This window comes from Cygnus olor, chromosome 6, assembly GCF_009769625.2.
Source record: "Cygnus olor isolate bCygOlo1 chromosome 6, bCygOlo1.pri.v2, whole genome shotgun sequence".
Taxonomy (NCBI): Eukaryota; Metazoa; Chordata; class Aves; order Anseriformes; family Anatidae; genus Cygnus; species Cygnus olor.
This window is the reverse complement of record NC_049174.1, coordinates 29,256,618-29,542,720: the sequence shown is the minus strand read 5'-3', so window position 1 is coordinate 29,542,720 and position 286,103 is coordinate 29,256,618. Positions and strand designations below refer to the sequence as shown.

At 47.2% G+C, this 286,103-nt stretch overlaps 4 protein-coding genes and 5 long non-coding RNA genes across 18 annotated transcripts; 1 reads left to right on the top strand and 8 right to left on the bottom strand.

Moving 5' to 3' along the window:
* Positions 1-106,512: 106,512 nt before the first annotated feature.
* Positions 106,513-116,845, bottom strand: LOC121072471. Of its 2 annotated transcripts, XR_005821237.1 has the most exons (4): positions 116,558-116,845; positions 115,358-115,444; positions 109,467-109,678; positions 106,513-108,622 (listed from the first exon to the last, which is right to left on the bottom strand). It is a non-coding gene; the product is annotated as an uncharacterized LOC121072471 (long non-coding RNA). The 2 variants fall into 2 exon arrangements; XR_005821238.1 differs by lacking the exon at positions 109,467-109,678.
* Positions 109,686-114,423, bottom strand: LOC121072472. The gene is made up of 3 exons (XR_005821239.1): positions 111,511-114,423; positions 111,225-111,294; positions 109,686-111,128 (listed from the first exon to the last, which is right to left on the bottom strand). It is a non-coding gene; the product is annotated as an uncharacterized LOC121072472 (long non-coding RNA).
* Positions 116,846-117,128: 283 nt separating the features above from the next.
* Positions 117,129-140,645, top strand: IGFBP5 (insulin like growth factor binding protein 5). Its single transcript, XM_040562510.1, has 4 exons — positions 117,129-118,588; positions 135,662-135,888; positions 136,032-136,151; positions 136,519-140,645. Exons 1-4 carry the CDS (start codon positions 118,258-118,260, stop codon positions 136,648-136,650), a joined length of 810 nt encoding a protein of 269 aa, XP_040418444.1. The 5' UTR covers positions 117,129-118,257; the 3' UTR covers positions 136,651-140,645.
* Positions 140,646-143,899: 3,254 nt separating this feature from the next.
* Positions 143,900-198,695, bottom strand: IGFBP2 (insulin like growth factor binding protein 2). 4 transcript variants are annotated; one of them, XM_040562505.1, is made up of 4 exons: positions 198,263-198,695; positions 148,003-148,226; positions 146,723-146,863; positions 143,900-145,192 (listed from the first exon to the last, which is right to left on the bottom strand). In XM_040562505.1, exons 1-4 carry the CDS (start codon positions 198,678-198,680, stop codon positions 145,025-145,027), a joined length of 951 nt encoding a protein of 316 aa, XP_040418439.1. In that variant the 5' UTR covers positions 198,681-198,695; the 3' UTR covers positions 143,900-145,024. The 4 variants fall into 4 exon arrangements, with proteins under 4 accessions (XP_040418439.1, XP_040418441.1, XP_040418443.1 ...); XM_040562507.1 differs by lacking the exon at positions 198,263-198,695 and adding an exon at positions 197,300-197,484; XM_040562509.1 differs by lacking the exon at positions 198,263-198,695 and adding an exon at positions 181,385-181,399.
* On the bottom strand, positions 174,049-177,746 carry LOC121072654. Its single transcript, XR_005821354.1, has 2 exons — positions 174,796-177,746; positions 174,049-174,686 (listed from the first exon to the last, which is right to left on the bottom strand). It is a non-coding gene; the product is annotated as an uncharacterized LOC121072654 (long non-coding RNA).
* A 1,685-nt stretch (positions 198,696-200,380) lies between the features above and the next one.
* LOC121072651 lies at positions 200,381-201,736 on the bottom strand. Its single transcript, XR_005821353.1, has 2 exons — positions 201,457-201,736; positions 200,381-200,647 (listed from the first exon to the last, which is right to left on the bottom strand). It is a non-coding gene; the product is annotated as an uncharacterized LOC121072651 (long non-coding RNA).
* Positions 201,737-204,036: 2,300 nt separating this feature from the next.
* LOC121072650 lies at positions 204,037-225,702 on the bottom strand. Of its 3 annotated transcripts, XR_005821351.1 has the most exons (6): positions 225,250-225,702; positions 210,950-211,492; positions 209,349-209,468; positions 207,364-207,483; positions 206,800-206,946; positions 204,037-205,436 (listed from the first exon to the last, which is right to left on the bottom strand). It is a non-coding gene; the product is annotated as an uncharacterized LOC121072650 (long non-coding RNA). The 3 variants fall into 3 exon arrangements; XR_005821352.1 differs by lacking the exon at positions 207,364-207,483; XR_005821350.1 differs by lacking the exons at positions 207,364-207,483; positions 209,349-209,468.
* Positions 225,703-228,806: 3,104 nt separating this feature from the next.
* On the bottom strand, positions 228,807-232,198 carry RPL37A (ribosomal protein L37a). Its single transcript, XM_040562504.1, has 4 exons — positions 232,049-232,198; positions 231,464-231,592; positions 230,186-230,268; positions 228,807-228,962 (listed from the first exon to the last, which is right to left on the bottom strand). The coding sequence occupies exons 1-4, from the start codon at positions 232,049-232,051 to the stop codon at positions 228,899-228,901; spliced, it is 279 nt and encodes a 92-aa protein (XP_040418438.1). The 5' UTR covers positions 232,052-232,198; the 3' UTR covers positions 228,807-228,898.
* Positions 232,199-236,017: 3,819 nt separating this feature from the next.
* On the bottom strand, positions 236,018-271,280 carry SMARCAL1 (SWI/SNF related, matrix associated, actin dependent regulator of chromatin, subfamily a like 1). Of its 4 annotated transcripts, none has more exons than XM_040561429.1 (17): positions 271,167-271,280; positions 269,373-270,330; positions 268,634-268,684; positions 266,664-266,924; positions 266,456-266,506; positions 262,507-262,690; positions 261,317-261,467; positions 258,353-258,511; positions 256,530-256,595; positions 249,164-249,304; positions 244,089-244,307; positions 243,201-243,271; positions 240,867-240,969; positions 239,590-239,772; positions 239,032-239,132; positions 237,570-237,666; positions 236,018-237,097 (listed from the first exon to the last, which is right to left on the bottom strand). In XM_040561429.1, exons 2-17 carry the CDS (start codon positions 270,241-270,243, stop codon positions 236,885-236,887), a joined length of 2,922 nt encoding a protein of 973 aa, XP_040417363.1. In that variant the 5' UTR covers positions 270,244-270,330; positions 271,167-271,280; the 3' UTR covers positions 236,018-236,884. The 4 variants fall into 4 exon arrangements, with proteins under 4 accessions (XP_040417363.1, XP_040417364.1, XP_040417366.1 ...); XM_040561430.1 differs by lacking the exon at positions 271,167-271,280 and adding an exon at positions 270,935-271,073; XM_040561432.1 differs by lacking the exon at positions 271,167-271,280 and adding an exon at positions 270,729-270,892.
* Positions 271,281-286,103: the final 14,823 nt, after the last annotated feature.

Sequence of the window (286,103 nt, the reverse complement as noted above, 5' to 3'; positions counted from 1 at the left end):
TGTCGCCTAAAGTCTTTGGCAGAAGATATGAAAGATGCTTTACAAAATAAAGCAGAAGGGGGTTCCCACTGCTACTAGAGAGAGGTTGTTGCTAGCTCAGCATTAGCCTTTGTAATGTGCTTTCACACGAGGTATGTTACCCTTCTGGCAGCACCTCCAGGCCTGACTTTTCTCCTTTGTCTTCATGTGGGTCTGGGATAGGGGTTGCTCAGGGAAAGGTTCTCACAGTTTCCAGCAGAAAAGCTGCCTCCACACCATGACCCCCCATTCCAGTGGCTGTTTGGAGCTCACTCCCAAGTGATCCTGTACTCTTAAGATCGGTAACCCCTGCTGCGTGGATGTCACCTGAAATCATCTTTTCTCTTTGTTGTTTCTGAATTACTCCATTGACCTATGGCTTTGATTTTTAATGCTTTTGTTCAGAGCACGATAACTCTGTTCTAATCATATGAACAGAAAAGCATAAAATGTGTATGTGTGAACCATGGCCTCTTGTGGGATGTGGATGAGCAAAAGGCTCAGACAGTGACAGAGCACAGAGGTGTTCATCACAGTTGAAGCACAAAGGAAGGGTGCTAATGTGCAGGTACTTCACCAGAATGACTAAAACTTTTGTCTTAAGGACCTTTCCTGAAGGTCATCTTTGTTCTTAAAGAAAAAAATAGAACTGTGAGTAAAGATTTTGAGGTACTGATTTTTGCTTTGCATCTGACTTTCAGCCTTTGAAATCTTGCACTATATTGTCCCTCCGCGGTAATTTGTGACGATGCCAGCAGGTACATTGATTTATCATTAACAGATTACTCTGCTTGAGACCTATACTTCACACCAAAAGAAAAAACCCTTCAAAGTCTCTGTCACTTAGGGAAAAGCTACCCTTATTTGCTCTGCATTTGAGGATCATGGTAACCCTAAGCAAGCCATGTGTGCCTGGCAACCTGCAAAGATTTCCCATTTGCCACTTTCTTTTTCTTCTCCAGTTCCTCTACCCTACTCTGCTCTACAGCCAAGGATCAAGCTCCCTGTCCTATACTGGCAAGTTCCCAGACTTTTCCATAATCACAATCTTTCTGGCTCCAACATGAACTTTGAGGCAACAGCACGAACTTCCTTGCACCAACACAAGCCAGCCCAGCCCAACACAGACAATGAAGACAATGCCAGGCCATAAATCCCTCCACCCCTAGAAAAAGCTTAACTTCTGAAATTCTCTGAGCTCCTTGACCTTTTGCTGTCCAAATTTTGAACTGAAAACTGAGGTCACGGGCTGCCTCAAACATTAGGCCTTTTCAATCATATTACACATTTAACAAATACTAATAAAAATCACCAATCTAGTTAATTAAGCAGCCCCAAACTCTTTGGACACAAGGGCACTACAAAATCGTACTTTCCAGTTTGTTCAGCAACACAATGCAACCAATATTGTTAAAACTCTTACAATATATATATTTTTAGTGTGAAATAAGGTGCTGTAAGGGTTTGTTTGTTTCAGAATTACAAAGTTTCATTAGGTATGTACAGGACAGAACATGAATGGCTTGCACATTTGCCCAGTCAGATTGCTGACACGTATCTCCAAGTTTCCCAAGCTTATAAATAGCATCTTAGTGGTATTGTACTGCCTTACTGGTCTTACACCACAAGCTTAGACATTTGGAGGCTTGCATGCTGTCAGTTACACTACAGTTCGTCCAATGCTCAGATGTATAGTATCAGCATTCCCAGGCTGGTCCCCAACCATCCCAGGACCACATCCAGGAACCATGATATTATGTATAACTTCTGCTGTAAAGCCTCTGTCATAAGCAGGAGCTAATAGCTGGTGAGTTGAGACACTTCTAAAGCTTTCAGCACATATTTCTCAGCAGTCTTCAGCTCTTCTTAGCATCTGCTTCTTGAGGATCTCATGGCATTTGATGCATCAAGCTGTTTAACACCTATTTCGACACATCAGCAAGCTTAGCCCCATGTTTCAAATTAGCAGGGTGAGCCAATAGAAAGGAATACAAACACAGTCACTTTGCATTGGTTGCACATGGAACTGTTTCACAAACTACTGTTCTTGCAAAGCCCCCTTTTTGCCCAATGTCCCATCAACTCTTCTGGTTAGTTTTCTGGACTAACCCTACCAATGATTCCAAAACTTTGTATTTAAGAGCTTGTGGATGGGTAGGATCTCCTTCTTTGAAGGATTTTAATGGTAGCTTTCAGGATGTTCTTCAAGTCTGACTCTCACTTGGGCCAAGTTCCTCACAAACGTAACTGTTATTTCCATTTCTTGTCTACATAGATTAAGAGTATGGGGAGGCATTGACACCAGCTTAGGGAAACAAACTGACCATATGTTTTCTGATCACATTGCTAAGTTGTGTCTTTTCTGGAGTTATTTCTGTTGTCACGACATTACATATTTTTGTCCTTAAAAAATATGTTTTTTGAGAAGATCTGGCAAAACAGTTGCAGACTGTGTGAGATACAGAGAAATCTGTGATGCCCAAGATGGCTTCTGCTCTGTGAAAAGTAGAGTTGCATTGCCTGCTTCTGCACTTTCAGCACAGTGAAGGAAAATGCTGCCCCTTTTGATATTGCTAAACTGCCTCAAATTGGGATCCTTAGGACTGAATTAGAAAGACATTTCTCTCACTTTTCCTGATATGCACTTTGGGAAAGAAATGTTAATTTCTGAGCAATCTGCCCCAAATTTTCCATGGGACGCAGTATGTTTTGGCATGGCATTCTTTGGATTATTTAGTTCTATACCTTGTCAGCCTCTCTCTCAGCTGGAAAAAAAAGTCCGTAAAAGCTACTGCTTCTTTACCTTAAGGCCAAGTCTTGAAGCGTTAAAGCACAACTCCTAGTAACATGGATTACAATAAAATCCGAGTTCCTTTAGTTCACTTTCACCACCAGTTTATAACATTGGGACCAAAAAGGTTGTTTTGCAAAATTAAAGAGGATCAAGTGTCCAGTAAACTTTTTAATACCATGTGAAATTTGAAAGTCTTAACAGCAGAGGCTTAGTTGTAGTGTCTATCAAGGCTTGGGCATTTAATGAGTTGCATTTTATGAGTCTGTTTTTCTTGGGGGCAATAAAAGGATATATGAAGGGGTCAAAGTCAGGCAACTAGTACAACATACCTTGCCAGGATCTGTCTAGAACTTTCCCAAGGGAAGGATGGGTTAGGTCTGCAGCCATGGAGTATCCTGGGTGATTTTTAAAGGCCTTTGAAAAGAAGAGGGCACTATAGACATTTTTGTTGAAGTGGAGGTGGAGGGGCGGCAGAGACAGACATTGGCAGGCATCTGCATCCTGTACGGTTCAGTGCACAAATGCAATTGCAAAGCAAATTGCATGCGCCTGGCTCTGATGATGTGGTCCCCACTCCTTTTATCTCATGACTTTTGTTTCTTATTTTTTTCCCATAAAGCGTAAGTATGTGACATGAGACCAAAACTTGTCTAGCTATTCTCTTGACTGCCATATGAACTTCCAATTATCTAATTGTTGGTTTGTATTAATATCATTGCAGTTATTAAAGAGAAATCTCTGCTCTAGAGACCTCATCTATGACAGCTGAAGTAGAAGTGTCCCAGAAACCAAAGGCAGGTCAATCAATTCCTAAGTTGGTTCTGATCAGTCCATACTGAAGCTAAATTCCCACAGAATGCGTTTTCTTCATTAATTCTCACCTGAAATCTTTCCTGATACAGTGTTTCGTCAGATAGATGTTTCCAAAATGTATTTGTACAGGGCTGAGAGACAGAAGTAAAGAACACGACAGCAGCCTGTCAAAAAGCAACTTCTTTTTCATCTATCTCCTGACTGCAGGATATACTTCTGTAACACCTGAGAAATCTTTAACCCCTTTTTGTTGTCCTTCACTTTTGGGAAGGGGAAAGCTCACCATTTTGTGTATTATTAAGTAAAACCAATGTGTTTTCCATATTTTGTTTATTATTAAAAATGAAACTCTTGGAAATAACTGGAATGTGGATACGCAGAAAGTCATGCAAAAAAAATTGTAGTCATTCCAGACTCCTTTTTCCTTTGGTCAGCATGCCACATCTTCTGCACAGTCATGTATTGAAATACATATCTGGGTCCACATATTACCCATGCTATCTCCATCCCCAATGACTTTAGACCTGCACTGAATAAACATCATTATGCCATCAAGTTTATTCATTACTGACTCTTGGCAGCAGCCTCACAGTCCTGTGGGTAGTGGAGAATGTGTATCTGGGTCTGAGCAGTGGCCCTTCACTCCTCGGGGAACAGCCCTTGTCCCTCTTAACCTAGGCTGTGCTTTGTCTAGCAGCGGATGCTACAAGAGTGCCTCCCAGCTACCAGTGGGTGGGTGATGACTAACCAGGACATCTCCCTTTTTCCAGGGCCAGCTCCTCCTCACCAGTGATGAACCCGCTGTGCTGGAGCTGCTGCCCCCGGCATTCCCTGCCTCTCCGGCTCGAAGCAGCTGGGCTTTGCCAAACCCCAGATTCATGCGGTTTGGCACCCTCCGTTCATCAGGAGCAGGAGCTCCATACAACACATACTGCTGCATACAAGTCAAGCAACAGCCGCAGCAAGGACTGGGCCAGAAGCTGGCCCACAATCTCCTTTTTAAGCTTTGGGAGGTGGGTTAGTAGCCGCAGGGACAGGGTGACGGGAATGCTGTGTGCTGGGATAAATAACAAGCCAAACATTTGGCTGAAAAGGAAGGGAGGCAGCGGGAGATTTACAAGCTGCAAGGGAGGTAAGGAAGAGGCTAATAGAACAGCTATGATGTATTTTAAATACTTATTTCTCTAAAAATATGTCCCCTCCCCCTTCTCCTGTTTGCAGACCTGGTTTTCAAGGCCAGAGTGATAACCCCTGTGGTGCCTGCTATTAAGAAGATAGTGCATAGGCTTTTGTTCAGCCCTCAGCACGAACCAGAGGCAAGTGTGTGTGGGAACACAGAGGGACATGACTTGGGGGAAAAGAGCAGCTGCTTGAATTGTCCTTCTGAGCTACTTCTGCCAAGACATGGTGCAACATCTTATTTTTATTGTCATTGCTACCATCCATCACAACAAGTCCGCTTACGCTTGTTAAACATCATCTGCCCAGCCTAAGGATGTGAGAGAGGTAACATTGGGTTCGTGTTGGTCCCCAGGGACTTAGCCACAGCATGTCCCCAGCAGCTTCCAGGGATCCTGCAGCCCTTCTGGGAACCATAACTTCCCCTCCAAACACCCATGTGGCAAAGGCTGGGGTGGGGAAGAGCCAGCACTGGGGGAAGGAGGTAGGGGTGGGAAGAAGGGATTTGCAATGCTCACACACCCCGAGCAAGCCGGAGCTTTCTCAGCAGCAGAAAGAGCCAGCTTTCGCCTCCGCCCTGGCCCAGCGAGGCTATGGGAAGCACAGCCAGCTTGTTTCCTGTAAACAGGCTGCTGTTCCCAAAGCCATGGCAGTAAGACAAGCCACTGAAACACAAGCGAGTCCAAGATTGGGACAGGTGCCACTGTTGGTGACAGACTGAAAGGCTTTACGTCTCCCATCCTCCTACAGTGCTCTCCTTCCCCCACACTTTCATCTTCTTTGTTGTCCCCTTTAGCTGTCCTCCTTTCTTCTCTCGTCCAACCTATTCAGTTCCCAGGTCTTAGTATAAGAGGGACCTTTCCAGTTGCAACCTTATGGTAAAGCCATGGGCACTGTCATTTCTTTATATCCCTTGTGGGCTACTCCTGGCCAACATTCAGGACCTCTGTGATATGACAGATAAAACTTGTTTCAGCCTTTTCCTAGTACTTCTCCATTTTGAGGGATAGGGCAGAGGGTTACGTGGCTGTACGTATGTCATTCTAGGATGAAACTGGGCAAATAAATTCTCTTCTGAGCAATATTTTTTAAAAAGAATCTAAGATATCATTACACAAGACAAACCAAACCCTCCTGCACATCCATTTCTCCAGCTTCTACTACCTGCTTTAGTCTGACAATGAACTGTGGCTGTATCAAACCAAAGCTATTACTGTGGTAAGTATCCATCTGGTCCCACATCCTGCTCCTAACTAGGCAGCAACAAGAGGTTGGGGACCACTAGCCACTTGTTAGCTCTTAACACGTGATATAGTCCATCACAACTTCTTATCTCACTCCCAGCTGAAAACTGGGAAGCTGAACAAAGTGATAATGGTCTTTGACACTAGCTGTGGACTGCAGTTTAGGCACTTCTGTTTTAAAAGACAGGCAGATTGCCAATTCTTGTGGTAGCTGGTGTTTCCCATTAAACCTCATCTCCTGAGATCCTTACTGCTACCATATAACCCCTGTTTTCCTTTCTTTATAAATTATGTATTCACACAGACACCAGAATTTTTGAGAAAATCCTGGTGATGTGAACAGAAGTAATCCAAATATCAAAGTGCAGAAAAATATATCTTGAATAGCCTTATTTCAAAGTTGATTTCTTTTTTTCTATCAAATCTTGTAATTTTTGCTTGTCTGCCTCATGACTATTTATCACTTATTACTTGGTAACATTAGGGAAATGATGAGCTGGCAAGAACTTTGGTGAATTCCTCAAAATAAAGACATGGAGCCTTTGTCTTCCACTGAAACATAAATTCAGGATACCCAGTAACATTGCATTCTGTAGCTGCACAATGCTGGACAAAATGTTTAAGCCAGACAGTGGCAAGGTGTAGGGAAAAAAATAAAATAGCTTCAGTTTTTTGTCTGCTAAGAAGGTGGATTTTTTTTGGGGGGTGGGGGTTAAAATTCACCGAGTATTGAGTTTTAACCTTGTTCTATACGCACACATTTTGTCCTCTTTTCTTGCTTAAAAAAACAGGGCACTAGTGAGAAAATGAATACAAGGAAAAAATGAGGAAAAAAAAAAAAAAAAAGGAAAATTTCTGCTTGTTCTGTCGATTACACGTGTGTGTGCTGTGTGTGACTACCAGTTCTTGAATCATGCTTTCTCTCCCTGGACTACATGGGCCTCCAAGGTCATGAAGAAGAATGTGTCACCTCCAGAGGCCTTCTCTGTCCTGCCTATTTGCTGTTGCTGAGGAGAATGAGGAAGGGCTCTATCACCATGGTAATGCGGAGTTGTACCCGTTTTGGAAAATATATAAGCACCTACAACTAAATCTTTCCAAGTCAAAGCCTGCCATGATAAGCTTAGTTCTCTCCCTCTGATGACAGATATTGAGTGTAAAAGACATTTCATTACAACTATGAGAGAAAAACCTGATCAGAGCATGGCCAAAAGGCACTCCCTGGGGTAAGCCGTGCAGAGGTCAGTGAGTAGCAACCAAAACACACTCTAACTCAGGAAAGGCCATGAAACCCTTCCCTGAGCTGTGGGTGGATCACTGCAAGGTGCAGTTTTTTTAAGTTCAAGCCTGAATCCTTCAGAGGTGGAAAGTGCAGCTGTCAAAAATGAGAGCAGTGGGAAAATGCAAAGGTGCAGAGCCAGCCTGTTGTCAGTAGTGATGCCACCCAAGGTAAATCTTGCCCTGAGAGCAGAGGATCACCCCTTCTGGAGAGGAAACATTGAGGAAGGACATGCAGAAAGCCTTGGAAGCCTGCAGAAAAACCCCAAAGTATAAGATGGTGAGAGGGCTATCCCTTACCACAGCTGAAGAAAGAGTACAGCCAGGATGGGTTTCTCCTGGACATATCACATTCAGTCTTGCTTCAGAGGGAGTTCTAGAGTTCTAGAGAAGCTACCACCTTCCTTCCTATCTTCTTATTTTCACGTGGTATGAATCTGGGGACATCCCTCAACTTTGATTCTTCTTTCTTTGAAAGGATACTTCTTATCCAGTGCCTTGTAGATCCTCCAGGTATCTCTTTGCTTTGCCTTTCAGCAGGGATTACACAGGATGGCACAGGTTGATCTGGCATCTGCACTGAATACAGTAAATTGTGAGCGTCCTTTAACATGTTTTATTCCAAAAGGAAACTGGGGTTGGTCTCCCAGAGGATTTCCAGGACCCTCACTGGATGCCAAACTTGGTGTCATATCGTGTGTGACTGAAAGGCTACATTTACTTTATATTCTTCTGGAAAGTTTTGCTAGGAGGAGGCTGCTTTACTGTCTGTCCCTGTGGAATTTGTTCTACACTAGTTCTGAAGTTTTAACGTTTATGTTTGTTTGCTTGTTTGTTTGTTGTTGATTTATTTGTTTGTTTGTTTGTTTACTTATTGTAACCCTGAAAGGAGATGACCCTTTGCAGGAGGAATGACAGTTCTGTTTGTTTGTTTGTTTTAATTTTGAATGCCACAGTCCACCACTGAAAACACCCTGTACACAGGCACTGTGAATCCAAAACCAAAACCCAGGACTGGGCAAGATCCACATGTGATATGGGCCTCTGAGATTGAAAATAAACAGCCAGAAATTTGGCTGGAAGTAGAAGCCCTCCCTCCTGCCTTCCTTCCATGAGTGGCTAAGCAAGACAAAGCTGGCTTGATGCACAGAAGCCGCTGATTCTCAAAACAGTACTGTCAAGGTGGGGTGTTGAGGAGGAGCGATAATGCCTATTCACGCACCGCCTTTTTAAGTATTTAGAGTTCCTTTCATACCTCTGCTGCTTTTTGCCGTGAGACAGAGCAGATCCTCTTTACAGGATGCTCTACAGCTAGCTAGCACGTAATGAAAACTGTTACCGGCTCTGGAGCAGCTCAGTATAAGCTAATCTCATAAACAAATTATTCAAGGTCATCCCAACAACACCTCTGAAAAGCACCACAAAGTAACCTCTGTCACTCTTTCTGCATCTCTGAAATGCAATCAAGAGCATCATGAGAGCTGTAACGTACAGGCCATGAGAAAACACGTGTCTGGATCATCACAGTTAAAAGCTTGAGTAAGAACTAAAAAATTTGGCCTTTGAAAGAGGCCACTGGCTCTGGTTTGGAATGGTTTCATCTCTAAGTAAGAATTGCCCGTGTCTGGCAGTATGTAGAAATGTACACAACTGACTGGCAAAATAGCAGGAAATGACTCTGTTTGAAAATTAGACCATAAATTTAGATATAGCTGTTTTGATCCTGGCACAATTAGTTACAAGTAAATATATGTATTTTTTGCAAAGATCATGAAACACAGAGAGAGGGAGAGAGAGAGGAGCAATAGGGTTTTATACAGTAAACTAAACAGAGAGATGCCAGTGTGTGTATCAAACATTTCAAGTCATTAGTGCTCCAGCCTATTGACAGCTGCCTCCTGATGTACTCAGTACAACCAGGTGGAAGGGACTCTAGAGACTTAAATCCTTTCTCTGTCTCTGGCTCAGACTTGTCACTGTCCCTTCAGCTGTCCTTGCCCTTGGCAATTCTCCTACCTTTCATCTGCTTAAAGGGCAATATCTGGGGCAAGGGCAGGGAAGCAGCCGAAGCTATCTCCATGACCAGAAAGCTAGATGTCAAGAACAGGTTGTCTCTGCTGCTGAAGATCAGGGAGGCAATTTCTGGTGCAACCACAGAGTTGCAAAGGCTTAGAGCAGTGACTGAAAGCAATCCAGACTTGAGAAAGGAGTAGGAGCAGTCCTAGGCTTCATATGCACAGGCTAACAGGGGTTAAGTGTCTGTAACTAACTGGCCCAGGAACGAATGCCCTAACTAGCAATGCACAAATCCCAATACCACAAGAACATGGGGATCCGGGCTGAACAAAGGCAGCAGTGCAACTCTGCTCTGCTCCGCTCCACCCACTCTGCTCGATCTGTAAAGCCCCCTCATCAGCCGTCTGGTTACTTCTTAGCAGAAGCACTGCAGCAGGTTAGCACAGTCCGGGCATGTTATTACAGCTGGAAAGGAACTTCCTGAGAGAGTTTCTCCTTTTGGTTGAATGTAGCTGGACAAGCTGAGCTGAGGGAATCCTCCTTTATAGCCTCTGCATCCCCAGGCTGAATGCCACAACAGGAAAGCAAAGGACCACTTAAGAAAATGTCCCACATCTGGGAGGGGACTTGGCAGAGTAAATGTTTCCTAAGGTTTGATTCCAGAAATCTGGTTAAAGTGAAGCCCTGGAAAAAATATCCAGGTCTGCTGATCTGCATCATGAAAAGGTGGCTTGTATCACCCAGAAGGGTGGGGAAGGCGGAGGAAGAGCCCAGAACATGATTCACTTGGCACTATTCTCATTTCCTCTGGTGGACTGTCACTAAAACCTGAGCAGCAGGCAGGGTTGTATCCCTACCTCTGGTCTTCTGTCATGCATTCACTTCAGGAGCAATACATGCCTGGCCTGCTGCAGTGCATCCTACGGTGGAGGATGATGGAGCTGCACTGGTTCACAGAAAGGAAAGACCAAGCCCGGCAGCTGCTAGAAAGTGTAATTCAGAGTCCAGTTTCTAAGAAATGGCTTGCAAAGAAAAGTAAAGAAACAGCAAAATTGCTGGGAGAATCTAGGTACACGGAATACTATTTCTTCCATTCACTTTTAGTGAAAATACTGTGGTTAGACTCTGCAAACAGAACATTTCTAGCAGCCACATGCAGATAGGTCCTTGTTTTTCTGTCCTGTCTACCTACCAGTATAGCCCTATGTAGCTCTTTGGCTCTGTAGAGAAAGCCTGAAATTCCAAATTAGACCCTCACAAAGTAACTGTCTCGTACTTAGATTGCGTTTAGACATTTACGCCTGTGCAATGCAAATAGTACCAAATGAGCAATAATATTTGTAAGACAAGCATTTATAAGACAACGGCCAAGAATTACGGCAGTGGAAAGAGCTTCACAATCCCATTGTAGAAAGCAAAACATTTTACCCTCTTAGAGAGCCTGTCTTTCTTCATTGATGGTCACGTCATACCCATCTTAAATAGACCCAGAAATACTAGAGGAAAATAGGAAAAGAACATAGCATCAGAGCTGAGGTCAACATCTGGATGGACTTAGGCTTCACAAAGGAATTCACTGACTCATTGGCACATGTGAGGACTGTCATCTCCTCTGCAACATTTAATCTTTAATCATGAGAGCCCATCAGAGTAACGCTTGGCTTTCAGGAATATTAATGGAATAATAATGCTATGAAAAGGAAAGAAAAAGAAAAGAAAAAAAAAGGCAAGTAACTGAGCAGTTCCAAAAAACGCCAGTATGACTCCCTCCCTACATACACACACATACATATACACACACAAGGAGAAAGTAGCCAAAAGACTGACGCTGAAATCTAAAAAAGTTCCCCACTGAGTGTTTGAACAGGAATGGGATAGGAGTCCCATCTGTGCTCTGACCCCACCTGACCTTCAGAGGCTCCACCAGTGATGTCAAAGGTTTGTGGGGTGACAGAGATCTCCCTGTGACCTTGGTGGGGTGTGATACAGACCCTCCTGGCAGGAAATCCACACCTGCAAGTCCCTACTGCTCCAGGGGAGTGGTGCTCAACCTGGGGAGAGGGAAGAAAGAGGAAATAGAGTAAGAGATGCTGGGCAGGGCTTTCCTGTCACAATTGTTTGGAAGGTCATGAGCCATAATGTCACCTCTCGACAAAATGTACCTCAGATGTGTTGCTAAGGGCAGAACACCTTCCGTCATACACTCAGTCCACCCCTCTCCCACCTCATCAGGGAACTCCAGAGCCAACTGAGACCACCAGCTGGTAGATCTATGTTCAGGCATGGTCACTAACCTGGGCCGCATCCTTGCCTTGCCACTCCTTGGAGACCTTTGTCCATGGATGGACCCCCACTGGCCAAGGATGCCGGGGAAGGACATAGAGCTAGTGTGCTGTCCCAAGCATCTGGGCCTACTGTCCTGTTCTCCTTCAGATTAGGAACAAATTCCTGAACTTTTTGAGGTTCAGAAATCACAGGCAATGACAGGAAATGATGGGAAACTTATTTGCTTCTGCCTACTCAGCTGATGTTCTTCTTCATTAGCTTCACTGCTTGTGATCAGGAGGATTTGGAAACAGGCCTGCTTTGGTTATCCTATTGCACTGACATCATGATCTGCAAGGCCACAAACCATATTCCTCAGAGAGCTAAGGAATTTCCAGTGGCAGTTCCTTCAAAGCAGGGAGGACAGTGGCTGCTCAGGTGTCCCCTGTTTCACATGGGAAAGGCCTTGGTAGAGGAAGAAATTTAGATTCTGACTTAACTTTGCATGATCAGCTGCTTCCCCAAGCTGGTGTTTTGCCTAGCAGGTCATGAACTGTCGCTATCCTGCTCTAACTGTATGTTGTTACATGAACTTGAAAGCCATTCTCTAGGCAGCTAATGATGGCCTTTCCTGGACAAGGGTAATTAATGCAGCAATGAGTTTCAAGTGTTTGTATTGTGCACAATAATCAGCTGAATAACAGATTAACAGCTAAAAAAATTCCAGCAACTAGGGAGACAATTTTGTTTTCAGACTGTGGTTGAATGGCTACTCTAAGACAAGCCTCAACCATTTGCTTCTTCATTTTCAGTAATTCCTCTCAGTTCTGGATGACACAGAACATCTTTGTGTGCAGCCAACATAACGGTCTCTGAGATTACATTCTAGGGACACCCTCCAAAAATATATATTTATATATAAATAAAATTTTAAAAGAAACCAAAATGCATCCAGGCCTGTTTATTGCAAGTTGATTATGTCAGGCTGCTCCTATGCCAAGCTCTTCCCAGAAAGCAGAATTATTTGTCATGCAACTGATGTGGCAGCTTGTTTCTACACTGTTTCTACATGGCAGAGAAGGCTGGGTCTCAATACATCACTCGCCTCCTGTAATGGTACTTCTTGCTCCCTGTGGAAGAAAAGGTAGGAAAGCAAGGATGAGAAACATTCTCCTTAGTCAGAAAGCTGAAAAGGGCATTGATGGCAATAGTTAATTGTCCAGGCATAATGCTCTCAAGAGCCATGCTCTAGAACTGAAGATTTCTTGGTACATAAGAGAGGATGTCAGTAAGGGTTTCTGTTTGCCTAAATGTGATAATTTATTAGTTTAACCGGGTAGTCAAAGTTACCTCTTCAGGCAACAGAGAGACACGTATTTTCAGAATATATTTGACCTATATTGGTCTACCTTAGAAAACCTGTCTACAAATTCAGCTGAGTGTTTAACGAGCCCTATAAACATCTGCTTCACCACCAGTTATTCTATACTATACTGTAGGAGTGCACATGAATGTCTCCAGATTGCTCCTATGTCATCAGAGGTAGTTTGGGGGTGAACACCTGGTACAAATTGATAGTTAAGGGCTGTGTTTTTGTGGAACTCTTCCTCATTCCCCCATATTCCCCACCCAACTATGAGCTGTTATCATAAAAGTTTTAAAGCTGACAGTTTGACAGCCTTCAGCCACCTAAAATATCCTGGACACTTTACGGCTGTGGCCAATATGATCATTCCAATTTTAATGTTGGCTCCACAGTGAGAACCTTAAACTCATATTTTCCCCTCAAAGATGCATCGTCCTTGAGCCAAAAAGAGTTTTCCATGGCTGGTCACAAGATAGTCCCTGAAGCACTATGGTTCCACCCGGATTTCTCAAAAAGTCTCATCCCGTGACAGCCTTTCCACCACTTAGCCTGAAAGAACCGTACCTCCTGCCCTTCTCCTCATTCTGCCTTGCCTCCTTTTTCGTCTCCTGCCTCTGACTCTCTGCCTCCGCTGGGAGCATCCCCTGCTGCGTTGCTCCCAATATCGCCTGGATCTCACCATTGCTGCTTTCAAGGTATCTGTACGAGGCTGGCAGCCTCCAGGCAGAGCTGCCTGTTTCTCTGATGTTGCTCTGTATCAGATGGTGAGCTGACATATATCTGGCCTATCCTGAGAGGTCAGCAATTATGACATATAAGGGTCATGGAGTGTTTGTGATGCAAAAGAATATGGAACGATTTTGCCATATATGGAAATAACCATATTTGGCCACTTGGCTTTCCAACACAGTAGAAACTGTTTCATGATCAGCATTTGGCTATGATATAAGAATTTTTACTTCCATCTCAGAATCCATGAACTTAGACTCAAGGCTAAAAAAAAAAATTTACCACTGGGATTTCACTTTAGGGTTTTCCCTGGCTTGGGGAGTGAACAAAGATGCTGAAATTGAGTTTTGCGATCTTCAGAACAGTGGTGAAGCTTAGCATCCAAAGCCCACCCGTGTAATGTTGTCTTCTGCAAGGCCCATCTCTTATAACCAGCTTTGACAGTGAAAGGGAAAAACAAACCAAACCAACCAACCAATCAAAACCAACAACAACAACAAAACAACAACACAGAGAAACAGGGAATTTTGTCAAGGACAGGAAACACAGATTTGTAATTGGTTTCTACTAATGAGTTTGCTTTCATTCCAAAATTCTCTCCCATTAAAGCACTGATGCCTGCCATGTAAGAATTAAATGTCAGGAAAAACAAACCACCCTGTTGCTACATGAGTATTTTCTTCTGCTTTCTTGTTGAAGTGACGTATGAATACTGTGAAGTCACTTCCATTGTGCAACTGATGCATTGTTATACCACATAGCAGGATGGAGCTGACCCTAGAAACTCCCAACACACAATAAATTGAGATCCTCTCTTGGAAATGACGCTAGCAGTATGCATCGCAGTAATGATAGCCTTTGGGCCTTGTTCTGGAGTCATAGGGAGTTTATGAGATGTTATATTCTCCCATTTCCTCCCTGCTGAAACTTCCCTGGGAAGGTCTTTCAGCATCAGGATGTGTCACTTCCAAAAGGAAGTTTGGGCAGAGTCCATGGCAAAAAATCAGACTACTAGGTAGGCAGGAGGATGCAACCCAGAGCTGGAGCTGTTCCCAGGCCTGTTCCCCTGCTCTGATTTCCAGAACTAGCTGTTCAAAAACCCTGAGTCCCAGAAACAGCTTCGATTAACTTAGACACTTTGGTTGGCCTTTATACATCAAATACAAATTCTATGCAGTCATATTGTTCTGTGCAGTAAAACATCTTAAACAGAGGACTCAGAATCTGGCCAGGAAATACTGAAGTAAGTACTAAAACCAAACCCAACATTTCAGACAGCAGAAAGACTCTGGCATTTAACATAAAAGGTGTAGCAAGCATAATCTGTCACAACCCAAAAGCCTACACCAGGATGTGGACACCATAGTGATGATTTCATAACAGTAGATAAAGAAATAATAGACCTTGTTTTTCTGTCATATCCAGAAAATCAGAAGAGCACAGTCGCTTAATGAATACATCTTTTTATTAATTGCAGGTCAAATACGTGGTATGATTATTACTAGTTATTACTTTCAGTATCTTTATCAATGACACCATGACAAAGATTCACAACTAACAATTATCTACTGATTATAACAAGTTTAATGCATATAACAGTTAACGCCATTGAGTTCTTAATACTAACTATAACTAATTTAATAACTACATTTATGTTACTCTTGCCACAACAGATATTGTGATATTGTGGACAGATAGATCCTTTACTAGCACAAGAAAGAGTTCCCAAAAATAGCTGGAAAGAAAAACATAAAGCAGTAATAGTCCTCATGGAAGTTTAGTTACAATACACCAGTAACCAAATAAAGGTATTTTGTGTAGAACACGGAGCAAGAGGGCTTTAAGGCAGCTGAGAGATCATGATGAAAGTTTGTAGAAGTTTCGGGGGAGTTTCTCCCAGGCAGTAGGATCAGAGTGAGACAAGGAGCAAAGGCATTTCTAGATCTGTTAAGTAGAAGCAGAATGAAGGCAGTACCTTAGATAACCACAAAGCTACAAAGAAGCTGAATGCAAGTGCAACATCACATAGTGGGAATGCATTGATTGCAGTCACAAAATTATTCTACAACAAATATTAAAACTGCATGTGTATGATCAGGCATCATTTTTTCATGTTTAACAAGTTCTGGGTTTTTGTTTGTTTGTTTGTTTGTTTTGGTTTTTTCCTTACATGAAGGCTACTAGTAAAATAGATAGATAGATAGATAGATAGATAGATAGATAGATAAGCAAGCAGTTAGGTCATATGATTCAGCCAGCCTGAGGTGCAACTTTTTGAAAAAAAATTGTCTATGATATTGCATTGTGCCCAAACTAATACCTAGTCCCACAGCATATGAACATTTGTGAAATTAGATCCCAATGCCTCGGTTTAACATAAGAACCCCAATATGCTGAAGAACATCTACTGACACATCAAATCACTCTATCACCTTTTCCAAATAAGAGAGAAGATTAATTGGGAATGAGATTTTGACTGCTCCCACAAAATGTTCAGAAGCAGACTTATTTGGAATAGCAAAGCAACTGGAGACAGATGCCAGTTCTTCCCAAATCCTTCCTTTGTTTATTAGTGCAAATTTGAGAGACTGCCACTGAAGAGGGGAAAAATGAATGATCTGAGCAGACAATGCACCAGACCTGGTTGTATTTTGTCCTTAAAACTGCATTGCTGAGGTGTCCCACAGTTATTAGACGTGTAGTGAAACTTCAGGTCTCTATCAACATAAAGCAAGTCAGTTCTCTGATAACTTGCTTGTAAATCAGGAGCCAGTTCCTTGCTGTCAACAAATATCCAGTACACACAGCTACAAAACAGACATGAGAACACAGGCAACCCTCTAGCATCTGGGCTCTCTGGTTTTCCTTAGCATTGTGATTTGTGCCATTAAGCTACTTCTCTTGTACAATTGACCCAATGGGCCAAGTTCTTCTTTTGTCTTTTCCCAGTTGAGGCAAAGAAATACATGAGGGATAAGTTTGTTCCTAACCACCACACTTTTTCTTTTTTTTTTTTCTTTTTTTTTTCCTTTGTTTATAATCTTGAGGGCCATCATAAGAGAAGTTTAATAATGTCTAAAGGTTTTTACGCTTCACTGAAAGATAGCAATGCACTTCTTAGGCATTTTGTCCAGAGTAACTCTATGCAAATATCTCCCTTGACAACAGTATAGAGTCATTCTTTTAAAATCATCACTTGTGGTTTTTCTTTAGTGTGTTTATTTTACTGCTAAAGAGGGCTCCTCATGAATAAAAAGTGCACTTGTTCTGTAAAAAAATGTAGATAGATTGATAGATCTTTTATAGAAAGAGCACCTATTTTAAAACAAGGACAGAAATTTGCTTTTTTTGCAGTCAGAAAGTGTTTTCTCATTGACTTTCACACTCCTGTTTCATTTTCAAGGCTACTCAAAAAGTACGCATGGTTAAGTGTACCTTGCTGGCCATGACTGAGGATGTAAACCAGTAGAAATCCATAAACTGGAAATACTTCCTCACTGTTTGCTGATAATAGTCTCAAAATGGATAGGAGATAAGTATCCACTGTGCAACAAAATGAAGTCAGGTACTTGCAGTTGTAGTGACTGACACTGCTAACAGGTACATGCATAAAGCATTTTAATGAATTCAAGGATCAAAATCTATCAAAAAGGCTTTGATACCATTTCTGGCTTGGGTAGTCCAGCCAGGGGGAGTATGGTTAGCCATGTGTTTTGTTTTGTGTGTTAGTAGCCATGAAGCAGATGATGTGATGACTGTCAAGCTAATGCAGAGGTGAATATCTGTAGACAGGTCTTTAAGGGACAAACCCAAAGAACTCCTTGGGACTTGCCTTATTGTGAAGATCTTATGACTTAGGCACTGAAGACTCCCACCTCACACCTGCCACAGACTCTGTGATGACCCTGGACATTGTCAAACTATTTCTGCTCCCCACTTCTTTCCCTCTCCTCTATTATCTTTGCATGTATCTGCCTAGGGTCATCCTCTCTTCATTGCAAATTGCTCCTCTTAGTTTGTACAGCATAGGACTCCCTCCACATGACCTAGCCAAGACTCCAAGTTAGGAATATGGTCACCATAGGTACCAGAGATATCTGGGTGAGGAGAGGGGCACACCCAGTTCAGAACTTCAGGGCTGCTGAGCCCCTTTTTCTCCTTGTGCCTAGAGGGAAACTGATGTTCCTGCACTCTGCTCTTGGGAATGCCAAGGATCGGCTGAATTGTTAAACTCTCGTTCTGGAGGGAACTGTATTCCACTCCTTTTGTTTTGATGCCTCTTAACAAAGCCAATAATGACATTCTCAGAAGATGGGGTGGAAAAGATCTACTGTCCCCACACACATGCTATATGAAAAGCGATTATTTCTTACTGAAAAGGACAAGGAGAGTCAATGTCTCTCTCCTTAGGGATTGTCATGAGCAGAAATTCACTCTGTGGTCTTTCAAAAATCACCACACACTGTGTACCTCCACTCTCCAGCTTCAACCAGGGCTGCCCTCTTTCTTGGCTTCAGCTATGGCCTTAAAACCATTCCTTAGCCCAAAATATTTCTATTTGTTTTGTATTTAGACACATGTTTCTAGGATATTATATCCTATATAATATATATAATATATATATTATAATATATAATCCTATATAATATAATAGGATATTATATCCTATATATAGCCTTCTGAGGGGGCCATATCTTTTATTTTGATGGTAGGGCAACTTTTTGGAGTCCCTGGTTGTTTATCCTTGTTTACCTTCTGATAGCTGTGTTTCCTGGATAGCTGCCATGTGTTTTTCCTTTCTAGTTAATCTTACAGCAATGATCCTGGCCTTCAACAGATACAGAGTGTTTGTCCTCCTTGTATTCAATGGACTTCTAAAACATAAATGCTTTTTTCATGTGTTTCTGGGTACATCAGCATTCAGAAATCAAACTCCTTTATGAGTAGCAATCACATCCAGCACTTCACATTTTCAAACCTCTAGAGACACATGAATTTGTGCTCTCTCTGCCTCGCAAGGTAATAAAGTTTACAAATGACTCTCCACACTTCCAGGGAAAAAAAAAGGGGGGGATGAGAAATGAAAAGCTCCACGTTGTAGGAGAAAAAACTCATCATATATACAGGTAACCCAGCAAAGGCATACAAGGAACCTTTCTAGCAGAGGTAACATTTCATAGCAGGAAACCCTGGCTTCATGCTGGAGCACAGCATGGATTTGTTCCTTCGTCTGCTTATTTTTTTCCTCAAGGTGCATGTTACTGACTTGGGAACTTGGGAACCTCACTGATGTTTTTTAGCTCTGGAGCTCTTTTTTTTTTTTTTTTTTTTTTTTTTTTTGTGTGCTGTTTTGGTCCCACAAAGTGCTCTAGGAATGCTGTTAACTGAGCAAGACTTTTCCCTGACATCAGCACTCAGCAATGTTGAGTTGAAAAAGCGACAGACCATGGCATCTTATTGTATTTGTCTGAGATAGGATTCAATATGAAGAATTGACACATTGTTTCAATGTCTACACACCAGTTAACTATTAATGAATTCACAGCCAATAAAATATACTCTCTGGGTAATAACCGGTCAACAGTTAAACTAGTAGTTAAGTTTGGAAAAAAGTTTATGATCAATCCCCTGTTGCCACAACCTTACATGTTCTGGAACATTCAATTTTTGTCCTGAAACATCCCAGCAATTTTAGGGGGCAAAATCAAATCTTACATGTGCAGGGAAAAGAGTACAGCTTCCCCAAAAATCAGCTTTAATATTTTCGAGCCAGTGCTAAAAGAAATATGCAACAGTTTGGGAATAAAGTTTGCCAGGGTAGGCATTTTTTTTCCCAGAAATAATTACTGTTGCTTTTTGAGGAAAGAACATGTATGGCTATCCCGAAGTTAGAAACACTGGGAAAAAAAAAAAAAACATGCTGAGAATTTATTTTTTTATTCTCTTTTTCTTACATGTATTACTATTGGGACATTTCTGGAAGAAATTTTCCTATGCCCATTAATGAGATGAACAGTTTTCAAGATGGCTTTGTCAAACTCCGCTGTTCACAAGTTTTATTTACATGACTGCACTGCAAGTCTTCAAACTCGATTGCTTGGGAATCTCACTGGGACCTTAAAAAGAAACTAGGTTTGAATAAACTTGGTGGAGTTATAAACCAACTTCAGAGTTATCAACAATACACACACACAGATATATGTATCACAGCATTAAGCATTCATTTGCAGTCTTCAAACACTTAAAATGTTAATACTGCCACGGTTGGCATCACACTTCATGTCTAAATGCCTTAAAGATGCACAAAACCAAACAGCCAAACCAATAAAACTCCCACAGTTCTTAGCTCAGTAGTTTTAAAACGACTCATATTTCAGCAAAGGACCCAAAACCATCTCAAAGTGAAATCACAGCTCTCAGAATCTGGTCCTTTTCTGACCTAGTGCTCCCTTTCCACACACAAATCTCTTACCCAGTAAAGGCACACATACTACCTGGTGGGGTGGCATGGGAGTGGGTACAAAGCAGCTTAATGGGCTGGCTAGAAAGCCATGATATGGAGGGGGTAGAAACACAGTTTCTCCTGTGTTGGAGCTTTCCATACACTAATACAGAGTGACTTGATTTTGTTTATGGTGTGGGACCCGGATTGCCCACAAAGTTCTTTTTCATGGGATGCATTTTCTCAGTCCCCCCTCATTAAAGTAAATCTGATTACTTTTCAGACTCATTTTTTAAAGAGAGGGGAGCTAGCAAGGGGAGCTGGAACCACACACTTAGATAATTTCCATTCAAATCCAGCACAGTGGTCCTCTCAGCCAAGTTGCACTTAGAGGAAGGAGACAGCAGGGGAAAATGTTGTGCTATTCTTTGATGGCCTTCATCGGGTGGATGAAGCATGACCAATCATCCATAACCTGACAAGGCCTTGGAAAAAGCAGAATCGTGCCTACATCACGTATACCTCCGATGCGAGGACAATACGGGATACTGTTGTGGGCTGCAGGGGTGGAAAGGAAGAGCATTTAAAGTTGTAGTAACAAGGAGAAATTATAATCTTGAGGGGGAGTAGGGGCTGTCTGGCAGAGGACATCAGAAGAAGCTGGAGGGGTGGGTGAGGTGTCTTGTCCCCTCCCTGTCCCAGCCCCCATCCTACCCGAGACATTTCAACATTAGTTGTCCAAGCAGCAAGCTCTTTTCTGTGACGGGGAAGAAAGAAATTGATTGTGCTTTTAAAAGCTACTTGGAGCCCACAAAAGGTGCATTGTTTCAAAATGGGTTGAGGGGGCTGGGTGCTTTGGGGGGAAAGAGCTGAACTTATACCATCATTTCGTCTAATTATGCCTGATGTTATTCCTGTTGTCATGTGGGTTTACTACAAAGCCAACTGCCAGCTTGTGTCCCTGAGAGCAAAGACTAAACTGTTACACTTACAAGGACACGAGGCTTGTTCTCCTCTCCCTCCTCCCTCTGCCACACTACCGCAGGCGCTGGCTCCTCCTTGGGATACCCACATCGTGAAGAGATGTCGGGAGACAAGTGTGGGGGCAGAAACTACCTAGGAGATACCAGTCATTTCTGCTAGTAAGGACACAACCACCAGACTTATCCTGTAAAACTCCAGGGACATGCTAAAAGATGCCCAGCTAGTGACCTGGATGGTGTCCTTGCCATCTCTTTGGACAGTCATGGGATATCCTGAGTTGGAAGCGACCCACAAGGATCATCGAGTCCAACTCCTGACTCCAAATGCATTTGCCATGTCTGATTCGCAGTCCAGACAACACTGAGGTTGATCCTGAAGCACACTGTCCTGTCACTTCATCTAGGTTTCTTCTCAGAGATGGCTGTCTTTGACAGAAGGGAAGATGGAGGCCACCTGGTTGTTGCATATTGCCAGCAAGGAAAGGCACAGGCCCCAGGCCAAAACAGAGCAGACCACAAAACCAGAGCAGTAACAGCTATCACCAGTAACAAACCTCCATCAATAAGGTCCACCTCCGTACCTGAAGGCCACCTCTGGCAGGTCAGTGACTTGCCTGTGTCTTGCTTGCTCTTCTCATCAAGGTGGGGCACCTCACTGACTTTCTAAGAGACCCTCTGGTGTGTTGAGAAAACAAGCAGCTCTGGGCCGCCCCTGAGCAGGCTCTTAGACACACATGCATGCACACTCCTGCCACTCTGGTTCAGCTTGGCCCAGTGAGGGTGTATCCCAAAGGGCGCTAGAGGTGACAGTGGGCCTCCAGCTCTGCCCCTGGATTTACGCCAGCAGAAGTCAAAATAAACGTGGTTGGAACCTGATTCTTTGGCAGACCCCACCAACTCAGGCAGGGTCATGCCAAATAGCTGGGAATGGGTGAATCTGAGTCACAGGACACAAACAATAAGCCAAAAGCCTAACACAGTGTTGAAGGCTGCTTAGCAAAGCTTTTGTTTGCTTTCTCTGCAACTCTCCTAGGTTGTACACCCTGCCCTCTGCTGTCATCTTAGCCTTACAGGATGCACCATTTCATCACTGACATGGAGTGGACATTCAGCAGAGAAACACGTGTGTTTCTTCAGTGCTGGTGCAAAATCTCTTGGTCCTGAGGCACTAAGGTACACTGTAAGCCTTACCAAGAACTCCTAAGCCCTACTGGTTCAGGCAGGTTTTTACAATATTCTTCTCCTGTTTGCACATCTCAAAATAAATTAATTAATAAAATAATAACAATTTAAAAAAGATCTGATGGGAAATTAGCTTGGGAAAATAAACTTACTTGTTTAAGGAGGCCATGCAAGGGATTCTTTTAATTTTGAGGAAAACTCTAATTTATAAAAACACGTCACCTGCCCCTGTCCCAGTCTCATCTGAGCACTTTCTGCTGTACTGCACAGAACATCCTTCATGTGACCGTTCTCCCACACTCAAACACTGTTCTGCTTTGGTTGTTTTTAATATGCAGGGACACACGTTGCCATACACCTATGCTAGAGATGGCAAAGCCAAAAACCAGATGCTTACCTCTAAAAGCCGTCCTTGTTTTACATTCACCAACCTCAAATACTCCTCCCCCCTCATCCACTTGCTCCTTTCTTTATTACACTGAATTACAGTGAAGGACTTGGAAGAGAAAGCGGGTCTTGGAGCTGACTTGGAAGCTATCTGACCTGGTTTCTGTAGATCAGACATACTGACCTTCAAAGCTAGACTGTAGGGCTCACCTTCACAATGCAGCATTCCCAGCTCCAGCAAATGACTGTTGGGACAGACATGCTGGAAGCTGTAACAATAGCTGTATTGATGGGAGGGAAGATTTTATTGTAAGTTGGATTTAGGAATGAGTAATTATGCAAACAAGCAATTAACTAAAATAAATATGAATGGCTTCCTCTTGGGGGATGCTTTTAGTTTGACTTGTAGCAGGATCAGAGGCAGGAGATTTCTCAGGGCTGAATCAAGCCTTTAAAACAAAGATAATGGAGGCATTGGCAATGAGGGGAAAAATACTGCTCTGTCTCTCTTATGCATCATTAAATGCTATGTGCATATGTATGCAACAGGGCTGCTGTAATTTACAGAATCAGGAAATACATTAAAATACCAAAGATTTGAGGCCAGGTAAGGCCTGCTTTATTGACCTACCATCTGCTGAGCAGCATCATTCTATTTATTCTTATAAATTTCATTGATGCAAAACAGGACTCTTTTTTTTTTCCTTTCTTTTTTGGTGGTGGTGGCTGTTTTCTGATTTCTTTCTGACCTCAGAAGGCAGGGTGTAGGATGGTTGTAAGATAGCTGAATACTGCAATGTTGTTGCATGTCTTAGAGCTTCAGCTAGCTCAGTTCATCAGACAAGACACTTTGGAAATCCAAATGTTCTGAGGTCAGCCTTCTCCTTCTGTAGTGCATCACCACCTTGTTTACAAGGCCTGTTCTGCCCCTTGCTCCTGAGCTGATGGAAGGCAGCTGGGCTGAGGAACCAGTGCCAGATTTCAGGAAGAAAGAGAGACCTTCCTGGAAGAGAAAAGGCAGCCCTGCAAGTTTCTGACTGGGAGAGGAAGTAGTGGCAGAAAACGTACATCACCTTTCCCTATTCAGGGTCATTTCAGCAAAAAGGGCTGGATCCAGGCTTCCCTTTGGGAACATCATGCAGATGAGCCCACAGAGAGGAATATGCTGGAGATGCAATTTGAGTTCCAAATTGACAAGAAGGAAAAAAAAGATTGTCCCTCCTGCCCCTTCCCCATTACCTCCAAGATTCGACTTCAACATTTTGGAAAAAAAATGTGTTCCCAAATGACTTCAACTTTGTGTTCCCAAATAATTCCTTTCATTTTGAAATTCACCAGTCTTTTTTGAAGGTAACATTAAAAAAATAAAAATAATAATCCGAAATTAAAATAGGTTGTTTCATTTCAGGTTAAAGGATTATTCTGTAGAACAGAAACAATTCTCTTCCCTATTATTTAGGTCAGATGCTAGGCTGAACCATTTGTTGTTTGCAAGTCCTTTTGTTATCAGCTCAGTACTCGAATCTCATCTCCTGGAGTCAGGTGATTATGTTGGAAGCTTTGGTTGCTTTTGACATTTCTAGACCTTGTGGTTTGGAAGAGATCTTGAAAATGTGTTTTAAGTGTAATGAATGCTGTGGTGTCTGCCTGAGCCTCATCTGGAAAACAAAAGATTCATGTAGTTTCATCTGTTCCAAGTTTATCAGGACAGTGTTAACTCCAAGGCTCACTGATGAGGCTCTGGCAACATCACCTATGGAGAGCTTGCATAGGCCTAGATGCTTTTATTCAAACTTAGTAGTACCTAGTTTATCCCCTCAGATGACCCACTAGGGTAAGCCAGAAGGAAAAACCTACTTGACACGGATAAGGATAAGGTTCTTCCTCTGTCTAATAGGATACCAAGACTATTTATTTCCTGTCCCCTTCAATGATTTGCATTCAATCTTCTTGTTCACAGGCAATATCAATGAACATTAATTACCATTCAGTTCAGACCCCCAAAAAGAAGAAAAAACACTGAACAAGAACATTTGTGTTTCATGAGGCTGCAATGGAGATGGGGTAAAGGCCAGTCTGTGCTAGAGCTACAGTCATGCAGGAGACTCATTTACAGTATGGCCATCCGCAGTGGTAAAGTCAAAAAAGAACCATGTTCAGCCTGAGCCAGTACCTGGTCCAGGGCCAAGACCATTTCCTCTTTGGCCATGGTATTTACACCCAATCAGCGATCTGGAGGTTTATCAAGACTGTGCCACTGCTTCTCTCAACCAATTTACAGTTATTCATGAAGCCATGGCAACTTGACTGTGAGTCTGAGCCCTTCACTGTCACTTGGCCAAGCTGGGCAGATTTTGTTTTCTCAATTGCAGCTCAGAAACCAAGCTAGCTCAGCCACCTCTGGTCATTTTGGTCATCCTTCCTCTGAACTGCCTCCACTTGTCTCTCTCTTCCTGGCAATGACAGGCAAAATCAAGCTGTCTTCTCACCACTCTTTCAAAACAACAAACTAGAAAGAGGTCTTCTCTCCCAAGGACAGAGGCTGCTGTTTAGGATTTCTGAGCTCCCTGCTCTCCCACAGACTCAATGTCAGGCCTTGGACAATTAAAATCCACCCCTGGTGCCTCAGGTCCAACTGTCAAAGGACAATTGCAATCCTTTTTTCTAATTGGCCATTACTGTTAGAGTGGATAATGAAAAGCCACATGAGCTCCTCACTGAAACAAGAACATGATTTTTGTTGTTGTTTGTTTTCTATCAATGCTTCCTAAACGGAGAAGTCTGTCACAATTCAGGGTGTCACCCATTTGTAGTGCTCTTCACTGGAACTCTCTGCTACCACCTCATGAACATACATTGCAGCCAGCTCTACAGAGCTCTTTGTTTCTCATTGGACCCTCAAACCCTTCCTGGCAGGTCTCATCAAGCCTTTCCCCCATTTGACTAAGTTTATTTATCCCTCTGCTACATGCTCAGCTCTTCCTGAGTTTGTCTCTTCTTTCTAGTCCATTCCTTTCCCCCCTGTAGTTCCCGTCATCCCATGCAAGGCATTTAATGAAGAGCACAGTGCTCACATGTTTTCTTCAAAGCACCTCACTCAGTTCAGACAGGGAGCTAATGATTTCCCAGGGCAGTGCCGTGGGCTTCTGCACTGTCTCTGCTGACACAGCATCTCCAAAAATTCCCTAAGAGAACCTCTCCTCTGCTTTTGACAGAAGAGTGGGTCAGAAACCTTTCTGCTGGGGGGTCTTTCTGAGGTTTGCAATCTCTGGATGTTCAGGGGAAGGATGAAAAAAGGAAATGAAGAGAGCCAAGAAAGCCAGAGCAGCTGCAGAGGCTGCTGCTGAACAAGGAGACGGTGGCTTGGCACACCCATTGAATGCACCAGAGGTGAGGCTAGAAGGCAGAAGGGCAATGGGGGTGGGAGAAGAGAGGAACAGATTTAAAGGAGAGGGCAAGGGCAGATGAGGTCAGAAATGATGGAAGGAGGGGAAATGTTGAGGTGGGAAGAGTTGATGTAAGAGGAGGAAAGCAGGTGAAGGGGCCACAGGAGACTAAGAGGGCTGGAGAAATGAGGCCGTGCAGAAGGGAAACATTTCCTGGACATCTTCCTAATGCTTGCAGGAGGGATGGAGGGGGAAGGAGCCCCAGTCTGTTCTCTGACCTCTGAAATTACACAGCCTTCAAGGATATTTTGTGCCATTTCTCCCTGATGTGAAGAGGATGCCAACAGCTCCAGGTGAGCAACCCAGACCACCCTCTGAAACTTGCTGCAGAAGGAGACTTTCATTATCCCATTCTCCTATGCTAAAAGATTAAGGGAATGATCCAGGCCACTAGCAGCACCTAGATTAGGAATTATAAATTAACCCACCTGAGGGTCCCATGCCCTTGTCTCAGACAAAATGAACCAGACACAGAGAACATACCTATTCCAGACACATAGAAAGAGAATGCATTGAACCGCTGCACATAACTTCAGAGCTGCTAAGAAATATCCCTGGGAAGTAACTTCTGAACTGCATCAGGCATTTTTCTGCCTCCCAAATGCCTAAAGAATAACAGCATCCCAGACAAAAAGCAAGAGGGCAGCTGTCTGAGGTGGCAGTGTATGCTTTGCAAGATGTGCTTGGGAGAGGCAGGGCTGCTGACAGGCATGGCGAGGGACCCCCAGGACCCATCCTGCATACAGAGAGTGGTCCTCAGCCTTCAGACCTACCTTTTACAGAAGCAAAAGAGCATTCTGGATTCACAGCAAGCAGCAGCTCCAGGGCACTAGATTAGGACCATCACAGCTCTGGCGAGCAGCTGGGTACCTTCTGCTGCAGGTCTCTGAAGCAGGGACAGAGTCTGTCCCCCACCCTATCCCTCAGCATGCTGCGCCAAGAGAAGGCAAAGTCTGAAAGGAAAAGCAGTATCTTTAATTAAAACAGGCCCTATGTGACTTCATCACTGCACAATTCCTACTGCCTCTGCCCCATAGAGCTTCTAGCAGATCATCTGCTGGGGGTGAGCAGAGGAGAGCTGCAGCCCTGGCCTGCCAATTGTGTGCAAACGTAGGCAGTTTTACTCCGGGGACCAAAACATCAGCGAAAGTGCAAGTGAATCTGGTTACTGGAAAGCCAGGACGCAATGCACATTTCTAATGTTTCAGGGGATGATGCTGTCCTAAAGATGATAGGATAGCACGCCAGCTGCTGGCCTTGCAGCACTTGGAAAGAAGCTGGGGACAAAGTTCCTGTTTATGCAGAAGTGACTGAGTAACTAGCAATTTTGGGAAGGGAGCATAACACACTCCTAAAGAGCAGTCTTCCACTGGGAGGTTTTCAGTTTGTGGTCAGTCGTTGCAGTGTGAGATTCATAAGCTGCCATCCAACATGCCTCAGGCCCGGGTCATGGCTGAGCAGCTCAGAGAAAGTCCACCAGAAACAGCAGGGAATCTGGTTCCTGGCAAATGGGAAGCAGATTTGGGACAGGGAGGTGACATGAATGGGGAGTCACACAACAGGCTTGCAGACATAGGAGTCGAACGTCACCTAGTGAGAAAGACATGCTAAGGCTGGACATGTCACCGGGAGCAAACAGTGGGGGAAGGAGCTTTCTGCCATGAGCTCTGCCTGTACATCTGGACCCCAGCCAGTCGCGTGCTGCTACCCAGAACATTGCGCTTTTTCTCTGTCCTCCTGATAGATGCAAAATCTGGTCATTTCTCTATCATCTCACAGCTTGCTGTTGTGGTGTTTGCTGTCCAACCCAGGGGCTGAGGGGAGCAGGAACAGCCCATGTTGTTGAATGAAAAGGGAGGGGATGAGCCCATGTTCACTTCACCAAGGATCTCAATACTCAGCAGGTCTGGAGGCCAGACTCGACCACGGAGACATCAGAATTGGAGGTCCTGCCAGACCAGGCAGGTGAGACGCTGCTCTGGCTGTCCCCTCATGCTCAGCAATACTGCCTGTGATGAGCCCTGTGGAGTGTCACCCATAGCCCCCATGCAGGATGAGATCCTGCAAGAGGGGTGCTGTCTGAGCAGGCCTCTCCTGGGGCCGCTGGAGGACGTGGGGCTCTCTGTGAAGGCACCCTGGGGAGCCAGGAGCCCCCTCACAAGCAGTGCTCAGACAAGGATCTGGCAGCATTCAGGGCCCGGTGGGTAGGGAATAGGGTGGTGAGGAAGGATGCCTGCTAAAAAGGGGGGATGCTTGCAGTGCAAAGGTAATTAGTCTTTTGCTGATGCAAAACTGTCTCCTCCCCACACTCAGGACCTCCTTCATTCCTCATCCACCTCATTTTATCACTTGCATGACAAGCTCCAGGCACAGGATGTTGCTACCTCTTCCAGGTGCATCTCTGCCCTCCTCTGCAATTCACTTATCAAAGCAAGAAAATGTTTGGCTTAAGTTTCCATTTGTGCTGAGACAAAGCAGAGGGGACTCAGTGGTACTCTCAGAGGACAAGTCTCATTTTTGTAAGTGGCAGGCTGCTGTCACCAGGTGATGCTGTAGCTGCAGTGCCCCTTAGCCTTGCTGCAGTCAGGATCTCATTCACGTTTTTTTCCTTTTCTGTGGAACTTCAAGGCAAAGCTGAAAGATACCCCAAAGTCTTGGTTCCCAGAGTGTCAAATCCCTGTTACAGCACTCCCCCTAAATGACAAATTTTAAAAAGTTTAAAAACAAACAAGCAGACAAACAAAACACAACAAAATACAGCTCAACAAAGTAAACAAAACAACAACAAGAAGGAACAACTCATCCCAAAGCTCCACGCTTGAGCACTGCTAAAGTGCAGGAGGGACTGGCAAGTAATTAAAGGAAAGAGACAACTCTCTGTGGGTTGCACTACACTTAGGTGCTGGGAAGTCTGGGTGGGAAAGCAAGCACGGACTCTCAGAAGAGAGAGCTGCTGGTACAGTGGTTACTTGAAGTCTAAGTATCTAAAAAGAAAAAAAAAGTCAATTAAAAAAAAAAAGGAGTTCTGATGGTTTGTCCAACTCCACCAGTTTACAGCTTCCTACATTTGCCCTGGAAACTTGCCAGGCAGTGTACAGTGAACATAAAACATTGCAGGCTTGTGACTGTTTCCCTTTGCTTTTTCAAGTTCCAAAGTCAGAGACGGGACTTTTTTTTTCTTTTTTCCTTTTCTACTTATTTTTCCCAAAGGGCAGAGACAAAGCTATTCCTCATGTGAAGAAGCTGAGCTCCTGAAAGGATCTGAGCCTTTGCGTGCCTGGCTTTACATGTCCCCCTTGCTCAGCTCCGAGAAGTGCTCTGCTCTAAAAGAATAGCGTGGTGTGAGATGCCTATAAATGGAAGATGAAATTGTTACTACTAAGCCTGGGCCCTGCCAAGGCAAACAAGTGTAGGGCAAACTGTGTGTGCAAAGGAAGGGAGCTGAGAAAACTCGAACGTCAGCTGAATCATAGCTTCACTTTAATTTTAACATCACTTAAAACTACATAAACACAGCCATCTTATTAATAACAAAACTAGCCCCTCAGTAGAGCTGTTGTTTGGAAAGCCAAGCCCGTGCGCACGGGTACAATGGGAAGAATTCTGCAGGAGAGACGTGCTTCCAAAGCTGTGTTTTTAAATTTAAAATAGTTGGGATGTCTGAGATGCAAAAGCTTTACAGGAGCCATGAATAGCATTTGATGTCTCTGCTGTGGTTCACCAGGGTCCCGACCTCCGCAGGGCCAGCAGTTTGTCACGGCCGGTGCAACAAAAGGGAGCACACTGCGGGCAGCTGCTACCTGCCAAGGTGGGGCTGTGCCCCACCTGAATGGGAAAACACTCCCAAATCCCGGATGCTGCTCAGCCTGGTGTTCTGCTTTCTCAGTGTAGGATGATGCATGAGAACTCTTGCATTGTCCTCATGTCAGGCTTTGCAAGAGCTGTCAGTATGGGCTTGAAAGAGAAAATTGTGTGCACACATTTTTAAAGCATACACACCCACACTGCTCATGCAGAAGTTGACAGGGTGCAGCAGTGTAAATCCCTGGTGCATTTCTCCACCTACCACCTTGACTTGCCAGTGAGATTCTGTGGGATATGGGATTGTGCAGAAGTGAGCATGCTCCAGGGTTGCACTGGTGCAAATGCATATGGCTCAGTCCTGTGCTCTGTCTGACGTTTAGTGAAAGGGCTAAAATACCATTCGCTAATTAGGCGGTGAAAGTGATAAGTTACAGGAACAATCTGCAGGGGTTTTGAGATGCTCCATAGCAGACTGCAGAGCAGAGCAAACATTTTACTGTTGTCTACCAGGAATGATTTGGTATCAGTGGTGATCTGATAATTCAGGGTGAGGAGTGAAAACACACTGGTACGAGGCTTGCTCTTATTACTTCTGACATTTTATAAAGTCAGGCTGGCTCAGCAGCTCCCCTAATATATAGCCCCTAAAGCAGAGATGCAATTCTAACGCTTTCCTAATGAAACTCCCCTGACTTCATGGCCTTGTGTTAAGACGAATTTGGCCCCATCAGCAAAGCACATTTGGATTTCCAAACTGCAAACTGCGTCTTGATTCCAGAGGGACTTGAAAAACTCCCAGAGCACTGGAGTGCAGCAGTGAGATTTATGCTTTTCCTGACTTTTCACTACTCACTAATAGTTTGTAGGGCCAAAGTAAAGCCAGATCTGGCATTCTCCACTCCCAGTTTCTCTACTACCCAGGGAACTAAATGACAGTGTAGACTGAAACAGTAATGCTTTAAGCCCTAAAAGAGCTTTTCTGGGGTACTTGCACAGCCTGTGGAAAGAATGTATACATATATTTGGAATATGAGGGCTCAGCTCTTTATCTTTCCTGTCTGCAGACCCACTGATGACACAGGTTCCTGTGCAGAGGCAGAGAAGTGAAGCCAAAATAAAGCTTCTTCTGTTATTTGTTTGTAGGAAAGTAGCACCTCTAGGCTTGGTTGTGTTGGGTACTATTTGTACCCACTGCCCAAACCAGTCCCAACACTGGAAAAAGGTGGACTGCTAAACAGATAAGACAAGCAAGTGAAAGGAGGAAAGAGGCACAGGAAAGTTTTAGAGAGCCAGAGCAGCCCAGCACAGGCTCAGGGTTTCTCAGCAGCATGGGAAAGAGGGGCTTTGCTGCTCCTTCTTTTGCCTGGGGATTAGAGGAGGTGGGGGCTACATGTCCACCAGCCTTAACCATAGCCCCTGATCTCCCTTCAGTTTTCAGCTCCCTCCTGCTGCCTTCCAAGCATGGGTCTCCCAATGCACCCCTCAAAAGCCAGTGAGGTTGCTCCAGTGAAATTTCCCTGGCCTCCCTGTTGATCATCTTGCATCTTCTTTTCTTGGTGGCAGGGCTGGCTTGAAGCTCTCAATCACTACCACCATCGCACTCAGAGGTCTCACATTCTTCAGCCCCCAATGGTTAGAAGAAATCATAAAGTCTGAGTCTGCTGTTAGCCAGCAGCCACATTCCCACAACCCCCTCTTGTGAGTGTATCAAGAAAAAGATGCTTTAGATGCTTGTGACAGGGCATTGGAGCAAGGAATTGCAGTAGAGCAGTATTTCTCATCCAGTTGTCCATGAAGCACTGTAGATGAAGGGCTGTGAAATGATTGCAAATTATTAATATACTAATTCATGTTCTCGCATACAAACATGCAGCCAAATGGGGAAAACAATAAGAGGAACATGCAGGTAATCATCTTCTTTTTAGTAAGCTGTAAATGAAATTGTTGTGGTCACATTAGCATTTGTCATATTGCAAAGATTTAAAACGCTCAAACTGAGCAGATAACTGGAGGCTTTTCTCAGTTCCATTTTTATGACTTTATAATCGAAAGACTTTGTCTGTGGGTTTTGTTGTTGTTGCTGTTTTTGTTTTTTAACTTTTGTATTACTGTTTTCCATCTATTCACATTGTCTAGATGCATTCATGGGCAGCCTGTACCCAGTGTTCCTGTGCCAACATTGTAGGACAGTTAAATAGCTCTCTTTCCTCCCCAGAATTTAGTCCCCTGATGTATCTGTGGCAGTGAATCCTACCCTTGTTCAGCCTTCATTTCACTAAATTCAACCAGCCAAGCCTTTCCCAATCACTGTCCCCCAAACACAAGCACACTCTTCTCCAGGCTGTTCCAGGACCCCTCCTCCACACTTCCTATTGCTTTAACGTTGGTAGGATTATGGTTGTCCCACCAAGATTTGCTGCTCAGAAAATACTGTCTAGGGGAAAGCTATTAGCTGTAGTTGGATACAGAATAAACTGGGAATTGATGGAAAGAGGAACCCCACTATAACACCATTTTCTGGTAGCAGAACTGGCTGCAAAATGGGGCTATTGCCAGCACCAATTTTTCTGTGCTTTGCACTGTAGCTCATAGTTCAGATAGATAATCAAGGCTACTAACAATTAATGTTTATCTATTCATGGTTGGTTACTTCTCACCATAGTTTGCCCAGACCCCTGACTTCAAACTGGATCACAGCACCCCACTCTACCAAGACAGATGAGCTGTCCAGCAAACATTTGCAGCCAGTATGAACCTGCTGCCCTTGGGCTCTGCATTTCTCCCAATGACCTTTTTTGAGGTCCAAATCCTAGTTTCCCGCCTTCTTTCCAGGTGCCTTCTGGCTAGTGGCACAAACTGCTGAGGCACCCACCTTTATCCCAGATGACATTATCCCTTGTGAGGCCATAGACTTCAGTCCTCTCTGAGACACCAAACAAGCGTCAGGGTATGAAGAAAGGCTTGCTTTGCTCTGAGGACAGGTAAGGATGGGCCACTGCTTGTTGAACACAGCGAGCAAACATCCTGCTCCTATCTAGCTGAGGAACAGCAGTAGCTGTGAAGAAAGAGAAGAGAAACAGACTGAGTAGTGAAAAGTCATCATGTACTAAAAAATTTGTAGCTGTATTTAAAGAGAAAGGGGGCCTTATACTCCTGGAAGGATTTTATTGTTTGCATTTGTAAGACACCAGGCATTTTAATGATGTCGTTAATGACCATATTCTATTCAGATGAGATTCATCACACTGCCCTTTCTCTATTTAAACATTTAGCATCTCATATTAGTTGGCATTTAGGATCCCTCTCTCCTGAAGGGCAGGAGATCTGTCTCTCTCCAAGAATACTCTACAACTGAGGGATGCACTGACATCCAGAGCTGTCAGCCTCTTTCTGTGGGCTGTAGCAGCACATCCCAGCTCCAACCCAGCTGTGCCTCACAATTGTCCTTCAACAACAGCCACCCACCCCTGCCATGGCCAAGGATTTGAAAACCTAAGTTGAATTGCCCCAGAGGTAGATGCCAAGTCAAAATTCGATGATAGGAATCCCATTGTTTACTCTGGTAAACCAATGGACACAACATAGTCCACGGATCAGAAACACCCCCTGACTGCATGTCACATATTATTCTCCCCTACCCGTTAAGATTCACATATTTGCAACCACCATTAAGCTTAGAAAAATAACATATGGGACTTCCTTGCTCTGTAAATTGCCTTCCTCCCCTCCCTCCAAAAGAATGCTGCTGAAACAAGTCCACACACTGTTGACCTGGGCCAGACCAAAAGGGCTGATTAAGGCAAATGTCTGTGGCACTTGTTGATGTGTGAAACCAAGACTTCCCAAAGGGCCTGGTGGTGTAACCAGCTCGCTGGTGCTAAAGGAATATCCCATGTGAAATCATACTCATTCACTCTCTGCTACATGGTGCAGTCAAAATTGGCAACCCCCATAATCCTGAGTCATCACTGAAGATGTCCAGTCTTTATTTAAGGTAATTTGAGGAAGGACTGCAAGCATTGGCTGCTATGACTATTGTCTGTTTTCAGTTCTTCAGCCCTCAATGAAGATGATTATAGAAAGGCAGAGCTAAGCCAGGAGACCTGGGCCCTGCCGTCACAGATATTTGTCTCCATACAACGCCATTCACTGATTGATGCAGTTCATCTTAAAACACGGCATCATTTTTTTTACAGGTGCTGTCCCCATGGCTGGATGTACTCCAGACATCTTCCCCTCCGCGCTTAGAAACCTTCTTCTAATTTACAGTTTCTAAGTTTCTTCATGTATCATTCTGAAACCCTTTTTTTTTTTTTTTTTTTTTTTTTTTTTTTTTAACTCTTAAGCTCTATATAAGTAAACCCCCTAGTCTGGAAGTTATTAGTCAGGCACAAGTTGCTCCCGCTTCTGAGAACCCCAGACTTGGCACAAATCAGATCACAGCTAATGGCATTCGCTGTGTTTCGCAGGGAAGGAAAGTGGGCTTGTGGCTCAGATACTGCTGTGACCCTGAGTGCTGTGCTGGAAGACATTTTCTGTAACAGCCGTTTTCTGCAGCATTAGTCAGAGCTGACTTTTCTCTGTCCTTTGTCCTGGGCTCTGGTTTTTGGCACCACCTGACATTTGACTCAAGAATCAGTCAGTATTTCCATAATGATTAACCCACTGGTTTTGTAAGCATCCTAGTCTGGTGTTAAATATTGGAATACTTGATTTCACAGATGCCAAGTGACCCGTTGCTAACCAAATAAAACGTGTCTTGAAAGCCACCCTCCAGGGCACCCTCTGTGCTCCAGGGAGGCCTCATGAAACAATCAGGAGAGCTCTTTCTTTTGGATGGCTTACACAGCACTTCCAATACAATAATGGCAGTTCAGAGCCAAATGGCGTGACTGGACTTCATCAGTAATTTGCAAGGAAAGAAATACCTTTAAAAATTAAGAAATTTTGGCACTGGAAAATCTCGAAGGAAATGACATTTTTTTGGGGGGAATTTAGTTTCTTGAATACAAGTTGTGTTCAACTTTAAGCCATTTTCTGTCCCTTTTAAGCTATTTGCTTCTCCAGAAATGCCAAAGCTTTCATTTTTTAGCTCCTATGGAAGACTGGGACTTATTTATTTTTTTATCTTCTGAATGTTTTCAGAAGAGAATGCAGAGCCAGAAGTCATTACAAAGAAGCAAATGAGAAAATAACAAATGCCTGATTACAAAATGAAGCATTTCAGGTTTTATTCTGTTGCAACCCCTCAAAAATTTATGACAGATTTTGAGATTTCTCTTTCTCCTTATTTTTTTTTTTTTGTAGAGAAATTTTCATTTGGGAAGTGTCGCTGGGAGCTAACAGAGGTGCTCTCTGGATTACCAGTGTAGCAGGGTAGCCTGTTTCTGTGGAAAGACAGGGAGTAGGGAAACGTCTCTCTATCTCATCGTCTCGTCTCTATCTCATTTTAATTTAATTTGTGTCTATTCCTTGCACTCAGGCAGCCAGTAAGAAATTAAAGACCAGCAAAATACAAATACTTCAGCATAAGACATTGATAAGGGTATGAATTCTTTATCTATAGTGCCTTGCATCCTGTAAGGAGTGGAACAAGCTTTTTTCTTCCCTAATTGATTGTTGTTGACTTACGTGAGTCACTGCATGGAGTGTGACGGAGTAAAACTTCTAGTGTCCTGAAAGTCATGGAGAAAACTCTGGAAAGAGCATGGAGAGAAACTCTGCGAAGAGCATGCATTCGTAAACCAGTTTAATTGGGAGCGGACAAGATATGGTCCCTAGGTTGAGAGCACTGAAAGGAGGAAGAGTCTGCTGGGATGACAGCAAAAAAGCAGGTCAGATATGGACCTGCCACTCGGGTGATGCAACTCTGACCTGGAATGACCGCATGGACGGGTCCAGGAGATCACGGGATGTTTGTAAAATAGATCTTCTCTCTCTGTGTAAGCAAGAGGATAAAATTATCCTGGCAGCAGCTGTTGTTTCCAGAATGAGGATCAAGGCTGGCTGTTTTTTCCTGCAGAATTTCAAGACATCAGGCTTTCCTATCCCATGATCCTGCGGTTGCTGTCCTGTGCAAGTGGTCTCAAACCGCATGACATACACATTTCTCTCTGATACAGTATTCTCGCCAGCGTGGCTATAAGGTTCCTCTTAACATTTACACCACGTAAATCTGCTTCCTTACTCATTTTCTGCAACATGAAAAGCAGGAGAGAAGGAAGAATGGGGAATGCAGAGAAAAAAACAAAAAAGAAAAAAAAAGGAAAACAGAAGAAAAAAACGAGAGTCAGCCAAGGAGTTTTGGCAATATATACCATCTGTGCATCTCCAGGGCTTGAGCAAACATAGGATTGAAGCTCCTTTACAGAGTTAGAAGTTAGACCCCATTTCCAGTCCTCAAAGAGGATGTGGACCTTCACAAAGCCCCCGTTGAGACATGTGCTCAGCTGGTGTGGTAAGGACAGGACCCACAGGTGAGGATAGGATGGCAGGCAGTCATCATTCAGCTGGGCAGGGGAGGGAGCAGAGTGGCTGGAGGAGAAGATGTCTCACCCCGTGACACCCGACAAGCCAGCATCGCCGTGGAAGATAAGAGAGCCGGAGATGTGCAGCATTCCACTTTGGCAGGCTGTGGGCGTCTTTGGGGCTCGCTGGCTGGCCCATGCAGCCCCTGCAACATCATGTCTGTAAGTCAGATGTGAGCTCAGCAAAGGTAAAGCACCCTTTCACCGCTCCATGAAACCTCACTGCTCCCTCTTCCCCCTCCAAAGGAGTCCGCAGACTTGAGATTTTTTTTCCTGGGCAAAGGGGGGCAGGGGGGTGAGTAAAGGATTTGCTTTGTTACTGGCAGCGCTCACCAACCAAGCGTGGGCCTGCATCTGCTGCTGAGATAAATCAGAGGAGATGGCAGGGTGGTCGGGCGAGCATTTGGCCTGGAGCTTTAACAGAGCATTTAATTTACAAGCAGGGGGAAGGTTTAATATTTCTGTCCCTCTGTAAATATGCAGCATCCCCCCACCTGTCTCCTGGGCACTTGGTCTAACCGCCACCAGCAGAGGAACAGAGCCCAGACTGATTTTGCAGGGCACTGCAGCCAAGCACGATGTTGAGCAGAAGCATTTGGCACTACGATATTGCAGTAACGGCCCCCGATATCAGCGGCTGAGGAGCAAGCGAACACCTGGCCAGCTATGGTGTTTTATTGTTATATAAAAGTTTATTCAGAAAGAGGTGTGCAACCAGATGCTGTCTGTGGCAGGTAAGATGCAGAAAGTTTCCAGTTTCAGTATCTCTATCAAGACCTGGCTCCCAGAGCATGCTGTCCCCATCACTGGTTCGTGGACGTGTCCCTTTGTGTCCCATCCTCAGGGCTCTGTCCTGACCACACGTCCTGATGTCTCCCATGCTGTAGCCCTGGCAGGATTTGGCTCCGGCAGGCTCAAGAAGGAGAGCATCACATCCGTCCTATCAATAATTTCATGTTTCAGTGGCTTGGGGATTTCTCCAGTGTCTGGGGCAGTGTCTCCTGGGTTGTGACTCACGGTGGGTGAGAGCAGAGGAGAGCCAGGGTGTCTGTCAATAGTGGGAAAGCCTTGCCTCCCTCTTCCTGCACTTGCCTGTTTAGCTTTGGGAAATAGTGCCCCAGAGTACTCCGCGGCTGGCTGGATTATCAAAGATCTTCAGCTGAGATCTTTTCACACGGTGCACAGTGTCAGCTGCTGAGCAGCTAACCTGATATTGAAGGGCACATTGCATTACAGCCTCTGAAACAGCTTTGTTTTAAAAGTGCTGTCTTTTGTCTGCTACTCTTCAACTTTCCATCTCTTTTTACCTTCGCTGGGGCTGCTCTCTGCTTCCTTTTTCAGCCCTTATTTTTCTTCTCCTGGTCAACAGTTTCCCTCTCTGTGACATGGTTGTGGTTTCACATCATTGAACCTAAATTTTAGGTGTCTGCCCTAAATTGTCCTAAATCTAAACTACCCTGGCTGATGAAGAAGGAGACACTGAAAAACAAATCTTCCCTGCTCATTTTGATTTATTATTTTTTTTGGTTGGGCTGGCAGAAATCTTTTCCTGAAGTTTCCAGTATCTCTCTAGCAGATGTAGAGCAAGTCTTATTTATATGTCACCCACTTTTTAGGTAGCCAGAATATAGTGAGACGACTCCTGCCTCTATTTTCAGAGAACTAAAAGGGAAACTTTCTCTTGTAGCTTCCTGGTGGCCTTTTTAAATAAACATAAACACATGGAACGCTTTAGGGGTTTTTCCTTTTGAAGAACAAAGAGGTTGATATGACTAGACTATTAGGAAGGTTTAATGTTGATACCAAAGTAGTGTTTTCCACCTTTAGTTCACATCAAACTGTTGTTTGCTTCATCCCTACAACAGTTCATACATACAACATGGGGGTGAGCTGCCACCTCCAGATGTGACAGATGTTGTCTTGCTTAGTCTACAGGAGCCAGACAGGAGGCTTTCATAGCGAAAGCCATGAGTTTTCAGTGTTTCTTCCCCAAATCATCTTCTCTCTACCACCTGGGACCCTCAATACAACCAGAAGCCTTGTGCAAGGTCTCACCAGTGGATTAGACTGGCATTTCTCATCGCCAACACCCCTTGAATGCTTTTAAAGCATAGTATCCATGGGAATCATTTCACCTAGGACTTGATTACAAATACTCCACAACAGGATGAGACTCTTGTTTCTGGCAGAAATTTACTGTGTGGCCAATGGATCAGTGAAAGATGGTTCTGTTCAGCCAGGCACCGCTGCGTCTTCATTGCCCTCCTTGCGTGCTGGAGGGATCATGTCTTTTTAACAGCTTTCAGGAACACATAACTCTAAAGGGAGGGAAAGGAAGAATATTGCTTCCAGTTTAGGCCAGTATTAAATCCATATTTCTGAGACCAAGTATTCAAAAGCATGAGTTCTTCTGCAGAAATCAGGAATTAAACTTTACAACATAAAGGGTCATTTAACATGAAGAAGTATGAAAGGGATAGGTTTTGATTTCAAGTCTTTCAGACCTTTAAATGTAAGTCTCTAACTGTATAGGCCAATTCCAGAAGTTAAAGAGCTTTATTATTCTCAGCAAACTCTGAGATGATATGCAGCCATCTGACTCAAGAGTAGTGCTCTGAGGAAAAACACCTGTAATTTGTCAGGGTGGGCTGGGGGGCAATTTTAATGAAGAAATTTGATGAAAGGATTCAATTCTTCCATTCTCCTCCTCTCCCCATCCCAAACCTGGAGGTGAAAATGCGAATGCAGATCAATTTAAATCATAGCTTCAGGCTATGGGGTTTTGGCCCTCTCAATGCTTACTGTTAATATCAAAGCATGAAGAGTTCTACATGTGGAGCAATATTTCTTTTTTAACCAAGCTAACACTCTTTTCTCTGACTGTAGCTAGAGAGCAACAGAGATGTGGCAGAGCTGGGTGGAGAGATGGATATCCCTGGCTCTTTTCCCTGTCTCTTCCTCACCACCACCACTGACCACCTCCCCTGAATCACCAGGGCTGGCAGCTCTGCAATCACCTTCAAACACAACTTCCTCAGATTGGCCTGGGTCACTTTTTGGAGCACTTAACCAGCAGTTGAGCTGGTGGGTTGGGAAGGGAATAGAGATGAACAGCTGGAGAGTAATAACTTTCTAAGGGGATCAGCTGCCACTGGAACAGCACATCTGATCGCAGCTTTACTGCCAAGCATCTGTTTTCCTCCTGCCTCCTGATGTGGTCCAGCTTCTTTGCTCTGACTCTGCTCCCTTTCATTTTGGTGACTGTGTTTCTCCAATCCTTATGCATCCTCCTGGGTACAGAAATGGCTCAGCAACTCCTTGTCAGTGCAATTGAGAATTGCCCCCCATCCCCTTGGGTGCTGTTCTGCCTAACAACGTCATGTCAAACTGGCTTAATCAAGCTCTCCTGAAACAGTCAGATCTCTGGGGAGTCCAAATTTGTATATTTTCATAGGCGGAGTAATATCACACAGAGTATTGAATGACAGTTAAAAACCACATCTGGATCTTGCTCTATTATAATACATCCATAGCCCCAAGGGGAAGCAGTGTGGTTTAGTGATTCATGAAACCTGGATTTTATTCCCAGCTCCTCCACTGCCTCCTTGGGTGACCTTAACTAAGTTTTTTTCACTGTCCCGTGTTTCCGTTTTGCCATCTGTGAACATGAGGGTCAGTGATGCTACCTCCTGCCCAAAGGCCCTCGACATCTTCTGAAGACAAGTGCCAAGTGTTACTGCTCAGCCTCACATACCATCTTCACTTGGGCTTTCATTACAGCAGGCAGTGTGCTCCACGCCTTTTCTCCCCATGCACACACAGGTTCCCCACGTGTAGGTGCACCTCTGTGGGCTCTGTGAGGCTCCTAAATATTTTTCCTCTGCCTCCACAACTGGCCATGCCCAACATAGCCAGAGCTGTGATCCCATGCCTGCTGTATGAGACTCAAAAGCAGAAGGGAAGGCAGATCATGGAGCAGCATCTGGGGACTGTGCCATCTAGCGTGTCCTCCTAGGAAGCACCATGTTCAGTGGCAGTCCTGTCATCTCACCAGCTGTGACAGACGTATTTCATGGCCTGACATACTAGTTTGCCTCTTTGTGTTGACAGAGAGTTCTGTGCAAATTGAACCTCCCAGTCTCTCTTCTTACATGAAAAGAAAATCTCTGGGAGAAAAATAAATAAATTAAAATTAAATAATTTTAAAAAAAAAAAAAATAAATAAATAAAATTAAATTAAATTAAAAAAAAAAAGAAAAACAAACAGTGATTATGACATAAAAAAATGTGTCCCTTGGAGATGGTCAGCACAAAGTAGTGTTTGTCCCTCTGTGTGGTATATAGCTCATCTAACTGTAACCTACTGAGACACAAACAGTTAAGCTCCTAAAGAGCACAAAGTGACAAGCCCGTCTTTTCCTTTGAGAAATATTCCCATATTTCCCAGGTTACAACCCACTAGATAACAACCTTGAGCTGCATGTTATCACGGCTGAGATTTCCCACCGCAGCAACATACAGGATACTTTTTTGGTTTACTACCCACCCCCCCCCCAAAAAAAAAAATGCATACAGCTAAATAAAGTGAAGGTTCACAGTTCTGACAAAGCCTTTCAGTGGGAATCTGGGACGCTTTTCAAGTGTTACCGACTGCTTTATTTTCCCATGGCTCTTTCCAAGATAATAATTGCTCCACAGATGTTTCCCTCAGGACAGTGAGATGTTCAGGTACTGGGGCGAAAGCTGAGGCTTTGAGCTATCATTCACAAGGCTACTGTTACCTGCTGTGTTCTTGCAGAGTGCAGCCTTTTCCCATCACAGAATTTCTTAGGCATCTGGTTTATCAGAAATGTTGTAAATTTGAGCCCTCTGGCTAACTGTGCCTGATTTATGTGAATGGCACGGTTGTATCTGTATGCAACATGAATAAGAAAAAGGAAGACACTTTATTTCTGCCACACACAGTAACTTGCACATGCCCAAATACACGACTCTGAAATATGTTACTCAGCACTTTGGGAAATTACGGCTGCTAGATATCCATGAAGGTTTGTGTTCCAGCTTTCAGCACAATCCCAACTTCTGAATAGGTCCTGCAAAACTAAAAATGCAATGCTTTGTTTGACTTTTCCACATTGCATGTGCTTTTCCCTATCCTCCAACTTGCAGAAGTCATGCGGACTCTGCTTTTGTTTGAGGATGGAGTACCACCTTAGGGAGACAGGACTTCACGCCACAGTGTCACAATGAAGATGGTAGTTATCACTCTTCCTAGTTGTGCTGCCACTTCTTCCTCCTTCATTTAAAAATAGGTCCCATTAAACAAGTGACTCAGGCCTTGAGAACAACTATCCCCTCGTGTGGTAATTTAAGGTCTATAAAAGTCAGCCCCACGGGCACTTACTGAGTCACAAAACCAGTGTGGACGATGTTTATGACTGTTTTTGGTGGGTATGATTACACAAACTCACGTGAGGGGAAGAACAGCTTCCGTTTGTGGTGCAAACCCTGGGCATCTGGCTGCTAGCCTTTGTCTTGGTGGGCCACCTGGGGAGAATATTGGATGTGCTCACAGCAGTCCTGCTACCTGATGTATGGGTTAACCAAGACACAGGGATGGTAAGTTCAGGTACCAAGTCAAATCCAAAAGCAGCAAAACAACACTGAAAGTGCAGCACATACAGACCTAATGCAAATCAAAGGAAGGACTGCTTCATATCCCATCAAACACGAAAATCATCCATTCTGAGGAACTGATAGCACAAAATTGCATCCCTCTTTCTTCTGAATCTGCTCACAATACTGGTTTTACCTGGCTTGAAAAGACCTAGGCCAGAGCTGCAAATTACCAGTGTTTCTCTGTAGGAGCAGGGAATGGGACTAGCCTCCCTTTCCCCTCACCTACCCTGTCCAGAAAATGTGACAACCTAATAGCTCCTCCTCAAGACCTGACCAGGAGGTCATTCAGATAACTGAGAACATGGTGCATAGAAAGATCTCTTTCTTCCCTTCCCACATAGCAGCCTTTACACAGGGCCTATGAAATTACAAGGAATACCTTGCAGTCTTCCCTCTGCTGCTGTAGGTCCGGCCAACCCATGTGTCACATGCTTCCAGACACAACAGAGGTTCTCTTTTCTCTGCAAATGTAGAGGAGATGAAAGGACTGAGAATCCCTGAATACAGCTGCAAAACTTGGCTTTGACTTTGTTGGGCAGAATGTTGAGCACTATGGAGGTCTGGCCAGACAGGGATTTGTGTGGAGTTAAAAGAAAAATGTACTCCGCCTAACATTTCTCTCTTAAACTGGTCTTTCTTTGCTTCTTTCCTATATAACAATGGAAGAAGTATTTTCTGCCTAGTCACATTCACACACACACACTCATACAAACCAGCCTGAAAAAGAAGCCAGATATATCACTTGGGATCCTATCCAACAGTCTCCTAGAAATAGAAAGCCAACAAGAAAAAACACTTGGTCACTGCCAGACTCCAGTGCCTCTGTCTGAGCTGAGCTCCTTGGAGCCAGAGCGGTCACTGTAATGTCAGGACATTGGCTTTCATCAAAGCTGTGTTCGTTGCAAGGAGCCCTGCTTGGGAAAGGCAGCCAGCCCCACAGACAATCAGAGGGGGTGATCTTTGATCTTCAAAGCTTCCTGAGAGCCTGCGTGGTATTGAGGGCCTGTGCCACTGCCTGATTTTGGCTATGAGCGGCAATGCTCTTACAATGTAGAAACTCACAGGAATTGTTTTCCATGTAAACTTCTTTTGCCAGAAACTCAGGACTGTGACTTCACTCGAGTATTGCTGCTATAGCCTGAATAGACAGAGGGCGCAGGACAAAGCTGGATTTGGATTCTGAAGGACAAACAGGCCAAAAACCTAATAACACTATGTTTGTCCCCTGATGCACTTGGATGCAGATTGGAGTAGTAGTTTGAGGGACCTCTTTAAACTTTGGACAAGCCACATTCCTGCAGAAGCTGCCCAAACTCACCCTACTGGGCTACCCCACAATGGCATCTACTTTATGAGAAAGCAAAACACCCTCCTTCCTTCCCCATTGCACAATCCTGCAGGGGAGAGAGAAAGCATGAGGATCATCTCCCTACAATCAGCTAATTAATTAGCACATGCCTGGGTGTAATGCTTTCAGCAAATCCCTGTCTGTTTGCTAATTAGTATCATTAGCTGGTGCCCCAGGGAACTGGCTTTGATTATCCTTCTCTTACTGATTATACAGGAACAACAGGCAAGTACTTTCATTGGTCATAAAATTATTTCAACTCTTCTAAAAGCCCATCTACAGCCTTTAGCTCTCTGACCTGCTGTGCTGATGAGTCATCTCTTCACTGACTGAAAAGGATTGCTTCTTATTAGCTAACACCTGCTTAGACAACCAGGCACGCAGGCACAGAAAGAAGAAAGAAAAAAAAAAACAAACAAAAAAAACTTCCACCACCTGTCTTTTATGCTTTGTTTGGAGATTTACGTATTATTTTAGGCCTAGTCTAAGAGAGAAGGCATATTTGCTTGGGTCATCCTGTAAGAAGCAACTCCCTACCCCAGATTCCTCGGTGACTCCTGACCGAGCTGTGTAAGAAGTTAGGTTCATCACTATTATTATTTTATTATCTGTGGATACTTTTCACCTGCACCCCTCAGATCTCCAACAGCAACACCTGGACGTCTGGGATCTCCAAGCTCCATGGAGGAAGAGAAAGAACTGAGTATCTCCTGCAAAACATCCATGATCAATCAGAAGTTCCCTCTGTAGATGTAGATCTGTTCACTTGTCTCTGGATTACTAAGCATAATGGGCACCAAATAAATAATAAAACTTTTCTTTAAGCAGGATATATTTATAGAGGTTCACTAGGTAAGCTGGGATGTCACCACTCTTAGCCTGGTCCTTCCCTTTCCACCTGGAGGGGCTAAGCATTACAAAAGACAAAGGCTCCATGCAACTGGTATACTCCCCACTGAGTCTGAATTTCTTTCCACAGTTATCCTGCCATACCTATATATGTTTCCCCTGTTGGCTGCCCACAGAATCTTTCAGTAATTTCAGTTTTGCTAGCAGAAGTCACATTTCAAGCCCATGTGCTCAAACATTTTGTAAAACCAAACATTTATCTCTAGGAATGAAGACACTCATGCATTTATGCGCACTTTCCTTCAAACTGGAACTTGAAGCTTGGGAAAATAGATATAATTATCTGTGTCACTCAGCTTGAGATAAAACTTGATAAAACCTACATTCAAATAAGGTGCCAATCAAATGAATGCAAAATAACCGTGAACCATTCTCTCTTCATGGCTAGATTAATAGGATGAATTAATAACTGTAAATTACTTAGGTCAAAGGAGAATTTCTGTAGTAGTGATGGACACTCTTAAACAATCATGAGGAACTCTTTCACCCCTCTGTAGGCAATCTTCTTTTGTGCCAGAACACGGAGAGTGGTGGAATGAGAAAATGGGACTTGCAAGAAGAAGAAACTAATAATGTCATAGAAAAAGAAAGAAAAAAAAGAGAAGTGGATGGGGGAAAAAAATGGCAAAGGCAAGGGCATAACTGTCCCAGGTCTGACAGATAAATGTGAAAGGGGTTGGTCTGTAGTTGAGTGCCCTTTTTGCTGCAAGATAGAACTGAAAATAGCTGATAGTAAATGCAGAAGAAAATGAAATGCAAGCAGACATTTTTAGCTGTCCAAGATTAGTCCACCATACGCATTTATAGTGTTTGGTAGGGACAAGAGAGGAGAAGAGAGACACTAAAATCCTAGAAGTGCTTTTCAACCCACAGAAACAGGAACGTTGTCCAAGGAGCTGAAAAAAAATAGATCAGTATATTGCCAAACTACGCAAAATGGCTGACTTATGCAATTATCAGAGCCTCTATCACCAAGCAGAACAATATGCCCAAATTGAAAAGGAATGTTAGAAGGACATGGGAAGACTCAACTGAACCAGTCTTATGCCAGTTTCAAAATCAGGGCTGGAAGGAAGCCGGGAATACATTGTACAAGACAAAAATTTACATGTTCTCATTCATCTTCCTGTCAAGCAAAGCGGGCACCCAGAGCAAAGGCCCAGCTGCCTTTTGGGTAAGGAGTTCTTCAGACAAGCTGACCTGCCACCCTATGTAGCCTAGTACGCAGATGAGGTATAAGCTGGAGCGTCATCCTGCGCAGTTTCTCAAGAGCATGTTGTGGAACAGGAGCCAGGATCCAGGAAACCAAGACTGATGAAACTGCCTGACCTTCTCACAATGCCCATTACAAGACAAAACAATGAAAAACCTCAGCCAGCAGTTACTGGGCAAAGAAACCCCATTTCGTATCATCTACATTCATAGTTTATCCAGGAATTGCTTTTGGGTCATGTTCGACCAGATCATTGCTACTGTCAGGCAAAAGATGAATTTTCTAATTTTAATAAATTAAATTATAATAAATTCAATTTTAAAATTGCTAACACACTCTCACAGAAAGAAGCAAAACCCAACAAAATATTAGGTCAACCATTCTTAAATTTCTATTTGCAGCCTTGATAGCAGCCACAATGACCAGTGTTAATACACACATATATAATACACCCCTCTGTGCTACCAGTTTTAGATCTGTTAGAGCCTGCAGCAAAGGAGTAGCAGTGGAAAAGGACAGTAAGGTATTTAAAGAACGTAGCCTACTCTGAATGAAAAGCTGAATCTTAGGACTACTGCAGAGATCCCCTGTCAGGATCCAATTATTTCCTCAGAATAAATCATGTTCCTAGGAGGAAGAGACATCAGTAGAAATCATAAATCCGTGATTGTGTAACAAGCAAGTTAGTGGCCATGGGCTTCACTGAAGCCAAACAACAAGAACTGGGTAAGAGCAGAAGCTACACTCTCATCATAAAATAAATAAATGAATAAATAAATAAATAAAAAAAAAAAAAAAAAATCGAAGGGAGGCTCCTTGTGTAGACCCTGCTACTTGTGCTCACTCTTATTCAACCATTCCTGGGCATTTCTATAAAGCAGATATTTGGCTAGGCATCTGCTCTTCTGCTCAGTAAATATCAAATAGATGCCAGAACATACCTTACCCATCAGAAAATCAAATCGAGAACAGACTCCTGTGGTCAGAAGACAAATGTTCATTCAATCACCAGCCCACTTGTGTAGTGTTATGGTGGCAGAATACTCTTTGAAATTCTACTTCCTAAGAGCACGTGAGCTAACACTATCCTTCCTGTCTGATCTAAGCTGTAGTTCTGTGGATTTTAAGATCATTGCTAGCACATTAGCTACCTGAGCAGGACATGGCATTTGAGATTCATTTTACTATCGCTTATAAATGAGACTGTTTAAATGGATTGTCATACAACCAGGAGGGATTGTGCAATGCTGAAGTATAGGGAGTGAAGAGTGCTTTAGTCTCCAAACATTCTTATTGTGGAAGGACCTGTGCTGCACTCATCCATGACTTGGTCCTCCCTCTTCCTGTGCTGGGAAAAAATGTACGTAATGTACCTGACCTGACCCAATGTACCTGGTTCTCTTTAGCTGAAGACTTGCTCGGGTCCCAAAACACAGAATGGTAAAACTGCAAGAAGTTTCACAACACAATAACGACTCACTGTCCTTATCATCACCTGCCCCGGCTGCCTTGCTCATGTGGCCCGACCAATTTCTGAACAAAAGCTGATTTGTCTGGGATGCAGCTATTTTTAAGAACATGTACCAACCGATTGCTCACAAAGCCTTCATTATTTAAGTCTGCAGTGAGGGCTTTGCAGATGTGAAAATGCTTTTATATTGCACACAGCCATGAGCCTGTATATTTTCTCTTTTTGTTTTGAGAAGAAAAGTTGGAACAAAGATAGCAGTACTAAACCAGAGTCCCTTTTTCTTGCTGGTAATCCTATTGGACCCAGTCCAATTCTGTGTCACTGTGTAACTCTTTCCTCTCTCACAGTGTTTGCATCCATATCCTTCCTCTCCATATTTCCTTGAAGAAAAACTGTATGCTCTGCTAGTATTTGAGATGTAAGAAGCCCTGGTTGGCATCATCTTTTCCTATATTTCAGGTTCTTCTTAAATTATGTGAGTCATATATTTCATAAACCAGTTCCTGCTCCATCCAACCATAAGCTTCTAGGCCAATGGAAGTGTCATCCTTCTGCTGTAATAGGGAAATCAGCAGTTGCTCTTTGAGTACAAAATAATGGTGTACCCAGGCTGTTAAGAAAGGGTATTTTTCTTTAGGGCAGTTTTTTATTTTTTCAGAGCAGTTGAAGTACTTCAGCTCTGGGAAATAAAATTGGTCTTATTGTTTGTAGTTTCAATATTCCTATCATAAAATCTCTTATAAAAATGTTACTTTTTTCATAAATGTGACACCTAAAAATTTACTTTCTAATCAGAAAATGTTAACCTTATTAAAAACGTATCTTGAAATAGACAATCATCAAAATCCACGTGTGCGCATGGAGTATTTTTCTTTCCGTGCATTGTTATTTTACGAGAGAAAAGATGTTTCCTTGGGAAATTTCCAAACTACCTTTACCTTACTATATTGTCTGTTTGTATAGTATCTGAACACTGGTTCCCTAAAATTGGTAGCAATAAACATTTGTTTAGGTTCGAATTCTCCGGTCACTTATAGGTCAATGCAGAATGACAGTAAGGCTCTGTGGATCAGTGGTAGGCTCATACCTTTCTGATCAGATCAGTCCCCCTCACCTGTGCTGGGTAATGAGGATCTGTTGGACCTATGCATTCTTCATGGAAGACAAGTTTTCTCTGAGGCTTTGTTTTTAAGAGCATGTAGCAACCAATTCCTCACAAAGAAACTGTTCTTTTAATTCTTCAAGAGGCTTTGCAGAAATGAAAATGCTTTTATATTTTGCATGAAGCCAAGAGCCCGTATATATCTGTCTTTGTTTTCAGAGGGAAACAGAACACAGAGAGCATGAGTAAATCAAAGTCATTTATTTATTTTTTTTTATTTTTTAAGCTTGCCAGCCCTCTTTGGTCTGATCCAGACTCTTGAGTAACTGTTTTCCCTGTTCTCTGAACAGCCATGCAAAGCCATAAGGTTATGTTTGCACAGTTTGTGGTGGTTCAGTTGATTTGGTGGTTGGGTTCCAAACACAGTGGCAATGAGAGGAAAGATCACACAGACAGCAAAAGCTAGTCCCTCCTAACATACCTGTCATGAAACTGGGCCCCAAAACTTGCTGTTCTTCTTTGGAGACTGCCGCTAAACTGCAATGAAATCATATCAAGAATGAATGGAGGGGATTGTTTTATAGATTGTGTCCATCTTGCCAGTGGGATGACAAAGTCTAGATAGAATCCTGGGATAGTTTAAATGACAAATGTCCACTGATGCAGCTATGTAAACACCACAGGAAATGTGTCAGGCGATAACACTGCCCAACATTTCCATTTTTCATTTCATTTTTAAGTTGAAAAAACTTATAGAGACCATGAATTTAGGAGCAGAGAGGCCATCCTAGCCCTGACCCATAGTGCTCCACTGGTTATGGCTGGGAGAAATAAATTCCCTAACAGCATGGGAGAGCACTGTGTTGAATCTGGAGCCTCTCTTTCCCCCTAGAAAAAGAGGTTCTTAACTGAGAACCCTGGCGTCTCACAGAGGATTTGCTGCAGACCTAGCTGCCATGCCCATTCAATGACTCATTTGAAAACAACCATTTTCTGAAAGTCTTTGTTTATGGATATTTGAGCAAATAAATGTCAGCTCCTCCTCTCTGGTTATTAATGATACAGTTGCTTGGCTCTGCCTGCAAAAATTCTGCATCCTTATCTGGTGCCTCATCTCAGACACAAACTGAATGACCGAGATAAGCCATGTGCATCTCCTGTACTTCAGCGTCATCAGCAACAGCTAATCTCTGGGATCACCAACCAAACTCTACCTTCAGGGGATCCGTGGGGGTGGATATTGTAACAAGAGCTATCATCTCTTCATGTCCAGATATCCTCCTGGCATCCATGGGAAGGGGGTAGCACAGCCTTGTCAAAGAAAAACAGGACTAAGGTGACCTTTGTGGGAGTGGTCTAGACAACCAACCTGGTAGTCAGCTCAAGAAACTAAGAACATTCTGATTCTTCTTTCTTTTCACATCATAATTTTCATAGAGGTTTGCATACAGATCACTGAAGATTCTGGTACAAGAGCAGTATAGCAAAGCAGGTTGGATTTTTTATTTTTTATAATGTAGAAAAATGCAGTTCATCACAACTTAAACCGTTAAAAAGAAAGAGTTAGAACTATTTAATTTTGCTTTAAAAGCCATAATTGGAGAAGCATATGTTCTATTTTTTTAATTCAAAATTAAAATTCCATTTTAAACTGTAAACTGTAGAACAATTTTATTTAAATCTTAAAATCTAAGCAAAGCATTTCAAAAATCTGATTTGTTACAGTTTGTCAATCCAAAGAAATTGTTCATGTTTGACATCTTTCTCAACAATTCAAGAGAAGAAAAATGAATAAAATGTTCAAAGATCTCAAAAAAAATCCATAAAGGAAAAGTTTCTTTCATCAACTTATATTTGTCTATCAAAGGCAAACGAACTGTTTTGACTTTACCTCATAAGTGCACTGACAGTAATGGAAAAATAGACTACAGTAACACTGTAACTTCTAAGTCATTCATTTTGTCTCTGTCTCATTTTCAGGCAATTTAATTTTTTTAAAAGGGCATGATTGATATCTGTAATAACTTAATCTTTAATTTTATTCATGCACTTGTACCAGCCACCACCATTTCTCTCCCTTACACCTTTCATCTCTTATGAGGTGGAATCCAGCTGCTCATTCTCTAATGTAAGTCCCTGATTAGCTTCTTTCTACACTTGCAGTTACTGTAGCAAAGAGGCATGAAAATGATTTTATTGTTTTTGGAGCCAGAGACCTGGATTGTCCTTTATTTCCTAGCTCTCTTAAGCTAGGATACTGCAGTCTCAACCATGATTGGTCCCAAAATGCTCATGAAACTTCCTATAGTCCATGTTTCCAGACAGAACTAAGGATTGTCTTTCGTCTGAGATACTCTAATAGACTTATTGCCAAATTGTCTGAGTGTCTCATAGTCTTCCCTGTATTTATTTTCCCAGCATTTCTGGGAAAACTCTGTTAGGAATCAGACAGATTAAGGCTCTCCTTGAGCCCAGATTTTTCTTAGGTACCTGACACTTGTTCAAGCGGAAAACTCCCACTCATTTCAAATGAAAGTAAAGCTGTCAAGTACACTGGGAGGCCACAGATACAGCCACTTAATTATGGCAGCTTAGCAAGTTACCACCTCTTCCTCTGAGGTTTAAGGTAACCCCTTCCACTTCATGGTTAGGTCCTGGTCAAATATTCACAAGTGCACCAACTGATGAGCAATGGCATCACTCTCTCAGCACATGTAGCCGCACTCTCGTATTAAAGTTTATGAACTTTTTAAATGTAAGGAACATGTAATTGTTCAGAAATAATACATATATATATATATATCCATAGGCCTGTTCATGTAGTTTTACTGTTTGGTTTTCATCCCAGCCCATTAGAAATAAGACAAGACTTCATGTTTTTTTACCACCTTTATTTTCTCAGGTTTTGCTTCCTCATTTGCATGTATGGGAATGCACATTTCAGCTGGGGAACAGTGTATTCATCTTGATTTTAATTCTCAGACATTTTGAGGTTACTTTCTGATGGATAAGTTTTCAAACATTCTTCTAAATGACTTATCTGGGGTCACATGCCAGCAGGACTTACTCCTGCATCAGTTTTTGATAGAGGCTATACTAACATCTTCAGGACTGAAACATCTTTCCCAACATTGCTCTCACAATATTTATGCTGGTTATTCCCACAGCTGAAACTGTGGTGCACCTTAGAAATAATTTGTGATAACAGCTAAAAACGTAAAAATAAAGGGAACCCACCTCACTTTTGCAAACAGATTAGGAATTGTGACAAAAATTGACAGTGTCTCAGAGCTGATAGGATATTCTCATTTGAGCTAGCTTTGATTCTGTCTCTAAATCATGTTCCTCTTCAGACTGAGGTTGTTACAGAAAGGCGTATGGGTTCCATCTGCCTCTGTTCCTCAGCTAAAGTAGTAATGACCTTTGGCAAAGGAGCAAGCTAATGGGCTACGGGCAATAACTCCAAGGTGTAAATGAGGCAGGTAAATATGCCTGGCTTAATTAGCTCAGAGCTTGCTCACAGTTTCAGTGTAGACCCAAAATAAGATAAACCCAATAGTCAGTGATAGGAACTTAACTCTGTTATTCTGCTATCTACAAAGGCAGGCAGATATTAGATAGATAGACAGATAGATAGATAGAACAGCCTGAAGTCATTTTAGTGATAAATCTATTTATTTCGCTGTATTTATATGGGATAATCTTCTTGGCTGAAAAATGCCCTCAAAAGAAGTCCCTGCGGCGTCAGTTTGCACAAACAAAGGCAAAGCAGCAACAAATAAATAATTCCATTGTGCATGTTGCATAGGACATGAAACACAAGGCAAGCATTTTGCCCCTGGAATGTTTCCAGAAAAATCTTACCAGAGGCAATTTGAAGGAGATACTCCATGTTTGTTTGGGGATCTGTGTGCACATGCCATTATTCTGAAGGCAAAAGAAATTCATTTGTGAAGCTGCACCATGAAACGCAAAGAAGTTGGTGTAAGATCAGTTCCAGAGTCATGTGCTTGGGTTCACTTATTTGCTAAATCTGGGTAATCTTTATTTTTTAAGGCTCTGTTTATTTGGATGGGAATAGATATGGAGGGTGGGGAAAAACAAAGGTAGGGAAAAAATAAGCTCATTTTCTGGGGAATCTGTTTCAATGTATTTACAAAGAACAGCCTTTGTGCAGTGGAAAAATTTTTGGAAAAAAAAATCCAAGCAGAAGATTAAGGGCAAGGGAAGGGTCACACTTTTCTGAATCATCTGTTATCATCAGAGACAAGATACTGATTGAGCTGAGCCCTGGCATGTTCTTGTCTACCCTCTTTAATACTCCTGTCACAACAGTATTTTAAGTTTCTGGCCAAAGATTTCTTCTCTAGCTATTGACCTGTCTGTTATCCAGCAGGACCTGAAACAAGATAGTCAGGGAGACACTGTCTTGAAACACAGGCAGGAGCCATTTGCTTAAGCATAACCCATTTTAGACTTCCTAGGGTATCGTCAGCATCCTCAGGGACCTTTCAGGTATGGGTCAGGACCTATGAGAAACAATCTCCACCCACCTCATTCTGCATCATCCAGCAGAGGTCAGGTGGGGCACTCCACCATTCCTGAAAATCCCACACTAATCTTAGTCCTGCACAAATCTTAAATGTAGTGCTTTCACCACCAGAAACACAGCTTCATGAAAAACAAAAGTCCTCCCAGACTGATGCCCCCGCCATTCCCTGGCCTTTCTGGTGTTATGCCATTTGCCCATCCATCTTCTGTATCTAGAAGAGTCTGTGAACGTCTTCTGTCACCAAGCAGTGCCACTGGGGGTGTGTGGTTGTGTGCAATCTCTGTGGTCCCAGCATCATCCTCTAGACCTCAAATCTGCTGCATCCCAAGTCCAATGGCAAGCTGGCTCCCCCACATCTGTTCACACAGCAGCCTTGAGAAGACAGGATCAAGGCAGGTTTGGGCTTATGGACATCTGAGTACAAATGCAGCCACTGGATCAGAGGACCTACACCCACCTGAAGATACGGGCTGTTGGATGGAGACTACCTTCCCATTTCATATTCCAATACTTTCCCACAGGCAGAGGTTCAGAGCAGTCCCATCTCAAGAAGCAAGTGTGAATACCCTGGGCCACCTGGCCTTCAAGAGGTTCAGCTAATTCATTTGTTTTACCATGTAAATAAGCTTTCATCAGACTCTTCATCATCTTGTTTAAACACAAGGCTGGTGAAACCCATATCCTTTTTAACACATTATTCATTCTGTTCCTTTCCTCTTTAAAATTCCTCACCGGTGCTCAAATACCAGAAGTCAGTGTCATTGTCAGATGTGTCATTTAAGTCCCAATAAATCATTATTAATGCCAGTGTTGTTTAGAACACAGCTATTAATAGAGTGCTCCAGTGGAAATGCAGAGAGGCAGCCAAGCCAGAGGTGATGCGTGAGCTGGCATCACCCCCTTTTTGCCAACAGGGACTCCCCCTCCACCACTTGAGATGGCCAGTGGACAATGAGACAAGGGGAATGTCCCACCTGCCTGGTAAAGGCAAACCCCTGCACTGGCCCATAGCAAGCTGAGCCTTCCAAGGGAGATAGACTGTGTCACAGGGAAATACATAAAAAATCAACATTTAACTCAAAACTGGAAGCGATGGTTCACAACAGCAAGACTGTGCTGTACCCAACCGCCTTTCATTAGCAGCTGGCTCAGAGAGGTATTTCGACATCTCATGGCAGACTGGACCTTCTCTCATCCCCATGTGGGAGTGCTCACTCCCCCATGCACATCGATGTTGTGATGAGTCAAGGCAACTTTGATGGATAGATGTTTGAATTAGTTGGGTAGCACACGCCGACTAGCAAAGCACATGGAGACCAAGTGTTTTTTTTCACATACAGCAGCATAAATCCTAAGCAACCATCCCTCCCCCAATGGGGAGCAGCCTGGCTCTCAATGCACACCATACCTCTCCATCCCACCTGCTCCTGTGCCGGAGCTGGCTTTCTAGCTTTGCTGTCTAGCCCACAAGGCTGGCTGAGGACCCTCATGCAAGGGGTCTGGAGAGTGCCTGTGTAGAGAGGCAGAGGTGCTGACTGGAGAGACATGGCAGGGAAGGGGAAGAGTCTGTTGGTGGTCTTGTTGAGCACCCAGAAGGCTCACAGCTCAAAAAGTAAAGCCTTACCTCTGAATTGTAAGAAGTTGCTGCCTGTTTTTGCCATCGGACACCACACTCATGAGAATAAATCCTTGGGAGTAAGATTGCCTGGGAATACAGACCCCTCCCTGCCCCTTTGCTGATTAAAATGAAGATGCCCCAAACCAAGCTCCCATCACACTCTTTGTCCTTTGCCAGGTGAATTTCATTATGAGACACCACCAGGGAGCCTGGACTGCTTCTGGCTTTTGTGTCTTTCTTTCCCAAAACACTGTCTTTTCAAATTGCTTCCCCTACAGAGAGCAACCCGAGGCAGACCAGTTCTAAGGAGCTCCCTTCAGGAGACATTTGCTAAAAGCCTGTGGGAGCATGCAGGAGAAGACCAGACAATAATTTGTCTGCAGTCATGGGCCACGCATGGGCAGCTGAGGAAAGGTGTGATTAGGGCAATGGGAAATAAGCCTCTGATCTTCTGTAAGCACATCTCAGAGAACGTGCATGTGTGTGTGTGTGTTTGGCAGGGGCGAAGGAGGATGAAGGGCAAGTCTCGCAGCTGCAGGTATCAACGAAGATAGTGAGATATTTCCCGTCTCGCTCTTCCCCAAATCCATCACTGTAAATAGCTTGGCTTGCTTCCTCCTCCTCTTCTTTTTTATGCTTTCTAAGACTCTGCAACTCACATGAAAACATGCAGCCTTAATTGGCATTGTCAATTCCAGCTGACAGATCTCCTGTAAAACACACCCAGCAATAAAAAGTGTAATGCCCTAACCTCCCCTACAACGAAGTTCAATTAAAGTGAGACAAGGAAGACTCCAATGTAGGCTGTAGGCAGACTGCAATTTGCTAGATTTATGAAAAAATGTAGCAATCGTGCCAATACTTTGATGAGGACCACTTTGTGCTAACAAAATGAGGTGGTATTTACTCACTGGAAAACATTAAATCCTGCTGAACTAATGGGTGGGTTTTAAGGCTGCCCTAGGTGCATCATGAAATCCAACCTGTTGTGATTTACCAGCAAACATTCAACTCCTACCCACTCTCCTGATCCTCATGCACTCCTGATAGTTTGCTTTCCTTCCCCTTTCCAGCACTGCACAGCTTGGGACTCTGCATGCACTTTCTCTCTCCCACACAGCTTCACAAAGACTTGCTGACGTTTATGTAGAAAAGCCTTCATTGATCCAGGTTGAAGAGAAGAAGTGGGGGATGTGAGAAGGAGCACCTCCCTCTACCCAGCCATTTCTATCCTATGGTCTGATGGGGATCTTTAAGGACTGATTCAGCTTGGGGCTGTGCCCCAAGACTTCAGCCCCTCCAACGAGAGCCTCAGGTGGGAGGTAAGATGAAAACACAAACTGTTCCCCTTACCTCTTGACCCATGGTATTTCAACCCACCCAAGTCTCCTACTTCACCTGCCAAATTCACTGCAGGCGATACATTTACCTTTAGGATAAATACAACCCACCTTGGGGATCCAGGCATTTACTGGATACTTTTGCCCCAACATTTTATGTAGGAGTGAGGTGACTTTTGGGTTGTTTGCTGCACAGTTTCTGGGGAGGTTTGCCCACTTCATGTGCAGTCACACCACCTCCCCTGCCCGCTTCTTGCCCACAAGCTACTACTGCAGCATGTGGAGGTTACAGAGGAGCAGAGTTAATGGTGTTGTGGCCACACGTAGAGAGGAGGGGAGCAGGCCAATGCTGGGCGAGGAAGGTGGAGTGATAATGCAGCAACTCTCTGGAGCCTTCCCAAGGGAAACCACAACCAGATGTGCTTGTGGTGTTGCAGCGGGACCTTGGGGAGAGAGTTAATGGGGACCCTTTGATCTTTGTCTCCAAGGCAGGCTGAGTGAGGTGGCCAGGTTTGCTCAGCAGGTGGGAGGTGGAGGAGGAAAGGACAAGATGTATCCTGAAGGCCAGTGGCAGCAGACTCCCCCATGCCCTGTGGCAGTGGGCTGAGAAGTGAGGCAGCAACTGAGGTGTGAGGGGGGGAGATAGGAAGGCCATGGGAATTGTTCTAAATCCTTGAATTTGTGTTTTGTCATCAGCAAGTCCTGCAAGAAGAAGTGAGGGCCCAGCTGGTGGCAGAAGTGGTCCTGAGGAGGCAGTGCCAGCAAACATGCTCGCCAGCACCCAAAGCCAAGGCTTCTGAAGCAACGTGGGTGCGATTTTGGCAGCGAGAGTGAGTGAGATGCTCCTCCTGCTTCCCGCTGCCTCGCTTCTTGGGTGGCCATTTCCCGGGGCAGAAAGGGAGTGCGAAATGCTGCGCAATCGGGCGGGAGAGCAAGGGTCAGGTGGGGGACAGGAGGAAAGGGCAAGGAGGGCCGCAGGAGGAGATCAGGATCCTATCCCCACCACCCACTTGTCTTCATGCGGCTCGCCAAGGGCCAGCTTCCTTCCCCTCCCTGCTCCTGCTCCCACCAGAGTCCCTCAGGGCTCTGTGCTTGCAGCCGCTGCTTTCCAGCCCTCCGTGGGCTGGGACATGGCCCGAGTCACAGGTTGAGGCCCATGGGGCTGAGCGCCTGCACGCGCTCCTTTGTGCAGAGCAGCGGTGAGGGGAGGGGAAGGTCGGTGCCAACTTTTCCCAGGCTTTGCACTGTGCCTCTCCCCGCCGGGAGCTGTGCAGGGAGGAGGAGAGGTAGGCAGCCAGGAACGCAGGCTATGAGCACAGGGGGAGGCGGAGGAGGTGGCTGCCCGGGACAGGGATGCTGGCTTGTGCTGTGGGGCTCAGTGGTGATAGAGCAGTGTGGGATGCCAGAGACAGAGTGCCTGTGGGGGAAGCTTGTACTGTCTGGCGCTGCTTGGATGTTCCCTCATCTCTGATAGAAACAACTGAATTTGCGAACTTGTTTCCCACAAGAAAGGCCCTCAGTGTTCACAAGGGAACAGATTAGGGATTGTCCTAAATCCTCACGGTGGCCAGGGCAGCAGGGAAAGCCAAGTACCAAATGATTTCCTTGGAATGCAACAAATCTCACAGTGCGATAAGAGCAAAAATAGCTTTCTCTCCACCCTCCCTCCGACCTCAGGCCCAACACCTTGCAGGATATTCTTGCTGGCCAAGTGCTTTACAGCAAGAGAAAAGCAGAAGGGAAGCCTAAAGAGCACCAGGGTAGATAGGTCTGAAGAGATGTGTGTAGGGTAGTGGGCTGAGCTGAAGAGGTTTTCATCTCCATCTCTGTCCTGAAAATGGTCGGTGTTGCCTACAGAGTATGTAGACCTGCCACCAGACTGACATCCAAAGATGAATGCAAAGATACCTGAGGGGTGTCTGCAAACTGCTGTAAAAATCCCACCACAACTTTACACTCAGTTCCCAGTTTAGAAGTTAGGCCTTGGCCCATGAGAGCTAGAAGTACAACTTTAAAAAATGCAAAATTTTTTTTTTTTACATGACTTGCATGTGATTGTTGCAGCTCATGTATGTTTAAAACCTTTTCTCTAGGTATAAAAGTTACACACATCACCAGCAGGGCACCACAAGAGATGGTAATGCTGATTGAATGGAGGAAACTCTTCTGTCCTAATTATTGCACTGCAAATGAGTCAGGAAGGCCTGAAGGGTATTATTTGTTAGAGAAACAGCCTGAACAGCCTTAACTCCTGATTGCTGAAGGAAAGGAAAGATCTCCCTGGGGTTACCACAAGACATTCAAGCAGTTGTTCTCCTTGTGGTCTTTAATCCTTCCATCCCAGATAGTCTTATGTTTGTATCATCAACCATGATGACAAAACAGTCCTAAAGATCATGGGCAGATGCAGCAGCATGAAGCAGCCATGAAAACTACAATGCAATGATCACCTTTTAACTCCCCACTCTTCAGGGGAGCCGGTGCACTGCACAGACTGTGATCCACCCCAGAAGCTGTTGAATTTCAATTGAAAGGTAAAATTTCAGCCCTCAAGGGTGAAATTCCCACTGACCATCACACAGCTATTACAATCCATGATTCTGATAGCAGCGATGGTGGGTTTTAGATTAATTTGCCGTCATTTCATCATTTACACTAAATGCCATGGTTCTTTGATAAACATTTCAGGCCTTTTTCCAAACAATTTTTTCCATTTGGAGCTGATGAAAACAGGCTGTCAGCACTCCCGGTAGAAACACCCTGCTCGCAGCAACAGTTGCTGTCTGGCCTAGTGGTCTTCCTGGAGAAAGTCCAAGTGGGAAGGCAGTCCAGAGGCTCCATTCCCTGAGCTGGTGGGCTGAAGGAAGGCGACCACTATTTCTAGAAGATGATGATGCTCTTTACTCTGAGTCCTGAGCCTCTGGCTCACTCAAAAATGAGGAGGATCAGGCAGACCCAGCACATGGTGAAAGGAACTATTTCTCAGGGCAAAGCACAACTTGTCTTATATGTGTTGGTGCTAGCTGATCTCTCCGGTGAGCTCTCCAGCATCTTCTCCCTTCCTTCTTCCTTGCTAGTCTGCAGAGAGGAGATGACACGCTGGGGCACAGGACTCCAGATCACTGGGGGATTCCTTATGGGTGCTGTCCTCCAGATGCTCTTACTCCCAGTACTCTCCCAGCAAAGATGAATGCAGACCTCTTTTCAGTCTGAGAGAAGTCTAGACCTGGACCCAAACATTTTACCACTAGAGTCAATCTCTACCTACAGGAGGTCATCAAACCTAGAGTTATGTCCAAATTCTGTTTTCAGAGACTGCATCATTCTAAGGTAGGGCACATGGGACCTGCTGACCCCAAGACTGAGATGACAGTTGGAAAGAAGTCCCTAAGAGGCAGCTGCAGGCCTGGTAGGGCAACCCAGATTTAAGAAGGCAAGCATAACCATTCCCTGGAGTTCCGCATGGCTCCTGCCCATAAAGGGTCCTGCAACATCTTTCATCTGTGCTTCCAAATTTTGTCCTTAAGAGTTGAGTTCACTATTGCAATACTAAAAGGAAAATTGTAACCAGATCATAAAGCAGGAGGGAAAGGATGACAGTCTGTATATTGAGTTATGAGAGTCCAGCAGTTTCTTTTTAGAGTATTTATTAGGCTATTGTCCAAAGAGTCCTTCACTGTTTATGACAGACCATAAATACCATCTGTCTCCCCCTCTCCACCTCCCCAAACAGTTAGCTGTTCTCTGCTGCAATGCTGTTTGCAGGTCATCTTGATAACCTGCCCCACAGGAGGAAGTGACAAAAATAGATCTCCCTGCCTAAAAAAATTTCTTTATTTGCACTAAGTGCTGATATTTTGCCACTATTGATGTAATCAAACACCACGTTGATAGCGTGTGAAAAGTCTAAAATAAAGACTCCCTTAATCTGGAAATCAGCACCTGGAAGTGTGCAATCAAGGATAGCTGAAGGGGGGGAGAATGAAGCTTGTATCCAGTATACTGAGGCATTGTTAAAGACATCCAGCTTTGCTGAGGGCCAGTGACATCGATAGAAGATAGTTGCTCTATAGAGAGATAATTAAAACACAGTTTTTTCCTGGCTATGCTCCCTTTTCTCATCTGGACTTCTACTCTAGGTGAATTTTAGGCCTTTTGTTGAACCTCTGTTGCTCAACAGAGGCTGCTGTATCTCCAAAAATGTCAGAAGCACCTGCAGTGTATAGTCAGATTAATTAGACAATGTATGAGGAGCTCTCCATGGATTAGGTAAATATGATACAGTCACAGAGGCATCTACAGAAGTCCTGAAGTTTCTGGGGAACTATTACACACGAATGCCATACTCAAAACTACTTGAATTGGTAGCACTTTTTAGCCTCACACTGCGAGAAAGAGAATTCATAGATAAAAACAGCTTGTATGTAGAAGTTGAAGTTAGATATCCTGGCCAGAAACAAAGTCCAAATGTTCAGTCAAAAGTATGATTTATCCCTGAAGCAATCAAATTCTAGCTGATGGCACAACCCCGAGCACTAGAAATATTTTGGTGAGGATGAGTTGTTGTTGTTGTTGTTTTTTTTCTAACTGATACACTGATTGAAAGGGAAACCTTCAAGTCTCAGTGTTGCAGAACTGAACAATTAGAGGCATCTCTTCCAACTTTATAATCAGTGAATCCAAGACAATCCAAGAACATCTACCTGGGATCATATAGAAGGTCAGCAGTAGACAGCTTAAGTATCCAGTTAAAGGAGATCTGCTCTTTAATGTTAACTAATCCCAGTGGACTGCTGACAAATGAGGCTATTTAAAGAACTATTTACTGTCATTATTCCAAACTGAAGAACAAATTGTTCTGAAAATTCAGAATTACTTCACAACTGATCAGAGCTGAGGAAAAAGACAGAAAAGGTCAGATGACATATTGTGAACTAGTTTCCCTTCTGTGAAACTGTCTAATCAACTTGACTTAATTATAGAACACAGTCCCCTCTGAGCAAAGACTGTAATGTAGAGAAATCTGTGGGTAATTTGGATACAAAAAAAAAAAAAAGAAAGACTCACAGAAATCCCTGATGTCCCCATATTGTTTGCATGGGGACTAAGTTGTTCCATACACGCAATTCCTTGTTTAGATTGTTTGCTGCCATCCTCAAGAGAAGATATTGTGGTGGAAGGGGAGAATGAGCTAACATATTCTAAACCATTCCTTAGCCTCTTAGCTTCATGTCACGGTAAGTAATGAGTTTGGTACTACATCATGGCAATGTTATGACAGAAAGCAAAGCCCTTCTGACCTCAAATTAATCCTGTCTTCTCTGAGAGCTTTGTTTCAGGCTTCACTGGGGACATGTGTGTGTAACTTTAGATGATCTGAAGGCATTTCAGATGTTAGCCAAAAATGTGCTTTATATTTATGCTGCATTTTGTTGCGCCTTTCCTTCCAAAATAATCAGGGGGAAGGAGGTGAAATCTCAGGTGGAAAATCCCTTGAGATCCCCCGATCCACAGAGTAAAATACTGAAAAACAATTATCAAAAATGTCACAACTGTATGACCTGTATCTGCTGAAATGTAGAGAGATATGTTCAGGGTTATTGTAGCCACTTAAACTGGAGGCAGAAAGTCAAGACAGCCACACATTGCAGGAAATAGCTGACTATCTCAAATCAAACAGAGGAGAAGAAGCCAATTTATGCATCTAGATCGTGGAAATTAGGAAAAAAAAAACTGTGGAGTATTTAGACCAAGTTTGTATTGTGTTAAAGACTATGGAAAAGTTCCTGTGCTGTTTCACAGCAGAAAAATCTCCAGCCTCCATTTGGTCTACAAAATATCTTAGCCTATTTAGTGTTAGCCAGATTCTGTCAATCATCCTTCCCTTCCACCCATATTGTTTCTGTCTCTCTCAGGATGCCTGAGATATTTGGCCATTATTTGGCCAGTGAGTAGTAAATGCCTGGTTTATTTTAAAATTTGTTCCATCTAGTTTCAACTTTAAGTGAAGGTGGAGGAAGCAGGATACTTAAGGGAGAGTTTCTTGGCATACCACAGGACAATTCATGCATTCAGTTTTCTAGCACCAGAAAAAAAATTATAAAAAAAAAAAAGAAAGAAAAAAAGAGAGGACTAGAAACTCCTTGAGTTCCTCCTCATTGGATTCACACACCTATCCTCTCATCTGTCAAGAAGGCAGGACTTGACAATATTCCTCACTTTTTATTTGCTTTCTGCGTTATGGAAAGCATGGATTTAGAGCAACCCAATGCTTTTGGGGTAAGCAGGTCTGTTCTGGGAGGTGGGAGACAAGGAGTTAATGCTGAGCAGCACCAAAGCTGCAGCTGTATCCAGGAATGGCTGGACTCTCCAGGGGCAAGACTGGAATAGCTGACTTGAATAGGTAATTTTCTCAGCATCCCATAAAAGAGGTGGGCCAGATTGTTGAAAGGTTTTCTAATTTGATTGGGTGAAGGAAGAAGTTTTGGTCTTTGGGCTCTGCAAAACCATCTTTGGGTTGCTATCAAGACTAGGCTGGAGAAAACTTTTTAACTTTTGGTGTCATGTGATAACTTTGATGTGTTTTCTTTGGTAGTTCCAGTTGAGTGTGTTTCAGTGGTTATGGTGAGGGAGCAGTAGATCGAAATACAAGGAGCCATAAGACAACTAGCTAATTGTACTTCTTTTCTTGTAGTCTGGATGGACAGAAAATGAGAGGTTTGAGACCTGTGGTGATAAGTTCAGGGCTAGCTTTCACCTGAAGTTTTATTAATCGAGATAGAAGTTCCCCAAGGACTTGCAAACTGAGACTGTCTTCCATGCTCTTGGCTGTCTTCAGATTCCTCATGTAACTAAGGAGAAAAGCATAAATTTCAACAAGGGAAATTGTTTATATGTTTTTCCCCCCTTTGTCTGAGACTGTTTCATATGTTTTCTTCTCTGCTGCTTGCTGGGAAGATTTGAATTCTTATAGGCTGTTCAAATGCTGCTGTGTTAAATAGCTTGGCCTGTAGTCTCCAGTCCTGTCCATACAAGGGTCCAGCTCTACTCACCTCAGGCAAATAAATTAGGATCCTGCTGGCTTTCAGCTCCCTCTACAGTTAACAAAAAGAGAAACTATCTGAGGGTTACACAGGTGACCCGAGACCTGAATCACAGCTTGAAGACCCTGGTCTGTCTCCATTGACTAAACAGAGAGCTTACCTTGTCTGTGTTCCTAACCTAGGCAGCTCAGATACTAGCTGAAATTTGTGGGGAATCATGATGTAAGGGGTATAAGTGGCAAGGGTTAGAGAGAGAGGAAATACTTCTGCCAAAACAGTGAGATGTACTGAGAAAACTGGAAAAGGACTTCTGTCACTGCTTAGGGCCCAAGAGGAGGGAGAACATTTGTCAAACATATTGTCTCCTTTTGCTGCAAGAGTGGAGGTAAGTGGAGACATATGAAGAGAGAGAACGGGTAACGGGGAAAAAGTAGCAGAGGATGGTACTCAGCTTTAGAGTAATTGTGGGGCTCTATCTCAACCTAACGATGAGAAAATGAGGACCAACAATGACTCGTGTTAATGTTTTTCACAAACTGCTACAATCCCTGCTAACGAAGAATTGCCCCCTCCAGCAAGGGACTGCATATCAGGCATCTGGGCTGTCCCTACGTTAATGTGCCCATGGTTAATATTGCCTTCTTGCACCTTTGTCCTTTACTTTCCTTGCTCTGTCATCCCACCAATTGAACAAGTGCTTTAGTGCACGGTGGACAAGGTATTTCTGGAGTGTTTAGAGGTGCTGATTTATGAGGGGAGATATAACGTTAAGGTCCTGGAACTCATGATCATTACCTGAATTTTGGCAAGATTAGTCTTCATGCTTCTGGTTCCTGCTTGTGTGCTGCCTTCCTTAATTTCCTCCACAAATCTTACAGACTGCAGTATTTCCTACACAGAACCAGTTTGTACTATGCTGTTTTCCTTTAGGCAGCCATCAGGTGGCTGTTTCAGTAGCAACATTTCTCCTAGGTCCATGAAGAGTGTGCCTGGCAAAAATATTAGTCAGTTGTGACTTCAGATGACTTGATAATGAATACTGTTTGCATCATAAACTGTATTATTCTATAATATTTGGGCATTTCTCTTGCTTCCTTCAGGAGGCTAGTCCTTTTAGACAATCAGATTGTGCAGTGAATAGAATTTGGCTTAGTTTGCTTTCATTTTTTCTTTTTTTCTCATTGTTGTGTTTGGGCTGCAATTTTACTGTCTAGCTTCAGAAGACCGGTTAAACTGATCCTCTTCCACTACTCTCTTCACATACTTTCCTGAGGTACCTCTTCCCAATGGTCCAACAAAGAGGTATGACATGAGCCAAGCAGCACAGACATAGCCAGCCAACTGCAGGAGAGAGAAAGTGCTGAAAAAGGAACAGGACAGGGGGAGCAGGAGCTGACCCAGTCTGGCAAAAGTTTAGATTTATTTTATGTCCTTTATTGGGAGATCTGAAGGTGGCAAATTGGCAAATCTGTGGTGAAACTGGGAGGGGGGAAAAAACGAGAGAGAGTTTACCTGAGCCAGCAGAGGGCATTTCTCCAAGCTAGGGGACAAGTAGCTTTGCTATGTCCCAAGGACGAGAGTTTTGTTCTCCAGCTCAGGGTTTTTTTCTGTGGTTATAATGGAGGATTTGCATCTATGGCGCTGTTGCCCTTAAATCTTCCATCAGAAATTAAACACATTAAAAAGTATTAATTTAATTTCACTGGCACAGTGTCGATCCAAGAGCTTGCTGGCAGCCCACTTCGCTGTCTGTGACGTTTCTGTGGTCAGAAGCAACAACCAACAGCAGCCGCAGGCAAGGGGTCCCAGCAACCCAGGAGTGGGATTTCACTAAGGAGTGCCATGGCTCAGTGCATGGGTGTCTCACCTCCTTTCTATTTGAAGCAGAAGAGTCAAGAGAAACAGCCAGCTAGCTAATCACCACCACAGCCTATTGGGAAGATAGGAATAATTATTTAAACCAGTCTTGAATTACTCATTGGCGTGCATTTAATTAACAAATTCCGTTTATTCCTGTAACTATTGTGCAACAATTAGTGGGTGTTAAATTGAGCTCTTCTGCCGGCAATTTCAGTGGTGTAATTTTGCCAAGATGTATCTGTTTTGCCTGCAGTGCCTGGTGCCACAGAGAACAGTCTGGAGGTGGTCAGAGCATTTTGACTAAATTTACTTTTGTTGAAATGTACCATTCATGTAAAGCCTGGGGCGTTTTTGTGGACAAGACAAAGCAATTTTAAGCAAGTTTCTCTGGCCAGATTTCTGAACTCTGATATCTTCTGGTCACCTCAGACAAGAGAGAAGCAAACATCTGACTAAAAGCATCAAGCTGAAAACAGATGTTCTAACACAATTCTGCCTCTCACATGTGTGATTTTTTTAATTTTTTATTTTTTTAATGCTGATCCTGCTCCAGGGTGGACCAAAAAAAAAAATTTCAAAACCTTGAAAGATTTTGCAAAGCTGAATTGTCTTCCTCTGGCAATGCAAGCACACCCGCCCCAGGCACGGAAATGCTCCTCAGCCCCGGAGGAGTGCAGGCCTCTGCCTCTCACAACCGCACCCAGTGGCAAGGACATGGTGAGAATTTGAAGCCATGGCACTGGGGGTCTCCTCTACAAGCAAATCCTGAAGAATTCAATTGCCATGACGTGCTGCTCCCTTCCTGATATACGGAGTTGCCAGGAGCTGTCATCTTTCTGCACGTTGGTGCAGTAGCCTCGACAGACATCTCTCTCTACTGTGATACCAGATATGTTCCTGAATCTGGAAGCAACAACTTGGGTCTAAAACAACCTCACCTACCAAAAGGGAGTCTGACACGAAGCTTTTTGCTACATGCTGGGCTTTGGTTGTCCTATTTAAAATTCAGTATCCTAGCTTCTGTTGCATTCAGGGGATCCCAGAGGCCATACACAAATGTGACTATGTAAGCCTGAACCCAAAGCAAGAACTGAGAATTGAACACAACTTTATTCATCAGTTTCTCTCTTGGCCAGGTTGAGTCTAATGTAGTTTACACAGGTTCATACTGATCTTATATTGATTGTCACCAAGAGACCTCGGCTGTTCCGAGGGCCCTATTTTTCCAGTGTGGAATGGTCGTAGGAAGTTTGTCAGCCATTTAGGATACTTGCTGCTTCTCCCTTTGTCCATCCTCACTCTCTTCCACTCATTTTTATGCCTCTCCTAAATAAAGAGCAGCTTGAGATACCCAAAGTGTTGCTTAAAAAAGAGGTGGGGGGAGCATGCTGGGGGGGAATGGGCCATTATAGAAAAGGCCAGGTGCTTGGCATGTCCCCAGCTTGTGAAGGTGGGAGCTGTCAAGTCTGAAAAATATCAGTGTGGGAGATATAAATAAAAGCTTTAAAGCCAGGGTTTTAGAAAGTCATCTTTAAATGCTGCATAATTTATAGCCTGCTGCAGAGAGAAAAGTGCGTGAGCTCTCAAAGCTGAGCTAACCCATTCTCTGCTCCCTCCATAGTTGAGCTGTTCATATGTATGTGGTGGGGTGTATGCTGGGCATCCAAAATTTCAGATTTTTAACTGCCAGTACTTCCTTCTACAGGCCTACCTTGGTCACTGTGGTTAGGTCCATTTCATCTCCTGGTGTCTCAGTTCTCCTTCTGTGAACTGGAAATAGATATCATTGGCCTCATTGCAAATAAATAAAGTAATTAATTAAAAATGAAAATAAAAAATGATGTCATGATTGGGGATGCTGAAGGTAGGTAGGACAGTGTGGACAGACAGCAATAAAATCAGCAATAAACAAGCAAGCTCCACCTGTGTTTCTATACAAGTGATTTACTCTCACTGACTCAACTTCTGTTTAAAACAGGGATTATCCTAAAAGGTTGAGAAACTTCTTTCAATAGCAGCTACAAAATGCTTTTCTCTAGCAGAACAAAGCCATGGGATAGGCAGGGGGTAAAGGTCTGCCCCAACAAGGGCCAAAACTGCTGCCAAGCTGGCATTTACAACAATGATTTCATCCAGCCCTGAAAGTGCAGTCACCTCTAGGACGTAAGAGCAGCTGTGCTATCGCCATCCAACAATAATAAACAACGGGAAGCAGAACGGGCTTTCAAGGCAGCTGAGTCTCCCGAGAGGATCTAGCCCACCACATTATCACTGCTCCCTCCTTCTCCCCAGCTGGATAGAAGTCTGGAAATAATGAATCCTAAAATAAAATAAAATAAAGTATGTGGTGTCTGAGTTTTAGTATTAATTCAAATAGCCGTAGTGCTGATGCTTTCCCCAAAAGATGGTCATAGGTATGCACAGCTGCCTGTTTCACCACCTTGGGGGTTGCTTCTGTGGTGATGCAGTAGGACCATTGCCACCTCTCTGGTCTCTCTCACCTTGCTTCTCCCCAGACATCTGCATCCAAGCCTCGACTTGTTTGGAGCCTGCTGAGCTGGTGAGATTTGACAGGATCTCACCACCCAAAGTGCTGTGGCTTGAGGCTATAGATTTAAGCAGAAGCATTAAGCACCCTGCTCTTTAACTCATTTCTAATCCATTTATTTAAACTTCAGAGTGGTTTTAAAGCACAAGAATCAAAGGCGAGAGCAATTTAGAGTTTTCCAGCCCGGCTCTGAGATCTGACCTCTGCACGTATCCTGGCTGCCTTTAAAAGTGCACCGGCATAAAAGCACAGTTTGTGACAAAGCATCTGGAAGGATTAAAAACTTTCTGGGATGGAATATGCTTCTGTCAAGGACCTCTTTCCTATCTCAACTCTGTTGCCAAAAAAGATCTTTCCTCAGGGGGCTTCTAACCCGCTTGAGGGATTTAGAGAAGAATTGCTGAGAAGAGCATATAGCAATTTGATTAAGGGATAAATGTGAGAGGGAGGGGGGTAAGGGCTAGAAGGGGAGAAACAGGATTAAAAAGAAAATAAAAGAAGTGGGAAGTAACTGAGCTGAATGAGTCCGTGTAAGGCAAGGTCTGTGGAAGCATTTTGGAGTCCAGCCTTTGGGGGCAGTTTTTCTTCCTGGTACGCCAGATGTCCTTCAGCAGTGCAAAAAACCTCAAACCAAGCAGTTCTCAGGGAAGGTGGCAATGGGAAGGATGGAGCTGCTGAGACAGAGTGGAGGAAAAGCAGGAGAGCAAAGGATTTTTGGAGAAGGGTTTCAAGCCCTAGTGTGGGCTGTTCACACTGCCTGCCTGATTATGCTGCCTCTTTGGACAATGCTTGGGAAATCGTTACCTGATCCCTCCCACATTTGTTTACAAAGACAATCCGCGTCAATTAATCCCTGCTTCATTTCTTCTCATTCTGTCTGGACAGTTGCTGTGAAGTAAGTGGTAACCAATCTCCTAGCCCATGGAGTCAGTCTGGCTTCTTATTTCCTTATTCATTAAAGCAGACACCTTAGAAAGGCTGGAAAATATTACCAAAGCCCAGGAGACTCAATCTTCAGAATAAGGAACCAGTCTTTCAGCCTTGGAGGCGACGTGAGTCTGGGACACAAGACAGAGCTGGGTATGAAAACAGGCCCTTCATCTGAGGAACAAGCAGTCTCTGGACACGATGTTGTTTTCTTGGTTTGTTTGAGGTTTTTGTTTTTGGGGTTGTGGGATTTTCTTTTTTCTTCACTTTCTGCTTCACCCTTGCACTGTGAATTGGCCTGACATTAGAAACTGATGCGAAATGAAGAAGCTGCCTGCTAGGGCGGTTTCTTCACTCTTCATGATCCCTCCTGCATGCCAGCTCTCCCACTGTGTTATTACAAGTGTATTTCTGTACACCACTATGCTAGGTGATGTACAGATTCAGACTGAAAGAGAAAAAAAAAAAAGAAGAAACACTGGACAAACAAACTGTTTGCTCATGTAGTACTACTGATGCCTGGTTTCCCACTGATTTGTTTCTGGTGATTAATGAAGACCTCTGTTTGAAACTTTTCTGTTCTCAGGACTCTAATTTAAACACATGAACTTGTGCTAACATTAATTTCTCCATATCTCTTGGTGCTTATTTTTCCTTAGATCTCAGAAAATCTCTGAGATCTCTATTACTTGGCCTACATGTTCGACTGTTGCTTGGAGAGGAACACATTGGCACATACAAAGACAGACAATACAATTGCTCAAGACTAGTTAGTTTCCTTAGGAAGTTCAGTGAAAAAGATCCTTCCCAAGAATTACAGATGAGTCCTACCAAAGAAATGTTATTACCTTGCAGCCAAAAATGCTGCAAGAGTTTGGGGCCCTTGTGGTCTGAGTTAAGAGATGACCAGTTGAAGCAGATGGACAGGCCGGGGAGCTCAGCTGAACGATCAGACAATTTCAAGCTTAGTCAGCTCAAGCAATGCCAACAGGCACTTGAACGACTTTTTGTCCTATGGCTACACTGCTTGCCAGCTAATGAGGCTTGGAAGGCATCTACCCCACGTCTCTGCTAGGGTCAGAAAGTTTTAGGTCAGCTTGTTCAGGCATGAACTGGAATGGAGAGGACATTTCACTCTGTTGGATGGATGCCCCAGCTCAGCTTCCCTGTATTGAGTTGCATTTTGGAGAGCACATCCCTGCTGCAATCTGGTAGTGGCTGTGGAAGTTACACTTCAAGTAGCTTTATTCTTAAGAGGAATATCGGTGCAATGTAAGGAGATTAAGGTCGGAGCCCAGGCTGTAAAGTGGACCAGAAAATTTGGCAGATATACTGCAAAGTAGAATCCCAACAAGTTTGATTCAGTTACAGGTCTGCTCGACTTGAGCTGCAATCCTGTCTTTAGATGCAGAGCAGTTGTATCCTCAGAGAGGAAGGATTTCCATGCCATGACAACTGTGCTGCATAAAGTGCCACCTCTGAGTCTGATGGCTGAAACAAAGAAGAGAGAAGCACCAAACTGCTCTAGGCCATATAGCTATCAGATGGAACAAGGAAGCCAAAGACCACGAAAACATGCCTTATGGTGACAACTGCCCCAGTGAGGAGTCTCCCTAAAGAAACAAGAAAAAATGCACTGTTTTTTTAGTGTATTATTAACACAATGGAGATGAGACCTGGAGTGAAGACTAGCTGGCACAAAAGACTAGAGAGGTAATTCTAATTGGCCTCCACTGTTTCTTGTTTCTACACTCTCAGCTGGTTAACGTGTTTCTAAAGCACCTGTGATTGTCATATGTAGCCAGCTGTTGCAAACTGCAGTGATTTTAGTGTATCATAGGAAGATAGGAACAGACAACCCATGTCAGACTGGGGTCCTCTTTTCCATAACACCATTGCTGACAGCAGCTAATAGCAGATGTCAAGGGGAAAGATTATGAACAGGGTGAATAGGGAGTGTTTCATTCTTCCTACAGTCTGCAACTTCAGGACTTTCAGAGCTGGAGGTGAGGGTTTTCTGCTTGAATAGCTGTCAGTGCTTTTTTTCTGGCTGCTCTTTGCCTTTGAGATCCTGATTCGGTGCAGTGAGGGACCACTGCAGTGATTAACTGGCCTATGAATATTACCTCATATCAAAAAATAACGAGGTTTCTGGTTGTATCTCACATGGAATAAATTTACCTATATGTTGCCTACACAAATCCCTCTCTTTTAGATATCTAGCATGTCCACCACTAATGAATCTCCATGTCACCAACCAGAAAATAACAATATACCAAAAACTTTTAGGATACTGGTGACATAATTATATTTACTCTTCCCTTTGTTTTGGCTCCATTCCCACTCTTTTCCCCAGCTTATGCTATTAAGGGGACACTGTTTTTGTTTTTGGTTTTGGTTTTGGTTTTTTTCCTGACAATTTGGGTTGAAAGCCTTCAGTCATACATAACATTACCTTTCCACCTTCTCTTTTTTCAGTCATGAGATTAAGTCCCTTGAGAATAACCTTCCAGGAGTCACTTAACACATTTGCTTTTTGTGGGGAGAGTTAGAGAGAACTTTATATCATTCTTGGCCTATGTCCTAATTCTTAGAACGAGGCCTGAGTATTACATAACTTTTGGCAAACACTTTGTTTCGGGTGATGGGTTTTGGTGGGGACTCTTGACTTGACATTGACAGTCAACAAAAACAGATCTGCTTCTGTCTATGATTTTTCCTCTTAGAATAGAAGGGGGGGGGGGGGGGGGGAGGGGGGAAGGAAAGGAAGGGAAGGGAAGGGAAGGGAAGGGAAGGGAAGGGAAGGGAAGGGAAGGGAAAATGGAAAAAGGTCATTACTTACCTGTGCTGAAGAAAATACACAGCCAACCAAAGGAGACTGAAATGACACAGTGCAGGTGTAATTGTAAACGGCTGTAGAAAATATAATCTCTTGTGAAGAATTCCCAGGGCACTGCCTCCATTTCTCAGTTCCCAAGCCTACCTGCAACACAGATAAGTAAACCAAGAAAAGATCACTTACTAGTAAAGCTTTCCCCTCCCTCCCTCCCATAGCTAGCTCATTCCTGTTGAACATGTTCACTGACTTAGCCAATTTGTCTCTATTGTCTGTCTGTTGTTCGGCTAATTCACCTATGGAAAATGGGAGGTATCAAATGCTGTTCAACAGAAACTTGAAACTGAGCCGAAGTGCAAGGTAGGTATTGTATCTGCTTGTCACTTACAAACACAAAACCCTCTCCCGTCCTTTCTTTCTTGGTCACTCTTGGTTTGCTGAGGACTTGTAGTGTTAACTGTTCATGCTCAAGACTTAGTCTTTCAAATAGGTAACGTAACAAGGACTCTCTGGGGTAAGAGGGGAGAAAGTTACCCAGAGCCAGCAGGATCTAAGAGGATACAACTCATTATCAGATATTCTGATTTCAAGACACCCACTGCCACAGTCTTCACACTGGATTTTGTCAGAACCACCATGCATCTCTTTCCTGAACACAAATATATTGACTTGTCCCCTGTAAGTTTTTGGCTGCCCCTGCCTTATGTGGTCTGATGGTGCTTGATAGTTAGTAATCCAGTCCAAGCCTGAACCACACATAGATGGGCTTCCCTGACCTCTCCTGTGGTCCTACTATAGTGGTCTGATTAGTCCCAAGCCATGTGTGGTTCCCACCATCAATTTCTGTGGGTCCCTGGAAGAATTCTTTTAATAGCAACCCAGTCCTTGGGGTTTCTCAAACCTTGACTGGATAAAGCTGGGCTGAAAAATGTTTTTTTTATTTTAATTGTGTTTTGTTTTCTTTTCCCATGGAAAATATTGAGATTTTACCAAACAATGAAAATGTTTGGCCAAGAGCCCTCCATTTCAGTTCAGAAACGCTCCCTCGTGGGAGTTGTAGCTGGTATGCTTTGTGTCCCTGTCCTTCCCTGTGAGCTGACATTCCTGGCTTGCCCACATCTCTCATGATGCAGCATCATCCCCTCTCTTGCAGAGACAATGCCATGCACCATGGAAGTCATATCACCATGGTGCTTTGTGAGAAACACGGTTCACATGGCAAGCCCAGCCATAAGAGCAGGATGGGGTCACAAAGCTCTTCAGTGACAGCCTCTAGGAGACACTGTCCAAAGATTTCCCAGTTGAATCCCCACGCCTCTTGCCACACTCTGAAGCCTTGTTGAGAGACTGGTTGTAACTTGACACAAAGCAATTTTTCTTTTATTAAAAGGCAAATTTTCCACTGAAAAAAAATATTCTAATGGAAAATTTCTAGTAGTCCCAGAAGAATTTTTTTCCAACCTTCTTTGCGTTGCAGTTTACCAATTTAATCTCACTTTTGTTGGACTTCTTCTCTGTTGTCTCTGCTTAATCTCTGATAACAGAGGAAGAGCTCCCTTTCAAACAAATGTGAGACCGGGAGAAGCTGACATACATTACTAACAACATATGGAAGAGTTCGTACCTTTCTAAATGGACAGATTTACAAGGTGAGCTCTCATAAGCCCCTGAAGAGAGGAAGATGTTTCCCTGTCTTTTGTATGTATTAGCAATGAAACAAAAATCCTTTCAGATCTAAATCCAGCAAATAACGATCTCTTCTTTCATTTGTTTTTTTTACAAAGGTTTTTGAACCTCAGTATCCCACTTAACTCGTTTGGTTTTTTCTTTCTTTTTAACTCATTTCAGGCTGGTGAAAGGTGCCAAACTGCCGAAGCTAGATCTCGTTCCATTCTCCCCCTCCTCTTTCTCTCTCTCTCCTTCTGTCTTTTTCGCTCCAGAAACAATAGAAAAGTTCCATGTTGTAGCCACAGATCCCCACTGACTGGATAGCTCAGAAGCTACTGAACACTTTTATTTTACAACCTGTGCCACAAAAGACAACATCAACATTGCTTACTAAGGTAGGAAGCCTATTCATCCAGGCTTGCAAGACCTTTCTTATCACCAGACCACCAAGTAGCAACTTCTACTCACTCTCCAATGTTTTTTGTGCAGGGCAGGACTGAAAGGGAGTGACACTCAGGTTAAGAATTCAGGACACTGAGCTGAGCTACATAACATCCTGCAAACTTCTATTTCTTTCTGTTCTTCTCCCTTAAGTTAGGGGTGCGTGCATACTCTTTTGTCTGAATTGATGCTGCAGTAACTGCTAATTGCCCAGTGGCACTTTTGCTGTAGATGTGCTCTAGATCAGCTGTATTTCAGCCTGGAAAGGGGGATAAGGGGCATGTTTATATCCTTGCAGGTGGGAAAATGCAGTAGACAGCATATTCTATTCCAGGCTAGCTGTACAGTTCATCTCCAGATCCCAGGTTCCCCCATTAAAACCTACCCCCTGCCCCAGGGAACAGCCTGGCAAGCTCTTCCGACCCGACAGCACTGGCAGCTGTTTGGCAGCTTCTGAAGTGGATCCAATCTGGTATGAGTTTGCTACACTTTCATTTTGTCTATGTCTTCCAAACAAATAACCGAGTCCAGAATCCCAAGCTGTGTTTTGCAATGGAAATGCTTCAACGTCTGGGAATTGCTTCTGCTGCAGGGAAGATATAGAGCACTGTTAACTGTTTAAAGGGTCAGTGAAGAAGGGAAGGCAGTCTCAAGTATATGGGCCAAACACTTGCCTTCAGGGCTTCTTAATGAATGCCATGTGGTGAGGAAATCTGGTGAAACCAAGGGAGCCTGGAGATGTCTGCCTCACTGGGTCAATGTGCTCAGAATTATTGGGCCAGCATTTTCCTGTTAATTCCTGAGCATTTCCATGAATCTTCTTTTACTATCAGAACTCTAATTGCAAACACTATATAGTACACTATACTGTAACTGTACCAAACTATACTGTCAAGTGCAGTTCCACCGACTAATGTTCCACATCAATCCCATTCCACAGCCTTGCAGGCAACCAGCACAAACTGGGAATTATCTTGTTTGCAGAGAGATATAACTTCTTGTGTTTAACACAACTAGACATGATGCGAGGAGCAGCAGAAAGGAGAACTCAGCAGAGTTCAAGACTGCATCACTTAGTGATGTACACAGATGCTTTTCTGTTCCTGACATTCCCATACAATCCAAGGCAAGAAAATGAATCAAATAACAGCTGACTCAAACATTCACTTAAAGCTGGAAAATAGTCGGGGTAGTATGGCTGTAGGAAGGCCAGCTTTTCATTCTTGTTTGTACAGTGCTTGACAGAAGAAAAATTAGGAGAGAAGAAATTCTTATCTTCTACCCAGAGGTCTCTAGAGCCTTTGATTCCCTTTGCAATGGCCTCAGAGCATCCACATGATCAGACATCATGGATTATATTACACTGTAGCTGCGAATGGATAGTCTCAAAACCTGCAGGCAAATATGGTTGCCTTATTTTAGAGTTGAAGTACGGGAATGGAAAGAGACTGGGCATCCTGCCCCACTCCACGTAAGAAATCAGCAATAATACCAGATATGGAATCCCTGACCTTGCTTTATTCCCACTACTGCTCCTCCAACCCCATCACTGCTTAACAGAACATTCCTTTCTAAAAACTATTTAAAAGCAAAGTTAAATTGTTTTTTGCAACCCCTTCTTAGGATTTCTTCTGTCTCCCCATGAGAAATCCTAACTGGATAGTTAAGAAAAACTACAAATCCATCACGATTTCCACTTCATTAAATTGCATATGTCTTGATCACAGAACTAATCACAGTTCATTTCATCTCCCATTCCTTCCTTATGTTACTTCAGTGCAGCAACAGGGGGGCTGATCCTAAGTCGCACAATTTCCTGAGGAAGTAACGTCAGTTCAGGATGTGTGTACCTTTAAACCAACATTTGCCCAAATACAGAGAGATGACAGATCATCTCAGCGCAGCATCTCTACTTTTCCTGCCAGACTAAGTTTTATTCAACTTTCCAGCTGCTCTGACTCAGGTCAATGACTTGCCAAAGGTCAAAAGCTGAGTCAGGATCTTGGAAAACCTAAAATCCTGCTGGCTCCCAGCTCAGCTTGGACCATATAAACCCTCTAGATCACCTCCCCACACCCCCTTCACTTTCATCAATCTCTCCAATCCCAGAGCAAACAGCTTTCTTCTTGGAAGAGGTAATAACCTTTCCAAGCCCCTAACTGAGCAGAATGGGCACAGCTGTGCTGGAACACACCTGTGCTTTTTCTAGCCAAGTACCCTGCAAGTATCTTGAGAGTGGCTGATGTCAAGCAAGTTCAGAAGTAAAAAAATCTCTTAACCAGCTCATTTGCAAGATACTTAATCCCTAAGGCACAACCAGCTTGGTTCTCTTTCCATTCACAGCTCTCCCCAGAGCACTGCCCTACCCTAAGCTACATCCAGCCCCCAGAAATTCCTCCTGGCTCAGAACTGCAACACTTCTCTCATGACAGCACTGGAAGGCAGAGGCCTGGGTCATATTTTCCTCCTTTTTTGGGCATACCCCTCTCTCCCCATCCTTGCTGCAGCTCTGCCCTGACCACAGTGCAGGGCATCCTGCAGCTACATCACAGTTCTGGCCTAAGCTACAATCCCAGCTGGTGGTGGGATGGCACTGGCTTGCAGCCCATGGACTGACAGACATTGGATGGGACTCATCTGATGGGGTGCTGACAGACCCATCTCAATTAATCTTGTTAAGTGTTCTCTACAACCCACTGGGATGTAATCAGTGGAGTCAGTGGAGAAACGGGCATGGATCGCCACATCCAAAAGTAACTGTCTACATTCATACAGATTAATTGTACTTTGAAAGTGCCCATTTCTCCTCCCTAAAAGGGAGCTGGAGGGACTAGTTTCAATGGCATCCTTTACCGTCGCAGAAAGCTAAAATAAAGCTGGGTAAGTCCTTTATTGCATCTAACTGAATCAAGGGGAGGGCAGATTTTTTCCCATGCAAAATCCTCCACTTCTTTCTCTTTCTCTGCATTCACCTCCTCATTGCATTGGAGCAGTGAACAGTCTAAGATTTTGTTTATCTCATGCTGTCTAGGAGAATTCGGTCAACACCTACTCACTACTAACTCTCATCTCCCAGCAACTGCCATGTTTGCTCACAGAATGACTTCTATTTGATGCTAATTTTCTTCACTTAGAAGGTTGTTATTCCAGAAACCATGTAAAATGTCTCAAGAGCAGAGGTGGGATCCTCCCTCTCAGCAGCAGTCTTGCCATTAGGTTGGGTTGTCCCAGACATGAGCCCTACCTAAATAACCTGGAGTTCACTCATGGTTTCTTTGAAAACACACTATTGGTAGAGGAAGAAGAACAGAAGGAAGCCCCAGTCAAGCTCAAGGGGTACAAGACAGTGATGATTCATCAGGAGACCAAGAAATCAGGAATCCTTGCTCCCAAATAGCTGCCAATTAATTTAAAACATTTTCATAGGAAAGCATGACAAATAAAAGCAGAGGAAAAGCAAAGAACCCATGGTGTAAAATTTGTTCGGTCTGTGTTGTGCCAAGTCACCGGAGAAAGCTTGGTTTGAACTTGGTTTGGGGGAACTTTTGCATTTTTAAAAACAAATGCATACAATCAGCTCTCCTCAACAGGCACATTTGTGCCCACGACTGACTGTCTGGTGGCTTTGCCAAGTCTTTGGGATGATCAGATCAGAGGGAGGTGCCTCTTGAGGAAAGAATTTCATAAAGGAAGATCTGAACACTATCTGTTTTAACATATTCAAAATGGTATCTCTCCTACTTTTAAGTTTTTTTTTCCCTGCACAGATTGCAGAGCATCTGGCAAAGTTGATCAAGAGCATTACTGTCAGAGGAGAACCTTGATCGGGAAATTGAGGCACAGGCTTACTGGGGTATGCTCTACCCTGGAGGTTGGTGTCAGAGCTGGGAAGATACTCCAACGCCTTTCACCCTTGTGAGTAGCAATAGCCAAAATTTCCTCAGTGTTTCTTCCATGGAATACCTCCAAATGGAGTCCTCATAACAAAGCTGGACTAATATCCCAAAATAAGTGCAGATACCCTCAATGGAGTCTGTAATTATTCTCTTTGCTGCCTGGCTGCCCTCTCTCCTGCCTTCCCTCCGGGCCTGGACACCTGTGTTGTACTGTGATTGCCTCCTCGTTTATGGCAAACAAGTCTGGATTCTCCCACTGTATATTTTTAAGGCATTTTGAAGAAATCTGTTTTCTTTTTTCTCTCTTTTTGCCTTGGCGTGTGTTTTTAATTGGATCCACTGCTGCTTTCTCCCTGCTTGCTAATGCTTTTCTTTGGGGAAGCGCAAGTTTTTAACAGCCCTGCAAATACTCACTCCCCCTTGCCAAGCCAACTCCATTTCTTGGGGATAACCTGGCTCTGACCTACTTGTCAGTTATACAACAAATGCTACGCTTTCAGATTAGTCTACTACTGTTCAGATCCATAGCACTTAGCCATAATTTGTACACCTGCAGGAGAGTGGCGGAAAGTCACGCTTGGCAGCTGGTTTCTGCAGGAAGGCTGTGTGCTTGCCCCCAGGGAAATCACCCACTGATATTCCAACAGTACCGACATTCAGAAATGCCTCTCCTTGCTGCTCCGCTGTCCTTCCATACCCCCCCTGCAACGCTTTTTTCTGCAGTGCCTCAAGCCTTAAGTCAGGCACCGGTGTGTCAAGGATTTCATCTTTTTCAGTTTCTCGCCGGTACCATTTGCTTCGAGGAACATTCCTGTGGTTGCTGCCAGGCTGCTTTCCAGAGGAAAAGATTCAGGTGGCTTCGTTCCCTTTGTCTTTGCCAAACGTTTACATTCCTGCTGACACCGCATGATGGAAGTGTCACACACGGGAGCACTGGCAGGAGAGCCTGGCCTCTGGTCCCTGGCCTTAGCTACATGGCACGGGGCATGGAGCAACTGAGAAATGAGTGATTTTTATGGCTTCAGTTAGGAGACCCGACCAGTTCATTTTATACAGATGACTGGGTGCTAATTAGCAACACTTTTGCAGGCTGGATTGGCTGCCCAAGGTAGAGGATTCTTTGATTCATTAACGATTGTAGTGATTAACTAAATTCCCTTTCTATCCTCTGGTCAGAGCTTCAGGATCTTGCCTTCAGTACAGATTGCACTGAAGATAGTTGAGGACAAATTTGGTGGCTCTTTCCACACAGCTCTGAGAAAAGTTTGCTGGAGCACATGCAGCACCTTCCACCTCGCACCCATCCTCAGGAGAAAGGACAGACATGCCCTGAAGGCCTCCCTTGGCTAAATTAATGTCCTTGCTACAGGGACAGAGATGCAAATTTCCACCCAGGCCCCCTAGTACCCAAGATAGGTTTGGTCTTGTCAGTTTTGATGTCTTTGTGTTTTGTAGTTCAGTGCCTGTGGTCCGAGCAGGGCATCCCTGAAATTTCAAGAGCAGGTTTGGCAATCTCATCCACACCTCTGAACTAACCCCCTGCCACGTGTACCGTGATTTAAGGTACAGTAGGGGGGGAGGTAGCAAGCTAAAAGAAAAGAATCACAGGTTATACATGTGATCAGCAGCCTCCAGAGCTTTCTACCCATTGAAACCAGATCTGCAAGGAGCACTTCCAGGCCTCCGCAACATTGCCTGGCCTGTCAGATCAAGAAAAAGTGGTTGCCATGACACCACAAACCATATTTCTCAGGCTGAGATGTGCCAGGATTTCAAACAGATGTGGCAGTGCAAACAAGAAGCCCCCTTGGGAGCGTGCCAGGAGGCTCAGACAATGCAGCCCCATCCAAAGATGGAGAGAAGCCACGCAGTGCGGCCTGTACATGTACTTTCTGGCCTGCCTAGCAGCCGAGCCCAGAGCAACGCAGCAAACAGTGGTACTGGAAAGGTTTGAAAGAAAATTGCTGAGTTGGGAACTCTGCTGAAATAGCACCTGCCTTTATTATTTTTTTTTTTAAATCTGCCTTCTTTTCTTTCTCTCTCTCTCATTTTTTTTTTCTTTTAGGGCCACGTTTATAGCTTTTTGCTGCTTGGAAAAGCTAACCCCAGGCCTGTTTGGCATTTGCTCTTGGCCTGAGCCTTCACATGAAGATCCTCTGTAAATAGGTTAATGTTGGTTTCATTTCCACTCTGAAAGCAAGAAGGGATCCTTCTGTTTCAGTAATGCTTTCTTCTCTGGCTGTAACAGAGAGGGTTGGAAGGGGGCAGGAGGGGTTTTTTGGCTGGAAACACCACTGGACAGATTGGAGAGGTTCTGCGGGAACAGGTTGGCTTTGTCAAACCCTTCGCCAGAAAGCAAGGTTTCCCAGGGAAATGTGCCAGCTCATCTTTCACATCGAAAGGTCAGAAACCCACTTCCAGGGAATTTGGACATTACGAGGTTTCACTCAGAGGTGGAATGAATTATTTTTATTAGAAGTGGGTTTTTCAAAGAGAGAGAATATCTCTCCTTAGACTAACTAGGAGAGTTAGAAAAACAGATGCGCTTTCAGGCTCACTGGCCCTTCTTTGGGTCTGAAACCAAAGTGCACCATTTTCAGCTGCACACAGGTGGGAAACACTTGTTCCTGGTCTAACTTCTCTATGTCAGCTGCTTAGACAGTTTGAGCAAAGAGCAATCAGCCTCTGGGGGAGGCAGGGAAGAGATGTCAGAAAGGAGAGAGGGTATGAGGTTAATGTTGTGAAACAAAGAGAAGTACAGGTAGCTGGAGAAATACAGGAAAGCTGTGTCTGATGAATCCATACTTTGTATCTAAAGTTTTTGTATCCCCCTTTTTTTTTTTCTTAATTATTCTTTTGCTCTTGCAGCAATTCTGGAACATTTCTGGCTGCAGGTATCCTAGGGGCTAGCTCCTATCCTACACCAGCATTGAAGAGCAACAAACCTGCTGCTCTGGGAGAAGGCAGGAAAACTCTGGTGTACAAAAAAATCTCCTGACCCTGACTCTTTATTCCCAGCCCTTTTCTTACCCACTGTGGGAGCCTGGTAGCAGGACAAGGAGAAATTTAGCTCCATCAAAATGTCAGTTGACCAATCTATATGACAAAGGGAAAAACAAGTGTCCCCTCGGATGGCCCAGTTCTGCTACTGGTGGTGCACAGAGGAAAAGGTCACTTGTATTTGAATAAAGGTGAATGTCTGGAGAGAGCAGGCAGAGGCCCTCTTTGCTCTCACGCATTTTGATCCCCAGGCAGTTCCAGGCACTGAGCTCCCCTCTGAACTCCCAGGACTAATGCAATCACTAGATCTCTGCTTATTTTATTGGGAGATAAATCATGAGAACGAATCATGGACTACAGACCTCTTCCCTGCATTTCTGCAGGTGTGTGGGCAGCTGAGGGCATGACAAAGGATGAAGGAATGGTGCACGGTTGTGGGAGACCTGCTCCCAAACAAGGATGGTCAGTCTGGGGAAGCTCAAAGGAGCATGAATGAAAGCGCCGTGGTGTTTTTTCACATTACACGCACTTTCCATGGGAGGTTCCTTTGCCATTGAATGCTGAGGAGGCCAGAAGCAGGAAAGGGGAGGATTTACTGAGGATCATGCCTATGAAACACAGTGGTCTACAGGGCAGACTTCTCAGGAAGGAGCAGATTAATAGGAGTTGGGAGGTCCCAGCTAGAGGATGGATAGTGCTGCAACTGTCTTACTTAGCTTTTTCCCCAGGCAGTTTGCCACTGACCACATTAGAAGAGCACCTGCTCAGCTGGGCAGACCTGCAGAGGACATCTCTTCTCTGACAAAACACTTGGTAATTGGAGTCCCACTAGCACAGGCAAAGGAGGAAGCAAAATGACTGCTAGTAGGCTGCATTCAATACATGCGAGTATCTTTCTGCAGTGAATCTGAAACCTTTTAGGAGGAAACTCATCAAAATGAGAATTAAAACATTTGGGAAACTCAGGCAGGACCCATCCAGCACTGTCTGAACCCAAGGAACTCACACAGCACAGAGATTTCACTAGCAAGAACGGGAGAAAGTGAGTGACAGGTCTTACAAAGAGCAGCCTGAAATTCTCTCCCGGGGAATAAATATCACGTTTACCAGCACTGTCAGCACCCAGTGCCCAGTTCTGCACTGCAGCAGTGCACCTGCAGATGAGTTCCTGCTGTATTTGCCCTCGGTCCTTCTCTCTTTCTTTAGCTAAGCAAGGTAGGAAGGGCCTTATTTATCTATTTAGTTATTTATTTGACTTACTGCACGTAAATCAATTCCTCTGTTGCCGTCCTGGCAGGGTGTCAGCAAGTGGGAGAATGCGTGGGAGCGGAGGCTTCTGAATGGTTGCACAGAACAATTCCCTGCCTCCTTCCTGGCGCGGAAAAACGGTTTCCCAGCACTGGGTTTCCATATTGTGCTGCTGGAAGAAACAGAGCCAGGCATGCTCTCTCTGGGCCTGATCTTATCTAAAAACGCTCCCATCGCTGTATTGCGTAGGTATGGGATGGCTGTGGAGAACCCTATTTTGGCAGTCTTCAGCAAGCTGTATGGGAGCTCTGATTTTCACATACCCTGCAGCTCATTTTGTCTCCTTTACATCTCAGCTTTTCTCTCCCTTTGATCTGAGAGACACAGAGCTTCCTCCTTTATTGCCTTGTTAGGTTTCAGGCCCTGGAGGATTTATGATCATTGAGTCATGATCATACAGAATCTGATTCAAAGTCAGAGAGACCTCTTCCATCTGCCCTCCCTGAGCAATAGGTTTCCAACCTGAACCTGACCCGGGAAAGAGAAGAAAAGTGACACAAGGAATATCAGAACAGAATCTGAAACTGCACAGCAGGGAGGAAGATAATTTGTGTGAGAATAACCTTTTGTACCTAAATCCAAAAGGCAATTAGTCACCAAAACTCACAGTGGGCCAGAGCCACAGAGACTGGACTTAGAGCTGGCTCAAAACTCTCTTCTCCCTTCACTAAAGTGAAGTCACTGTTATTTCTAAAGCTGGGCTCCCAATTGAATCAGTTTTGCAACAGTGTTCAACCTGGGAAACCTTTATCTAAAGCCATGAACTTCTTCCATTGAAACCAAGCAATGAGGACGTTGGTTAAATGGATTTTCCCTGCTCTCTCTTTTATCTCCTCATGGCAAGAGCAGGGTGCCAGTAATATTCCTCAGTAAAGCCAGTGGTCTGGGAAATATGGGAAAGTGAAAAGAAGCTGCCTGAGATACATGTTGCAATGTGCTCCTCTTTTCCTTTCCTTTATGCAGATTTCTTCACTTTCTTTCTGCTCCTGCATGCCTTCCTCACCCTCAAGCTACATCACTAAACCGACCATAAAAGCCTTGTGGCTTAAAAGCCTGGGGAGGAATCCATGGGACATACATCAGCAGGGCTTTCTGATCAGCTGGAAAGAATATGGCAAGATTTTTCCCCAGACCCTTCTCCATACTGCTTTGGTGCAGCTGAGCGAAGATCGGGGCTGCAGGTATCCAGCAAAGCAGTGCTGGTGCAGATGTGCAACCACTGAGTAAGGGTCCTGCGGCTTAGCTGAGATGTGACAGGTTTCAGACATGGTTCTGCCCCTTCCTAGCAAACCTACCTTCTGAACAGCAAATTGGCAGACACACCAGGTTGGCTGGACCCCAGGCCTTCCTGGATCCCTTCCCTGACTTCTCATCATGCATGTTTTAAATTACTGTTTAAATCAAAGATGTCAGTGATTCAGGCCAAAGGGTTTTGCTGAGAGGTAATCTCATACTTTTTCTCTGGCATCCTTCCTTGTGCTGATCCCAGCACCAAAGCCTCAGGGATCATGAGGGGGCTGGAGGGGCTGCCGTTCCTTGCTGCATAGTCCACTTCTTTGGAGGACCAGAACATTTCACCTAACATTTCCTTCTATGAGAAGGACATGGGACAAAAATTACTCATGAGATCTCCGTTGTTTATTGACACATTGCAAGTGTTTTGGGGTTTGTGTGCTTTTATTTGGTTGTTTCTTCTACAAAGGAGCTGCATTTGTTCCAGGCACTTGGGAAGAGTTTGGGGTGGGTGTATGCAATGGTGTGAATGCTATAGGGACGATTCTCAGAGAAAATTTAATTTTGCAGGGGTTTGGCTCCAGTGACCCAGCTGAATTGGTGTTCCTCTCCCTGGAACGAGGTTACCTCCTGCTGACGTGTTGCTGCATGGGGATGCACCCACGCCCTACCAGCGGTCTCACATGTGAGCTGAAAGAGAAGTTCAGAGTCACTGAAGACTAGGAGTATATTAGAGAACAGCTCAGCTCCTCTAAACTGGGACTGTGGGACCTAAATGAGAGAGAAGGAATCTAATAGCTGCTGCCAAACTCTGCAGGAGAGGGGAAATTCCTCTCTAAGCATAGTAGATATTAATGCATACCCCAGCAAAGACAGCATATCCCAACAGGGACACTACCATCGGTGATATTTGAACACAGAGGAATAGTCTCTCCTGATTTGGAAGGTGTTTCTGTAATTATCTGCAGTGCTGAATTCCCCAGTTTGGTGAATTCCTGTCATCTCCCCATCGTTTCTCGGCCACAGCAATGCTGACACCAAGATGCCTCTGGTAGGCTGTCTGGCATGTCAGATTGGTATTGCATCCTGCTCTAGGTCCACGCACGAGCTGGCTGAGTGGGATCTGGGGGGCTAATCATGCTGTAGATTTGCCCTTAGACTGATGGATATAGGTAAAATGTCTATGTCAGATACTTGCTTTGACAGAGCTCTGACTAATCTTCAGCTTTGCCCCAGAAGTTCTCTGTGGGAGCTTATTTCTGCTTTACCCTAAGCCTGCCCTTCTCTATTTACCTGTGTTTCTCAAGCTCCTCCTCTTTTCTCTCCCTTACAGCACATCTCCCTATCTCAGGCTCTACTGTTCAGCTGTAATTTTGCTAGACCTCAGAGTCCTTTCTATAAAAGCCCAATAAAATGTGATCGTGGCTTTATAAAGTGCATCAGCATGAAAAAGTGAAAGCCATAAACTCATCTCCAGCCACAAAGTCTCTGCACACAGACAGGAGTGAGGTTCCTGGAGATAGTCGAAGGGGCACGAACTATTTTATTTCCACCTCTGGCAAAAATCTTCAGTCTCAGCACCTGAGCAGAGACCTCTGGATCCCTTCTATAGCATCCTTCCCCCAGCTCCTATTTGGCTATAGTGTAGCTCCATTAGTCTCCAGGCTTGTACACTCACCAGTCTCTTCCAGGGATTTCTTCCAGGGATTTGTATATAGACCAATCTTGTCTTGCTTATTTTTTTATTTATCTTTTTTTTGCTGTCTTAAGGCCTGGAAAACTGCATCTCACCATCAGGAGCAAGGAAGTCCCCAGTAGATGGAAAGGATATGTAACCTGCTTATGTCCTTTGACACCTGATTGCTTCTCCTCTGTTCTCTAAATACTGAATCCAAACTGACTTAGCCTTGTATTGCAAGTCATGTCCTGTTCTTGAACAGCTGACAGACAGACTGGAGAACATAGACATAAAACTGATCATCCTGCTTGCTTGTTTTCCTTCTTTCTTTCTTTCTCTCTCTCTCTTTTTTTTTAATTTTTTCTTTCTTTTTTCTTTCTTTTTTTAAGTGAATATGGATGTCAGTATAGTTCTCAGTTGGATTCTTAATACACATTTTTTCTTTAAAAACAAAAAAAAAGAATATTTTCATGCACTTGTCTCATATCTGTCTTCTGTGGTCCGTCCACACTTTCCCTGGCATCCTAGGAACTTTCATGGAAATAGTCTGGTGAACATTAAAACCACTCTGGTTCTGTGAGATTCCCATGGATAGATACTGTCCAAGGTTTCTTACAACTCTGATTTTTTTATGCCATCTGCTCAGACATGTGGCTGGGACAACAGCAATATTGAAAATGACTAGAAATTCTTTCTCTTTCAGCTAGAAATGCAACAGAAGAGGACATTCACATCACAGGGTTATCTGCCCTTTCTGAATTTCTAAACATAGTTACTCCCATCCAAAATGACATCACAACCACCCCCACACCTCAGTAAAAGTTTAGTAGCAAAGTACTACTGGACAGATGGATCATGTTATTAAAGATTTATCTGTGTAACAAAATAGGCATTACACATCATTCTCTGGAAACTATTAAAATTAAGTATTAGACCCAACTTTACATAATTTTTTTTAAGTTTCAAATTTGGAGCCAAAGAACTAGGCAAACTAGAGAACCAAGCCCAAATATCTCCTAGTTTGAGAGAAGGTTGGAAAGAGACATGAACCCACAATCACTGATGATTTTTAATCATTTGTCCTAGGTAAGGACACACTGTCTCCTTTATGAAGTAGAATCTGGGTGGTTTGGGTGGCCAATCCAAATTTATCCACTATTTTTCTAGCTTAGCCTACAGTGTTTCTGAGATTAAGTTCTTGGTATTTTCTGCCTTCTAGAACAAGAGAGTTCATGCAAAGCCCTCTCAGCAGTTACACATAAAAAGGAAGAGCTTGTTTTCAGTTTTATGCTCAGGAGGAAGCCAGAATACTAAACCTAGTTATGGTGAGAAAATGTTGCTCTTCAGCTCTGGCAGTCTGACTGAAGTCCACCAGGACAACAAGGGAGTCTTGTTCTTTTCCCACCTTTTTTTGTCCTGTCCATGTTTCTCAGTTTTCTTGAAACAAGGAATTCTAATACCCAACTCCATTTAGTCTTTGTCATCTCTGTTGAGGTGGCCAATATTGTCAATGGCCAAAGGGCAACATGATCCATTTTCTGTTCCCCTTGGGTATCTATTCCATGAGAGAAGTGACATGGCCAAGAGTAAAACACACAGATACTCCAAGAAGTTTATCTCCAGGGTTCACAGCAATTCAATCAACTGCATATGTGATTAACCCCATTATGAACGCTGTCTAGGAGAAGATCCCTGGAGAAATGTCTTTGTACAAGGAGAGTATCAAGGTCTACAATTTTTGCCTGACATCCTTCTCCCTGTATGATCATATACCTCCAGTTCCCTGTGCTACCAGTCTTTGGACCCATTTCACATCTCCTTCTCCCAAGAAAGAAATGAACTAATGAGATGATAATTAAACTAGAGGTGATAACTAATGAATGAGCAGAAATTAAATTTGTGTGAGGAAGGAGAGATCTTCATGTAGTGAAGAACTAAGGGAAGATTAGCTCCACAGTAGAGGTGACCTCAGAGCTTCTGCACAAGTTTTTTGGGGGAAACAAAAGACTTGAAAACTACAGAAGCAGGGCTTAGTCCCTGTTTTGAGGCCTCTCCCTGCAAAAACATAAACACCCCACACCTCCATACTTTGATGAGTTAGATTTGTGGAGGAGAAGCTCAGGTTTTATTTTGTACCATCTCTGTTTGAAGGGTTCAGCCATGGGCTAACCCCCATGCCCTGTAACATTTCAGAGCAATCAGGGAAGACAGACAGATGGAAACACGGGGATGGAGGGAAGCTGATTTATATGCAGCTGAAATACAGCCGTGGGGCTGCTGCCAACCCATATAGATGTGGTGGCAACACAAACAGAGACACACAGAACAGCCTGTGCAAATATAAACACTGCCACACGTGATGAGGGTTCACCAAGTTCATGCAAACACCAGGGAAGGAAAAGAAAAAAGAGAGTTAACTAGGGAAGCAAGTGTAAAGATTATGTCAGGCACAGGAGTTCTGCTAAACAAGACAACAAAACAAAACTAGACAAAACAAAAAGTGCTCTTTCTCTTGTTCTGCAGAAAAGCATGCTTAGATAACAGAAATTTGTAACAGATTTAAAGGATACAAGCCTATCATCTGGTGTCATCAGGGGATATTCTTAACACTCCTGTGTATAATAGTTGTTATTAGCAATCAGTTTTCCTCTCCTGTCTTGATCTCTTGGCTGGTAGTTCATTAAATCATATGTCTCAGATTGATCATTACACTTCTTTCTCTGTCAGTTCAGGACTGTTTCCAAATGCAGATAGCTCCTTACAGAACTCTGTCCTGGCACTGGCTGCTCCAGGAAACTGGCATTTCTTCTCTAGCTTTCCCATGTGAATCTAGATCAAGTCCAGCAGAGACTAGAAGTCATCATCCTGTTAGAAGGGGCTTGCATGGAATGAATTTGTGGATCTGTGTATAGTCCCTAGAGGTTAAGAATTGCAGGGTAGAAACCACTGAAGTAATTATTGCTGACTGCCATCCTAGGACAGAAGGGACATGGAAACTAAACACTCAGCCTTAGCTGAGGATGTCTCCTCCACCACCACGAAGTCCTGCTGGCCGCAGATGTAATAACAAACCGTATTCTTGCTTTGGGGTATCATATTGCAGAGATGCCAGTACAGCATTTTTTATCAGCAGCAAACTGCAGAAAGCACTGGATTCCAGATAGTTTGTTTTCCAGGACGGTGTGCTTTTCTTTCACAGCAACAGCACTTCCAGCACTTCTCCTATTGCACATACCCCATCTTTTCACACCCCGATGTCCCTCTCACATCTGTCTCTTTGCTGCCATCCTTTGGCAGCCTCCAGGTACAAATAGAGAACAGAGTCACTGAATGCCATCTGTGAAACCTTCAAATATCCCCATCAAAAGCTAAGCACTCAACAAACAAAGCTGTGGTGTCTTACCAAGGGCCCACAGGGACACCGCAATTTCCTCTGGGCTGAGAGATTAGATGGTTAGAGCACAGGACTGTAAGCCAGAAGGCTCCCATCCAAGCCCAGCCACTGAGTCAAAGTCCATAACCACCTACAGGCCCTAGCCAAATACAGCTGTAAGCAGAAAGTTATATCCATGAGACTGATGAGACACAGTGTCCTCTTGTTTATTGCTGTCCATAATATTGGCCTGAGCAGGCCACATTGGTTAGTTAAAAATGGTTGAGATATCCTTGAACAACGTTCCTTGCCATTTCAAAACCCTGAGCTGTAGAGCCACTGTTGGCTGTTGGCTCATCCTTTGTCCACCCGCAGAAGTCAGCTTCCTAGATGTGGAGAATATCCCAAACTGCCACTGTTCCCGTCTTACCTCCTTCACAGAGTGGTTCTCCTGTACAGAAGAAGGGGGACAAGACTAGGAAGCTGAAGTTTCACCTCTTTTGCATCTTATAGTTTCTAGTTTCTATGGAATCTTTTTAGCCATACTGGGATAGATGCATGTTCATAATTTGCATTTTTTATCCCAGTTGGATGAGGCTGTGTTGGACTCTCTCTCAGATACTAATCAACTTGCTTGCAATAATAACAATAACAATGCATGCTGTTTCAAGATCTCAGGCTATCATAGTGATTGCCTTCAGATTCTCACTTTCTTGAAGATCCTTTCCTTTTCCTTCAGTTTCTTAAATTCTGCGAGTCTTTCTCAACAGTTGTTAGGCACTGGTGTTACCTCATCTGCTAGATGACAGTGCCTTTTGCTCTCCAGACAGATTGAGAAATGAAAATGAAGTGACTATTGCTTTTTGCATCATATTTTTGATAAGGGGACTGGAGCAAACTCTAAAATATAGCAGCACAAAAGTCATTTGTCTTTTCAGAAATGCAGCAAAATGTCTCCACATCTGTTTACATTCTCCAGTTCTACATCTCATCTCCACAGGGACTGAGCAACTCTGCTTGGTCTCGCGTTGAAGTCTGGATATTAGTTCTGACTCCTTGGGAAGGCTGTACAACCCAAAGCACAGTTCTTTTGGATACACCCCTATTCCAGCAAGATCACATTTCACTTTTTTTGCATTTATAAAGTTCTCTCTGTAGTGTGAAGGAGGTTCAGTTGACAGCCCTGGAAATGGAGGTCCTCTGCTTAACCATAGTGGATGCACTGTAAATTTCACCACTCCACCCACTGGCAACAAGACCTTAACTTGGAACATCAGCAAAAGGAAGAGCAAATAAAGTTCACTCTCCATGATCAAAAGCGAGCTCTTCTGCTGTTACAATTAATAGAAGTGTCAATTTTGAAGCAAAGGCAGATCAGGACAAGTGTCGCTGACCCTCTTGGAATTAGATACCATCTGTTCTTCTTCCATTAATAATCAGTTCCAAACATTTGCATTTCACCAGCTTTCTTTGGTTCCAGCCAGGAACCCTGCTAGCAATGATTCAGACTTGCTCCCAAACCAATCACCAGTACCAACCTCAGCTCATGCAGTACTTTGAAGATCTGGACAGCTGATAAGAATCCGTATTTCTCTTGGTTACCCTGCACATACCACCCAGCTCTCACCATTCCGCAGCTCAGCTGGAATGAACAGCCAAGCCAAGACTGCTGTGATGCATTGGGCATGCAGAAGGGCCAGCAGTGTGCTTGACAGCAACCATGGTTTCAAATTAACAAAACACAGCCAGAAAAAAAAAAAAAAGAAAAAAAAAAAGTTAAAAAACAAATTAAGAATGAAAATCAACTTCTATATAAAAGTTTTCCATCTGGGATTTCCTCTGCCAAGAAATATCTTTGTGATTTAGACTGACCCAGCAATGCAATTATGCCCAGTTCAGGGAAAAAAAATAAAAATAAAAAAAAAAAAAGAAAAGTAGGAAAACAAAAAGGTGGATAGGACAGAGGATTTTTTTTAATGAAGCAGTGAAACTCTGAAATTTCTGTTCAAATATTATCTGTTCAAATTCAAACGTGATCAATAGCATGGAAAGTTCTCTGAAAATTCTCTGGTCCCTTAATCATGGTAAAACGTAATTTCAGAGTCAGCTAGTGCCTCCCTCACAGTATCACTAACGTAGCTGATACCCTTGTTGGAATACAGACAACACTGAACATGTATTTGGAAAGCAAGTAAATTGTTCTTAGTGTTCCATAGCCCATTTTTTACATTTTCAGACAACTTCTTTCATATTTTGTCCCCAAATTCCTCAAAGGAGCTCCCTGTGAATATCTACAAAGATACCATGTTATCTTCCTTGAAATTCATCCTTAACAGTTCCTTTTTTTATAACGTGGAAGGCAATCTCAGCCTATGTCTCTGATACCCTGAGATAGGTGATCAATACGTTTCATTGCTCCCATTTTTCAGTATCTCAGTATGCATTCTTCTGTCCCCTCTCTTTTTGTTTATATAGTTTATGGAGCAATCTAGTGTTGGTTTATGAGGAATAAGATGGGGAAGACCAGGTGGGGGAAAGGTTACGAGCGATTGTATTTTCCCCAGAAAAGACCTTTAAAAGGCATTAGTGTTGGCCCTGGAGCTACAGGTCAGTGAAAGGAAACCTTTGGTCACTCACATCACTGATCTTTTTAGTATAGTTGTGTCACACGAATAAAGCATGAAAGAAGGTGAAATCTGAAGGGGGACTCTGAACTGTCCTCCTACTGTATAACTCCAGGCCTATTCCGTCCAGACTAATTAAAACCCATTGGATCTAACTGTTTCTCAGACCTAGATTCATTGGTTCAGTAATCAGAAAATACTGAGGACTGTTGTGTGGTATTTACAGATGTCATTGATTTCATGAGCTCTTGTAAACATCCCTGCCACTTAAAGTGCATGTAGCATGTTGAGAATATATTGACCATATACTTTCACGGTCAGTACCTTTTTAGCAGAAATGAAATTGTATTTAAGACCCTTTGGCTGGCTGTGATGAATTGGCTTCCATCATAAAAAGTGAAATACTTTAATGAGAGCTTTCTATATGAGTCTAGCTGTTAGCCGTGGGGGTGTCATCACACTGTAACCTTCCAGTTCTTTCCTTCTAAGATGAATCAAAGGTGGCTGGACACCTATAATAATAATTAATTACAAAGACAGCTGCTGGAGACAGCAGAGAAGAAGCAAGCAAGAAAGAATGAGAGAGCAAGCAAGCAAGCAAGATGGAGAGGCTTAACTACAAGATACAATTTGCCTAGACTACAAATTGTTTGCACACCAGATGTCTGTATGGTTCAGGCTGACAGCACTGCAGAGGGTGGGAAGTTCAGCACTGCCCAGAGCCAAATAGAAGAGAAATAAATGAAACAAAAACAAGACTGACTTTGCTGTTTATTTCCTCTCACCCTGCTTCACCAGTAAAAATTGGGTCTTTCCAATGAACATACCATACACTAACACTTTCCCTTGCAAACATGTGTTTGGAGTCCTCTTCAGAATTTGGCCAGACCAACTAAAAAATTGATTTTAATTCAGTAGGCTGAGGGAGTTGCAAAATGCATCTCTTTAATTAGTTTATCAGTTTGAGAGTGAAGGATTTGAGTAAAGAAACATAATGATGTCAGTTCTGTGATATTTGAACAGGCTTATTTATATTCCTCACCTTATATTTTTTTCTTTTTCCACCCATCTTCCTTTCTTCACCTCTCCCCCTTCCCCCAACGTTCCTTGTTTCTTTCTTGTTTCTTGCCAAGTCCATCACATACCTGGGGTCAACTAGACAGTTCTGCAGATGGGTTGACGGTACTGTGAAGCAGTCATCATGAGATGTTCTTGTCTGGCCTACAGATGGAAGACTCATAAACACTTGATACACCCAGTCCCCAATTACTGTTTAACAGCTTTTCTACTGGAAAGTCAAAAACTTCCCCAGGCAATACAAGGAGTTGCCATATGTTCAGGATACTAATAGCCCCTCCAAAAACTCATTTGTTTTTAGGCTAGAAGAAAAAATGACATTCTTTTCTCCCTTCTATGTTTTTGGTGGTTGAGAAAGGATTCAACTCTATGGGTTGTTCTGTGGGTATTGGCAGGCTTTGCCAATTGGGTGTGTGTGAGTGTGAATGATGCTTTTTGTCTGAAGTCACACAGATTGACTGCATTCAGAATATTCTATGTCAGTATCTTCTGTCCCTGATTTTACCTCATCACAGCTCCTCAGAGGCACCACCACTTAATCTGCCTGAGTCAGAGCACAGTGTTTCTGAAAGAGTCGTATATATACCCCTGTAAAAACTAAGTGGAGGAAAAAGGCTGCCCCACACCTCCAAAGCTTTCCTCAGCCCAGCAAAGAGCAATGGATCTCTTTGAAGCCTAACTGTCTTGAAGTCAGAGATAATTAGGAACCCCCTTTTCCCAGTGCAATTCCAAGTGTGAGCTTAGGACATAGGACATCCTCCCATGCCAGAAGAGAAAATTCCAGGGCAATTCCTCCATGTGTGAGGCTTAAAAGTGTTAAAATATCCCAACGGAAGAATAAGTATTCTTGAATTCCTTTGGCTAACCAGAAACAGAGAGGGTCAAATATCTATCAGGTGCTGCAAGGAGCCAGGAGCATGATAAAATACACTTTTATCTTTATTTCTTCGTTAAATGCTAGGAACCAAACACCTTGACACTGTCTGATGGCATCCTAAAGTTGGAGGGCTTAAGCAAAGACTACATCGGCCCGTGATGGTGGAGGATTCCAGCTTGCATTTCATAGGAAAAAGCCCATTAGCTTTGGTTGTCTGGCTGAATTACTGCAGAGAAATTGCATTCTTGTTCCTGAATCCTTTTTGTGGTTTGAGATTGACAGAGCATCGTCCCTTGCACACCAGGAGTACTTGAGTGGTGTTGTTGCATGCCACCTTCCGTCCCAGCTATAGTCATATTTTTTGTGTATTTTGTATTTAAATCCCTGAGGAAACTATAAAAAGTTTTGCAGACCTCAGTGAAAGCAAACAAGCTTCTCAGTGAGACAGAAATGAGGTGTGCTGAGAAGAGAACACCTCTAAAGGGAAATTCAAAGAGTTATTCCCTGAGATTTGTGCCAAATTACTTTGTAGCCTCAGGGTCTTGGTGACCAACAGAGACTACATCACTCTATTAGGAAAAGGCTAAAGAACATGACTGAAAGTGCTAAAATGCCATTGTGTTCCCAGTGTCACTCCCTGACCTCAAACATAGTTTGAATCACCAGCCCTCAGAAAATATATAATATAAACAAAAAAAAATCTAGAGCCTAAACATGGAAAGATGTCCAAATAGAAAAGACATGGAAATAAGCCTTCTGATGTAGGTTGTAAACAAATAAATTGTTAGAGAGGAATATAAAACTGTGTTTGAATCATGGCAGTCCCCCATGACCTCATCATACTCCCAGAATGAGGGACTTCAACCTCCTTCTGAAGCACATGTCTAGTTTGAAATATGTGAGCTGTTCCTGTTACATCTTCATGGGAATTCCTTGGATTACTCATTAGGTTTAAATCTTGGCACCTGCAATAGGATGTTGCTGATTCAATACTCAGGTTTGAAGAATAGCCAGTGGACAGGACTGCCCCACTCACTGCAGCAGGGCTTCATGGACAGCAAAGCAGCACTTATGATTTCCAGTCCCAAATCAGCAACTGACTCATCCCACCTTCATTCTTGGAAGCCTTAGCGTCTTCATACCAGTGCCTGGTTTTCCTTCAGATTAGTTGAATCTCTATGACATTGGAACCAGTATGTATAACCTGGGGGTGTGTGTCTCTGCCCTTTCCTGAAGAGCATTTTAGGCTCATGAATAAGTTTCTGTCTAGCTGTGCTATATTAAGTAATCTAAAAGCCTGCAGATGGTCCAGACCCCACAGTGATCCCCATTATTAATATGAGGAATATTTCTACGGAGAAACTATGTACTTGTATCCAGAAGAGCTTAACACATGCTGTAGAAAGTTACATAAAAGTTGGTTTTGATGAGAACTTTCCATATGCAAACTGCCTTTAAAATCTTGGTTTCATAAAAGGCTGTGTCATCTCCAAAAAAATAAAAATGCTGAAACATTAGCATTAAAAAGACAGAATTCCTGGAAATCTGTTTCTTCTTCTGTTAGTTGCAAAGGAAAGAAGAAAATAGTCTGCTTTGGTAATTCTTTTGTCTTCAATACAAGACAAAGGCCTTGGGGTCCTCTGCAGTGTTGTCAAGTACTTCTTATTGTTACTTGCATGGGGAAAACAACTTTTGTATCTTCCAAAATGTAGTGCAGGAGAATATTTATGTAATAAATCAGATGCTAAGGCTGGAGGGACTCACTCTTATCTGCACTGAGGTTCATCTAACCAGCTTCAGCCAGTTATAAATTAGGATCCTAAATCAAGCAACTGTCTAGATCCTTCAGTTAATGAAGAAAAAAACACATTTCCAACCTGGAATACCCTCCACCTCTGGGACGGGTTAGGATAAATATGCCATAGAAATACACATCTTTCTCCATTGCCTAAACTGGGGTCTATACAGCTTGCAAATACCTGAATATTAGACAGTTTAAAACTAGATGAGTTCAATCCCATGTTCAGACCGAATTCCGGTGTAACATTACCCATAGCATTCCCTAGATGAATTCATTCATTTAAAACAGCTCTATATTTGCAATCCTTTCCCACATTTCCAAAGACAAGAACTACACATATGTTTGTGAGAGAAAGAGGATGAGAGAGAGGAAGGACCCACTATGGCCTCTCTTAATCCTGCTTTATCAAGTATTATATGCCTGATTATATGAGACGCACAACACTTCTACATCCTTATTAAAGTGCTCCTTTTCTGAATAGGCAGACCTCATTGCCAAGTGTTACCAACGTTACTACTTCCTGTTTTCATGGTCTTGTACTTCCCGCTTTGATGAGACTAAATGATTGTTTTGGGTTTTGGTTTATACCTTGCAAAAAAATACAGACCACTAAGTTAGTCCTTCTTAACCTTGGAAGTCATAGGTGACTGACCCTGGACCAGCTCCTTTCTCACCATTTTATCCTGCTTTTAGAACTGCTTCGTTGCTCCCTGTCTGGTAAGTCTGTGCTAGACCCCTGCAGGACAGCAGAGCAATTTTACTGTTTCCTAATGTAATATTTTTCCCCTCACAGCCTACCACCAGGTTGGTGGATTTCCTTGTTTCATGCTACCACAACAGCAGTCTTCTCTCCTTCCTGCATCTGTCCCTGTTGCTCTTCGTGGGAGTTCTGGGGACTTTCCCATCCTGTTTCACTTCATTTGGTCACAAAACAACGACCCCTCCAAAGCTTCATTTACTAAATGTGTTATGTAAGATTCAGCCTTGTGGGTTTCCACTGGAGCAAGGAGAAAACAGAAGTCCTCTGTGGGAGCAGAAACACCAGCTTTTTCTCTCAGGGTGCCCTAGGAGGGGGCTTTGGCCTCCTCATTTCCAAGTGACTTCAGAGTTTAATCTTACCTGGGTTTACAGAACAGGAGGAAGGTACTTAAAAATGTCATAAGTACTGACAGTATGAAAAAGAAATCATTTCAGTGCTAACTGCCCAGCTAACAGCCAGGGTATAGCTGGGGGTACTACCAGCAAATATCTTCTGGCTGCCGCTCACCAATAATCTGACAGATGATCCTAAGGCAGATGCCAGGGAGCTGCAAGATTGTATAAGGACATGAAAGCAGCTGTGCTGGGTCTAACCTCATGACCATCTAGCCCAGCAGACTGGGGAAAGTAAGAACAGGACAAATATATATGCTGTTTCCCCCAGGACTGCCTAAACATGTTTACTCTCTGCATATATATTAACCCTCAGTTAATTTCTTCTTCACGAACTCATCCAGTCTCCTTTGTAAGTTTGTCCTGCACCATGACACCCCCCAGCCTCCTTTGGCTGGTCCTGGCCTTGCCTCCCCAGCTCTATTTGCTGCTCACCTCATGGGTGCCACCTCGGTCCCCTGGCACCCCCATGGGTGGCTCTGGGTCCCCTTTCACCCGTACCTCTGACATACAGCAGCTGTGACCAGCGAGCAGGGACCTCTGCAGTGAAAGAGTTAAAGCTCAGCTCCTCGGCCAGTATACTCCAGTGCTCCAGCCTCACTTTTGCAGAGCTAATACTCCACACATGTTCTGCACCAGACAGGTATGCAAGACAAGATAGCAATCAGCTGACACATTTCAGAGCTGCAAACAGGCCGGGAGTGCTGTTCTCTGAGACCTCCTCACACGTATAGGAGAGGAGCCACCGAGCACGAAGGAAGAAGACGGCTCAGCGTGTTGGAGCACGATGCCTGGTCCTGCTTCTGTTCTGCATGAGTGGGGAGGAAGTGAGAAAGCTTTCTTCAGGCTTTCCTAACTGAAAGTGCGTGAATAGCTGAGGCTGGGGAAGAAGTTGCCCCCTGCCAACACACACAATTGTTTCTTCTATCCGTATCTCCCTGGGGCAACTGAATTTCTGGTTAAGCCCAGTGCTGAGTCACTCAGGTATAAATTCGAACCAATATGAAAACCTTCCTCCTGGACAGCAATCCAAAAAAGCACAAATGAGCAGAAGAGATGGAAAAAAAAGAAGCTAGGAACGTGACAGGGCTGTCGTCCCTGGAGAAGGTCCTGCAGGAGGTATCTCAGCACCTTCTCTCTACAACAGCCTTCCCTGGCAAAATCAGAGCTGCTCCTTGCCTGACACCCGTGACATGCAACAACAAACCCAAAACGATTCATGCTTCTTCCTGCGAGATGTCAAGCAACCCTCCACTCCCACTTACTTTAGGAGATTGCAGAGAGCCTTGCACCTGGCAGGATTAGGTCTTTTGGATCTTGGAGGGAAGATCCAGTTTTATGGCTGGAGATGAATGACAGCCATCTGAGCCGTTGTCACATGCTGTGATGGGTGGCAGGGCTGCTCTCTGAGCTGTTCTGGCCAATTTTTACAATGGTGCCATTATCCATCAGCCATCTGGCAGGCGTAGCCTCTATTTTTTCTGCACTAGCCTTGTGTTGGCAGACGTTAGGTGGATAGGGAGGTTGGCGGGGATAATGGAGATTTGACATCTCATCCCTTTTCCCCTTTGCTAACATTCCTTTGGCTTCTAAGTCTGACTAACCAGCAATGGGAGAAGACTGTTATCAGATAAGTTCTTTGCAAGGACACCGGGTCATGTGTTTTTCATCCTTTTCTTTTAAGACTTCAATGGAAACATGCAAGTGCATTTCCCAGGAGTCAGCAAGCCTGTTCAGTAAAGCAACTAGGGGAAATTCTGGGTTTGGTTTTGTTGTTTGTAGGAAGGTGGAAATGACACATCCTCCAAAATATCCTTGGGGTTCACTGGTATTCTTGCTTATAAAAACTCTCATGAGTGTCAAGGCAATGCAGAGGGTGTCATGCAAAGGGAAAGCAGACAGTGGATGAAGGTTTTCCACAGGTTATGGTTTCACAGGTTTCATATTCAGGCTGCTAGTGTGGAGCTGGGCTGCCCCACAGACCCATTTCCTAGGGTGCATCCCCCCACCAAAAAGGGCCCATTGGCCTCAGCTGACGATGCTGATCGCTGCTATTCATTATTTTAAAACTCAAAGCAGGGATTAAGGTCCCATTGTTCTCAACACTGGATTAACAGCACAAGGATGAGACCAGCTCTGGTAACCAAACCCAGCACGAGAGGGGCTCCCTGACAGCCAGCCCCTCCGCTGGGTGGTCCCTCCTGGGGAGACCGGGCTGGAGCGGCCGGCATTTCTCCAAGCAGCCGAGTGCTAAAAGCAAAAGGAGAAACGAGCAAGCAGAGGAGCTGCCCGAGGCACTCACCCGCACCGTGGAGGCTCTGGGCGCTGCAGAGCCGTGCTCCTCTCCAAGCGGGCTCGGTGGCTTTTGCCAAGGGCAGACTCATCGAGAAGCTTGTCCAAAGACAGCGTGTCTCACTCTCCGAGTTTAACGTGACGCCTTTTGGTCTCTGCAATTCCCCTAGCACCTCTCAAAGGCGCATGGATTTGATTTTGGCAGCCGTTCAGTAGGCCACATGTTCGGCTGATCTGGATGATGTGATTGTTTTTGGGAGGACTTTCCAGGAACATTAAAATTGCCTGGAGGATGTGTGTAGCTGGCTGGAGCAGGCTGGTCTGAAAGCAGAAACCCATCCAACTGTGACGAGTCCCGGTCCCAGGTGCAGCCCGTTGGTCGTATCGTTTCTTCAGCAGGGTGTGCCTCCGCGTCCCGCAAGGACAGACAGACACTTGACACAAACCCACCCCGGGAATGGCAGCTGAAAGGGGACGCTCTGGCCCTGCATGAGACGCATGAGTCCTGATATTGTTCCATATTATCTGGCAAGAGAGGAAGAACGGGAGGGAGGCCTGCAAGAACAGCCTGGAACCTGGATTCGTGGCCTGAGCAGAGGCCTGCAGCGGTGTTTGTCGGCTTGCCTGAGGTGTGAGTGAGGCAGTGCGGGGATGTTGGTCCTGGTACCTGTCCTCATTGCTGCCCTCCTCCAGCAGGGTTTCAGGCCTCAGAAACACGTCCCTGCCACAGCTGCTTCGGAGAGGTGGCAGAGAGAGCTGGTGAGCTGCACACCGCAGCACTCACAAGAGCCCAGAGGAAAGAAAACGAGGATTTTTTGGAATAAGCTGGGGGTGAGGACAATTATGTGATGGTCCTTGGATTGAGGTGCAGGGCTCTGTTCCAGCAGAAGGAGCTTGTGCCTGAAGCTCAGCCCAAGGAGCTGTCATGAGCAGGAATGGTTAGCTCCTGGGGACAGTGCAACAGCCAGTATCATACAGGCTACCAGTGACCAGAGGCACCAGGTCCACTGGTCTGGCAGTAGCACACTCGGATCAGACTGCTCCTTGTAGCAGGGGGTGAAGGAGATAATGAAATACAGAGATTTCCACTGTCACGCTTTGCTGATAACATGCCAGAAATAGGACTTAGTTTTAGGATAGGTTTTCTGTCCTAAGGAATAAGGGAAAAAAAAAGAAGAAAAAAAAAAAAAAGCAGGAAGTACTGTGACAGCTTCTCTAGATATGACGGAAAGACAGATTTTAAAACACTTGTTGTTGACTAGCAAGATGTAAAATGACCAGCAAGATGAGGGTTTCTAAGCAGGGCCACCAGAGTAAAATGAGCACAATCCATGCCCTGACTGCCTGAGCCTTCACCACAGGGTCAGGCTTTTCTTCAAGTCTTCTCCTCAGCCAGCTCCCTCCTGGCCATCTCTCAGCATTTGTGGTCCTGTTTGACTGGCCACCTCCCGAAGGCCAAAAAAACAAACCTTTCAGCAAAGAAATCCTGAGCTTAGACAGGGTTACCTTTTGCAGGAGTCTTTTGTAATGCAAACCTTTGTACACAAACACTCATGGCTCTCAAAACCTCTTTGGAGGCTCATCACATTTCTTCCTTATTTGTAATGGGCTTCAGCAAAACTCATTGTCCATCAAATCCATGTGTCCAAGATCATGCAGTAGGAATCCTGGAGCGTGTGTGAAAGCAATTGCATTTTGCTGCTGGAGTGTTAGATAAAATGCAAATTAGCTGCTGTTCTTGTAAGTTATGTGGTACCAAGCTTTACTGTGCTTTCCTCTTTGCCCTTGTGTTATATACAAGCATGCAGGAAGGATGGCCTCTCCTTCACATCTGGGGATGCTGAGAGCCCAGCCAGGCAGCAAGATTTGTCCGGGCCCTTCTGTTTATAATAGCTTACAAATCTCATCACTTACTTAAAAACTATGAATCACACATGCACACTGCTAAATCACTCGGCTCCACATGTTTGGGGGAATCCAGCAAGTCTAAGCACAGCACAGAAACCCGACAGAGAAATGGACATCAGAGTGAGGTACGAAAAAAGGACCGACAGTCTTAGGGGAGTTAGCCCTTGTACAGCTAGAAATCTGTTTGAAATTGTCTCAGGTAGGAGCTGCAGCCCATTTCCTTACAAGTCTTCTGTAGAGAGCTGTCAGCTTCTCTTTCTCTATGTTATCTTGTGCTGCTTCTGGTGCCCCAGGCTCTGGCACCACCAAAACTCAGGAGCACTTCAAGTCTTAAGCACCAGTTCCTCCTCCAAAGGGCTGTCACAACTGAGCTGCCTGCCTCTTGTATCGATACCTGATGGCAAGAAATGTTTTTCTGTTGGTGGTGGTGGTGGTTTTTTTTGTTGTTTTGTTTTGTTTTGTTTTGTTTTTGTTTTTGTTTTTTTATTACTACCAATTACAGCAAAGCAAAATGAATTACTTGTCACAAGTTTGGGTTACAATAAAGTGTCTGATGCTGGGTCTCTCAAGTAAGTTAATAGCTCAGCCTGGAGAACAACCTGACTGCGAGAGGTAGCAGCCAGCTGGAAGGCTGCAAATAGCCTAGTAAAATGGCAAGGTCAGCAGTCAGTACCTTTTCCCTGTTGCTTGTGTATCTCATACTAAAGAGAGGTGACAGCCTTTGGTCATTTTATGAGCTTTAATCACAAACAGTGCACTCAACATGAGAGCCCAGCCTCCAATAGGTTGGCATATTCTGCTGCAGTCTCATAGAGCACCACACAGAAAAAAAATAAAAATAAAAATCAGCACAAGTGTTTCTGTGCACAGCAGGACATCTGTCACAGGGTTCAGCCACCTTCAGGTAGATCCAGCCCCTGAAAAACACAAGTGGGATATTTGTACCCAGGTCTGAGCATGACAGGCAGGAGGAGATGTGAATGCTGGAAGGAAGGTTTTGGAGCAAGCACCAAGATCAGTGCAGTACACAAGATCAGTGTGTGTGTAGGTGGCTGCAATGGGCCTGGACTCCAGGCACTACTGGAAACAAAAAGCATCCAAACCCGGGCTTGTCTCATGCAATCACCCAGCCCTCAGTGCAGGAAACCATTATTTTCTATGGCTGCTCCCTTTCTGTTCCTCTTTCAAAGCGTGCTGCTGGTTGAGGAGCTCAGCTTTGCACCGTTGGGGTCAAAGCCTGAAAGATAATGCAAGACAGAAACAACACACTGTGCAACTGTCTACTAGGCACATCTGGATGCAGTGTAAACCTCTCCTCTTTGTCAATATAATACTATGCATTTATTTCTCCCTCTGAGAAAAGCAAAAATAGTTCAGATCTGAGCAACAACGACAACAACAACAAAACCAGTGATTAGTGATGCAGAAATGTTGTTATAAAAGGAGACCATGCAAAATGTGGATTGGTTTGGATAAAACAGGTGAAACATGCAACTCTGTCTTAAACAGAATTCAAAGCCCCCTTGGACAAGGTTTTTTCCAGAGATGATTCCTAGGGGAAGGAAAAGAGAAGCACTGAACTGCAGGATTAATGCTCACGATGGAGGTTACCCCTCCTAAATATAACCCCAAAAGTCACTGTCTTCAGTTTCAATGGGCTTCCCAGCGCCTAGTGTCCTGTCTTGGTCACCAGGATGTGGTAGATGTGACAGCTTCTCCTGTTCTCCTGTTCTGAGCAAATATTCCCTCCCACAATCATGATCATACCAATATACCTCCTAATTTTCCCCACCACCTTCTTCCTCACCATCCCTCCTGCTTTGCCTGGCATGGCATTACCCATGTGGGTCTGGCCACACTCGTCCAGCTGTAAGCATCCCATACATTTTTCCTGCTGCCTTGCCAACTGCAGTAGGTAGGTTTCACAAGAAGCTGACACCAGCTCCTCCTCTACTCCCAAGGTCCACATCTAGTGGATTATGTGAAAGCACAGATGGCTGTGCACCTTGTGCTAACTGGGGATTGTTCCTTTTTATCTGGTCACTGAGGCTTGTCCTGCACTTCTCTTTGATTTCAGAAGTTTTTGTGTGAAGCTGCCAGGCAGAACTGAAGGGCTGGTCAACAAGACTTTCATGAATGCCCTAAAGTGCATGACCTGCCAGGCGGTCTGTAGCTGTGCAAACACACTTGTGGCTTTTCAAGGCTCTTACCCTATCTGTACAGGGCAGCAGGGCTATGCAGGATGTACAGAAATGTGACCCAAGGAGTCTCTGATCCCCAGGACAAGGAAAAAAGTGGATGTAGAGTAGGGGTGGCTATGTTTCTCCTACTAGTTCACCCCCTCTGACAAGTATCTGACTATCAAGGGTGAGTAAGCCCAGCATGTGCTACAGGCCAGTGCACAATGAGTTTTTATCACCCATTTCTCAGACCTATATAACACTCATGCACCATTCTGCATTGCTCTGCTGGGGGGAATGCACGGGAAGGCATCTGCTCATAGTAGCTTATGCCTCCCCTAAGTGTCTCTCCATCAGAGCCTGCCAATGCCTGTAAAGTTGTACACAGAGACGTGACCCCATTTGGGAACCTCTGAATGGCCTTTTCAGGCTTCTCCAACTCCTTTCTCCCTGCTCTGCTTCCCTCCCTCCCTAAACCACTTCACCCCTTTCTGCTTAAAGCAGCCAGAAGCGCAGAGGGGAGTGAATGGTGGGCAGAAGGAAGGGCCACTGCACATTAGCCAGGGGCCAGAAAGACAAGCATGGATGTTACAGGTGTTGCAGAAGAGCTTGCTTGCAAATGTGGGGAGAAGAGAGTCCTCCCAAAGCCATCAGTGTCACAGTGATGGAACAGGGAGCAGGGAGGAAGAGAAGATACCAAAGCAACAATGAGGTGCCCCAGCTGTGCAGGAGGATCAGCAACATCAGCCCCCTCACACGTCAAACTCTTAGCAAGAAGCAGGCTTCACAAGCTCTGCAGCTCACCTGGCCATGCCCTGTAACGCAGCGTGGTTCATCCCACCACCTCCGCTCCCCTCATGAACTCAATCTGCCAGCGGTTTGTAGGAGGGCTGAGCTGACAGCATGATTCTTTCCTACATTAGCTTTTATAGGGAAAGTAACCCTTTGCTATGACATCCAACACCTAATAAAAAGTTGCCTCAAAGAGACTTCTGACAGCCTTCCCCAGGACCTCACATCGCAGTCACATGTGGGCACAAACCCTTCTGGTGGCAGGGGCAATGCTCAAGCAGGTGGAGCTGTGGGTGAACATTTCCCAGCGTGGGAACATCTCTGACAGAGAAATGAACTGTCTGGCTGCAAAATGTCATACAGGCATTTCTTGGATGGCTGCGACCAAACCTCCACCTACTTGGAATGAGTGAGGCAAGTGAGCAGACCTTTGCCTTGGCTGTCGAGTAGTATCTCACCAGGGGAGCCCTCCTTCGCCCTCCCCACAAGCATCCAGGCATCATTAGCATCACTAGTGTGTGGAAGTCCTCATCGAGGACATGACCTCATTGTTTCTGTGGCTGTACAAATGTAGCTAAAAGATGGTCTCTGCCCCCAAGGAGCCCATAACCGTGTAAAAAGCCGCACGGGGAACACAGTCTGATTGAAAGAGAGTGTAGAGGAATAATAAGATAATACGGTAATATGTCCTTGGCCTGTATCCCTTTCCTTAGTGTGTTACTCTCTTGACCCTGATGATGTGATGTCTCATTTACAGTCCTGGAAATGCAGGCCATATATATCCCTGTAACTAAGAGATCGGGGACCGTGCTCTGCAGTCTGACTGGCACAAGCCAGCTCAGCTTGGCTTGCAGCTGAATTCCCTTCCCTTCCCTCCTCCATGCTGCAGTAGTCACCTTCACAAGCCTTACAGGGAACAGTCCCTGGCACATGCTGTGCCCCAAGCCAAGCCCAGAAAACACAGGTGTGAGCTGGCCAAGTAAAAGTCAGTGTCTATTATCCCCACCATATGAGGCTAAGAAGTTGAGACGCCTTGCCTATGGCCACGGGAAAGGTCAGTGTTAGAGATCAGGCTGTCTTTTCCAAGGGTCAGACCAGGAGGGAAAGACTTTCCAGGTTAGGATCAGCCTTTATTGCATATCTGTTGCTTTTTTAGCACATCATTCAGAATTTGTTATCACCTAAAGTTCAACTTTGTAAGAGAGCCGAAGCACATAAATCCTCACTTGCAGAGCTGCAAGCGCTTGTGGGTCTGGCCAAGCTGCGAGGAATACCAGCTGTGCATGCAAACAGCCACTGCCACACACCAGGAAGCCTTTTCTGCAAACAAAAATGCTTTCTCGACCAGTACATGGCTGGTGCTGCATGCAGTGCCCTGGCAAACACGGCCTGCAGCAAGTTACAGCAGTGTTCAGCAGAGGCCATTTTGGCATGGGGTGCTTTAGGAGGCTCGAGTTAGCTCCAGCTGAGCCCCAGATGTTCAGCCACAGCTCCTGATCCTGCACTAACTACTGAGCTGGACAGCACTCATACCAAATCTTCACCAGCAGTGGCTTTGGCCACCCTCGAGCTCGAGGTTAGTGGTGCTTATCCCCAGTGCCGTGACTCGCACTATAGGGAATTTGGGCCTGGGAGCCCTGGGTAGCACAGGGATCCCATGGATCATTTCTCCTTTGAATTAGGAGGCAGCATTTGTCACACTGCCTTTAGGCATTATAATTAGCAACTTGAAGCTACGAGATCCCTTTGCCTAGATGTGAGGCTTTACCGTGTGTGGCTGCAATGGCAGGAATGTCACGCTGCCTGCTCACGCTTCTGTCATTTCTTGCTGCTGCTGCTGGGGAATATCTGTAGGGAGAGAGAGGGGAAGGGATTTATTTTTTGGGTGATATAAAGTGAGTGGGGAACAGTGAGAAGAGAACTGCTGATTTGACCTTGAGCGCTGGGAGAAAGCATAACACACAGCCTGTATGAAGTTTCCTCTTGAAGAAAAATAATAATAATAATAATAAAAATCTTTTTGTTCCTTTACCAGAGAAGACTATAAAAATCTGCTCCTGCAAAGCTGAAGTGGATTTCACAGCCAAAGCGAGGTCATGCAGAAACTGTTGCCAGGTCAAGTTTTCACTTTGAACATTTTCACAGTTAAAGGAGGATCCAGGACATGTAAGAAAACACAGCCCCAGACTTTCCACTTTAAACTGCTTCTTGCTTGAACTATAAGGTGCAAAGAAGACATCAGGATGGGGGGGAGGGAATTGGAGTGGCAGGGTTTGGGTGATTTGTTTATCCAGAAAATCTCTGCATCTGCTCTTTTCAGTGAAGTTCCCATTGCTTTTTTTTTTGCTTTTTTTTTTTCTCCATTTTCCAGCTGTGTAGCACAAAGCACAGGCAGGTCAACAGTCTTGCTGAAGATCACAGACTGAGTCAGTGGCTCTGGAGAGATCAGAGCCAGGACCCCACTGTGTGCCAGCTCTTTGTGTTTCCCTCTGGTTTTGAAATTCGTTTCAAGCCCAGGTGCTAAAACAAGGTGAAGCAGGACAAATTCCAGACTGCGGCTTTGGCGGAGGCTTCTGAAGGATAAAATGCCACCACGACACTGTGACACTCGGGAGTAGGGGCATTTCTGCATCTGCCACTCCATGACTTTGCAATAGCTTCACAACACGCTGGCGCATTGCAACCAAAACTGACAACACTGCGGGGTCCTCAGAGTTGTAACATTTCCACATGTTTCATGAAAACTGGTGACCAGGTAGAGGAGAGCGCCTGAAATGAAGTACCCGCTGTAGGATAGAGGGACTCAGCCACCAGCAAAGCCACCTGAGAAAGGGGTGCTGCAAACCAGAGGCTGTGGCTGCAGCTGCACAAGCAAATTAAACAGGACAGGGGCTCAAGCACCAGCACGTGCCTGCCCATGCTATTTAACTGCTTAGCACCCCCGTCACGGCTGTCATAACGTCTTGCAGTCCTTAGGGTGGGCACCACACCAGAAGGGGACATGTCCACACATAAGGCGGGTGACATCCCCCTGGACTGGACAGCAGCACAAGCCTTTATAGGGTCAGAGCTATGTCATTGGGAGTTCCTTTTTTTTTCCTGATTGGACGCATAGCGTGTTAAAATTGATCTCTGTCTTTTCCCCAAAAATATGGTGTCTTTGTGCTAATGTTAATCAAAGATCGGGCTATAAGTTTCAATAGAAGAAAGCACTGGGAAAAAAATAATTAAAATAAAATAAAATAAAATAAAATAAAATAAAATAAAATAAAAAGATTTTATTTAGCTGTTTTGGTGTTTTGGAAAAAAAAAAAAAAGTGTGTGTGTATGTGTATATATATATACATGTGACTATTTTGCCAGCAGTGGATCTTGGTTTGTTATTGTAGGGTCCCTTGAAAACAAGGGCTGGCAAAGGTGAAAGTAATTTGCAATCCTTGAGCTACATTGATTAATTGTGGCCAATTTGTGCAGCGATAGTGGGGTCTTTTAACAGGAGGTCACCCAAAGGTACGAGGCTGAAGAGGGTAGATTATTAGTGGAGGACTGCTGGTTAACAGCAGCCATGGAGCTGTTTATGAGCAGGGGGCTCAGCTGGTATGAACAGGATATTCATGAACGCTGCACGACAAAATGGTTCGTTGTTGTGGTCATGCGCTCTGGGCTGCTAATATTCGTGGGTGCACTTGTGTGGGCATGTTCAGTTTATTTAGAAAATAAGGGCATTGAAGCACTTGTTTTCTGAAGGGGGGGCGGGAAGCACAGAGCAAGAGTGATTCCAACTGTGCAAATATTGAAGAGAAAGAAAGGAGAACATCTCATTCTCCTTTTCACAAGTTTTTAAATGACAAAGCAAAAGACGTGAAATGCTGGGCAGAACCACGCTTGCCATTGCCTGGGGTCCCCAGCACAGCAGAAGGCTGCTAAACCAATAATCTTGCTTCCCTGACCTTGCAGCCTTCTAACAAATCCTTTCTGCTTTAGCAGGATTTGTTTCAGAGAACTCGGCTGTGTAATCTGGTACTCTGGTAATGTCCTCATTTAACAGACTTGAGGCAAAATCCTGCTCGTAGCTCCACTGGCGTGGTCCCACTGTTTTTGGTGCGGCTGCTCTGGCTGAGAGCAGAGCATGACATTTTTCCCATTAATCTCATTCCGCCTTGCTATTGTGTTTCATTTTACAGTGCCCTGGAAACCGGGAAACCTGTATGTCTTCGCCCATTTGATGTACAGGAAATGTATTCGCTTAACTAATCTGTTCCTTCCACAGAGGGTTGTGTTTGGGTTTTTTGTTTGTTTTTTTTTTTTCTTCTTGTTTGTTTGTTTGTTTGTTTTTTCTTTTCCTGAGCCTCACAATGCTTATGGAAACTGGTTATGGTAGAGGGGAAAAAGATTAGTGTTGGTACTCGGCAGCCACATGTATCCTGCTCAGTTAAAACTGTGTCCAGGACGCTCCAGGAACAGAAGTCCTCATTCCAAACTTTGTCCACAGCCACTCTCCAGCTACCCTTTCAGCTACAAGAGCAGCCTTTCTGGCTCACCCAGCAGCTGGAATGGATGCGGGCATGAGCAAGCCTAAGCCATCCCATGCAGGCTGCAGCTGTACCCAGGTGGCCGCAGCCATCCACCCCTGCCCGGCCTTGGAAGCCAAGCAGCCCTTGGCCAAAGGGCTCCTGAGCCTGCCGGAAAAGCCATGCAGTCCGAGGCACAAAAGTCGGACTCTTTTGGAAGAAGGACTGAAGGCTTTAGCCCTGAGGGCACTGGAGCAGTCACTATTCAGTCAAGTGTCCTGGAAAGGACAGCATTTCTCAGCATCCAACAAAAGTCCCAGATCCCTCACGCCTGTCTTCAACCATGAAGAAGCGCGACAGGTACGTTCAGCCAGACAGCCAACTTTTAGGTATGTACGGAGAACTGGGGTGGAGTCTCCAAGCATGGTTTGTCAGGGCATATGGGCTACAACACTGACTTGGAAGAGTGTGAGTAAAGTCAAGGATGAGGTGGTGGAAGGATGGAGATAGGACCCCTCCGACATCTAGCACCACTGCACTTGAAATATGTTCAGATTTAGGAGGCTTCCTGTGGGCTGCAAGACATACAGTGCAAGCCTGGAAAACTCTGCCCACTCTTTGAAAACCTGAGACTATAAGAGGCAGACAAAGGGGGCTTAAAGGAAAAGATGGGAAATCAAGCCACATGTGCTATTCATGGGGACCTCAGAAAAACATCAAGGATTTGGCAGCAAGTAGTGGCTTTGGGCAGAGCGAGAGCAGAGAGAATAGCTACAGGAGCCAGTCACCTGGGAAAGCAGCTACAGTAAAGTTTATATTGGATCAGGCTGTCCTGAGGGATTTCTGCAGGAAGATTGAGGAGGCTGCTGAAAACTCTGGAAAAAGCATGCAAATGGGCCATAAAAATGAAGGCAAGTGGGAGGCATGATTTTTTTTCCTTTGGCTGAAATTTATTCATTTTGTTCATAGATTAAGTTCTTGTCCTTCTGAGGAAGAATCCATCATGCTGGTATATGAATGTCTGCAGTGTTGGTGCCATTGCCAGGATGCTCATTTGCTTGTGCAGCTTCCTAATGTGACATGTCAGCACCAAGAAAGAGCTCTCCAGCTCGCTCATGCTGCTGGAAAGGAAAAACCCCACTCCTCTTCCTAACTCTTGCAACTTGCCTGCTCCTCATGGCACTGTGTTCTTTTACGTCTACCCTGTTAAGCTGCTGCTCATTCCTCTTGAGCCTATATTCCTCTGATGCCTTTTTTGCATATACTTGTTCATCCCCAGGATCTCATCTGAAATGCAAGTTAGCTGCCCTAGAGGAAGCCCAGTGTCTAAGAGCATCATTCACACCAGACTCGTTCCAGACAGGCGGATGGTGACCAAAGGGCCATGCATCCCAGCAAGTCATGAGACCCATTGCTATGGAGAAGCTCTCCTGGAATTTCCTATCATAGGAGGGCTCAGTTTCTTTGCCCTGTTCCCGTTATTGTCCTCTTGCCAAGCAGCCCACAGTTGGCTGGCATTTTCCCGAAACCATTGCGAGCAGTGCCTTCAAAGACGCGACGTCACATGTGCCGGAGCATGCCTCTGGTCTGAGTGAGTTCCTGTCAGCCTGACGCACGGGGGGAATACTCAATTGATTCCTGATGCGCTTACACGCATCACGACACGGAGATGTCGCCCACTGGCACGAGCGTGTTGAGTCACCGCATTTCCCCGGGCTGCAGAAGTGCAGGAATCGTAACCATTTCCCAGCACAGCTCCGTGAGGGTGCTGGCTCTGGCCAAGGCGCTTATGTTCTCTGCTTAACCTCCCGATGGCTTTTCCGAGGAGTCAGCATCAACCCAGTGCACAGGCATCTGCCTTTCCCTCTCTCTCTGAGCCTAACGTGAAATATCTGTAAATGAAAAAAATATATATACTTTATATATATATAATGCATATGTGCCCTTTATATATATGTATATATATATTAGTAAATATAATTATATATATATATATATGTTTTAATACCACATTTTTAGTATTTCTTTTAATACTGAGTGAAACAATGATTTATGGGTTTTCAAACAAGGTTTTATGGCCACTCTCAACACTTCGGGCCAGTGTGTCCCAGGGGCCATTTGTCAGAGGGCACACAGAGGTTGGGAAGGTGGCAAAGACTTGCTGGATCATCCATGAGCAATGCTCGGCTCCACCAGGAGGGCCAGAAGGGCAGAAACAGGAGTGGGGATGTTTCCTAGCGAAAGCAAAGTGCAAGGCAAAGGACTTCTTGTTCACAGGGTGAAAATGTCTCCCTTCACCAACCAGGCGAGGGAGTTGAGGTAGCAGCCTGCTAGCAGATCCCACAGCTCTTGACCTCTGCGCTTTTGCTACTACAGCAGAAGTGGGGCAACAGTTTGGGAGCGCTGCTGCAAGCCATTTGTCAGGAGTGCAGGAGAAATCTGTCCTTGGCTTACGAACACCACACATGGCTCAGCACTTTGATGACTGCAGCTGCCTGCGTTAAGGGAGCCGGCAACTGGAGAGTGGAAAAGGATGCTGGAAAAGGGGAGGAGGGAAGGCTGTTGGTCCTGGATGTACAGACAGATAATTACTGCCTTTAGGATCCCGGGGGACGGGTAAATTGTAAGAGAAGCTGTAATATGCCATAAAATGAATATCTCTTGTTGAGGCCGTGATTTGTCACAGCCAGGAGAGTTATGAATTTTAGTTCAAGAGTCAGTATTATTTTAGCTTACCCTTGAGGATCAGCATTCACAGGCTGGAGATGAAGTGGATGTTGTATAAAAATGTTTCCCCACTGGTAAGTGGGTGTTTGTGCTCTTCACCGAGTGGTCTGTGTGATATGCAGTTTCTGGGAAGGCATTTGGTGTAAGGGATGAAATATATCACATTCCAGGTGAGAATATGTGGGATCCAAAGCTTTTGATGGGTCTGAAGTGGGACAGCTCTGAAAACACAGATAACTGGGTCACTGTCAAAATGTGCTATTTTAATGCCTTTGAGGTTTTGCTTCTGATGAGTATTTACATCCCCACACCTCTGTCTTGGGACAAGAGAGGGGGGTTTCAAGTAGGAACTGTCAAGCAGAGGCAAGGAGAGGAGATGATAACTTGCACTGTGGTGCTAGAGAGAGACTTGTTAGGGATCCCAGCACTGCAGGAGTCTGGGGAGGATGGTGGCCTCAGAAAGTCATCAGGAGAAGGGGCTGGTTGGAAGAGACCTTGATGCTTTTTGACATCTCTGCTCTCTTCCCTAGTCGCTACACCCCTCTGGATAAATCAGCAATGGTCTGACACGCCAGGGCTGCTCGAAATCTCTGTGGTTGAGCATTAGACCCATCCATGCAAGGGCAAATTCCTGGGAGACTTGAATGGAGGCAACCTCAGCGCATGACCAGGTGGTGGTGTACCTTGATTCTTCTTTGTCTTGGACAACAGCTTTAGACAGTTACCCCCAGTCCTGCATCCTGCATCCAGCCTCTTTCATGCTCAGGAGTGTCAGGGGAATGGGCCAACAAAACATTGCACTGAAATGTGGCCTCAGAGGAGAAGGCAAACTGGCAAGCTGAGCTGGGACCCATTCATGGGAGCAAGCTTTGCCGCTGAGTGGGTGAAACCATTCACCCTCATTATCCTCTCCAGCCTGCTGGGGATGGAGGCATCCCAGCATCAGCTGCGAGTCTTGTTCTAGAGGAAAGGCAAAGATGAGATGCACACACAGGTTCCCCCGCAAGAGCTGATCCTCCTGCATGTCAGCAGTGTAACCGTCCGGAACAGTGTAATTATTGTAAACGTAATTAATAGCGATCTGGGAAGATTATAACTTTCTCTCTCCTCCACTTTTTTTTTTTTTTTAAACTTTTTTTACTTTTTTCCCCAAAAACTTTCTGGTTGTGCTTTTTTTGGCAACCCCAAAATAGTAATTCGATGCAAACGCTGGCCACAAATCCAATGGAGCTTGATAGGCTTTAAACGAGGGGAGGGGGACAGGCGGGGGTGATTGCTTTAATAACTGTTCTTGGAAAAAGGCCACTGATGTGTTTTCATTACTCAGAAGAAGAAGAAAGCCAGAAAGAAAACAAGTGGCAGGACAGCCATTAGAAAATAACTCTGAATAATTATAGAGTGGGGGCAAGGGGAAGTCCAGGGAATTACTTCAGGGATATAATCATGAGCCCACATCCAGGCCAGTTACTGGCGGCTAAGAAGAGGATGTATCCAAGCAGCGTTTGTGGGCCCCTCTGGTTTGGGTCCGTCTCCATCAAGTCTTGCATGAGCCTACGTCCCCATCACAGAAGCTGTTGTCCCCACCGTCTCAGCAGGACGCCAAAAGACTACACGTATTCCTGACCTTACAGTGCTCTGCAGACCTTCAGGGATGAGGCTTCGGGTGAGTTTCTGGGATGGGATGGAGACAGGATATTTTTCTTTCACAACATGAAGGCTGAGGCCCCCATGAAGCCTCAGCCTGGATTAAATTGGTGAGGATCTCACCTGTCCTTTGAGTGGCACAACTTTAATAAAGGAGGCTATACACAGACCTCTGATCACACAGCAGGAGGTTCTGCAAGAAATCAAGGTGCGCTAACTGAAGGGAGAAGAAAGGAAGGAGTTTTCCCTAGTCAGAAGGAATATAAAAAGGCACAGGCAGTTCTTCCCATCCCCAAAACCCCAAGTATTTTGGATGTCCCCAGGGAACCTCTGCAGCACTTCAGCAGAAAAGGCAGCCTGGTTTCTGAGCTCTCCTCAGAGCCCGGCTGGAAAGGTCACGTCTCCTCACCTTTAGGAAGCCTCCAAGCCATCCATAGCCTCTCCTCTCAATGGTGCAGCTAGATATCCACCCCAGGGCTCTCTATGAAAATTACACCTCTTCAGGAGTGAGCAGACACAGCAGGCTTGGAGGGAGCTGATGGTCACAGTCAGGAGTCATCTCCTGCAGATAAACCACCGCTTATCACGAGTTCATGGGGCCAGGCAGCAGGTACATGATCATGGAGGCAAAGTGCCTCCCCACATCACAGTGAGCACACCTGTAAGAAACCTCTGTTTGCTTGGTCAATTCCAAGCATGCTTGCTTCCCTAAACCCTTTTCCTAACGCTCCCAGCAAAATGTGCAATGCTTTACAGGCGACAAAAGGAAAGCCCTTCAGAGGATGCTTGCTTCTTCCAGGAGACGCCCCTCTCCCCCCAGGGAAACAATCTGACTTATTTATGAGCCACCCATCACCGTGGCATCAGCAAGCTTTCTAAAGCTCCTTACTCTATGCCAGAGAGACATGGCAACCCTCTGTATTTCACTGCATCACAAGGCAAATAACTAGACAATACCTCCAGAAGCCAGCAGGCTGGGGCATCTGTTCAAGTTTCCCAGAGACCATCTGAATTTATACTTTTCCTTTTATTTATGCCATTTTTTTTCTACTGGTTATTGATGATGTTTCTCATTTGTTTTTATTAGATGCAGGTGTTTTCTGCCCTTCAGCTGGGAGCACTTTCTCTTTTCAGCCAATTCCAGCTCTACTTTGTGCCTCGGTCACCTTTTGACTGTGATACTGGAGAGGCAGAGAAAGGGAGAGGAAAAAAAAAAAAAAAGGAGAGCAGGAGAGATACCGATTTTTGCTGCCTCAGCAGATGTGTGTTAAAGTGTTTTAGTGATTCAGCCAGTGCGCCTGCCTGAGGCCAAAGGAGAGGCATTGTCTGAATCTAAAACAATTAATAACAAAAAAAGAATGTGGGCAGCACGGAGCGGGGGAAGGTGGAGGTGGAAAGCGAGCGAATCATGGGGATATTTTGAGCTTGCCGAGCACCTCGAGAAGAAGATTCCCAACCGCTTTCGAAGGCAGCTGTCTGAACCCACCCGGTTCCCTCTGATATACAGGAGCCTCACTGGCCCTGTGGCAGACAGGGGAAGATGAAGCTGCTTTTGCAACTCCTCCCCGGCCCTCCCGAGCCTCTGGAACTAGGCCAGCCTCCTCCCCAGAGACAAACTGCGCTGCCCTGACATCCCAAGCAAGCACAACCGCGTACACAGGTCCGTGCCCGCGGGGCTGGGAGGGGGAAAATGGCCCCACGTGTGTGCCTGGGGGACACCGAGCCACTTGCCCACGCTCAAGGACCCCGCTCAGGCCCTTCGAGCAAGGCAAAGGCCTCAGCTCTCTGCACCGGCCGGGAAGGCGCAAAGGGGAACCTCTGCTGTCTGCTCGTGATGAAACATCTGTCTTTTCCCTGTTAGCAAAAGAAACTAATTTCGTCTGTGCTCAGGCAAGAGGAATTTGTCCCCTGAGCAAGTTCTGCCTCTATCGTTTAAATATCCAGTACAGGCTTTAAGCTCTGGCTCTTGCAAAAGGGCCTTGCGATGCGCAGGAGCTGATGTCCCCCACACCTTGCAAGGTGACTTGGGTAGCAATGGGAGATGGAGGCACCCCAGTCACCAGGCATCGCTGGAAATCTTGGCAGCCGAGCCTTGATAACGTGAAACGGAGCCAACCCAGGCACGCAGAACACCCAGGCGCTGATCTGGTGAGGGGAGACTCCATTCCTACATGCGGTTTAAAATTGATACCCCCATGAGGCATGTTAGAAAGGAAAACATTGATGCTGTCTTCACTGGAAGCATCGGTTGCTTTGTTTTTTTAATGACACAGAAAGCTGCCTGCAAAGAGATAATTTCATTCAGCCTAGCCCTTGCTGGATGTGGAAGGAAGTCCTTGGAGGTGACTCCAACGAATCCAGTATGCCACCTAGCCCTCGCTAGCTCTACTACACCCACCGCTGCAGCGCGGGCTGCTCGCGCCTGCTGGAAAGGGGCTCCTGGCGTGAAGCTGTGAACACCTCTTGGGGTTAGCATTGCAGGGATGGAGGCACCATCCAAGAGAAGGACAAACATCTTGGGAAGGAATCCGATTTTACTCCCAACTCTCAACCCAGTCTCCACGCGAAGTGAAGTAGCATGTTGGTATCTGCACTGCCTGCTGTTGCCCATCTTCCCTTTTTGTGCTTCTCCCCCAGGCTTGCCCCATCAGTTCCACTTTTGTCACTTGTCATTTTGCCCTCTGGGATTTTTTGCACTAAGGATGAAATATCGGCTCTTTTCGTAATGATGCTTGAGGCACCTGATTTCACAACCTGTTGGTGTTTTTTAATACTTGCACATGAAAAAAAAAAATCTCCTGTATAAGCATTATTTTCCTAATGAGTTTCAGATCTATACCAACTGGACAGTGGTTTTGGAGGGAGAAGAAAAAAAAATCTCATTCATGTATCTGTGATTCAGCCCTTAATCTTTCTAGATTGCCTGAACTTGTTTGATGTTCTGAGTGCCTCCAAAACACACAGATTAGCCCAAACTGATTAAAGCACGTTTCATCTTCATTATCATGCCCAGGAAAGTCAGTGCTTTTGCACATTACAGAGAGTATCGTAATGAAGTGTGACGTATCTGAGATATAAAGAATGGTAACTCTTTTCCAAATGACTACTTCTCTTTTTTTTTTTTCCTTTTTTCTTTTTTTCCAAGAAGGAGCCATATGTAACAAATAGAGCCTATAGCAATGAAGTATATTAACAGACACTAACAGAAACCTTGGTTTCCTCTTGTTCATTCCCCCAAAATAAGAAAGCATGTCTTTTAAACATAAAACATCATTGTGATCTCCCCTGGAAGAGAAAAAGCCAGGAGAAATGAGATCTTCATGAGCTGTGGGCTCTGCTACAGCTCGTGACCAGCCGTACACTGCCCCATTGCTCTCTTTTGTTCCCAGGGCAGTGGGTTTTTTTGGAGCATCAGCACAAATGTCAAGAAGCGAGCCCTTGTGAGGAGCATGATGGCACACACCAAGCGTTCATCTGCAACTCCATCCCTACTCGTGGGCTCAGGAGTATGGATCCTCATGGTTAAGGCCACTTAAATATTTTGGCAGAAAACCTGTTATCAGGGCACGTCTCATGGCTAAAACTTTACCTTCCCCTGGTTGAGCGTCTGACAGAGTTTCCAGGTGCACTGTGATGGATAAAGGTCCCGACACAGCCTCTCAGCTCAGCGTAGGAGGGAAGCGAGGGTGGCCTCAGGACAACTTCACACCACTTGGATGTGGCCTGCTCTGAAAGCCCGGGAGACAGCTCCCAGGCAGCCCGAAATTAGGGCAGCTTCCCTGGGGCTGCCTCGCAGGATCCCTGCCCCGTAGCAATCCAACCGTGCCCAATTCTCCTGTGCCAGGGCTTGCAGCTGGGCTGCATGGAGGCAGCTCCCTACACGCCTCGCCGCTTTGTGTCCTGCAGGCTGGAGTGGGAGGGAAACCTCCCCGCCACCCCTCTCCATACTCTTGCAGTCTCCGCAGCAGAAATTATTTGGGAAACTCTGTTTCTTACAGGGTGGCGGAGAGAAAAAGGAAAGCCAACTCTCTCCTGCCCTGTCACAAAGTGACAAAAAAAAATCTCCAAATCTCCAGGTGAGAAGTGCTCCTCTGCCCGGTGCTATTTTCTGCAAGGCACCCGGTCAGACCAGCAGCAGAGCCTCATAAAAATCAGCAGCAGGATGCAATTAATATGCTGTAAAAGTCATAAGTGTCAACTGGAGAAACCATTTAATAATGCTTCTAGATAAAATCCAAAGGGGTTGCTTTTCTTACCTTAGGGGTGCCTATTTTGTAGCAGTTAACTGGGATCTAAGCAGAGGTTCAGGTATGATCAAATAAAACCTCTGGAAAACCTGCTGGCTGAGAGAAAGAGAAAAAAAAGCTCAGAAATGTGGCCTTCTTTTTTGAAAAGAGGGGGGTCAAAAAAGGACGGCAGGGAGCTGATCCTTACTCCAGAGCTCCCGTGGGGTAGGAAGGCAGTAAAACAAGGAACACCTGAGATGTGCAAAAAAAAAAAAAAAAGTCTTAAGCGGGGAAATTTTGGTGAAGAAAGAGTTAATGTTTTTAAGCAAGCACCCGTCCTCTTACCATAGATAAGGGTGCATTCTAGTGGCAAAATCCATGCAATGCAGCTGCATAGCTGCCTGATCTAAAAAGAAACCTGGGGAATATGAGGCTCTGGAGGAGCGCGTGCATGTGTGGAAGGGGGGGTGACTTGAATTGCCCGTGAACCTCACCCAGAATTGCCTGGTGCCTTCCAGTTTCCCTGGTAGATAACCGTGGGCTTGTGCTGGGGAGCGATCTCCCAGCCGCTCCTCCAGGTGTAACATCCCTGCGCACAGCTGCCTGGGCTGGCCACGGGGCTGCACGAGGCAATTTTGGAGATTCCCTTTGCCACGCTTCCAGCTTCCCCACTCCTAGCAATGAATGAGCACTGAGGGAGGCAAGTGCAAAGGACCAGGGCCCGGAGAGCTGTAACGCTGAGGAATGCAGCGGTGGAACAAAAGGCAGCAAACCGCAAGCTGTCCAGGACAGAGGATGAACACTGCAAAGTCTTTTTTTATTTTATTTTTAAACTTCTCCCCCCCACACGCACTTTTGTGCAGGGCAAGAGGCAGAAGAAGAATGAGCTAAAACGTGCAAATTGGACTTCGCATGGCAAAATTCCCCTTGTTTTCTGGCATGCCCTGAGCAACAGCGAACTTTTCCAAAGAGGAATCTAACACAGTTCTTACAAGCAGCCCAGCCCTCCCTCCTGCTCCCTGTCCGGACGCGTTAACCCTTGCTGTTTGGGGGTGTCAGGGGCACAGCCTGGCACTGGGAAAAGCCCCCCTGCCTTTTCACCCCTCGCCCAGGCTGGGGTGAGTGGGAGAGGAGAGCTGGGCACGCCGCACACACAAAGGCTCCTCCTGGGAGCAGGGTGGGCGAGAGCAGCTCCCTGGCACCCACCAGCCATCTCCCTGCCAATCCCACCTTTGGAGCTGATGGTGGGGTGCATGCACCCGCTCCCCCCTCGCCGAGGGTCCCCAGCCACCCGGGCAGGGGATGGGGGTCTCCACCCCAAGCGAGACTGAGAGCAGCAGGATCAGGCCCTACTAATGCACCCCCCTCTTCCCTCCCCAAACTCAGCACTCTGACCTCTCCCTCCCAGGCTCCCCGCAGCCCAAACTGCCTCGCAACCCAATTGCAACCACTTTTCTCCTTCTATCCTTTTTTTTTTTTTTTTTTTTAAACCGTGAAGATCTCAACTTTTTTTTTTTTTTTTTTTTTTTCTCTTCCCCTGTCTCTCCCCTCCCCATCCTCGCCTTCCCCTTCCCCCTCCTCCTCCCCTTGTCTCTCCTCATAATATTATCCTTGATCACTGCCCGGGGTTTGAAGCCCAGAAGTCAGAAGCTGCGCACCCCACCCCCACCGGCTCGAGTGTGCACTGATAGGGCCCTGGCTGCTGGCACCCAGTCAAGCTGAGGTGTCATTGGGATCTCAAATTGCAGCTAGGGGCTGGCAGGCAGCCAGGGGCAGTCTATTTAAAAGACAGCCTGTTCTGCAGTATTCAGTCTCTTTAGAAACTTCTCCAGGGGAAAAGTGTTGGGAGATCTACAAAGTGGATTTTTTTTTTTTCCTCTTTTCTCATTTTTTTTCCCCCCTTCCTTCCCCCCCGTTTTTACCGCTCCTCTGCAGGCTTTGCAAGCAACCACTCTAATTTTGCAGAAAACTTTTTTCTTTTTTTTTTGGCCCTTTTTTTTTTTTTTTGCCTTTTTGGGGGGCTTTTTTTCCCACTGTTTTATTATTATTATTTTTTTTTTTTTTTTGCCTTTGCAAATCTTGGAAGAGGAAAGCGGGAGGTTGAACAGAGCCGATCGAAACACAACTTTGCTTCATACCAAGCTTCCCAGCAGCTCGCTGCGCCGGGAGAGACTTTTTCTCCTCCTGCAGAAGAAAGGGGGAGGGAAGGGGAGCTTCGCATCCCCTCTTCCTTCTCCTGCGGGGCTTTCTTTTTTATTATTATTATTTTTTTTTATTATTATTATTTTTCTCCTGACTGCTTTGATGCAATAAGAGCAGGACACTGGTTTTCAAGGAACTTTGCTCCCTTCCCAACCTGCCTCCTCCCAGCCCTTTGGGAAGAGTGTGCGTGTGCGTGTGAGTGAGTGCGTGAAGTCGCCGTCCCCCCCCCCCCGCAACCTGTGGGCTGCAGCCCCCCGTGCAGCCCCCGCACGCTTCTCTCCCTTTCCCCCCCCCCTCCCCGCCCTTCCCCCCCCCCCCCTCTCTTTTTTGCGCTCCCGCAGATCGCGGTGAGAATCCCCCCTTTCGAGGCGAAAAGAAAAAAAAAAAAAGAAAAGAAAGGAAAAAAAAAAAAAAAAAAAGGCCGGCAGGAGGAGAAAAAGCAAGAAAGACAAAAAGCCCCAAAGCAAACCTAGCCGCCCCCCCCCCCCTCCCGCAGCCAAAAGCAAAGCGGGAGGCTCCCGCACCCCGCCAATAACCCCCAGCCTGGGGCGCCGGCAAGCGGGGGCTGCGCTTTCCGCCCTTTTTCTTTTTTGAATTCGCCGATTTTCTCCGCTCCCCCCCACCCCCGACCCCACAACACCCCCCTCCGAGCCCCCCGGAGGGGGCCCAAGCGGGTAAGCGAGCTCCGCCCGCCCCCGCTCCCCGTCCCGCAGCATCCCCCCGGCGCGATGCTGCTGCGGCTCCTGGTGCTGCTGGGCGCCTGCCCGGGGCTGTCGCGGTGCCTGGGCTCCTTCGTGCAGTGCGAGCCTTGCGACGGCAAAGCGCTGTCCCTCTGCCCTCCGCCTCCCCTGGGCTGCGAGCTGGTGAAGGAGCCGGGCTGCGGCTGCTGCCTCACCTGCGCCCTGCCCGCCGGGCAGCCCTGCGGCGTCTACACCGAGCGCTGCGCCCGGGGGCTCCGCTGCCTCCCCCGGCAGGGCGAGGAGAAGCCGCTGCACGCCCTGCTCCACGGCACCGCCGTCTGCCTGAGCGAGAAGAGCTACCGCGAGCAAGCCAAGGCCGGTGAGTGCCCCGCAGCCGGCCGCCTCCTTCGCCGCCCCCCTCCCGGCTCCCTTTCCTCCTTTCCGTCTCTTTTTTTTTTTTTTTTTTTTTCCCCCAGTCCCGGGTGCGTTTCCCTGCCCCGCCGCCTGCTTTTTCCGCCTTGCCGCCTCCCTCCCCGGCTCTCCGCGTGCTTTTCCTCTCCCCCCCCCCGCTCCCCTCGGGCTCTTTTTTTCCCTGCCCCCGCTCCCCCAGCTCGCCGGCTGCGTTTTGCAGCGGTCCAGGTGCTCTTCCGCGCCCCCGCTTGCTTTTCCTCCCCGCCGGCTGCTTTTCCATCTTTCGGCCCCGCTTTTCCGTCCCCGGCTGCTCTTCCGTTTCCCCTCCCCCCGTTCGCTTTTCTGCCTTTCCGGCTGCTCTTCCATTCCCCTCCGCCACCACCAGCTGCTTGTCCATCTTCCCAGCTACTTTTCCGTCTTTCCACCTGACTTCTCCCTCACGCACACACCCACCCCGGCTGCTTTTCCATCCTTCCAGCTATTTCCCCCTTCCTTCCTCTCCCTGCCCCTCCACCCACTGCTTTTCCAAGCCCCCATCTTTCCAGCTGCTTCTCCACCGCCACCACTTCCCCTGGCTGCTCTGCCACCCCCCTATTGCTTTCCCACTTTTCCAGCTGCCCCTCCACCTGCCCAGCTGCTTTGCCATCTCTGCGGCTGCCCTTCCATCCCCTCAGCTGCCCACCCATGCCCCCCACAGCTTCTCCAGTCTTTCTTCCCATCCGTGCCCCGGCTGAACCTCCTGTTGCATCATCTCACACCCCCCCATCCATCCCCTCTGGGTTGTCCCATCCCCGACACAGAGGTTTTCTTCCCCCACCTCCCAGAAACTTGTTCCTAGTCCCAGCTGCATCGCGGTCCTTCTCCAGTTGCATCCTTTACATCTCTCCTGCATCCCCATCCTCACCCTCTCCAGGACCCCCTTTCTCTCCGCTTTGCTCTGGGGCTCAAGCTGGGCTCTGCACTTGAGATAAAAGGGTCCTTCTGGGCAGGGCACCTGCCCCATCCCCAAAACCTTCAGCTCCCCCCGGGTTTATCGCTCAGCCTCCCTCCTTCTTGTGGCCGCGGCCGCCTGCTCCTCCTAGCTGCCTGCTGCTGGACCTCTTTGTTGGGCAACGGGTTTTAGCGCTGGGAGGTGAGGAGAGCAGGTGCGTTAGGAGCAGGGAATCTGTGGATGCAGAAACGAATGGCGGTGTCGCTGACAGTCAGACAGAAGGCATTAAAAGCCAGCACGAGGGCTGGCGCGGTAGCAGCAGCGCTAAGCCAAGCTTCTGAACTGCTTGCACCTTGCACGTGACAAAAGCACGGCAGAAAGCGCTCCTTCGCTTGGCCGCTCGGTTAACTCCCACTTCTGGGTCCTGTGGCTGGGACAGGGACAGGTCCCCTCTGCTCCTCCAAAAGCTTCTGTCCTTCTGCCATGGCATGCAGGGGAGGCGGGGGGGGGGGGGTCTGCAAGTCCAGGGGACCTAGGAAAGCACTTTGCAAAAAAAAAAAAAAAAGAAAACAGAACCAAGCTCCCCCCCTCCCCCCCCCCCCACACTTTTTTGGTTCAGGAAAATGTCATTTTAGCTTGTTAGCAAGCTCCTGCTTATACCGGCGCAATGGGAATCCGTTTCTCCTTTCCAGCACCTAATAAATCCTGGTGCTTTTATTATTTTTCCCCTTTGCTGCTTGCAGGCAGCGGTCATGCTGTTGCGCTCCATCCTTCAGAGCAAAACCAATTTCTGTGGGCACGTATATACATTGACGTACAACTTTCCCCCCTCCAAATGACCGAAACTGTCTGGCCTCCCCTAAAAGTGGCCAGAAACAGCAAAACAGAGCTGGGCCTTCTGCAAGGGAGCTGGATGGGGTGAGGGCTGGGTGGGGAGGTGCGTGGGGTGCGTGGGGAGCAGAGGGGGAAGCCAGGAGCTGCTGCCCCGTGCGGGAGCCCAGGAAGCCGTGCACGAAGCCGCTGACGGCCGAGCTATGCGAAGTATCCCCGAGCGCGTCATCCGCCGTGTTTATTTACCCTGCGCGTGTGCGTGTGTGTTCGGGAGGCAGGCGGTGTGGCCGGGAGGTGAAGCCGTGCAGGCAAAAGGCAGCAGCAGCTGCGAGAGTGGGGCTGAGCCTTGCACCCATAGGCAGGGTGCCTCGTGTGAACCGGAGGCACCCCAAAAAGCTTTGTGTCTTGGCTCCCGGTGTGAATCTCCTTTCCTTCCACCTGCCTCGCTCTGCCCAAGGAGCCTGGTCCTTTAGCAGGTGCTCTGCTTGCAAACTCCGGCTGGTCGCCTCGTAACGTCGCTGCTTTTAGTTAGCTTGGGTTGGGGAGCACCCTTTGAGTGAACAAGGAGAGGAATAGGGAAGAGGCTGCAGGTTTGTTGCAAAAGCAACCCCCGGCACCACCTGCAGTTGCCGTTCAGGCTCCCTGAGCGCCGCAGGGGGCTCTTTTCAGTGGGTTTTGTTTGCAGGTGGGAGATGAGCCCTGGTGGGGAAGGCTTCTGCAGGAAGCCGCAGCAGACCAGCAGGCTTCTCCCAAGCTTTGCACGATTGAAAAAAAAAAAAAAAAAAAGAAAAAAAAAGAAATAAAAAATAAATCAAGAATTCCTGAGGATGGGAGAGGGAAAAAACGCTCTTGGCATTCAACTGGTAGTGTGTGAGAACAAAGTATATTTTCATAGGCGTGTTACTAAGCAACGGGGCAAGGAAAGAAATGAAGTTTGACTTGAACTTTCTGGCCTCTGCCAGTTTGGCCAGCAGTGCAGGGACTGTGTGCTGGGGAAGCTGGCCTGGCCCTCCGATCTATCAATGACCAAAATTGGCCCTGAGCTGCGAACCGCTGAGAAAGAATCAGCACTCTGCGAAATCAACTCTGGGACAGTGGCGAGGACCAGATCAAACTGCATTTCTATCTATTTCTGCACTTGTGCTGGCTGAGCTGAAAATCACAGATGCTTTCCTCCTTATAGCCGAGGTGGAAAGGCAGCAAGAATATTGCAGGAGCTCGGCGCTGGGAGGCCGGGCTTGGCTGTGCTGCAGACCAGATGTTTCGCGTGGGGACAGGATGCTCCTGGGCACCGTGCCTCAGTTTCCTCTTCTGTAAGCTGGGCACGGCAGTGCTGAGAAACGCTAGGGCTCCTGCGCAGGATGTGCTCCTGGCTGGAGAAGAGGTCGGAAATGAAAGCAAATGTGGGATTAAAGGGCTTTGGTAAGGCTCGTTTTAAGTAGGCTGATGTGTAGGTAGTGACAGGATGGTCCCTGTAGTCCTTGCTGGCACAACAGTCAGACACCGTCCTTTACCGAAAGCCAAACACCGCTGCTGTAATTGACATTCCTGGTTAAAAAAAAAAAAAAAAAAAAAAAAAAAAAAAACATGAATGAGCTTCATTTATGGCACAAGCTTCAGGATTCTGGGTTTTCTCTGTTTCGTTTAAGTTTTGTTTGAAACACACCGCGTCTTTCCATTTTCGCTGCCCCGTGCTCCCGCCAGACTTCCTCCTGCTGACACAGCAAGGTCAGGCCGAGCGCCGGGGAGCGCGGGGCACAGATCGCAGCCCGCCGCCCTGAAACAGCTCGTGGAAAAACAAAGGTTGTCAAATATTTCCTTCTCCTCTCTCGTTCCTTCTCTCTTTCTAGAAAGCGAGCGAGACTTGGCAAGTTTCCCCACGAAACCGTGCGCCAACGATAACCAGGAGGGGAAGGGAGGGGGGTGCGCAGAATTAGCGCTAAGAAAATCATCTTTGCTGCGTCAGCTGGAAGCAGGCGGCGGAGGAGAGCTGTGGAGCCCAGGTTTCCTGCAGCTCCTGTTGGGTGCAGTCCTTCATCCCGCCCCAACACATTCCCCCCACCCTGCTTCTCCTTCCAGTGCTCTTCCCCTCCCCGCCCAGCGATGCAGGATGCGGGCACGGGGTTTTGGGGACACGCAGCAGCAGCGGTGGGCTTGGGGAAGGAGCCGTGCGGTGCTGAGCACCGGGTCTTTTGTGCAGAGCAGCTCCCGAGCTGTCAAGGCAAAAGCTAGTATCAACAGGCCTGCAAAGCCTCCTATCTGAAACAGGAAAAACCCCATTTTTCTTTTGATCTGAAGTTTCAGCAACAATAACAATATATTAAAAAAAAAAAAAAGAGAGAGAGAGAAGGTGAAATCCATCAGGTGCCAGCAAGAAAGCTGGGTTTCTGCGGTGTGCGTGTACGGGGGAGGGAGGGATGGGGTGGTTCAAACAGGAAAGGAGGGGCCTTGGCTGGAACGACTTTTCAGCAGCCTGGTTTCTAAGGAAGGAGCAAGAATATTAAGTAGTTGATCCAAATGAAATTCCTGCCTGGTGCCAGCAGAGTTCACCGGAGCAAAGACGTGGCTTTGTGCGTGCATGCGTGCGTGCGTGCGCGAGTGATGGAGCGGCTCCAAGCTCCCGCGCACGTCTGTCAGCCTGGACCCGCTCCCAGCGAGCCCGCCTGGAGCTGTACCACCGCCTGCAGCACTGGGGCTGGCCTTACATGGCAGCCTCCGCAGATACGAGGGATGCTGGAGGGAGGCCGCGTGCCTCCTCTCGTCAGTGCTCGAGCACCAGCATCCTGTGCCCGGCACACGTTTGGCACACGCGTGTTGGTAGGGCAGGGAGGAGGAGAGGCAGCGAGCGGCTGTGCCTGCGAGCACAGCACGGTGCTCTGCTTCCTCCTAACGTCGGCTGCGAGCTTTGCTCGCTGCACTGAGCAACTTCGCCTGCTCCTCGGTTGTGAGCGCCCGTCCTCAATGCAAGGAGCAGCAGCAAGAGCTGATTTAGCAGTGGTGGCTCCCAGTGCTCCTCACCCAAACCGGGAAGCCTGTGAGCACAGGGAAGGGGCAGGACAAGCTGCTGAGAACTGTCGTAGCTCGTTTCACCTGTGCTAACTCACAGGGCAGATAAAATGATCCACAGTATGGCAGATCCTGCCTGTATTTTTTTCCTCAGCAAAGTAGTGCACATTCAAGGGCGGACATAAATGAAAGTGGGATTTGGCTGGAGCACACCTGCCCCTCTACGTGGGCTGCTGAGCAGCAGGGTTGTTGTGTGCAGGGAAGATATCCCTGTGAGCATACACACACGTGTACCCATGTTCACACACCCACACATGCCTGCACAAACATTTAATGTGTGGAAACACACTCGCAAAGCATTTTTGTCTCTGGGGGCAGAATGGTTTCCAGGCAGCACGCATAAATTGCTCTGGTTCTGCTTACGACTGGCACAGGGGGTATTTGGCCATAAAGATCAGATATCGGCGTACAGAGAGCAACCTACCTGTTCCTCCCACCGAGGGCTGAGAGATGAGATGCAGCAGGTGAGCATATCAAACAACGGGAGGTAAGGGAGGAGATAGAGGCCAGATAGTCCCCCCAGCCAGCTGCGTGGATCTGAGCTCACACGCCGTGTTTGGACGTGGGTTGTGCTTTCTGGATGGATGAAGTCTATGTTAAATACCCCGAGAGCCTGAGCAACTGGAGACTCCCCAGCGAAGGTGTGGACAGGCTGTGGCTTGCTGAGGGCAGTGCAGCCACCTCCTGCCCCTCGACAGGGCTGGAGGATCCATGCAGCGGGCAGTGGTGCCTGGTGGAGGAGATGGAGCCAAGGGCACAGACATGGCCGGGAGTCTGCAAGCTTCTCTTTGCCAAGGCAGCAGCACGTGGCCTTTGGGGAAGTGGGAAAAAGGACCTGAACTGAGAAAAGGTGGCATTTTGGTGATGTGGCGAGCTGAAGACAGGAGAAATAACCTGAGAAGGAGGAAGCAGCAGGACCTGAAGACATGGTGCATGCAGAAGTCAGAGATGATCCAGAGGGTTTGGCCTGGGTGAACTCCTTGGCAGCCTTCATAATAACCACCTAGTCATTTGTAAGGAGTTTTTTAACAGGTAGAAAAGATTGGTATCATCCATTTATCCTCAGGATAAGTGTAGCAAAAAGTATGAGGATGCTCTGCTGCAAGGAGGGGAGGGCAGGTAACCTGTCAGGCTGGAGAAAGCCTCCAAGCTGGGTGTCCCCAGGGCTGCTATATGTTGCAGAGCAGGGTGGCAGCCATGCCATGCTCCCAGGCCCCAGGATGCCACTGGAGAAGGCCAGGCACGGGTCATGCTCTGTGTGTCAGCCCATCCGGGAAGGGTCGTGTCGCATCTGGTGATGAAGGAGTGAAATCCCCTGTCCTCTCCCCTCCGCTCCCGCACCAGACGCTCTCTTTCTATTCCTTCAGCTGTGTAGCCAAGGCAACTCTCAGCAAGATGTTGTTTTTGAAGTGGCTCTTTGATGCTAGTGATCTAAGGGGACCCCTTAGTGTTTATGTCAATGCACCGGTTCACAGTTAATCCCAGCAGGAGCCAGCGTAATGTGTTTGCAGAAATTTGGGACTCTCTATGGTTTGATGTGGGCAAATTTGCTCTCAAGGAAGCCATTTCTCAGCATGTTCTGGTGGATCTGCTGTCTGCTTATGATGTTTCCAGGATAAGTGTGTGAACTGCCCATCAGTCCATGTCACAGAGCTGCCAGCTTCTGGCTGGGACACCACACCTGCCTCATGCTACAGCCTGAAGGAAGGTCCAAGCCTCCCTCGGCTGCACATCACTCCCTATTAACCAGGCGGGTCTTGATCCTGAAAGGTGCTGAGTGCCTTTTCTCCAGGGATTGAGACCCAGAGCACCATAGGCCTTCAGGCACCTAATCCCCTCCTTGCGGGCCAGCTAATTCAGTCCTCGAAGGACTGTGAGGCGGAAAGCCCAGAGATGCTGTTGGCTTCACTAGGATTGGAAAGCACTTAGCAGCTGCCTGCCTTGAGGGCTGTTATTGCAGAGTTTGGTTTGTTTGCTTGTTGGATGGACACAGCTGGTTCACTGATGGAGATAATTGTTATGTTGATGGAGATTGCTGGTCTGGTTGCTATTTAAGGGCAAGAAGGTAATCCTGTCAGATACTTAAGGAAATGATCCCCCAGCTAAACTCGAGAGGGAATGTATCTTAAAGGTAGCTTTAGGGGCAAAGTTGACTAATAGTCGTATTTCTTTTTTGTGGAAAACCAATAGAAATATTTTCTTTTTCCAAATTCAGATGGGATTTGTCCTCTGAAAACAATTAAATCAACAGACCCTTTCTTTATTCATGCTTAAGAAATCAGATGTTATGCATTGGACTAATGATGAAAATCTAGTAATTAAGACAGTGAACAACCATGGAACCTGGCTTTCACTTTTTAATTTAAATGAAATGCAGGAAAAGAGGAAAAATGTTTTACTAGAAAGTCTCATTACGGTGTGCTAGTCATAAAAGACATATTTGGCTGTGTCAGTCACTTTCATTTGTGGCTTCAGCTTTCCTGAAGAAATGGCAGAAATGGGTGAAATTTTACCGCATCATTTCATAAGCATTTCAGTATTCAGTTATTTTGTTTTGTAGCAACAGGGACAGCTTGAGGTTGTGGAAGAAAAACAGTGAAATGCAACAGGGAATTAATTCTGGAAACGCTCAGGACCTGTTGCAAAGAGCGATCCATTGTTTTTCTTGGAGTTCCAGACCCCAAAATGGAGGCCTGTACATTTTGCTGCATAAAGGGACTGTTGATGCTTTTTAACATTTCAAAGCATCTTTACATCCTGCTGGACCAAAGGGAATCAGGTGGTGTATGCCCCACTGCAGTGTATGGGGGGAAATGGCTAGGAGAGACTAGAGTCAGTGTTTCAGATCAGGCTTGGGCAAGTTTCTGCTTAACAATATTGTCAGAGTGTGAACATTAAACTTCTGGTACTTTTATGTGGTACTACTTAAGTGGACTGAGGGATTAAGAAACGGCTGGGCCTACTCAGGCCTACTCTACTTTCTGACAGAAGGAGCCACTGAGAAAGCAGAAGGGAGGCCTGAGGGCAGAGGTGGAAATCTCATCACTGCGAGCTTGTAAAAGTTAGGCTGGACAGTGCATGTGACGATGTGTCATCTGGTGCTGACACAGAGATGAGCAATGGATGATCTCACAGATCTTTTCCATCTGGTTTAAGGCAGAGCTGTGAAAGTCAGGCCGAAGGCCTAGAAATTAATCCAGGCTAGGCTGGAGGTTGCAGTCACAGCTGTACGTGTGAAATATTTGTGGTGTTTGGCCAGTTCTTGTTCAGCACCTGACACAGGTGCATCTCCAGACTCCACCTGATGTGCTTTCATCTCTTTCTAGAGGGAGGCAAAAGGTTTGGTTTTCTTGGCTCTTTCAGATATTGGTTGCTGTTGGGTCTGAAAGGGACCATCGTTACTATAAGCGGGGATGGACCTTGTGATGGAGACCACTGCTCCCCAGTGCAACCAGCCTCTCCCAGGCTCCGTTCCCAGTTGTTAAGAGCTCTGCTCAGTGTGAAACAAACAAGTTCAAAACCCTGAGAAGAGATGACCTGAAAAAAAGTCTCACTATGTCCTTAGGAAGTAAGGAGGTGTGATGGGTTGGAAGAAAACCCTAACAGCAGATGCTTTTTCAGGTTATCTCTTCTCAGCTGGTAGCCAGATGAGCAGTTCAGACCCTTTTGTTTTCATTGAGAAGATGTGAAAGCATGTTTGTTTTCCATGAGGGGCTTCCTTTCTTTTTGCCACAGCTAAACCTCATAGAGAAACTGTCAGTAAACGATTCAATAATGTCTGTCAGGAGCTACTCCAGATTTTCCTCACTGGTACCATCAGTTAGACAGAGACAGTCAGGCAATTTTCTTCCCTGGGTTTCCTTCTTTGTTCTTTTCTGCTCTTAGTTGGCAGCACGGTAGCTTTTTTGACGCCTTTACTAGAACCAATGGAATCTGCCACTAGGGTGGATTTGTTGGAAAACATGCAAGACTAAGAAAGACTGAATGATTTCATCCTTTTCAGGAAGGAAAAATATGTCTTGGTCACTATGATATTGAAAGTTGATTTATTTACATTTCTCTGAGTTGTTCTTCAATTCAGCTCTCAGCTTCTTCTGCAGCTTCAGCATATGGAATGGGGAACATCTGTAGTCTCCAGATGATGTGAAGGAAATATGTTTTATCTTCCTATCATCAGTGCATCAGCTACAGGAGCTTCTTGATGTAAATCTAATCCTGAAATACTTCCTTCCTCTCCACTTGCCAGTTCAGTTCCCTGGAAGATAACTTTGTTCAGGAAATGTCAGGGTGATCCAAGCAGCTATCTAGAAAAAGAGTGCCTGCAGTTTTGCAAGATGAGGCACATCATCATCATTTCATTGAGATGGATGGATATTTGTTCATTTTTAATACAAGGGAGAGACCCAGAAGTTTCCTAGCTCTTTTACTGGTTAGGTATCTTGGGTTCCATCTCACCAGAAATGGTTGTTGCTGGGAACCCCAAGCCTCTGGTCACACTGCCCAGAGTCTCACCCTGACTTCGTGTGCCCTGTATATACATCGCAAACTCTCAAGCCTGTGTTGAGAACTAACCTCATACAGATTTGGGAGCTATCGGGAGAGAAAGAACCAAGTCAGACTTCACCTCTTTGTCAGCCCCAGTCCTTGCTTGTACATCCCAGGCCGCAAACAGCCAAACTCACTGGTAGATGCCAAGGCCTGGCTCCTCCAGCACAGCATGGACACTTGGAGCCTGATGAACTAACAGCCAGCAGCACTTAGGGAAGGAGATTTTGTCATGGTGCTACCCATATCTAAACCTGATTTTCTCTTTGTTCTGGAGAGTTGCTCCGAGGTAGTTTTATTCTGTGGCTGCAGTAAGGAACGCCAGCTTAGGAAAGTATCATTTGGCACACAGCTATGCTTCCAGCTCCCATAACTTTACCTCTCCCACCTCCACAGCATTTGCTGGCAGTGCGGAGAAGCGGTGCTGACCCAGAGATTCATTCCTACAGATAGGCCCTGTACTTCCGCAGCAGACCTAAACATGAGTTGGTTCCCTTGAGAGCTCCTTCCCACATGCTGAGCTGCATTTCTCCCCCATCCAGCTTTGTGTGAAGACGCAAGGTCATCAGGACAATGATCTCCCTTTCTCATGCATCATATGTGAACCTGGGGGCAGCCCAAGCACCTGATATTCACGCTCTGCAGGTGAGCCCTGGCTGATGCAGCAGAATCTGCATCCACAGGTTTCTGCTGAGGAGACATTAATCTCCTGAGAAAGAGCTGGTCTTCCAGACTACTTCACCAAAGGCCAAACACTAACTTAAGAGACAAAGGCCTCAGCACAGAACATCTTTTTGCCATCTGTCTTCACTCTCCATGGTTCTTCAGGTGTTCCTGAGCAGCTCCTAAGCACCCTGCTGGGTCTCAGCTTGATAAAATGGAGATAAGTCTTAGCCTAGGGTTGAGCACTTCTAGCTCTTTGGCTGCTTTTCCACCTCTTCCCTGAGCTTGGTCCCATCAGTCCGCGGCCTTCTCTTAAAAATTGTCTCTGTGGGACAAGAGAGTGAGGTTCCAGAAACATTCACCATGCTGTCATAGGGATTTAAGGTACTGGGGTATCCCAGAACTCTTTTTCCAAAAGCTCCTGTGGCTTTTGGGCTGTGGTCTGTGGATTGTTTGGACTTGTTTCTTTTATCCTGGATAGGGGACTGGGCATGGTGGGGCAGAGTGGATTTTTTTTGCGGGCACTTCACAGTGCTTTAACAGCTAAAGACTTCCTTGCAGCAGTCTGCAAATCACAAAGGCAATTTGCTTATTGTGACAACTGTTGGGCAAATTCCCAGTGAAGGAAATAGAGTCTGGGTTTTCTTACCAGTGCACCTGTGTATGTAAGACAGTTTGGCACAGCTTCCCATGACAGCTACGTCACGGTCTACAGGGAGACCAGTACTGAAGAGGTGGTGGGATTTACCTTTCTTAGCTTCAGCCTATGTGACACCACAGGAGTCACAGGAAAAGAGACTGGGGTCTCCAGAGATATGTTCTTCCACTCTAAAATCAACATCTAAGCCAAATGACGGGGCTGGTTGCAGTTTGGAGGGTGCAGTATCTCCACAGTGACCTAGACATGGAGTTTAGCCATCCCAAATCCTCCGTGTTAGGTCCATCGTAAATGCCTGTTGCGCATTTTGGGGATTTGGGGGAGGCGAGGTGGCCATCAGCAGAGGTTGTCCCTTCCAAGCAGGGCTGCTGCTTTCCAGCCCATCTCAGTGTGTGGCGCCTCCTCCCAGTCTCTCATCGCCTGCGAGCATCACCAGCGCGCTCCCGCGCCGGCCCACCGCTGAATCCCCACCAAAGCACAAAAGTTCGTCGAAAGTCCAAGGCGCCTTGCAGCTGGCTCTCCCGTAGCCAACGCCCCGGGCTAGCAGAGGGACCGGCTGCAGCCTGCGTCCCTGGCCCTGGCTGCTCCTCCTGAGGCTGGACGGCCGCCGCGGATGCCTGACATCAGCGCCTGACTTCACCGGGGCGGTGGTCCGCGGCACTGACCCCAGTCCCGGGCATCACGCCGCAGCCGGCTCCGTGCCCACTCCAGCGGGGTTGGGGGTCGTTTGCCGTCACGCTGGGGGTTGTGCCTGCAATGGGAATGTAAGCGAGCTTTTCTTTGTTAGGGCAGTGAATGGGCTGATCCCCGCAGCCCCTGGGGAGCTCAGGAATGCTTTCGCTCAGTTGTGCTCTCCAGCTGCCAAAGGGCGCGAGCTGAGATGACCCTCCCGGTCCCTGCCTGCCTGTCGGGAATGCAAACACTGTCCCCGTGTGCTGACCAGCAGGGAGGGAGTTTTGCTTTCCTGACGTGGTCACAGGTGCAAGTGCAGGCTAGGGAGGAACTTGCCCGCCTGTCCCAGGAGGTTTCGGTGAGGGTCAGGCATGTCCCCTCCTCTGGAGTGGGAACAAGAGGGGCAAATGCACAGATTTTTTTTTTCCTAGGCAGAGACCTAAACCCAGACTTGCTGCGTAAGACCCAATCTGAAGAAAAATAGGTACATCTCTAACATGAGCTGCAAGTGCTAAAGCTATTTTCAGGGGCAGCACTGACGTTCCTCCTCTCCCAGCCACAGGCAGCTGCTTCATGCTGCCCAGCAAGAACCGGTAGCAAAAAAGGATGCGGAGGAAAAAGAAAGGCACTCTGGCAGGTGCAGGGCAGCAGAAGACAGGCACTGACTGCAGCATTGCCTTTGCCTGCACGTGCGTACAAAGTCCAGCAGGAAGATGTAAGACACCAATGTGGGGCTCGTCAGATTGTGGAGGTGCAATAGGGAGGAGGCTGCAGCTGTCTGTGCCAGGGAGATGTTATGGGTGAAGCCAGCAGGGAGTGTCTGGATCTGGTCCTGATTAGTGCTTTGTGGTTCCTATCAATGGGAACTGCAGAAAAAGCCCTTCCTCTGTCCCCCAGCCTTTCCCATACATTTTCCCTTTTCCAGCTCCAGCATTGCCTGTGTAGATGCCTGATCCCAGAACGTTGTCCAGAAAGAAAGGCCAGGGTGTCAAAGATCACCCAGCCAAATTCAGAAAACACTACGTTGTTGTACGCAGTGATGGGACAGAAACCAGGATCCTTGAAAGACAGCTGCCACCAGGGACCCAAATCCCATTAGGAAAGCAGGGTGTGGGGTCATGCCTGATGAAGTCCTTCCCTTCATGGGAACACTGGGAGGTGGCACTCTGTCCTGGGGGTGAATCCTCCCTGGTGTAAGAAGCCATGTTTCAGCCCTGGGTAATGCAAGCCTTAATTCCCATCTCACAATGAGCCCCTCAGAGGGCCCAGTCTGGGGGCAGAAGGACTGAGCGACTTCCCAAGCTCTCCACCAGTGACATTTGCTGTCATTCCCATGCTAGAGGTTTAATTGAGATCCCCGTTATGTCTCTCCCTAACACCTTCCTGCTCAAACGGTGTATTATGTTAGTGCTCATGCTGTAAATAATAATAATCATGATAATAATCAAGCAGGCTGTTGAGCAAGATCAGAGGCAGTGGTTGTGCTTGTTCTCCTGAGGTGCACATGGCTTTTTTTTTCCGGTTTTTGAACAGGACAGCAAGTCCTGTAGCAGCGGTCTGTGGATGTAACGAGCACGGATCATTAGCAGCAGCAAATAGGTACTTTTCCTACCTTCCTGCCAGAAACCGATGGAAATTTGTTACGAAAATTCAAGCCTCCCAGTCATTTGGAAAACGCTTCCTGCAATGCGAGCGAGCGGGGAGGTGTCGTTCCCACACACCCACGTGCACACGCGCGCAGCCTGTGCGGTGCCCAAAAGCCTCCGGAGCACGAAAGCACGCGGGCTGGGTTTGGGGCCAGGTGCAGGGAGGTGCACAGGCTGTTCTGCGCGGTGACTGTCGAGGACAGCGGGAGAAATTTGTGGTTTCCCTGTCACTGGTATTTTGCTTTATACTGGCAGGGTGGAAATGGCTCCTGGAGGGAAGGACCTGCTAGGGAGCTCATCCCAGCCAGCTCCAGCGTTAAGCCCTCATCCCCTGGGGCAGGGGACAGCCCACACCCAGCTAAGGGTATTTTCTGCCTCCCAGGGCTGATGGGAGCCTGCATAAATTAGGACAGCAGCTGCTGGCCCGACTGGTGTTGGGGACCTGCAAGCTGGTCTCCAGGTGCTCTCCAGTCTTTCCCTGGGTCTCCCATGGACACCACAGTGCCAGGACCAGAAATGAAGTCATGGGGTGGCTCTGAGTTGAGTTCAGTCTCCTGCCTTGGCCATAGGGTCTCCAGCCCCTTGAGATTCCTACAGCCCAAGTCCCACCTCTCGGCTAGCCAGCATCCTCAGCTTGGCCACCAGCGTCACTCTTCTGTGTGGCCATCGGGTCTGGGACATCTGCTGAGAAGTTGACATCTCTCCAGCTGTGGGGAGAAGGGGTGGCGATGTGAGACTCACCCACCTCCTGCTGCCCGTTGGCCGTGCCCTGTGCCCGGGGCTGAAATTGGGAGATTTCGGATGCTCTGCCTCTGCAAACAGCCGCCTGCCTGAAACCCAAGCACCAGGTTGGCAAGGCGGATGGGAGTTGGCTCTGACTGTAGGCGGGAATGGGCTGTGCATCGGGCCAGATCCTGACGGCGAGGGAGGAGATACTCCAGCCTCCTTCCTGAGTCTCAGACAGGCACAATTAGGGCTCATTCGGGGAAATTGGGCGTTCCTCCCGCCAGCGTCTCCTTGGGAGCAGACACGCAGCGGTGCCAATGCCGCCTGCCACGAGCCAGCCGCGGGTGGCAGATGGAGGCTGAGGAATGAGCTGGTGGGTGAGGATGGGTGTGGGGGCTTTGGAGATGCTGACACGGTCCCGGTTGCATGGGGTGGCTGCGGGTTGATGTGGGTGAGATGGCTGGGGGAGAAGGTGAGGACTGGGGGCAGCTGGTGCTGCTGCTGTGGCTCTGCCTGTCCCCTCGCGTTGGTACCATGATGGTCTCTCACCACCTGCCCAGAGCTCGTCAGTAGTTCGTATGTCAGAGACCTCTGCCCTTCCCTTTGTCTAAATTGGCTCGTTAGAGTCAATTTAGAGTCACAGGTGCATGAGCAGGGACTGCTTCAGCCTCCTCGCTGTAGGAAATTAGGCTAAAAATCACCGGAGGGTGGAGGAAAGGGATCCATGGAGCTCTCACCAGAAGATAAAGATCTAAACCAGACACTGTGGCTGCCTCCGTGGCTGGCTGGGCATCGCAATACAGCAGCCGGGACAAGGCTGTGTAGCCCCAACCCTTTCTCCTCCTGCACCAGCCGGTCCCTCGGCTCACCCCGAGGTGTCCCACCGCAGCCAGCCCTTGGTGCATTGCTGCTGAGCGTGGGCCTGCGCGTGTCAGGGAGGGCGAAGGGCAGCTCCTCCAAGCGCTTCTTCAGCTCTGCAGGAAGAGCTGGACTCGGGCAAGAGCTGGGCAGCTTTCAGTACCCACCAGCCCTTGGCTCCCTCTGCAGAGCATCGTGCTCCTGTGCTTCCCACCTGCCCTTGCCGAAAGGGCTCCGCGTTAGTCCCTGGCTCGCAGCCCGCCCTGGCTTGCTGGCAGCCTGCAGGAAGCAGAGGAACAAGGTGTTTGCACAGGCTCGAGTTGCTGGCCATATGAGCGGACTGAGCCGCTGCAAACACCCACTGCACCACGAGTCCAGGGGACTGGACACACTGTGCTGTTTTTCCGAATCCTCGCTGCCGTGTCCCGTTTGTTTGTTGGTGGTGGTTTTTTTGTTGTTGTTTTTTTTTTTTTTTTTAGGGCTGCCCAGGTAGCTGCGCCTCTCTTATTTGTTATTACATAGGTAATGAGCTGCATGCTGTCGTGTTAGGGCAGGCTGTGAATCCTCCCCTCCTGTAGCTGCTATAGGGCAGCCCAGGGAGATGCCCCAGCAGTCGGTGCCGGAGGGGGCTCAAAGGACAGAGGTGGCAGCAGTGTCGGGGCTGTGGAAGGACTTGTTCACTGCAGTTGTCTCTGGTCTGCTTTCAGACCTTGGATTGCAGCAGCATCTTGTGGCAAAGCACGAACTTCTACTGCACCCCGTACATTCCCGATGTAATCAATCTCTTCCCTATCCCATGCCCATCATCCTCTTATAATAGAGGAGTGACTTTGAATCCAGCAGCAAGGCAAAAATACAGGCACATGAGTGTCACAGGGCAAAATGGCAAGAGGATCCCGTCCTGGAGAGACGTGCAAGTCCCAGGGATGATGCATGGAGTCATTTATGTGGCTTCTGGAAGTTAGGAGGGTGCTGAGTCTGGGATGCTGATCCACCTCTGTTCTCGTGGAAGGAGAAAAAAAAACGGGGGGAGGAGGGAAGGAGGATTGTTTAAATAAATAAATGTCCACGGAAAACTTAGCAGCTTTTGTTAGCAGCTTTTGAAAGTGGGGACCTAGTGACCAGCCTGTCCCCTCTGCTACTTATAGGGCCACCCACTGCACGTGCCAGGATGGTGCTGCCATCAACCCCCAAGCGGGTGTCCCCTACCGGGTGTCCCCTGCCAGATGTCCCCTGCGCACCACTCTGCAACCTGGTGGGGCAAAGCCGTCTGCAGGGACGCTCCTGTCTGCCTTGTTTCAGCCCCCCGGTATTTGTCCTCCTGCTGTGGTGGCTTCTCCCATGCCTGCCTGCTGGCCTCAGCACAAACCTGGCAGCATCAGCACCGGTCCCCTGGGAACCAGGGGCTGTGAGTCCAGCAACCTCAGGAGCTAAACCGTATTCAAATTTAGTCCAGAAATAGCCCTTTTTCACTCTGGTGGCTGCACTAAAGGTCACAAGTCAGCTAAGTTTAGCCTGTCACCAGCTCTCCTATATATAACCGTGCAGGGCTCCTGACTGCATCCTGCCTGTGCAGGTCACGCTGGGGCGATGCCAGGCGGCGCACAGGGCCATGGGCAGAGCCTAAATGTGCTCCTCCCTTGCCTGCGGTGCCACTGGCGGCAGCTGTAGTCAGGCAGCACTGCTCTGAGGCATTGCTGCAGGCTTTGCCAGGGGATCAGGGCTGGGTGAGCCCCATGAGCGTGGCTGCAGGCTGAGGACCTTGGTGATCGCAGCGCCTGTCAGTGTTCAGCATCATGGCCAAAGTGTCTACCCAGCCATGTGGCGGCTTTGCTGTGTGATAGTCCTGGGCCTTGGCGTCATCTCGTCTTTGAGCGTGCCTGGCTTTTGCTCTTGCATCTGCAAGGTGGGGTGGGATGGGAGTTAGTCGCTTAATCCTCCTGCCATTGCTGAAGAGAGTCTTCTCTGCCACGTTTTGTGTCCCCTCTGGTCCTGTCTGGGTGTGGGATCACCCTCCCACCAGTCTCTCTCCTCTGACACCCTGCAAACGGTGGCGACCCCCAGCTGCTCCGTGCTCACAGACACCTTCCTGGGGCCACACAAAAGCCACGAGTCCCACACAGTAGGATAAAGCCAGGACTGTAGGCAGGAGCTGGAGCAGTGTTTTCAAGGAGAACATCCTTGGGCATGAGGGCTGGTCTCACCTCACACAGCTGGGCTGTAGCTCTGCTAAAGCCTCTTCTTCCTGCTGGCCCCTTGAGGGTTATACCAGGAGCGAGACCTGGGGCTTTCCCAGAAGGGACCTGGAGGACAGATACGTTTCCGTGGCCCTTCTTTGGTCCTTCGTGCCCTTCCTACCCGGTGCAAAGATGTCCTCTGGGATCAAACAAGCAATCCCCAGTCAGCCGCTGGAGACCTGATGGTCTGGTGTCCTTTCCCCTCCAGAACGGGAGTCCCGTGAACATGAGGAGCCGACCACGTCGGAGATGACAGAGGAGACCTACCCGCCCAAGGCCTACCGGCCCAAGCACGGGCGCCTCTCCGAGCTCAAAGCTGAGGCTCTGAAGAAGGACCGCCGGAAGAAGCTGACCCTGGCCAAGTTTGTGGGCATGGCGGAGAACACGGCACATCCCCGCGTCGTCATCCCCGAGCTCCGGCAAGAGTTTGAGCTGGTGGGTGCTGTCCCTTTCCGTGGGAGGACTTGGTGACCACGGGAGGGGGTACGGGGGGGGGGGGGGGGGACCTGGGGACATTAGCAGCTCAAGGCTCACCGCAGGGTGCTCCCCACCTGACGTACTCCGTTTTCTCCTCGCAGGGCCCTTGCCGCAGGCACATGGAGGCCTCCCTGCAGGAGCTGAAGAGCAGCCAGCGGATGGTCCCCCGTGCCGTCCACCTCCCCAACTGCGACCGAAAGGGCTTCTACAAAAGGAAGCAGGTAAGAGCCCTGTGGAGGCAGGGATGCCCCTCACCCGGGAGGCTTTTCACAGCCGCCATCCCAGGTGGAACAGATGGAGGTTTTTTCCTCCACCAGGCTGGTGGGGAAGCTGCTGGGAGCCTCTCCAGGCATGGTTGGTGCTCGGTGGCCTTGTTGGTGGCTCTGAGCATGGTCCAGCCTGAGATGAGCATCCTGAAGCAGCTGGGAGGGGAGAAGGAAAAGGAAAGCTCTGGGCTGGGGGAGCAGTGGGGATGGAGGTGCTGGGGTAAAAGTGGCAAAGCGCAGGGCTGAGCCTCAGCCCCAGCGCGAGGGGGGCAGCAGAGGCTGGTGACAAGCTCCTGATCTTTGCCCTTCGGTGTCTCCCCAGTGCAAGCCCTCCCGAGGCCGGAAGCGTGGGCTGTGTTGGTGCGTGGACAAATACGGCATGAAGCTGCCGGGGACTGACTACCTGAGCGGAGACCTGCAGTGTCACGCGTTTGACAGCAGCAATGTGGAGTGAAGTCGCATCCCCTCCCTCCGCCCCATCACCACCCACCCAGGCTCCCTCCCACCCTCCCCTCCACACCTCCCCACACCCCGGGACTCCGATTCCTTTCATCTCATGTAAGAAGAAAAAAAAGAGAGGAAAAGAAAAAAGAGAAAGAAAGGCACAGAAAATAAAAATATAAATAAGGGATAAGGAAAAGGAGAATGAAAAGAAAAAAGAGAAGTTAAGAAAGGACAAGGAAAAAGAAAAGCAGGAAAAAAAAGAAGAAAAAGATGAAAAAAGAAAGACAAGACAAGACAAGACAAGACAAGACAAGACAAGACAAGAAAAGAAAAGAAAAGAAAAGAAAAGAAAAGAAAAGAAAAGAAAAGAAAAGAAAAGAAAAATTGAAAAGAAAGAAAACGAAAATGGAAAAGAAAAGAAAGAAGAAAGAAGAAAAGAGAAAAACAAACCCTGAAGAAACTGAGGACTCGGAATCTACAGCAGCGTTTTGACAGCAAGGACTCAGCAAGGAAAGGACAGAGCCAGAGACAAGCCAGCTTCGGCCGCTCCGCCATCCCGCACCTCTCCCTGCACCACCCACGCCCCCCTGCTGCTGAGCAGAGCCCATGCCAATGTAGGAAGCTCTCCGAGTTGGCGATTTTCTAATTGGGGTTGTGGGTGGGGTGAATTTTTCATTTTTTTTAAAATTCTTTCTGGATTAGCTACTCATTTTCTAAAGGGTCTGGAGAGAAAAGCTTGCGGCCACCAGCGTCTCCACTCCTTGCTCCGTTCTTCTGGAGTTTCCTCCCTGCATCGCCGGGATGCACTCGAGTCTATCTGATCTCCGTCCCAAACGACCGCCCCGATCCAGGCAGATTTGAACCACTCTGGGAGGAAGAGGAGGAGGAGGAAGAGGAGGAGCGGGACTGCTGCGCACCTGGAGATGTACCGGGGAGGGACACACAAGTTCCTGCAACGGCACGAATATGCCCCGCAATATTCGTGGACTTCAAAAAGAAACACTCCAGAAGGGAGACATATCCTTCTCAGTGCAGTTCCTCTTGACTGGGAGGTCAGAAATCCGAGTTTTGGACGAGTGAGACTCCAAACGTCACCCATCCGTGTGTGGAAGCATTTGTCATGTGCGTGCACACAGACATGACTTCTCCTTGCAAAACGTGCCTGGAAACCTGCAATTTGAAGGCTTCACTGTAAGCAAGGGGAGAGCTGCTGGACCGAACAGGGAGCAGAGCTACGGAGGTGCCCCGAGGCCCCACCAACACCAAGGGCTGCGTCCGAGCCGGCTCTGCAGATGCTCCACCACTCCCCAGCGCGAAGCAGGCATACATGGGGACGGGGGACCGGGGACAAAACCCTTCACCACCCTTTGCTGCCACAGCGAAGACCAACTATGGAGGTTTTTTTTAATTATTTTTTTTATTATTTTTGTTTTCACAGCCAAAAAAAAAAAATAGTTTGCTCCAGGGGGGAAAAAGACTTTATTTCGTCTTGGGTTTTTGTTAAGGCTGGTTTATAGCCTTTCCCAGGGTTAGGAAAAGACCAGTCTCCATCCTTTCACACTGAGGACACTGCTCATGTCTGCCATGGCTGACTCCCTCCACCATCTCCCCATCCTGCAGTGAGATCCTGCAACAGGTCCTCACACTTCACCCAGGAACCACGTCCTCATTCAGTGACAGAGGCCACCGCGAAATGGAGACCCACTGCCTCAGGCATGCTTGGACAGCTGTCAGCTGCCTTCCTGACTATTTTGTTTTGTATTTTTTTTTTTTTTTTTTTTAATTTTCCACATTGGATTTTGGGACTCATTTCCCCATGACAAGGGTCTCCGCGACTGCTGCGCTGGGAAATCCTGCAGCAAAGGGAAGGAGAAGGAGCTGTGGGGTCTGGGCATTGCAGCCCCGGCACTCAAAAACACACCTGGAGCCATCCAAAGGATGAGGCCAGTCTTTGGGGGAGGATGCAGCCAATGCATCCCCCAAAGCTGGTCTGAGACTCTTGGGGCTGGACAGGGAGGAAGAGGGGGCCCAAGCACCAGTGGGGCCAGGATAGGAGGGACTCAGCACCAGCTCTGGTGAAGGCTCCTCTCCGTCACTGGTTGGGTGCCTTCATAGTGTCCCAGGGGACGGCATCCCCACCACCACCACAACCAGGCATCCTGCAAGGATGCTTTGCCCTAATGAGGGCAGGACTGGCTGGCCCCCAAGTTTTGCCAATAGACTTCCACGGAGACCCAGTGGGGCATGTTTGGAGCTGGGGGTGGAGTGCCTTCCTTTGCTGAAAAGAAGGGGGGGGGAACGAGGGTATGTGAGGAGGGGCACCAAATGCGGATCTCTTTCCGTCCATGAAAAAGAAAAAAAAAGAGGAGGAGTTAGGCAACCCCCGTGGTGCTGGAGGGGAGCTGGGGCTGGGGAGGGCCCCCTTGGCTCTGTGGGGCTGATGGAGCAGGGTTGGATTGAGCAGGATGGGGGGGGGTGAACAGGACGGTGAAGTGGGGGGTGGAGGGGTGGCAGGATGGAGGGGGAGCCCATGCCAACCCCCAGGGCCGCAGGCACTGTCACCGCTGTCTCCCATCTCCTCCACTTGCCAGTTCCCGTGCAAAACCTCCCGACTGTTATAGGCCAGTACCACCTTCCCCAGTACCCCCCCTCCCTCCCTCCCTCCTCCCTCTCGTTCTTGCTTTTTTGTTTTTGTTCATTTTGTTTGTTTTGTTGTTTGATTTCCCAAAACTTGAAAGCCTTTGGCTGCAGAGAAAGGAGCCGTGCTGCCCAGGGATAGGCAGAATGGGAGCGGGCAGAGGGATGGCAGCTCCCCACGGGATGTCTGTTTCGGAGAACTCAGTTCCCAGGGGACACAGACCAACCTGGTGGTGGCCTTATGATGCAGCCACCACCGTGACACTGGGAGGGGGACGGAGGAGGACTCCATGTCCTCCCCATACAAAGTGGGTCCCAGCTGTGGCCCCACGAGCTCCAAAAATCCATCGTCCGGTGACGAAGTGCTGCCGTTCTCAGCGGGCAGGTGGAGGGACCCGCTTTGCCTTTGGGGTGGGAAAACCAGAAGGGGTGGATGCAGGAGCCAGGCGAGCGGCACAGGGACCGAGGCGCACGGGGAGGTGCCGGCCATTTCACGCACCAGCGGCCGCAGGGTGAGAGGAAAAGGCTGGAGCAGGGGTGAGGACAGCCCTTGGACCACATCTCCCAGGGGAGATGTTCAGCAGCTGGGTTACCCCTTGTCTGTACTGCAGTGGCCTTCGAAAACCACTAGTACAAGAGCATTTTGCACTATTTCTCTGCTCCCTCTCTCTCTTCCTCCTTCTCTTTTTCTCCCCTTTCCCCGTGAAAACTTTGTTGTTGTTTTTTTTTTTTTCCCTTTTTTTTTTTGTGTTGTTGTTACTGATTTTTTTTCCCAAACGGAGCATTGTATATTTAACAACCGACAGCTCACCTCGCTTCCAGACCGCTGTCCTGGCCCTGGCGAGGAGCCCTGCGCACCGTGCCCGGTCCCCAGCCCCGCCAGCCGCCCGCCACTGCCACTGGGACAGACGTCACCGCGCACGTCACCCACCGTCACCCACACTAGTTCACACACCAGATTCCGAGTTTCCTGCCTGGTCTTTTTTTTTTTTTTTTTTTTTTTTTTTATCTTTAAGCAATACTCACTACACATTTTACGGTAGCTTTTTATAGCTTTACATACATACGGTAGCTCTGTTGTTTCGTTTTGTTTTGTTTTTGTTGTGTTTTTTTTTTTCCAGTAAACAAGAAATACTCATAATCTTACTGGTGGGAAAAAAAAAAAAAAGCAGTTTGTGAAAAACTGACAATGGAAGAAGAGCTTAATGCTCTGTTTAGCATTTTGTACTTAAAAAAAAAAAAAATCTCACATTTTATTAAAAAGTGAAGATTGCTGTATACTATTTATTCAACTTATAATTTATGTTACTCTTTGATCTTTGTCTTTTCTCATGACAAAGCATTTATTTAATAAAGTTATGCATTCAGTTAGCTTGTGCCTGACCCTCGTGGAGCGTCTGTGTGCCGGCCCTGCCCTCAGCACACTGTGCCCGGGGAGGCTCAGCCAGCCCCGCAGGGTGCTGCGGGAGGTCCAGGGAAGGGCTGGTGTGGTGGCAAGGGTTTAGGAGAGCTTTAGACTCCAGAGCAATCTGCTAAGGCAGCAGTAAAATTGCAAGGTTGAGCTTCGAGCAGGTTCTGCCAGGTTATTTGGCGAGAGAGAGTGGTGCCGGTGATGCTGAGCTCCCAGCTGCTACCCCAAACAGATCCACAGTTTGGGCCACAGTGTTTGAGCCTCAAAACGCCACGGGCGAGGGGAAATCCTGCCCCAACACCTCAGCATGCAGGAGCATCCCCAACCCATCCCTGCAGAGCAGCCTAGCCCAGCCAGGACGTGTTCTCCAGAGACCTCATGGTAGCTCTCAGTGCCCCTTCCCACCACCGCTGTCCTTACCAATGCCAGATCCAGCCTCCCCTCCACCCACACCACCCTTCATCCTCCCACACACCCGCCTTATGCCCTCCATCCACCCCAGCTGCCAGCATCGCCCCACACACCCACAGAAGGGCAGGACACAGAAACGTCCCCTTCCTCCCCAGCTGAGGGCTGTCAGTCGCCAGGGGCGTGCCGAAACACGTCCCCCCATCCTTATCTACACCACGCGGGGCTGGCTCTGCCTCCTGCTCACCCCAAAGCCCCTGGGGGGCCAAACCAGGCTGTGGGGTCACCCCACAGTGCTGTGCACCCCACAGCGCAGGAGGCAGCCGGCACCAGGCGGCGCGCTGAGCCTGCCTGTGCTGCTTGCGCTGCTCGTGCTGCTGGGCAGGGAGGCGCTGCTGCTGCAGCTGTCAGGCATGCAGGCACTGAAAGCGGGCTTTCCACCCCAAAAGCGAGGGTACTACCCCTCCCCCCAAGCTCACGGGTCAGTAATTCATATTCCTACCACCGTGATATGGCTATAGGCAGGTAGAGAATAGCTATAGCTACACCTACTGTCTCAGCACGTTGCTTACATTAAATATTATTTGTATTATCCTAGCGTATAATGTATGCTGTACTAGTACTGCAGTTTGCCAGTGCAGACAGCTTTGTGTGCACACCAGACCCCGCGGGGCTTCTCCTGATACCTAAGTACTGCTGGCTCTGTCCTTGCAACCCGACCTCCCACCCCATCACCCAAAACACACAAAGCTGGGCAAGAAGAAACCCCAAAGCCCAGACCCAAGCTGTGACAGCCAGCAGAAACGTGCACGCACACACGCACACCCTTGAGGACATGTCACAACGCTGGGGAAATCTAACCAGAAGCTCTTTGCTCCCCTTGCCACACAGTAGACCCTCTGCCCCTTTGCAAGTAGCCACCAGTGCTGGGCTGAGGGCTCCTCTCCCCTCCCAGCTCTCAGTCTAGGTACAAAGCCACCCCCAGCCCCCGCACAGGACAGCAGCCCCAGGCATGGCTGGGCTCTGGGCTCCTTTGCCACCCCCACAGCCCTCTTTGGGCAGGGTGCTCTGCCTGCCCCCCACCCCATGCCTTTTCCGGGTGCTCCCCCCCAAGCTGCCCAGCTAAACACAGGAGTTGGCTGCCAAAATCCCTCTGGGGACAAAGCCTGGCTGTGCACCCCAGGCCCAGCAGGGCCAAGGCCCACCAGGCCCACCCACAGCACGTTCCTCACAAGGCCCCTGGTTAACCCCAGCCACATGGGGCCTTGCCCTCAATGCTGCAATTTTAACTGAATATAGCATGGTTTGTTGTTATTCTTTGTTTTGTGGTGGTGTCCCAAGCGCTGTGCTTTGGCCAGGGGAGTTTTCTCCAAGCAGTGCTCTGCCCAGCCCAGAAACTCTTCACACAGCGGGCAGAGGAGACCAAAACCATCAAGACCTGGATGATCCATGGAGAACAGGTCCATCTGCTGGCTAACCAACAGCATGGTCAGACACAAGCACCAACTAAAACACTGCGGCTGGGAAAGCCGGGAGGAGCAGAGCTCCCTCACCCTTACAGTCTTTGGCCAAATATCTGCCAAGACCCCAAAGCAGCGCCCGCACTGGGCAGAGGGACCCTCCCGCAGAGCTCTGCGAGCATGAGGCTGGTCAGGGTGCTCACGCTATCCCCTCCCCACCAAACCAAGTGTGACAAAACCACCCACCCTTTTCCACCAAACCTGGCTGCCATCAGGCAGGGAAACGGTCTCCGCACATGTGCTGGCCAGATGCTGACTTGAGAGGACTCGAAGGCACGGTTGCATTTTGCAGAACCACAAAAAAACACCGCATGCAGCAGGACCAGAGGGGGGATGGGGGTGACACCAGCTCTTCCCTGCTCATACAACTGGGACCAGTAAGGATGAAAGCCAAACTCCCAGTGTCACTTGTTGGGCCCAGCATTTACAACACCCCCAGGGCAAAAGCTAAACAGGCCCAAATTTGTGTGTGATGCTGCAGGCAAGAAAACATGCTCTATTAATAGAGGGGAGTGGGGAAGGGGGGGGGTGAAGATGACAGTTTTCTGGCATCCCATTTAATTTATTCCAACTTTATGCAGCTCAGCTTTTCCAAAAGAGAAAAGAAAAACAAAAGAAAACTTCCTGACTCCTAAACAAAACAAAAAGTACAAACTGCAGCTGAGAGCCAGCATGCACAAGGTTTACATGAAAAAGCAGAACACCCTTGGCTGTTAACAGAAAACAGGTAGCATCATTTTTACAGTTACTTGGCTTTGCATGCAGGTGCATTCCTCCCTCATACGTTCTTGCTCCCTCTCACACATCTCCATCGCTTTCCCACCACAGCCCCAAGGTCTTTTCCTTTTCTCCTCCACTGATACTTCCAAACTCCCGCAAGGACACAAGGGGTTTAATATACACAGACCATCCATGCTCTTTCCACTTCAGATGTGAAACATAGGGACAGGAAGGAAGAAAAAAATAGCAACAAATCCCAGTGCTCCCTTTCCTGCAAAGTTTGGGGCTTTTTGCTTTTCCTTACCCAGCTTCAAGCCCCCAGGTGAGGGATATCAGCAGGAGGACTCCACTGTGGTGTTTCTCCAGAAGCTCCAAGGACAGCACAGTGACAGCACCAGCCCCCCAACCCCTCTGTTAGCAATGCCCACCCCAGCCCTGCCCAAGGTCCTGCAAAAAGCTCTAAGACAATTTGCTTGCTTTTAATGTAAGGAGAAGGATGTTTGCAATTGCTTTGCAAAGGGTAGCCATATTAAAAAGGGGAGAAAAAAATAAAATCTCCTTGCTTAGGCGACGGGGAAGTTATTTATTCTCAGCGTCGGTGTGTTCTGTACAGAAAGAAATCAACAGGTGAAGTAATGGCAGAGACACATCGGTCCTCAGAGCGGCATGTCCAGTGCAAAACCTCTCAGAGTGCCTGCAATTGCTTGGCTTTAACCTATACAAACGTGTACGTGGGCAGACGGGTGCGTGTGTGTCCTGGCCTTTACAAAGCATGATATATACTGTACTTACAAAAAAAAAAGTGTGTGCTGAATAGCAAATGCTCACTCCTGTCCCAAGCGAAAATGGAGGGACAAGAGCAGCTGCTGGGAGTGCAGGTTTTAGATGAGTTTTTCCTATCTAGAAAGAAAGAAAGAGAGAAAGAGAGACACTCCCTGGCTGGTTATCCTAAATCTACACAGGCATCCTTCCACCCAGCCCCGGCAAGTTCACTTTAGCTCCCTCAGCTTAAGCCGACCCTAAGAAATACTGGGCAACAGCCCTCCAAACCCCTCAGAAAACCAAGCGTTCAGCTCTGCAGTCACCCAGAGGCCCCATCCTCCCGGACCAGCAGGGCTGGCTGCAGCTAGGGGTGGTTTTGGGGGGACTGTCTTGTTTCTATCCCCTGGTGATGCCCCCTTGGGGGACGCATCCCCATTGCGCTGGCATGTTCCAGCTGGGAAGGGGGGCTTTCCTCCTTCCCTCCCTCCCACACCGCATCCCACGCCAGGACCAACAGGACACGAGAAGCAGTATTTACAGTCTTTGGTCTCGGGGGAGGGAGGGATGGAGGGGGAAGTGGGATTTTTTTTGTTGTTGTTTTTTATTTTATTTTGTTTTTTCCCCCTCCCCTCCATGGCAAAGGGTTTTGCCTGCGGAAGGTGCCGCAAAGCAGCAGGGAGGGCAGGGCCACAGGGCGAGGAGCAAAAAAGACCGGTTCTCTGGCTGACATTGGGCAAAAGACTATAGGAAAGCAGTCCCTTCTCCTTGCAACCCCCCCACCGCCCTTCCCCTCCCTCCCCAGGAGCCGGGCAGCAGGAGGGCAGAACGCGGGACCCAACCCTGGTCTCTTCCAGAGCCTAAAGAGACACGCTGAAAACCATGTACAAATCCAGCACCAGGGCCACGGCGAGCAGGATCACGTCCGTCTACTGGCTCCGCAGGGCGTGTGCTCCCCGGTCCTCCTGCTCGTGGGCTGTGTAGAAGAGGTGGCACTCGGGGTCCCCACGGATGGTGGGCGCACCCTGGATCACCTTCCCGTGGATGGGGTCCACGCACCAGCACTCGCCACGCTGCCCGTTCACCGACATCTTGCACTGCAGCGAGAGGGATGGGGCAGACGTCAGCTGAAGAAATACATGGAGAAGACCACCCCCATCACCCCTGTGGTTTCTCCGGAGGTTCAGCGCAGATGGTTTGGATTTAAGCAAGATTTAGGGGTGCTGTGCAAGGTCTGTGCTGCAGCAGCATCACTGCTCTGGTGACCTGGCTGAGGGCTGGACCTCTTCCCCAGACCATGCTTGGGACCAACGAGCTGATTTCAGTGAACTATGAGGACAAACACCCCCCCCCCCCGATGCATCCCCTGCTTTCAGCCATGGATGAAAGCACCCACAGAGTCAGTAATTCCCCAGGGAAAGAGGGATTAAATATACCGACAGAGGGCCTCCATAAGCTTCATATTACCTGCAATTGGGCTAAACGTAACAGCTAGGCCCCATGGACAGACTCAACCATGTTTGGGAACAGGGTCCCAATCTGTCCCCATACAGAGGCAGGGACCACAGTGCGCACGGACCTGGACTCTGTCCACCAAAGCGTGCTCTGGTTAGAGCAAAATTTCTTGCCCTAACAGCTATCACCCACCCCTTACGCTGGCAGGGCTGCAGCACCTTGTGCCTGGCGCTCATCCCTCCATCCCCAAGGGACACATCCCTGAACAAGGCACAGCAGGAATAAGCCCCCACAGCAGAGGTGAATCCAACAGGCCAGGCTCTGCATGCGCTCTGCAAAGCTGAATTCCAGCCACTTTCTGCAGCTGGACTGAGGTCAAAACACAGCCTTGTTCAGGGGGATAAAAAGCAGGAAAAGAGGTAGAAAAAGCAGCCCCAGCATGAGAGTGCACCCAGGCACCCTCCATCTCATTCTAGCCCACAGGAGGTGGGAGCAGCCAGGAATGCTTTTGTTGGCATCCAATTTCCAGCAAAGGAAAAGGAGCTGACACTCAGATCTAGAAACTAGATGAAGAAAAAAACTGGGAACAGACTCATGCTTGCCCTGTTTGCCCTCAACCAGACCAGGTTTTTGTCCCTTCTTTCTCTGTACCTATGGTCAATGTGTAACATCTGCATACTGCAGAAAGAGAAGGGACAGAGGAAGATTATCTCAAAGCATCCTGCTCTTTTTTAATGCTTTTAAAAAAAAGTGTTCCTGATCAAGGGTTGGAAGTAGTCCTTAAAAAAGGCTTAGCCATGAAAACAGCAGGCCATTTGATTCCTCCAAGGGATCAGCTCCGCATAGCCAGAAGGGCTGCTTGCATATAGGTACCATTGATGCAGGTCAGCCCTGGACCAGCTGGTGTTTTGCTGCCAAAGAGAGATTTCTCCTGTCTGCAGACTCTCCTGCAGCATCTGATGCTCTCCTAGAGTCTGTGACTGTTCCTCACACTGCAGACATCAAACATCTGGCTCTGAATCAGGCTCCCAGAGGCTTTGTGGCACCACAGCATCTTACAGAGCTGCCCCAGCCCATCTTCCAGGGCCGCTGGGACCTGCTCCCTGCCCCAGGAGCAGAGGGATGCCACTAGGAGCACAGCTGGACCTAGGGCTCCAGCTCTCCCCACTTGCCTGCTTGAGATTGTACAAGCCATGCTTGTCGCAGTTGGGGATGTGGAGGGAGTAGAGGTGCTCCAGGGGACCTCGCTCATCCGGCAGCCGCATGGTGGAGATGCGTTCCAGGACCTGATCCAGCTCCTGCTGACAAGGGGTCTGAAAAGAGCCGAGAAAACAGAAAGACAAATAATCCATGTAATCCCAAATCCGTGTAATGCGACCATTCACAGCATCTTATCCTCAAATCTTCACGTGGCCAAGAGCCAACCCAACACCTGATTGCAGGCCTTGAAGGCACAATGGAAAAGCCTCAGAGATGCTTCCACAGCAGCCCTGAGCCTGGGCTCCCAGCTGAGGCAGCTCCGCTACGTTACACCTGGTGTTAGCCAGGGCAAGTCTGCACCTGCCTGGTTCTGCTTTATGTTGTTCCCCCCATCCTCCCAGAAGCAGTAACAGCATGGGGACTCTCTAAAATGATGATACGCCCACCATGCCGTGGAGCCACGTCTGTCCCACAGAAATCACCCACTTAAGCTAAATTTGACCCAAGGGCTACAGGAGCGAGTTCTATCTGGGGTAGCACAGGGAGCGCACACTGGGGAGACTGGGCCACGAACATGCCTTTTCCTTGGAGATAAGGGCTCAAAGCTCCTCTCTGCCCCTGTACTCCCCACATATAAATGTCTTATGTTTATAGAGAAGTATTACAGACCTTTTGGGGTGGCTTTCCAGCCCTATGCCACCTAGTTGCCTTGACCGAGCTGCCCACTAGAGGGAAACCATGGCCAAGAACCGGAGGGCAGCAGGACAAGAACAGGACACTGGGCACTGTCCTGCTGCATGACAGCCTCACAACACACTCGGGGGCCCCCCTCAACCCACACTGGGGCTGTCCTGCAGCAGGCAGAACCCCCCACCGTAAATCCCTGGGGGCTGCTTAGGGAAAAAGGGTGTGCAAAGGCCAGGCTGCAGGCAAAGGGCATGCTCACACCCCTGCAGGGGCTGGTGCTGAGCCAGCGGGACCCCCCTTCTCCAGCCCTGCTGTCAGAGGGTGAAGCTGCAATGAAAATAACGCCTCCTCGCCAGCACATCAAAGTTCATCAGATGGCGTGTTCAACCCCAGCTTCAGGCCAAAACAAACGTTTGCTTTTCTTTCTTTTTTTTCCCCCCCCTCTCTTTTTCTCTTTCTTTAAAAGGCAGCTGCAAATGTCACTTTCGTGTTCAGCATCTCTCCCTGCGAGCCCCTGTTAGATCCCCATGCCCCCACCTCCCCCTCACACACTCCCTCCTCTCACCCTGCCCGTCGGCATCCGCGACTTCTTTGAGTCCTCGTGGTTGTGATGGGGCTTGCCCACTTTGCCCATCTGCCGCTGCTGCTCATTCACCTTCTCCCTCATAACCGCCAGCTCCTTCATGCCCGTTTTCATGGGTTTCCTGCCCCCAGCTCCGCTCAGGATCCCTGGGGTGCCATCCACGTGATTCTCGGCAAGGATGCTCTCGGACCGGTCATCGCCATTGTCTGTAGGAGAGAGGGCAGAGAAGGAAAGGGTCAAGCTCAGCCAGGCACTCTCTCACATGTTCATCCCATCCTGGATCGCTTTCAAGCATGGACAGTTACCAAACCATAAAATCTTTGCATGCAAAAATTTTAAATTGCGTTAGCCCTTTCATCTGGAAGGTGAGAATAGATCCTTTCATTCTGGAGTTATTACCACACGAAAAGACAGTTTAGAGAGCAGGGGAAATCGCTGCTGCTGGAGAAGTTCTTTCTGGTTTTTCTTTGACCTTCTAAATTACTTCCCGAAGAATGTAATTTTCCCATCAGAAGTCCAGTTGAGTTAGTGATGCCAAGTGTACTTCAGCTCCAAAACTTAAAAACCACAGTGATTAGTAACAATACCTTGAGTCCATCTATCATCCCCCAGAGTATCTCCAGGAATACTTGCTCAATATTAATGTGCTAAAATAAATTCTCAGGACTGCTTTCAAAAATACCTTTCCTCTTTTTTTATGGCCACCCTAATTTCCCTCAGAGATCCTGCCATTTCAGTGATTGTCCTTGCCGTATCGTCTTTCACATTGTCATATGGTGCATTACTCACCCAGCTGCTAGCACGCAGCCTACCTACTTCTGTGTTTGGCCACTTCTCACTGCGGAACCACCCCACATGTCCTGGGCCTGACTCTGCCACTGCTGCAAGCCACAAGACCCCTACCTAATTCAGCCCTACCTAATTCAGCCATTTCAAATCTCTTAGCAGAAAAGCTTGGATAAACACCAGGCTTTTCCCACCTCCTCCGTTCTCTGCTTTGTGCATTTCCCCACTTTGCTGGGCACTGTTTCTGTAGGCGATCCTTGCCAAAGTAGGACACAACGATGGCAATGCTGCAGTCCCTTTGGACTCTGCAGTGGAGACAGACCTCTAATCCTCCCATTTGCTCCAGCAGGTGACAGCTCGGTCTCCTCCTTGGTGCCTGGCAGTACTCGTGGTCTGACCTGGCTGAGATACAGAGAAACCTGAGCAACCACATCTAACATGGAAGCTGGATTTAACATTTGAGCTAGCCCTGCTCTGAGCAGGGGCTTGGACCAAGACTTCCAGAGGTCCTTTCCAGCCCAAATTATGATTCAACTTATGTATGCACGCCACCTTCTCATAGCAACAACCCAAGCTAATATGCGTCTGCATATAAGAGCTCTTCAGCAGCTTGACAGGTAGTATGACAGTGACAGACCAGGCCCTTTTGGTCCTACAGTGGTGACGAGCACCAAGTTTCATAGCATACCAAGGAGAACTGTAGCACCCAGCCTCCAAGCATCAGCAACACAGTCCAGACTGTCTCTGACACCTCTGATTTCAGCTTTCCAGCACCCCAGACGCTTGTATAAAGTCACATTAAACTGTGAATGACAGGGCACACAATACTTTAGTCCACGTAACAAGGCTTAATTTATGGTCCTGCCCTGCTTTTTGAAGACCAAGCAGGCAGAGCACTTAAAAATTTTAACATTTCCTTCTTTTCAGGAGGTGCATCATGTTTTGACAGGACGTAACTGTACCATCTTGACACAGAGTGGAAAATCATAATAGGAAGAGTTTTATTTCTACCACAGCTTCCCAAGCTCTTTTCCGCAGGTGTTATGACCCCAGGGTCCCACAAGGGAAATTGCAAGAAAAGTTTTGTCTACAATTACTCAGTAAATGTGCAGCTGCCTACAGACTGATGGCAGAAGAACAGCCCAAGAAGGCTGGATGACAGACCAATCCCAACGTCCCATCCACAACAGACCACCAGCATCTGCTTGGGGACCTGTGTCAGAAGGACTATTCCCAATCTATACTGGAGAGCAGCAGCAACAACCCTTCTGTGCTGGAGACGGCATTTAAAAGGATTTAAAAAATGATTTAAAAAGCCACCAGTGGACCCATCCTTCTCGGATTTGTCCAATATCCTTTTGAACTTCCTCCCAATTTTGGCCCCAGATCTCCCAGTACTGGGATCGTCCCACTTCCCAGAAATACTAAATGTGTTTGGTTTGCAGGTTTTTAGCTGCTTAGGTAGTGACTGAAAAGCAAACATGGGGCAAAACCAATCTGGCAAAGTCCACAACTTTCCTCAATACTGGTTCCAGACAAGAATTTGGATGAGGCTTGATAGCCAGATGGGCGAGCTCAAAGTCTGGGCTGCTGCCTGGCGATTGCTGCCTTGGCTATCATCCGAGGAGCAGGGCAAGGAACATTTTGAGCAAGAATCTTCTGTTTATCCACCAGTCTCCCCATTAATTAGAAACACATAGCAAGAAGAGAAGGCCATGAGGCCGCCCTTCAGACAGGATCAAATGAAAAAGCACCGTGCAGAAGATGGGCAAGGCCTGCCAGGCGCTGACTCGCAACAAGCTGCTTAGGAGGTTTTCAGCCTTCCAATGTCTTTTGTCCTCTCCTCGGTGACCCCACGAAGTGACCAACACCACGAGAAGAGCAGCAGCAAGGCAGTGTTTTGGACACATTGCGGTCCCCTGCTCCATTCAGAAAACCGATGGTGTACAGAGACCGAGAAGCAGCGTGCTGAACGCGGTGCCTTCCCTGATCAGCTCTCGCTCCTTCATCCCTCCAACTAAAATATATAGACATCTGCCCAAATAAGCACTGCTCTAGTAAATCAAGGCAAGCTGGTAAGCCTCTTGTCGGCTGATTCATTCACAAAACCTGCTTCTGATAATATTTTCGCTCATTTTTCTCACTTTCCAATGCTAACAAATGTCAGCCCAAAGAAAACCCCTGATGGGAGCAGAGCGTGCAAGCCCATGTGCACGAACACGCCCAGGGACGGGAGAGGTTGGTCTTGGCTCCTCGAGCACCCTCACAGGAACAAACCTGGAGCCAAGGCCAGAAAGGTCCAGCTGCTATCAACTGTGAGTTTTCCTCCACACCGCTGAGATGGGTTGATCTACCTTGGGCAGACTCCAGAGCCCCCAGCACAGCTTTTCCCTCTCTCAAAGCCTGTGCTGCTCCTTAGGAGGAGTCCTCCTGGGCTGAGGCTTTCAGAGACGGCTAAATCGAAATCAAGAAGTGCCTCCCATTTTGTCCTCCCCACTTCTTGCAACTTCATACAAGCCAACAACCAGGACATCCCCCCTTCCCAGCAGCTGGGGAAGGCGACAGGACAGGAGACTGGGCCCACCTTTCCTTCATGAAATGAGGCCCAGCTTTGGTAGGCCTCCTTTCAAAGATCTAAGACGAGCCTGGCTGCCATGGCAAGAGCAGAGACATTGAGCCTTGAGGCTGGGAGAACGAAGAGCCAAACGATGCTTTTTACAGCCAAATAGCCAAGAGAAGTGAGTTGTACATGCTTGCTTATGACTATCTATGAACCAATTCAGCCACCCACCAACCCCACCAGCATGGGATGGGCAAGCATGAGATCGCCTAAGATACACAGGCCTAATCCATTTGTCATCCTGGCAGACGCCCTTTTGCTGACCAATTTCAATTTGTGCTAAATATATCCGTGAACAGAGTGGTGCCGAACTCCAAAACAATTATGTTTTATAGCTCTTCCCTTTTCCTATGGCATGTGGAAAACATCTCCTGTGCTATTTTGGATCAAAAGGTAGAGCACGCTGCGCAGGGAGGGAGCGGTGAGGCAGGAATCAAAGCAGATAGCCCAAGTTCTCCTGAACACCGACGCGGAGCCCATGAAACACCTCTCTCCACACCAAGAAAATGATTTCCTTATGGCTTTTTTCAAGAAAAATTCCCATTGGCTTCAATGGGGCGAGGACTTGGCTGAGGAGGAAGCTTATCCAAAAGGCCATCAGCTAATGTCTGTAGCCAGCCACACAGCCTCGCCAACATTTTCAGAAGCGGCTACTAATTTCCAGCACTAAAATTTTCAGGAATCTGATTCAAGACCTCCAGGTACTCCCACCGAGACGGTGGAGGAACAGAGGGGCTTAAAAAGGACCTGCTGGTTCCTGAGAACAACGGAGAAAGAAGCCCCATGCACAGACAGGCAGCTGCCTGACATTAAAGGCACATCTTCATCCCTTTGGAGAGCCCTGAAGCGTATGTGGGCTGTGGGACAGGACCCAGCCAGCCGCACTCACTGCTGCATGGCGGGGAGCAAATGCCATGCCAAGGACCACATCACCCTCGCCAGTGCCGCCCCCCCTCTGCACTTGCTGTCCTCCAGCAACAGCTTGCTCAGAAGTTTCACATGCATTCGCTTATCCATCCAGAGTGTTTACACAGCATCCAAGTGCTGATTGTGGTCTCAAATCCTCAGAAAGTTTTGTCCAAGTGGCCTTCAACACTCTGCTCACAGCCCCCTCAGCCTCATGGCCTGGATGCTCCCCGGCCTCGCATTTCCCTGCCATAGCCATCCCTTTCCATCTGAAGAGAAAGAGCTTTACAGTCCATTAATGACCCCGGAGAGGGAAGTGTTCTTCCTGGGACACAGACAGACAGACTTTAAGGAGTTCTGCTTCCCATCCCAGCTGCCAGGAGCCCAGCCCTTGTCCTGCACAGCCTGAGAGCAGACAGAGCCTATAAGCCTGACCCTTACCACGCACCACAGCCAGGGAATGACTCGCAGGAAGGTGGGGAAGGAGCAGACAAACCCTGACTGCAGCCCCGGTGACCTCTGCTTCATCCCTCTGCAAAGTGCAAAGCAGTTCTAGGAGAGCTCTGGGCAAAGGTTCCTGTGCAATAGCTCTGGTGTGGGTGTTGTTGACCTGGAGCTCGGATACCTCAGGAAACGTTTGCCAGCAGGGATTATATCGGCGTTGCAATTTCCTTGCGGCAGGAGCTGCCAAGAACAAAGTCCCCCCCCAGGCCTCTGGCCCACCCTAACCCAAAAAGGACCCATGTCTGTCACTACTGCTGCCAAAATACAAAGCGCCGCAGTGGCACAGCATCCAGCAGGGCTCAGCTGACAGTGGGGGGGGGGGGGGACACGGTGGGACTTTGGGGCACCAGTGCACAGCCCAGCCCCACACATAAGTGAGCCAGGCTGGATGTGACTCTCCAGAGGCAGAATAAACCAAAGCAGCCGCTCAAGTTTCACTCTTTGCACTCAAAAAAAAAAAAAAGACTGGAAAATGCCACAGAGGGAGTGCAAGTAATGGGCAACGTAGGAGAAGGGAGGCAGAAGGGATGTAGGGCAGAAAAGAAGCCTTCCCACCCCAGGACATCTCTCACAGAGACCACCTGTGGATGCTCAGGGAAGAAGAAACAGCACAGTTATGGAGCAATCCCTCTCCAGATGTCCCCCCCATCAATGAGCAGCTCAGGAGCTTCCTGAGCCAAAGGACACATCCAGACCAGGTTTAACAGCCATCACACCTAGGTGGGAGGAATCCCCTCTTTCGGGTTTGACTACAGAAATCCCACCTAAATACCTCCCTCCTGGTTCCCTCTCCCCAGCCCTGCGGCCTGTTGCACTAAGCCTCATCCAGCCCTGCAGAGGAGCAGGGCTGCACTTAAGCACTTCAGTTGGCTGCAGAGGAGAGCAACCAGGGGTGCCCATGCCACCCAGCTTTCAGAAGGGCCGGTCTCCAAAACCCCTCAGAAAGGTGGGCCTCTGCAGGACACAGAGCTGAGAGCCGGAGATCAGCTTGGAGCATCTCTCCATCCCTGGGGTTATTTCACTCAGCCAAGGTGCTCACTAACGGTGAGGTGGAAGAGGAAATTCCTACTTTGTTCTACAAGAGATGGCTTTACCTCCACTATAAGCTGTCCACAAAGCACCCAGAGCTCCCCTGGGGCTCTCCAAACTCCCTTTATTTTTTTGCCATCCGATCTTTTCAGTCCATCTCTCGCAGAAGGGAACACTATGTCCTGCCCAGGGCTTGCTTCACAAGCTCCTGTCCCTGCCCCGAGCTGCTAGCACCAAGGGGTGATCCAAGGGGCACCCAGTGCCTTCCTTTGGCTCAGCTGTCTCGCAGGAAATGCTTTATGCTCCTGCAAAGTGCCAGGACATTGACTCAGGGCAGCGCAGCCTCCAGCAGTCACTTAACTCTTTTCTCTGCTGGTTCTTGGTAGCTGCAAGGAACAGCTTTCCCTCCTCCAGCCCTCTGGGTCCAAAGCTGGGAAAAAAATACACACCTAATGCACAGTGCCCTGCAGCACGCAGGTGCCCCATCACACCCAGACTCCTCCAGCACACCAGAGCAAGCACCGAAGTGATGCTGAGACAGAACTGATCGCAGATGAGGAAGAAGAGGGACTGAAATGTCCCTTCCCCTGGGCTTTATTTCAAATTGCCTTTTTTTTTTTAAATCATGTTTGTAGACTGGTTTCCCAAGGATACAGGACTTGTGCAATAACACAGCCTGCCCCTATGTGTTTCTGCATGTGCATGTGTTTGCATGACTGCCTATTAGTCCTCCTCCACCTCCCAATATATCTACAAACACGTCAGCAAATACCAACTAAATCTCAAACGGGAACCCGAATTCTCAAAAATAGTAAGTTTCCACCATTTCATGGAAATGTGCAGCCAGGCTGAAGAGAGATGAAATAGCAAGGTTTGTTTTGTTAGCTTTCTTTCCAACTGATTCAGCTGATGGGCTATGTAGCACATCACCAGCCTGCTCTGTGTGGGCCCAGCAGAGCACAAACCATCGCTGGGGAAGGTCTGCTCCGGCCCTCCTCCTGCCAACAGCCAGCTCACAAATGTTATGTGACATCCTGCTCTCTCCCATGCCAGTCGTTTGCTTTGTGCTAAGAATGATAAGGGAAAAAGCTGTTTGGGTCAGTCAAAAAATGCTTCTCCAGTCCTCTCATTCACCCAATGTCCACTCGCAATCCCATTTTTCTCTCCTCCACTTCTTCCCACAAGCGTGGAACTGCAGAGCTGCAATCATCCTCCTCAAAGGTGCTTACAGCCGAGATGCCCCAGACACCTAAATGCCAAGGCAGAAGAACCAGAAGGTCTCAGCTCACGGCCGATGACAGTGGTTTTGTCCCTACCTTTGCCACACAGTGAGACACCTAGGGCGAGCTGACTTGCCCCATCTCCACCTCCATCCTGCAGTACAGGGAATTCACTCGCTGTTTTCCCAGGATGCTGCTAAGACACTGGTCCCAAAAGTGGCAAATACCACGTTTTGATGTTTTCCAAGGCTCCTGTTCAGCAGCACATGCACAATTTCAACACATGTGAAGGCAGCTGGCTAAGGGGAAGAAACATTAATATGTTTGAAAGGTTTTGCTGAGTGAGGCTCTCCAAGCTCCCTACCACCATAAAAGCATTCCCCTTTGTTAACGAGCCGTATCTCAGCCCTTTCAACACACTTCTCTGATTAGCCCTCCGCAAAGCTGCAATCTTCCCAGCAGAACCAAGCGAATTAACTCAAAAACACTTTAAGCTTCAATTAATTGCACTGCAGCTTCCCTGTTTGACCTTGACCTTGCCTGTAAAATCCCTAGGGTAGCTACTTCTTAGTCATTAGGGGCTTCTGCCTGAATGAACCGAGCTGTTAACGTCACCAGGCCAAGTCTCTGCCTTCCATCCCCTGTCACTCGCATGTATCCCTGTGGTCTTCAGTGCCTCGGCCACCCTAAAAAGCCTGCACCAACTTCCATTATAAGCTCAGCCCCTAAATCCTCAGTTCCTGTGAATTTCCAAAGTGAAATAAGACCACAAAACCACCTCATTTACCTCCTAGAGGCTTCACTGCTGTGTTCAGATTTCCTTTATTTTCCCAGTTTGTTAGGAAACACAGGATCAGCTGAGCCCAAGCCCAATGAGGTTTTTGCTTCACATAGTCTGGACAACATGAGCACTCCTCTCTGCAGCCTATGTGATGGTGCCCCCAAGTTAATTATTATCTAAGTGACCTCGGTTTGGCAGCAGGATGCTGCACCTCTCTTTACTGCAGGAGAACAGCTGCTGGCAGTCACAGAAGCTTCAAGTCCTAATGAGGGCAATTCCCAGGTATGAAGCTCCGCAGCTTGGCCAGAAGGAAGAAGAGATGCCCTGGGGGCTTGGGAAGGGATGATGGACTAACGATCTGGTGGACACACAATCGTGAACAGCCCAAACTCACTCTGAACTTTTCTGCCTCCCTCACATTTTTGGAGCGAATGTAACATACAGGACTCATTCAGACTTGTCCCATTTCGAGACGATTGCCTTTCTAGGTTCAGGCAGCAACAAGTAGGCGACAGCTGGGGATAGGCACCAAGGAAAGACATGCTACCAGACGAATTGCTCATATCTGCCCACCAGGGTCTTCCAACACATGTAGCACGCCTCTTGGATAGGGTGCTTTAACCAAATACAAGGCATCCTCTTCCAAATGGAGGTGGCCAAGTGAAACTTTTGGGTCCTTCTCACAGAGGTTTGGGAGATGGTCCAGTGCTCATTTCTGGCCACAAAAGCACTCCCTCTGCAGGCAAGCAGTGCTCTCCACCTGTTCCAACTCCTCAGGGATGGCTTAGTCCAACAGAAAGGTGTCCTCTGACGCTGGAAACCCAATTGTGCCCTTTGGTGCCCAACCACAGCTCCCACCAAGACCAACAGCTAGCGCAGAAGCGGCTCTGGACAGCGTACGGCCAGAGGAACCTACAACAGCATTCCCATGTGCCTTCTGGGAAGGCTACACGCAGGGGTGCCAGAAATCTGACCTTCCGCTCTGCAGAAAGGTAGAAAAGCTTGAAAATCAGGAAGAAAAACAAGTGAAAAAAAAGACAAACCTCAAAAGGTCAGAGCAGTGCCCCACCCTGCCTGCCAGAGCCATCTCTCGTCTATCTCCGGTGCAGCTCCACTCCCTTCTCAGCCACATTGGCTTCTCTAGTTATTATGACTATTGCATGCAAATGGAATGAACTTCAGCCATTTGTATTACTAGTTTTTAAATAACATCTCACTTTTCCACAGTCAGTTTTCCAGACAGCGGCTCGGTCCAGGGCTCCCCTCACCACCCACCCAAATCTCATTGCGCATTTCCTCAAAGTCTGCCTTTTCAAAACACGCTATTATTATGGTAATTCCTTTCTACCTTCTCCTCAGAAACCCTGCCAGACCCCAGCTGCAATTACCACCAGTGTCACCTCGAGGTCTGCCGGACTTACTGTCCCCATGCAACCCCCTGGCTGAACACCAGCTCTCAAAGCCAACCCTACGTTGGATTTTTCCCCAGGAACCTGCATTCCCCAGAGGGGAAGCACAACTGCCTCCAAATAAAAGCGGAGCGCTGAATTGTAGGTGGAAAGGCAGCATCTGTCATATTTTAGTCGCAACTCTCTTCTGCCCACCAGCAGCTCCCAGCTGTCTCTGGCACTCTCAGACATTAGCCTCCCCTCCTCGTGGGGCCACCACAGGCTTGTCGAACCCCACATTTAAGCCCCAGGTTGAGGTGTTTGATGACCAAACACAATCTGAACGAGGAAAAAGCCACAACAACTTTGCAATTATTTCAGGTCATGTCAAAACACTTTGTTCATCTCAGATGGAGTTCCTGGAACAATAATTCACTCTGTTTGGCAGTCACTTTGCTGGATTTCCTTAACCCTTGTTTTATGCTTCTCCCAGGTAGGAACAGAGCTAAATTTTACCCTTGCAGTAAAGAACACCACAAGGTGGATTGACCCTGATCTTGATCATGCATTTATCATTTACAGAAACCAGACAACTGCCACTCTTTAGGCATGAAGTCCTCACTGATGGGAAACCACTGTTCAAACAAACAGGAGCTCTGCCAAAATAAAGAGTTGCTGATTTGTCCCACTGCTGAATGACACCCAGGGACATGCAGGAATTTGACGAAGGGCTCAGACTCACAGATATGCTACCAGAAGGCAGCAATTTACTGCAGATCAACTGATCTGTAATAGCAGCTTATGGCACACAATGGCCACGCGCATGCTTGTTGCCTTTACGGTCCTTCGTTGACTTCCAGCCTTCAAAGCCTACAGCGTGAGCAGATCAATGTCATTTGGCTTTCAGAAGGGGAAATTTCCTCCCACACAGGTGGGAGGAATAAGCGCAAGGCAGCCCTGCCCGCCACATCGCTCTGCTGTGTCACTGCTTTGGTCTCCTGCCTTTGTAAGGGAAGGGGGCTGGATCTCGCTCCGTTTCCAAACGATGCTGTATTTTGGGCCACCCATGAAGTTGCCCAAAAGCTCCAACCTCAGGAGTACGCAGACTCCCGCTGAGCAAGAGGCAGGAAGAGAGAGTCATAAAATTGCGGTCAAGGAAGGAAGAAAAGAAAGGGGAAGATCAGTCGGCTGCGTTCTCAAGGAGGAGGGAGGCATCCCGACACCTAAAATGCAGACCACCACAGAACAGCGACGGAGACAGATGCGATAAAGCAGCTGGACCACCGGAAGGGAAGCTCTGACGTGCAGCGGTCAGCATGCTGCTCACAGAGCCCCAGATGTTATCCCACATGCATCCAGCTGGCATGCTCAGCACCAAGCGCCCCGGCACGTTTGCTGTGCACCTGATCCAGGCAGCACCCCTCACCCTGCAATCCTGCTCAGCTCCACCGCAGCCTTCCCATCAGTTGATGCTGAAAGGATCTGGCTACTGCCTACAGGAGAAGTAGGCTTGGAAGACACCCAGACTTGTGGCAAAGAGCCCTTTTAGGGGACAAGCTGTTTGTATGGGTGGTACCCCACTGATGGCAAGCCATCCACATCTGTGTTAACACACCAAATCGGTAAAATACTGAGCTTCCACAAGAAAATGCTAGGCGATCCTCTGGCTTCGAGATGGATGGACGTTCTCCGTTTACCTCAAAATGCCAGACAGCTTCGGCTAGCTTCTGTCATAGCGATGTTTAAGGCCCTCTCCAAACCAGCCTTGCACATGGTCTAAGCATGGACCAGACGAGTCGCTTCCCCTCACACAAACACCCCAAAACCCAGACGGCTGCTCAGCAGTGGGTGTTGCTCACTTGCATTGCAGGTATTACACAGCACCTGAACAAGTCCTACCTGTCCTTCATTCATCTCCTTACAGCCTAAAACACCCTCATACTTCCTGCTCCATCCCCAAATTTGGGGTGAAAATGTGGCAGTCATTCAAAGGCATGCAACTCCCCAGGCACAGGGCTTGGGGAAAGAGCACACCAAGGGGGGCACTGCAGCCTCTGGGGAGCAGCGAGGTGAGAGGCTGTCATTAGCTCAGTTGCCCCAGTGTGCTGTCATTAACCCCTCAGCCCCCCAGCACCCACCAAGGGCTTTCAGCAGCTCCAAAACCAAAATCACTGCGCCGCTCCCCATCAGAAAAAGCACGGGCGCACACATCCGCCTCCACCGCGCTCAGTCCATAAAGCTCCGCTTCATCGAAGCCACTGTTGCCACATCTGTTAGCGCTTTAGAGCACGTACATCTGGTTCGATTGAGCACTTGACTTTATTGCTGCTTTATCTCCATTTTCTGAACAGGCCTTGAGGAGAGCGCTTGGGACATTTGTTTTCTGTTTTTACTTTTTAAATTTTTCTCCCCACAGAAATCCCACCTGAAACAGGAACAAAAAGCCCTGTTGCAGTCACTCACATTGCTGGGGCTGCTTTTAGTGAAGCCTCCCCCCAGCACGGTGAACCCCATCCCTAATATCCTGGTGTACATACTTCAACACCATGGAGCCTTGATGCAATCTCCCCGTAGCGTTCCTCTGCCCTGCAAAAAATTGGCGGGAGGCGTTACAGTACAAGCCAGGGAGAAAAAGAAGAGAAAAAGGTCTTGCTGCCCCTGCCACCTCCAAAACTTTGCCTCTGCCAAGTTACAACAAACAGGAAAAGCAGAATCAAAACACAGCCCCCACATCCCTCTCCATCCATGCAGCTCAGGCTGCACTGCTGCCAGCTACCGCTCACAAATAATTACGCTGTGAGCCTCCTCAGGCACATCCTTCCAGGTGGCCTGAACAGCAGAAAAGCCCAGCTCAGGAAGCCTGCATCCAATACATGGGGTGCTTGAAATCCTTTCCAGGAAGCGCAAAGGTCCTTCGTGCCCCTTTGCCAGCTCCTGTGCTGGAAGACGCTGGCTTCTGCCGCTGAGGAGCAGCAGCCAGGCACGCAGGGGCTGGGAACAGAGATGAGTACTGGCTGCAAAGCTGGCAGTTCTCCCACTAAGCCACCCCAGATGCTTCCCAGGAGAAGAGCACGGCTGGGCCCTCCTGCAGGAAGGAATCGGGGCACCACCGCTGGGCGGTGGCATCCTCCCAAGGACCTGTGCCCAGCATCTTTCCACGGTTTTCTGGCCACGATGTGTCTGGCACGGGCAGGTACCAGCCCTGTCTCTGAACCCTGGCTCTGACACTGCCCCAGTCATATCCCCCAGCACATCCCTCCAACCATCAGCTGCTTGCCCTCCCTCCCACCCACCCAGAGCCCTGTTCAGCCAGCACCGCTCTGATCTCTCCCCGTAAGCTCCAGCTTTCAACTCTCCTGGTGGAAGCAGGCGTCTGTGTCCTCCTGCCTGCTCCCCGTCCTACCAGAGTAAGATATTAAAAGCACTGCCAGCCTTCCCAATGCCACGTTCCAGTTTGATTTCATGCTGCGGTACTGAGTTCAATCATCTTTTAGCCCTGCTGCCTGCTATCTTTTCTCAGATGTCTAAGCACAAAAGCCACCCCTGAAGCAAGCAAAAAAGCAAGGCACATTAGCAGCAGCTGAACGAGCTCCTCTGGTCCTTCCCGCCCCAGTCCAACAAGACTTCAGGCCCAGGAGAATAAACAACTGAACAGGAGAGCTAAAGGGGTCACAAGGCAATTAAGCTCTGCACTTGCTATCCCGGTGTGGGTGTTGCTGTGTGCTTGAGAGTTACTTGGATGCACTGGATTGTGAAACAGACCCATCTTCTGGAGTTCTTCTGGGCTCCTTGGGAGGAGGATACAAGCAAGTTACAACTTCTAAACCTCTCCCATCCCCTTCCCTTCATCCAGCAAGGCTCATGCAGACAAAGCAAGGACATCTTTCTCAACAGAAAATCCCTCTTTTGCTTTCCAGGTGAATCCTGCTGAGCACTACCCATGGAAAGACCAAACCAAGTCATCTGCACAAGGATACCCTGTCTTCTAAAGATGGGGAAGAGGAGAATTCAGACACTACAGTACATAAAAAACAAAGATCTGCCACCAGACTGCTTCTCCTCGGCCCAGGGCCCATGTGTCCCATGAGATAGGGTTTTCACACAACCCAGCACTGAACCCCCTTCAACAGAGCATGGCAGAGCGGGGAGGCTGCAGCGATGCTCATCAGTGAGAGAGGGAGCACGGCTGGGGCTGCTCCTTCTACAGACACCGAGCAGGTCCCAAGCCCTAGCACAAGCTGACCACGACCGAGGCTGTCCGTGCAGACCTCTCCAGCTGCACACAGCTTGCTTAAGGCCCCAGCACATGGCTGCTCTTCGTGTCTCCCTGCCAAGGCACCAGCATGCTCTTCCAGCATGTGATCACCACCAGCAGCTACAGCTGCGGTCAGCAGCAGATGGTGGGGGAAGTGTAAGGACTGATCCTTTCCCCTGCTTCTGAAAAAAATAAAAATTGATGGTTTGGGGACTTCCCAAGCTAGAGGCCATACGTGGATCTTCATATTTCATAGCCTCCCATCCTCTATGTGTTTCTCTACTTCCTTTCAGGAGCCATTTATACCAAGAACATTTGATCCCCTGGACACGCTGCCTGATCTTTTTCATGGGATGCTCGATGAAACAAAAGCAGTGACCTCCTTGTTCCTCCCACTATTCGTGACCTTACAACACGCTCTCAGCCCACAAGAACAAGCCAACAGAAAGACCCAAACACCCAGGGACAAGTCTTCACATTGTTGAAACAGGTTTTGAAGACCCTTTCATCAGGAGGTGACCTTCAGAAAGCAATGGGCACCTGCTGCGTGTCACACAGGTCCCTCTCGCACCTCTGAAATCAACTGTAGCCCTCCCAAGGGGCTGGGAGCCAGGACACCTCTTCTTTAAAGAGAAAGAAAAATGCCCGGCCTTTTCACAAGTACAGAAGGCTTTGGCACAAGCCAAGGGCACAGGAACAAAGCCAAAGCACATGGAAAACAGCAGCAGCAGCAGCTCTTACTGCTGCCTAATTTGAGAGCTGGGACACCGCCCCGGAGCAAGCTCACGATGGATTTATCGCAAGCTCCCGACGATCTCTGCAGGACAGCCCAGCATTTCAGGACACCCTTCCAGGGCCATCCCATCGCTGCCCTGACAACCCCAACCCACCAGCACCCATCCTTGTCACGGGCTGCTCTTCCTCAAAAGCCTACAAAGCACCTTGGCTGGGCCCCAACAAAAGCACCTTCTAATGGGATTTTTCAGGTTTCAAGGATATCAGTGTCTGGCACAGGCTGAAGTAATTAAGGCAACATCCAACAGACGATCTGGCATTAATTAACTAGCTATTTACCACTGCAAACATTACGAATCCCACTTTCTAGTCCTGCACCAAAACGCTCGCTTTTTTCTTAACTGCTTTCTCCCTCGCCCCATCCCTGCCTTTCCCAAAGTCCCAAAGCACAGCCATGGCCTCTCTGCCGATTCTCCTCTGCCAGGGCCGTGCTTTGCCTCACCAAATAAACAGCGATGATCACGGCCAGGCTGAAGCTGGAAGGCTTGCCGAGGGTTAAAGGGAAAACGTGTTGCTCTTGGCAAACGGACAAACCGAGTTTTCACTGAACAGTCCTCAAGATGGACAGCCTCAGCCATATGTGCTCGCAAGCATCATGTTTGCATTTTGGACTCTTCCTCTTGAGTACAGGGTAAGAAAAATCCTCAGGATGACCTCATTTTTTTATTTTTTTTTTTACCAGCTTCACTGAGTTGGTCCCTATGGGACTGTTCAACATCAAGTTCTTCCAAACCAGAGACACCCCGAAGCTGTGACAGCCGAGGTGGAGGCTCCCCCCCTCATTGCCGCATCTCCCTCCTGCACCGCTTCGGAAACGTGCCTGGAGGAGCAGCAAGCAGGCAGCCCTGGAGGGAAGGTTTTGGAGTATGTGAGGAACAGCTGGTGGCATTTCACACCTGCAGCAGCGGTAATGCAAATTCTGCTGGGGGAGAGGATTTAGAGATGGGATTTGTTACCAACAGCAGCAGAGCTGGCGGGTCCAGTTTCACCAGGAACAAACTGGGTCCTCCACCCTGTGTCTCATCGCCCAGCACACGAAGAACAAGGGCTCGGTGAGTCACTAGCCATGGCTGCTGTTTCCGTGCACACATTACATACAGATCAAGCTGCGTAATGCATCTCTTCTGGACACAGCAAGTGAATTATCAGAGTACTTCCACTCTCTCCACATCAAGTACCAGCAGCAGGTACGCCTCACCTCTCTCTGAGGGCGAAACGCGGAGCATCTTCCGATCCTGAAGAGCTCCAAAGCAGCAAAATGCCTCCAGCGCATCCAGTGTTTGGGTCACCTCCAGTAAAGCTGCATCATCACTGCTCCCAGTGCCCACAGCCTCTCTGGAGATGCACGGGAAGACTTGAGATCAGTGGGGTAAGACTCTGCCTCTTGATGTCCACAAAATATTACGTAAATTGGTAGGGCAGCATAAATACTTAAGGGAGCGTAAGAGGAGAGAATAATGGAAACTGCTAATCAATAATAAAAGCAAAAGTGAATAAAACCCATAGAGAAAACTCTTCACAAGCTTATTCATGCCTAAAGTGCAATTATAATGGAGCGCCACTGATAAAAGCAGGATAAATTGGTCAGAGGATAAAAAAGCAGCCAGGGAGAATTTTAGTTCTCCTATAATTAAGTATATAAAGACTAGAAAGAAATTAATGACTCTTGCAAATACACAACTGTTACTGAGATGAAAACTATTTACTGGATGAGACATACCTGGACAATACAGCTAATTAGTCACTGGCACCATTTACAGGAGGGTTGTGATGGCCTCTCCTGTTGTCATTCATTTTCAAGCTTTCAAGATTTTCAAGGACATCTTTCTTCAAGCCTTAAGGCTGTAGCAAATGCACCCGAGAGTACCAGAGCTGGATGCATCCACAAGAAAGACCTGACGTTGCATGGGCTGACCCCTGAACTGAGTAACTCCATGGAAGAAAAGGACAGTGCTCAGATCAGACCTGCTATGGTGGAGCAGGGCATGGGATGGAGGTCTCCAGATGTAGATTCCTCACAAAAGTGGCCTTGATCCATTGCCACAGCTGATGAGGTTAGCATAAATCCTTAAATCAGACAGGAAACGAGGCAGTGCTGATACAACACAACAGCCCCAGAAACAGACGAAGGAACAAACTCTTAATAGAGCATCAGGTGGTGGAAAGTGTGAGAAGTTATCAGAGAAGTCATGCAGGCAAATTAACTGGAAAATGGCAGAAGGCTGACGAATATTTGGCTCCAAAACAGCCATCAGCTTCCCTGGGATGTTCCCAGAATGAAACTAGAATGAGCCATAAATAGTCTGAAGTGCATCTTGCTCCTTTACCCCAAAGGCAGAAGAGCCACACTGGGGGAGCTCAGAGGTAGGGAAAAGCAAATGCCTAAAATCTAACCCTCACTGAGTCACACGAATAAATCATTCCAAAGCAATCTACAGAGGACCACTATAAGCTGGGGAAGAGCCTTCAGGAAGCCTTCGAGGCATATGATGCGTCTCAACTTCTTTCCTGCCAGCTTTTATTTCATTTGCAATTAAAGTATCAGAGATGCCAGCTATCCTTTCCCCTGCTGGGAGCTGGGGACCTCCAAGGATGTACCCAATAACTCCTCTCGAGCAACTAATTCACTATCAAGGCTTCCTAAACCTTACCACATTATCTAGTTATTGGCATTGTACAAGAGCTTTGTTTAGAAAATCTTCCCTTCTTTCCCCACTGCAAATATTCGCTTTCTGAGCGCTTGCAATTTCTCCATTCCCTAAGTCCCGTTGCTTTGAAAGTTTAAGGTCACAAAGTACAGATTTCCTCATTTCTGTTTCCCCCAAAGCTGGAGAGATTTGGGTTTGCTACAGGGCAAACCCTAGAGCCTACAGAAAACAAACACATAGTACACTTGTGTTATCCTGAAATGCTGAGCAATAAAATCTCAGTAAATTAATACATACATGGAAACTTGCTTTAGGTCAGACTATGTCACACTGCTTGGTTTGCTACTATTAGAAAAAAAAATCTTTTAAAAAAAGAAAATAGGAGTCCTGCACCCAGAAAACAGTATTGAAAAAGGCAGAAAAAGTCTCTGCATTTCCATTTCCTTTCAAAATTCAGTACAGCAACTTCTTGCAAAACAGGAACATTGCTTTAGTGTAGATCCAACTGTACTTTGAACCAGACCCTAAATTCTGTGAGCGATTTTATTTTGCATTTAGTGGATAAATATTGATCTTTATCAACCCCCTCTCCCCGACAAAAGCTCCTTTTGCCAAGCCGGAGGAGCGTTAGCATGGCAAGGTCAGCACTACATTTCCCTGTGCGCTGCAAAACTAAGGAGAGCACAAGAGAACTAAAATAACTGTGTCTTGTTTAAGGGGAAAAAAAACAAAACCTCCCTAGTGTTGGTGCAGAGGTGTCCCAAGGCACTGGGGATCTGTCTGTGCCATCAGCCACGTGGTACCTCCCAACGTGGGAACGGGAAAGCCGCTGCCCTGCCCTTGCGGTGCCAGCTGGAGAAGATGTCCTAGAAGAGCGTTCCAGCCAGCAGAAGTTTGAGACGGGATATCATTAGGGCCGAGTTATGGCATGCTGTCCGCATGCCAGCACTCCTCTCTAGCTCGCTGTGCTCTTTCCTCTCCCTGTCTTTGTTTCCCTCCCATATCATGAGGGAGCAGCCAAGCCCTCCCCATTGCACATGCTCTGGCTCCCCTGGAGCTCTTCCGTGCACCTGCGCCGGCCCACAGCCATTCTTTTTTCAAGCTCATGACTGCAGCCAAGGGCTCGCCAGCTGCCTTCGGAGGGGTTAATGCTTCCCTTGCCCCACAGGAGGCTCCTCTACAGATTTGGGTGAGACTGGGTTTGGCAAAGCAGAACCCAAGTGACTGTCCACCCTCACCCTGGAATCAATTAAAATGCTCTGGTCTTACTGATCCACTGACGGATCCCGCTAACACGCGTCCTGTTCATCAGTCTCTGGTCTGGTCTTTTACTGCACACCTCAGCACTCCGTGCGATTGCATTCTATCCCACTTTGGACCTTGTCACCCCTCCAGATCACTTACCCTGAAGAGTTTTCCTGAACTTTCTCTTTCCGCGACAACAATCCCAATTCAGTGCAATCAAGCAGTCAAGTCCTTCATACCTACTATTTGCACCAGGGCCATCACTGGAAACCCACTGCCAGGTCCAACTGAAGTCTTACCCCTGGGGTCCCCTGCAGCCAGCAGCCCTGCAGCCAAGCCCCACAAGCTTCTGTCACTCCCTCACCCACCACTTCCCAAACTGACTCCCACTGGCTCCATTTTAAGGACTATCTCATGCACATTTGTATCTACTGCTCTCCCAGAGATCACTCAGACCTGACACACTGCAATGCTTTTTTATTTTTAGATGAAACATCAGTTACTGAAGTATTGGCTGAGCCTGGCACGATCTGCCTCTGCTTAGCTCCCAGGGCACTCCATCTGCTCAGCACTTACCTTCAAGTCCTTCATTACTCTTTCTTCCAGATCTGTTACAAGACCAGTCATCCATTAATCTGTCTGATTAACAGCTCTATATTTGTTTGACTCACTCCCCCGCCTTTGGGGAGCCTAAATACTGGGTCCTTGTCTGCTACTTACACCATGACCTATGAATTTGTACTCATGACACAGCAATTTTTTTGCATCTGTCCCTTTATAAAGTTCCTGGCCTCTGCTCTCCTACCAATTTCAATCATGCTAGCCCTTTGATTTCTGTTTTTCCCATCAGTTTTTAAGGTTTCCATGTCCTCATCCCCTCCGACTGTACTGAAAACTGAGGCAATGGTTGGTTCATGTTGGAGCCATACCTAGATCATCTTTAATCTCCACTTGGTCTTCACTGCACAGCGGATTCAAGTCTTTTTATTTATATAGCTGAGAAACCTGTTGCTATTTGTTTTAATTTCCTTTGCCAGGCTTAACGCAGCTTGACTTTTGGCAATTCTCGTTTTATCCCTACCCCTCCTGACCTCTAAGACATTGCTTTTTCGCCGATTAGTCTTTTTTTCCATTCCTTACAGACACTCTGCTCGGTCCCAACTATCCTTTTTAAGGTGGCTATTCACTAGCCTCAGCCTGGAGCCCTTTCCTACCAAGTTCTCCCCTCTTCCTTGGGATCCCTGGTCCAGAGAGTTTCCACACCTCTGAACTACAGGAAGGCTCTGCGTCCTCCACACTCAAGTTCCCATGCTTCCCTGCCCAGATGACTTCACCAGCCAGATTTTTTCATTTTTCAAAGTTTGCCCTTTCAAAGACAAGTATCCTAGTTCCAGACCTACTTTTGTTTAGGCTTCCATTTAATTTAAAAAGGAATCCATTTTATGAGCACTAAGTCCAAGATTCCTCTGTACAACAAGGCCCTTCTGTAACATCAACACTAGTTACCAAAACAAAACCTAAAATAGCACCTCCATTTGCTGGTGCTGTTACTATTTAATGAAAAAATCCGGGCTATTACATCCAGGAATATCTGTTTTACCTTATTAATACAATGTGTTTGCCAATGTGTATTCCTAGATATAAAGATACATACCTAAGCTCCCACAGCAATATTATTTTGGAAACATTTATCTTTCTAGTAACATTACAGAGGTCTATCCATACCACCTCTGCTATGCCTCATTTCACAAGCTGCAGCTCTTTATCTATCCTCCCATGGCTATTTCCCAAGGTGCTTAAATGAACTGCCATCTCCCTAGGTATTTCGTGAATACCTCCAAGTGGTCCTATCACCAGGATGTTTCCCCAAAAACAGTCAGGCCGTCACGGGCACAGTTGTACCAGTTCAGACCACAGACCCACTCAGCCTGGTCTCCCGCAAGTGGCCCAAAGCGGGTGCTGATAGAAGACTACAAGCAGGGCTGCACGCAACGCTTGCACTGCATGCCTCTAGACTGCCATGGCCAGGACTACAACATTTCCAGTCCACACGGTCTACATGCTGGTGTCACTCACTCTGGGACCCGACTCCTCATCACAGACACCCAGGCCCTGCTCCTTTCTGAGGATAGTATTAAATGGGGGGGGGGGGGGGGGGGGGGGAAGTCACACATGACCAGACAAAATCACCACCACAAAAGCCCTTCGCTGAAAACTGTTAGATAATTTACATCTTTACTACTTGTGTCCACCTTCAATCTGTTTGAGCAAAAGTCAGGCAAGTTGTGAGGGGCTGTGAATGGATTTGTCACGGAAGTCACAAGCTCCGGCATGTTTCTTCATCAAAACTAACGTTACACAAAAAAGGCAAAATGCAAATAAAAGGATGAATTAGACTAAGACAAAAATGAATTCTGGTAGACAAGAGATTCCCAGTGCCCACTTTGTTACCGATGACAAGACCAAAGAGCTTTGCTTTCAGTACTGCCTTTGTTTCTGCTCCCACTCCAATTTTTGTGTGCTGTGTCTCACAGTAAAGTCCTTGGAAGCAGCTAACACAGCTCCAGCCACAGTCTGCTTAAGGTAGCTTACACTGATGCAATATAGCTGACTTCAGGGGAGTCAACCCTGACATCATGAAGGTCCCATAAACAGTTTTGGGGCCAAGTTCACAAGCTGGGAGTCAAGAGAACTATTCAAGCCCTCCTATCTTGTTCCACCCCCCCCCCCTTATGAGACCTTGAGGAAGTCACTCTATCCCACAGTATAAAAAAGGATCATTAAATTCCCATCCTTGACAGAATGACTGCTAAGATCAAGCCAGCAGACACAAGGAAGTCCTTGTAACTATGGCAAGGACAGCCACATAGCCATACCAGATATTTAGCTTCAAGTCCCTTGCTCCGATACTGTGCTTTTTAGTACCATATAAATAATTCTTTTTTTTTTTTTTTTGGCCTCTTATCTCCAAACATACAGGTTGGATAAAAAGGAGAGAAAGAAACCTTTTTTTTTTTCCCCATCAGCCCTGCAAAAGCTGGAGCTGCTTTGTGAAACCTGAGAGGAAAAGAACTGTGGCAATTACCTCACCTGCCTCACTCCGAGGATTGCCTCTTCACAAGAAGCCTCACGCACTGCAGCTGCCCAAACCGAGACAACCCCAGGCATTAACACTGAGCTGCGTGTCTGACTTGCTTTTTATCTCAGGCAATGCAGATTAAGCAAAGCTGACCCCATGCAAAACCCCAGGAGAGGCAGCTGCCTCTGCCCACCTGCGGCACCAAACACACCTCATGGTATCACCTCATTACCTGCTGAAAAACTGTTCTTGCTTGGCACCAGGCACTGTGATTATTGAACGTGGCTGAGGTTAGGCACTCCTCAAACTCAGGACTTTCAGGAAAAATTTGGGTGCGCCTCTTCCTCCCATGCAAGAAGATTCAGCAATTTTGCAAAAAGTGATTTGCATTTTCCCAACCCAGTTGTTTCTCATATCAAAGGGGTGTACGTGCCAAAATGTACGTGAGCCTAGGCACATAAGAGGTAACAGTAGTCTCCAACTTGCCCTTAAGAAAAGTCAGGCAATAATCAGCTCTTTACACTCGTGGGGAGAAAGTTGCTCCCAGGTGGTGAGCGGCTTCAGAGACCGAGGTTTGATCCTGCAAGAACCTTAAGACCCTAGGAGCGAAGGTCAGACTCCACCTCCTAGAAGAGATAAATCTCATTCCACTTCTGAGTCAGGTGAGCCAGTCAAATACTGTTATCATCACTGAAGATGACCACTTTGACCTGAGGTCCCCTCAGGACAACGGGGTCCCAGTGTATAATTTGCTGAACAAACCCATTTAGCGATAATCTTGTCTCCCAAAGCCTTCTTCTTCAAAGAAGAAAAACAGTCAGGCCTCTAGGGATACACAGCTCTTCCCTTATCTCATTGCCTCATGGCTGGATTAGCTAATAAGGATCCTTCAGGTTCAGGTCCTGAAACTGGCCTCCTCAAGTCCACCTGCTCCTGCCAAACCCCCAGGGGCCCGGCTGACTCAAGGGCCGTGTTATGGAAAAGGCCTCCAGCCCAGAGCCTTCGCTCTCCTCGAATGCACCAAGATTTCGAAGCACGCCGAAAACAACACTGTGCTGTCTCGGGGCTTATAATAGAGCAGACAGGCAAGCTGGAGCAACCGAGGGTCATCTGTTCAAGATCATGCAGGCGTCGGTGGCTGCGCTAGGAATCGAGTCCCATGCTCCCGACTCCAGCCCTTGTTTTTTCCACAATGGATAGCGTAATCCCAGGGTGAAGCAACTCCACTTGCGCAAGCCCGGACTGGCTGCTCCTCTCACCATAAGGAATGCTCTTGCCTGCTCTCCATTGTACGGTCTCGATGGCCACGGGTTTGGAAGGAGGACAAGGCAGAGACGAAGGAACAATACAGCGGTATAGAAAGGCAGCCTGATCACTCTTGTTGCCCTACCTCCTCAGCTGGTTGCAATCTCTTCCGCAAAATGAAATAACAAGAAGATGACTAATGACTGGAAGATGAGTGTCTTGCTGAAGCAATGCAGCAGGGCAAAGGACTCTTGCCAAGGGCAATGGAGAATCTTATTTCATTGCTTCCATGAAGATAGCAGCCATCCACCTACCTCACTAGATCCATCATGCCTTCAAGAGGCCACCGCAATGAAAAATAACCCTCATCTTCCACTGAAGGCACTGATTAATGCCTCCAAATCACCTTAGTTGCTCTGAACTCCTTTTCCTTTAATGAGCTCAGCTAGGTCTATGCTATTCCACCACAGCTGTTCACAAGCACCTATCAGAGATCTCAAGTGCCCAGGGAAAAGAGCATGAACAGGATCAGCCAGGAAATCCCCAGATGGCCTACGGGGAGGGAAAAAAAAAAAAGGTTGCAACCACATGATGCAATCCCTTGAACTTAAGTAAACCTGTCCTGACCAGTTCTCATCCAGCCTAATTTCTTCCCAGGGCAAATGAATTTCTTCCTGGGACAGCTGTTTGTTCACGTACAGATAGATGTCCAGAGGCAGCTACCTCTATGTTTCTGTTGCCTTGTCTCCACCACTTAAGCTGCAACTTCAATTATATCTAAACTTATTTCACTCCTTGTTTTGAGCAACAGCAGCTCTCATTTCAGCTAAAGACACTCTTTCCCCTCTTCCCTGTTTTCTTTGATTCCCCCCAGGTTTTCGCATCTGGGAGCAAGCCTTCACACTCCCTTTCCTGAGAACAAGGTTAATTTGTGACCTTGTCCTTCCTTCTGCTCTCGTGGCAAATAAGCACCAGCCCAAACCCATTGCATACTGATGATTCCCACCTGGAAGACCCTCCAGGAGCTAGAGAAGTTTCTTGAACACCTTACTCTGAAGATGAGGGTTGTGCTGAGCTGCACGATCAACAAGTGCCTGAAGAAAGGGAACTGGACTCAGGCAGCAGCAACAGCTCTCAGAAGAGGAAAGAAAAGGTTTGAGAAGGCAGAAAGGAACAATTGCATTAAAATATCCAGATCTTTCCCAGAATACTCACAGGAGGGTAAAAAAAAAAAAAAACACAAAGCCAGTTTTGGCAGCTCCCCTGCCCAAAATGACAATGTACTGGTGTGTCCTCCAGAGAGCAGAACCAAGGAGGCCAGCAGTCCAGGGGGCTGGCACAGAGGAATGCTTCCCATGCAGTCCTTTGACGTCAAATTCAAAGTATTAAAAAGGGTCTCATCTCTGCCAATTTTCACAAAATGAACAACAAATAGTTCAACTGGCTTCAAAGATTATTACACCGGGCATGCAATGGAATTACTGAAACATGGGGAATGTCACCACTTGTTTGTTTAAAAATCAGGCTGAAAAAACATGGCTATTTTTGTTTTTTAGAAGACCTGACTCCCACAGTCAGTCTAGAAAGACTGATAAGAAACTACGCATTGACTTACCACCAAATCTTTCATTCCTGAGCATTATCCAACCTGGCACAGAGGAGCTTAGAGTCAAGGTGGGGCTGGAAAAACTCCTGTTTCTGAGCAGCACCCACGTGCCACTGTGGCTGGACAAGGCAGAGAAATAAAAACTATTTTCCAAGTCCAACCAATAGCATGAGACAAGCCAGTGAGCCTCCAATGAAGGTCTCCCATCTAAGAGACCTAACATCCACAGAAATGGGGATAACACAAATCCCATTTCATGTTATTTGTGGTCCACACGACTCCACTTCCAGTCCCCCACTTTAGCTCCTCGCCCTCACCGTTGAGGGCATGACCTTCAGGAGGGGAGCAGAGATGGTGCTCACCCAGGAACGAGCTCCAGAGAGCCCTGAAGGCAGAGATCCCTGCAACGGGAGTCTCAGCAAGTCATCTCTCACAGTTAGAAATGCTGACTAATTAGAAACATCTTTAAATCCCCAACTGGGGAGATGCCTGAAAAAAGCCAAAACATAATAATAATAATGATGATGATATTTGTAACTGCTGTTACTTGTTATCTTCTCAAGATGTTGACAGCAGCTCTTAGCAAGCATACACCAGCGAATAGCTTACATGCACTAATTCTCTTAAAAAGCACATATTTAACCCTCAAAGAGCACTTTTCCAACCCACATGAAACCTTAGGGATTGCCAAAATGATTTAAAATCTCAGCAAACAAGAGCTCTTGGAGGTGATAATCAAACCCCTCTTGTCCACATGTGACTTATAAGGTCTATGTTTCTCATGCTCTACAGTTTCCAGCTGGGAAACATCAGCAAGCCATCCATTGCCCCTTACATACAGACAAACAGGTAATTAGTAAAATGACCTAATTAACATTAATGCACCAGAGTGACAGATCTAACAAAGCTTGACTTTTTAGGGTTTTCTGTTTTGTTTTTCCTAGTGCAGCTCTTTCCTGAGACTGTGCTCAAGAGATTGTTGGTTCTCCGATACCGGCTAAGTTTTGGCTACAACCCATCAGGAGACATGTACGAGGCGCAGTCCCACCACCCAGCAACTGTTTTCACAAAAGCTGTAGGAAACCAGTATCTTAGAGCTCGATCCCTCCAGTCAATGTTCTGGTTCAAAAGTTTTCAGGGTAGCCATAGAGACGAGGATAATCCACACGTGCCCGCACACAAGGCTCATTTGGAAGAAAGCCAGGCTCAAAATGGGACAGCCAGTACGCCGCTTTAAAACAAGAAATAGAAGTCTTTGCTGAGCACAAGAGCTAAACAATGATCACGTTTGCACTTCATTGCTCAGATGCCCTCCTTATAGATTTAAAATGGCATGGCAGAACAGGGACATTCATAGGGAAGGATCTGCTCTTCAACTGTAATCAGACACTGAGTGCTCAGGATGCACAAAGCGTGCGTGCACGTGATGGCGAGCAGACAGCATGGGATCAAAAACATGAAACTTGGGGGTTTTAAGGGGTGGGGGAGAGGCAAAGAACAGGCACAGTGCGCCCAGCTCTGCAAAACTCATGCACGCACAAGCAGGGCAACCACAAGTACTGCCCTGGGGAAGCAGAAAGGCGGCTGCTCGCCTCACAAAGCCTGGGGACAAGGCTTGCTCACTGCCTGCACCCAGGAGATGTTGTCCCAGCACAGGCAGATGCTGATAGGGCAGCATCCTGGGGAAGGGGCAGAGATCAACAGCCCAGCACACAAGAATGGTTTTTTTTTGTTTGTTGTTTTTTTAAAACCAAAAACACCATCCAGGGGCTGTTCCCACCTCTCCGGGACCCCAGCACCTCTCATGTGCAGGAAGTCCAGGGACAAGGCTGGATCGAGCAGGAAGAAGTAAGGTTGAACTGACTTTTGGAAAAAAAAAAGCTTTAGGACCCAAATTAAATACAGCAGGTCAGTGAGACCCTGCCACTGGCTGGGGTATGGGCTAACTCAGCACAAAGGAGGAATTCAGGTGCACCTTCTCCAGGTGAGACACCGCCTGACTCCAACTAACCTTGTTTGCAAGGAGCAATATTTGCCCCCGTGATGTGTCACCCAAGAGACCAAACTAGTTCACAACTCAAGTACTCTTGCAAGATTTGTTCTCCTCGGGTCAGAATAATTTGAGGAACATTGTCAAGGCTCACATACCTAAGAAAAACACATCCCATCCCCAGCCCAAGCCCCTCAAAAACGAGCAAGAAAGGAAAAAGCTGTGTCAGGCTGGAGGACACAGCACAGGGATGCAGGCACTGGCACGTCCACAGCCCCAGGGAGGGGTGGGGGCTGAACCACAGCCCAGGGCTGCTGCTCAGCAGCTGGGGCTCGAGCACTTGTTGAAGCAGGAGGAATTAGTAAGAGGCATGGGGAAACGTGGGGGGTGTTGTATTCAAGGCCCAAGCTGCTACAAAGAGAGAAGCAAAAGCAGTCTGGGGAAAGGTTTAGTTGGCTTTCTTCTGTTTTCTTTTTAGTTCTGACTCCCGACCACAGCCCCAGGAAGTGTGCACCCATCTGAGGTCTCCATGTGCCACCACCTTGGTGCATCTCCAAAGATGGAACACCCTGAAAACAAAAAAGGACAAACCAAATTTTATTATTTTCCCTCCTTGAGCTTTTAGGGAGTCAGAGGAAAACACTTCCATGAATGGCAACAGCTAGCTTTATTACCTACCATTCCCTCCACTGATCCTTGCAAAGTACTGAATGGGAGGAGCAGGATGAAAAAATCCCTGTTGCCCCATCCCCTGGCAGTTCAGCTGTTTTGCATCACCACCATGAATCAGCCTGCGTGCATGTGGGCACTGCCCATGCTGACGGGCATCGCCTGCAGCTCAGATCCTGCTCTCCTCTTGGAGGAGCACGAGGAGGGACAATGGCCATCAGGTGCTCCCGCGGCAGCGCAGCGTGGCCAGGAGGAATCATTTTTTCCAGGACAATGCTACAGCAGTGCAAGCAAACCACTCCATCCGGCGTCTGAAACTGCTTGAGTAAGATAAAACACCAAGCTCAGCCATCGCCCATCGGAGCCAGCATTACTGCAGCAAAGGTCCTGAGCTTTCCCCAGTACCTTTGCTCCGCAGCCACGTTCAGGTTACGACTCCAAAGGACCAAAGACCTCAGCCTCTGAGGTTTCCTCCTGCAAGGAATGCAAACAGCTGAGAAATGCTAGCGGCTTTCCCACACGGATCCACAGAGGGAAGCCGAGACACCAGGCAACCGCAGCCTTTCAGGAAAGAATTCGTGCTGAAAAATGACGGCTCTCCCTCCTGGCGGGGGTAACCTTACACTGGGAGGGACTCTCGACCTGCAGCCGCGCCACAGGCACTTGCTCCAAGCAGAGATCCCAGTGCACGAGGGCTGCCGGATCGGGACTGTACATACGTGTTAGGGCTTTTTCTAACGCACATCGGTCAGTGGAGGGACCCAGCAGGAGCCCGGTTGGGCCGGTGGACAAAGTGGGGGTAGGGGAGAAACTGTGACAAATTGAAAACGCAACATGGATTGCGTAACTGCCTGAATAATTCCTTTCAAGCCAAAAGGGATTCCTGTAAAAGAGGTAGTTTGCTGCAGTCCCTCGGCTCTGCTTAATGAAAGGACCCCCAGACAGGTTTGGTTGGATTTTTTTTTTCCTCTCTCCTTAAAAAAGACCTCCTCATAGCCCTGTTGCAATCTGTAGGATGCAACTGAGCTTCCATACTTCAGTTCCCACAGCTCTCCCCCTGCCAAACGGGTGACACTGGAGACAGATTTCCCCACGCTGGCTGGGTGAGGAATTTGTTCAAAACGGCAAAGACGCTCATTCCCTTCTGCTGGAGACAAATTAATGAAAACAATGCAAGATATTCATAGGGGAGGAGGGAAAATCTGCTGACAAATATTTTCTCTAAAACATGAAGTGAGGTTTATTAGAATGTGGGATCATCTCCCAGCAAGAAAGAAAAATTGGTGAAATGAAGGGAAAAGCAGGGGAAAGAGTCACAGCAGCAGGATCGACTCAAGTTACGGAGTGGCATTCACAAAACCTGTGGAAGCCTCAAGTTATAGGAAGGAAACCTGGAACATCAATGCACAGGAGGGTCCCAACGCTGTGCGGTACCAGCAGCCACTCCAAACCCTGCCAAAATGCTGACAGCATCCTCCCAGCGACAGAAAAAAAAAAAAAGAAAACCCTCCTCAAGGGCAGCAAATCCCTAGGGGGGACCAGGGGGAGCCTGAGCATTTTACCTGGTTTGAGAAGGAAATCAGGTGTGAGAGGAAGGGGATGGAGGCCACCCCTGAACTTTTTTTTGGTGCAACAAGTGTGTTGTTTCCCAGAAGGATAGCCAGCCATGGCAGAAATAGTGCAACTCATCTTGGTCACTAGCACCCATGTGGATGTTCTGATGTCTCATATGGTAGTTGAGCCCACACTGCAGCCTGTCCCTCCAAACAGACACTAACAGGGCCTCTCTCCTCTACCTGACCAGGTATTTCCACCAAACTTTCAGGGAGGAAGTGATCAGACCTCAGCACCACCCCACTGGCACAGAGCTGGTCAATGGATTCAAAAGCTTTGCCGAAATCAGGCTGACAAAATGTTATTCTCTTCAGCGGGATCTTTAGGAGCTAACCCCACTGAGTTTGGAGCTCCTTGAATTCCACATCACACCGTTTGCCTAAAATGCAGATCCCCAGCTCCCTGCCAAGCCCTCCGAACCCGTTGGCCTTGAGGCCAGGTCCGCAGACTACTCCGCAAGTCCTTCCCCTCTCCTGGGCAGCCCCAGCTTCTCCTCCTTGCCCCAGAACTCCGGCCCCACAACTGGTTATTTTCTACCTACCTCCACTCCTGCCCCAGTTCCCCTTCCTCCCTTTTCTTGCTTCCCACATGAACACCATGAGCCCTAACTCCCCTCCTGGCCAACCTCTGACCCCATTTGGTTCAGGAGGGCACAGATGCCTACCCTGAGCTCCACGAGTAGATGTGAGGACCAGAAGATGGGATGGGATGGCAGGTCAGGCAGTTTGGAGACTGCTGCCCATTGGGAAGGTGGCAGAGCCCCATACTCATTGTCCCCGCTTGTGTCCTTGTTTAGGGGAAGGGACACCTGAAGGCAGCTCAGGACCATCTCCTTCCCACAGCCCAATCCCCAGCACAAGCGCTGACTCAGGCGTGAGCAACACCCGCGCGATGGCATTGCGTGCCCTGGGCACCCAGACAGCCCTCAGCATCAGCCGGGAACATGCTCTGCCCCAGTGAATCACACACCAGCCCCGGCAAGTCCTTTCATGACCCATCAGTCACCAGAGGGGAAAAAAATTACAGGCACACAAAGTAATTAGAGGTGTAACCCTCTCCCCTCCCTCTGTGCAGGCTTAATGCTCCCTTTGTCCAGGCATGTTTGCCTTGCTAAGTCATGCCTCGGGACAGCTTTCTTGACAGAAAACAAAGGTTAATTAAAAAAAAGCACAAAGAAATCCCTCGTTAAAATGGCCACCCTCTCGGCATGGCTCTCCACCCAGCCTGGTCCTTCCTGGAAGCTGAGCACCGACCCATGGCCATCACCCCTGCAAGGAAGCCAAATTACACGCAGCCAGCTCGGGGCTGACTCCAGCAATGGAAATCAGACAGGGGAGCAGACCTGAGGTGCAGCAAGGTGCAAAGCCAGTGGTGGTTACCTGCCCCATGCGCCGAGATCCCAGCCTCACTGACCGTTCATCTTCCCTCTAATTAAAGCCTCGGTGGCACACATCACCTGTGACCTACTGCAACTCTGCCACCGACGGCTCTTGGGACAAGCAAAGAGACTCTGCTCCCATCCCGCCGCACCTAGGCGGCTGAAACCACAGCAAACCTGGCTTCCAGGTGCTTCGCCTCCACGATGGAGGTCTGTTACAGCACAGACTTGTTGAACACAGGTAAAGCCTGCTTCAGACCTGCTGTCTGCAAGTGCACAAACACCTCTCCCACGTACTCATCCCATTCACCTGGGACGCGCACAAGCACCTCTGATCCTGTTAGCCAGAAGTGGTGAAAGCACACGCACACGTGTATGCACACCAGCCAGCTCATTAAAGCTAATTAAACAGTCTTCCACAGGGAGTTTTGAAATGCATATACAGCAATTTCTGCACATTGCTTTCTTCAGCCCTCTGGATGTGTGAGCATGATTACTCACACCACATGAAAAATACGGCTAATATGAAACTTCAGGGAGCTGCCACGCTTGCACATTAATGGAGGTGTGCTGTGATTTAATCAGATTCTTCCTGCTCAGAGACAAATATGGTGGCAGCAGTACAGGGGAAGAACATCCAATGCTCAGATTTCTGTCCAAGCCTGAATCAAAGGAATTGACAATTTGGAATTGCAGGATCTTTTTGCTGGCAGCTTTTGGTAAATTCTGCAAACCAAGATGTCATCAGGGTAAGGTGTGGAGCCAACACACATGTAAGCAACACCATCAGCACCAAGATGACCACGGAGCAGAAGTACAAAGGATTGAATTGATGGGCTCAAGCAAAGAAAAAACAAAAGACAAAAATCACACCTTCATGAGCTTCCAGTATAGGAAAATTGTAGCCTCAGACCTGATAAATGATGCAAAGGAAACCTGAGCAGGGACACTGGCAGCCTGGCCACACTCAAGGAGCAGCTCCATTTGATGGGAACCACAGAGCCATCAGCCTCAGGAGCTCACGGAGCCAGTGCTAAGGCACCAGCCCTCCTGCAAGGGCACAAGGGGACTACCCCAAACCCAGCCACATCAATACAGGGAGATGCTTCAGTTGGCACACGTGTACAGATACATGTCTGTCTGTACATGTGATCTCACTAATTTCACAACATACACTCCAAAAACAGGAACACATACATTAAAGCCACATACCATGACTGTATAATGAGGAAACTTCGCTAATCTTTCACAGATAACACTTTGGGTCAAATTCAACTGCAGACACAGATGATGGAAAGGCTTCCATTGAGTTTTTTGTAGTTGGTCATCATGTAGATGCACTCAGGGCACAGCTAGTTAACTGTAAGGCTGGTATGTTCAGTGAATCTGCAAGCTTGGCTAGTGAAGCCAAAGGGCTTGCAGTTTCCATAAATCAAGCTACTTCCAGATTTATTTATTTTTTTTTACCATTGCTCTTTCAGGTCTTAAAGAAAAAAACATACACTAGGTTCCTACACTGAAATAGACAATGATGAAATACAAGGGACTAAAACAACCATCATTCATATGGATGACATCTGCAGTATTTTTATTTTATTTTTTTTTTGCTGGTTGTCTAACCTATATTCCTACAGTTCACAGTAATAAGTAGGTCAAAATATGCAGGACAAGTATCCAGCCACAGTTAGTGCACACAGCTGCACTGACCAAGCCGTTCAAGTTTCATGATTACTCCAGTGATACAGTTTTGAGAAACCCTACAGTTTTAATTTAAAAGGCACCAGAAATCAACTGCGAACCACAGCATATAAAGCTAGAGAATAGCTTAGCTGTCAAAACGAGACAGGAGAAACCATTTTCATCAATAAGATCTTTCAAGAGAAGATTTCAAGATTTCAGCAAAATGATACACAATAAGTGTAGTTAAAGGAAACTGTAGTTGAACAAAACTAAAAACAGCTTTCCACAGTTTCTGTTGACCCTACATTAGATGACTTTCCTGTGTGGCTCATTACCAGAGCCAATAATGACATTTTCAACTTTTTCCCCAATTTGGTCTGAAAGCTTTAGGTTACAGCAAAAACTTTAAGAGAATCTGTAAAGCTTGAGAAACAACACAACCAAAGACTTTGCTTTATTACAGAGTTGGCTTTGCAAAAGTGTTGCTTCATCTAGAAAACTTAATAAAGATTTAAAAAGGTATTTATTCTGACTACTGGAAAATACAGATGTTAGTCCTAGATTATATCCTGTGAGAAACAAAAGCTATGGGAGGGGGAAACTTAAAGCGCTGGAGTCACAACAGCTTTTTCACAGAGACAGCGAGAAGCAACTTGAATATAAATAAGTGTCCAAAATAGGTCAGCACTCTTTTCTTGGCCACCGAAGTTTGATACTTTTCACTCAGAGTTAGCCTGGATGGTGGAGGCACACACACAGCACTGCGAGATCCGTGGGGATGCAGGAGAGCCCATCAGCAACTGGCAGCATTGGGCAAGACCCAGTCCTGCAACAAATCCCATACAGATGGGTTGGGGCTCTCCACACATTGGGCTAGGAGGTGCAGAGTTTAAAAAATAAAAACACAACATTTCTAGAGCAGCACCAAGTCTGCTGGTCAAGCCCCAGCAGCATCCCTGCCTCGCACAGCTTGTTTACCACCAATAAAAAGCCCATTAATTGCACAATGCACCTGTTAAAAATAACTCCAAAAAGTCATTACTGGTAAATTAGTAAGACATCAGGAGATGCAGATGCCTCCACGTGGTGTTATGGAAACCGCAAAGGAGGCAGGCTTCCCTCAGGAGCTTTCCCTGAGGGAGACAGGGCTGGGGATTTCTCTCCCTTTGAGAGGACACAGCTAATTTGAAGGGCTCAGGCCCAAAATACAGCCATCACCTCGCCAACAAGCCCAGGGTTTCTGGTTAAGCAACATCCAGAGAAGGTAAACTCATCGGGCTGACATGACGCCGGTTCCTGAAGGACCGGCCGGAGTGCAAGGCCCCTTCGCCCAGGGGTGGCTGCCAAATCTTCGCGGCCCAGCTCAGGTAAAGAGGCCATAACAAGTGCTGGGGCGGCAGCGTCCCCCCGCAGGCTGCCCACGGACCCCGCTGAGGAAGGAGCCCACGAGGGCACACGGCTCAGACCTTGCAGATGGTGCCTCTCAGGTTGCTGCCCCCAGACTTGCACAGCTTAGGGGCTGCTCCAAAACTGACCCGGGGTCACTGCCCAAGCCCCACTGACTGAAACAGAACCAGGATCCCTTCTGGTTCACAAGGTGCTAAGAGGGGACCTCGAAAGCAGCTGCAGATACACAGGGTGGTGATTCAGCCTGACCCTTTCACAAGAGGAAACCTTCCCTCCCCATGCCCTCACAGGACAGCAAGTACATTTTTCAGACGTGCACGGTATCCTCCAGGCTTGTAAGAATGAACGCAAACAGGTCACGCAAACAGGTGAGCAAGCGCTGTGGTATATCCTGGCAAGAAACACAAACATTGGGCTTCAGAAATGAAAGCATTCATCAGCACAGCGTCCACAACACCTGCATTGCTGCTGCTACAAAGAAACCTCCCACAGAGCCCCAGATACCGAAAATCCCCAGACCCGAGGATGACAGTCGGTAAAACACACCCAGTGGACTCGCACATGGAGAGAAGGGAGGAAGAGCTCTCCTGCAGCCTCCGCACCACAAAGAAGAAACAAGCTAACACCCGCTGACCCCCTATTTAACTCTTAAATTCAGGTGGCACTTGATGGAGACAACAGAAGGATAAAAACTACACCCAAATTAGCAGCTGGTGCTTGTGCCCGGATGGTGAGGATGCTCAGCTGCTTCAGCCGAGATTGTCTCCAGCTGGAAAGGGGTGAGAGCAGCTTCCCTGGTGGGGTCTCTATTTCTGGAACTGCCGCTGCTGTTTTAAAGCCGCCCTCAGGGACAGCTGTCCCATTGCAGGCAGCCCGTTCCACAACGAGTCACCTGCAGCACCAGCGAGGTTACACCAAGCAAAAGTTTCATCTGCTGAGGTCCCTCCCACACTTCTTCTTTAACAAACAGCAAAGGGGCTCCTTCCAAGGGAATCACGGAAAGGCAGCGTGCTTCAGCACATGGGGCTACCTCTCGGCAAGCTGCAGCAGAGCTCTGCTGGACCACTCGCTGCAGGGAGACCAGGAATTGAACTTGATGATCCCTGTGGGTCCCTTCCAACTCAGGATATTCTATAATTCTGTATATTCTATGATTCTCCTCAGCCACACAAGGCGGCAGGGACAGCTCACGCCAGAATACCACCACCTCCAGCCCCGCTGCAGTTGCATATGCCCACCTCAATTTAACTAGGTAGCACGTTGAGAAACCCAATCTAAGCTAACTCCAGCTTGAGGATGCTTAAACCAGATCCAAAGCGTGACGGGATGGTGACCCTCTCTGGTCTCGCCCCTGCTACATCTACTGTGTCCAAAACATTTTGGAGGCAGAGGGCGGGAGGGACGACTCCGCTCCAGCAGATTTCAGGCTGGATCGAGTATCGTATTGCCCGCACCGCTGTAACGCGACGCCGGCGTAGGGCAGCCCGCCAGCATAAACACCGTATCGGGTGCTCTGGCTGCGCCGACAGCAATGCAACCGTGTCCTGGGGCCGGATCCAGGCCCGGCAGACACGTGCATCTCCGGTGCCGATGGCCGCAGAGACGCAGCTCGGGTCTGCCCGCGGCGGTGGGCGTGGGGCAGGCAGCGGAGCAAGCCCCATAGAGGAGATCTGCGTGGCTGGCGAGTGCCTGAGCTCCTGGGAACGGCCCTTTTACTGGGCTCCAGATGCTGTGGAGTGATTGCTTATATGAAGGCGGGGGAGGCCTCTTTACTGTTTCTCATTTCCTCCTTTTTTTTTGCTTTTTTTTCTCCCTCCCCCCCCCCCCCTCTGATTTCCTGGTTTTGTTCAGAAGCACAAGAGAGTCATTCATCATTTTTCTTCGAGCACAAGGAGCGCTCTCACCTCCCCCTCACCCCGAAATCCCTCCCCACCAGAACAGGGCAGGCGTTCGCCGGCCAAAAAGGCTCGCAGCGGGGAAGGCAAAGCTCCCCGGTTCCTCCAAAGAGCTCGGCACAAAGGGCCACTTTCTCAGCCGGGTTCATTGGGTGCCAGCCCCGAAAGGGTGAAGGCCAAAACTCAACGACAGCAGAAACGCTAGGTCAGAAAACGGATATCGGCAGCAGAGGAAAGCAATTTGCACCGGTTTGAATTACAGGAGATGCAAAGCAGAGGGTAATTTGCATGCTGAGGAGACAGACAGTGCCCCAGGTAACAGGAATAAAGAGCGAGGAGATGCAGGGCCGCTGCCTCGGCAGCCCTCCTGCCAACCCAAACCGGGGCAGTTCCCGTGCAGGGTTGCCCCCCAGCCTCTGGAAGGGGATGGGCAGAGGTGAAAGAGCAGCCCGGGTGCAGGATTTGCACGTGGCGCCAAGCCACCCGCCCCAGCTTTGGGATGGGCTTTCAGGAATCCCTCGTTTATTTGGTAGGAGGGAGAGAAAAGAGATGACTACAGGTGTACCCATCCGGAGGGTCAACGACAGCCCCAGGAAAACCTTTTCATACAGCTTGAACGTGACTTTCAAGTCCCACTGGTGTTCACCATCATGCTGCCCTCTCCATAGCTTTTGATGGCCTTCTCCTTGCCCTGCTCTTGGAGGTGGGGAGCCAGGACTAAAACATCTCGTCTCAGTACAGCTGCAACAAAAGGAGACGCTCTCTCCAAATGCAAACAGAAAAAAATCAAGGTAGCTAAAATGCTTGCACACATTTTTATAAAGCCACTCTGAGTTTGCACAGAAACCAGGACTGTGCAAATATGTGGCAGCTGTATGGGGTCTTTTGGCTTGGCTGATGACCTGGAAGAAAGAAAAGTGGAAATAAAACTGGACATACAGAAAACGTTCTGGGCTTTTATTTTGTTTGGTAGGTCGAAAAGGTCTGCTTATGGTCAAGCATGAGGCTTCCTTTTGGTGTTTTTAGAAGGAAAAGAAATAGAAGACCATGGTCAGTAACAGGGCTGGTGGGATGGAGGGAGCCTAAGTACCAGCAGTTCCACCGAGGAGGTACACTTGTGGCACAACTTCAGCAAAAACTGGAAAAACAATACAAATAAAAGCTACCAAATGGCTACAGCATTCAGGTGCATGGTCTGGAGACTGGATTTGGTGGACTTCCATGACCTCAAGTATCATCATTTGGAAAGACCACAGAGTTTGAATGGGGGACCTAAGACAGACAGCGTTTACATCTTGGGCAAAGGAAAAGCTGGTGGTTGGCTATTTAGGGCCATTTTTGAGAGCATGGCGGATCTTCCCTTTCTTTAAATATGGGAGCTCTTTTCTTTTTTTTTTGCTTCTGGTCTCCCTTGACTTCTTTGCAAGCTTTTAATGTTCCTTTGGGCTCCCAAAGAGCAACCCCAATATCTCAAAGTTACTTGAATAAAAACTGAGATTTAGCTTATTTTTTTAGCTTTGTGGGGTTTTTTTGTTTTTTGTTTTTTTTGTGTGTGTGTGTTTTTTTCTTTTATGTCAGCCAATCTAAAATGATCAGCCCCAGCCACCACAGACCAAGGTAGGACCCAACGCATGGACCCCACCACACTGCAGACCCGGAGCTGTCGCCTCCCCAGCTCCCAAGCGTGCGGCCGCAGCTCTCTCCTCCCAACCCTCCCACCCCGCCGGGACGGACCCTGCCGGCTGCTTTCTGTGCTCTCTGCAGGTCTGAGCAGGTCTCCACCGAGCCAGACGGGTCCAAATGAGCCTGCCAGCACCTGGGTGAAAATATGCAAAGTGAACCCGAGAGTGGGCGCAGGGGGAGACGGTGAGGCTGGCAGAAACGCAGAGAGAGGAAGAGAGCACAGTACTTTATAGCAGAAAGAAAATAAACTTGCTGACCCAAAAAAGATGCAATGGGAAGAATGTACAAGGCTGTAGGGACAAAAACAGCAGCTAACAACGAAGGCAAGGAGGGACTGGGGTGAACACGTTGATCAGCATGGGTATAACGGTGTGTCTCCCTCTCGGCACCAAGGAGATCCCCGAGGGCCCCCAGAAGCCTTCGGCAAACAGGGACCAAGTTCTTGGCTCACCCACCAGGCTCTCATCCCACAGAAGACCAGGTTTCTGCTGTTGGAAAGATCATCAAAATAAATTCCAAAAAATCCCCGGGGATTTTGCATTGGAGGTTTTCGGAGGTTTCTTCACCCCGGCATGTTCAAACTAGGCAGCACATGCCATGTGTGGCACCACCGTGGTTTCTGTAGTGTTCAACAGCGGAGCACCTCGCAGGCTGTTTTAGTCTAAGAAATGTGGATGCAGAAGGGATGAGAGCAGCCCAAAACTGAGACGAGCTCCAAAATGAGGCCGCCGTACCCTATTCCAGCTACAGCCCTGCACTAGGGCCAGCAGAAGCCCTGCACGTTTTTTTCAGAAAGAAGCCAGGCAGTGAAAAGCCCGCAGCGGGAGCATTTTCCTTTCAGGCTGACCCGAGCCGTCCTGCATACCCGCAGCGAGGGCACGGCCACGGGCAGCCAGCTCGCCCGCTCCAGGAGGGGAAAGGGGAAGTTAATTTTCGCAGTCAAAAGAAAATAGGGAGTTCTGTTCCGACGGCAGGAACGTAGCCGTGACATTTAGTCACTTGCTATTTCTGCTTCCCGGGTACGTCCCTCCACACAAGAGAGACAGGAGTCCTCCAGGCGGCCCCACAGAATGTGTTTGCCCAAACTTCGGTGTCTAAACCCGCACCGAGGTCCCTGCGTGAGGGCAGGGTTTTGGGGGGAGGTCAGGCTCCTCTGCTCGGTGCCCGGGCAAAGCAGGCTGCCTCTGAACAGATGCATGGAAAAAGGGCGAACCTGCAGCTCTGGCCTAGGGCTGCCCGGGGTCTGACTCACCAGCCCAAAACAGCAAACCCAGCCACGCCACAAGCCGGGGCACGACAGCAGCACTGCACCGCATTAGTGCAGGTTCAGCAATGAGGAGACCAATGATCTCCTGCTCTGAAGTGCAGCCGTTCACCACCGCCGCCATGGGAAAACCCGCATTTGCTCCATTTTTGGCTGCGACAGCCCGCGATCCTACTTCGCACGCTATCGTGGCAATGTTCTTGCAACAAAACCAGCACCCCCAGCCCAAATTCCAGCTCTCCGATCAGGACACCACCTCGTCCCTGATGTCCCCATCCCTCTTGCCCTGCCTGGAGGCGCAGGCTGTGGCTGTTTGCCCTCCAGGCACCGTGCATGCCTGCAGGGTTGGAGAGAAAAAAGGTGCAACCGGCTCGAGGTAACTCCCGTGCAGGGCAAACTGCAAGCTCCGAGCCTTGCACAACAAGCCCAGGTCCCGGCGTCAGGCGGCCAGCCCAGCCCAACCCAGCCCTGCCCCGCTCCTGCTGCTGACACTGCTCAGCCCACGGCTGCAGGGATTTCCAAGGCACAGCCCAGTCTGCTGCCCGCTCACAGGGACGCCTTCCTCGCCCCGCCGATTGCAGATGCTTTCCGCCATGCAGATCATTAACGGCTTTTTCATGGAGATATTTGGGGAATTCCTCCCATTAAAAATATCTCCTAAATCTGATGGCATCCACAATGGACTGCTTCGAGAGAAAAGCTGCAAGAGCTTACTGCAGAAAATATAATTTTTTATGGCAGTGGACAGTCCAGAGTGGATTGTAAATACTCCCACAGGAGCATTCACACACTCAACACATAGCTCAATGACAGACTTGAACATGGGTAGTGATGACGGGACACAAGCAAGATGCATAATTCAGCTGCCTAAAATGCAGCCTCATCATGGGATGCCATGAACGGGTTATGCATTCAGGCAACTATCCCCACATGGGCAGAGGAAAAAAAAAAAAAAGAAAAGAACTGGGGAAAAAAAAAAAGGGAAAAAAAAAAAGCAGAGTCAGTTAAATATTTATAGGGGGCCTCTGCATTTCAGAGGGGAACAGATTTTATGTCAGCTGGAAGATTTTGGCTCTGCCTGGGCAGATCACCGCTAGGGGAAAGGACACCTCCTGGATGGGACCTCCCTTCTCACCACGGCTGCTGCTCCCAGACACATGAAGCGATGAGAGATGACAGCAGGTAGCAAACTGGATTTGTAAGAGCAACTCCAGATTGGTCTTATGCATGGAGATCTTCCTACCCAACGCCTCAAGACACAGCAGTCACGTACACGGCTGAGGGTTTGCTCGCTTCCCCAGCACTTGAAGCCCCGCTGCTGGAAGTCAGGAGGGTAACTCAAGGCAAGGCTCTCCCCATACTCACCCTTTCCATGAATTCCCAATTTACTGGCCACCACCTAAGGCAGGATTATGGGCCTGACAGACCTTTGGCCAGCCTGGTCTGCTGCCAGGTCATATCCGCACTGCCCAAACATTTTCAGCACGGTCTGAATTCGCAAAGGTCTGTTTCAGGACACGAAGGGCCAGCCCAATGGCCAGGGGTTAAGGTAACAAATCCTTGAAATCAGACTGATAAAAAGACAGAATAAACACAAAACAGAGGTAAGCAATGACTGAAATCAATAACAATCATTACTAGAAAGTCGGAAGCTGTCCAAGCAGCTGAGATTAGAAGAAAGCTCTCTGCATTATCAATTTTTTTACTCTTTTCTAGCAGGCAAATTTTGTTAAAGCTGAAAGATTTGTGATTAATCCGTTGACAACTCAGCTGGCCTTAGTCCTTGTAGGATGAGAGTCATAGTTCCCAAGAGGCCTGAGCACAAACCAAGCCACTTTCCGTACAGTGGGACCTGCCAGAACCTGATCACCTCCCTGGTCAGTTTTGCCATGTTCAGCTCCAAAACAGGAGAAAAAAAAGCAAGCAAGTCAAGCCCTGGTCCACAAAGGTGGAGCTGCTCAGCCCCACCTTTAGATTCAAATGGAGAACCCCCTGTCCATACACAAGTATCTGAAGCAATATTCATAAAGCAAACACTGGAATGACCGGCAAGCAGGGCTCACTTTGCACACCTGCCCCTTACCAACAGGCAAATCTCAGGACATCAGTGCTTCTAAGAAAGAGATTCAAATAAAACTGAGCACACTGAGTCCACTGAGTACATTTGTTTAAAAAGCTACATGAAACGCGGTAAGTATTTACAGACAGACTCCCCACAAACGTAAGCAAGGGAAAGTTATCAGCTCTGGGCTCCCAAAATATTTACTTAGTCCACAGTTATTCTGGCTACTCTTGAGTAGCTCTTTCCAAAGTCATGTGCTGTCATTTTGATGGCATTCCCTTGACCAAAACTCAACCGCAGAGGACCCTTTCCCATGGGTGTTTCCAAGCACTTTCCTACCACAGATACAAACAGGGTCCTTGCAAGGCAGGAACAGCACTATGGAAACTCATCACAGAGGTGGGAGACAGCAGAAGGTGCACAGCCTCCACCATAAAACATCCAAGGGTCAGATGTGAATGCTACATAAAACCGAAACTGCAGGAGTAATTAAAAAACCTAGTTGAATGGTGTAAGCTGAGCAGGGGCCAAGAGGCTGAGAGAAGACACCCTTGTAGAGCAGGCTGGGGCATTTTAGTGGCTGCAATTGATCTAAAACTTGGGTTCAGATCTCATCTGGCCAAAAGCCACAGCTTCAGAAGCACGTCTGGTGGAGGATGTCGGTGTACTCTGCACATTTCCTGACAAAGGCTTGGGATACCAGTTCTTATTTTTAGTACTATTTTCATTTCTTCAAGTAATGAGTTCAGTGTTTCAGGCAGCCCTGGAGGAGCAGGAAGGACATGTCCTGTAATAAAACTAATTAATTCATGTGGAATTTCTAGCCATTATTATGAAAGTGGCCAAATTCCTCACTCCTGAAAAGCTGCCAAAATAGCCATTAATCTGGCTGTGGTCACAAGCAGGATTCCTGTGGCCTCCTTCAACACTCGACTGGCCCCCAGGACAGAGACTGCAGAAACCCAAGCGGATGTTGTGATTTCCTCGCACCGACTCCCACAGCCCGAGCTTTACTAAATAGGACCATTGCCTTACAGGGCTCCGTGCCAAATTCCTCCCAGTGCCCCCAGACCAGACATGCCTCAGTCATGTGCACAAAGGTCGAGACCTGCCAGACCTCCAAAATCAAGCAGTTAGACAGCATTAAAAGCCCTGCAGACCAACCACTTCCACCCACCCAGCCCTGGTCATGCTCTCAATGACAGGTGCCCTGAAGGGAGCAGGGTACCGAATTTCTCCTGGACAAACTAAAAAATGTATTCCTACAGCTCCACTGGGCCTGCTAGGAGCCTGAGGTTCTTGGGTCCCATCTGCAGTCAGTGGGAAGCCAGGCTCCTCCACAGAGAAATTTCAGGCAAGAATCCCATCGACCGAAATCCCTCAATAATGCACAAGAATTAATGGAATCTGTCTTGCTCCCTGTGAGCTGGGGGTGACAGGGTCTGTGGGGTCTGGCAAGGAAAAAAAGCATGGAATAAACTTATTTCAGTCACTAAAATCAACAACAACAACAAAATGACTCAGAATACCCACAGGGAGCCAATCTATTGTGTAAGAAGGCACCATTTTGCCATAGTCTCTTTTTTTTCCCAAAAAATTCTGGACTGGTCTTTAAATTTAGTGATGGGTTAGAGGGTTAGCCTCAAATAATACCTCTGGTGCTGTCCCACCATCCAGTCCCAAGAATAGCCAGGGTCACTGAACACCACCAGGAACCCAGATTTTCTGCCTCAAATGTCCTGTATAACAGACTGGTGGGATTTCTAACAGTTTAAACAAAATCCTCCCCAAACCACCTCTGCACAAGATATGGAGGCAGGTTTGTTCACCATGGATAAAGGAGAAGGTCCCCTACTATGTCCACGCATTGCTTCAGGCCTCCTGATCCCAGTGTCCACCACGGCAGATGATTTATCATTCACACCACAGTTGGATCAAGATGGTACAGCACTGATTTCCCTGCCATTTCGTCAATCTGGTTCATATTATGTTCAGATGAAGGGAAAGGACCCTCTACACATCAAGGATTGTATCAAACTCATGGCCCTTGGTTAGTGGTAAGTACTGTGCCAGAAAGAAAAGGCTCTTGGAGCTCAATAGTGCAGACAAGGAGAAGGTTCTACCACAGGACCGTTGTCCTTGACCAGTCTGACTACGAGGTGCCTTGCCAGAGCCTCGGATGGATGCTGGAGCAGTTGTTCCAACCTTCAGAAAGCAGTGGTGAGACTCGTTTCAGTGTTATCACTCAGCATTTTCCTCTCACTAGTTCAACTGCAAAGCTAGAAGAGCAAAGCGGCTGCTGTGCGGAAGGCGAATTGCAGCAGCCCTGACGAGTGTCCCCAAGAAACAAGACACGATTCACTCAGGTAACTGGAATTTACCTTTGGCAAAGGCTCTGCAAGGCGAGTGAGGAGGACCAGAAGGAACAGAAAAGCACTGTGGAAAGCCACAGGGCTGTTGGGTTAGCCTCACCGCCAACAGAAATGCCACTGTGGCCAACCACCCTGACCTTACAACCCACACGGCCTACCCTTCTGGTGGCCGAGACCCAGAGGACACAAACCAAGGCACTTCAGGGAGCTCCCAACCCAGCCACCGAGGTTCATCTCCCAGCTGCTGAGCTGGATTGACCACAGTATCATCAGCTCCACAGCCTGGCCATAGGTATGGGCCACAGCCCCACCACGAGCCCAACAGCGCAGGAAGACGAGGGCCCCACTCCGGCCACCCCTCCTGCTCCTCCTCCTCATGCGAAACCTGAGTTCCTCTCCCCGTTTCTGCTTGCTTTTGAAGTGCCAGATGAAACGGCAGCAGATGGAGGCGAGCAGCCCGCTCGCCGAACGCACCGAGAGACGAGCGTTTCCACATGGGCTGCGTGGGAGGCCTGCCATTGCTCTGGCTGCAAACCCCACGCCTCCCTCCAGCTCAGCTCACAGCTGAACCGCGCACCTCGCCCCCAGCACCGCAGACAAACCCTCGCGAATTCAAACAGAAAATCACCCCCGAGCAATTTTCCAGATAAAAAAAAAAAAAAAGATTAAAAAAAAAAAGTCAAATTCCGGCCAGTTTTTCTGCTTTTGCTCTTCTGCCTTCACTGGGACCACTTAGGGTCTGTACTGCTCCCCTTCAGAATAAAATCTGGGAATTCTGAAATACAGAGCTCTGCCTCCAGGAGACAGGCCACACTGGAGGACACACACGTCCTCACTGGAGGCACCGAAAAGGACACCAAAAACCACAAAAATGCTTTCCACAACTCACTTCACCCACCAGTCCCCCCAAGACCGAAAAGCAAACATTCCTGGGACACAGACATCAGATGCCCACCCCTTCCTAGTTTTAAAACAGCAAGGGGAAAACATGGGAAGGTTATCAGAAAACCTGATCACCAAGCCAAGAGAAGCCCACTAGCATGGACTGGGTCTTTTAGTCCTAACCAGAAGAGCTGAGAACATACTGCCCTGACTGAAGTCTGAAAACCAAGATCTTCCAGGGAAATTTGCTGTGGTCTCGATCAGAAGTACTGGGCATTGCTTAATGAATTTTCCCTGCACTGTAGGGCTTTGGGACTCTCCCACAGAAGATGTCATGCAAGTGATTGCAACAGCACTTCAGTGCTGTAGGTACGCTGCATCACCTGGCTATAAGGACAAGATGCAAGGAGGCACAGCAACTCCTCTCAAAAATCGCCTCCAGACAGTAAGGTGGTGGAGATATTATTAATTTCAAGGTCAGAGCATTAAAAATCCCCTCATACCACCTGAGCTGTTCTATCTGCAGAAAATTGTAAGGAAAAGCACGGATTTCAACACAGTCCAATTCCCACCAGCGCTTTGTGTCACTCTCAATTACAGCCCAGAATGAAATACCAAGAAATCGTTCCTCGCGGCCGGCAGAATTAATGGGATCTTTGACTACAGAGAGCACCAGGCAGTGAACTTGTTCCCTTACCAGCCAAGAGGCACAGTGCGGCTTTCTTCAGAATAAAAGCTGCAATGTCAAAAGATAGATTAAGGCTTATAAAAGTGACCTGATGTTTTTCCGTATTCCAGACCATAAGAAAGGCATGTGATTACTGACCCTTTCCTTTCTAAAACAATTTCTTTCTATCACAAGCTGACGCAGCAAGAGATTTTTATCTTCCCACTGCTATCTAGCTAAATACGTGGAAGGCAGAACACCAACTACAACACAGTTCTGCAGTTAGAACAACGGAGCCCAGGCTGTCAAACGCTGAGCTGCTGTAAGGCTGCAATAAGTACGCTCTAACCCCTTTTTCCCTTCAGCCTTCACCCCGGATAAGCACCGCGCCACGTTCGCGTGTAATGAGATGTCAGCTCGTGTGTTTAATGAGGGCACACTTGGCCAGCTCATGAATGTCGAACGCCTCCCAGCTTGCTGGTGGCGGCTGCTGAAGGTGGGCAGAGATGTTTCAGCCAGAGGTTCGGTCTGCTGAAGGTAGTTTATCTTTGTGGTAACCTTGATAGGATGGAACGTTCAATCTAGATTTTTGGCTGGAGGAAAACAAGTGGGGCTAGATTCACTAAGCGCCTGCAGTCGTTGTTCTGCCCTCCAAGCCCACAGCTCCTCAGCTCGGGATGGCTGTGGGACAGCAGGGAAATGTGGGCTCGAATGCCCTCTGCCCAGAAGGGGACTGGCCGGGTGCCCCACACAGGCACACTGGTGCCATCTCCCCAGCGAGCACCTACACAAAGCTGCCCCGTGCCCGGTGGGACAGCTCCAGCAGGACGGACACAGACTCCAAGCACACGTTGGAGGAGCTGCAGACATCCTGACGCCAAGGGTTGCCCTGCTCCCCCTTTTCCTGTACCCCAGGGCCAGAGCTTGGGCTCCTACCATGCCCCTCGCATCAGTACTCAGCTGATCCCATACAGAAAGGATTCAGGGAGCTAAACCGACAGAATACTCATCCTGCCAGAAAAGTGAAGATTTTGTTGATTAATGCCTCATCACGGCCCGCTCAGGGAGCAGACAAGGACCAAGACCCACGTGACAGAGCACAGGGATGTGCACTGGGACAGGGAGGGAGTGGGGCATGACTGCCGTGAGAGCAGCTCGGCGGGGATGAAAGGCAGCCAAGAAAAACCTGCACGGCATGCCAGGACCCAAAGCCTGGGTCTCTCTTCTCTCCCAGGTGCAATCCCAGAACATGCACCATTTTTATCTTCCAAATCCCCTGGCCCACTCTGCACATGTGAGCCATCATGGTGTTGCATGCCACATCACAAAGGAACAGGCACGAGGGACTACGGTGGCTTTCTCAGCGAGACTAATGCCATCTGGTAACGCCTCAGTCTTCCACTAAGGACACACATGCCTCTCTGGCAGATGCAAACAGTCAGCAACACCATGATGGAAAGCAGAGCCCGATGTGTTCAATATGTGCTGTTAAAGGACACCCTCCAAAGCGGCTACACGCATGCTGATTTGGGCAGCACCTTCCCGTGGAAGAGGGAGGAACATCTGGAAACTCAGTACACGCCTGAGCTCGGTCCTCCTCGTTTAACAGAAATGCTTTAAAAGCATCTTCACAGGTTACTGTGCCCTTCATCTTACTCTGCTGGCCTCAAACAAAAGACCTTCCCCAAAGGAATCGGAGCCCCAGGAGGGAGCTGGGCTGTAACCATGCCCAGAAAGCTGGAGTAGCCCAATCCATGCAGAAATGCACACAGGCCTCAGGGCAACTACTGCTCCTCTTAGCCCCTTCATGCTGAACACGTGCCCTGGAAGAACAGGCACAGAAGTGCTGCCGGCCGCTGGACAAAACCCTGTCCTCCCAAACCCGGTTGTGTCTGTGGGCAACGATGCCACCAGCTCATCGGTCGGACACATCAACCCCAGCTAATGCTGCAGCCAGGACTAGCCCAGAGCCAAACACAAATACACCTCTCGCATTCCAGTTTTTGCTGCTTTGCCTCCTGAATTGTTTATCTCGGCTCAATTCCTGGATGTGGATAAAACAAACGACATGGACTTTCTCACAGACGGGGCTTCTCGCTCTTCCCTTGACGAATACCACGCTCAGCGAGCATGAGCCTGAAACCCAGAGGAAAGGAAACAACTGCAAAGGGCAAGAAGGAAACAGATCATTTGCCAAGGGACAGCATGAAAACACATTTCTCCTTTGGGCCAGAGCCTTGAAATCCTCCCAGACTCCCCCTTCCCTCCAGACCATTTTCACACCACTACCACCCCCACCACAGCAAACGCCAGTGGGCCTGGGCCTTGGGGGAGCATCATTTTCAAGAAGCTGCTCCATAAGGTGTTATTTATTACCTTCATACTTAAAGATGACAACCGGCCCAGGACCTGATGGGGTTAGTCCTTGACCAGACACAGCTGCTGCAGAAGAGTTTGGAAACCTGGTCCATCTACTGGCAAAGCCCCAGAAGCAACAAGGACAGACGAGCTGTATGCTTTTTCATTCACCTATCATCCTCAGAGCTGTTATTAATTGCATTTCACTTGTAATAACTTCTTCCACAACAAAGAGCTCTGCAGCCCTTCAGTTTAGCCGGGGCAGAGCTGCAGCAGCGGCTGCGGGGATATTAACACAGCAGACTGGCTTCTTGCAGCTCTTTTCTCTGATGTCCTGTAACGCCCAAGCTTGCACAAGCCGGGCTGAATGCCTGGTTGCGGCACTCGTCATGAACTTCTCCCATGCCCGTGCGCTTCCACCCCAAAAGGTGCCTGGCGCGGAGCAAGGGGGATGCTCCCAGAAGGGCTCTCCTCTGCATCTCACCTGCTTTTAGCAATACAGCAAATTCACAGCCTCTGAGGCTCTGTCAGACCTGGTCACACCAACTGAGGGGGCAGAAGCTGTGGGGGCAGAAGAACAGACACACACACACGCACGTGCAGATGACGACAAATGCTTCGTTTCCCTAGAAAAGCTGGAGAGAAGCAGAAGTCTTCCTGGCAATTCAGTGGACGTGAAAAATGTAGTCATAGCATTGCTGGCATGGTTTTCAAGTTGCTGTTAAAATTCCACTTATATTATGCTACCTCCAGCCTCAGAGTCTTCTGTGTTTTGGAGCAATACATTAAACTGTCTTTTAGCAGCTGCCTGCCAAGGGGAAATGGAGGTTTTGACATTTGACCCATAAGGAAGGATGTGTGGCATTTGGGGCTACCCAAATAAGGATTTTAGCTGGATGTTAAACCGAGCTGCTCTTCTAACAGTTAACTATTTTGACGCTGTTTTTGTTCCATGGCAGTCCCTGACCAGGTGAAGGAGACAGCCCCAGCCCTGCAAATTCAAGTTTGCCTGCGGCCATGGTCTTCACCCAGCTCTCCTTCCATTTGGAAAGGTTGCCTTGAGTAGCATGGGCTGAAGAACACATTTGTTTTGATAAAAAGTGGGATTCTGAAGCAGAACACAGTAGCCAGCAGTGGGTTCAGAGGGGCATCTCACTCAATTAGTACAAATATCCCTACAACACAGTAAAACAGTACTACAAAGCCACCTGAACCGCACTGCCAAAGGGGTAAAAAATCCCTTAACTGGTCACTTTTGCAAAACTCTTTGAGAGACGAGTTTTAATCCTAGGGCATTGTCTCCATCAGGAGAAAACAGATGTTCTTCAGCTATCCTCTAACTCGGGCAAGACACTTTGGGCCATCTGCTGACACTGCAAAGCTCTGCCCTGCTTCACCTCCCAGCACAGCTCCCGCTGTTTGCCCTGGAGCAGCACCAGCGCCCCGCTGAGCCTTCAGCCAGGTCAGGTCGCTGATCCGACAGAAAAATCACCGACTTGTTTCTTGGGGCTGGCTCTCTGCAGGGCTGACAGCATGAGACTGGGTATCCCGTGGTACCCGAAACGCCTCTCAAAGCTGGCCCTGTGTCCAGCTCCTCTTGGGTCTTGGGCCACCCCAGACCTGCTTAGCCAGAAGATGACTATCGGGGACAGCGACACGAGTGCTAACATGACGTACAGGCCGTCCTCACTCTGTTCCACGTGCCCAGTCCATTCTCAGCCTTAAAATGGTGCGCAGACCTCCCTGCCGTGCTGAAGGAATAAATAAATACACTGGAGACTGGCATGAGAGCTTCGCGCACAATAACAACCCTCTGTCCCGTGTGCAGGCGGCTTCAGTCAGCAGCATGTAAAGTTTGTTACACGATGACCTGAAATAAACTGTTTAACAGTGTGGTCCAGTGGCATCAGAACTATTTCAGAGGCCCTGATCCCTGGAGGTGCTGAGCCTCCATCTCGCTGCCTCCATCAGCGGGAGTTCGTGCCCCCGGCTCCCCGAGGAGGTAGAGGTTCTCAGCCTGATTTCCACAGACTGCTGCTATTTTGTTCCAACATTCCCAACATCTTCAAAATACCCAAAGCCTCTTGTGCAATGAGCAACATCCCCTGCTTCCTAGCTACATGGTGGTTTATGTTACTTTCCGCCTACAACCATTTCAGGATTGGCTTTACAGACCTAAGTGAAAGACTAAACAATGCTGGAGCCACAGCAGGAGAATTTGCAGAGTTTTATTCCTTGTTTCATTTGGGCAATCCTTCTGCCTCTCATCAGGGACAAAAAAACTTGCCAACCTCTTAATTTAGGAATAGCACGAGCTCTGCATTCCAGTCCTCAATCAGCCAAAGGAGCCTTTTCAAGCTGGAAAGGGGAAAAAGGGCGAATACCTTTAAGCACATTTGAAAAAAAAAAAAAAAAAAAAGGCTCAACACCTGCCTTTTGCAGGCAAAAACCTGCTCTCGGGGCACTCGTGAAACAAGCTTGACATCAGCATTTGAAAGGGAATTCCAATCCCTGCGCTTCGGGTGCCAGACTGCTTTCCCTGTCACTGCTTTGAACGAAAAGCAAACTCTCCCCGTATATATTTTGCAGGCATGCTGCAGATGGAAGCAGAGATGTGAGCCTGAACAGAAGAGCATCAAGTGAAGCTGGCGGATCGGGGTTTTGTTTTTGTTGTGGGTTGTTTTCTTTTTTTTTTTTTTTCTTTTTCTTTTGTAATGGCTACAACAACCTGTTAAAAGTTTTGTAATCTGAAGAGAGCAAACCCTTTTCTGGATGTCCAAGCTCCTCTGCCAAGACGTGCTCGACTGTGAATATTCCAGCTGCATGTTTCACATCACGCTGGTTAAAGATGTGCCAGTATTTTTATTATTCACCCCCTATGGACATTACAGAGCACCACATACATTAAAGTGTTCTTAAACTGCGCTATTTATATATGAGTGTGTGCGTGTTACATACACACAGAGATATGGTCAAATAAATCACATGCATTGTAAAGGAGTAAGGGTAGTAAAATCAAGCAAAACATCCAGTGAAGTAATGTAAAAATTCTGGAAAAAAAAAGACTATAAAAGCAAAAAAAGCAGCGTTAACTCAGAAAATCACCTCTTAACCCATCTCTGCAGTGTTCCCCACTCCCCCCCCCCCAGCCTCTTCCAAAAGCACAAGCCTGAAGTCAGCGCCAGATTCCTTAAATCTAAATGCCCTTGGCTTCTTCTGGAGAGTGTAAAATTCACTCCCTTGACACCCACATTCTGTAGCCGAGCAGGATTTCACATCCGCGTGCTCTCCGGGCTCCCGGCTCTCTGCAGCCGGGCAGAGGAGGGGGACAGCAGCGGGGACCGCAGCGGCCGCACTCACTGCAGCGAAGCAGCAGCTTGCGACGTGCAAAGTTCCCTGCGCCGCCGGTTTTTCTTTATCCCTCTCTCTCTGTCTCTCCCTCTCGATCAGCGAGAGCCGAGGCGCTCACAAACCCATGCATCGGCATCCCCGGGAGAGCTGCCTCCCGCAGCAATCGCAGCAACAGGTCAGGAGCCTGTAGCGTCCCGTCCTTCGGGATGCTCCGCTTCTCCCCGGCACCCGGTGCCCGGGCTGGGGGGGGGGGGGGGCCAAAGAGGGCCCCAACCTCTGCGGTGGGCTCCGTTGGGCAGCTGGCCATGGGGCCGGGGGTCCCCACAACGCAGCCCCCCAGCCAGCCCTTTCCCACCGGGCAGCGCACGGTCCGGTACCTTCGGGGCATCGGTCACCCTTTGGGGTGCTTTCAGTCCCCCACCAAGCCCAGATGCGCACCTCCACCTCCCCCTGCTCCCCGAAGGGCTCCCCCTCAGCTGCATCTCCCCACGCTTCCCCCTAAATCCGCCACTGTGGCTTTTTTCTCCATAGAAACCCCAACCTCCGCCCCGGCCCCTAGGCATCCCCCACAACCCTGGCTGCCAGCGGGTCCCCCCGCTTTATTACCCCCCCACCCTCGGGCTCCCCATACAGAAGACCCCCCCCCCCCCCGCCCCTTTCTGCACCCCCAGGGCTAGCTACGACCCCAACCCCCCCCCCCCCCCCCCGCCTTCCAGGGGCTGCCCTCCGGCTCCTTCCCCTCACCCCTCCGTCCTCCCCCGGCTCCCCTCTCCCCGGCGGGGACCCCCCCTGCCCTTCCCGGTCCCCCCGCGCCCCACCAGGTCCCGTGGGGGGGGGGGGGGGGGGGCGCTCCGGGGGCTCACCTGCGGGCCGCTCGGCGCTGGCCCCGTACTCGGCGGCGTCCCTGCGGCGGGCGCAGGTGCCCTGCCCTTGCACCAGGGCTTGCAGGGGCAGCTCGGCGCCGGGGTCGGGGTAGCAGCGCAAGCCGGCGGCGCAGCGCGGCGTGTAAACGCCGCACGCTTCGGCCTCCAAGCGGGCGCACACCGGGCAGCAACCGCAACCCGGTTCCCTCACCAGCTCCGGGCAGGGCGGCCGGGAAGCCGGGGGGCAGGCGGCCAGGCGCTCGGCCGTGCAGGGCGGGCAGCGGAACAGCACCTCGGGCAGCGCCGGCCCCGCCAGCGCCAGCGCCGCCGCCGCCGCCGCCAGCAGCAGCCGCGGCCACGGGGCCCGAGCCGCGCCGCCGCCGCCGCCGCCGCCACCACCGAGCCCGCCGAGCGCCATGGCGGGACTGAGGGCGCGGCGGGGCCGGCAGGTGGACGGACGCACGCCGCTCGGCCCCCCCCGGCGGCGCGGCTCGGCACGGCTCGGCGCGGCGAGGGGAGAGGGGAGAGAGGGGAGAGAGGGGAGCCGAGCGGTGCGGAGCGGGGCCGGGCGCCGGCGGGGCCGCGCAGGGTCCTAGAGCCGGCCCGCGGAGCCGCGCGCACGGCTTTTGGGGGGGGGGGGGGGGGAAGGGGGGGTGGAGGGCGTCGGGGTGCCGGAGGCCCCGTGGGGTGCGGGTAGGCGGAGTGGGGAGCTGGGCCCGGGTTGGGGTGCCGGCCCCGAAATGGGGTGCTGGACCCCAGAGTGGGATGCTGGCCTCCGGACTGGGATGGTGGCCCCAAACTGGGATGCTCACTCCCAAACTGGGATGCCGACCCCCAGACTGGGATGCTCAACCCCAAACTGGGATGCTGACCCTCAGGTCGGGATGCTCAGCCCCAAACTGAGATGCTCACTCCCAAACTGGGATGCCGACCCCCAGACAGGGATGCTTACCCCAAACTGGGATGCTTATCCCCAGACTGGGATGCTGACCCTCGGATTGGGATGTCACCCCCAAACTGAGATGCTGACCCCCAGACTGGGACGCTGGCCCCCAGAGTGGGATGCTCACCCCCAAACTGGGATGCTCACCCCCAAACTGGGATGCTGACCCTCAGACTGGCATGCTGACCCCAGACTGGGATGCTCAACCCCAAACTGGGATGCTTATCCCCAGACTGGGATGCTGACCCCCCCCGCTGAGGTGCTCACCCCCAAACTGGGATGCTGACCCTCAGATTGGGATGCTCACCCCCAAACTGGGATGCTCACCTCAAGACTGGGATGCTGGCCCCCAAACTGGGATGCAGACCCCCAAACTGGGATGCTCACCCCCAACCTGGGATGATCACCCCCCCCACTGAAGGCATCAAGGGCGTTATCCCGCTGGAAATTGTCCCCAGAGAGATGGGAAGGGGGCTCACCCTCATCCCGCTGCCCCCCAGCCACATCGTGCACCCAGCTACGTGTTTCAGGCCAAGCCCCACCATGGGGATAAAACCTGCACCTACATGCTGTCCGCCCCAGTGCTTCCCTGGGGATGCGCAAAGGATGCTGTCTGTGTTTGGGGTTTTGGTGTGAAATCCCCATGTTGAACCCCAGCACGCACCCCTCCTTGCTGCCCCATTGCTCGGTACACCCAGAGCTTTTTCAGTACACGGGGTATCACGCAGATGTGACTGACTTCTTCATTAGTTAAAAATGTTAATAGCAAAGCCAAGGGAACGCGACCGGGCTAATGAGGCTGGAAACCTCTGTTAACGTCGTCGTGGGATTATATGGTTAAAGTCGGGCGCTGAGAGATGGAGCTCCCTCACCCGCGGGAATGCCGGCTTTGTGGCACTTAGCGTTAGCATTTTCTGCTGCAGGTTTGCTGGTGTTTGGGTTTTTCTTTTCAAATTAAGGAGAACGCAAAGTGCAGCTGCTTGTGCCTCTCATGCAACACAACGCTCGGCACGGGATTACTCATGGCCTTGGAGTTTTATAACACATTTGTTTGCGGGAGCCATGAGCCCAGAGAGGAACGGCGGTCTGCGGCATCTGGCACGCTGCAAAACCCACGGTGTGCGTCCCGGCACCTAGCACACGTTCCCATCCCACTCCCCAAGAAATAACTCAGGTTTTACAAGGGTTTAATCAGGCAGGGTCCCTTTCCCTGACCACCCATCACGCGTCTGCTATGTTGTTATGAAAGAGCTGCCAGCTCGCTTTGCTTGTTAAATCCTACAGCCGCATCTTTGCACCTCGTGGTGATTTTAGCCATCCTGGTGTCACTTCTGGAGGAACTTGGTCGCTTTTGGGGTCCCCGCGGCAGCAGCATCTGGTTACAGCACTCGCTGCTCGGAATGCAAGGGACTCCAAAACTCCAAGCCAACAAAAACATTGCCCTGAAATTAGAAGCAAATAATGAAGATATTTTTGTTTTGCTTCATCACTTCGTGTTACAAAATCCCCTTTTGCATGACAGAACCAGAATTTTCGCCTGAGTGACTCAAGAAAGTCCCTTTAAAAGCCAAGAAAAAAGAAAGACAGAAAGAGAAGAGAAGAGAAGAGAAGAGAAGAGAAGAGAAGAGAAGAGAAGAAAAAAGAAAAGAAAAGAAAAGAGAAGAGAAGAGAAGAGAAGAGAAAAGGGAAGAGAAGAAAAAGAAAAGAAGATAATAGAACAGAAGGGGATAGAAGAGAAGAGAAGAGAAGAGAAAAGAGAAGAGAAGAGAAGAGAAGAGAAAAGGGAAGAGAAGAAAAAGAAAAGAAGAGAAGAGAAGAGAAAAGAGAAGAGAAGAGAAGGGTGGAGAAGAGGAGAAGAAAAGAGGAGAAAAGAGAAGAGAAGAGAAGAGAAGAGAAGAGAAAGAAGAGAAGAGGAAAGGAAAGAGGAAAGAAAAGGAAAGAAAAGAAAAGAAAAGGAAAGAAAAGAAAAGAAAAGAAAAGAAAAGAAAAGGAAAAAGAAAAGGAAAGAAAAGGAAAGAAAAGAAAAGGAAAGGAAAGAAAAAAAGACCAGCGCAGACTTTGCATTTGTTACTCCTACAAATCTACAAATCTCAGGGTGGGAAAATGGGATGCACAGCACACAGCAGCCCCTCAAAGCCTCCCTTTAGCACGGATTTGCGAGCAGATGTTCCATAGACAAGGGAGCGAGTTATTCTCGCTGCACACTCACGACTTCTCGGGGGGGGGGGGGGGGGGGGGAGGCTCTCCGTACCTTTTTTATGATCTGCCGTTGACTTCACTAATGACTCACATTTGGTTCCAATGAGATATTTTCATATGACTAATGAATCTATATTTGGAGGCGTAAGAGGGTTTGGCTAATTATCTGTTGCAGTCAGTTAAATATTCCAAGTATTCAAAGTAGGTTTTCTTCCAGTGGCAAGCGCTGTGCCCTCGTGCTCTCTGTGCTGCTGGGGCTGTAAAAGCAGCCCGGCACTTTGACTCGTACCAGGCTGACATCTGGGTTTCTGCGTGTGTAAGCACAAGAGATGGCCTGAACTTAATTATAAAGTGAACCGATCCTGCATTTTTTAGGTGGCCGGCAGGTCATTCCCCAAGGGAGGATTTAAACCCGCTTCTTCAGCAGGCGCTTGATGCTTGCGAGGCCCGTTTCGCTGGGGCGCTTGCTGGCGTGCCATTAATAACTCCTGGCAGGGGCAGATGCCCGATAAGCACCCTGCTGTCGGCTGCTGGTGCACAGATGGGTTTTCCCAAGGGAGAGCTTGGAGCCGGCGAGGGAAGGGCAGGGAGAGAGCCGAGGGGGAGGGAAGGGGCTTCCCGAATTGCAGCAGGACCTTGCACGTAAGGATCCTGCGGGGAAAGAAATGTGCAGCTCCGATGAGGGAACCGGCCGGCCTTCCCTCTTCGTAGCCTCCATCGTAGGTGCCGAGGCTGCCCCATGGTTTTTTATCGCCGCCGCTTTCTTTGTGCAGCGGCGCCGGTGCAAGCACGGCGGGGCAGATGCTGCTCGTGTTCTCCCACCAGAGACCTCGCTGCCGAGCTCCTCAGCCGGAGGAGAACAATAAAGAAGATTATACAGCTGTTGTGCTTGTGGGGGGAGGCGAGGAGAAAACAGCTTGAGTGCCCATGGCCGGCTATAATTTCTCCAGTGGGTCTTTGCTGACAGTTTTAGGATTAACAAGTGAGCTCTGTTCCCAGGCATTTACCCCTCTGCATAAGCTGGCCTGTTTGTTCTCAAGGGTTTATTTTACCCTACAAAATATGGCATTGCCAAACAGATGTAGGCTTGTTCCTAGAAAGGCAAGTTATAACTGAAGCCGCATCTCACAGAGGCTTTAGCCCTCGGGATTGTTTGTAAATGCTACAGTATTCCTCCGACCCTTTTCAGGGCAGTTTTTTCCCACAGACGTGCTGGTTGGGTCTTTTATGGCTCTGTCCTTTGTCAAGGATGAATTAAGAAAAATAAACTCGCAAACACAAAGTGGAGGCCCAGCCCGGAGATCCTCTTGCTCCCAACCATTAAGAAGTATTTTACAGCGCTGGGTGGGGGAAAAAAGAAAACAATGTGTCCTCCTGCATTTTTCTCTCCCTCATTTTTAGCTCTAGGGGTAAGGGAAAAGAAAATAAGAAGAGGAAAATAGAAAAAAAGAGTCTTGGTATTTTTGGAGGCCTCCCGTTCAAGAGGCTGACACAAAGCACTTTCTGTCGAGTGCTGCAAAAAGCCTCCTGCCTCCCAGAGCTGCCCAGGAGAGGGGCAGGTGATGAGGAAGGGAAGGCGGTGAGGAGGAAGGCTGCGGGGATGTACTCTGGTGCTCAGTGGTCAGCCTCTCGCTTTCTCCCCAGAGATTTGGCAAACTGGCCATGAGCAAAGGGGAAGAGGTTTGCAGAGCGCCGTGGGCTGGGGTTCACCACACACCCACAGCAAAGCGCAGCCCATCTGCATCCTGTCGGCCCCACGGCCCCTCCTTCCCCAAACTGCTCTCCCCAGGTGCCTCATCCTGGGCAGAGTTCAGATGTCAGCAGAAGGGTCAATTATAGGCCAGTCCCTTTACATGGAGCCTATCTAAGATGTCTTTAGAGCAGCCCTAAACTCATTATCTGTGAGCCTGAGCCAGTAATTATGAATGCTTTGGCCTGGGCTCGTTTGTTTAGGTTTCTGTAGCACTGATTAGAGATCAGCAGGCTTAAAGTTCGTGGGAGGGCATGGAGCCATGGTGGTGGCTCCAAGCCGTGGTGTTCCCCAGTAGCCGAACCTCTCGCTCATCCCTAAGCATCCCTCCAAGATGCCAGCATTAGTCTCAAGGGTAAAAAGCAGCTTGAAACCAAGCAGCTGGCCAGGAGGAGGTGATGCAGAAAGGATTAAATACTGACCTAGGGCAGTCAGGCACCGTGACTCGGGTTACAGGGACAACAAAACAAGAGCAGAAAGGATTTGTGTGGGCAATGTCCCCGACTTCAGCCGGTACTGGTTAATTGCTTTTGAGAGAGGACCCGGTGAGGATGAAGGAGATGAAGCTGAGGGAGGGGAAGGAATATCTTTCAGCTCAATGAGAGGCAGCAGCACAGCTTTGCAGAAATATTCCGACTTTAATCAAATCTTTATCTGAAGTGGGTGGATAAAGGACCCTGCGGTGGTGTGAGCGCCACCACATTGCTTACATCTCCAGCCACAGAGACTCCCGGCCTGCTCCTTCTCCTCCATGAGGATTTAGGTCAAATCTGACGAATCTGAGAATCCAAAGATCCCTTTGACGTTTATGTTGACAGGCTTTCCCCTGTGTCTGGTACCCCTTGAGCAGGGCAGTGGGGTGAAAGCATTTCAAAGCACACGTAGATGCTCAAGAATTTTATTAGCAGCATCAGCCAACATTTCCACTTGCTTTGTATTTGCTGTTGGAAAAGTAATAACAACTCTGGAGAATCTACTCAGGAGAGAAAACAGCTCTTTCCTCGGCACCATGCTGCGATGTTGCTTTGTGTAACAACACTGCACGCGGGAGCGGAGCAGAAAGGGGCTGCAGCCCCGTGAGGAGCCGGGATTGCTGACACAAGCCCACGGAAAGTGCTACAATGGAACAGGATGAAGGCAAAGGAAAGAGTGGTGCGAGTACGTAGCAAGAAAAGACTCCAGCTGCTGGTCTCTAGCTGCCTGTGTCAAAGCCTCCTAGGGGAAGTAATTTTATTTGCCTCATGGGACGAATAAAACAAGCACTGGAAAAAATACAGGGAACAGCCTCATATTGGCAGGGGACAAGACGGACCATTCAGATCTCAGCCCGGAGCACAGAGCTCTCCGAGGGCAATGGAAATATTTGAAGGTGCACCAAAATTTACCCCTAACACAAAGGAAACCCCACGCCCTTGCAGTCTGCTGGCTGTTGGGAAGCAGCAGCTGTTCCTGGACCAGGGAACACAGGGGGCCATGCTGCCTTTGGCCCCGTATCTGTTTCTAAAGCAAGAACTTCCCCAGTGCCCTGGTAGTGCGTTCACACCTCTCTCAGGTCTGAGTCTCTTCTGGAGATGGGGCTGGCACACAGGGAGACGCAGCCAGGAGCAGGGGACACAGCGCTTGCAGGTCCCCAGCTCCCCTGGTCTCAGACAGGCTCTGTCCCACCTCTGCTCAGGGATGGGGGCAGCTCCCACTCATGGGGCACCTTGGAGCAGCGCCAGCTTTGCCCTTCTGCCTCCAGACACAGCCCTGGCCCTCCTCAGCAACAGCACAGCAGAAAGGCAGGGACCAGGCCTGTGTGAAAGCGCTTCTGTTAGCTGCCTGGTAGCTCCTCAGGAAGGATGAACGTCCCCTGGTGAGCATCACGGCCCCTCGACTGATAACGGTGCTCAGCTAAGAACCTGGCACAAAGACGCAGGACCTCAGCTGAGGGGATTCGATGGTGGGCTTCAAAGCACACCACCTGTGGGAGGAGGTGAGCTGGGTGGTCTCACACTGAGGTAAAGCTGTGAGGCCTCCCGTGCTGGTGCGGCCCTGCAGAGACCTGGAACCCGGCTGGTGGGTTCCCCCAGCAGGACACTCCTGTGGCAGCCAGTCTCTGCGTTTCTTTGGCACGTTTATACATTTATACACAAGCAGCAGTATGCAGCCCACAGGCAGGACCCCTGCTGGGATCTTCTGCCCAAGCACCACTGCTTGTTCCTGGCTCGTAGCTCTGGACCTTGCTGGTTCCTCTTACACACATGGAGCCGGGCTAATGAGCTCGCCTCTTCCTTGCCAGCCTGCCGAAGAAAATGTATGACAGAAATAACAAGGGTGAGTCCCCTCTGCCCAAGGCTGTGTACTCCTTCCACACCAAGGAGAGGTCCCCTGGTGACCCTGCAACCAGCACCTCCTGAGGCCTCCCACCACAACCAAGCAGGTGCTGTACAAAGTAGAGGGCTGCGCTGGAGACCACCAGAGAGGTTCCCTTCAGAGCTGGAAAATGTTGCCCACAGCCTTGTCCAGTCCAGTTTTGAATATCTCCAGGGATGGAGATCCCACAGCCTCTGTGGGATTAACCACTCTCCCTGTGAATTATGCCCTTTATACCTAGTCAGAACTTCCCTTGCAGCAGCCCATGTCTGTTGCTTCTCATCCTTTCGTGGTGCCTCTCTGAGAAGAAACCTGCTCCATCCCCTCTGAACCCTCGCTTGAGAGACCCAAGTACAGCAATCAGCTCTGGCTCTGTCTTTTTCAGGTTGAACAAACCCAGCCCTCAGCCTCTCCTCATCACTTGCTGTCACATGTTAGTAATTAACTGAAAAATTTGTATCCTTTTATTTCAGATTCTGGTGTCTCACTCCACAGTAGAGCACAATTTTAGGTTTATAGCTCTGTGTTTATTTCCAAGGAAATTTTACTAGCCTGATGTACAAAAGCTACTTAAACCTTAAAATGAAGTCATCTCTGCTGCAGAATACAGCTCACTAATTAACCCTTCACAAAAACGTCTCAGCTTAGGTCCTAAAGGATGAGCACTGGTGTAGCCCATTGCAAGGTTAAAGGGCTCTTGAGGAGATACCGGGAAGGATCCCGAGCATGGATTTGCATGGACATCAGAGCTGCCTGAGCCAAGTTCCATCACATTGCTTTGAAAGCGATCGGACATTAAAAATGAGGCTGCTCCCACTCAGATAAACTAAATTTGGATTTTAAGTGCAGCCCCGCTCTGCAAAGCAGCTCTATAAAAATGTCATTGTGGGACTTCCTGTTTATTGTCTCTCGCAGGCTCCAAATGAAACCCGTTCCACTAAAAAGAGACCTTTTCTAACGAGCCATCTGCAAATGCAGGTTCTCCTCCTTCACCCACAGCTCTGAAACAAAGGCTCCAAGTCCACCTCCCCAGACCCTGTGCAATACCCTGGCTTTTGGGATACCCACCTAGCCAGAATCAGCTAATCAGCTTTCTTGCTCTGTGCTGGCTCAATCCTTCTCCAGTGTCCGTCTGTCCCGTGGGTCAGTCTGTCCCTGCAGCACTGTGCTGGGGCTGCACAGGACTATGGGAACAGCCAAGAGCAAATGTGGCCTTTAGCTTAGGCAATAGATGGGTTACTCTCTTTGTACCTACTAGAACAGCTGTGAGATGGAGTAAAACCTACTTACCTTCATTGCAGGCATTGGGATTTTGCAAAAACCCCTAAGAGAGCCAGGAGTCTGGACACGACAGGCATGTAATAGCAGATGAGTACACGGTTTCCTCTGGCATTGTCGACTCTCCAAGCCTGCAGCACGTACAGCCCAATTCTGAACCTTTAAAGGAAGCAAATGCATAACAACTGGTGCTCTTCTTCCGCAGCATCTTTTGAGAGTTGAACCACGTTTTAAATAACTTTGAAGATGCACACCAGTAATTTGTCCTGAGAACAAAAAGAGATCACTCCCCTCCCCAAAAGCCAGAAATATCTGCTTTATTTCAAATTTGCAGGTTTTTTTTTGTTGTTGTTGTTGTTGTTTTAATTTAGTTAAATCTGATGAATCCCCACAGACAGGTATGAGAGTGAGCAATGCACATCCCCAGAAAGCAGGGAACAGGGCTAGGCTCCTGTCCTGCAGCACATGGGACAATATACCTGCCAGCTGGAGCAGTAACAGGTAACAGTTGCATGTAGGGATGCACTACAGCTATAAAAGAGCAGCAGGAACAGTTTGAGCAATGTTTGTGCACACCTTGGGTGGATCTGCTCCTTCTTACAGCTGGCAGGCTGGGGAAATTGCAGCTTTTCCAGGGAATCTGCCTTCAAGATCCAAGCCCTTGCGCTCCAAAGTGGACCAGGCAAGAAGGAGATGCTTCATCAGAAACAAAAATAACACAAAAACACACTTCTTGCATCTAACCGCACTTGTAAGGGTGGATAATAGCTGAAAAGTTTGAATATAAAACTGTGCCAGTACAGCAACACAGCAAAGAATAAATGCTGGTGTTACTGGGCCGGAGAAATGACAAGATGCAGCTGGGTAGAGAGGGGATAAAAAAGAGTTTGGATAAGCAGATCTCATCTGCTGGAAGCCCAAAACGGTCCCAAAGGATGTTTCCCGGCAGTTTGCTGGGTTTGCTGGTGTGGGCCTGATGCGAGCAGCGCCGGAGGGACTGCAGGGACGGGATTGCTCTCTTAGCTCGCTTGCCCTCTGCCGGATGCCAGGGGCTCGGCGAGCCGGGTCCAACATCCAGAGCACCCGGGTTAAAGTCGGCTCCTGGACCGTGCAGCACCACATTTCTGCAGGGCTGCATGCACTGGTAGCTGCAAGGCGAGGGTGTAGGGAAAAATTGAACACGTGAGGTATGGCAAAGCTAGAAACTGCAATGGATGTAGAAAGCTGTGGAGGGTAAGTTAAAAAAAAAAAAAAAAAAAAAAGAAAGAAAGAAACCTCTTTGTCTTGCTACTTGTAATCCTCTGAATTGCACAGCATCAAAATGAGACAAGATTTTTCTAGTCAAGGTTCTCAAGATTTGGGGATCTATCTTCCTAAAGGAGTTTAGGGCTGCTTTCTAATGCCATGTAGGCCAGGCAATGCCAGCAGAGAGAGGCTCAGTGGAAGGGGCACGAAAGTGCCATCTCAGCAAAGCCCAGCCATGGACTCCCCGCTTCCTCCTGCGATGCCCAGCAAGAAGCCAGCCTTCCAGCAGGTAGGGCAGTGTTCACACCAGAATAACCAGGAGGTGCCAGAGAGGATGGGAAGCCCAGCATCAGTATGGGGCCAGTGGAGCTCCCAGCCACAGTGGGTTTGACTGGAGCAGCACTACTAAGGGCACATTGCAGTGGCTCAATACAGTGTCACAGGGAGAGATGGGCAGCAGCTCTCAGCTAGCTCGCACCTTCATCAGGGTGTTTGGCCTTGCCCAGGTGCCTGTCCCATGCTGCACCGTGCCCTGGGGACATGCCTCTGCTGGGGAAGGCAAACAGAGGAGCGACAAGGGCACAGCTGGTGCGATGGGAAGATAATGCAGCTTTCAAACTGGTGGATCCGAGGCACTGCTCCGGTGATGGACAGACAGCCAGAGCCTGAGCTCCTTGGCAGGTCTTTTGAACCAGAGCAGGTCCAAGCTCTGGGTATCTCAGCCAGTTTTCAAACCCACTCTTAAACAAGCAGTGTGGATGTCACAGCTAGCCTGAGGCTGCCACAGCCTAGTGTGAGCCCAGGAAGCCTCTGAGGGCTGTGCTGCACACTGGGACAGTAAGGCCACTGTCCCTGTGACCGCAGTAAGCTGTCCCCAGAGCAGTACAGCTCTGCTGGTGTAACTGCGCTGGGGACTTCAGTGAGCCCAGCTAGAGCCACTCAGAAATCACATCACCCCCCACCCCTGACCCACATAGCTCTGCGGGTAAAAGTCTGTAGCACTGCTCTGGCCAGAGATATTAGACATAACAAATGTATTTTTAAAACAAGGGGGAGGAACATTTTTCAGGCCTAGGGGGTAGAGGATGTTGGCTTGAACTGCAGGAGAAAGTTCAAGGTCAAATCCTCCTGCATGCAAACCAGCTCCTGCGGCAATGCTTTGCAGCAGTGCCAAGTATCAGCCCCTAGTCTAACATCTTCCACACAAGTATCGCTCTGCTCTGGGCACACAAATGCTTCTAAAGAAATCAGGCTGTAAATCAGCTCTGCTCTTGGCTAATAAAGTCCTCAAGGCAAGGACAGTCTCTAAATATTACCTGAAAGCCAGGTGGTGCTGCCTTTCTCACACCATGTGGGTGCCACTGCCCCATGCTTCTCAATCAGGATCCCAACGAAGACAGGGATTCATAATTCTTATCACCACCTCTCTTCCAAGACTGGGACAGATGGACGGACAAGCAGATCATGCATCAGTAAAATGGATCACATGTAGAGTATCTCTGGCTTCAAAGAGGTCTTCTTCCCACTGGGAAGGCAACCTAAAAGAGCCTGGACCATTCTCAAGGGACACCTATCCCAAACCCCTTTCCCCAGCAGCGATTGCCTGAAGCCTTGCTGTTTTTAGCAATTGTCCTAACGAACCAAGTGGATACTTTGTCAGCTTGAGCTCCAGTCAGTTGACAAAAACAAGAGCTAAAAACAGACTCTGGTCCTATCTGGGGCCTCACTGCAAACAGCTGTAGTTTTACAAGCTGTTTTTCTTGTTTTCTAAGCATTTTGCTCTCCTCCTTGTTGGAAGAGAGGCAAGCAGTTGACTGTAGGGAAGGGAGTGATGAAGTCCACCCTGTTCACGATGTCTGCTTGATCTCGCTCATGTCCCCCAGCCTGAGCCACAGCAGGTCCCTGGTACAGCAAATTAATGTCCTTGCGTACAGCAGATTTATCACTGTCCCCCCAGGCAAGGTGTTCCTTCACTTTTATTACAGCAAACTGTTTTCAGAAGAAATGCTGCATCAGGAAATTAACTATGCTACAGATGCTAAAAAATGTGGCTCGTGTTGTTTAAAGCTCTCAGCATGGCCATTTTTCTTCCCTACTCCTTTTTGGTTCCTTGTCACCCTTAAAAAACACCGAGAAAGGGACGTAATTAAGGCCCTGTACCTTTGCCCTGAGGTCTTTACCTCAGCCAAATCCTCAGCAGAATATTTGTCACGTGCCTGCCCCGAAGGCCATTTCGGAGTTCACCCAGCCACCTGTGACTGCCAAGCGCTCTCCCTAACCTCAGTCCTGCCCGTGCTCCTCGCCGTGCCGGGGTCCCGTGTGCTTCCCGAAGGGTCGGGGAGCGTGGCCAGGCTGCGTGGCAGCCCTGTGGCAGGGCTGAGCAGAGCCCCGAGCCGCCGGCCGCGGGGGGAGGCTCCGCGCATCCAGCTGGAAGAGGCCGTCAGGGCCGCGGCCTGCCAGAGTCAACACTAACCCTGACCTTCAACTACGAGCAAGAAAAACCCGTAACACACGCCTTGCCACGAACAGCTGTGCCTGCGCCGTGGCCAGGTGAAATTACTGTAACAGGCTGCTAATTGGCCTCTCGCTGAAACTGGGCCAGAGGCAGCGGTGCTGGGGAAGATGCAGCGCAGAGGGGGCATCGGTTGTCCTCCCTGGCACATCCTCCACCAGGGCAGCTCCTGCCCGGGAGACCACTTGTGAACCATCTGGGCTCGCAGTGGGTCACCTCCAGGCCTCCCAGCTCAGCCGGGGTCATCCCAACTCCAGAGAGTCCTTCACCCCAGCACTGCTTGGAGGAGAAACGACAGCCTGAGCCACCCCGTCCTTCACATAGGGCCCTGCTCTTGCCACCTGGCTGCCCACAGAGACCCTCCTGGCTGGCTTTCAGGAGCAGATCCTTCCCTTTGTGGCTCACCTTGCCCCACAGCCACGGATGTCCTTCTGCTGGTGCCCAGTGGTTAGAGAACTTCGCCTGGTGCCAGGTTCTCCTCCGCTGCCTGGCTGTACTCTGGGACATGTTGGCTTTGCGTCCAGATTTTTAAAATATTTTGCTTTGTGGTTTTTCATGCAGCGCTCAAGATATTTTGCAAAAGGCACCTTATAAATTGACTCAATGAACACACATAAAACACCGGGTTTAATCCTTCCTTTCACATTCTTCCTCTCATTACTAAAATGTCCCCAACATACCGACCCCCTCCCCACCTTGTATTTAGGCCAGACCAGGCCAACTTAAAATACTTTTGGCTTCTACAGGAAGACTGGAAAATGATTATTTTATTTCAAGGAAGCTTGTTTTGGACTGAAATCAGGGCTTGTAAACGACTGAAGCAAAGAATGGCTGTAAGGACTATCACATCAGGTGCACTAAATAACAACAGTGTATTGTTGTTTTTATGCCAAGCAGTCCAGTACCAGGTGAGGCCTCCTCTCACTAACTCTTCTTCATTGGGGCAACCTGAATGGGAAAAAAGAGATATATTAAAAATAATAATAATAAATAAATAAATAAATAAATAAAGAGCAATTACTCAGGAACAGAAAAGCTAAAGGAGACCCAGCCCTGGGTTGAGCAGTGTGGGTGCAGCCTCAGGGGCAGACAGGACCTTCCCACACCAAGAATGGGACTGTTTCCCTTGTATGGGTCAAAAAAGTGCAAGACTTCATTGAGTTACTCCTAAAAGCTGGGTTCAGCTCTCCAAAAAACAGGCCAGATGGGCACTAGTTTGGAATTAACTTTAGAGGAAGATCCATCAAACCTGTTTTGGTTTTCTCACCACCATGGTGTTTGTATCATAGCCGAAACCAGAGGTGCTCAGCTGTTCAACAACTGTCTGCACTCACCATCCTCCAGCTCACATCCTCCCCTTGCAGCCCAGCTCTGCTAAGCACCAGCGGGTCATTTCCATGGCTGCTGAGCACTAGAGAAATAATGGAAAAGCACCAAGAAAAAGCAGTGCAGATGAAACATGATGGTGGCAGTTCAGCCTGTGCTGGCCCATGCTTTGCATGCCTGGATTTCCTCCAGCAGCTGAGAGATGGGGAGAGGGGGGAGTATTGGAAGGCATTTTGTACATCACCAAGTTATATCTGAGCATTCAGGATCCTCTCTGCCACCAGATGACAGAGTCTCATCTGAAAAAAAGAGCTTTGGTATCTCCATCACATCCATAGGGCACAGTGAGAGACTCATGCAGTCCACAGGGGCCAGGGGGCACCTACATCTGACAGGGCTCGGAGTGGCCCCTGGGTGATAAACCTCAGAGGATAATAAACAGCACAAGGCTCATAATGGGGTCTCATCAGCCAAGAGGTCAGAGCAGCCAAGAGACCACATCAGCTCAGATTTTGTTCCTAGAGCCCTAATCCTGCAGTGTAACTTTAAAATATTCCTTTAAGGATCACAATGTTCTGGGCAAAGAGACCTTTGGGACCTCTTGGGTAAACGTGGGCATTTCTTGTATTCATTACCAGCCTCTGGCTGCATTAATACCTTAGCTATTTCATCACAGGCCTCTCATGCTTGTTAATATGTCTTTTGGACTCATTTCAGCCCACAAGCCTCCCAGTTCCACAGTTTTGCTGAGCAGCTTTGTCCTTTTTCAGAAGGAGCTGAGAGCTGTGGTCTGGAGGTTAAAGCCCTGGAGACCTGTGTATGTGACAGCCTGGCCTCTATCCCTGGCTCATTGCAGCCCGGGCACCCCTTTTACCCTTTCCATCCCTCTGAACCCCTTGGAGAACACCCACCAGCAGCAGGGTGACCTGGCCCTGGTGTTTGTGGGATAAGGAATTACACGTGAACGGATGCATTTGTGTTCATCTGACCTTCTCACTCCTTCGCTGGCAGCCCAAAACACCATCGCAGCAGTGAGGCCAGGCACAACGAGGGCTCAGCCAGCCCTGTCTGACACCTGTGAAGCTTTAGTGTAAGGCTCTAAGGGCAGAGAGATTGGGCTGCTTTGTCCATTAAAACAAACAAACAAAAAGGATAAACCCTGCTTTTGACACAGTCTTAACCATTTGAAGATGGCTATAGGCTTAAATGGAGTTTTGTCCTCAAGGTCAGGAAGAGGAAAAGACATAAAGGTGCTTGTTATGGGATTTGTTTACATTTTTTTTTATTGGGAATAGTTCACTCCACGGGTCAGGGAGAGCCCACAAGTAAAGCCAACAGCAGTGAACCCAAGCCCACATACCTGGGGAAAACCAGGCCCTGAGAGGTGTGCCCAGAGGTGACCCCTGATGCCCTCTGGGGGAGGAAGATGCACAGAGCAGTTGAGGACCAGAGTCCAGTCCTTGCTCCACGTGCTCCTGGCAGCTTCCCTGCCTGTCTCCCAGGACAGCCCTCCCCACCTCCTTTCCCTTAGAGCCGTAGAAGGACCGGGGCCTTTGCACAAACTGGGGTCGCACACGGTGCAATGGAATCCCCCGGGGGCCAAAACCCCAAGACTCGATCACAGGAGTGTGCAGCTAAAGGAGTCTAGCCAGCTCGGCTGTGGCACCATCACCCAGCTATACAAGTGGGACCTTCCAAGCAGCTGGCTTTGGTGCCACCTAAGCACAGAGATGATGTTCCTCTCTAGGGCTTTTAACAGTGGTTTAATGAGCAATTAGCCAAGCTGGCTGGGAAGAATTATTATTAAAATGTTGTTGCTCTTCCTGATAAAACAAATGTTATTTTCATTGACCTACTTTGAATATATTTCTCAGGTTTAGGATGAAGAAACAAATCATCCACAGTTTTTAGCAAAGACCTATAAATTTATCTTAAAATAAATAAATAAATAAATAACCGTGGATTGTTTTTGTGTTGTTGTTCGGGTTTCTTTTTTTTTTTTGTCATTTTCCCATGAAAAATCTAGGAAAAAAAAATCATCAGAAAGAGACGTGCCTTGCTGAAATGCTCAATTTCACAAAAAGGACTGGTTTTCATCCTAGATAAACAATTCCTGTGAGAAATTTAGAAGCATGTCAGTTGAGATAGTTCATATGGGTTCAGTTCCACAGGAGCTACTGGATCTGAAATTCTTACCCTGTCACACTCTGAAACTGTCAGTAAGGGAACCTGCATCCTCTAACCAGGTGACTAAACAAGATTGACACGTCTTTGCTCTTTTCATTATAGTCAGGGGTTTGTTGCTGCTGTTGAAGGCCTTAATTTGCAGAATTCAACAGCTTTACAATTCCCCCACGCCTTCTGTTCACTAATTACATCAATGAAAGGAATGCATTTGATTTATATCTAGCTGCATCGAATGATTGACACTCTTTAATAGGAACAATATAGTCAGCAATAAGAGAAATGTCACAGTGCTTCCCAGGATGACAATAAACTGGTAGATCTTAGAGATTTTAGAAGAGGAATAGGTAAATTAATTCAGATTGTTCCTCCTGGTGTCAAGCCTGAAGCTGATGCTTTACCAAATCTACCTTAGAAGTGAAAATCGGCAAGGAAATAAAAGATATGAACTTGTCACTTATCTTTCTGTTGCTTCGGACTGGATCTCAGACCACCTTCTGAAACACAGCTGGCTCCTTGGCATACACAAACTGCCCAGAGAGAAAGCCTTGAAGCAAGTCTTCCCCCATGGCCCTGCTTTCCTCTGCTCCCTTCAAGGGAGCAAGTACAGGTCTCTCCTCACTGAACTGCAGATGGTGACTTCAGTGTCCTTAACTTTGGGAAGAGGGGCATGGAAAGAGGAACTGTGGAGGGTATTGCCACTTCTGTAGGCCCAGTGACACCTCTCATGAGGCCAGAACTTTGCAAAACCTCAGATAAAGGTGATGAAGGTAAAGTGATTTATTGGCATCCAAAATACTCATCACCCTTCTTACCCCCACATTTAAGGGAAGGGCCAGAGGTGGCATTAGGCAGACAATGGCTAGCTCAGATGAGCTGTCTGACCATGCTTTTACACAGGCAAGCCCACAAAGCACCTGGATTTTCTTGCCTTTCTTTCCATAGATGATGTCGTGCTGGTCTGGCCCCTGCAAACATTTCCACGCTGATGGCTCTAGAAGCTTAATCCATTTGTGCTCAGAGGCGAAGCTGAGTAGCTGAGTCAGCACAAGCTCCAGTCCAGCCAGGAATGGGGAAAGGGTAGCCTGGCTTTTATCAGTGCCCTTTGCAGACACGTTTGTGGGGCTGAGTTTTGGAACTGGTGCTGGAGTGTACAGGAAAGAAAATGACTGAGAACAAAAGACGGAGGGAGGACAGGTTCAGAGATGTAACTTCAAGTCTGAGGGTATGTGGGAGACTCTCAGCCTGTCAGTGACACAACCCCAGGGTCACTTGGCTGAGGCAACGTGTGCTTGTGGAGAAGAGAACTGGTAAAAACAGGGAGATCTTGAGCCTTCCAGTGAGAGACATAATGCAGTCCCTGGTATAGCAGCTGAAAATGGCCAAATTCAGCCTAGAAATCAGCTTAGCAGAAGGAATCACCTGTCAGCACAACTCACCAACAGATGTGCTGGTTTCTCCTTCAGTGGTGGTCAAGAACAGTGGATGGGCATTCCCCTGTGAGACCTGCTCTTGCTCTCCTGAAAACTCTTAGCACCGGGACTGTTCAGGAGACCAAGTGATCAGTGTCTATGTCACCTTATCTGAGCCACCCCTCAGCTAGCAGCTGTGGACAATTTGAGGTGGTCAAGACCTTGGCCTCAAAATGAGGCCTACATTTCAGTGAAGGACTGCTCCAGCACTGTTTTCCAACCAGTGCAGCCCACTGGCCAGATACTTCTCTCCCTCATCCTAACCCCACAGCTCAGAAACCAGCCAGAAGAGACCAAAACGATCATTCAGTCTGAACTCTTGCACAAAACAGACCACAGAGCCTGCTCCAGTAATGCCTGCATGGATACACTGCAGTCCTCTGGAGCCACTGGGAATACAGGGCTGGAAACAATAGCTTTGAAAGAGCAAATCAAACTTGTAAAAATAAAGGGGGGGGTGGCGGCAATAAAAGTCGTGATGAGTCAAGGAGATAATTATGTGTGATAGCAGGGTTTCTTTGGCTGGGGACCAGCAAGAGGCACTGTCTGCATCCAGCCCCTTGGGATGAGGATGAGAGAGCAGTTTGTGCGGCTCTGAGAGAATTAGAAATATCCAGACAGGAGAAAGGTGAGGGAGAAGGCAGCAGTCTGAGATGGGGCTGGGCCTAATTCAGACACGCACAAGTCACTAAGCTAATGTCTCTTGGCTAATTACACACACAGAGTCATATCCTGCAAGGAAAACAGCGCAAGAAGCAGCCTCATGGAATGGGCACTAAACAAACGCATCAGGCAGGGGAGCAGTAATCCCTTTTTGATGCCAGCGGGGTGTGAGGCATTTCTCATCCCCAGGACTGCAGCCGTTCAGTCACGCTCAGCCCACGGAAATCCCACAGAAGCAAGAAGCTGCAAGAAGCTACAGGCCCCCCATCACTGCTTCACATACAAAGACTCGGGGCAAAGAGGAAGAGATCTGGCTGGTGATATGTGCATGCTGTTAAACATACCTCCCCAAAAAGAACTGAGAGCCCCTGGTTTAGATTTAGTAATAAGCCCCTGAAATGGGAGCAGAGGAAGGAGGCCGATATTTCTGGGTATTGTTTGCAGCTCTGTCTGTGTTTGCTCAGTGATTCAACACAGCGTTATTGGGGCTTTTAGATGGAGGCCATGAGTCACCCACAGAATTTCTTCCTTCCCTCTCTGGAAAATCCACAAGCCAGGAGGGTGAACATGGGGAATGGCATTTTTCTTGATGAAACCATTCAGCCTCACAGGTTTCCCTATCTTATCTGATGTCAGGTGTCTGTATATCTCAAGTTCCTCCAAGCAGGAATGGAGTATGCCCTCAGGGCTCAGTGCTGAGAAGTAGGACCTGCTGTTCTTCAAAGCCAAAACCAGAAGAGACCTCAGGAGGACAGTCTGCTTTCATACCTCCAAACAGCATCAGCTCTACCAGAGCCACTTCTGACAAGTGCTCGCCTCACCTCCAGCTTAAAAACTACCAGAGCTGACAATTTGAGCACCTCACTTCTCCACTACATGGCCATCCTCACTGCTGGGAAGTTGTTTCCTAACACAGAACTGTAGAATAACCGAAGCCGGAAAGGACCTCTGCAGGTGTCTGCTCCAACCCCGACTCAAAGTATGGCCAACCAACACCTAACTTGTATCTCCCTTGCTGCAGTTTCAACCATCACATTGTGTCGGCTCTGCCTTGGATACAGGGAATTGATGAGACCCCTTCTCCTTACAGCAACCTCTTGCATATTTAAAAAAAAGCCCTTCCTTCTCCAGATCCTTCAGACTTTGCTCATAGGTCACGTTTTTGAGACTGCTGATCTTATATGCCTTATATCCCTCAAACAATTGCAAGTCTCCAGCCACACAGATCCTGGAACTGCCAACCTCATAAAGACTACTGGGAAAAGTTAGAAGCACGAGCCTCCACAGGCTTCCACCGTGGAGAAAAGAAGGCAGAGGAAAGGCAAGCAAAGCAGAAACAGCTCGTCATACGCTCTGAACACCAGCCTTCCCTTGGGCCCCTTCCCCTCACGTCTCCCATAACCTCAAGCACAAAGACACATAAAAATCCAAGTCCTCAGTTCAGCTGTTGATAGCTGCGGTACTTCTGGCTGTGCCAACAATGCTGCACGCCCCATTTCTTCCCCAGGGCTAGCAGCATAAAAGAGTGGAAAACCTAACTCACGAGACATTCTTGTTATTGTTTTCTAACAGGGCCGTGCTAAAAACCCTCAGCCCAGAGGAAAGCCCTTCTGTGCCATGAACAGGCCAAGCACACCCCTTGCCTCCAGCTGCTGACAGGCAAATGGGGAAGAGAGGCTCATGGACCAATGCTTTCCTCGATATCCAGAAAAATTAGGACCAGGCCACCCTTGGCTGTAGGCCCATGTGTGAATACCCTCTGCCCTGCAAATCCCTTAGCTGTGTCACCCCACACTCCTCCTGGCTCTGCTCTAGGAGCTCTGCTTTGCCATCCCTCCCTGCTTGCCCCCTCCTGCAGAGCACGTACAGCCTCAAGCAAGAGAAAAACCCTCCTTGGACTTCTCTTTGAACCCAGTCCCACATTCTCTCCACGTCCTCCCCTTCCCCAAATACACTTGCATTTTAGGGCTGAGAAACTCCAGTCAAAGAGAAGCAGCTTTAGGAGAGCAGGGCTTTGCATAGAAAGGGTCTTGCCGTTTTAACCAGAGTCTCCTGCCAGCGAACAGCACAGCCCTTGAACGCGCAAGGAATTTTGACCTCACATAGTGAAATTTCCTAGAACTTTAAACCTTTGTTGTTGTTGTTGTTGTTGTCGTCGTTTCTTTGGCTCTCTCTTGGTTTTCAATTTTCCACTTGGCAACCGTGTTGAAATGATGCAAGGAAGTAGCCACTGCTTAACTGCAAGTTATTAATTAGATGCCAGGGAGTCTGTGCGTGACTGCACGCAGGGCAAGGGGGGGTCCGTCCCCTGCATTACAAAATCAATTAACCAGATTGGTGTTGCTTTTCTGCCCAGAGATATAATTTAGTGGCACGTCTCCGTTTGCTTCAGAACCAATTCCTGAAAGAGAAGGTACTTGCACAGCCTATTGGGGAGGGGAGAGGGGAAGAAAAAAGCCCTGGGTGACCAAGGGCTGATCCTTCAGCTGTTGAAACTCTTTCCTAAGAGTCTCAATCTCTGTTAAAACAAACGCTAATTGTTCTTCGCTAGAAACAGTCTGAAGACGTGCTGCTGTAAAATACCAGTCTGACAAAATTGAGAAAGACTTCAGGCGCTCAGGGCTACCCAGCTCTCCAGGTTTTCCCAAGACTTACTGCCACCCTAGCGGGAGTTGACACCCCTCCACTGAGACAGCGTGTCTGGCCACACGCGCCCTCCCAGACTGCTGCCGCGCAATTGAAAGTAGATTTGCACAAGCCATGGCTGAAGGCGCTGCGGTTTTCGGTGTTGAACGTACACTTTGCCCTAGACACGTCTCTGCTCTGAGGATCTCATAGTTTAAATACCCAAGACCAGCAAACATCCCAGGGGGAATCTGTTCCAATGGGTAATTACCCTCATTGTTAAAAATTAACAACAAAACAATAATCGTAGACAGCTGGGCCTTTCGTGCCTTTTATAGCAACATTCCCATAGCTCTGCTAGAGACATTGTTTGGGATTTGTAAATAAATTTTCACCCCAATTCAGGATAAATCCTTAGCCGTCTATATCAGATGTTTTCCCAACAGGGAACGGCTGCTTCCCATGAGGCTCGAGCCATGACATATCTTCCTGGCATGCACATCCCAAGAGGTACGTCTAGGGTCTTTGATGCTTCGGAGAGATGAGTTCCAAGACAATGCTGGTGCACCCAGTGTTGCTGCAGCCCTCATTTTCTGCAAGGTTTAACCCATGGCGTTGGCCATCCTTGACACTGACAGAGGCTTGGGAGCCTTTGGTTGCATCCTTCCCTCTAGGTTCACTGGTAGCAGATGGCCCAGGGCAAAGGGAGGCTCAAGGACAAGCGTAAGAATGAGAAAACTTGCAGCCAGCTCCTCTTCAAGGGGGTAGGCACAGGTGGCCAGGAGATGGACCTAATTGCAAAGAAAAACAACCCCAGATTTTCCAAGCCAAGCTGATAACCCAGGAGAAGAATGACGGGGGCCTGACAAGAAGGGTGGAGGGAGGTTGGTTAGCCATAATGATGATGTGTACCCTACAAAATCAGAAGACCATATTTGGTTTAGAGTGCTCCTGAGTGCCAAATCCTGAGTGGTTTCATGACTGTCATTTGGAGGCAGACCTCATCTGTCCCATGGTCACCTTGACTGTTAAAACTAGTACCGAGTTTTAGGTACTAGTTTTAAAACTAGTACCTAAAACACAGTACCTACTGAGCCAAGAGCACATCTAGAAAGCCTGGTTATCACCGTGGTAAGGATACTACATCAGGAAACCAACCTTTGACAGATCTCTCTCTTCTACCTTCACTTGCCCCTACGTACTTGGCTGCAATTCCTTCTCCAGTGGCAGTTAGGTCAGAAAGGAGGAGGTAGACCACCTTTCTTTGGCCCTACATCATCCCAGGACTGTCAACTCTGCAAATCATGTGCTCTGCACCCTCAGAGCCCTTCCTTGCTCAAAGGACATGTGGTTGGGGGAACAAGGGGGTGGTTCACTCTCCTTTCTGCATGTAAAACTCCTCATGCAGCTTCCTGTGAACCCAGAGCTTCATCCTCACGCTTGGGTCCCTCATCCTTCTACCCCCCATAACAATGCATATTTCTGTATGCCTGGAAGTGCTAGCCAAGACCAAGGGCATGGGCTTGCAAGTGGCAAGAAGAAGCTGCCGTGGGTCCCCTAGACACAGCGGCCGATCACCACCACTCCACTGCTTGCTGAGAAAACAGAGCAGCAGGATGATACAACCCATCACGTAGACCCTGTCTGGGTCAGCAGGAACAGCCAGTGCTCAGTCCCTGCCCCGAGAATCAGAAAGCCTCAGTAGTCCAGACCGAGAAACATCCCCAGGGAATCCGCTCCACTGGTTAATCACCATCGCTCTTAAAAATTAATAACAAAACAATAATAGTAGACAGCTGTGCTTTTCATGCCTTTTATAGCAACGTTCCCACAGCACAGTGAGGGACATCATTTGGGGTTCACAAACAACTTTTGGGCTGCATTTGGGCCTTCTTCTCTTTTTCCATGGCCTACCTCTCACCTGCTGGCCTCTGCTGACCAGAAGGCAGCCAGCCTGCTACTTCCACTGCAATAAAATCAACCAGACTGCAGAAAAGCACACGCACACACAGCAAGCTTGGTCCTAGCCTGAGTGAAGCTTAGCATTCCTTCACATTCTGGGTTGTGGAAAGAGTTGTTCAAACCAGGCTCATAGCAACCTTTTAGACGTCGTACTCTGAGTTATGTAAAATATTTTCCCTGCTTTGGTAGTTGGCAAACTTTGTTTTATAAGACAAATGGAATTTATTAATGCAAAATATTTATCAAGTCTTTGTATTTTTTTTCCAAGGGAGTGGAGAGGTTGACCAGGAGTCTTTCATCTTTGTTGGCTTCTGAATATTAAAAATGCAGCTGATTTAGAGCAAGACCACAAGCCAGAGTCTCTTTCATTTCCACATAACCCCTTTTTCTGCAGGCGATAGCAAGCTCTCTCTTTGAGAAACGTGTCATCTTCCTGCGGTGACAGCGGGGAACACTCATGACACATATTCTCAAAAGCTTGGGTGATCTCTATCATCCAGGTGAGCAACAGAGGTTAAAGACAGACAGTAGGCAGGTTCCTCTATGCTAAGTCCTCCAAAGATGAGCGAAGTGAGATGTTCTATGCCTCGAGGACCTTGCATCCCCCCAGGAGAATGTGCGTAAGGTGGGAACACAGAAGAAAGGGGGAGCAGCAAAAAAAGGGAGGACAGCACGTTGGCCAAACGAAGTAGTCTGATCCCCACTTACAACTACCCTGACCACCAATGTCTACCCTTTTGAAATAAAAGAAAAAGTAAGGCAACTGGCAGCTCTACCACCATGTCTACTGCCTTGGAGTCTGCAAGAGAGCAATGTTAAATAACCCATCTCTGCCTAAGGCCCAGATTGTAAAAGGCACCATCATCTTAAGCTGCCAAGCATTGCTTCCAGGATAATCAGATCACAAAGCACTTTCTTTAGGCTTCCGTATCTGCCTGATGGTCCATCACCCACCTTTTCTTTGACTGTTTTCTTCATTTTGATAGGCACCAGCATAGTCTTCACTGGAGGTTCATAAGGACAACCATGGCATATGTAACATTTTTGTCAGAGGTGGGTCCACTTTGGAATAAACATCTCTGCTTGCTATAGGAACTTGTATTTATTTTCTTCTTTTTCTTCATGCACAAAGAATAACAGTTTCAGCATGCTAAGGTTAAAATCAGTTGTTTAATGCCTGGACTATTTATTTGTTCCTCTTCTTCCCTTTCATGACTTGGGTCTGCTCTGCAATTAAGGTTTTAAATGTTCCTTTTAATCTCAAGTTCAATCCATTACAGTAAAAACGTTTTCAAATCCAACAGCTTGAATGGAAACAGACATAGTTGTTAGAGACCGGGTTCCTATCTTTAGGCAATCAATGTGGCCCCACAGCTGGGATCACAGAATCAGAGAATGGCTGAGGTTGGAAGGGACCTCGGGAGGCCATCTCGTCCAAACCCTGCTCAAGCAGGGGCATCTAGAGCAGATTTCCCAGGACAGTGTCCATGTGGCTTTTGAAGATCTCCAAGGAGGAGACTCCACAGCCTCTATGAGCAACCTGTGCCAGTGCTTCATCACCTGCCCAGCAAAGTGCTTCCTGGTGCTTAGACAGCACTTCTTGTGTTCCAGTTTGTGCACATTGTCTCTTGTAAATAATGGGATATCAGAGAATCCTGCTCTGTATCAAATCTTCTCCCTTCAAAGGTGAGGCCCAGTAGTAGGTGGTGGCTCAGAAGAACTTTATTGAGTGAAAAAGCCAATGGCCCTCTTAGTTCACCGCTTAGCATCTCCTGTGAAATAATATTTATTTGGAAGAGTTGGGTCTTCTCTTCACACTTTCAAAGAACTGGAGCTGTTCCAAAAATGCCTGAAGGGGAGAACAAAGCAGTGACTTGAAGGACGTTTGTCTCAGGGTGGCCAGGCCTGCAGAATACAATGTTCCTCTTACAATATTAGACTTAATCAAAGAAATGGAGAGAGGTCACAGAGCAAATTCCAGACTCCAAATTCACGAGTTATAAATAAGTATTCCCTGGTGTGGACAGAGGTCCCTTCGGAAAAGCCCAGTGAGTCAAGGCTGAAAATATTCCATTTTGGTGAACAAAATACAAAAGAGAAGTCATCGTTAACAAGAGAGCCAGAGGATCCATGAGAGGCAGTCCTCTTCATGCCAGGTAAACAGCCCCATGTTGCAGGAATGGGCCCAAATCAGAAAGCTCCAAGCAGAGAGAGCACGGAAAAGAAGCAACCGAGTGTAAAAGGGGGAAGTCATCACCTGGCCTGGACCACCCTTCCAGATGCCTCGTATATGGTGTCTTCTGTGCCAAGGTCTGCTCTTGGCTGTCCACCCTCTGCCCACCTGGCTGTGACAGGATGGACACAGGCTCTGTGGCCCCACAACTCAGTCTCCTCCGCAGCAGCTTCCCCACATCCCCTTCTTGCCATGCTCTCGCCATGAAGAGTAGGTAGGACTCTGAACGTAGGGGTGTCTAACATCTTCAGCCTGAGCAGAAACACACGGTCCCAAAGCATATCCATTAGATGTCTGAAGGCCAGAAGAGGACATCTGAAGCAGAGCAAATTCCAGGGAATCTTTTACATCATTCACATTTCAAAAGCGCAGCCCAAAGCCTCTGCTGGTGCAACCTAGCAAGAACGTGCCTCTAATTGCACAAAAATAAGAAACCCAGGCCAGCTCCCCTTCCGCCACCACAGGGGCAAGGGGCAGCCGTGACAGTGCGCACCACAGCAGAGCTGGGGAGGAGGCCAGCTCTGGTTTGCCTTTCCTGCTGAGAAATCAGGTGCATCCCTCGGGTTGGGGCATGCTGCCAGCAGAGCCCTGGAGGTGCAGCCGGGTCTGAACATGCTTCTCCTTAGCTGTGCACAGGGAAGCTCGGGAGCTTTCCCAGTGATGCTGCTCATGCTCTAGGTCAGGAGAGGAACAGGGATGCATAGCAGGAGGTGAGCAATACAGGACAAGAGAAGAAAAAGAGGTGGGTAAAGCTCAAGAGGAAGCCAACCCTTTGGTTCTCCAAATGCTGCTGCAAGACTGGCCCAGGTAGAGCTCAAAGGAATTTTGTGGCCTGACATTGATGGACGCCAGAGCCCGAGGAGGTTTCTTTTAGGCAGACATTGGGGTTTGGGCGATGCTGTGCTGGCTTCTCCCCCTTTTCTTTGCTTTTGTAGTTTGAGGTGTCGTAGCAGCACTGCCCTTTGCTTGGGCAGAGGGAGATGCTCAGGCCAGGCCTGAAGCTCTGTGCTGCAGCTCTGGGCATCAGCCCGGCTGCAGGCACCAGCTCCAGCACCGCTTCTGCACCAGTATGCACACTGGGGGGAACAAAGAGGGAGTGGGCAAGCTCTTTCACTTGCTAATAGGCTACTGAAAGAAAGACATCAAATTTATGATTGCCATGCAAGGATATGGTCCAGCTTGCTAAAATCAGAGGGAAAAGCAAGACAGGGCAAGGGAGGAGAGGAAATGGATTGGGTTTTTCAGATGCACCCCAAAATCCACACAACTCATAGGAGCCCCAGGAGCCCGAGCAGGGCAGTGACACCAAGCTGCTGAACACCCAAAGAGAGTTTTTCTCAGCTCTGGTTAGAGAAACCCTTTCTTGCAGAGCTGCCAATGTTCATATGCTTGGAGCAACACTGTACAGAAAGGAGAAGGGCTGGTTTTGGGGGGGATGGGAGGGGGGAGCACAAGCCCTGTGCTGGGAAAGCCACACCGATGAGCTTGTTAACATTTGAAGAGACTGCCTGGCGTGATTCCGTACACAGATCCCTGCCAAGAATTTGCAAGAGGAAAGTATATTTAGCAATCCAAGGCATGCCAAAGCCTTGTCAAGAGAAAAAAACACTTTGAATATGTGGAATAGCAATTAGACATTTTCTAAGCAGCCATTTTCAAAATGCATCCAGGCATCTAATAAGGGCACCTGAGGCATATCCACAACCCCGCCACACTCCATGCCTCAAAAGACATCCGCTAAGGATCGAATACACAGAGCAAGGGCATGTTACCGATGGCAACTGCCCACTTGCAGAGCACTGGGGCTGATCCTAAGCTTGTGATCCTCTGCCACCCTGAGCCACTGCGTGTTATTTCATAGCATCCTTTGAGGAATCATTTCTCCTAAAGCCGTGAGCCATGCTGCACAGCCAGGGAACAGAGAGGTGCCGCCTGCCCAATTTGGTGAGAGCTGTGCCGCCAGCTCTATGATGCTTTGTGTCCCCAAAGGGAGCTGGTGAACCTCCAGGTGAGACGAACAGCAGCTGGAAGCTGGGACGACACGTAAAAGCAGGTGGTGGCTTGCAGCCCGCGACAGTGGCCCTCACATCATACCCCAGCCCTGGTTGATTCTCTCGTTGGCCAATGTGCTGAGCTGTAAAACCAGCAATAAACTTCATCACTAAGCTCCTTTCTTGCTAGGGAGAGACATAGATATGTCTTCCAGGACAGGGCATGTCTGCCCCAGGAAGGTCACTCACCTGCACTCATTGCTCCTGATTCTGGAGAAACTGCTGTGAGTCTCCCTAGGGTGCAGCACGGAGAAAGAGACTTGGAGGAGCTCAGGAAGACAACGGGCACCTCTTGGTCTCACACAGGGATGAAGGCAGCCAAGCGTGCAGTGAGGCCACGACCTTTGCTGTTCGTGGAAATGAGAAATCACACCAGGACGCGCTCCGTAAAAACGGTGCCCATCACTTTTAGCTGCCATGCTCTCACACAAAGCCAGAAGGGAATGCCTGCCTGCGGGCTGAGTTCACGCCGGCTCCAAGTCACAGCTCGCAGGAGGGGTCATCAACACCTGTGGCTGAGGCTTCTCATCCCCATGATTACCAGTCTCTACCAGTCTCTAATGTGCGATACAACGCCACAACATCCTCCTAGGGCATACAGACGGTTTCGGCAGAGCAGCTTCAGAAATTCCTGCCCGTTGACCACACACCCCCCTTCCCAGCCTCCCCACTCCCGTTATTCCTCCTCTTGGCGCAGAGCCCAGCTTCGGTCCAAAATCCTTACCCGGCTCTGTGCGAGGAGGGCGTGAAAAGCACGGGGCCGAGCAGCTCAGGGGGGGCGGACAGGTGAGCAGGGCCCCCCCCCCCCCTCCCCGAGACGGGCAGGGAAGGGGGGGGGGGACGGGACGGAGGCAGGCGCAGCCCCCAGCCGCAGCGCGGCAGTGGCGCCCGCTGGCCGCTCGCAGCATCGCCCCGACCGCAGCAGCCCTCGGCTTCGTGCCCTCGGCTTCTGGCTCTCGACTTCTTGCCCTCGCCACCTTCTTCCCTGCCCTCACGCCGAGGAAAGGCGCTGAGCCGGCAGCCCGGAGGCTCAGCGGCACGGAAAGGTCCTGCTCAGGGGACTAGGAGAGAGCCACGGAGCTCCTGGGAGGCAGGACCAGCTCAAACGCCAAACCCCGTCCCGATCTTGTCTTCCCCTTTTCTTCCACCCCCCCGCACATACGAATCCCCAGGGGAATTAACAGTTTTGTCAGCAGGAGTAGACATCACTTTTGGTAAGCTACCTGTGCCATCACATAGGGATATCCAGGCAGTGAAGATGTATCCTCTCTGCACCTGCTAATGAGCGGCTATTTCATGTCAGGTGGGAAGGCTTTAATCAAAACCACGTGCTTTAATCACGGTCTGGGCATTGACGAAGAGAGCACAGACAGAGGGCAGTTGTATCACAACAACTAGAAACGAGAGAAAGGCACGGAATCGTACCCCAAGCACGCTGAATGGGGAACAAAAGGCAAAACGCCGACCACCCGCGCTTGCTTTTAGTGGCACCTCGTGAGCTGGTACCAGACCTTCCCACAACAGCTCTCACAGCCCGCTGCAAGCCCTCAGCTGGTTGTGGAGCTGGTTGTGGCAGGAGCGTCCCCGCCAGCTTGCCCCTTCGTGCTGACGGTAGGGGCAGAGGAACTGCCCAAGAGCACAGGACATGTCCAAGCAAGGGAGAGGCTGTTCCAGGGGCTGCGCAGTACTTCCCTCCAGCAGAGGCACGGCAGTGACTTTCCTGAGCTGAGCCACATCCATCGCCCCCACCGCTGCAGGCTCCCGTGAAGTTTTGCTGCAGTAGAAGCGTCTCACGCAGGCCGCGGTGGAGTTTTGTGCCTCTTCCCCACCCTCACAGGGAAGGCACAAAAAAGCAGCATTTCCCCCTCCTCTTCTCAAACCCGCTGCCCGCAGTGCCTCCCTGCGGAAACAGCCGCAGAGCAACCCCCAGCCCCTCAGAGCCCCTCGGAGAGGCAGCGCTGTGCACCCACAGCAGAGTAACCTCTCCCCACGCACGCCCCGTGTTTTATCAGCGAAGGCTTTCATGTGATGAAGATGCAAAGCAAGCCATCAGCGCGCAGCCACGGTTTCATCACAGTTTTCTGAGAAAAGGACTCGGATTTTAAACGAAGACACCTTAAGCAAAACGGAAAGCGTCTTTATTTTGATGCAAGTTAAACCACGTTGTCCTCGCTTGCTCTCCCCCAATGCTACGAGGCACGGCAGCGTGCAAGCCACCCCCGTGGGAACAGAGACAGCTCACGTGAAAAGAAAATTCGAGCTTGGAGGCGGCATCCCTAGGAGCTGGTTAGCACAGACCAGGACCAGCAGCAGCAGCACCCAGGGCAATCAGTCTGACTCAAGATGACCCAGAGAAAGCTGCTGCAGACACGTTGCGCAGAAAAGCAGCAGCAGCAGCAGCGAGTTCACCTGAGCTTTCTTAAACCCGCAGGGTTCCTTTGCCATTCTTCTCGTGTATCTTGTAGCAGGATTACAATGGCGTTCATCTCACATGTACACAAATAAGCCATTTGCTCTGAGGGGGAGTCACCCATTGTCACCTCCATTGCGGCACTGGGTATGGAAATGCATGGTTTTCCTTTAGTAAGGGAAGCTACAGCACTGAACTTTAAACAAAACACAGAGGAAACAGGTTCAGGGATGCCAAATTCAAACTTCTGAGTCGCATGAAGACTTTTTGCAGCTTGAGAAAGTGCTCCTGTATAAGTCCTCTTCTGAATACAACTTGCAAAGACTTCGGGCTCATTAATGACATTGTCTTACTGCCCAAATACATTTAACGCTTAAGTTGGAGCAAGAGGACTCAAATATTCCTATATTACTATTTTTCTTTCAGCCGTTATCAAGGTTATTACTAAGACCTTTATTTTCTGATGTGTACTGTGAAGGACAAGAGAAGTGCTGCAGTGACCAAAAAGCCCAGACAAAACCAAGCTCATAATCCTGAACCAAATCAAAACTCACCTGACAAATCAACTGTAAAAAAAAAATAATGTTCCAGTATCCCAAGCTTGATCATCTGAAGAGATGATTTGGAAGCAATTATTAGCCTAAACAGTAGCTTTTCCTCCAAAATTGATGGTCCCAGGAGTTGGCTCAACATGAAAAAGCACTGTTGCAATCTAGAATGGACTCAAACTTGAACACGCAGAGATGAGAGCCTTACCGGAACTAGGGAGAGCAAACCAATCACAGCATTTGTGCGCGCTGCTCTCCAGATCCGCACACAGCAGCAAACACCACGGGCTGAGGTAAGCCATCATCTGCAGCTGGCTCTGGAAATTAGCAGCACCAGCCAGCAGCAGAGGATGACAGCTGCTCTTTACTCATTTCAGTCTCTGCCCCCAAGCCACGACGCTCTTTTCTCTCCTTGCAGCACATGCACAGCTCTCCCAAGTCCTCCTCAAAGACCAACAGGAAAAGGCAGGCTGATGTTCCACTTTCTCCCCTCTCCCTTTCCATCTGCCCACTCCTCCGCTCAAGTATTTGCTCTGTGCTATTCCTCTAGGCACCGACATCAAGGGCACATCAAGATGTGCCAGGCCTAAGTTCTCCTCACTTTCACCTCAGTGCATTCAAGCAACAGAACCGGAGTATGCAATTACATGGAATAGAAAATTGTTTTTTAATGGCTTAAGCAGTAATGAGAGCTTTTCCACTACTGGATAAAAATACGAATGCCTCCATAGTTACACCAATAAATACAATGCAGCAAGACAGCACCTTCCATAGAAAGATGAACACGATTCCACTCCACATCACCTTTTTATTATTAAAGGGACAGATCTTGACAGTGGAGAAAACAAGCACGTTTCAGAAGGAGAGCAGGATGTAGCATCTACTGGTCCTTCAGTTCTTTCAGCCTTCTGATTGCCGATTTGACTGTCACTGCAGAGGTGGTGCTGAAAGAAGAAGCAGAGTCATTTGCACACTGCAGCACAACAACCCGCACCAGTTATTTTTTGGACAAAGCACTAATCATTTCCAATAGTTCTCGCCCGACTGCATTGTCAACAGGAGGCTACCTCCACGCTGATTTTCCTGACAACAAAGCGTAGGCCCATGCCTACAGAAGCGCACGCAACTTCACAGCTCCATCTCAATCCAAATTATCCAGTCATCCATCAACTACGCGCGCAAGAGCGTGGGCTGAGTCCTAGCGACTGTCGTGTGGGGTAACCGCGTCCCCTACCAGAACGGGAGGGGGCAAGGAGAATAAAGACAGGGGGCATGCAAGGGCACCATCACAATAAAAACTGTAATGATTCAATTATTTTAGGGAAAAAAAAAAAAAAAAAAAGGAAATTTTCTTTGGAGTAAACCTGATTTCAACTATTGCGCCTGTTTCTCTGAACTGGAAAGGCTACTGCAGTAACTACAAAAAGTGCTGCTTAAACTTCAAAATAAGAGGTAAGAGCGTCTTTCCACAACTACGCTATTTCTACAGCCAAAAGAACCAAGGGAGGAAAAATACCCCCCAGATCAAAGACAGTAATGTATTACAAGCTGTCAAAGATTATTTTTTTTTTTAAATAGATTGGAAGGAGAGCTGTCAGCTCTCAGCCATGCAGCCTGTTCCACCCCGAGAACAGCTGAATGGATCAGCCTTCACCTCTGCTCCTTTCCTTCCAACATCGCCAGACAACTGGCCCACTCAGAATACTTCGTACACGCAAGAACTATCGTTTGCATCTCCAGTAAGAGATGTTACTACAGCAGAGCCACAAGAGAGACTGCTTAGAAACAAACGTTTGCCTCCACATTTGCAGATGTTTGGATTTCTTTATTTCTAGCTTAGGAAAAGATGCAGAGATTGCTTTAAAAAAAAAAACTGCTTTGATAAAGTCCAGAGAGATTATGAAATTTTGGGAGGATGCACCAAAACCAGCAGTAACTTCATGGCTGAAATGCAGTATTGGCAAAAGCTGCACAACAGATACTGAAAAGAACAGCAAGTGCTTCACTGTCTGATCAAATTTTATCAACAAAATTGAGAAAAAAAACACATCACTAATTCATTACAGATCTACTTAATGGTTAGCAGATTACAGTTAAATATTTTTTTTTTAAAAATCCCTCAGTTATATGAAAACGAACACCGACAGAAACTTCTTCATTGCCTTACTTGTAAGTCCAGGCACCACCAGCAACTGTCTTCATGCAGGATCCACAGTGCCAGATACCAACAGCCTTCCTCTTCATTTTGGTCTGTAACAAAAGAGAGAAATTATGCGCTCTCCAACAGCTGTAAAACCCACAAGAACTCGTGCTGCCATCCTAACAGCCAACTTCAGGTGAGTAGCGCAGCATCGCACCACAGCGCTGCCTATGAGGCTGTGCTAAAACACACAAGGATCAGAGGTTTTCATCCTGATTCCTCAAAACAGAGTCCATCCGAAATATTTTTTTCTATTCGGGTATGGAATAGAAAGGGGTTATTTCTAAATGCACCATCAAAAATTCAGCTTTTTAAAGGAGAAAAAAAAATATTCAGGAGTTATACTGGTAATGAAAACCGATAGTCTCACCTGGTACTATGACCAACATAGCACTGCTATTATTTGCCCTTTATGAACATCCCAGGATTGCTCTGAACCAGCTGCCCTTTGAACAGCACCTAAGGAGTAGACACTTAACTCTTTTCACCTGGGGAAGTCGCCATCATCTTGCAAAGATGACAACGGGTTTGCCTAGACCTACACTGGACTTCGCTATTCAGATGAAGATACCAATGTTCTCACTTCACATACGAAAGTCATTAAGTTAAAAAAAAAAAAAAATTTTTTTTTACAGTTTTCTAGCCACTTAAAGATACCTACTTTACAGGTATCAATGGGCAAAGAACAAGCTGCTGGGCCTCTCAAACTGTCAAAGCCAAATTCAAGTGAATTGTGCTTACACACACGAACAAGTAAGGCTCCTTCTTATCAGCAATCATTCCCCCTCCAGAGTTACAAAACACACACAGATGTAAGTAACCAAGTGCACTCAAAGTCGTAAGAGGGAAGAGTGAGGTCCCTTCCTCCCCAGGTATGCTGTAAAGTTACTGAAGGAGAAAAGAAAATAAAAAAAAAGAACCCAAGTCATGCCTTAATTATCAGGATAACAGATGCGTTGTGTAAATTCTGCCAGGTCTTTTTATCAGATACCTACAATACAGTCTGGCAATATTACCATCCTCTGTAATGAAATAAAGATTTGTTTCCATTTAACTACCAACCGCGCATTCACCTGAAACGTCTACTAAGTCCTTTTATTTTATAAGGTAACCTAATGTTCACAAAAAACGATTTATTTTCCTTAAGCTAGTCAAGCAGAAAAAATCCGGAAGCAATACATTTCAATTCTAACACCAATAACAGGACGATTTTTAAGTACAGCTGCAGGAACCAAGGTGCCTCACCTTGCCACAGAAGGAGCAGGTATACTTGGCGTGCTGGCTAATTTCAATCTTCTTCACCATCTTCCTCAGGGACGCCCCGTACCGGGTACCGTATTTACCCACGATCCCCACCTTCTTGGTGCGCTTAGCCTGTCGGGAGGCAAAAACCACAGGATCAGGTCCAGTTTGACCCAGCTCACCGCCTTCCTCAGCGGCTCCTCTAACAACCGAGGCCCAAAGCGCTCAGCAGTCCCAACCACCGCGAGTCCCAGCGACCTTATCACCTCGTACCACCGCGGATACGGCGTTGTTTGGTTAAACCTCAGGGGCTTACGCTGCCACAACCCCCACCCCCCGACTCCCCCTGGGACAGGGCCGCCCCCCCCCCCCCCGGCCTATTTGGGAGCCGTGCACCGCCAGCCCCGGGCCCGGCCTCCCCCCCCCCCCCCCCGAGGCCTCCGCTCGCTGCTCCCCCAGCGCCTGCCCGCCGGAGCCCGCCCCCCGCCCTCATCGTTCCCCGCGCCATCCCCTGGCCGCGCCCCGCGGCCCCAGCGCGGCGGATGGCGGCGGATGGCTGCGGATGGCGGCCGCCCCGTCCCCGCTCACCATCTTCCTGCCCGGCGCCGCCGCGGAGAGAGAGAGGCGCACGGCGCATGCGCGGGGTGAAGCGGCGCCGCCGGAAGCGAGGAGCGAGGGCAGACAGGCCGGGCCCGGCGGCGGGCTTGTCTGCACCGCGTGGGGGTGTGAACTCTATGGTGTCCCCTCCTGAGGTGGCTCAGGGGCGGCCCCGGCCCCGGCGAGGGGTACCCCGGAGTGCCCCTGCGGGGAGGCTGCAAGGAGCCCACATTTGGGTTAAAAATGGGGTGCAGCAGCCCCGGCCGCACGGGGTGGGAGGGCTGGGGGTCACCTTCACCCCACAGAAGGGCACAAAGGCAGCAGAGGCGCAGCGCTCGCCGCCACCCGCCTCAGTTAGTGTCGTTATTTCACAAAAACGAGCAGCAGGTAGCTGTCGGAATAAAGAGGATCAGCAAGCTAAGCTGCAGGTGTAAAAGAAAAAAAAATAAATAAATCAATGAAAACAAATTCTAACCTTAAGACACAGCAGCCCTAAAAAGCAGAGGTTTCAAAGCGCCCAGCTCGCATGCCCGTACACCTGTGATTCCTTCACGCGCCACCCCATATCAGAATAAATGGCCCCAAACCTCGCTGCAGGTGGAGGGGGTTCCCCAAACCCCAGCAGTGCCCCCCAGCTCCCCAAGGCACCCACGCTGCCCCCACCGAAGCACAAAGCACACAGCCCAGCGCAGGGAGGGATTTCTCAGCAGCCGTACGCGACGCAAACGCAGCCCGCTGCTGATCTGCAGTGCTCCTAACAGGATTAACCACCCATTAACCTCCATTAGGAAATATAATCTGGTTAGCCTGAGAGCTTTTTAATGCTCCAAGCCAGCTGCAATCCCTCACGGCCCCGAGGAGGGAGCCCAGGCGGCTGAGCCCACCTGCTGAAACCATGCCCAGGTACTTTTTGCAGGTGCATTTCTCTGCCTGCCCCCCGCCGTAGGGCTGGAGGCACAGAGGTGCGGGTGGTGCCTCTGCTGAGGGGCGAGTGGTTTGTTCTGGCAGTTTGAACACTCACATTTTTAATTCCCTCTCCCGAGCTGAGATCCCCCGTTTGTCCCTGCGTACTCTCCTCCAGTTTGCACGAGTCTTCCTGGGCAGCGGTGGGACACAGCGGTGCTCCAGATGGGGGCTCAGCAGGGCTTCAGGCAACAGCGTTTATATCTCCCTCTGCTGAGTCAAAGTCTCATTCAACACATCCTAGGCATATATTTGCCCTTTTCAGAACCTCATCATTATGATGACTCACGGGATACATCTTCAGTACCATTGTATTAAAAAATATATATATAATAAAAAGTTCCTTTTGCTGCTTTGTGACTATTTGGTTAGAAAATAAAAATAAAAGACAGCACACCCAGGACTGAAGACTGAGGACTGCTCTCCAGTCTGTATTTACAGAGTTAAGCGTGGCTGTGACAGTACCGTCCACAGTCATATCCTTCACCTGCAGTTATTACAGACAGCTCTGCCAACAACAAAATGCAACCCTCTCACACTACAGCCTCTTCCAGCACTGCCAAAATAAACGCATATTTCCAAGTGACTGGGAAATGGATGGGTGCGGACAGGCCAGCAGAGCTCCCAGAGCTTTGCCTTGTCAGCCTACCACCTTGCCTCTTCGGCACGTCCCAGGCTGTACAGCTTCACATACTGATGTAGTAGTTCAAACTGCTCCTTTTCATTGCGCAAGTACCTGTTGTCTCTCGTTGGGCACCCCAGTAAAATGCTCCGAGTTCCAAGCTCAGCTCCACTGCAGTAGCAGAAAGGCTGCAGTTCTGAGTCTGAATCTGGAAGGGCTTTCAGTGTATCCAAATACACACAAAGTTACCTGATAATTGTGGTTGCTCTAGTAGCGTCTCTTCCTTGTCTAGAGGGGTGGTCAGCATGTTTGTCACTTCCATTTGTACTGACAGCATGAAGACATTCGGCTACATTAGGTCAGGTAGGAAACAAAGTCTTCCTTAAAAAGCTCCCAAGGAAATACAGAAAACAAAACAAGCGGTAAGAACCATAGAAGACATCCTACTGAAAAGGTGAAGGCTGTAGGCCCAGAGGAAGCCCCAGGTTTCACAGACCTTGCCATGTTTCATTCCATCTACATTACTGGGATTTAAAAATCAAGGCTATAGTGTCTTTGATGGGCAAATGTAAAGTACTGCACACTCCCGAGCCTGCCTGTAGGTCTCACTGGCAACCTGCACACTACCTTGTACAGATTCTCATCAGCAAGCCTTGGAGGTCCTGTCGAAGCCTCCTGGCAGCATCCCAACCACCTCCTCATCATATTAACAACAGACTAATGGTGTAACTGGGCTAAGGCACACACAATTTTTCCAATCCCTTGATGTAATGACTAAAAGCACTTCACTTCAAGATTCTTCTCCCTTTTTTTTATCTAGTACAGTTAAAGTGAATCTCAAGTGTACTTGAAGAGCCTTTGTAACTCTACAGCAATCCAGCTGAGATTTTATGGGTCCTAACAAAGAAAGAGCGCACCTAGTGCACTTCTTCTAACAGGGCTGGGACTTATCAATATATGGGTAAGATAAATTGAGTTTATGAGAAGCAGAATTCTCCAAGGGTACTCTCAGCAGATTTCAGAAAAATACTGTTTTGAAGTAGCTATAGCTTTACGAGGAGGAAGAGAATTACTCCTATAGGAGATGACATTATGGGTACACAAATAATGTCTTCCATTTGTGTTTCAGCAGGCAGATGGCAACATTTCTCACCCCTTACTCAGAACAACCTTCTCTGCAAGTAGAAGGATCATGTGTCCTAGAAACAGATTAAATACTCCACATTCAAGAAGGAAGCCATTTAAAAGTGTTTAGAAGTGTGTATTTATCTCCTGGCCAACTGTTGGCACAAGAGAAATGATGTTTAGCTCTCACTCTCAAATCCAGAGACAAAACACTTCCCACAGCTGGCCAGCCACACGATCTCTGGTCCTATGCCTCTTCACTTGTACGCACATCAAAGCACCTTTTGCAGTCATGAATGAAAAGCAAATCTCTACCCAGCACAATTGCAAACACAGCCTGTAGGGCATTTCCATGACGACACTTGCTGAAAACGGGATAATCGAACCCTTTGAAGCAGGAAAAAAAATATCACACTTACTATCAGCTTGATCTTGTAGCACAACCCTTTTTGTCCTCAACCACAGAAGAGAGGGCTTTTGGCCACTGTCTGCTATCCATCTGTACACAGTCAAGCATGCTGCCTGCACAGCACATTAGCTCCTGGCCTCCAGAAGCTAAATGTAAGCCTTTAGTTTGCTATTTCCCCACCCTTATCCCACAGATTATGGCTGTAAAATATATCTAACTGCTACCTCTGAAATTTTATCTTCTCCTGAACTCCCTGGTCACATTTGTACAACGCTAGCACGTTTCCAAGTATCTTCCAGTATTAGGATCAGAACTGGGAAAGACATGAATTCTTGATTACGTTACGCTGCACTGGCAACAATATTCACACACAAAAAGACAACCATGCAGCAATGCCTGAAAAGACAAGTCATGATAAATGGAAATTTGCCTTTATACCAAGCCCGCATTAAAAACAGCCTCTAGAATTTTTGTTGAGCCATCACAAACCAAAAGTATCACCACGTCAAGCAACAGTGCTGCTTTTGGCAGTCTCAATGTAACCTGCACAGAGCTGTGAGAGGAGTGAATAACAGGTCCTAACCACCCCGAATGTCTCGGGCATTAGCTGTTGATTCACCTCTAAGCAAAGTATCATGGGAGTTTCCCTTTTGAAAGCTAATGTGTTTTAGAAGGCACAAAACAGAGCATCGCCAGACAAACCAAACCTTTTGGCCACTGTAAATTTAAAAAAGAAATCCGCCACACTAATACCCCCACTACATCATGTACTTCTCAAACTTAAGAACCAAATGGGAGACGAAATTCTAAAACAGAAAAGGCACCGGAAACTTGGGAAACATGAGTTAAAACAACTTTTTATTTAAACAATTCAACCCAGAATCAGCTTCCTACAAAAACAGAACAAAAGTCTGCACATCCTCCTCTCCTCACTCATCTGTGGAAATGAGTCTCAAGACTTAAAGAAAACACACACACACGTTCCCCTGAGCAACCAGTCTTAATCCCTGACAGCGAGTGCAGGCTTCACCCTCCACTGAAATGAGCATGCGCCATGGAGTAGGTCATTAGATGCAGAGGACGAGGCCAGAGATCAGAGTGCTCATGCAGACTTGTGCCTAACAGGCAACACACGCTAGCAGGCAGTTACACTACTTGGTTCCAAGCTATCAACTGCTCTGCAGAGACACAAAATCTGGGTCTCTCCCTCTCCCCCACCTCCAAAAAATGTTAAGATCTGTCTAGATCCCAGATCCCAGTTTCTTTTCTCCTCACTACTCAAGTGAATGCCAGAGACAGTTTGTGAGGGCCTGTGAAGTGACTCCTAAAAATACAGTCTAAGCTTCTTGGAGATGGAAGGCTCCGCAGTTGCTCGGGCACTAGTTCTCAGAACAGCTCTGCAATGTGGACAGCCAACAGTTACCTGCTTTATAAATAAAACAGCTATGGAAGATGACTTACTAAAACAAAGCAGCATGCTACTTGCCCATGGCCACTCAGTCATCAGAGGCAGGACTGCAAGACCTGCAGGCTGCCAGGTGCGCACTACTCATCCGTCATGCTGTCAGACTGCCTTCTCATCCTTTGAGATGAAACACGCTAGAGATACAGAAAACAGTCTTTTATTTCTGAAAATTCAAAAATAATACTTGATTCCTTTTGTTTTTTTATATTAAAAAAACTGCTAGCCACCTTCTCTTTTTTTTTTTTATGTTACACTTTCAAAAAACTCCTCAATACGCCGCTTTTTGGGGGAACTCACTGAACACCCCTCTTCTTTTGTGTCTTGAAAGGCACTGCCAGAGTCAAACTCACAGCAAGCATCAGCTGCTTCCAAAAGCAAAAGTTCATCATCGTCATCTCTGCAATCAGAGAAGGTCCTCTGGAAAAGTTCATAGATGGTCTTCTGCTTTGGATCTGGCTGAGAAATTAGAACAGGCAGAGTCTGTATATGCATTGCCACATACAATGAAAGTAAGCAATAATCGAAGGGTAGTCCCATGGCCCTAGATACCTCACAGCTTTACTAGCCCATAAAGAATTCAAGCCCAAAGGGGATATGGCTATACTTGGGTGCTGGAATGCAGCAGGACTTCAGGCCTGGCTGAATCTGAACTCTATACAAAGTCACATGCCATTACTTCTCATCAACAAAAGGCAGACATGCAAGAGGCTGTGATGTCTTTAATGAGAAGGAAAGCAGGGCTGGGAACTCTCTGGAGAGTCCAAGTCAAGTTATCGATCCAGGGAGGAGCTGGAGAATCTGACCTCTGACATTAAAGGCAGAACAGGTGTGAGGTCAGACTGCCAATCACCTGCAAATCTAGAAATACACAATCCAAAATGCATTCAGCCTCTCCCAGGGACCTCTGCCATTCCCTCAGGTCAGTTACCTTAGGATAGTAATTGGTGGATTCGGCTGTACTGGAAAAGTTGGTTTCCAAAAGACCAGCTTCCCCCAGCACTTTTATTTTCTCTTGAATCATTGGCCTAGGAGAGAAACAGATATGATTGAAAGGAAGAAAATAACATGCCAGATTCCATGATCCATTGGGAAAGACACTGTCATTTACTATGTGTAGATGAAAAAAATATAACGGCGTATAAAGATGGCTTTTCTACCAAAGCTCATTAGCTCCTTAACCTGCCCTAGTATTGTTTATGCCGACTGTCTACTGTTTTGGGATATCAATCAATCTAAGGAAGCATCAATCCAATTTAAACGAGAAACAAGAAGAGGATGTGATTTCAGGCTATAAATATTTGGAAGGGTCGCGTACCCAAGACAGAAAGTAGTTGACTGTGGCAACGCTAACGGTATGAAGTCAGAACAAGAAGATGCAGGTGAAGGGAGCCATAATAGCCTGTTGTCCAAGGCAAGCAGTGGTGATCCTCATCAACAGACGCATCAGCATTTCTGGGGTACCTCCCAATGTACTGCAGGAGGAATAATCCATCACTGGCCCACGAGGTCTAGTGAGGTCCCAACTGCACCTCCACACTGGACACTTTGAAAGAGGCAAAGGCCACAGCACAACAACACGTTTACCAAATAGCCTTGTCTTTTTGTTCTTTTTCTTGCTTTTAAAACGGATGCTACTGTCCTTATTTGAAGAGCCATACTTCCCTCCAGTTAAGCATTAATGACTGCCTGGACAGCATTTCACAAATAAAGGCAGAATTACTGTCATTAAATTTCCGTGAAATGTGGGCGACACATTAGTTTCCAGATCCCTTCATTGTAGGGTTATAATTATTTGCCATCAAGATATTCTGGGAACTGCACAAGTTCACTTACTCCATTCGCTCCTTTAAATGAGGTAATAAAGAAGTAATTTTGGACTTTAAATGAACCAGCTGGTAGATTATTTCTTTTCATCATTTGCAGGTCAGTTCCCTCGCAGCATTAAGGATTCCCCAGATCCTCCATTCCCCCAGGATGTCAGATTCTCCAGCCACAAGGACTGCTGCACGCTGATAGCTCTTACTGCAGCCCACAAGGCTCAGACCCCGTTTCCCCAGAGTTGGGTCAGTAGCACTTCTTTAATCCATCAAAGGGCTCACTGAAGAGCCAAGAGGAAAGCAACAGCACAGTCCTCCTCTACAGCTCCCTGTCCGAGCACTCATATGGACAGATTGCTCAGTGACTACTTTTATTCCTCCTCGCTTATCACCCACTTCATTATATCCACTGTGGCCAGGCCATGTCACCCACTCACAACTGGTTGGCAATTGCTGCTCCTCCCCTTGCAGGCAGTGGAGATCAGCACTAACATTAAGCAACTTACATCACGTGTGACAGACTGAAAACAGCCAGTAGGAGAATCAAAGTGTCTCCCTCCACTTCCTGCCTACCATAAGAAGTCATCTGCTGTGCCTCTAGCCACCAGGTAGTGGATGTTAACAGAGCTGGTCTGTCCAATTCGATGTGCCCGATCTTCTGCTTGCATCAAAACCTTTATGTAAAAAAACATGATGAAGAGAATTAATTGAGAGCTGCAGTGTTTAAGAAATAACAAAAATGCTAGAGAACATATGTGGCTGAGATTAAGGGAAACAGATAAACAAGCTAGAAAAAAATCTACGCTCTTTGCTTGCAAACGAAACCAGGGGGTCAGCATTGATGATGGACCCGTTCAAATCTCGGCTGGGTGGGGGGAGCTGTTGAGAGCTTTGTCAAGTTAAGAAACAGCATGTTTCCCTTTCACAGTCTTCTCCAGCCAGCAAGCAGTATAACCAGCCACGCTGACTGGTTACAAGCCCAGGCAGCTGGTGGTGCACTGACAACTAGCCACCAGAGAGAGAAAGAGAGGAACCCTAGCGGATATCCCCTGCCCATCACATCTCCTCCCAAGAGCCAACATTTCTGCTCTCCAGGCAGCATCTAGCCCCTGACACTTCCAGGATACATACCCCTGGATTCCAGAAGAGCTCTGCAAACACCACCAGGTCCGCAGCAGACAAAGTCAGGCCCATGTTTGCGGCAGTGAGGGACAGAACGGCCACCACCTGCTTCTCTGACAACTGGAACTTCTGGCACAGAGACTGCCGCTCAGCTGAAGACGTGGAGCCATCAATGCGGATATATTCAACACGCTGAGAAAAGGCAGAGAAAGAAGATAGTACTCAGCAGCCTTGTGTCCCCTTTCCTGTCTTCTCCTTCCATATTTTAGTGGACTCCGTTTCCCTTCCCCATGCCAGAACCAAGAAAGTTAAAAATGCAACTCTTGTCTTTTTAAAACCTTTCACCATTTTAAGGCACTGTAGCTCAGCGTGTCATGTACTTCCCCTCTGTCAACAACATCTGCCTTGCTCCTCTGTCCATTGCTCCCACACTGATCCTGAGCAACAGGAAGGACAGCAACCAGCTGGCAACTCAGGTACAGTGGAAAGGCAAGCAGCTTAACAAAAAGCAGAATATTATCTGCACACTGATGTTACAACCTTTCCAGCCTCAAGTCTTCCTCTGTTTACAATGGAAGGAGATGGGATCTTACATATCTCAGCTGCTCCTCAGGAGAGGCATGATAAACTTGGATGATGCAGGGCTGTAATTCCTCACGGTCAAACCTCCTTGCTTTGCTGGAGAATGCTGCCACAGACGCAAAGTCACCATTGCCACTGTGTTTATAGTTTGAAATATTAACTTAAACCATCCTTCACTGCCCCAACGTGACCCAGAAGTCTTTAGTAACATCCACAGAAACCTCTCGTGAATAATGAGCGAAACACTTTTGAAGTCAGTGACAACTGCTCAGGTATAGCAGGTCCCCTTACAGTATGCCAGTTCAAAACCACCAGAGACCATAGACTCAAAGGAATGAAGCCAAAGCTGGGCTTGGGTTGTTACCTTCTCCATCTCTGAGGAAAGCCAGGAGGAAAAAGTAGAGAGAGCCACACAGCGTAACACTCCTCCAGGAATTCACAAGCTCCAGGGCAGATGATGGAGATCAGTAAAGAACACTGAATACAACGAAAGCCATTCAGCTAATACGAAGTGCATCCCATCCTGCACTCCCCCTGACAGCTCAGCTCCCTTGGTGAAGGGCACATTCAGAAGCACAGCAAGTAGAAATCATCTCTGCCCCTAACTTTAATAAACTAGCTGACCAGCCATAACTCTGGGGAGCTCTTAAGCAGCTGTGAAGCTGGAATAGTGATAAAGTTGACAAAACTCAGTCGTTACTTACTTTCTTCTCCAGCTCTTCAACTATTGCATCCAGCATTATCTTGTGATGAGCAAACACCAGGAATTTATCTTTTCCGCTTTCTAGTAACTCCAAGATGTATTCTCTATATGAAAGAGGGAAAAAAATGAATTATGTGCTGAGAGAATACAGACTTTGCCCAAAACAGATTTTAAAGAAACTTTTCATCCTACAAAAACTAGGAAATAGGTTAGCATAAAACGTTGCAGTAAATGCAAGTAGCAAGTCAAGTCTCCTACAGATTGAAAAAGATATAACACGAAAATCGACTCATTTTTCTTCATCCCAGCTGGACAGCTGCCTACATTTGTACTTGTATATCACTGAGAATCAGTTTATTGTCTCCTACCTGAATCATGACACCCCAAACCAAGGAACAGGAATTGCCTGTACTTTTTGGCTAGTCCATCCACCCTTCTGTATTTCTGACTTTTGCACGATCACAATACATTAAACTAATCTGTACACAGTGTTTACTTAGGATTGTTTTTATTTTAGAACAACAAGTGCCTAAATGCATGCATCAGGGTATTGTAAAAACGTTTTTCTTGTAAGGGTTCATATTAATATTTACTACAGCTTAACAACCTATATACATCAGCTATTTCCAGGAACCATCCATATGCATATAGGCTAAGGACAAACGAAAGGCAACTAGATTCATTTCAAATCCAGTTAAACAGTGTTAATTAAATCAAAACGTCTGGCATTTGCCATGGACTAATCACATGAATACCAGCTGAGTACCAAACACATGTCTATCTAGTAACTTGTGATACAACTGGGTCAACTATAAACTAGAGCTCGAAAAACATATAAAATCCTAAAATTTATAAGTAAATACAGCAACAGCCTTCAGAGTAGATTATAAAAATGCCTTCTTTTCTTTGGAATGGCAAAGTTGTTGCACGACCAGGAATACCAAGTTCTTTGCTAAATACAACACGGCTTAGGCCAGCAGCAACTGGCAGACAACACCAAGCAGGATTTCCAGCACCATACTAAGATGGATCAATGCTTTGCAGCCAGCTCCCTGGATTCTGTGATGTTCAGACCCCAGTTATAGAACATAATTTAAGAAAGCAATCTCGGAGTGGGATTGCTGGGTTTTAAAGTAAAACAAATATCAAAGTGAACATTCAGTGTAGCAAGCAGATGCCAACATATTCCAATTATTTTATAGCTCACCCCCATATATCCAGTTACAAAGTGGTTAGTCATTTCAGTGACTCCGCAGAGCGGCCATGGAAACTGTCATCAAGGGTAAGGAAAGGGAGGTGCTAATGTTCATACGACAGCACCATTAGCTAGAGGGAACTGTACATCAGCACCTTGTAATATCTGATACTTTAAATGCTACTAAACCCTAGAAAAAAGTGGACTAGCTCCTACTTCTCAGTGCCTGCAGAGTCAAGTAAACAACACTTTATGGTTTTATATTCAGTTCACACTTGCAACTGAATATAAAAGGAAGAAACTCTACTAACTGTTCACTAACGCAAAAGGAAGGAAGTCCTCTACAGAAACGAGAGCTGGGACTCTGAAGTGCAGTTCTGTGCCAAACAGACGGATTTTGCAGCAAGGTCTGAGATTGTGAAATCAGTGCACATTAGCTGGTCCTTGCATTCAGAGGGCTGTGGAAAAGTAAACTGTTTTCATGTTATTAGCATGCTTATTAAAAAGTCATGTTAAATGGCCTAAAGCAACTCCTTTGCAGTCCCAGCAGAAAGGCTAAGGATGAAAGGGCATGGAAAGTCACAGAAGGAAATTATTCCTACAGAAGACAATTAAAAGCACATCTATGAGAGAAAACTTTTGCTACTGAGGTCCCACGTGAGCTCTGTGGAAGAGCCAAGAACTCCAGTAGCGGCTGTGACACCCTTAGAGAACAACATAACTAAAGCTCAGACCATCTCATAAGCTTTTTGGCTCGGGGCTCTTGCTGCAGTACTACTGCAGTATTTGTTTTCTCAAATTCTGTTGATACTTTTAGTTTCATTACTCCACCCCTCCTTAAATTGAAATAGGGTCTGGAGTGGGGAGCTGGATCCAAGTCCCAAACACCAAGTAATTTCAGACGGTTCAAATGACACAGTTTAGAACCATATCTGGAATGAAATCAGAAGACTTGTTCAGCCTAGGAATTCTGAGAGAAGAAAATGTTTAGTGCATTGTAATTAAAATCAATTTTTTTTTAAGCTGGCTTGAGGCTATGCTTCATGTCCCTGCACTGTTATCTCTAAGGCACCATTTTCCTGTTCTCAGCGGAAAAACACATTTTACTAGGCAAGAATGAACCAGTGACATGCAGCTTACACGACTGAGTGGATTTTAGCTTCTGCTGTTCTGTTGTAGAAGAGGAGAAGAGCTTCTTTCTCCTGTTGTTTCTGCAGAGGGAAAGAAAAATAAATTTGAGTCCAAGAAATGGCTTTTCTACCTTCTTGCTTACAGATTTGGAATGTCTGTTGCTGCCCATATGCACTTTGCTAGCAAAAAAAAATCAGCCTAAAAACGTAAAACAAAAGGGGATTGGAGGGGGAAGTCTACACGCCACTGGGCATGGCAGATACTCACACTCCTACTTCTGACACCTCCATTCCTATCTCCCACTCAACTCCTACAAGTCGAATGACAAGCATAACACAAATGCAGTTTTAGTTGATAAAGCATTTCCCAACTAAAATGGCAAGGAAAAACTCCCAGGTTATTACAGAACTGTATTAAAAATCTAGGCATCTAGAAAATGCTTTTGCCATCCATAGAAGAAGAAATTGCAAAAATCCAGTCTTCACATTTTTGGCTACTGCTGTACTCTGCAACTCAGCTTCAACAAGGCTGTGTTTGTACACTGAATGGAATTATACGGCAAGACAGAGGAGTAAATAGAGTCAAAAGAGGTACATAAGGCAATTACAGGGGACTAACAAGAAGAAAGAGAGAATAAATGGTATTTGACACAAAGGGATAAAGCAGACCACTTAAAAGGAAAAAAAAAGCAGATCTGTTTTGAGTTGTTTAAAACTGTGCCTTGAACAGTCTTCCACTGTGCCATCGCGTGGGGTGTAGCTCTGACTTTCCTTGGAACACAGGGCACTGTTTCTCCACTGATGTTTTTAATTTGATTTAACAAAAAAAAATCTCCTAATCTGAAAAATAAAGGCACCTGAAATACCAACGCTGCATCATGAAAATAGTTTGACTTACATTTCCATATCCTTTGGCCATCTTCTTTGCTTCAACTGCCAAGACAGCTTTGGTCTTTGCATTAATGCCTTCAGGAGACACCACAACCATTTTGCGTTGCTTTGCTGGAAGCTGGGAAAGCACATCTGATTTAAGACGTCGTATCATGATGGATTCTTCCAGTAAAATTTTCAGTTCAGCTAAATTGGATGATCCAGAGTAGTCCCAACCCCACGGCATCTGGGAAAGACCAAAGCAGTTATTAGCGTCAAACTTAGAAGAGACTGGCCCTCCTGGTCTGCAGGTGATTCAACAACGGAATAAACTTCCAGGGAAAATGGATAAAGAGAGAACTCAGTGATCAGTAGGAAGAGAGATTTGGTAAAATCGGTGGTAAAATAGAAGGGTACAAACCCACCCAACAAGAGAAGGCTACTTATCAAATTCTTTTTCTCCTATCTAGAAGTATTCAGGGAGGTGCAGGAAAGAGGCCTACAGAAGAAGGTAGAGATGCTTACCACAGCCCTGTGCCCTGGTATTCATCCTTACCCAGCACGGTGTTTCTGCTCTCCACCTGTAGCTTTGGGCAGGCCTGCAGAACTCACTGCAGTTCTGTGCACATGGATTTACCTCAGCTCTACGCTGAAAGACAAGCATCTGTAGCAGCATAAGGGCAGGCATCCTTAATGCAAATGCCTTCACAGAGATGTTACACTCGTCTGACACACCTAGTAAATGTTGAGGCAAAATCGCCTGCTTTCCACCATGACCCGTCTCTTGATCTGCTTCCTGCCATAATCATCTTTGGCTCAGACTCAAGCAGATCATAAATAAATGTTGGTCTAAAATACTTCGAGGAGACAATGCTTTGAATGATGTATTATCACTTCTAAGCTCCTCTGAACAAACCCTTCATTTTCTCCACCTTGAAGCACTTGCCTCTGAACCTGCCCTGTTCTCCAACATCCTGCGCACGGACAATATTTAACTGTTCAATTAACCCCAGCTCATCTCTTCTCCTCCTGGTAACCCCACAGCCTAGCGTTTGTTCTCTGGGAAAGAACAGCTAAGCCAGCAGCCAGTACACTTCCCAGTTCTTGAAATCTCTCTCAACAACCTGGTTTTGGACAGGAGACCAATAATGTTTTTAAAATGACTTAAAGGATAAAGAGCAATCTTTTCGCTGAAGTTTCACAACTAATATATGAAATACAGCTACAATAATACTGAAAGCCAAGTGGGGGGAAAATCTTCGTCACAGCTCTAACTCCAAGTCTTGGTAGCAGCATTACCAAAAAAACCCAAGTTCTGATCTTCAAACAATCCAAAGCAAGCAGCCCCTATACATTTATACCTATACACTCCTTGATGGCCTATAACAGAAATGTGGGGAGCCTCAGCACGAACCCCTCTGATCTGCTGCTCTGCTCTCGTTGTACCACCTTAATTGCTAAAATAAATTTAACTGGAAAAAAAAAAATAATCTGTACTTCCTTTATTCGCCTTCCCCAAGAGAAGCTTGCTACAACATGGAATTTGAAGTAAAATAGGAAAAAGCTCTCAAGTATTCACCTCACCCTCTATCCTTCTGTAGAATGGAGGAGACCAAAAAATAAATCTTACCAGACACATGGTTAACCACTTCACTGACTGTCTGAACAGATAGTGCTTTGATGGAACAGGGATGAGAACATGCTATGAGACAGAACGAGGAGGAATCCAACAGGTCACAGGCAATTAAGACCACTATGATATCTGGAATGAATAGTCCTACTTCACGTTGAGACTTAACAGGACAATCTGCAATTCTATGGCCATATTGTAGTGCTGCGAACCATCAACTAACTACAGTTTCTGGCACCTATGGTCATCATTAAAACTCATTTGACTTAATCTATTCCTACATAATGATGGTGCCTTCTGATTATCTGTAGTTGGTTCATTAAAGCTAGAAATGATTCAAAACCCTGATACAAAGCCAGACTGGGTCCCATAGAGTAGGGAATTTGGCTCTGAAAACAGCACAGCGGTGTATAGCTAGAGGTAATAAACCCACCTGGATCTAAGCCAGGCCCTCAAGAAGCCAACGTGGGTATTACTGCTCTGCTTCCCTGTAACCAGGAGTGCAATGCAGGTCCCTCAGGTCCACGAAAAGCTGCCTCGAGTCTAGCTGGGTTTATTAGCTTTAGGCATGTGCTGCATGAAAGCTGACAGGGCTGAGCCCCAGTCTCTTTGCCCCCTTTCCTGCCTATCTTCAGGCTTCGGACTCAGCAGAGCAGACGTGCCGAACAAGGAAGGACCTGGTGCTGCACCCAGTTTGATAAGCTCCCTGGTCACACTGCTCAGCGCTCTGGCAGGGAAGGAGCAGGAACCAACGCTGAGCAGGCTGCTGAGCAAGACCTGCTATGGGACTTGGACACCTTCCGCAGGCTCATTCTACTCACGCAACCCATGTTATTCCACTTTCCCTTTCCCTAACAGACAAGCGATACGTATATTTTGCAGCCACGTAGCACAATTCATTTCAGAAGAGTAACATCACTGTGACTGAAAGAACAGGGCAGAAACGGAGCCAATACCCTATCTGTTGTCATATTGAAGTATATCCAGGCAGAATCCCAGCAGCATGTTCTTTTAAGGTGACCGCGTTGCTGGAACAATTTGCAAACGGGGAAACATACTAGTTCTGTACTGCATCTAGGTAATGAGAATTATTTCTTGGAATTATTAAAATATATTTTAGCATGCGCTATGATGAAAAAAGAGAGAGAGAAAAAAGGACAATTATTTTGCCAAAATACACATCTGGCTTTGATCCATAACGTTCCAGAACAAATGCATCCAACTGTGATTTTCTTACCAAAGTGTTACAGCATCTTACATGAGTCAGTAAACTTATTACAGTGTTCGCAGAAGCTGCCAAACTCTTACAAATTCAGAGCATGTGCTCAGATAGAAATTATTTAATATTTGCCAACATCACGCAGTTTGAAAAATGAATTCACAGCATGTATTTTGGGAAACAGACTTGAGCTATTTTGTAAATAAGCAGGTGACATTTCACTTGCTGCATTTTTAAGAGTATAGATGCTGGGAGGTTGAATTGCAAAACGATAAACTTTTATTTTATATCCTTCCTAATCACATCTGCCAGATATCTGCAATTTTCTGTCATGAAATCTATTCTCTTCAAACAGAAAGTTGTCAGGTTTTGGTTTTAAATTGAACGGTTCAGGTTTGTCAATTTTTCATTAATCTTCTAATGCAACCAGATTTATAATTAATACCAAAATATTTTTACAGAGTACCTTTCATCCTGACAGACCTCCAAAAGTTTTGCAAAACCTCTCTGGTTTTGTGCCACTCCACCCCACTTACAATGCTTTCATTCACTTTCAGGACAGAAGGAAGAACCTATTTGAATAACGCCAGCAAAAGTACCACAACAGTTCTTCAGAGAGCTTGTAACTCTTAACACAATCTCAGGTTAGAGCTGCAAAAACAAACCTGAGGGACACGCTGCAATCATGAGGGAAACACTACAATCATCAAAACACCTTTTAGTTTACTCAGAGCTGAGTGGATTTACAGCAACCTAATACGCAGCAGTCCTACTTTTAACTTCAAATACTACCCACATCTCTTCATTTCCAGCAGTCCCACTTCTGGTCTAAATAAGCAAATTCCTTCTAGGTTCACTGTATCATTTATTGCCATTAACTGCAGCAGAAGTCCCAGGTGAGCACTGAGAAGACCAGTAATGTTCAACTGTCTAGTAGAGGTGGGTCAAACAGAAAAACAAAATTGTACTAGAAACCCTGCAGAGGCTTTGAAGGGGAGCTGATACAGACTGTGACCTCCATGCTGAGTTTCATTGTAGGCTGAAAACTCATTTATACAGAATACATTGGTACAACCTGGATCGTGCAGAACAATTTTATTTCTTTTATCCAATTCCACATCTTACCTGAGGTCCATATGCCTTGTAATTGAAGCAACAGCAAGTCATGCAGAACTTTACCCTCAAAGGGTTTATGAAACTCCAAACCTATTTACACTCACAATTCACCCTCCCTTTTACTGCAGAAAACCAACAAGATTAAACTGCATCTTTTCATTTCCCTCTGAAAAGCACACTGGACACTGCTCAGACAGGAATCTCTCAGCAAAGATAATGAAACTCAGTAGAAATTGCAGCCTTCTCCCTCCTATCCAACTCCTACTATGGATGGAGAAATTAGAAGTTCCAATCCTCTGCCATGAAAGCAGAGCTTTGCTAACATGAATGCTGTTATGTTCTCATACTCTCTCTCTATATATATGAAGTTGGTTTGGGTTGGAAGGGACCATAAAGATCATATATAATTCCAACTCCCCTGCCGTGGGCAGGGACACCTCCCACTACACCACATTGTTCAAAGCCCCATCCAACCTGACCTTGAATACTTCCAGGGATAAGAGAAGTACTCTTAGAAGTACTCCTAGAAGAGAAGAACACTTCCAGATAAGATAGATTAATTTATTTCCAAGGTTTGTTGGGCACCACATCCATTTCCTGAATTGGAAGAGGAGGAATACAGACTGTAAGTCTTAATTTTTTACCTAGCTGGAGGCAAGAAATCCAAAATCCTAAGCAACAGAGGCCTCACGTTGTTAAAACAGTCACTAAACCAGACCAGAGACTGTTTTTTAGCCAATTAGCCCAATCCTAGAGCTGCTTAAAAGGCCCACAGCCACTCTGCCCATTTAAAGCTGTCGGCAAGTTCTTGTCAGAACAGCTCCTTTCCCTACACTATGGCCAAGTTTGTTTTTAGCTTTTTATTTCTGTGCCCTTCCAGGGCAGATTTTGACAAGAAGCTTTACTGCCTCCATATCTCAGGCCCACGATTTATTTGCAGCACCTACCGTTTCTAAGGTTGAGAGCTTTCAAAATATTACTTTGGAGTACGACCTTCTCAAGAAGAGCACATAATATCATAGAGGGAAAGGAGGGAAAGAAAAAAAACACTCTACTTCAGTTTAAGAAAATAAAACAATAAAATAAAATGCTGTCTGAAGAGTCCCACTGTCACTTCCCCAGCGCCACACCGAAGTACCTTCTTTGCATCACAGTAGCGGAGCCCGAAGGTGTGGAACTGCGGGAAGAAGTCTGGCTGGACAGCCGCGATCTGCATGTAGAGCTCCATAGGCCGGGACATGGCAGGGGTTCCCGAAAGTAAGATCACTCTCCTGGCCGCCTGGGAAAGCAAAGTGGAACATCCCTTATCATACAGCTCACAACAGTGGCAGCACCTGCTAAGAAGTCATCCCCGGCCCCCAAAAGACAAGCCCAGAGCCATCGTTCAGTCACCCTAAATGGAAGGGCGTTTCACCTTCCAAAGACACCTCTGGCCTTCGCTGTCTGAAGGCACTCGCTGAAGGCTTAACGCTTCCAGGAAGCGGGACAACCTGCAACATTTCTTATTCATCACCCGCATGCTGGAAGGGAAGGGGACATCAATTTTTATGACAGTACTTTCCGAATTGGCATTTACGCACAAGGCACGTTGATACCTGACGCCTGGCACAACATTTCATTTGGCACCAGACGCCACAGGAGCGTGACACACACCCCTCTCAGGTACATCCTCACCTCCAGAATAAATCCTCTCGTAATAAACCTGCCACAGCAAGCCATAAACAGACCATCTTGCTCACAAAAGCAGAAGGCATCTAGGGAAGTAGGATTTTTCTTTTTTTTTTTTTTCTTTTTAAGTTCTACTAGCAAGAAGAGATAGATGATGCTGCCTGAAGAAAGGTCAGAAGATGTCTGTCTAGCAGCCATGGCCAAAATCACATAAGAATACTGTAAAAAAAAAAAAAAAAAAAAAAAAAAGCTTTGTATCTGATACGGGAGGGGGGTAGGCAAACCAAAAAAAACCCCACAAATTATCTAAAGTAGATGCTCCCAAAATTGAGGGAAAATTATACCACAAACAAATGCCTCCAAGATGCATTTCTAGCCTCTTATGTCCAGTATTATCTAATTCTATTATTAGATGTGAGAGGTGAATTTCTACTGCTGTAAATTCACATATAGTAGTTAAATTACAAATGCCCTGTAATTTCCTGCATGGTTTAAAGCAGGTTCATTAAAATAACAAAGGGATTCTTGAGTGACATCTGTACCAACAGCTCATTCACATTTAAATGAAAAAGAAAATGAAATTCTTTTATCGTTTCACCGAGATCTACCAGTCACCCGAATCTATTCAGCTGATTCATCCACTCACCAACCAAATCTGGTGGAAAAAGTTCACGGATCAGCTACCGGAAATTAATTTCAGGACTCTATCAGATATATATATATATAGGTTGTAATGAAGGTGGGACTTGCCTTCCCCCTCCATCCCTATTAAACATATCCGAAGGAAATGCAGTCACCAAAAGGATCAGACAATTCCCACAAACATTTTAAAAAAGCAGGATATTTATCAAACTAAATAAGAGGAGGTGTCTAACCTTTAGACGTGTCAGAAGGTAAGTGTTAGTTCACACAAGACAAAGGTCCCTGCTCTACTCAAAGGAGGTAGGGGTGAGAGAACCCAAAGATTTCAGACCCCATGAGGCAACAAAGTGATAAAACAGAAATTGGGTCAGTTTTCAAAATGAAGGTAACAGCGGAGGACAACCAAGCAAAACCTAGACAATACCCAGTGCTTTGCAGAAGCCTTTGAGGAGTTAACTGACACCACACTGAGAAATATTCTGTAACACATGACAAGCCAGTCCCACATCTTCAGGAATCCACCAAATCAAAACTTTTTCCTCCTGGAAAGCTTGCAGAAATGAACATATCGAGGTCAAGACAGAATGGGAGTGAACAGCACTGCTGGGACACTTCCAAGCAATGTGCATTCAAAACAGACCCAGGACATACTAAATGTAACATAAAATCAACTGTGTTGAAAGGTCTTACACTATTCCCAAGGCTCCCCCTCCTTGGAGGGCACTCCTCAGGAGCTACGGAAGACAAGGTTGGAACACTAATTCTCCAGTAGTTAAAACAGCTGGGCTTCTTGCTCTTTCTCCAATCCCAAAATAGGCACCAAAAGAGGGAATTATAAAGTTACGGGTTATCAGATTTTTAAACTTGTCCAATTGCTGCTTTTGTGTGCAAGGTATTTTTGAACAGAAATAGTATCTAGCCACTGGAAGCGCTTACTAAGGGTTGTGATACCTAATACATAATCAACCATTTTAAAAAATCAAGATAAGTAAACAAACAAAAAACACCAAGAACAACTACCACCAACAAAAAAAAAAAGAAACAAAAGAGAGGTACTACCTAAGCAACAGCTGCTAAGAACATGCAGAAATTAATTCCAGAAGTAGAACATAGGTGGTCTGACTCATTATCCCAATAATTCCTTTCAGTTTTAAAATCCATGACAGAAGAAGCCTAAGAGAGGGAAAAAAAAATCCTAGGCAGAAAAGGTTTCAAGCATTGAAGACTTACTTAAATTCTGGATGAAGGAAATGGCTTTGATTCACGTTTCCTTTGCTACTGGCAACTCATTTTGAATAGATGCCAACAGAGATTTGCTCCTGTAGAGAAGTCTCTGCTGATCACTGCTTATTCTTGTTTTCCGATGAGCCTTCTGTGGTGTCAAAAGTGAGTGCTTACCCTCTTCCTTACAAGGTCTACCAGGACAATATGGATCAACAGCACAGAAAACATGAGCGCAGCGAGCAGCAAGGATTCTCCAGCAAAAACAGAACTGTCAGCAATTGATACACATCTCCATTGACACTTCAGCTACCTGTTTGCGTTCAGGTATGAAGATAAATCTTCGACAGGAGCCCTCCTCTCTCTTGTGTCCCTGTGACTATTCTTACAGCTACTTTTTTATGAAACTGCTTAAAGGAACTCTGACAATGACTTGAAGAGGTGACACCTCTTCTGTAGCCCTCTTTTACCGAGTAACCTAAGACGATTGTGGCATTACAGCATTACACTTGCACACACACAGAACACCAGCAAGAATTAATTCCACAGCTGTGATAACATTTACAAAAAATTACTTTTGAAAGTCAAAGGATAATTTAACCCTGATGGCACTTTCAAAACCCAGCACCCAACTGACTGGAAGGGGAGTGATTAGGGGGTGTTGGGGAGCGTTGTGCCGCAAAGAAGTAAGTGAACATGCAAAGAGCCTCATTAACATACAATGACTGTCTCTCTTAAATGAATTTCACAGCATGAGCTCTGCCATATGCTAACAGGCTGACACGCCTTTTTTTTTTTTTTTTTTTAAAAAGTATGGCTGGTTCTGACTGCACAATTACTCGTGTCCCCAATTTTTGCTTACTTTGTCATTTTGAACTGCTTAGCATAAGAATGCATTATCCTGTGAAATGAAAAATCTGAGAGTGGCCATAATGTAATAGGGATAATACATAAAATAGAAGATTATTTGATAAAGGGAAAGGGCTGCAGCTGTTTTGGGGAGTCTATTTCTGTACTTGGGTCAGATAGTGCTCTGCATTTCATAAGATGATCCTAGAGTGGTCATTCCAAAAATATATAAGCCTTTCCCTATTCTTAAGTGACACCCAGAAAGAGAATGTGTGTCAAATAGTGATAAATGACAATGACTGAAGCAAATTACACTACCTCCCTGCTTCAAGATAGAAGGAAAATCGGAAGGTGAGAACAGATCTGGAGATGCCTCCACAGCTTCTCTGATCTCAAGATGAAGTTCTTCCTCTCAGCAGGTGACAACAAGGAAATGCTTTTTTTTAATCGAGTCCACATGGATTTGTAATGCTTGAAGAGAGCAGCTATTTATTTCCTCCAGGAAGATTTTTCTGTTCCCTCCTCACCTTCTACCTTCAGCATTGATCTAATTCTTTTTATTATTGTTAGGGATCTCTTTATTAAAACAAGCACAGAGTATCATATTCCAGCTACACAATGCATTTGGACTTCCGTAATAGAAGCAGAGACCTTTAACCCTCCACAGATCAGGACGTGTATCATGCTCTCAATCTGAGCAGCAGCTCAATATGAACAATTGCATGAGTAATATTACCCAAATGTTGTGGGGGGAACTCATACGGAGAACAACAAAAATAAGCCCATTTTATGCCACTGGAATCTTTGATTAAATACGACTATATGTTTCTCAGTTTCTAATGCTGTTCTTCACTAAAAACTTAGTGTCATGCCTCAAAAAAAAAAAAAAAAACAAAAACTCATCCATATTCCAGTGGAACCTTCCCCAGTTTCCACTGCTTTCTGATACTCCATGCAATTACAGAACAAAAACAACACAACACTTTGGCTGGTTGAAGGATGTAGAATCCTTTTCACCCAAGTTCCCAAGAGATCCCTCTGCAGATCAGTGAAAAACTTCCATTTTGTTGTTTCTTCTTTCTCTTCTTTCCTTAGGGCTTTGGTGTTTTATGGATATTGGTAGCACGTATACTCCCTCTTCAACCCTCATGTCTCTGGGCCAGCGTGATCTTGAAAGGAACATGAAATGCATACAAAAGATGTAACACTATGGGAGGCAGACGTAGGACAGAGGTAAAGGGAACAAGTATCGACAGTATGCCCAGGAGAACTTAGTCCAAAGCATGAGACTAAGGAAGAGAGCAAGGTGAGAGGTAGGCCCTGCTACTGCTTGCCTACTGTCCTCAAGCAAGAAACTTTCCTGTATCTCCATCAGGGTAGCAACTAAGTATGTCATAAACGATATTGAATACTACACAAAGGTTTGTTTGGTGGGTTTTGTTGTTGCTGTTTGCTTTTTTAAATATTTTTAAAATGTCTAGAAGTCCCCAATTGACAGACTTAGACCGTGTGTTAAATACATGGCTCTGCTTGACAATTCCATACCATGCTTACCCTACAACATATTCAACAGAGCAGGGAAAGATAAATTATAACTGAGTGGTTAAAAATACCACTTCATTTTGAAAAATAATCAATGTCAGATATTAGAAGTAAAATGAGACTTTAAATGCTATAACCATGGGTTAAATATGTCAAAGGTAGAGATTCAGCTTGGCTGTCTAACAAGACAAATTCAAAATTAATACCCAAGGTAAGTCATCTTTATTATGAATGTATTGATTTAATCTGGTTATTGTGCAGTTCTGTCTAAACTCCCACAACAATTTTTATATTTTACTTGTTATTCAAATGGAGAAGTCACAGGAACAGATTCTACCAAGATGAAAGGAATTCATTAAGAACCAATAGAAGGGACAGAAACATTTCAGGCACAGAAATATTTTAATTTAGATCTGTCCAGTGTCATTAGGGACTCATAAATCTTTGTAGCAAGTAAGGACAAAGGATCACATTTGTTTGCTTCTTTTCTGTCCCCAAAATTCAGCTCAAGACTAAGCTTTCATGCTTAAGGATGTTGAGGACCTCATAGAAAATAAAGGTAACTAAGAATTTAAGAAATTTTAGAGTAGTATGCTGCCAACAAAAGTTAGATTACCTAGAAGGTAGACGAGGCATGAGCTGACTCCTCAGGTTCTTGTTACAGCACTGGTATGGCTTTGAACTGAGCCCTTAAGGTAGGGACTGATGTACAAGGCGCACTGTGCCTCTAAATAGCTTGCTTATGGATACAGCTTTTTGGGTCTCTTCTAAGAGACTCACTACTGCTCCTTTTAAATGTCAGGAAAGCAAGAGCAAGAATATTATCCTTAGTTCTCAAACTCCTAGCAACAGTAAACTGCAGCAACTTCATCAATTCCTCTAATGCAACAATTTTGAAGTATCGTGTAAGATACTGAAAATAATCCCATTTTTACCCCCATTGACTATTTACTATACAGACAACAGGATAGCTTTTAAATCCAGTATTCAGGTCACGAAGGCTTGTCATATCTTGGTTGTTCTTTCAAATAAAACGTTGCTGTCATGTGCTGTGCCAGTAGCGAGTACAGCATCACTCACTGGTAGTTGAGGACAAAGCTGCCAAATGGACTAGTTTTAGAACAAAACACACGTTGGAAAGCAAGGAGGGCAGAGGAATGGCTATTACAGCAAATACTCACTCCAGAAGTTGTAGTCAGCAAACAGGAAAATGCAATTTATGTGAACACCTAGCAAGAAGTGCTCTCTAAAGGTTCCTTTCTTACTGTATGCTGTTCATGGGTGAGAAAGCGCATGATGAGAACATGAAACTCGTAACGCTTTCAGAAGGGTGAAATTCAGCTTTAAGAGCACCAGCTCTCAGTGCTGTAAGACCAGTGAGGTGATAGCATGAAACTGTACATTCTCAGTAAGATCATACAGACAATTAGCCATCATTTAACGGGTACCATCTTCCATATCTTATAGCCTGCAAATAATTTTGACGAGCTGATCTTGCAAAGCTACAAGTAGGAAAGGATGAGAAAACTTTCTGAGCATTCTACAATGAGGTAAAAATTGTTATTTTTCCATCATTTTCAGACATCAAAACTTAACTACTGTACTTAAAACTGCTCGTAAAATTGGACCTCCTACTTAGTTTCCAAACATTAAAAGCCTCAAAGTGATTTGAAAGCTAAGAGAAGACAAGAGTCAGGCCTATAGAGAGAACGATGAAGTTACCCAAGTACAACCACCTTTAGCCTGCCATTAAAAATCTTGCATATAAAAGTTGGTTGCTGTAAAGCCATCATAGATCAAACCTTCTCTTTATACACACTTACGGATAGCTGTTGAAAAAGAACTGCATTTATCTTGTTCTAGGCACTGCAGTCTGTACGTTAGAAACTACTGGTAACTTTAATCTCCTAGAGGCTACCAGGGACAATCTGATTCTTTGATTCAACAACAACAGGCAGATACCAAAATTTACATTTCTCCTGCTATCACATACTTCAATATTCCTTCCCTTCTGGGGGCCACTTGTCTTGCTAACCTCCCATTCTGCTGTTTCCTGCTGGTTAAATGCAAAGAACTAGTAGGAGTGCTCTTATATGCCAGCCACACAAATACATTGGAAGCTTGCAGTAACAAAGCAGAGGTCAAAACTAAAGCCGAGGACAGGACCTAGGTAACATCATTCTGATATACAGCAGCAATTTGAGTGCCAAGTAGTAAGGGATTATGATTTTACACTCAACAAGCTGCATTGATACGGCTATATTCTTTCTACTCTCCACTAATATATTCAGTAAATTTTGACATTCCCTTTTTCCCCATCACCATAAAACATATCAGTGTCAGTGCCACAATTAGATCAAGGGAGTTTCTGAAGTTCTTTCATTAGGTTTTACCATCTAACATTTGTATTGAAATTAGTAGCTAAGATAGAGACAAATTTTGCTCTTGAATCAACAGTTACTTGGACATCCACTGGTGCAACAGCAGAATTCAGCTGCTGGCTCCTAAACTGGTATAAAGAGCAGCACATGTTTTGGGAGTCTGGCCTTAGCTGCCGGATGTTTGGCACACACCATACATACCTTGAGTAGAGGCATGGCAGCTCGACATCGTGCAGTTTTTATGTTCTTTAGGTAATGAGATTCATCCTGAAACAGAACAGGCACTGAAATGAAGACAGCTCTGATCCACAGTCCAACTGCAGGATAAAGAACAAATTCCCAATATTCTCAGCTATCTAAAATATTACAAGCTTATCCTCCCAGAGGAAATTTCAAGCACTGGGATAGTCGCATCGAATTCTAAACACGAAGACAGCACGTGGAGTAGCAGGCTTCCCACATTCAAACCCACAGTTGCACGCAAATGAAATGGAAATCAAACCTTAGAGCCATGAATCTCAAATGATCCCAGGCAAGTGACCAGAGGCGGATGGAAACGGGAGGAGAAAGAGGAACATCATCTCCACCACTGATGCTCATTTGCCCCTGCGTGTCCTTTAAATGCAGCAAACATGGGAGGCCTACAGAGTGATACTTCCCTAACTGAAGGGTTAATGAAAACAACAAGGAAAAAAGAAATCTAATTAGGATCCAACTGCTCTGCTGATAGGGCTCACCAGGTGGATAATAGCCTCCTACTTGAGACATCACCCCCAAACAGGCTTCATTTCTTCTGCTATAGCAAAGCAGAACCTGGACACAAAATCTAATCGGCACCCTCCAAGGTACATTCTCATCTCTCCATGTCTGGATGAGCAAGCAACCATGCGTGTAAAGACAATACAACTGCTTAGCCTCCCAGGCACAGTCTTCTCCCTCCTGATTAACAAATAAGCTACATTATTGGCCCCAGTCAGCAAAGAATATCAGAAGTAAAAGCAGGGAAGCTCAGCACTCAGTAGAACTCCTAGCATCTGTAAAAACTTGCAGAGTGTCCATATCTGAACATATAAACACACAGAAAGAACATTTGCCAGCTCAGGGCTGGTAAAAGGTTCCAATGTAGTAGCCCTAGAGCCTGAGTCCCTTTACTGAAAAGAGCAGCCCACATAAGATAACAATCTGCATTTCCACCCTGAGAGTGGCTTGGGGGGAAAAAGGAAAAAAAAAAATCAATTCCCTCATGAGCAGTTTTGGTCTCCAACCACCTCCCCCCTCCCACCCCCCCCCCCCCCATCAACTCCCATATTCCCATCTGATGCTGAGAAACAAAAGGTCTGTTATGTTCCAAGGTTTATAATTCTGGGGACAGGTGCACCTGTTAACTGAAAGCTAGCCTGAGAACACGAAACACAGGAAGCTTTGTAGACACTTTTGGTCTTTATTTATCCAAGCTGGATTTGAAGCACTACGTGTTTTGAATTTTTACCAACTGAAATCTAGAAAAATGCCTTTTACCATGACTCCAAGAAAGGTGAAAAAAATGGATTTCAAACTAATTTACAAAAGCAGAGATACTTGTGACTGAAGAAAGCTTAATGCACGCTGTCAGTGGAACCCAAACAAGGGGAGGTTTTTTTGATGCTTTACCCACGTAGGTGGTGTTGAGAGGTTATCTGGCTTACTTGATAAACACTGAAATCAACCTGAAGTCCACTTCCCTTAAAAAGATGCAACTCCAAGACTATTATATGGATACAACACACCTTGCTCTCCGGCAAAGGACACGCCCAACCACAATGAAACCAAAGACGCACCTTAACCATTAAAACAGAAAATACAGCCTCAGGAATCAAAAAAGCTTCATAAAATCCTACTGCTCATGAGGAGAGCTGTGATCACAGCCACGATTACAAGACAGTTTCAGTGCTAAAAAAGCTCTGCCTCACTTCTCTGCAGTACCACACAAAGGATACGCGACTTGCAACGTATAATTAACTTCAAAATTCCAGTGTACTACTTACAATAATAACTACTTGGAAAGTGCTCTTGAGTTGTTTGTCCATCTTGCTAAGGAGATCAAAGCTGATAATGTTAATCAAGCTTCCTGTTAGGTTGTCTTTGCCAGTCACGATGACGTTCGTGCTACCTGGACTCAAGGATGGAAGCCACCTGTGAAACGCCTGGAGGAGAAGAGAGTAATTTCATTCTGGTGCTCACATCCCCTGTCAGGATCACAAACCCCATCACAAATTATAACACGAATGCTTCGAACAAGGACTCACCCCACCCACCATCAGACACGAGCTGAGGGAACAGAAAGGGTCAGCAGCATTCCCATGGCAGCACTGCTGGTAATGGGAAGATCAAGAATAGCACCCGGGCTGTAAGGCCGAGCCCACCTTCCACAGCCAGGAAGGCTCAAAATTGATTTATTCTTGTTCCTTACTGAAAACAAAGTATGATCTGCAACAAAAATGGGTGCGACCTCCTGACGATATTACTTGCTATGTTCACAGACAGAGAATGCAATGAACGCTATCGATAGGCAAGTTTCTAGTTCTCCCAACTCAACAGGAAACTTAGGCTCTTAAGTACAAACTTCTGAGAGGTAAACATCTCTTACAACAGTAATGTTTACTCCACAATGACAATAAAGTATAACACATCCAGATCAACAAAAACTCTTCCACTAGCCCTGCTTCTTAAAAAGTATACCAGAAAAAAAAAATACCAATATAACAACAACAAAACAGGAAGAAAAGATCAAGCCAACACCACACCAGCTGCTCTATGACAGCAAATGAACTTCATGTGGTAATAGTTGCTCAAAACAACCTCTTGAAATGCTCCACACCCCATAAGAAGACATCCTTCTGCAAACCCATCTGTTAGGTACTGAGCACCCGGCCCTTCCCTTGTAAACCTGACCCCAGGGACACCAATCTCCCTGCAACGTTTGAGTCCTGATGACCTTGCACTGCAGAGGACTGGCTGGGGCTCCAGTAATCAGGATCTGGTCCCTACAGAAACGTATTCAAGCAGTGGCGATGGGAAACGTCGTCTCTGCCTCCAGGCCCTTCACTCGCAGAAATCCCCCAAGCCTCATTCTTCTCCTCCATTCAGCAACTACGTGTTGTAGTCAGAGGAGTCAAATACCAACAGCATGCGAGAAACTAACAACTGGCTATCACGCACCACCTATAAGCACCACAAGCAAAATATGCCGCCACATGGGCGAGGTCAGATTCCAGCCAAAAAACGCGTGGCTGCTGCGACACAAAATTGAGCCAAAGGCTGAAGCAGTGGGAAGGTATCTAGAAGCTCCTACTGTACTGTTCTCTCCTTTTGTAAAGGTCACTTGCCTCATTCACACCATAAAAGCGATCCTATACTTGATGCTGAACTTGGCCCGTAAGAAGTACTTTGAAATTCTCTGAACAGAAGATCTGAATCTTAATTAAAAAAAAACAAAAAAAAAAACCACAACGCTGAACTCCAAATGCATGCCTGCAGCACTTCTCACTGAAGAGTAACTTGCACCTTCTTGCTAGCTTCCTATTGCACCTCAAAATATTACGGCACTCAATGCCAAGAGCCCAGATAATCTAAAAATAAATCCTGCAGCTCTGAGACGAAGACAATTTCTGGCAATTCAGCTCCAGAGACACAACAAGAGTTTCCATGTTAAACACATCTGTGCAGAAGTGAACTGAGAAGGTTACAGACCGTAACAAACTTCACCGTCTTCCACCTTCTGCAACGCATTTTGCTTGGACTCAGGTATTTCACATACTCAAAGCGACACAGACAATTTTAAAGCAAACATCCTAGCAAATAGCTCGCACAGTGGCCTCCTGAGGAGTCAAGAGGGCATAGGCAGAGCAAATCAAGCACTCAAGAAGAAAACCTTCATACTGCTTAAATCTCCTGGAGCAGGATGTAGGAGTTTAGCTGCAGGTACCAAGTACTTCAAGAACCCAGGCCCCAGAACACTCCCAGTGTCTCCAACAGGAGCCCTGAATCCAGGTTAGGTGTTGAATCACAAGTCCACAGGCCTTTGAAGTAAGTCCTTTTTCTTTCCCATCTGAAACATGATGAGCATTACTCCCTCGTTCAGATCTTTTTTTCTTGCCACCCAGTGTTTTGTTGCACTACTGGATGTGAAAACACAAGCCGAGATGCTCTAACAGCCAGATTACAGAACAACAAGAACAAAAAAAATGCAAGTAAATCCCCACCAATACATTTCTCATCACTGAAGCATCACAGGGAAGACTAAACTCCCACCCTCTCCGACTCAGACGTAAAATTACCGACCTAAAACATCTGGCTTACATTTTTCTCCTGCAATGAACATCTCACTAGCCTATGGCAACCAAAGAGCCTCAGTCATGACAGTGATTTCTTTCAACAAATCACATTTCCCAACCACATGAGCTTTGTTGAGCTTCCGTTTCACAGTGATAAAGGGCTCAGAGGACTTAGCATCATACAGTGAACATGATGAAAGACATATTATGACAAATATTCGATGATGATGATAATGGGACCTCTTGAGAAGAAAGAAGAATAACAAGAAGCTCAGCATCTAAGTCCTGCTGTAAAGGAATTGAATACAACAGACGGTTGCTTCAATGCAACTACTGTCTTCGGCACTAGTGACTAAAATGCCTCCTTGGAGCTGGCTGACTTGCAGAAACAAAGTTAACAAAGGCCCACAGGACATTTTTTCTCTAAATCTCCATCTTTTCAATAGATCAGCTGGACTGCAAGAAGAAAATCAGCCAGTAAAAGAAAGTAGGCTTGTATCATATGGCCAATGCCAAGCAATTTCCCCCATCTTAAGTTTCTAAGCAAGTACAGATTTTACTTTCTTACCTTTAAAATACATCATCTTAAAATTTTAACTTGTACAGACTGCAACACAGAATAACCACCACACATGCCCTCTACTGGCCATCTACGTAATGTTAAACTCACAGTACCTCTGCCCACGTAAACCTCACAGAAGAAGGAGTCACCACCAGCAGGGGCCATTCCTTTCGGTAATAGGCAGCGATGCAGATCGCCTGGATAGTCTTGCCCAAGCCCATGTCATCCGCAAGAAGTACACGGCCATTTCTGAAAATTGCAAAACTGGGGGAAATAAAAGTCAAGAAATGGGTTACCGTCTCTCCTGGTGTCCAAGATGAGCGCAACTCAACAACGGTCTAAATCAGATGAGAAGCACTTTCTAGAAAAATTGAGGAAAAAACAGAAAAAAAATCCTTCTGCAGATTGTGGACGACACTACAGTGAGCATCAACTGCAGTAAATGTCTTTAGCCTGCTGCATGGTACCCAATAAACTGCAGGTGTTTTGTAGGATAAGCCTACAACGTGAATTGCCTGGAAGTAATCTGGGTTCTTCAGTAAACCCGGATCTTCTCAATTAGTTTTAACATAAGTAAGCAGCTCACAAAATTCTCCTCCCAAAGCTTGGATGGTTCAGCCCAGACCTTAAGAGACATTGATTTCATGCAAGAAGTAGATGTAAGACCTTACAATTATTTAAAGCACATTTTCCATGCCATTATTCATGTCTGTCTGGGTTAAGAAAATATTAACAACAATGCCATTTAAATAGCAGTAAATGCAGACTTTCCTGGGTTGCATCTTGAATTCAGCAACTAATGGCTGTATATGGCACAGAGAGGGACATTTAAAATGTTCCTTCTACATACAGTTAGTCATTCCAAGCCTTTCATGACCAGAGTCCCATTTCCTGGCACTTTCCATGTACATTAGTATTTGGAGGGAAAAAAAAAAGTCATTTGGATAAAAAAAATGACCTTACAGAAAAATCATATGACAATTAGGCACATATTGAATCGTGGGAGAGAGATCAGAGATGTACCATTTGAACAGTTCTGTAAGACTAGCAAAATGATATTTTTGTCCTGACTCATGATGAAGAATTCTAGCTAGAAACGAATAGATGTGTCATTCAAAAAAAAAAAAAATCAAACAAAACAAACCACACCAAACAACCAAGAGCCCAGAGTGCCAGAGTGTGACAACCCAAGACACTGGAGAAATGTTTAGCCCTCTGTGGAAGAGAATGTGGCCTGGGCACAAATATAAAGCATACAATTCCAGGCAAGGACCAGCTCTAACAGCATGCAAAAAGGACCTACTTCACACCTTCCCGCTGAAAGGGCATGAGGCTTGTCACAATTTTAGAGTCCACTACTGAAAGGTCAGCATCAGGAAAGTCTGTCGTCGGTGACGTGGAGCTCTGTATTTGAGCAGCGAAGGTCTGTACTACTGCCTCGGGAAGTGGCTCCATTTGTACAGACGCGAGGCTCTGGAACATTTTCACTGCAAAGAGCAGAGCAGTTTATTATCAGACGAGGTGACACACACGTGACTTACGTTATTGACACAAGAGCACATCCCTTGACCTCATCTACGACATTATTTCCTACCCTGAAACAGCTCAAGAAAGCACTGCATCATGCGCAGGTGTTGGCCTGGCCTCTTCCCTGAAGTCTATTTCAGCACCACATGATGAATCACATCCCCTCCCCTTGTATTTAGGCTTGATTATAAAAAACTGAAAGTCTGATGCCATCATTCAGAGATGATTGCTACTAATACAGCTGGAGCTGGATTATTCACATTGAGGGCAGTTTAGGGCACATTTTACTCTGGAATAAAAGTATGGATTGGAACAAAAGAGCTCTTGAAGCCTAGAAAGCAAGAGCACCTTGATCCTGACCTTGGGATTCTGCATTAAATTTCTCTGAGGTCTCTACCACCCCTGAGTACACGATCAGGAGTGACCTGAGACAGTTAAAGAAGGTCATAGGAATCCTCAGCTTTGAAAACTCTTCTCCTCTTACCCAAATTCACACAGGTTCAGCTCTGACTAAAATGCACATCACCCCGCTTTCAGCATATTTGGGTAAGAAAACGGGCAGTGCCTCACGACTCAGAGACCCTACCCTCGTACCACGCTGTCAGTGGCACTCGGCCAGCCGTCCTTTAGGGGCCAACAGCAACTCCCTGCTCAGTCGGCGCGCGCCGTTCACCAGGACAGAAGTGGTCTGCAGGCCAGAACCAGCCCACAGGCAGCCACCCGAATCCCTCAATACTACTCACGTTTGACTCACGAGGCCCCTTTCACAGCCTCCCTGTCCCATCCCAGAAGGAGAAAAGTAAGTCTTTTTAACCCAGCTGTGAGTTTCTATGAAAATAAATACCAGTTTCAAACATACAATGAGTAGGGAGCAGGAAATCAGGCTCAGTAATCAATCTTTGGCCACGGACTGAGAAACAAAAGACACCTGTACACTAGGAGCACAAATGCATGTGCACGGATCCCTTCCTGTGAGGAGCCACTTTTACTTAGTGGCTTGTACAGGAAGTCAGGAAGACGTAAAAACAACCCTGTTTGCAAAAACGACCAGTGCTATGCACGCTGAAATAAGAACTCACTACACCAGCAGTAAATGCACCTCCAGAACCCCGTCAGGTATTCCCATTTCAGTTATCTGCAAGAGGAAAGCAGCATTATGGACCCCTGCCACATGAAGGGGGAAAAGCAATTCGAAGGAATATACATATGAAAAGATTTCCATTTGCGGTTGGGCAATGGCCAAACTTTCTAAACTCTCCAGTTTAATTTATACTTCTTCAATAGCAGGAACTCTCTCCGCCCGAAGTAGAGCACAAGCTTGTTATTACACTCACAGACTGAGCTATGTGTTAGCATAATTGCTACAATTTGCTCACTGATAATTCTGTTGCTATTGTTCTGTACATGAGCTGGGAGAGTGATTAAGATATATCTGCCACCAGCATGATTCATCCAACAGACACTTTTTACTGAAGTGACCTTTATATAAAGATGACTGAGCAACTAGGCAAAGAGACATTAACCTCTACAAACAGTTCCAAACTAACAGATATCACTACTGGAAATGGCAACCAGCCTTTTAAAAACCTTTTTTTTTTTTCCTGACGTAGGTAAATGAACAGGCACAAAGCTAATGCTGTTCCTCAGAAAGGCACATGCTACAGGAAGCCTCAAATGCCCTCACAAACTGCACCGCCCAAGAACATCTCTGGAGGTTTTTGGTTCAGGTTTTGGTGGCGGCGGTTTGGTTTGGTTTCGCTTTCTTTAAATCTGTGGTATTCTGGATCCTTCATGCAATGTGTAAACCTGTCAGCGTAGCAAAGAGAGTGACAGACCGGGAGATGATGCATTTGTTCTCACTACCTAGCTCCTGCTACGGGATCAGGCCCTTTGCACATACAAAAGATCTTTCAGCAAGCTGCGTGAGATCATCAGCTCTCACTGCAATTCAAGTCTGTCAACATCCCAGTCCTGGAGTTTCAGAGCCTCCAACCAGGCGCACACAATTGTTTTCATGATTTGCCATTCCTACAAGGCCTCACCATGTAGCTTCCAGCCCTACAACCATTGCTAACATTCCGAAGGCATGCATCATAGACACAGAGAGATAGTCATGAAGCATGCTTCAGTATCCCATGGAAGCACGAGCCTGCACTGGAAGAAAAACTACATGGAGCATTCCAGCTCTGAAATGCTCAGCCCTACACAACACGCTTTCTAAGGATGAGTGCAGAGCACCCTGCTTATTACCTTTCTGAAGCTTACCCCCATCAAATTCCACAGCCACATACCCTCCCATAAGTACCAAGGCAAACGCAGCGGGCCAACTGGAATGATAAATAACAATTATAATACTTAGGACTTGCATAATGCTATTCATCTCAAAGCACTCTATAAACTTCACTAAACATAAAAAAAAAACTAAGCAGCAGATGTGCTAGGAACATGCTGCTTAGACGGAATTGTTCTGCAAAGCGGCATCCATTAAAAAACAACAACAAAACCCACAACAACAGAGTTCTACATTTCAGTTCAGCCAGTCACAGTTCCACCAGCACAGCATGGGTGCACTAAGGCGGGAGTCTACCGGTCAACTTCTGCCAAGAAATGAACGCTGTAGCAACATCCTGTTCTTTGATTCCACTTGAGAGAAGAATAAATGGTGTTCTTGAAAAGATTTTTTTGGTAAGCTTTCTTTTAAGTATCTATCAACTAACACTGAAGCATTCTAGTAGGATATGAAATTCTGCATCAAGACGACTACTTCGAGCAGATCTGCACACGTCTGCAAGAGAAACAAGCAGCTCTTCTTGTTTGGCCAACAGTAAATACAGCTACGGGAGAAAGCTGAATTCTAACCTGCCTTGTACATCAGCTGGAAGCCTAACATCGTGTGACGTCTACAAAGACATTATTATTAACAGTAAAACGTATGCTGAACAAAACCAGCTAGAGTCAACACCCAGACTGTGCCCACACATGAACTGTTGTTACAGAAATCGTCAGCTGACTTGAAAACCTAGTGCTTTGACCTGAAAGACAAAATTTGCCGAGTGTGAAACAAAACAGCATGACACTGTGCACACTACTGGAATATTGTAGCTAACGAAGAGGAAGAACTGGAAGTAAAACAGCCTGGTAAGCTTTGCTCTGTGCTCTTTTCTGAGCAAGGGGTGGCTGTGCCAGTTTACAAATTGATACGTGCACAAGAGGGAGCAAAACATCAGGGACAGGCTGGCGCTGAGGATTAGAGGAGCACACCTAAAGGGTCTGTAAGACAGAATTTCTGTGAGGACAAGAAGGCCTAGCAGCCACCAGGCCTACCTGTTCAAATATGGCAGGAGAAGAGAGGAATCTGTTCTCCTGCAGCTCCTTAGAGTTCAAGTAGAGCTGCTGTACGTAATAAGCAGGAAGATTTTTGTGACAGCAAATACAGACATATCCTCTAAGGAGCCGTACAGAAATTCAGCACAGAATCTTATAGAACAGGGCCACCCTCCCAGCGGGCTGCCATGAATAATATACATATATAAAGTTTTGAGTCTGGGAAAAAAAAAAAAAAAAGTCTGACGAAAGGGGAAGATACCCATTTCATGGTTCGTTAGCCACTCATCTCCCCAGAGCCGAAAGGCTCAGTCCAAGAAATGAAGTTACAATTCATTTGCCAATCCCCGAAAATAGCCTTAGCCAGAAAAAAAAAAAAAAAAAAAAAAGCTGCAACTCACTCAGTTTGGGATAGTCCTCCAGCAAGAAATTCCACTTTCTGGTCTTCGCATCTGCAATAGTTATAACAAACACTGTCACAACTCTTAAAACAGACTGAATTCTCTGTCCGTAAGAACATGGCTATCCATCCATGCCTCTTCATTTCAGAATTGAATCCACAGCACTCCAAAAGCAGCCCAAACAACATCAAAATAATAACAGACTCACCGTAATTTCTAGAATTCATCTGTTTGAACACTCCAATAACTTCTGCAGAATACCCAATATCAACCTCAAACCGGAAGCGAGAGATCAGCACACACTTCCCTTTGACGAGGGCTGAGGGTTTCTTCCAGTTCTTGCACATCTTCAAGAGGGATGTCACATCAACCCCACCGTCACTGAAACGAGAGCCTGATGCCAAGCCAACCACATTTTCTCCTTCCAGTGGTGCCAGAATCACTGAAGAAAGTCGATTTGCTTCTTCCACTAGGAAGAAAAACCATCAGATAACACGGAAAGAACAAAGGACACGGATAAACTAGATGCACAGGATGCTTTGGAAAAGGATGACGTGGATGACAAGCAAGCCAGACACCTTCACATTGAAAGGGAATGATTATGCCTTGCTTTAACTCGCAGGGACAAAGAATAGAGAGAGTGGTGGCACAAAGCGCACAGCGGGGGCAGGGGGAGCATGTGAGAATAGGGGAACTAAGGCCCGTCCAGTATTGTCGCTGTGTTAGGCTTCTGCAATCAACAGTCCCAAAATGTGGCTTACTAGGCCAGTGCAGGCAACCTGCAGAACCACACTGAGCAGCAAATCGCACACAGTCACTACCCAGTATTTTCACTTAAGAAGCTGAAGGGACAGGGGGTAGGTGATCAATATGTATGTGCCTGGAAAGGCTGGAAGGCGCTTCTGCAAACAGCAAAGGAGAAAGATCTAAGCACATCTGCCTCATGTTTCACGTGGACCTCTGATATACAACCTCATCTAGTAGGAGTGCCCTATACTCATAATACTCTAGGAAGGAATCTAGTCCAAAACCTCAAATCTCTCCTCTGTTACAATTTAAGTCCATCACCCTTTATTCTCACACATCTCGCAGCTAGACTTGTACTTCCCCCGGCCATCTGGGCTCCTATCTTACTGATTACTAGCAACCACCGCCGTCATGATGCCAGGGCATGGGGAGAGAAGGGACATATCATTTTCCAGCTGTTAGTCAAAGACCACGGCTAACAACGCTAACTAACAGCACATTTTTCCTTGTCTCTCTGCCAATCTATACCCATATGTTGTCTTTACTGCCATAGCTGAACTGTGATGGTTTAAGGAAAAAAAAAGCCCGACATGATTTAAAAAAAAAAAAAAAATCTCTTCATTTGCAAGCTCCTTGGTGCAGAGACTCTGCTCTCATCTGTGCTTGACAAACTTCAAGTAAACCAGCAGCACTTAAATAATGAATGTGTGGCAACCCACATGGGAAACTAAAATACCAGCACTCATCTGTGGGTTTTTTCAAAGTGCTCAACACAGGCCCAATTCTGTTCCCACTGAAATCAATAGTGATTTATCACTGGCTTCAATACAACGTGCTTTTGAAAAGCTTACCTGAACTGTTTGCCTCTGTCATCTCTCAATCTTTCCAGAACAAAATGACAGTAGAGAAAGAGATAAAACCATTCTTGCTATGTCAAAAAAGGCAACTTCATTTTCAGCCTCACTCAGAGCTTTAAAAAACTGAGTTTTTTCCTTTTCTGACACCCAAAATTAACAGGAAAAAACGTAAAAAATATATGTTTAACAAGAAAATACTTGAACAGACCTAGAAATTAAGCATTAGCCAGAGGAACACGCTCAGGTCTCCATACAGACTCATATGAAGGATCCACACAGCAGATATTTTCCCTGTGATACGGCTTGTTGACTCCTAAGCAATTCAGCAAGTGCAGGATTAAGTCTATGCTTGGCATTTATACTACCCCAAAAATCAAGTTATTTCTAATATACTACACCATGTCAGAAAAATGTTATGAGCTAGAAGTCTAAAAGACAGGCATTATGTTTGAGTAGCACTGTTTCTTTTATTACTCCAGACAATAACAAAGCTAAATAACAATTATGGAAAGGTTGCAGGGGGGATGTTAAGACTTAGATCTTTTTTTTATCATTCAACAGTCCATTTACTTACTGAAACTGATGTAATCTTCCAGGCTGAAATTCCATTTTTTCATAGTAGGATCTAAAATAGGGCAGAATATGAGTCATTTAGGGTAGAATAAAGCGGTGCTATAAAACGTTCATGCCAGGCAAGATAGAATTCATTCTACTCATGCAAACTTCTTGATACACATCTGAAAAACAGCACGCACAGGCTTACAGCTACCTGACACCAAAAGAAAGCCATAGGGCACATCAATACTAAAGCAAGAAGAATGCATCAATCATTCACAGGCAGCAGCAACATATGGGGGGAAACAAAAGTAGAACGTAACAAATAAAGGCAGGGAGAAAAGATCAGAAGCAAGCTGAAAAGGTGGAAACTCCACTACTCTCAATAACCCAGTTAACAGAGCCAGCCCATCAACTCTGAACTACAGCTGAAGTGACCCATTTTCCCACACTAATTCATGGATAACTTCTCTTCCTTCGTTCCCAAAAGGCTCTGACCAGCAGCCGACACAAGACTTATTAGAGCACTGTTCATAAAGCAAAAATTCTGATTTCCTGGCTCAATCCAAGCTCAAGATATTTACACCCAGAAATTCTTTCCAATTTCAGCTGCCTTTACTTTTGCAATCCCCCATTAATACTACATATTCCACCCCAACAGCAGCTGCACTAAGGGCATACAGCTACTGCGATTCCAGCTGATGCTGAAACTTCAATCCAACATAAAACAGATATGACAGCAACCAATCAATTCTTACCATAGCTTTTGCTTGGTATTTTCTTAAACACAGCAATGAGTTCAGCATTATACCCTATTTCAACCAGGAAACGGTCTTCCCCATATTTCACACATTTTCCTTTTGTAACGTTATTCGCCTTCTTGTGAGAGGCAGCTTCAAAAGTAGAGCCTGCACCAGAAAAGCTGGTCAGCTTCTGCACCTTACCACTGGCCTGAAAGGCACCACCTCCCCCCTGGCTTTCTGTTGGTCTGCCTCTGTTTATCCGTGTTTCTGAATCACTTGGGGTGGCGCTGCTCGGCGCTGAAACATATTTTATGGCAGATTTGCTCCAACTTTGTAAATCTTTAATACCATCAGAGTGCCTGTTATCAATTAATTTAGGATGAGATGGTTCTGCAGGGTTTTTGGAAGCTGGGTAGCATGCGGGCTGCTGGAATGTACCACGATTAATTAAAGCTTCTTGTCCATGTTTCTGACCATCAGCATCCGAGTTTTGTTGATGGGAATAACTCAGAGAATTTGGGATCGTTGTAGGGAACTGCTTAATGCCACTTGCTTGCTTCGAGTCCTCTGAACAATTCTTTTGTTGCTCTCCATGTGAACCAGCCATCTGTTGGTTTGCAGAGTAATGATTATAATTTTTCTGAAGATAGCTCTTCTGCTCTGCAGGACTGTTTGGATTCTGTTGGTCTTGGCTAATGAACCTGACATGACTGTTTTCTTGCTTCAAGTTTCCCCAATTGCCTGGACTCTGTTCTTTCACCTGAGGTCCAGCAACCCCCACCTGTCCACCTCTCTGTGCTGCTAGCCTCTCTGCTCTCCTAGCCAAAGCCTTCTGGCGGTTCTCTTCGATTCTTTTCTTTTGCTCTTCTGTAAGGCCTGATGACATCTTCAACAATTCAGACAAACCTGAATCAAAACCGCATCAGTATTTAATCACAGAGGCACCTGCTTCTTTACAGGACCGGAGGCCAACCTACATAAGAAAACAGCAAAGAGAAACAGGAAGTTTCAACCCTGTCCCCAACAAAATTCTTATTGTACTGACAGCTCAGTATTATTTGTGGTTAGATATTACTGTAGCTGCTCCTACACAAAAATCTAGCTGTCAGACCAATGCTGAACCAGTATCAGTGAGCAAACGCTGATAACCACCTCTAGGGCTTTCCATACTAGTCCCACATAGACAAGAGGTATGGAAAAACTAGAAAACCTCCATTTCCTAACAGCTCTGAGCACCCTCTTCTGCAAGTCCTAGCAGTCACCAGTCCTGATAAAACTGCCAAGCATGGGAATAGTCTGTGAAGACAAACGCAGGCAAAGCAGTAAGTCTCTGCGAGGTCTTACGCAGGAAGCATTTTATATTTCTGGTACCTAACAACAACGATGGGACCACACCCCACCTTTCCCGCTCGTCTTCCAGTTCTTGGGCATCTCACGGCGCGGAGCAGATACAAACTGATGAGCAAAGCGGGGAGGCAGCTCCTGCCTTGAGAAAGGCCCACCCACAGCCCGAGGGCTTTCTGCTGGCTGCACCAGGCTCCCACCACACGTCCCCTCACGCCCTGAGCCTTGCCCACCTCCTGCAGCGCCTGGCGAGGGGCTTTCTTCACCCTCTGCACAAAACGAGGCTCACTCCTTGCCCCCCCCTCTGCAAGCTGGGGGTCGCCCCGACCCCCTCGAGGCCCAGCTGCCGCCCCACGGGGAGCCACCCCCGCGGCACTCCTCCATCCCGCAGCGGCCCCGCACCGCCCCGCTGCCTCCCCGCACCCGCAGGCCGCGGCCCTGCCCTCCCAGTGCCCGCACACCCACCGGCGGGCAGAGGCCGGCCACGGCGCCAAAGGGCGCGCAGCCATGCGGACTACAACTCCCAGGAGCCCCCGCGCTGGCCGCCCAGCGGCCCCGGACAGGCAAGGGCGAGTGGCACGCCGGGAACTGAAATAAGGCGCGGGCCGCTGGGCACGCTGGGAAATGGAGTCTTCCCAGCCCGGCGCCATTTTAGGGGCGCTGGTGGGGTTCGCTGTTGGAGTAGGGACTGAAAGAGGGGTTAGTTATGCTTTCTGTCCCTGTCCTCTGCCCGCATACGGGGTGTGGGGTTCTTGCTGATAGCCATGGGCTGGGGCTTTGCCCCCTAGTAGCACCTAGCAGGGCTCTCTTACCAGCTGCCTCGTGGGCCTAGTGCACTGAGGCACATGTCTGTTAAACGGCTGCAGAATTACAAATAGGAGTAATGCATGGGAAACAGTGATGCTACCTTCATAATAATGTAATTAGTCATATTTGCGTTAAAGTTCTGAATAAAAGTGTTTCCCTGGGTTTTTATTATACACGGGGTGTAATCATACACATGAAGCCATCCCTCCTGGACAGCTGTAATCCTTTCATGTGTGGCCAGAGTGGCATTGGGGAAAAAAGGCAAGGAAACAGTCCTGGGAAGCGCTGTGACCCCCTTCCATCTCACACTGTCACTGCCCTTCCCAGCAGCAGGTCTGGAGCTGCCATCCCTGTCCCCAAATGCCATTTTCTCTCACCCAACAGATCCCTCAGTTGGGGACACAGAAGCCAGCTGGCTGTTTCACAGTTTATTTATTCATTCTTCTCTCTGGTAGTTAATTAAAAAAGGTTATCCTTAAATTGCTTCCTGATTAAGCAGCAGTGACTGTCATTAGTCAGGAGCTCGTCAGCCTGAGAAAAACAAGGCAGGCGGTGAGAGCGAGGTGCGACCTGACATACAGCACAGCCCTGGGAGTGCTGTTAGTCACCACGTGTACACACAGACCCTTGAAAACACACTTTTTTTTCTTTTTTTTAACAGAACTGAGGAAATTCAGGTCCAGGATTTTGTCTCAGCTTCTCTTAGGAAGCAGGAAAATCTGTAAAAGTTTAATGTTTCTCCAGACTGCAGCACTGCATAGCATGGAGTGCAAGAAAAGGGTGCTCAGCCCCATTGTCTCCTCTCAAATCCTTTCTGTTTACTCTTTTCCCCCCTGCAAGCCAGCAGATTCCTGCTGGCTGCGTAGCAGAGAGAGAACAGAATGGATGAGAGACCTTTTTGTTCCTTCTTGTTACACTTTTAACTGCCCAAAACTAAACCAAATCCCAGTGCCACATATTGGCAAGAGTGAGGACACACACAGAGCATAAGCCTGCAAGTATTTCCAGCCACCTTTTCCCTTCCAGTAGCTATACAACTCCAGGTCTCAGGTGATGGCTCCTTATACTGTAGGAGATGAGGGGAAAAAAATACACTTGGGAAAAGTGGAGAAAAGCTGTTATTGGGGTCTGTCCGCAGCTCATGAGAACAATAAGAGCAGAGCATTGTTTGCAGAAAGGAGAAGAGCTCTTGGGTTGCACGGTCAGGCAGACAAACAGACAGACGTTAAAGCATTTGCTCCATATGGCACAACTTCAGCAAGGCACGAGGAACAGCTCAACCGTGCAGAAAACAGGCCTACAAAATGAGAGGCTGTTTGCGAGCAGTTTGCTGGTAGCACTCCAGGTGTCCTTTCAGTCAGAACATGCTTCCAGCAGTGGCTTGGACTCACCCTCCATACACTGGGTCAGGGAGCAGGGATGCAGTAAGAAAATCCTGTGAGGACTGGTGGGTTAGCACACCCCAGCTCTGCTGGGGAAGAAATGGTTTGCTCGCTTCTGAAGAAGCAATCCCATCAGGAAAATATAAGGGACCCAAGCCCCCAGAGCTGTTCTGGAATCTTACAGATCATCCTCTGAGTGTTTTTGAGCTGTTCGTGGAGATCCTACCGCTGAATGTACTGTTGAGCATGTCCACTCTGCTCCACTTCTTTTCCAACACACCTTAATGGTTCTCCACATGGGCAGAGCTGTCCACCTTCTTCCTACAGTCTCTGCTGAGGCTGAACCGCACAGAGAGCCACTGTGTGCAAGACGATCCAGGAGGTGATTGGAAAAGTTCAGCCCACATGGATGGCCCTTGGATGCCCCAGCTTCTCAGAGGTGTTTGGAAGCCCACACTCAAGCTTGGAAACACAATGTCCAAACACGATAGTCTTCAAAAAGCTGGGAAGAGCTTGTAGTTGCTCCTTTTAAAAGAAATTAATTCCATGCCCATGAACGTTATCAGCTCCTTCCCAGCTAAAACCAGCCAAGTGACTGGACTGGGGACATGCAGGTCAGCTCTTCAGGGAAGGTCTCAGGGCAGGAGAGGCAGAGAAAGGCCCCTGGACTTGTAGAATTTCTGCTGGTTGGGGAAACCATTTTGTCTGGTTTGTCTGCTTTTAGCATCTGACCTGAACACTTTCTACAGCACCTGTCCTCTGGAGAATGAGGGGGTGTGTTTGGGGTCTTCAGCAGGCCCTGAACTTCCTAGTGGGGTACTGGAGATCCAGGTTCAGAGTGCCAGAGGGTGCTCGGCCTGATGCTTAAGTTTTGGGCTGGACTTGGGCACAGTAGCTGCCCCCACACCCCCCTATACCAGTTCTCCTAGGGTTTCTGTTGTTAGACAGCTGTTGATCCCCTGTGTTTTCCCTCTGCTGCTGTACATAAAGCACCGTAGCTTGCCCATTTGACAGCCCAGCTGCTACCACAAGTTGACTCTGAATCAAGCAATTTCCCCGAGCATCTCTGTATCACCAAAGACAAAAATTTGAGTTTGCTGAATCCAGCTGCCATTAAAACCTTGATGGAATATTTCCAGAGGCTTTTCTGTGAGCTTTTCTAGCATGCAAAGGTTGCTCCCCTTCTCTGACTGCTAGCTCAGTGAAGACCACTTCTTTTTCCCCGCTCTTTGGCCACTCAGTACAAGGAAAATTAGTCACCGTCCACTCTTTTGAAGCAGCCTCTTTTATCTATGCAGCTTGTTCTTCCCTGGCACGCTGAAGCCTTTCTGCTCTTGTTTATAGTACAGCCCCTCCAACAGATTGCAGGGTCTCTTTTCTGCCTTCTGTCCTTCTTGGCTGGATTCCTTTCCACAGCTCCAGTCCAGAGCAATGGTCTGCACAGCACATGGCCTCCACTTTGCTGCCAGGCCACTGCCACACTCACATGGCTGCTGCAGGGCTGAGACGGCTCTTGATCTTTTATGTGATACAGCCCAGGTGTGGGGGACATTTCATTGGCACTCAGAACGAAGATTTAAAAGAGAAAAAAAAAAAAAGAGGAAAAAATCCTACATAAAGATGCAAACGGTGTTTCCAAAGCTACTGTGTTGCCAGCGCTTAACACAAGATGAGCTGTGATCCTGCTCGGGGAGGCACTGGCAATGTGGACTCTCTGATGTCCTATAGTATACTTGAGCTCAGGCCAGAGCATGTCCCTCTGCCCTACACAACTGCTTTATTTTTTTTCTTTATTTTTATTTTTTCCCCCAGACGCTGAACAGATCTTTATCATGGTGAAAGACAGCTGAACTGGCAGAAGGGTGCAAATGTAGAAGGGGAGACCCATGTGCACACAGAGAGTTTAATTGCATAAGCTTTATTTCCTTAGGAAACCAAGCTAAAGAAACAAAAGTTGCATTCCCAATTCTATTCTGGAGCTTAAATTACTGGCCTGGTTTTCAAGCTCAGAATAAGCAGCTAATTCTATCGCCTTAGTATTGATGTGAGGCCAACTTTTGAGATCCTGTTTGTTAAAGCTAACTGCAGTTCTCTGCCTTTTCTCTTCCTGGTGCACAACAGACCCAGAGATACAGAGAAATCCTCTAAGCAGAATCATCAGAGGTCGTTAGTGGTAAATAATTAACTACCAATGTAATATTAATGGTCCTTTGCCCTTGCACAAGAGCAGCATGTCTTCTTGGAAGATCTCAAAGCACATTTCAGACCAAGAGGACTTGGCGAAGAGGTTTTGACTTCTTTCGGATGCAAAGTCTGATGCCAAAGGGGTTTCCAAGAGAGACCCAGGGTTGTAGCACACTAGAGACTTTCCTAAAATCCCTGATCCTACAGTGGATTCTGGTTCTGTTTACCCACATCTGCTGTGGCTTAGGAGCAACATATCACCACTGATTTACTGAGGAACATGGACTCAGCACAGGACTCTCTGCTACCTTAGTCTTCACTCAACCAATGATGCAAGAAGGTTGCTCTCATCTTAGAAACCTCCATGAATGCTATGCATGGAAAGTGAGCCAGAATCTGGCCTTGGCAAACTGCATGCTTAAGGACACACTTAACCTGAAGTGTGTAATTAAGCTTGTTATTAAGCCTCCCCCTTCAACAGAGATGATTTTCCTTTATATTGGGAGTCTCATCTGCTACAGAAGGGGGGAGTCACAAAGTGGTTTGTTTGTTATACTTTGTATAGCTGCCTGATCTAAAAAGAACTTGCTGTCAGCTGCAGTATTTTGCTACCAGCTTGTCTCAGTGACTTCCACTGGGCTCCTTGGGATGGCAATTATTGCACAACAGAAAGTGCTCTTGAAGTGTCAGGGCAGCATGCTCACAAGGTGCTGCTGCAGTCTCTGCCTGGGCGGTGCTATACATCTCTCATTATAAATAGCAAGGGTTGTGGGCACTGGGAACGCACACGCCTTTATTTGTGGGGGTATTTCCCCATTTTGATCACAGTAAGAGTCGTGATAGCCAGATCCTGAGAAACAGCTACAAAGGTTCTGCTTAAAAGAATGTGACTACGGAAAGCAGATGCTCATCAAGTTAAATAAGGAATTTAATTAGCCTGCATTTTATCTTGTTTTCAGCAATATGATGACAAATCGCATCTTAATAAAATAACATTAGGGAGCAGCACAATTCCAGTGCTTCAGGAAATGAGAAGCAGTATAAGTTATAGGTCTGTTCCCACTGAAGAAGGCATTCTCATTCAGAAATCTGACATGATGTTAAGATGGATAATGTTTTAGCAAAATGGTCCTCTGGCATTTAGAAAGATTTACAGCCACTTACAGCTTTAAAAGGCTGAATGTAGGGTGATAGGGGAGAAAGAAGTGGCATGAAGAACTCAAGGGACTGGTAGGGCAATTAATATTTTTTTATTCCTCCAGGAATGGAGGAATATGGCACAGGCATGCAGGGTTCTTTACAGGTAAATAAAAAGAGTTGTCCTTTCCTTTGTGGGGCTATAACTAAACATAGATATTGTACACTGTACAATGAGCAGCAGTTTTAGTTTTGTCATGTAGTCAGATATGTCCACATTCAATTACAAGCTCACATTTGATCGAGGAAATCAGTTTTGTGTAACATCATTAGCACAAGACTCACCCTGGGAAAGGTTCATGAAGGATCTATAGAAATTTCATTCAGGTCATGGCTTGAAGGCTGCAAAAGTTTGTCTAAGCTCAGTTGTAACTTCTGGGACTCAACAAACTAGCATTATTTGGAATACTTCTGTCAAGTAAAAAGGGTTACAAAATGCAAGAGTTACAATAATTAAAGATGATGACAATTAGTTTCATTATAAGAATACAGGAACTATGCATCCCATTCAGCATGGTTGCCTAACGAGTCCTTTCTTTTTCTCTCTACCTGGGAGCAGATGCATGTTTTAAGTAATAGCTTGTGGGATTAGGTTTTTAATTGTCCACTATGAAATGCACTGTTTGATCCTGCGTGATATCTCGAGGCAATAGATTTCACTTCCTGATCATGTGTTGTAACAACATTTATTCCTGGTGGTCCATTTGACATTTTCCATCTTTCAGATTCTCTGGATGCTCCATAGATCTTGTACTAGGAAAGGAAGAGAGTGCATGTGTTGTCTGATTAGATCATGTCATGCAAGGGTACACATATACACAGTCAGTCTATGCATTAAGTTTATACATGTATGCAAATTTGTGTGTATATAAATACATATATATATATTTATTAATAGGATCATTTTATGGTTTCATGACTTAATCTGTTAATCTGAGTTTATGCTGCTCTTGCTGATGACAGAAATCCTTCAGAGGTCATTGATGAATTGGGAGTCTTCTGCCAGTAACTTCTTGGTCTGAATTTGGGTTAGGTTGATGAGGTCTGCAAGCCCTTGCTCTCTGACAGCTGTTCACTGATGTATGTGAAATGAGTTTATGATTCTTGATACAGTTCCTAGAAAACAGACATTCATGCTGCAAAAAACACCTTTGTTATTTAGACCCTCACCAACACCGACTGGAGGGATGTTGACGACTCTGCTCATTGGTGTTGGGCAGCCTTGTATCAGATAACTGCATAAATATGGGTTGGGAGCAGGCCTCATCCTTTAACAGGCACCAAATTCCTTTTAAAATGGTCTTGCAGGAGCTAGATTTAAGACTGAGAGTGAAATGGTAAGATTTTCCCTTCTGTCTATCAGTGGAAAATTTTTTGAAATGTATTGACCTGGAAAATCCAAGCTAAGAAGCAGCAGCTGGGTTTTCAGCAAGTCCCTCGCTTCTTTCCCTGTTGTCCATCTGGATTCATTGTAACACAGAGAAATCAAGCATTGCCTCAGAGGTCAAGTAAAGTTTGGAAATAGCCATCATTTCCATACAATTCTGCCAGGGTGGATGGTGCTTTGAGGACAGTACTTGCCAGATACGAAGGGCTCAAGTCTGTAAGGAGTGGTGGGGTTGACTTTTCTCATTTGCAGAATTAGACCTTAAGCCCTCCTGGAGCAAATTGTGAAGCAATGCACAAATCAAATCAAGATGCTGACAGTGACTGCATCACAGCACAATATCACGCTGATAGAATTTGAGGCTAAAAGCACTGACATTCATGTCTAGCGATGTCTAATACATCATATGGTTGTAAAGTGACAACTGAGTCCTGGAGGACAAAGACTCACCCCCTGAAATGCCCCGCCAATATTTTCTACTGCACAAGCAAGTTAAAGATCAAGTCTTGAAAATCATTTGATGGAGTCTGAACTTGATCTCTTAACGGCAGAACAGGTAGTTCCCTCTGCATTTGCACATGCTGTCAGGTTTTATTTATGGTCATGACACCATGTGGTATTAATGATCCCCATGGATGCAAGCAACTTTTTTATAGATTTTCCAAACTTTCACTAGTTACTTAATTGGTGCACAGTAATACAATAAATGGAATGTGTTCCTATAGGACTCTCATAGTTCAGACAAGCACCAGACTATTTGCAAACAGAATTAAAAACAAACAGGAGAAACATTTTCTGTTGTCCCTGCTTCATCCCCAATTTCAGCAACAAAGCTGATATATTGCCATGTACTGATCCCACTACCTGGGATTTGTCCAGGTTGAGAACTTATTAGTGCTCATTTGAGGGAAGGGAGAGAGAGAGAGAACACAGCTTGCATAAATCAGATTAAAGTATTGACAACTCCTAGGCAATGCTCATTCCAGGAACAGGCTCACTACGTGACAACGCCACTGCTATAAAAGTAGCGCATTTTGAATGCATGCCACTTTGCAAATACCTGCTGGGTCATGAGTTCCTGAGGCTTACTTCCTAGAAGAAAAAACGGGCTTCCTGGAAAAGACAAATACTCTAGATGAAGATTATCTGAATGATTTAATAGGTGAGGGACTCAACAGCAACTGGACCTTGCTTTGCCTGTAGCTGACAGTTCAGACTCATCTTGGGTCAGAGAATATTAGAAATTGTTACAGTTGTTATGGACTACACGAAAAAAGAAGGTCTCGCCCTGGGCGAGGTACACAAAAGATTCCAGTACATATCATGATTAGCTTCAGCTGGCACATTAAGCAGGAAGGGCACAGTTAAATGCAAGCCTAGAAGAGCAAACTCCCGTCTCTCTTCTCAGTGTGGTTGCTGGATGTCAGGACCATGAAATATTAATAGTCAGTGTATGTTAAGTGTCCCCCTTTCTGCCTCGTCCACAGACAATGTGCATCTGTCTCTGCTTTCAGCCACAGAGCTCGACTCAAGCTGCAGACGCTGGTGCTTTTCGCCTGGGAGCCTTCGATGCACTCGGCAGCACAGCAGCTTTGCCACTGGTGTTTAGTCTGGGCTTGGCAGATGGCTCCAGCTTTGTGACTACCACTCTGGCATCTTGCATCAGCACTGAAAACACTCTGTTAATTTTAATTTACATTAGTTTATTTTTTTTTCCCACAAAGCAGAACACCAGCAAAGTGTTGGAGGTAGTGTGACATGACCAGAGCAGTGATGGAGAGCAGGGTGGTGTGAAGGAACCAGGAGAGCTACAACTGAATGTGGAGACTGGCTCTTCCCAGTATCCCATCCCCTTTCCTTCTCCCTCCTTCACACACACAAACACACACACAGGAATTTGAGCGGTGGCAGATGGGAAAAGAAAATAGATAAATAAAAGTGTCAGGAGGATGGATTGGTTTGCACTTGGTCTCCTCTCATCTCTCTGCATATATCTGCTGGTATGTAAAGATCACACAACCGAGGGACTTAGCACTGACCCAGAAAATTTGTACCACTTAAAATAAAAATGAATCAAGAAAATCCAAAAATATAGGGAAGGGGTGGTCATGGAAGAGAACAAAAGGAGATTGATTTTTGTTTCCATGTACATCAGGACTTGGGATTTCATCGGGACAGCAATTTTGTAAGAGCGCGTATTGCCAGTGCCACTGCTGGAGCAGCTCAGCCTCAGAAAAAAGACACCAGATGGGAGGGTTCTGCAGCTGAGATCCCCCATGGTTTTAATCCTTATCAGCCTAAATGAGGGCACCTCAAAGGACATCAGAGCTGGCCATGGGCAAGCTCAGCAGCAGAATCCCAACACGTGAAGGATCCAGACAAAGACACCCCATTTCCCTCTGCGTGCTCCCCCTATATCACACACCCAAACCAGACCAGGGAGGAAGATGTACCTCAGGGTACTCTGGGCCTGTTCTGCTGTGGTTTTTCCAATTTTCCAATAAGCTCAGTGCCCAGAGGAAACTCCTCTGCACGGAACCTGAGCAGAGTCCAGCTGCTGCACCAGGGCAGGGCGATGGCTGGGAGCAGGGGAAACAACAGCCACCAGTTTCTCCAACGGGGCCACAGCAGCCTCGAGCGCTGGTCCCTCCTCCTCCAGGGGTAGGTGGGGAGATGTCAGGGCCATCCACGGGCTTCTGGGGCTGCTCTCCAGGCCCCCAGGCATGGCATGGGAGCCTCGCCCATGGCCACAAGCAGGTGCAGGGCTGGAGTGGGGTGATGCTTAAATTTGGCCTTGCCTTCTGCATGGAAACCTTAATTTTCAGAACATGCTGGAAACTTTTTTCCTACAGCACTCTCTATCCTCCAGGGCATCCTTTCCTCCTCTCATTGCTAGTTTCTACACAAATGCAGGATCTTTGGTGCTTAGTCACTCCACCGTTCCTGCTGTTTATTTCCTCCGACGGGCGTAATTCTCCGCTCGGGAGGCCTCTGCAAGTTGCTGTGGAGGAGCCGTGGGCCATTGTCATCCTGTTTCCAGGGGGCAATAAACAGCAGCAGTCAAACTTCCATGTAACAAAGATCGTGTGGTTATTCAGCTGTAAAAAAGAGGGAAGAAAAGCAGATATATATTGTGCATGTGTTTATTTGCACATCACGGAAAGATGTGCAAATTGCTCTCAGAGGAGAACCTTGCTATGAAGTAAAATAGGTCCCTACGTAGCACTTTGCTGCTGACTCAAATGAGTGTTTTTTTTTTCCTCTCTCTGTGCCTCAGTTTCTCTATAGAAATCAAAGGGCTTGTAGGTCTCCCCACATAGCTTAAGTGCTTTCAGGGCCAGGTGCTCAGTCATGCCCTTATACATGGTCAGAAAGGCAGGGATGTGACTTTGGGGGTGACACGGGGAGGGAAGTGTTTCTCAGGGCAACAGCATGTGTTTTCTCCCTCATCTTGAATGAGACCAAGTGTCTGTCTGGGAGGACGACCCAAAGAAACTACATTAGTCTTAGAATGAAAGAGGCTGGTATTGGAGCCAGACAGCCACCACAGTGACCTGCATCTGACCTGAGGGATAAAAACCCACCGACTGAGACAGCTAAAGCCCCTTAGGAAAGAAAATCCCCTTCAACGGCAGGGAACTGCTGCCTGCACGGAGGCACTGGCTCAGAATGAAGCACTTTTGAGGGGCTGAGAGACTGAATACCTCAGTCCTGTGTGGCCAAGGCATCAACTGCTGCATGACCCCTAGGGCCCAAGAGGATTTCCAGCCCATCAAGAGGGATGGTTCAGGCCTCTGCTCAGCACCTTCCCAGAGGTGTTCTGGCAACATTTATCCCTAAAATGTTCCCCCGGCCATAAAGTGTAATTATAAAACCCCTTAACTACATTAAACTTTATTCTAAATCAATTAATTATCTCAGCAAGAAAATGTATATGGTTTTGAAATCTCTCTTTAATTAATGCTAAGTCCGTTTGGGAGTAAATCTGGGCCATCACTTGGAGGTAACATTTTGTCACTTGACGTGCTCCTGAAGACCTGGCAGAGTGAGTCACTGTGGTGCTCGAGCTCCCTTGTGAATGCTGTGTCTGGGCCACATGCAGGGCCAAGACCCCTCCTTTCACAGCAAGGTTTACATGCTGATGTACTCTTGTGGAGTCCCTCCTTAGAAATGTAAGGGTCAAAATTCAACTCCTGTTTCCACTGGTGCAAATCCATTAACTTTCCCCACTCACTGCTCTCTCATGTTTCTCTGCTTTCATCTCCAGCAGCACTCCATCTCCAACAGCCCTGTCTTTAAATCCATACTGTCCTCTTATCCCTACCTTATCTCTTCCTGATGGAGCCCTCAGTGCTTTCATTGACACTTGTCCTTTGTGCAAAGGTGTGGGAGAAATCACCAGGGTGAGTGATGCCAGCCTGTGAAACCATCACACACTTATTAGTGACAGTTCTGAGCTTTCCTGTATTTCTGGTGCATATTGGAGCATATTCAGGGCAAAGCAGATAGGCAACACAGTACCTTGGCAGGCTGTGGGTTAGCCCAGTATTTAGTACCTGGCATTTCCAAGCAGATCTGGAAACCTACTGACTGCTCCCACTGTGAAAATGAGGTAGATTGGTGCACGTGGCGGGTGCTTCTTCTGCACCGGGAGAAACTATCATATCCTCCTACAATATTCTCCACTGTGTGCCTTTCTCTGACCTCCAGTGTCTCCCCCCTTCTCAAGACCCTATATGCAAAAAGGTCACTTAGGGGAGACCTAAAACAGTCCTCATGTCTGGATCTTGGGCTCTGCCAATGCAGAAACTCATCTCCTATTGATGAAACTAATAAGATTATCTGGCTTGTAAGTGACTTCACTGCCTTGCATTTACGCAGCATACGTGCATTTGCCTGCTGATCCAGAAACAAGCTGCTCTAGCTGAGGAAGTTATTTGGGCAGCCTAAGATGTTAAAACCTAAGATATGGATTTGTAAGACTTTGGGGAAACGGTGTCTAATGTTCAACCTATTCATTGTACTGAGGCAGAGCTGCAGCTCAAGAGGGGTCATGCCTCAGTACAGGATTCATCTCCAGGACATCCCAGCACCGTGTCACCACATGTGACACTTTGGTGCCAGGAATGGGTGCTTCCATCTGCCAACCTGATTGTGCAGGGCGCAGAGGGACCCACCATGGGAGAGATGCAGGGCAGCAGGCTGCATCCCAGACCTGGATGTAAATTTTACATCCTGTGGTTCTCCAGCATCCTGTGGGGAAGCAAACATGTAGCGCCATGCAAAGCAGTTCCCCTTTTTTGGTGGGAAGCTGAGACATCAGCAGCCTGGATGAGGCCTCTCCTTCTAGCCAAGCAGCAGTCGAGCTCTGGCTGCTTCCTCCAGGAGAGAGGCTCTGACCAGCAGAAATCCCCTGAGCCCCTGGCAGAGGTGAGACCTCAGGATTAAGCTTTGCTCTGTTCTTCCCCAGTGCACCTGGGGCTGGGGCTTCTTCAAGCTGTGGAGTGCAAACGGCCCAACAGCTTCTTCAGTTTCTCCCCAAAGGTTAAAGCCTCTCTGAGATGGATCTTTTGCTGAAAGACCCTCCTGAGGATAGACATTCAGTCTTCCCATACAAAGTTGCTTCTATTTCCTTAAGCTGAGTACGGCAGTTTTGTGCCACAGTAAAATCATGATGATCCTGTGGGGAATATCCTCGGTGTTACTGTGATCGCGAATCCCGGTAGCTAAGCAAGCATCTGATGACATGCTAGAACCTATCAGTTCACCTTAGTTTGGGGAGCACCATGTATCTCTCAGGATCAGTCCCTAATGGACCTGTTTAACAACATTATTTTCTCTCTTAATCCCATGTCAGACAAGCGAGAGCTAGTTCTAGGACTGTTGCATGTCACCAAAATAACTGATACATCTGAGAATGCAATTAGAGACTTGCAACAAATTTGAGTTGACTCAGGAGAGAGAGTAGTTGGAATACCCAAGGGATTTGTGATTCCTGTGATTATATGCTTTCTCTCTTTTTTTTTTTTTTTTTTAATGTCTAAAATTCCAGGTCCCTTTAGGTTTGGGATTTCATGACAATCAGTGCATTCCTAGATAGTTAAAACCACCCAGCATCTGGCTAAATGCCTTCTGAAGCTATCCTGAAATGCAGCATCTATTGCAACTGCTCTGTTCAAGTTCTGACTAGTCATCCACAGGGACAAGAAATTCCCTTGGTAGTTGTTACCGTAGGACTTGATACCAGGAAAGCCCCATGCTTGCTGGGGCTGAAGAGTCCTCCTGCTGAGAGTCCTGAAGAGTAGTGCTCTGCCTTTTGCAGGTTTGAATTTGAAATCCTAAAGGAGGAAAAGTGGGGTCTGTCCCTATCAGCCCTTGTGTTGTGTCCTCACATACTCATGCACTATGACTAGCCTCAAGACTGCTTGCAGAGAAAACAAAGACCTAAACCCAAGGAAAAAGAGATGTGCAGTTGTGCTTCTTTGCTTGGGCTCCTACTGCAGGGCATGGCTGATGTAAAAATAAATAAATAAATAAAATTCCTTCTCTTCCCACAGCAGAGAGCAAGCTGCTGTGGAAGTAGAAAAATTTGCTGTGTATCAGCTCAGAGGCAGACCACGATCCTCACAGGAAGAGAACAAATGCAAGTTCAGTCACTGCTCAAGGAGAAAGCAATAGCACAGGGACTCTCCGAGAGCAGAGTGCCATGCTTTTTGCTGCAGCCCAAGGCAGCAGAGAGACCAAGGCGCAGCACTCCAGAAATTATTTCTGATCTCCTTTGCGAAGATCATTCCAATCAATACATGGATTATTTCTGGATGCTTGGAGGATGCATAACCCCCCATCTGCTGAGCTCTGCTTCCCAGCAGCAGCATCCTTTGTGTCGGCATATTTGCAACTGCCCAGCAAGAAAGAAAGACCAAAGAAAATGTGACAGAGCCCCCTCCAGCCCCCATCTGTATCTGCCTACAAGCTTCGTCAACTGAGTTATGGTAATTACATCACTTGAGATCTATTTAATATCTCCATCTAGGAAAAAGAACCGGGAAGTCTGGCTGTGACAAGCAATCAGAGGGTACTCAGCTGATGAGCAGCTCCCCATCACTGAGAGAGCAGTAGGAACCTTCGATGGATTGGATTTAAGTAATGGTGTGCCAGAGGGATGGGGCCCACACCACGGCAATCAAAGTTCCCCTGCACCATTAAGGAGCTGTAAGTGGAGCAGGAAGCGCAGTGCAGCTATTGACCGAGTAGGTGGGCATGAAAATGGGTTTAGGTAACTGTTTGCTTCCCGAGAGATGGAAAACACAAAGGGATGTTTCTCTGGCAGCTCTCTGATCCTGGCTGTCCACATCAGCATTTGTATTGTTTGTCTCTCACGTAGTCACACACGATGACTGGTATGCTGTGTTCAGGCTGTAACGCTGCAGTCCACACAGAGTTTTCCTGCTTGCATTTGCCCTCTCAGTCTCTGCCATTTTTTTCTTTTTTAATCTCTGACCTGACAACATCAAAACAAACAGAAAAACAAAAAAAATTCCAATATGATTTGCTATCAGACTGCCACACAGGCAGATAAGTATCGCTGCTTGCTCCAGCCACCCTCTTCCTTCCTTTCTCCACCCCTCCGCACTGAGCAATGACTCGCACAGAGAGGTAAGGAGAACACATAACCAGCAACACATCCTTTTTCCATGACGGGGCAGTAGCTAAGGGCCAATGGGCCCACGCTCAGCTCCAGAAGACAAGAGTTGGGATATCTGCTGTGAGACCAACCTGCAGCCTGACCCCCAAACTCATCCTGACACGGGATCTGTAGCAAACTCACCTCCAGGTCTGTGCTGAGTTGCCTGGGTGTCTCCGCCCCTGGAGAGCGCCAGGTCTGCACAGAGGCCACCTCATAACACGGCCTTGAGAGCCCACGGTGTGGATGTGGCAGCAGATGTGGTGCTGAGGCCTGGCCTGGATGGGTGTTTGATGGGTGCATCCCCTTTCCCAAGCCCTCTGCCCTATGCAGCTTACAGGATGAAGATACATTATGGGTTATTAATGCTACCCCTGTTATTAACAATAGTTAAGGGGGAAAGAGACAGTATCATGCCAGGATCCTGGCCTAATTTGAAGGAAGGAAGAAAAGCATAGGAGAGGTCTCATTGAAGGGAAGATCTGTCAGTGACACAGAGAACTAAAGGTCTGCAAAAGCTGGCTGGGCCACACTTCTCAGTGCTCTGCAATGCCCTGACCTACTCGAGAGTTGCATGGCCAGAGGGGGACACTCACCCCGGCAGTCCTCACTGTCTGGTTCCTCTTCATCAGCTACAGAGCACGATCATTTCTCATTCCCGGACTTTGCAGAGCTCAGACGTCTCAGACTTTTGTTCTCTCTGTACCCGAGGACGGCAGGCTACTCTGTGCCAGCATTGGTGCCTCCAGTGTGCTCCCTCC

Bases quoted from the DNA above. Each gene is read 5' to 3' on its own strand.
- IGFBP5 (XM_040562510.1), top strand. From the start codon at position 118,258: ATGCTGCTGCGGCTCCTGGTGCTGCTGGGCGCCTGCCCGGGGCTGTCG. The intron at 135,889-136,031 runs GTGGGTGCTGTC...TTCTCCTCGCAG, and splicing joins TCCGGCAAGAGTTTGAGCTG to GGCCCTTGCCGCAGGCACAT. The intron at 136,152-136,518 runs GTAAGAGCCCTG...GTGTCTCCCCAG, and splicing joins GCTTCTACAAAAGGAAGCAG to TGCAAGCCCTCCCGAGGCCG.
- IGFBP2 (XM_040562505.1), bottom strand. From the start codon at position 198,680: ATGGCGCTCGGCGGGCTCGGTGGTGGCGGCGGCGGCGGCGGCGGCGCG. The intron at 148,227-198,262 runs GTGAGCCCCCGG...TCTCTCCTACAG, and splicing joins CAGCGCCGAGCGGCCCGCAG to ACAATGGCGATGACCGGTCC. The intron at 145,193-146,722 runs GCAAGTGGGGAG...CTCTCGCTGCAG, and splicing joins GCTTGTACAATCTCAAGCAG to TGCAAGATGTCGGTGAACGG.
- RPL37A (XM_040562504.1), bottom strand. The intron at 230,269-231,463 runs GTGAGGCACCTT...CTTTTGTTACAG, and splicing joins CCTGCTCCTTCTGTGGCAAG to ACCAAAATGAAGAGGAAGGC. The intron at 228,963-230,185 runs GTAAGGCAATGA...TTCTTCTTTCAG, and splicing joins GGTGGTGCCTGGACTTACAA to CACCACCTCTGCAGTGACAG.
- SMARCAL1 (XM_040561429.1), bottom strand. From the start codon at position 270,243: ATGTCATCAGGCCTTACAGAAGAGCAAAAGAAAAGAATCGAAGAGAAC. The intron at 243,272-244,088 runs GTAAGTCAAACT...TTCCCTCTGCAG, and splicing joins TGGCCAAAGGATATGGAAAT to AAACAACAGGAGAAAGAAGC. The intron at 239,133-239,589 runs GTATGTATCCTG...TTTTACATAAAG, and splicing joins AGCTCTTCTGGAATCCAGGG to GTTTTGATGCAAGCAGAAGA.